General features: G+C 33.3%; 12 protein-coding genes and 1 long non-coding RNA gene across 16 annotated transcripts; 10 read left to right on the forward strand and 3 right to left on the reverse strand.

Annotated features, from left to right (window-relative positions):
- Nucleotides 1–2,815: 2,815 nt before the first annotated feature.
- Nucleotides 2,816–9,655, reverse strand: LOC111424231 (uncharacterized). Of its 2 annotated transcripts, XM_023057712.2 has the most exons (3): nt 9,447–9,655; nt 4,147–5,799; nt 3,059–3,599 (listed from the first exon to the last, which is right to left on the reverse strand). In XM_023057712.2, exons 1-3 carry the CDS (start codon nt 9,466–9,468, stop codon nt 3,568–3,570), a joined length of 1,707 nt encoding a protein of 568 aa, XP_022913480.2. In that variant the 5' UTR covers nt 9,469–9,655; the 3' UTR covers nt 3,059–3,567. The 2 variants fall into 2 exon arrangements, 1 of the variants encoding a protein (XP_022913480.2); XR_011641968.1 differs by lacking the exons at nt 4,147–5,799; nt 9,447–9,655 and adding an exon at nt 3,658–3,872 and having other exon boundaries at nt 2,816–3,599.
- An 11,441-nt stretch (nt 9,656–21,096) lies between these two features.
- Nucleotides 21,097–22,032, forward strand: LOC111424067 (juvenile hormone acid O-methyltransferase-like). Its single transcript, XM_023057480.2, has 3 exons — nt 21,097–21,469; nt 21,516–21,793; nt 21,853–22,032. Exons 1-3 carry the CDS (start codon nt 21,099–21,101, stop codon nt 22,005–22,007), a joined length of 804 nt encoding a protein of 267 aa, XP_022913248.2. The 5' UTR covers nt 21,097–21,098; the 3' UTR covers nt 22,008–22,032.
- Nucleotides 22,033–26,675: 4,643 nt separating this feature from the next.
- On the reverse strand, nt 26,676–27,719 carry LOC111424192 (juvenile hormone acid O-methyltransferase-like). Its single transcript, XM_023057638.2, has 3 exons — nt 27,298–27,719; nt 26,959–27,242; nt 26,676–26,902 (listed from the first exon to the last, which is right to left on the reverse strand). The coding sequence occupies exons 1-3, from the start codon at nt 27,663–27,665 to the stop codon at nt 26,736–26,738; spliced, it is 819 nt and encodes a 272-aa protein (XP_022913406.2). The 5' UTR covers nt 27,666–27,719; the 3' UTR covers nt 26,676–26,735.
- Nucleotides 27,720–29,417: 1,698 nt separating this feature from the next.
- Nucleotides 29,418–30,342, forward strand: LOC139432133 (juvenile hormone acid O-methyltransferase-like). The gene is made up of 3 exons (XM_071200482.1): nt 29,418–29,788; nt 29,836–30,113; nt 30,172–30,342. The coding sequence occupies exons 1-3, from the start codon at nt 29,418–29,420 to the stop codon at nt 30,324–30,326; spliced, it is 804 nt and encodes a 267-aa protein (XP_071056583.1). The 3' UTR covers nt 30,327–30,342.
- A 4,015-nt stretch (nt 30,343–34,357) lies between these two features.
- On the forward strand, nt 34,358–35,317 carry LOC139432134 (juvenile hormone acid O-methyltransferase-like). Its single transcript, XM_071200483.1, has 3 exons — nt 34,358–34,728; nt 34,775–35,052; nt 35,112–35,317. The coding sequence occupies exons 1-3, from the start codon at nt 34,358–34,360 to the stop codon at nt 35,264–35,266; spliced, it is 804 nt and encodes a 267-aa protein (XP_071056584.1). The 3' UTR covers nt 35,267–35,317.
- A 156-nt stretch (nt 35,318–35,473) lies between these two features.
- LOC111424222 (juvenile hormone acid O-methyltransferase-like) lies at nt 35,474–38,534 on the forward strand. The gene is made up of 3 exons (XM_023057700.2): nt 35,474–35,893; nt 35,947–36,224; nt 38,302–38,534. The coding sequence occupies exons 1-3, from the start codon at nt 35,514–35,516 to the stop codon at nt 38,454–38,456; spliced, it is 813 nt and encodes a 270-aa protein (XP_022913468.2). The 5' UTR covers nt 35,474–35,513; the 3' UTR covers nt 38,457–38,534.
- Nucleotides 38,535–63,143: 24,609 nt separating this feature from the next.
- Nucleotides 63,144–94,505, forward strand: LOC111424115 (BCL11 transcription factor chronophage). Of its 2 annotated transcripts, none has more exons than XM_023057547.2 (3): nt 63,144–63,722; nt 88,944–89,468; nt 91,873–94,505. In XM_023057547.2, exons 1-3 carry the CDS (start codon nt 63,686–63,688, stop codon nt 93,831–93,833), a joined length of 2,523 nt encoding a protein of 840 aa, XP_022913315.2. In that variant the 5' UTR covers nt 63,144–63,685; the 3' UTR covers nt 93,834–94,505. The 2 variants fall into 2 exon arrangements, with proteins under 2 accessions (XP_022913315.2, XP_022913314.2); XM_023057546.2 differs by lacking the exon at nt 63,144–63,722 and adding an exon at nt 86,976–87,105.
- Nucleotides 94,506–104,518: 10,013 nt separating this feature from the next.
- On the reverse strand, nt 104,519–153,991 carry LOC111424265 (uncharacterized). Of its 2 annotated transcripts, XR_002707594.2 has the most exons (3): nt 153,842–153,991; nt 127,505–127,818; nt 104,519–106,155 (listed from the first exon to the last, which is right to left on the reverse strand). It is a non-coding gene; the product is annotated as an uncharacterized lncRNA (long non-coding RNA). The 2 variants fall into 2 exon arrangements; XR_011641832.1 differs by lacking the exons at nt 104,519–106,155; nt 127,505–127,818 and adding an exon at nt 128,947–129,947.
- Nucleotides 153,992–157,491: 3,500 nt separating this feature from the next.
- On the forward strand, nt 157,492–167,686 carry LOC111424191 (uncharacterized). The gene is made up of 10 exons (XM_071200485.1): nt 157,492–159,818; nt 159,874–160,498; nt 160,558–160,789; nt 163,583–163,802; nt 163,856–164,134; nt 164,373–164,621; nt 164,672–165,528; nt 165,583–165,805; nt 165,856–166,124; nt 167,631–167,686. The coding sequence occupies exons 1-10, from the start codon at nt 159,631–159,633 to the stop codon at nt 167,684–167,686; spliced, it is 3,198 nt and encodes a 1,065-aa protein (XP_071056586.1). The 5' UTR covers nt 157,492–159,630.
- Nucleotides 167,633–175,329, forward strand: LOC111424230 (uncharacterized). Its single transcript, XM_071200486.1, has 8 exons — nt 167,633–167,903; nt 167,967–168,823; nt 168,876–169,098; nt 169,184–169,456; nt 173,395–173,625; nt 173,689–174,545; nt 174,598–174,820; nt 174,906–175,329. Exons 1-8 carry the CDS (start codon nt 167,707–167,709, stop codon nt 175,186–175,188), a joined length of 3,144 nt encoding a protein of 1,047 aa, XP_071056587.1. The 5' UTR covers nt 167,633–167,706; the 3' UTR covers nt 175,189–175,329.
- Nucleotides 169,485–171,886, forward strand: LOC139431759 (UDP-glucosyltransferase 2-like). Its single transcript, XM_071199902.1, has 4 exons — nt 169,485–170,870; nt 170,926–171,246; nt 171,298–171,520; nt 171,572–171,886. Exons 1-4 carry the CDS (start codon nt 170,867–170,869, stop codon nt 171,852–171,854), a joined length of 831 nt encoding a protein of 276 aa, XP_071056003.1. The 5' UTR covers nt 169,485–170,866; the 3' UTR covers nt 171,855–171,886.
- Nucleotides 175,330–180,891: 5,562 nt separating the features above from the next.
- Nucleotides 180,892–182,726, forward strand: LOC111424218 (UDP-glycosyltransferase UGT5-like). The gene is made up of 4 exons (XM_023057687.2): nt 180,892–181,119; nt 181,172–182,028; nt 182,083–182,305; nt 182,358–182,726. The coding sequence occupies exons 1-4, from the start codon at nt 180,926–180,928 to the stop codon at nt 182,638–182,640; spliced, it is 1,557 nt and encodes a 518-aa protein (XP_022913455.2). The 5' UTR covers nt 180,892–180,925; the 3' UTR covers nt 182,641–182,726.
- A 2,736-nt stretch (nt 182,727–185,462) lies between these two features.
- LOC111424221 (UDP-glycosyltransferase UGT5-like) lies at nt 185,463–186,670 on the forward strand. Its single transcript, XM_071200487.1, has 2 exons — nt 185,463–186,352; nt 186,402–186,670. The coding sequence occupies exons 1-2, from the start codon at nt 185,463–185,465 to the stop codon at nt 186,514–186,516; spliced, it is 1,005 nt and encodes a 334-aa protein (XP_071056588.1). The 3' UTR covers nt 186,517–186,670.
- The last annotated feature ends 24,171 nt before the right edge of the window (nt 186,671–210,841 follow it).

Consider the following 210,841-nt stretch of genomic DNA (forward strand, 5'->3'; position numbering starts at 1 on the left):
GCAAACTAAATGCGAACAAAATGGAGCAATCTTTTTAAAAATCATTAATCGGAGAAGCACATACTGAAATTGTTAGGGCTATATTTATAGATAACAGATATCGTGGAATCGCCGTGTTATCAGATTGGCTTATATATTTGTATTCTATCTTGGAAAGATATTCAGAGTCTCTGCACCAGCTTCCTTCAAACGGTGTAATAAGATCAAAAAATAGATTCGGTCTGTTCGGGTTAGGAATGCAAAAACAAGCAAACAACCTAATAAAGGTAACCGGTGACAAAAATGAAAATAAAATATAAATATGTCATAAAAAACATCACTTAGCCATTTTATTAACTTTATATAATAACACACTTAGCTGCTTCCCCACTTGTTAGTTACTTCCCCAGTTGGTCAATCACCTAACTTAGCATTGTCAGTCATCCAACACTAACTATCGCAACTTTCAAGCGATATTCCTTTTGTGTCTTCCACAACTAGGATCAGTAACACCGTGATCTGCAACGATTTTCTCACCTGGGAATCCCCTCAAATGCCTTCGACAAACAAGACCATAAAATGATAACAGTGATGGGGCACACGTATAGCCCGCGAATGGAATCATCCATTCGTCTTTTCTTTTCACTCAAGGTCAGTGGGATGAAAGCTAAGGGCTGACGACGGTGCTTTCTTCGTTCATTTCGCTCGTCCTTGCACTTGAAAAGTATATGTTCAATATGATCCCGGAATGTCATATGGATAGGACTGCTTACCTTGCCAATATTCAATAGATATTTTCAAACATAGTTATGTCCAAAAATGGTCTCAAAGTGAATGTCGTAAGTCCCTCTATATTTTCCACAACACAGCTAAACATAATTGCAGAACCTCGTCCACTTTGCTGCCGATATACTTGAGATGTGTAGAGTTGAACATTTTCCTGTTGGTAATTTCCGTTTCTACAACCGTAAAGTTTAGTTCAAGTAACACAAACTATCTGTTAAATCGATTGTTTTTTTTCTGTCTGGAATTGACCGCGACTTTTATTAACGCCTCCGCAGTCCAAGTCGAGCAAGTATATACGAGGAATGTTTTAACAAACATATAGAGAAATTTCTCATCATAATACCATATAGAAAACAGAAAACATTCAAGTGTTCAGGGTCTAACAGGGATCTATGAAATAGTTACCATGTTTTTCTAATGAGGCTGCATCAGATAGTCTGGAGTTCAAAGCATTTCTAGTTTATTTCATATTTACAAAACATATCAAAAAGTTTTCTAGCTATTTGCTTTATCATGTATTTGTCACTAACTCATTTCTGAACAGAAGAACATCGTCGGCCATTCCACCAAAAGATAATTATTTTTATAGTTCTCGAGCGATAGTTTGGAAATATCTATATTTTTGCCAGCGTCAAAAATCATAATAAATTACGATCGATGTTATCTCTAATTTCATTCTCCTTTTCCTTCTTGGTGATTAGTTGTTATTTGCTCATCGGTGCTCCGAATTCTAATATTAAATTCTATGCCTGACTATGCTTTGCGAAGATTTGCTATCTCGATTATCCACCAGTATGTTACTGGTTTAAGATTTCCAGGTTTTCTCTTTATTGATATTAACAAATTATATACTTATAAAGTTCACAGTTAAACGAATATTTTGATCGCTTACAAAGAATATTTCCCCATTCCCCATTTTTCAAAAGCTCTTGTGTTTGATTAGCGGAGCAGTTCTAAACCCCAAGTCGAGTAAACGTAAGCTTTTTCCTATATGGCATACGTGCCAACGATATCTGCTTATATACTGTTTGCTATTGATATGCAGGTTCTTGATTAACGTTGATATTGCGACTCAATATCAACGCATACAAGATTTAGCAAAATCTTTTCCAAATTTTTGCAAAATTCCACAGTTTGCAATGGATTAGACACAGTATTAGAAGGTATTTACTTCCCAGCATCCAAACCAACAGACATTCGATTCCAGTCTCTATATCTCCGTCAGATACGTGAATATTGAATATATGGTGTAGTAGCAATCCAGGATCCATCCTGCTGCTACAACATAACGCTCTTAGGCTCACATTTACCATCCTCCTGATACTCTATCTAGGATCTAGGGGATAGTTACCATGGTTACGGTTGTTCTAAGCGCTCTCATTAACTAATGACTGGATAGGCCTTATCTAGCACCTCGGCTGCGAGCGACCTTTGCTTCGAACTTCTTCGATCGTCAGCCAGAAAACAATTCAAAAGTTGTATACTATGAGCCTTAATAAAGGTTTTTGCTCAAGTAATGTATCTATCTCTTCTCTTCTGATATTTCTTGTTACGCTACCATCCCAGTAGTTCATAGGAGGGTGACCAGCTAACACAACCACTCTATTGACAACCGACCGGTCTCACAACTGTTGTCAAAACATTCCTGCTCGCAACGCTGGGACCTTGTTATTTAGATAGCTTTATCCGCGCTTAATAACTATTTTTTTTACCTGGCGGCCTTTTTGTTAGAAGACAGTTTTTCCTGGTTGGTGGACATTCTCCGCAAACTTTATCCTTGTGTCTTATCCAATGCGGAAAGATGCAATCTAATCACCATCTTAGCTTTTGCCTGATTCCCAAGAACCTTATTAGTAAATTTTTCCCTATTTTTTGGGATCTCGAATAAGTTCCTAAGTGACGCTTCCGTTTATAGTTTCGCAGACTAGCTTTAGCGATTTCTCTGTTTTCGCAGTATACAACAGTACTTGTCAGTAGTATGACAAGAAGATTTTCTTAGATGTTGCAACTTCAACTTTCGCTTCTTCACATTCGTGCCATTTCTTTATTATATCCTTTTTGAGCTTTTTGTGCAAAATTTTCTTTTCTAACTTGTTTTGGATAGTTCAGAAAGAAGTTGCTTCTGATGGTACCTTCGGTTGTACTACGCCTGTTGTAAAGTTCATTTTGCCCTGTATTGCAAAACATTTTTTCTGGTAAGTAGATCAATATCAGAAGCATTCTCTATCAATGGGTTTTTCGTCATCCTCAGCTATAATTGAAGTAAAATTTTGTTAATAAAAATATTTATTTTTCAATAAAACATCCTTTTTGAAATATAATTTTTAATTTACAACTTCTTGTACATGTTAAACCGATTATTCTAATTTTCAAAAAATTTATTTCTTTTTCTACAGCTACATTCTACATTAAAAATCGGCAATAAATCCATAGTTTTAACACACATTTTTTTGTTGTCGTTCACGTAAATGGGATAATCCAAGCAACATTGAGTTTTATGTAGGTTCGTTAAAAAATTAAAATCCATTGAGATAATTTTCAATAAATCTCCCAAACCAACCGGATTATACATTGATTTTCGCGTAAAATTACCGGAGAAGTCCGGGTAACTAATTAGATCTCCAGAACATTCATGAACACAAAGTCGAACTGATGAGGGATCACATAAAAACCATTCTCTAGGTTGACATAACGAAGCATTTTTAGATTTCAAAGCCTCATCATGTTGAGTTGAAGTACAAGAATTCACCAAAGTCATATCAATAGCGTAAAGTATCGTAGCCACATGAATAATTAAAAAGATTAATGTAAGGTGTTTGTAACTGTAGACATTGCTAAAAATATAAAATTAAAGGAGTTATAGATAAATTAAATAAAATCCTATTCACTCACATTTTTTTTGAAGTAGGCATTTTAAAAAGGATTACAAATAATTTAGAACCACAAAAAAATCTCAACCTCAATTTATTTTATTTACGTCAAATTCTTTTTTGACAAGCACAACCTTCGAATAAAATTGAATAAATGAATCCTCAAACATCAAGAGATATTGAGCGGTGTCTTTGTATTCGCCTAAGAACTTAAACAATTCACCGACTGATTACAAAGTTCGAAATAAAGGACTAGTTAGGTTGTATACTTTGCAAATTGCAAACTTGAAAGTAAGGTACTTTTGAAAAAAAATTCATCTAAATAAAAAGTACAAAAGGTTCGTCGATCACACCTCGAAATAACTCATAGAGTAACGAGTTTTGAAGGAGTGGGCGAAAAGACAATGGTCAGTTTTCTAAACGATTATGAAGAAAGATTGTTAACTTACAAATTGGTGATTGAGATTTTAAAGAATGAATTAAAGATAGTTTAAAAATAAAATAAACTTACCAGGAGTTTCAATTTCACTAATATTTCCAATAAGTTTAAAATGATTTTTATAATCACTCCCATTTATTTTTCTAATTGTTGCTTCATAATGTAGATTAGAATAATTCGATGAAAATAAAACTGTGTAATCAGCAAAATTTTGATTAAACCCAATTGGTGGTAAATGTAATCGATTTGTTAAAATTTTCGTTGTATCATTGCTAATTTCTCTTACGTAATCCATAATTTCGTTTGATACATCTTCTTCAACTCCAACATCTTTAAATCCATTACAACTACAGAAATGTGATGAAATTTCAACAGTTTCACATGTTCTTCTTGTTGAAATCAGTGAAAACAAACTGACACTTTTATTAAGATTAAAATCATTCGTTTCGTAATTTATATTAAACGGATCTGTTAATGTTTGTAACGTTTTATGGATATCGAAAGTTGTAACAAGTCTTTCGGCGTTTCTTTTCAAGTTACAATGAGCTTCCTTGAAACTTTGTTTATGCCACAAAGGAAAATAAACGTACAATAAAGGTAAACGATCTTCGATACTTCCTAAATGCGTTAACCTTAACTTGTTATTTTGATCGCCATGATCACTCACCAATATAAAAATAGTGTTATTTAACACATTTGATTGTTCTAATTTTATTAATAACCGTGATAAATATACATCGAGATAATTAAATTTTTTAGACCAAAACAATCCGAAGAAATCCCTTCCTTTTTCATGCAAATACATAAAAAGTCTTTCAGAGTACTCAAACAACTTATTTTGGGGGCAATCATTATTAGATAAATTTAAATATTCAGTGTTCCAATAGAAATCAAATTTTTCGAAGGGAAAAAGATTTATAAATTTTTTTTCTTCTTCAGCAAACGATGTTAAATACCCTTTATTTTTAAAATCGGAAAAAATTGATGAATTAATTTCACGATAATCTTTTACACCAGTTAATAAAGGAATTATGTTCGAAAAAGCAATTTCACCAATTTTAGTATATCCAAGAAATTGAGTTGCTTGTAATCTTGCCATTATCCTTGCTGTACGTTGAAAATGGCGATGAAATCCTTGCCTTGAAACACCATCAAGTCCCCAAACAACTACATTAAGTTGATTTTTCGATTTTTTCTTATCGACTCTCGGTAATAATTCTTTATTTGATGGAAACGTAAAAAAATCATTGAAAATTATCCTATTGTTATAACTACAATTTACTAATACGTAAAGATCGGTTATTCTCGCAGCTGCCCTTAATAAGTATTTCTCGTTAAAACAGTTTTCTAAATCTTTTTTATTGCAGGGGGAATAGAAGCATGAAAAATTTTCTTGATTTTCGAATAAATTTTGAACCAGTTTTGAATCGATGTAAATGATATTGGTTTGGTGCCAAGTTTTTGAATGTACAAATTTTGTTACATCCGGTGAACAACGTCCAGATTGAAAATTGTTAACGTATCTTCGGTTTACCTTAACGTTAAATGTGAGATAATTCGGAATCAAACATCCTCTAGTTTTTATTAAAAACCCGCTTCCTTCTAAAGGGTCTATTTTACAACATGTTTTTATGTTTAATACGACATCTCCTAAGTATAATATTAATGATAATCCAAACATTATTATGAAGTATTTCATGTTGATTAATACTAAAAATTTATCTCCTAAAATAAAAAAAGTTTTGGAGTTATATTAAAATTAGTGCATATTTGAATAAATACTAATAATAACTAAAGAGAAAATTTCACGTTCTAGGTATACACCTCAAATATCATTTGGATAAATAGATTAAATGTTAGACGACCCTATTATATCTTCAAGAAAGATACCGAAAGATACCAACCTACAAGTATCACAGACAAATAGCCCAATCACCTAAATCATACGCTGTATATAAATAAATGATAGAGCACGGATATAAAGAGGAATACAGAATGCCACATTAGTGTTGAACAACAATTTCATGGTAATCAACTGGATCAACAAGGAATTAACAGATTTAGATATAGGAACGAGAAAGATGTTCTGATAGCAGATGAGCCCATCATCCTCAAAGAGCCACGAAGAACTTCTACTAACCTTAAAAAAATGGCAAAATAGTGTGGACTCTTGCCATTATATTTTGGTGGCCAATCTAAAAAAACACTTGCTGTGAATGATTTGCATAATGTCATTGTCGATGAGGACCACGGCAGCAATTAATCGAAAACCATACAAAGAAACCCCTTTATGCAATCTGTACGATGAGATATATATATCTATACGAACATAATATCTAGTAATTTCTAATGGTTAAAAATAGTAAATAATAAACCATTAGCTGAGAACGCCAAATATCGCCTATATCAAAAAGACTGTATCACCTTACACCTCCGTACTTGGAAAGCTATGACGCGATAGCAACGATAAGTCCTCAACATTTTTCGTAACACCATGTCAACGTGTAGCTGGAAATGATCTAGAGATACCAATTCAATTTGTACCAGAATCGTAAAATCATAATCAATAAACCGGTATAACATAGCTTATCTGACTTTTCGGTCACCACGAAATATGAAAACATAACATTCGAGACTATGTATTCTACGAAGAACGTCAAATACCTACGTTCGCTGAAAAAAACAAAACAAATCTCAGGTTTCAAAATGGTAAACATAATAGTGGTTATGCTACAAACTGTAGTGGAAGTAGTCAAACGACTACCAGAAAACATAATATGGCAGAATTTACCAGACAGTCTTTACGTACACCAATGATACAACTTTAACGTATAGATATGGGTGGAAGGGAAAAGAGAGGGTGATACTTATTTTAAAAAGTATTATGGGCCATTTATGACAAGTACTAACCAGGACAAATCCATAAATCAACTGAATTATGACGGAAAAAGCTGGAGTATCAACCATGAGACGATTGGCGTAGGGTAAGGAAACGTTATAAGGCAAAAGCGGTGACTCAGAAAACAGGAAGAACATGTCAATCGATAGTTACCAAGAATACCGTTCTATGGGGGGGCAAACAAAATCCAAGTGACACCATTATTGGTTCTTCCATGAACATAAGGACAAGCTGTCCTTAAGTTTGAGAGAAAAAGAGGAAGAGAAGAGGAATAGGAAAGGAAGAGGAAAGGCAGAGGAGAGGAAGAGTTTATACAATGCAGCTTTTACACAACTTTTATTTCATCTATTTAAATTATTAAACACTAACTGTTCCCAATAAGATCAAGACGGATGCAAACTCGATAACATATTACTCTTTATTCACTTAGTAAGCTGTAGATGAAACGTTCGCGTATCAAGTTAGTATTGGGTGAAATCTTACACTGAATCTTTCCAAAGTAGAAGAATATATCAACACAACTTTATGTTCAGCTCATAAGTACCTCCATCGAAGCTTATTATCATTCAAAGAATAACGCAACTCAGTCAGAAATGTTCAGGCTCTACGACTCAGCTCAACCTTATCTTTAATCCAAGAAATTTTCAATCGAACATCACAATTTACGAATGCGCTAATCCGGTCCAGTTGCAAAATATTATCTCCACTCGGAGTTAATCTATTCAAAGAATAAGAATGTGCCAAATTCTATACCATTTTCAATGAAGTAATTACGGGACTGACTCTAACATTTTACCATTTCGAAGATTATTTCAATTTTATGTCGATGATTAAATACCTAAAATCTTCGATCATGCAATAAGGAACGACATCATGGAAAACTCGTGGTACAGGGGAAGGTTGATAGCAAAAGGTCAAAAGGCAGGACAAAGTTGAGATATATAGATCAAGTAAAGGATTTTTCATAGATATCGATTTCCCTTTACTATAGAAGACCACACAACGTCCATGAACAAATTACGACGTGCGCAATCGGACAACTACTGAAGAGAGAGATTGATGATTCAACAATGCTATAGGGCAACATTTGAAATCCAACCTGCGAGTATGCCTCAATAAATCTCATAGGCAATAAAACAATTTTCAATCCTGCATATGGTAGACATAATCACCTTAATTTGTTTTATTCCAAATGATAAAAGTTTTGTAATTTTTGTTTCGTTCAGCCATCTTCCGTTCACATTTCGTAAACTTATTTTTAAATTATTCTTGAACTTCTTTATCTTATTTCTCATTCATTTTACGTATCGTCCTACATTCTTGTTGTTGGTTTGTCATTCTGTTTGTTGGTTGTCAATTGTTGGCGTTTTCCGATCTTTTGGCACAAAGAGCTCTTCATGGAACCTTTTAGAACCTAGAATCTTTATTAGTTTTTACCATCTTCTATCTTCGTTCTTTCTGTACCCTTTATGGTATGTCTCTGTTTTAAGCATTACTTAAATTTCAAAATCAACATTATGTCTTTATGGGAACCTTTTAGTTCCTTCTGTTATTCCTTTTAGCTTCTTTGTTTACTGTTATTTTCTCTAAACTTTTTGTTTAGAAATTGTATTTCATAGGGACAAGAACAAACATATTCAAACTTCAAACGTCAACATAAAATCTGGAAGTATACTGGAAAAATTCAAATCTCCAGAAGATGTATTTAGATACTCCAAGAAAATGTCTTGTATCAGTCTGAATAGATTAATGCACTGCAATATACAAAGTTTCGCAGGAATCTTTGAAATTGATGAAATTTGATTGTGCTTAATGCTTTCAAGAAAAGATAAAGAAAAGCAACCAAACAACACAATACATATTCAAGACTCCAACAAAACGTTTCAGGTAGTTGTATGTTTTCATGCAATTTATGTTTTTATTAAATCTAGAAGTCACGGCCTGACTGCAAAAATATGCCTGGAATTACATCGTCCAGATTCCAGGCACCAAGAAAATATTTTAAATTACACAGACTTCGGAACTCAAGCAGGTTGTACATCGTAATTACAATTACATTGCATACATCGCTGAGTTTCGCTAATCCAAGAAATCAAAGCTTCATATTATGTCGCATATATTTTAAAATCCAAGATGATGGTATCACCCTGCACAGTTCCATAAAAGATTCTGCATACTCTAAGAAACAGAATAAGATTCATAACCTGAGTTAATTTCATTGCATCGTGTAAAATAAGAAATAAGATGCCAAAAACTGAGTTAATACTGCGTACAGAAGATGCAGCACTTTTCAGAAAATTTAAATAAATCCCAGAATACTGGTCACCGAGTTAGACTGAGTTACTGAATTTTTGAGCTTGAGTAATAATGAGTTGAGTAGTTTTGGTTCCGAGAACAAACATTTTTGAAAACACTAAGAATTAATAAAATCTAATCTTACCAAAAATATGTTTTAAATCATTCAAAACTATACCTATTTGCTTAATATTCTCCATATTCCTTTTATTAAGTCTTCTGTAAACCTTTTAATCCTTTATAAATTTTATCGATTTCTGAGTTGTTTAAAATGTCAATGTCTTTTCTATCATTAATTTATTGTAGTTTTCTGTCAAAAAATTACTCGTTTATGTTTAGCAATGAAACGTTTGAATCTGTGGTTTGAAAATTTTTTTCAAACCGATTGGAAGGTTACAAAAGATCCGATTTGATTTTTTACGGTTAAAATTCGTCATACCAAGCATGGATTTTATAGGATTCCGTTCTTTGCTACTGTTAACTTGTTTACAAGAGGTGCTGTGAAGCTGTCGAATTTGCGACATTTTGCATTGGTCGAAACGGGGGACAACAAAAAGGGCAATGTGGCCGACTGAGGGATGCTCGATCCATCATTTTAAGGGTTACTGACCAAATTTTGGTCGGTTACAGAACCGTAACAAAAAATAAAATGTTCTTCGAGATTTCTTTTAGTTTTTACAAAATAAATATTGTTTAAAATTGTTGTTGAGAATGTTGAAATTGGTTTTAATCGAATTTAGATAATCAAAGTATAAAAATAATTTGAAGGGAATAAAAATTGAGTTAAAATTAAGTTGGGCTTGATTCTACCCTGTGAGAACCATGTGGATGCATGCAAACGGTTCGGATGAGTTGCATATTTTCCATCTTTTCTATTGCGTTTCGTTACGATTGCGACCTCCGGCCGAAACTGTCACTTACAGATATTATAAATGGTCCATTTCTCCTTTTGTAACAAAAACGGGATTCGTCCGAAATAGGATATTTTGCGCGATTACCATCAATATTTCTGGTTATTGTAGGAAATGGACAAAGAACGAATAAAAAGAATGAATTCAATACCAAAATTTTATACTAAACGTTCCAAATTTTGTTGATCGTTATAAAGATTGCAGATATTTATCGAAACTATAATAATAATAAAATCGATTCGAAAAATCTAAATTGTTTATGATATTCTTGTGTTAATCTTAGATCCCGTTCTATATTCATATTCTTCGTACACAGTGGGACGTCCGCAGGTCAACATTCTTCTAACACTGACCAGACGTACCCGGTGTGCTATTTTTGGCCCATATTCGGACCGAAGAGAGCAAGTGGATGGCCGAGTCATTGACCATAAGCCTCGTTCTGGTCATTAAGACACGTGAAAAGCATAAATTTCTTTTCAACAACTTCGTATAATTAAAGCATCTTAAGATTTCTTGTCTACTCTTTGAGCAAAAATATAACGTTTTTAACAAAGAAACTCATTTCTGTAATTCAATCAATTTTAGTCGTCCGATTGTCCACTTAAAAAAAATCGCAAACATTCCAAGGAGTAAACCATAAATAGGGGTCATATTTAATAATTTAATTGCCATATTTTAGGAGAAGAGGGACGAGTTTAGCGGCTTATTTATGGCATATTAACGTTTCGCGGGATTTGAGCGTTTGATGTCCGTTTTATAGCAAAGAAGGGCCAATAAAACGGTCGAAAGGTTATGACGACTTACGACGGGCGCAACTTCTTCTTCTAAACGGCCTTTTAATGCGCAAAATTTTATCGTATGTATAAGTAAAGAGAGAGTGCGTTACTCGAAACGAAACAACCATCAAATGTAATTACGTGTTTCATTTGGTATGCTAAAAGCTTAAAAAAAATTCATTACGAATTTATCACCGTTAATAACACCTTGTTTGAATCTGTAATATAGCATGATCATGTAAATTATCTGTTAAACAAGTAGATAGGAAGTTGTAATAAAAAAAAAGATTTTTTCTTTCCTTTTTTTTTTTAAATGGTTTTGTAGTACCTGGTTAAGGTTAATAAATCGGGTTGTAAGTGGCCCCAAACTCAACAATGGCAAAACGAGATCCATTGAGGAAGGTTCCGAGAGAACTCCGGGAACGGCATTACACGCTTTTTCATTCATAATCTCCGGCGCAGTTTACCAACTTTAAATTAAACCGGGGGCTTATCTGTCGAGTCTATCTACTTTCGGGCCGAACGTCTGCGAAGAGATTACGGTGAACCAGTTTGCTCTCCTCCTCAACTCTCTCTACTCGAATTAATTTTCAAACTTTACAAAACCGACACCAAGAGTCAACGATTTTAATCGCTACCAAAAAATTTTGGCACTCCAAAAGTCAAATTAAAAAAAAAACTAATTTTTTTATACAACTTAACAGGTGCTTTCTTATATTCTTGAATTGAAAAGAAAAAAATCATTTCGGACAATATGACCTGTGTCAAATTACGTCCAAACCATTGTTGTCCCGGTTTTATTATTTTTTTCTTTTTTCTTGTTGTTGTACGTATACAGGTAGATCGGATTACACTACCGCCGGAATTTTGACCGGATATAGGGGGTTCGGACATTGAATACATCCACCAGAACCTCTTACAACACCTACAAAGGGGATACATGAAATGACGAGGAGGAACATCCTACTTGAATTACCTACTTAAAAATACTCTTCGATATATGGGACATTCTATTCAAGTCTCTTATATCAAAACAGTTCTTTTTCAAATCTATTTTTAGGATTCTAGGAGGATGGTGTATACCACTATATGTTAGAAAATGAAGAAAGAAAAAAAGAAATTGAACTGTTAAGACTAAAGTCTACAGATTTAACCAAACAAGTATTTAAAGTTCATTTATAACAGACCTAACTGCCATATCTGCAATTTTGCCAAATCCTACTGAACAGAATGTCGAAGATTTCGTTTATTATACATACGAGGAAATAATCAATATATTTGAAATGATATAAGAACTAAATACTGACTAGAACTGACAGTAGATCTAGAACTAGAAACTTTCGGAATAAAATGTGCGTTTTTTGGCAAAGTATTAACGTTTCGGATGTTATATTGCTGAACTCACAACACTCCATGATGAAATTTACCACGGAAACGGAGGACTGCAAAACAGTTACTTTTCATGGATGTTTTGGTCTCTAGGAAATTGATCTAAAGGTGGTAGTTCAAGTCTTGTTCCATCGAACAGATCTATGCAACGAAAAGAATTTAAAGAAAGAAGATGTATGTAGCGCAAACAAGAATTTTGCACTCTCTGTACCCTAACCACATCAACACTGTCCAAACATGCATTATAGACATGAGTCAGATAAGTAAATTGCGATAGAACAAGTGACTCACACAACAGCCTCTTCAAGCGCAAAGATAACATATTTCTGAAGGGAAATAGTTTTTGCAATTGCAAGTATGAACTAGAAACGTATTTCGAAATTTGCTATTTATATCTAAATTTATTGTCCATAACTAAACCCAAATTCTTTGCATCAACAACCAATGGTATCGGGACTCCTCCGATCTCTAGCCGTACTATGTTCCGCCAATATCTGATATCCACCCCCAAACAGCATCACAACTGACTTACCAGCACTAAAAGGAAGTGCAACATGCAGAGAGCGTCTTCATAGTTCCATGGTTCAAACGATATATATAGTTGTAAATCATCTGCATACCTCAAAATAGTAGAGGACCAAAGATAGTACCCTGTGGCACCCCTCTATTAGTTGGTCACTTAAAAATACTCTTCGATATATGGGACATTCTTTTCAAGTCTCTTATATCAAAACAGTTCTTTTTCAAATCTATTTTTAAGATTCTAGGACGAAGGTATATACCAGTATGTGTTAGAAAATAAAGCAGGAAAAAAAGGAATTGAGCTGTTAATACTAAAGTCTACAGATTCACCCAAAAAAGTATTTAAAGTGCATTTATGGCAGACCTAATTGTCACATCGCAATTGCAATTCTGCCAAATCCTGCTTTAAAAAATGTCAAAGATTCAATTTATTATACATATCAGGAAATAATCAATGTATTTGAAATGATATAAGAACTAAATATAAGATAATTAACTCTAGAACTAAAATTAGAAGTAACACTAGTACTGACTAGAACTGACAGTAGGGTTAAAATGTGCGTTTTTTGGAAAAGTATTAACGTTTCGGATACTATATTGCTGAACTCACAACACCCCATGATGAAATTTACCACGGAAACGGAGGACTGCAAAATAGTTACTTTTCATGGATGTTTTGGTCTCCAGGAAGACATATGGTGACATGGAACTATGAGTATATCCAAAATAAGCAGCTATCTAGAACTGATCTAAAGGTAGTTCAAGTTAAAGGTAATTCATAATCTGCATGCCTCAACTGACATGAAAGTTGGGAAGTATATAACGAAAATAGTAGTGGACCCAAGATACCACCCTGTGGGACCCCCCTTCATAGGAAACTATCAATCTTCACAACTTGTCATCTATCAATAAAATAACTTTTAAGTAGCTGTCGCAGCTCACTCCCAATCCCCATGTACCGCAATGCCGAACACAACACATCACGATCAACAGTCTCGAACGCTCTACCAAAATTCAATAATACTGCAATTAAATTTAGGCCTAAATCGATTACGGGTCACTTTTAACAAAACTGTCGTGGTGCTATGTCCCTGACAAAATCCCGACTGACATGGAAATGTGTCATTTACTTGGACGTATTCATATAGTTACTTAAAGATAATTTTTTCAAAAACATTAGACAAAATGGGCAGTAAGTGAATTGGTCTAAGGTTCTTCACTTCTACATGGTTTGATATCTTAGGGAGAAGCTTGACTAAGAGCATCTTCCAGCTTTTAGGGAAAACAGAATGTTCAATACAAACATTAAGAGAATACATATGAGGCAAACACAACCCCATCATGACCACATCAATGCCATCACAATCAGCTGCCTTGCATGATATACAGTGTACTGCATTCAGCACATCAATGTCACTAATTAATTCTAAGTTAAAATTATTATCGGAGAATAATCCTTGTGGTAAAGCGTCATATGAGAAAGGCGGACCAGAGCATACCTTTTCTCCCGAGTTGCCTCCATAATATTCGCGAATTGGCTGTAGAAGCAATGTGTTGGAAATAGGCTTTTTTCTCATTATGGACAACTCCTGTAATAAAATTGTGAAGCTCATTGTAATACCGCCAGTCCAAATCTAGTTTCGTTCTTTTGTATTTCAGCTTAACACTATCTCTTAGCCTCATTAGATATTTGGTGTTACTTGTAATCCAAGGTTTAAATGGTTTCGTTACCATTTTTAACACTAAAAGGGCATGTTTCTCAAATAACTGCTGAATCATGTTATAAAAATAGACCAATTTATCATTTATATCAGCTATTCTGAAGATAAATTGAAGTGGTAAATGCTGCAAATCAAAGTCAAAGAGCTGGCGATAACTGAAATACTAAATAGTGTTATTCTTCACATCATTATAGTCGTCAGGATCATCTTAGGCATAGTTTCCTGTGTTTTTCTTCACATCTTTTCTCCTAGGTAATCGTTCGGAAGATTATCGCTTCATCTTTCTTAGGTTTTCCAATATTCTTTCGCCCTGCTGGTAATTTGCCCCTGTATGTTTATCTAATGTTTGCACCTATTATCCATCTTTGTCTCCTCATTTCTGCAGTCCCTAGCATTTATGTTTTGGATATTTTGGGTCAGATTTCTATTGCATAAGATAGTATAGGTATAATTGGAGTCTTATAGACCCGGGCTATGGCTTTAATTCAAACATGTTTATTCTGACATATTGTATGCAAATTTCCCGGAGCATGATTTTATCATCGACCATATGCTTGTATCTCATCGCTGCCTTGAAAGTAATCATTGATTTTGCTTCTGCCGCAAATTTTATGTTAAAATTTTTTGCTGTTTTATTAAACTGATGCAGTAGCCTCTCTGGAGATCATCTTCGTTCTACGCCACTAGCACCATATCGTTTGCATTAAATAGGATTTTAACCTCCCCATTTCCTACTTTGTATTCTTAGCTTGCGTACACAGGACAGAGCTTGGATAGATGCTAACTATCTAAGATTAGGACATGTTCAAATCAATAATGACAATTGAATGTAAAAATACACATAGTAATTTGCTAAATACACCATACAGTAGAGTATGATCAGATCTGGAGACATGTTTAAAAGGATGAATATAAACCAACAAAATACTTGATCCAAATTAATATTGTCTACAAATTAAAAAAAAACTTTTTTAATTGACTTGGATAAAAAAAGAAATGGACTCAGTGCGAAATTTGATTCACTACCTGACCGCTATTATAAAAACGAAGAAGAAAAAAATCCCACGGCTATCTAAAGGAATTACCTGTTCCCTTCCAATCAAGGGCACGGTCATCTTTGTCCCGGGTCAATGTGTGCAGAGTTTTTTTCACATCTTTCTTTCTTCACGGTCTTACTGCCCCTTTGCTGTTTTTTTTCTTCTTTTTCTCTCTTTTTTAATAGAGGGTAGATTCCGATAACCGATAAAGAACTCGCTGTTTACAGTTAGTCCCCGATATCTGACACCATACGGTGCCGAATAATGGCATTTAGATGGGCATCTCAGGATTCTATAGTTTTTTCCGGAGCTATTGAACATTTTTTTTTAGTTCTCTCTTTATAAAATAAAAAAGTCCTTTGTGACCACTCTGTACGAAATTTGACGTAAGGCATTTTTAGGGTTCTTTCAAGAGCTGTTGAGATTTCTTTTTGGATCAATGTCCATTCATGGTCAGTTACTGAAAAAATTGCTAATTATTTGAATGGTTAATTTCGATGGTAGATTTTGATGAATAATTTCGATTTCTACGATAACAAAAAAAAACTTTCTTATTTTCTAACCGTTAATTTCGAAGCGAAAATTTGTTGAAGAAAAAAATAAATAACAATAGACGAAATCTAGGCACGCGTACATCCTAAAGAAACCCAACGATGTGAAAAGTCTTTATTGGAATGACAAAACGACAAAACGCAGGCGGAACTAAGCAGGAAAAAAGACAAAGAGAACTAAGTAACGGGAAACGACAAAGTCGAAAGAAATTTTCTTGTTTAAAATACGCAAATTTCCTTTAAATACAAAATTATTTTTGTTGTAACATTCCAACATCCGGTTATCACATGATTAATCATCTTTTATCCTCTTAAGCACTGTCCAACAGATGTGGACAAACGCTCTTAGATAATCGTCACCCAGAACTTAATCGTTTATTTGCACTGTCCCAACGTCTTTTTACGAAGATCACATGTGTTGAAAATATGTCTCTTTAAAAGAAACTGGAGTACTATAAACTATGTGGAGAAAAAAAATGAGTGGAAGAAAATGAAATTGAAATTAAAAAGAAATATCAAAAGTATTATAATTACTGAAAAAAAATTTACTTAATTATATACTTAATGATAATTAAATTTATTTAATGATTAATAATAATTAATGAGTATTTAAATATTTTTTATGTAGCACACCCTATGTATACATATAAAATACACAGAGATGACCAAGCTTTTTTTCTGGAAGAATATCCATGAATTTTTATCGAATTGATTCCTTACTTTATGTACACCGTGTATACACAGGGCTTTAATGGAGTTAGTTTGTCTTATCTAGCTATCGGAAGAACATTCCGATTTTTGCTAACCGTATCATACCACAATATCGTTTTTCTTCAGATACACTTGCAATCCGCTCCATCCTAAAACATAAGGAAGACAGATAAAATCAGCTGATGCAGCACTTTCCGTGTCTTCCCTCTTTTGCGTTGCTTGACAGCTCGCTGGATATCCCTCAGAGTGTATGTTCTTCTGGAGTACATCTTCTAAAAATCATTCTTCTTTCTTTAAATTCTTTTCATCACCTATCATTTCTGCTCGCTGGTATAAGGCCAATCACTAGATACCTCTGAATCAGCTCTAGATACCTGTTTGTTAATAGCGTGTGTTTTCTGATAAACTCACAGTTCCATGTCTCCATCTCCCTAGAGATAAAAACATCCAGGAAAGGTTTTGCAGCTTCCGTTGCCATGGTAAATTTGATGGCATCCGAAACGTTAAATACTTTTTCAAAAAACTCACTGTTTAACCGAAAGTTTCTAGTTCTAGCTCTACTGTCACCTCTAGTGATAATGCTAGTGTTAGTTCAAGAGTTAATTACAATAATATTCTTATGCCATTTCAAAAACATTGATTATTTCCTCATATGTGTAATAAACGGAACCTTCGACAATTTGTAAAGTAGGATTTGGCAAAGTTGTAGATATGACAGTCAGGGCTGTGACAAATTAGTATTCTTCTTGGAATTTAAATACTTTTTTGGTTGAAACTATAGCCTTTAGCCTTAGTGGTTGAATTTCGTTTTTCCTTTTTCAATTTGTATACAATGTGTTACACTGTATATTTTTAAATGTTATTACAATAAATATTAAATTACCCACTTTTTAAAATTCACTAGCTTCCAAAAACGGTGTAAACGCTTACAACGAGGTAATTAGATGGTTCAAAAATGGGAAAATTTTAGATGTTGGGTGTGGTGAAGGTTCGACAACGGTTGATCTTTTGTATCCCTTGATGATTGCAAATTCTTCAAACTCCAAATTAATCCCGATGGATTTACAAGAAGGTATGATTTCTGCTGCTAACGCTAGTTGTGGTCATATGAACATCGATTTTATCCAAATGGATATAACAAACATAAACGAAAATAACAACAAATACAAGAATTATTTCGATAACGTGTTTTCGTTTATTTGTCTACATTTAGTGAGCGATTTGTAAGTATAAATGGATTTTTTTTTGTAATTTTTGTTCCGTGATTTACTTTATTAGAATATGGATAAAGAATATACAGGGTGTCCCGTTAAGCGTACGGAGCGGCTGTATCTCAATAACGGTAAGGCCTAGAGGTTTGGGAAAAAAATCGTTATAAGTAAAGTGGGCAAGAGAAATAGCTGGAAATTATTTTGAAGTTCGTAATTCGACCGCTAGGGGGCGTAACTGCCATAGAGAAACATAAAATTCCTGCTATCTCAGAAAGTTAGACGATGAGCTATAACTTTGACAACATCAGTTAGTAGCTTGGATAATACCGCATCGCTTTTGTTTTGCAATATTTTTCATATCTGTCATAATAAGGGAGGGGGAGGCCAATGCGTTTTCAAATGTTTACATTTTAATATCTCCTAGACCATTCAACCGATTTGAATATTTTTGGTCTTGTTTGAAAGAGCATTTCATGCCCTTTTAAAAGATATTCAGAAAGACCGCTTGGTTTAAAACAAATAAGCTAGAGGGCGTTATCTGCAGTGGTTACATATTTTTGTGATTTTTGAAAAATGTTAAATGGAACGGTACTATTTACTTCACAGACCGTTAATCACCATAAAATTTGCTAAATATTAGTGAAAACCGCATCTCGATATCTCCATCCATTCTCGAATTATAAAAGAAAATGTTAAAAATTCGTATATCTTAATCGGATCAAGTTACCTTAAGAAACAAATAAGAGAGAACAATAATTTTATTATCTAGAACCTTCTAGAACACTTTATCCAAGCTTAGAACTGCTTCAAAACTACTTTTGAGGCGTGTTGAAAAGCCAACGGATCAATGAAACATCAACAATGATAATAAAACAAAATAAACCAAAACACTTAGAATAACTTAAATTTTTAGCAAAAATAACTCACTAATGTGCTAAATGCCTTTCATAAACCTCGATGCATTTATTTAATCTAGTTTCGACGAAAAAAAAAACGCTGCTTAAGTCTCGGCCCTAGATACGTTTCTACTGGTATTTAGTGTTATGTCATATTTTCCCTGGTTATTGGTTTTTCTTGAAAAGTCAGGTCGTTTAGTCTACCCAATAGATAAAGGGGTGAAAGCAATGTGGGTTTTTCTCGAACCAAGAATGCATATTATGCAAGTTTACATCAGCTTGTGGACAGATGCTTCATGCATCCATAGCATTTGTGATAAAAGGTTTGGATTTGCCCAAATCATATTTAAAAGTCAATGGTAATAGTTCAGTCTGTTATCATAATCGGTATCTGTTAAGGCCTGATGTAAAACAACGTGGTGGAGATATTATTCTCTTGAGAACTCTTGTGGACAATTGTTTTCGAAGTTCCCAGATTATGTGGGATCACATTGCGCACCAATATGATTTACGAATTCATAGAGATGTCTGAATGGGCTACACGTTGCCAGTTTTCCGTAATCGCTAAGTCAATCTTAAAAACACTTCTAGAGAAAAATGTCTTTCTTTGTCGTAATTGCATTGCACATTTTTGCCATGCAGTTGCATCGTATTTGAAACATTGAAAATAAATCATCATACGCTCTATCATACGCTTCTGCGTTAGTAAATGACATGTTTACAGTTACCATGGTAATGTGATTTGCTTTTCTCGATGAGGTAACTGAATCCGATTGATGGCACTCGAGTTTTTAACATTTTCTTCTATAACTCGAGAACGGGTGGCGATATCGAGATGCGGTTTTCACTAAAATTTAGCAAATTTTAAGGTGACTAAGGGTCTGTGAAGTAAATAGTATCGTTCCATTTAACTTTTCTTCAAAAATCACAAAAATATGTAATCGCTGCAGATAACGTCCTCTAGCTCATTTGTTTTAAAGCAGACGGTCTTACTGAAAATATCTTTAAAAAGAGCATAAAATGCTCTTTCAAACAACACCGAAAACATTCAAATCGGTTGAATGGTCTAGGAGATATTAAAATGTAAACATATGAAAACGCATTGGCCTCCCCATCCCTTATTATGACAGATATGAGAAATATCGCAAAACAAAAGCGATGCGGTATTATCCAAGCTATTAAATGATGTCAAAGTTTTAGCTCATCGTCTAAGTTTCTGAGATAGCGGCAACTTTATGTTTCTCAATGGCAGTTACGCCCCCTAGCGGTCGAATTACGAACTTCAAAATTATTTCCAGCTATTTCTCTTGGTCACTTTGCTTATAAGGATTTTTTTCCCAAACCTCTTGGCCTTACCGTTCTAGAGATACAGCCGCTCCGTACGCTTAACGGGACACCCTGTATATGATTTAATGAAACGTGATGGGCAAACTTTCTTCATAATTCCAGCAAATAATCCAGTTTTTACTGCAGTTATGGAGCTGCGTCATGAAGGAAATTATATTGAATATGTTAAAAAAGTCGAGCACGTTTTCAACACTCCATTTGCTCAATTAAGTAATCCTGAAGATTGGATTAAACCTTTAATGGAAAAAGAAGGATTTAAAAATGTTAAATGTTTCAAATTTCCCCAAGATTTCACTTTTGAAAGTTTCGATTATTTAAAAAGTGTTAAACAAGTTGACTAATTTCGTTATATTTTTGTAACAAATTTTATATTTTAGGGTTCATTGCAACTTTTCAATTTTTAATTAAGGAAATTTTAAAAGATGAACAAGATAATTTTATCGAAGAAGTTGTTAATCGTAATATAAAAATATCAACTTTTGATGAGACCACTCAAGAAATTCATGCAATTGTAATCAAATCTAAGTTGATTTAGTTTTCATGTTTTATAATTATAAATAAATAGTTATTTTCGATGGTCAATAATAATTCTGTTTTAAACATCGCAATTTTAATTATATATTGTAAACAGCAAATTTTCTAATTATTTATACAATCGTTAAAATATACTAACGGTTATCAATATAATTATACTTAAAGTAGGAAGTTAATTAACTATAATAATTATTATTCTTTCTTAAACGTTGAAATCGCCTATAATGTACGACCCCAAATTATATCGTGAAACAACAAATCTTTTTGTGAAATCCCACATCAAAAAGATCATAAATTGTTATAGTAATTTACTAAATTGGAATCAAAATGAAAATATTTTAGAAATTGGTTGTGGTGAAGGTTCAACAACAATCGAAATTTTGGTTGATTTCATCTCAAAAAATGTTTCAAATTTTAATTATTTAGCAACTGATTTATTACAACCAATGATTAATTTAGCAACAAATGATTATTTACACGATCACGTGACGTTTAAACAAGCTGATATCTTAGATGAAAAACTCTGGTTGAATTACAAGGAATGCTTTACGAAGATATTTTCAATTTTGTGCTTTATGGTCGTACCAAACCCAACGTAAGTAAAAAAATCGATTTAACTAATTAATAACTTTAATTTTTAGTATTTGGATTAAAAATATTTACAACGTTTTAAAACAAAACGGTCAAATATTTTTAATATTAACATCAACAAATCCCATGATGAAACAACACATCTCTCTTAGCCAACAAGAGAAATGGTCAAAATACCAAAAATCAAATTTTTTTCTCTCCGATTACCTTTTAAGCGATAACCCAACATCTTGGATTATTCAACTCTTAAGAAATGGAGGATTTAAAGATATCCAACAACATGAAATTGTTTACGATACCAATTTAAAAGATTTTAAATCTGCATATCGTACGTTATAATTAATTTCTTAATTTAATAAAATAAATTCAATCAAGAACAATTTTTAGAATTTGTAAAAGCTTTTACATCATTGAACGAGAACATTCCTGAAGAATTAAAAGACGAATATTTGAATGAAATGTGTGAAAATATCGAAAAAGAAGTTTTAAATGACGAAAAGTACTCTTATATTTCTTATGATGTTATTTCAGCCAAAAAATAATGTTTTAATAAAACTATTTTGTCTTCTTTAATTTGACATTAATAATATAATCCATAAAAACAGTCCAATTTATCTTATGGAAACTTTGATAACATTGTATGTAAGCGAATACAGATTGTATGTTGAAAATAAGAGATGATGATATGGCGATATGCTATTGATAATCTAAATAAAACCACAGCCCTAATAGAATTTGAAGATGAATGGATAATACTAAGATACACCATGAATTGAGCTGCTGTAGACATTATAAGTAACCACAAAAATCACGCAATAAATGCTCCAGAAAGAAAATATCTACAACAAAACGCAAGATTGAACAAAGCTGAGTATGAAGGATATCGAAGAAAGACCAACAGAACCTGCTATAGGAAGAAAACAGAAATCCTAAAACAGAAAATAAAACAAGTAATTGAACATAACAGCACGCAAAAATAAATAATACAATGAAATTCCCCTAGCTAGAACTTCTATATCTCGAATTATCCTCTAAGTCGAATAATTTTCGTAAGCTCAAGCGTTTGACTAGATTTCAAATGTGTTTTTATCTCTTTAAGTCGAATTTCACTAACTCGAATTTCTCTATAACTTGAACTGAACTACTATGGAATTTATTCAACTCTTACTTCTATAAGTCGAATTTACCAAAGAATAAAAATTCAAATCCGTTCTGTAAGTAAATATTTTTTTATTTGGGTGATTTTATGGTTCGAACATTTGATGAAGCTTATTCCTCTCTTAGAAAGCTTGAAACCTTTATATTATCAAGAGAGAATGTTCCAGATAATATTCATAATTCTTTACATTTAATAAAAACATTTTTTCGACAAAGAGCGGTTGTCTACTTTAAGCCAAAAGAAAATTACGGATTATTTTAAAAAACTTGATTAATTTCCTACTTATAATAGTATTAAGGTTTCTGTTTTAAATTTTTCTCTGACTCGTATTCTCCATAACTGGAACTTTTCTTCTGCTCCCTTAGTGATTCGAGTTAGGGAAATTTCACTGTACAACGATGAGAAAGGAATAATTTTGAATGACACGATGTCAAAGTACGCTAGATCATATCCACATTCTACGGAATATACAAGAAAAATTGAATGAACCTGTACAATACCTAGCAAAACTGGGTATACCACAGAAGATTAATCATCATTTTAGAAGCTATCATTCCCGAGCTTGAATATATGCCTACTGAGGGAAAAATATACTTATTTCAACTAGATCATATGTTTGGGATCCAGAGTAAACAAACCTAATAATGCCAAGGAAAAATCGAAGCCAGGATACGTACTTTATTTACAATAAGTCCACAAACACTGAATGAGGAGTAAAATATTAGGCAGACAATCGTAAATCGAGATCTAACGCCCCATTATAAGATCAAGAACAACATATGGTTACGAAGCATGGACTATGTCGCCAGGACTAGAAAACCAAAAAAAATAATATCTTAAAATATCGAAAATATCTTCGTAAAGCACTCCTTGTAATTCAACCAGAGTTTTTCATCTAAGATATCTGTTTGTTTAAATAGAACACGTTCGTCAAAATAATCATTTGTGGCTAAATTAATCATTGGTTGTAATAAATCAGTTTCTAAATAATTAAAATTTGAAACATTTTTTGAGATTAAATCAACTAAAATCTTCCTCTTTTCGACAGTTCGTGGTGACGTAAAGCACGTGTTTTGGGTTCACCTCGCACTATCAGTTTTTGAGGAACTTTGGTAGCCCTGTGTTGAGTTGTTTGATCTTTGCTGATTTTCGCTTTGCTTGGTAGTTGGTTTTTGCTTGGCTTGGTGATATTAGTAGTTGAGGGCGAGGGTGAAACCGTTTTGTTAACATGAAGGATGAACTTGACTCTATAGATTTTGATAATTGTGCTGATAAAATAAATCTTAATGATGCTCTTGAATTTGTGAGATACATTGAGGCAAATATAACCAATCTTCTTGACTCTAGGACATTTAATCACATGAATTTAAACGCTGCACAATGTAAATCGTCCATCGAGCGTGGATGTATCCAGATTAATGATAAAGAAAAAATAATTATTGCGGACGATATTATTAATCTTAGGAACAGAATCTTAGAAGATAAGGGATGTATATTTGATAATTTACTATTTAATGTTAATAACTGTCGTTTTTCCAATATGGATTCGTCTCCTTTCATTGTTTACATCGAATCTATAGACAAGAATATAACAGGTTTAAGTGACATGAAAATAGGTAAATACTTCTATGATCAGACTAAAAATAGGGAAAAATAGACTAGCAATCGAATTTGATTCAAATGTCAATGCTAACAAATTTTTGTGAATAATTAGACGACCTACATACCAACACACTTGATCACTTGCAGAGCTATCATTAGAAACATTGACACATCCTTTTCCGAAGTGGACATTAAATTGCAGACAACGAGAGGGAAGTTCTTTGAGTCAGAAGATTTAGAAGGAATGTAGCCAAAGAAGTTAGTGGAGATTCAGGTTCTCAAACAGAATTTGAATACAGAGGTACTTCAACATTATTAGTTACTTTTGCAGGGACGGTAATTCCAAGTTACATCAAACTGTTTTTTAATGTAAGAAGAACTGAATTATATACAGCACCAGTAGCGCAATGTCACAAATGTTGTCGATACGGCCATACTAAGAAAATCTGTAAATCTAAATTAAAATGTCTCGGGTGTGCAGAAGAACATGATTTTAAACAATGCACAAAAAAAGAAAGCCCTAAGTGTATTTTCTGTAGGGGTGATCATTTATCAACAGAGATGTGTATTCCTTTTTCTGAGAGAATTTGTACTGAACTTACCAAGCAATCTACAATTAAAAAACTAATGGCAACTTACCATATTTCTGCTTTCGAAGCACTGATGGCGGTTAACAAGTCCTCGGACAAACAGTTTGCTATTAATAGACTAAATGATGATATTAATTTTCCTAGGGTATCTTCTAATAGCCAGGCTAGTAAAGCTTTAAATACAAACAGTAACAGAACGACTGCACAACCTAAGACAAATTTTTTGGTAACTACTCCCGGTAATAATGCTAGACATATCACAAGAACCGATGACTTTCCATTTTGATCAAAAGAGGTGTACAAGCGGCATGGTTAAACGATCCGATGGTGATCGAGGAGAGAATTCATTTTGCCAAGTTCAGGGTGGGAGGTATTACTTTTGTGGCGGGGTATATTCCCTCTGATTAAGGTTTTAGTATTTATGATTGGAACCAATTACTCTTGAATGTTACTGCACCTTTTATTATTTTGGGTGAGCTAATTGAAACATTGGATTTGACCGTGGTGAATAAAAAAAGAACAACGTTTTTAAATAGAAATAACAAAGTTAGCGTTATAGATTTGATTGTTTGTTCGTCGGATATAGCGCAAAACGTTGTTTCAAAAACCGATACACACTTTGGGGAGTGATCATTTTCCTGTTTTAGCTAAGGTACTTACCAGTATTACTCCATTTTCTAGCAAATCCAAAACCCAGAAAACTGATAGGTTTAATTACAAGAAGGCGAACTGAATTAGTTTTTCAGAACATACTAGTAGATGGTGAGATAGTGATTAAGCAAGAATTGTGGGACTTAGAAAGATGGTAACCAGGCAGTTTATGACGTGTCCCAGCGAGATTAATTTTATCATAGTCAAGAGGTATTTGGCTTTGAGCAAAAGACTACTACTCAAAAAGAAAAGAGAACCTTTCAAACAATTCTGCGAATCACTATCCAGGTAGTCATCATTAGAATGTTATGGGGAACCATAAGGCACTACGACTGAGCCATTAATGGCACTGAAACCCAAATATCTACAGATTTCGCATGGACCCAGGATTTTATGTCTCATCTTTGCCCGGAGTATGTGCCTAATTTGGAAGATGTTGAAACCGGTAGAATTGAGGAGTCAGATTAATATGGACAAACCATTCAGCAGAACGGAATTAGAGTTAGCTTTGAAATTTAAAAAATCGATATCCCCCGGTTCAGACGACGTCAGTTTTGCCATGTTAAACAACATTTCAGATATGTAGGTGCTTAAGGAATTTAAAGTAGTTTAAATGGATTAAGGTAGTAAGGAAGGATCATTCCCCCCTGCCGGTAATTCTTCTTATTTGAATTGTTTTTGATTTTTGGAACGTTATCTCCCCACAGGGCTACCTAATTTGAAGATAAACTTATATAAAAAAAAAATTGTGACTGGTGGTAAGGGCCCAGCTACCAAGTTATTACCCCTGGTTTCAAGAAGAAGAACTAAAATCTCGATTGTGGTTGAACCATCACTACAAACAATTTCTAAAATATTTTCATTTTGATTCCACTTTAGTAAATTGCTTAAACAATGTATGATCTTCTTGATGTGGGATGTCACATTTTTAAGTTTAAGAAAGAATAATAATTGTTGTAGTTAATTAGCTAATTTATACCTTCTATAAATGGGATGAAATTCTCCATATTTCTCTAATATAGTATTTCTCAAAAAGGTTTTACTTTTACCTACATCATATTTTATTATACCTTCTACTTTAAGCATAATTATCTTGATAACGGTTAGTATATTTTAACGTTTCTGTCAATAAGTAAGAAATATGTTGTTTTCAAGATGTAATTAAAATTGCGATGCTTAAAAAAGAGAATTATCATTTACTATCAAAAATAACTATTTATTTATAATTACAAAACATGAAAACTAAATTAATTTAGATTTGATTACAATTATTTATCTGCAATAATAGCAAGAATAAAACAGCTTGCATGAATTTCTTGAGTGGTCTCATCAAAAGTTGATATTCTTATAATACGATTAGCAACTTGTTCGATAAAATCGTCTTGTTCATCAGTTGGAATTTCCTTAATTAAAAATTGAAAAGTTGCAATGAACCCTAAAATATAAAATTTGTTACAAAAATATAACAAAATTACTCAACTTGTTTAACACTTTTTAAATAATCGAAACTTTCAAAAGTGAAATCTTGGGGAAATTTGAAACATTTAACATTTTTAAATCCTTCTTTTTCCATTAAAGGTTTAATCCAATCTTCAGGATTACTTAATTGAGCAAATGGAGTGTTGAAAACGTGCTCGACTTTTTTAACATATTCAATATAATTTCCTTCATGACGTAGCTCCATAACTGCAGTAAAAACTGGATTATTTGCTGGAATTATGAAGAAAGTTTGCCCATCACGTTTCATTAAATCATATATATTCTTTATCCATATTCTAATAAAGTAAATCAGGGAACAAAAATTACAAAAAAAAATCCATTTATACTTACAAATCGCTCACTAAATGTAGACAAATAAACGAAAACACGTTATCGAAATAATTCTTGTATTTGTTGTTATTTTCGTTTATGTTTGTTATATCCATTTGGATAAAATCGATGTTCATATGACCATAACTAGCGTTAGCAGCAGAAATCATATCTTCTTCTAAATCCATCGCGATTAATTCGGAGTTTGAAGAATTTGCCATTATCAACGGATACAAAAGATCAACCGTTGTCGAACCTTCACCACACCCAACATCTAAAATTTTCCCATTTTTGGACCATCTGATAAACTCGCTGTAAGCGTTTACACCGTTTTTGGAAGCTAGTTTTTGAAACTGAGACATTTTCTTGTACAATTCAACGTCGAACATCTTTGAAATTTTCGTTCTCTTTACTTCTTGGTAACTGATTGTGAGTGAGGGTGACTTTCAAATTGTGTTCGAGTTTTATTACGTTATTAAAAAGAGATGGAATAAACGAGTATTTAAAGAAAAAAATTAAACTCCCAAAATGAAATTTAATCTTAACATTTATATTTTATTCGAAGAAAGTAATAAATTGATTTTTTTATGTATAATTTTATAAAGTAATTTAATACATTATTTATTACTACAATATTTTGGATTACAATATATTGTTATACAGGTTGATCTAGATAAGAATGTCACCAATATGTACCATTTCGAAGTCATATTTAGACGTTTCTTTGACTATTGAACAGATATTCTATTCTAGGGCCTTATTGTGCCAAGAAAATATCACCGAATGCTGAAATCGCGTCTACCCATTACGTTTTATTAAATCATATATATTCTTTACCTATTAAATATAAGAGAAATATAAGAACGGAGATTAATAACACCAGGAAAACATTACATGTTCTTAATTTAACTCCAGATCAAGTCTACAATGCTGATTGAATTAGATTGTTCTGGAAAGTTTTGTCAAACAAGAGATACATTTATAGGGAAGAGCGGGAAGCACAAGGCAGAAAAGTGTCAAAAGACAAGGTTACTATTATGCCTGTGGTTCCAGCTTTTGTTTATAGGCAGAGCGAGATCACCTAGGGCATTTAAAAACATTGATTTACCAATCATATACAGAAACCAAAAGAAAGCATGGGTTATCAAAGAAGTATTCATAGAATAGTTCCACTATGATTCCTATGTTCCAGCAGTACGACGTTTTTTGAAAAGCAAGAACCTTCCGCCGAAAGCTCTTCTCATTTTAGATAACGCACCGATCCGAATGTGATGCAAATTATAAAGACTAATTATAAAAAAGCCACCTGAATGCTGTTTTGCGAGAAGATAATATAACAAAAATGTTAAAAGACATGAATTTAAAAGATGCTGTATTCATCCTGACTGAGGCTTGGAATACTGAGAGGGTAATACAGTCGTAATGCCAGAAGTTGTGGGTATCATTAGATAATAATGAAATAGAAGTGAAATGTGACTTAAAAGATGAGTTATTAATTGCAGAACTGAAGAAGAAAACTACAAAATCTAGAAGCAAAGTTTACAGAGCTAGATACTGGAGAGTGGTTTGGGAACGATCCGAACAACGAGCCGATGATGAGTGATTAAGGTCTAATAAATAAAACGATCAGTACTGAATCAAACGACGGTAATGTAGAACTGTTTACAGCCAATCTACGAATTAACTCTGTAAAATCCGAAGATCCTTTAACGACAATCGATCTCAATATACATTCTGCCGAAGAGATTAAACAACCTGCATATATTTTATTGATACCAAGATCCTTTTTTTAGAAGTTGCTAATCATATTATAAGAATATCAACTTTTGATGAGACCACTCAAGAAATTCATGCAAGCTGTTTTATTCTTTCTATTATTGCAGATAAATAATTGTAATAAAATCTAAGTTAATTTAGTTTTCATGTTTTGTAATTATAAATAAATAGTTCTTTTTGATAATAAATAATAATTCTCTTTTTTAAACATCGCAATTTTAATTGCAACATACTTCCTGCTTATTTCCACAAACGATGTAATATACTAACCGTTATCAAGATAAATATACTTAAAGTAGAAAGTATAAATAAGCTAATTAACTAAAACAATTATTATTATTTTTTAAACGTTGAAATCGTCTATAATGTACGACCCCAAATTATATCGTGAAACAAAAAGTCTTTTTGCGAAATCTCACATCGAAAAGATCATAAATTGTTATAGTACTTTACTAAATTGGAATCAAAATGAAAATATTTTAGAAGTTGGTTGTGGTGATGGTTCAATAACAATCGAAGTTTTAGTTGATTTAATATCAAAAAATGTTTCAAATTTCAATTATTTAGCAACTGATTTATTACAACCAATGATTAATTTAGCCACAAATGATTATTTTCACGAACGTGTCCAATTTAAACAAGCTGATATCTTAGATGAAAAACTCTGGTTGAATAACAAGGAGTGCTTTATGAAAATATTTTCAATTTTGTGCCTTATGGTCGTACCAAACCCAACGTAAGTAAAAAAAATGGATTTAATAAATTAATAAATATAATTTTTAGTATTTGGGTTAAAAATATTTACAACGTTTTAAAACAAAACGGTCAAATAGTTTTAATATTAATATCAACAAGTCCCATGATAAAACAACACATCTCTCTTAGCCAACAAGAGAAGTGGTCAAAATATCAAAAATCAAACTTTTTTCTCTCTGATTACCTTTTAAGCGATAACCCAACGTCTTGGATTAATCAACACTTAAGAAATGGAGGATTTAAAGATATCGAACAATATGAAATTGTTTACGATACAACTTTAAAAGATTTTAAATCTACATATCGTACGTTATAATTAATTTCAAATTTAATAAAATAAATTCAATCAAGGACAATTTTTAGAATTTGTAAAAGCTTTTACATCATTGAACGAAAACATTCCTGAAGAATTAAAAGGCGAATATTTGAACGAAATGTGTGCAAATATCGAAAAAGAAGTCTTAAATGACGAGAAGTATTCTTATATTTCTTATGATGTTATTATAGCCAGAAAATAATGATTTAATAAAACTATTTTGTTTTCTTTTATTTAACACTAATAACTTACACTTTGATAACATTGTATGTAGCCGAATACAGATTGTATGTTGAAAATATGGGATGATGATATGGCGATATGCTATTGATAATCTAAATAAAATCACAGCCCTCCTAGAATTTGAAGATGAATGGATAATACTAAGATACACCATGAATTCAACTGCTGTAGACATTATAGATTACCACAAAAATTACGCAATAAATGCTCCAGAAAGAAAATACCTACAACAAAACGCAAGATTGAACAGAACTGAGTATAAAGGATATCGAAGAGGGACCAACAGAACCTGCTATAGAAAGAAAACAGAAAGCCTAAAATAGAAAATGGAACAAGTAATTGAACATAACAGCACGCAAAAATAAATAATACAGCAATATACAATTATGAAAAAGGAATAATTTTGAATGACCCTGTATAGCGTTTACATCTATTAAACGCCTTAATAGGTCTATTATAAAATAAATAGAAAAAAGGTACAGTACAGTACTAGCTAGGTACTTTGCTAGGTACTACAGTACCTAGCAAAAGAAGCTACCATACCCAAGCATGAAATGCGAAATGTCATCAAAACGAAAATCTTGCTGCTATAGGAAAGGATGCAGAGAAACAGAGGAGTAAAGATAATTGCGAAATGGACACTACAGGGATAGAGAACTAGAGGAAGACTAAACAAACGATGGAAGGATGATGTGATGGTGGTTAGAATGTTTAGTGTATAGGAATGACAACTTATTGCGAAGCAAGCCCAAATCCACAAAGGACCGTAGTGCTGGAAGAAGAAGAGTCTAAGTAAAATATGGCTCATAGCTGGCTTTTCAAAAACCTTGTGCCTTCCGTAAATCAAATGCCATAGATTTGAACATATATCTACACTTAGAAATAGAACGTTTTATTTTTCCTGTGCTGCTTTGCAAAACGCTCAGGTGTTTCAACTTATTTTAGATAACGCACCTGCACACACATCAAATGACAAATTAGCTTCAAGAGACGGTCTATTACAAACTTTCTTGCTTCCTTATTTTACACCTCTACTTGACGGCCTGAGACGGCCTCTGGCGACGCAATTGCACAGTATATGTTCAGCAGTTTCTGACTCGTCGTTGCAAAGTCGACAAGTTTAATCCTCAGCTTGTCCAATGTGGAAGAGGTGGTATTTTAGGAGCGCATAGAAGGTCAGGTATCCTGAGAGCGTCCTTAGATCCCCTTTGCTGAGGTATATAACCTCCTTGGTTTTGTTTTGTGATGAAGTTATCATAGTTATCATAGAAGTTCTTTCCAGCGTAAGGCTACCTTTGAAACCTCCCAATTGTTGATTATTTGTTTTAGGTGGCTGTTTTGTAGTCCACAGCCAGGTTGGGGTCCAATAAAGGGCGTGTTCGCTGCTTCTTTGGCCAGTTAGTCCGCCTTCTCATTGCCCTCAATGTTGCTGTAACTTGGAACCCACCATAGGGTAACATCATTGCCCCAAGCGAGGTCTCTCAGGTTGCTGGTACACTCTCTGATTAGTGCGGAGTCACAGGTGTAGGCCTGAATTGCCTTTAAGGCGGCCCGACTGTCTGTGAAAATGTTTATGGATGCACCCTTCTGTCCCTTCTGTAGGTTCAAAGCGGTGCAGAAGTTTATAGCAAGAACTTTCGCTTACGAAAAATTGTTATGTCCGAACTGAGTGGTAGTTTGATATGGCTGTTTGGTCCACTGATGCCCATACCTACTCCGGATCTAATTGCCTTTGAAGCATCGGTGTAACAGGCTAGGGCTCCTCTTTTTAGTTGAGGCCCCCCTTCCCCCAATCATCACTTCTTCTAAATATGACCTTATACGGCTGGTTGAAATTGTATTCTGTCGGTATAAGGTCCGTTTTAATTTCAATCAGGTGATTTAGACATAGGTCCTTGAACATTTCGAGGTGTCCGCTGAGATTGCCATGCATCAACTTGAGTGAAGAAACTATTTTCAGTGATAAGGCACTTGAAGTTACCTCCTTTTGTATATATAAATGGAGCGAGTAGGGCGTCCAAAGCAGTCGTCGGACAAGATCTCATTGCACCCGTTATGTTAAGTTATACTAACCGCTGGATTTGTGCCAGCTGTTGTTGTGCTGTCTTATGTTTTGTTTTGGCCACCAAAAAAATGAGGCGTGGGACCATGGGTTTGATTATTGCTACGTAGGCCCAATGAGCCATTCGTGGTTTGAGACCGCAGTTCCTTCCTAGGAGCCTGCGGCAGATCTGGTTTGCCATGATGGCCTTTTTCTTCACCTTATCTAAGTGTGAGTTCCAGGCTAGTTTACTGTCTAATATTACCCCTAGGTATTTAACTTTTATTTTGAGGTTGATAGTTCTGCTTTCAATGGAGGCTGCTTTTATTTGTAGGTTCGTTCTCCGAGTGAAAGGGACTATTTCGATTTTATTTGGACTGATGTGGAGCCCATTGCTTCGACACCAAGTACTGGTGAGGAGTAGGGCTTTCTGCATTAGTTGAGTTACGATTGTATCATATTTACCTCGGATTATGATTACCTTCATCAGCATAACACTGAATCTTGAATTCGTTTTTTGTTAGAGTGTTCATCAAGTCATCAACTACCAGGCACCATAATAGAGGTGATAGCACTTTACCCCCTATAGGGACATCCTCTTAGCGCCTTTATAGCCAGCGACTCGCCACCCAGACTGGCTGTGATCTGCCGACTTTTCAACATGGCTATACACCATTTGATTGTCGACGGATGTATATCTTTTACGTTTAGGGCCCTCTCTATGGATCCATAGGAGGTGTTATCAAACGCACCCTCTATGTCTGTGAAAGCACATAAGGCTATCTCTTTGGTTGCTATTGCCTCCTCTAAAATCCACCCTAGCATGTTGGCTAGGATGGAGTGGATTAGTGACAAGCACTCCATTCCTAAGGTATACCTTAGCTATTACCTTTTCCATTCCTTTAAGGAGAAATGAAGTTATTCTAATTGGTCTGTATGCCTTGGGATTGGCGTTTAAACGCCTACCACCTTTAGATATGAAGACCACCTTTACTTTCTTCCATAGTGTGGGTATATAGCTAAGGTTATAGCTAGCAATATATAGGGGTATTATTACTATGAGCAGGTCTTCTAAGCCTTTTTGCAGAAAAATAGGCAGAATTCAATCTCCTCTAGGCAATTTTAGGGACTTGAAATTAGAAATAACCCACCTCGCTCTGTTGGGTGTAAAAATGTTGCCAGCTATGCTGCGAACTCTACCTGATGGATGGGTTATGTCGATTACATCATGGTCGGCATCTGCGTGGGGGCAGACTTTTGAGGAAGGGAAGTGTGTACTCAGTAGGAGCTCCAACGATTCCTTAGCATCCTCAGTGTATTTACCGTCTTGTTTGCATAGGTGGCCTAGATCAGTGTTGTGATCTTTTGCCAAGATCTTATGCAGACGAGCAACTGTAGGCGTATTGTATGCCTTCACAGAAACTGCACCAGGTTTTTCTTTTGGCTTAAGGATAGCCAAGTTATATTCTGTTAGGGCTTTCTTATAGACTTCCCGTGTTTGCTCGAGTTCGGAATGCCTGACTTTGTTATATAGTCTTCTAACCATAACTCGCTGTTTTTCAAGGTCCTTATTCCACCAAGGTACATTGAATTGTGCTCTTTTGAGTTTTATTGGATAGCTTGATTCATATGCACTATGTATGAGATTGTTTAGTTGAAATGCCGTATTGTTCACAAATATGTATTGTTTATAACTATTCTTTATATATGTTTTTATATTGTTTTTAATTTTCTTTGTGCTAATATATTTTGTTTGTTATTTTGTATAGTAAATTTTTTGGCATCAAACCCAGTAATCCGTTATATTCTGTAATCCGGCAGTGCTAAAAATTTTATGATGCCAGATTATCGAGATTGTACTAATTATACCTGCTTAAAATAAAAGGTATAAATACGCTAAAATAACGACAACAATTATTATTTTTTCTTAAACGTTGAAATCGTCTATAATGTACGACCCGAAATTATATCGTGAAGCATGTGGGTATTTTCTAAGACCCCACACCAAAAAGATCATAAATTATTATAGTAATTTGCTAAATTGGAATCAAAATGAAAATATTTTAGAAATTGGTTGTGGTGATGGTTCAACAACAATTGAAGTTTTAGTTGATTTGATCTCAAAAAATGTTTCAAATTTTAATTATTTAGCAACTGATTTGTTACAACCAATGATTAATTTAGCCAAAAATGATTATTTTCACGAACGTGTCCAATTTAAGCAAGCAGATATCTTAGATGAAGAACTCTGGTTGAATTACAAGGAGTGCTTTACGAAGATATTTTCAATTTTGTGCTTTATGGTCGTACCAAACCCAACGTAAGTACAAAAATTGATTTAATTAATTAATAAATTTAATTTTTAGTATTTGGGTTAAAAATATTTACAACGTTTTAAAACAAAATGGTCAAATATTTTTAATATTAACATCAACAAATCCCATGATGAAACAACACCTCTCTCTTAGCCAACAAGAGAAATGGTCAAAATACCAAAAATCAAATCTTTTTCTCTCCGATTACTTTTTAAGCGATAACCCAACATCTTGGATTACTCAACACTTAAAAAATGGAGGATTTAAAGATATCCAACAATATGAAATTGTTTACGATACTAATTTAAAAGATTTTAAATCTGCAATGCGTACGTTATAACTAATTTCTTAATTTAATAATATAAATTCAATCAAGAACAATTTTTAGAATTTGTAAAAGCTTTTACATCATTGAACGAGAACATTCCTGAAGAATTAAAAGACGAATATTTGAATGAAATGTGTGAAAATATCGAAAAAGAAGTTTTAAATGACGAAAAGTATTCGTATATTTCTTATGATTTTATTACAGCCAGAAAATAATGTTTTAAAAAAACTATTTTGTCTATAAAAGCACTACTTTAGCTTATGGAAACTTGAATGACGAAAGCTACTCTCATATTTCTTATGTTGTTATTATAACAAGAAAATAATGTTTTAATAAAGAATTATTTTAACGTTAATTTGTTGAAGTATTATCTAAAATACTTAACATATGATACCCTTATCGTTTTGATAAAAATTGTCGTCAATTTAAAAATAAAATTGTGTCTCCATTCGCTGTTAAAAAATGTTTGATGCTACTTTATATCAAGAAGTTACCGAAAGTTTCATTAAAACCCATACAAAATTTATTGTAAATAGCTTTAAAAATGTATTGGAATGGAAATCCGAAGGAAAAGAAGAAATTTTAGATGTTGGTTGCGGAGAAGGGTCAACCACAATACACATTTTAGAAAAAATGGTTATGGAGAACACGAAAAATTATAATATTTTAGGAATTGATTTGATGGACGCAATGATTGATTTGGCAAAAAAATCCTTTCCAAATCGAGAAAATATTCAATTCAAACAAGCCGATATTTTAGATGTAAACGCCTGGGTTGGGTATAAAGAACATTTCCATAAAGTTTTATCGATTTTGTGTTTTATGATCGTACCAAATCCCAAGTAAGCTTTTTATAACTTAATTTATATTAATATTACTTATAATTTTTTTTTAGAGTTTGGATTAAAAATATTTATAACGTTTTAAAACCAAATGGTCAAATATTTTTTATGCTATGCTTAACTAACGCGATGGTAAAACAACAACTTTATCTAAGTAAACAAAAAAAATGGGAAACATATCAAAAAAAGAACGCTATGTGCTCCGAGTTCTTCATAAATGAAAACTCAACAGATTGGATTATTCGCCATTTAGAGGAGGGAGGATTTAAACATCTTATTTATAACGAAATCGTATTTGATACACCATTAAAAAATAAGGAAGCTTCTTATAGTAGGTTTAAAAAATCATTTACTCACCTGGCAAATTTTCTGTTAATAATTTCTGAGGTTTTCTTTCGCAAGCAAAGCATTTTAGTACATTTAACATTTCTTAACACACCATCATGATCTTATCTTCATCTTCAGAACAAGTTCCTTCTACTACTGGGTCTCATTAGCAGCTTAAAAGCAAATAATAGAAGCTAGCAAATTCCAAACATATAGAAATCAAAACAAATTAGAAGTATTTTGATGACTTTGTTAGTAACATTTCTGCTTCCATGACCAGATTTTGGTTGATTTTAAAATCATTTTAGATTAATCACAGATGTTCTACTACGCCAATAAATTTTACTACCCATCATTACAAACAACATATTATATTATTATTAGTTAACATTACTGCATGATGCATTTCGTATTGGATTCTCTCTGTAGTTTCATGAAACAACTGGAGTTGTGTTGGTTTTCAATACTTGAGACTTGATGGATAGAGATTTTGTCAAATTATATCTTTGATGGAATGTTCAATAATCGTTATGCAGTATAATTAACAGTTTTCATTCCAGCACTTGTGATCATCACTTTTGTGATAGTTCAATCATCTTTATCAGGATGACCTCTCTTCTATGCTTTATTTTACTATCTATGGTCTTTCCCAACAGTTCAAGCAGACTGATTTTTGTACCTTACATCAACTCAGATAACTATATCCAAAACGTATATCTCTAGTTTGCTTCTTGGAACATTCGCATTTAGAAAAGTGTATTGAAAGCCTTGCAATTATAAACACCATCAAGGTAGTCTTTGAACTAAAATTAGAACTAAAACTAGAACTAACACTTTCGGGTTTTGCCGTGCGTCTTTTAAGAAAAGGTTTGACATTTCGGATGCCATGTTGCAATCTTCTTCAGAAACTGGTTCGAAGTGACTTCATTACATACTATTATTATACTAACTTCTATTTTCAAGTTTTCTCTTGAATACTCTCCATTTTTTTCAATCAGAAACATTACTCATCTGCCAATAAGTTACAAACGTTAATACCTTTGACGATTTTCGAACTGACCTAATTTGTCTTCGATTTAAAAGGCTCTTGAGGAGTTTAGTTTCAACAAGTTTTCCAAAGGGCATTAATACAACCACAGCATTTGTTATAGTTACAAATGACTTTGTGTGTACGCGCTACTTCTTCACTATCTTTTGGATATGCAATCAAATCTACGCCCGAAATGTACAGGGAAGTGTCTTAATTCTGCTAAACATTTCACTTTTTGTGGGTAGTATAATCAATAGCATCTCTTGCAACTATAACTTTTACATAAATTGGGTTCAAATATATACCACATCTATATATAATTGTAGATAGCTTTCCGGTTGCTGTAATGCACCTACATAGTAGCCTTTCTGAGTTCTGGATTAGTTCTGATGTGAGATTGATCCGAAACTTACGTTATTGATGTTTCTATTACTATCAAGAACATTTGCGTGGTCTTCAGGAATCTTTAAACTCAATTCGGTAAAGATTATTACTTTTGAATTTCTCACACCAGTCAAACTGATTCTGATTTCTCAGGGATTTTGCATATTAAAGACTTTAGATATTGAATTACAACCAATTTGTACTACTGCTGTATATAGCAAGCAATTAAGGAATTTTGAAGCCAACCCATTTAATCCTCCATAATAAACGGATATTCAACCAAACGGCAAAGCAACACAATCCATTTAAACATCAGCAGTTATTGGATATCCCAATGAAACCCCAAATCAAGCTAATCCAGTAAAGCTTCAGCATTTAATGATATTCCAACCCAACCCCAAAGCAGTTGTTAAAACATATCTCAACTCACAATCAGTCCTAAAGCAACCCAACCCATTTGCACATTAGCAGAAGATTTATATCCCAACTCAACCACAAAGCAGCGCAAATCTGCAAATCTCTGTAGTTAATTGTTCAGGTTCCTCATTTTCTGAAGATAGAAAGTATTTAAATAAACAAATGGTGAATTGTTTACAATTTTTATTACTGTCTCTATGATTCAAACAGTTGTAGTGGTAATACATAAGTTATTTTCTTTGTATTTCAGAGTTCACCAAAGCATTCACTTTATTAAATGAAACAATTCCTGAAGAACTAAAAGAAGAATATTTAAATGAATTGTGCGAAAATATCGAAAAGGAATATTCGAAAAACAAGGAATACTCAAAAATTTCTTATTTAATTATATCCGGAAGGAAATAAATTTTGTTTAACCGTTATATTACCATAAATATATCAGTTACTGGATAAACTAAAAAAAATACATGATAAAAAATCTGAGGGTATCTTTTTTATTAGTACCTTAATTTAATTTTAATAATTTTCTACTCTGTCACGTTCATTTTTTCTTGTATTTTTTTTATTGTTAATTATCTTGGTGAAGCAATGAGATCTCTAATTTTTTTAACATCTTTTTTTCTTAGGAAAAAAATCCCACGGGCCAAAGACCTGGATGGCACCACGGACAATTTTTTTCTCAGGCAAAGGGGTCAAAGGTACCCGCAGCCTCCCGGGTGCATCTCAAGAGCGGGGCCATCTGGTCCGCAGAAGGCCCACCGCGTCCCCTGACCGTTTTTTAAGCCACCTTTTTTATGCCAACGTTCTCCGCAGCCCTGCACTTTTTATTATCGAACTCTATTCTCTCTCTCTCTCACTGCTCCCCTCAACCATCATTCCTTCTTCTTCCTCTTCTTTACGTGGTGCGCGCGTATACAGGAAAAGGGGCAGATTTTTTTTAAGTTAGGGAACCTCAAGCCCCGTTCCGTTCTAGGATTAATTTGGTACCCCCAGAGAAAGGAAAGAAAAAAAACGCTCACGGTCGTTTTTTATTTCTATAGAATGGACAATAAAAGGTGCAAGATCGGTTTGCACTACTAGGATATAGGGCTTTTTTGGGAGTCTCATGGGATTTTTTTTAAGTTGCATTTGACGGAGATGTAGGAATGAAATCGACGCTGCATCATGTGTTTAGATGGAGTATCCGTTTTCTGTGGGAATGGAAAAAAATATAAAAAGTAAAGAATAAAAAAAAATAAATAAAAAGTCCCGTTTAAATTTAAAGTTTAAACGGATTATAGTTAACTGTTTCTTGGTATTTTGTAATAGATAACGTTATCAGTTAAAGATAAATGTTTAAAACATTAACAAATAGATGACTCTAATATACAAGATTAAAATTAAAAATAAATTTTTTCTTGTTTAATTTTAAAAAATTTAATATAAAAGTCCAAGTGACGAGACCGATTATATTGCAAGTGTTACAACGAACGCCGAAAATGGTCGCGTAATGTCTATGATTATGGAAGACACATGGGCGAAGTTGACTCTTTCAAAAAGTTAACGCCATATGGTGATTGTAAGCGCTTTCCTCTTCGCTTTCTTATCCGATTGTTATTGGACCCTACATTTAATTCTTTTGTATGTAGTGGTCACTCGCTGTCTTTTCCCCTTTTATTAAATACTTGGGCTCAAAAAAAGACTTTGTGGCAAAATTCTTTTTAAATGAAACAAAGTAAAATTAAATTGAAGTGTCCAAGAAAAATAAATTTTTAAACGATTCGTTTGGGTGGAGAGTATTGACAGATTGAAACCATAAGGTGACGGTTTCAAATTCATCCTCCAACCCTCTTTTTCTAACGGACCCCCAAAAAGTATCCAAAACATGTTTAGTCTACGACTCAACATACGCGAAGAGTCGAAATTCCGTTAGGGATTCAAATTTACCCTCCAAACAAAGCACAAAAAAACATTTTTATTAAATTAAATACTTAAACACCCAAAAAAATTGAAACCATTTTTTTCTAGTCCCCCTCTTTGTTCTAAAGTGGCGGTAGTAAAAGTACCGTTAAAGGGATGCATCCACCTTGCGGTCCGGAAAAAGTCAGTATAGTGACCGTACCAAATAAGGGGCCACCAGCAAAAAATAGGGACAAGATGTTGTGACAGGTCAAGAATACAGTTGCGGTCACCGACCATCGCCCCCCGGATCTTAAAACCGTAAACCACGGCGCTGCGTCGAGATTTCTGATCCTACAGAAAAAAGGGGGTGCGAGGAGGAGACAACCGACCCCTTGAACGGAAAAACCTTGACCGATGTCGCCCTTATCGTCTGGTTCGTTTCCTCTTGAGGGCGTCTGGCCAAAATTGTTTTAAGATGTATCGGTGTTAAAGATCTCGAGGACTAGAATATGTTGTAAATATTTTAAGGGATATTTTTTTCTGTAGTGGTCACATTATTCTCATCACATTTTTTTTTATTTTTTAGCCACCCACAGGATATTGTTATTTTTATTGACTGGTTTACAAGGTAACTGTTTTGACCTGGGTAAATAAAGCGGTTGTGTAATGAATGTTTTTGAGAAGGTTTATTTTTGTTACAGACACGTTTTCAGGATTTAAACCTTTTTTAAGGTTTTAAAGGTGTTCCACGTATTTTTTTTTAGATTTATGAGATTAATTTAATATTTTTTGTTTCGATCAAGTTTAATCTTCAAATATTGCTAAAGCAATCTTTAGTTTTGACTTTATTTCATATCAACTTTATTCAATTCAAATAAAACATTTTTTTGCTTAATATCAGTTAAAAATATTCATGTAAAGAATATAGTTTTAAAAAAATATTTAATTAAAGTTTCAGGTTTCGGAAAAATCATCCCATTTATGGTCAGTTCCATTGAGGAACAATCGAGTCTCTGTCTTTTTGTTTCATCGTACCAACTTAGTTCTTTCTCCTTTTGCTGCATAACAAAGGGCAAAAGAAAGTATGTTTAGGATGGAGTTAGAGATAGGTTAACTGTCACATGAAGATATCAAGATGCGATGTGAACATGGCGAATTCCAGATTCTGTTCCTCAAGTCACTTATGACCAGTTTATTCATTTAAACTCCAAAACAATTAGCCTTCTTAGTTAGGGGTTGTAGACCTGTTGAAAATTAATGCGAACGACTTAGATTCCGTGGTCGAGAGGAGTTCTGGAAATTGAATAATTCTTGAAACATCAGAAGGTATATCGAAAAAATCAAGTATTAGACCCAATATTTTGTTTTAACTTGTAGATTAGAACTTAGGACAAAGAAGACTTCAAGCAGGAAAATTTAAAACTGGTGCTAGAACCTCTAGATCTTCCAAACCTGACGATTTTATGTTGATATATCAAAACCACCGTCTCGCCCGCAAGCGACCTCGGATGTCGGACGATATCATTCAGTTGATGTCTTGGAAAGTATGTTAAACGTACAACACTTGCATAAAAAATCGTTTATTCTCACTTCGCCGAGGTAGCTTGCGGGCGAGGTGCTAGAACTGATAGTTTATACCAGCTTTATGTTGATATAGTTATGTCAATTAAGTGTCATATCCGATATTTTATGTTAACTTCTCGATTAAAACTTAGGATACAAAAGACCTCAAGCAAGAAAATTTAAAACTGGTACTAGAATCCTCCAAAACTAACGACTTTGTGTTGATATGTCGAAACCACCGTTTCGCCCGCAAGCGAACTCGGCGATGTTGGACGATATCGTTAATTTGATGTCTTGGAAAGTAGACCAAACGTATAACACTTTCTTCTTCCTTCCTTCCTTTGGCTACAACACTACAACACTTGGTGGGTTCTGGCCTTCTCAACAATTCTACGCCATTCCCGTCTACTCCTTAGTCTTCCACCAGTCTCTCACTCCCATAGCCCTCAAGTCATCTTGCATGTCATCCAACCATCTTTTACGAGGTCTTCCTCTAGGTCTTTTCTCTGTTGGTTTCCATTCTGTAAGGATTTTTGCACTTCTATCCATATTTCCTCCATTCTTCTTATGTGTCCCAGCCATCTAAATCGCTGAAATTTAACAAATCTGCTTATGTCATCACCAACTAGGGCATTGAGATCAACATTCATTCGAGGTCTCCATGATCAGTTTTGTTTAGTTACTAATTGGTCCAAGGTACACTCAACGTCGTTCCCAGGTATAACCCTGTATGGTAACTTGGATCAAATCTCCATCAAATATCTGATAGCTTTAGAAATTCAACGGTCCAAGGTACAACACCTTCCCCTAACTAAACTGACGATTTTATGTTGATATATTGTATTGACAAGAAAGATTTCAAGTAGGAACATTTAAATTTATATGCATAAATTTATGAACAGTTATAAATCTTAACTCAATTAGCTCATTCTGGTCTTTTTAAAAAAATTCTACTAATTCCCCGTGAAATCTCACACGGCTTAGCTGCTATGATACCTTTAAAAATTTTACCCTATCTGCATATTCTTCGGAGTGTGTTTCTTTGTTCCAATATTCGCAAACCTTGCAATATTCCGATTTTACTACATCAACCACAATTTTACCAACGATTCATCCAATTAAAGTAACCAACCCGTACAAGGTTGAATTGAATTGTTTAAATAAGGCTTTTTCTTCTTTTGCAGAATTTAAAATACTATTCTGGCAAACAGCTTAAGTAACAACATGACTATATTTTACAACTATATGATTTAAATGATTGATAAATGAAACGAGGCAGTTTTCTGAATCCACAAAATTTTATTAAATCAAACCAACTCCGAGCAATCGCATTAATACCACCTGTGGGATAGATGTTTCAATTCTTGACAACAATAACGCGCATTGATATAGTTAATTTGCGATCGCATAGAGTATTGAAGATCAAGTCTCAAGCAATTTTTATGATGTTAAAGTAACAAAAAACAATTCTAAGTCTAGATTGGTTTACCCTCTTAGGCCGGCATTGGTCGCTGGCTTTAGAATTTCACATTTGGTCACCTGCGAGATTTTTTGACAAACAAAAAACACAAAGTCTAAAATCAAAAGAGAACACAATCCTATTATAAAAATTTATTTTTTAATATTCTTGTGAATTCTCAGATGCACCTAAGCAATTAGGGCAAATGTGAGTACTGTGTTCTGGTCAAATTGGCTGCATACAAGAACTACAACTCTTTTTGGGGTTTCAGTTCTTTCTGAGAGGACAGACGTAGGTAACTAGAGTTCTTCTTGCCTGCGGTTGATTGAGATTTTTAATTTGAAATTCCAGGTGTTTCTTTTGTTGTATTCACGCCACCAACATTTATTATGAAGCTTTGATTTCATCGACGACATCAACTTCTTCTTTTGTAAGTTTGTAAAATGTAATTATTTTAGGTTTGAATTATTCTCCTGTGTTCAGATCTAAAGTATTGTCGTCATACATGGTTGACAACATGAGCACATTTTTTTTCTTTTTGTATTTTTCGATCCAATGAAAAAACAAATATACTGCTTTTGGTTGGCATTTCTTTTCATATTTAGAAGATCAGGTGGAGATCGTAGATGATTGACGTTTCGTAATGCCAAACGCATCCAAATAAAATAGTCATCCATAGTGACGTTTCGGCCTGTGTTAAGTATTGGAGTGATGATTCTCTTTACTATACTAGCTGGACAATATTGAAGTCTAATTTATATGGCTAATCTGGTTGTTTCCCAGCATATATTTTTAAATTCGAGGTGTAGGAAAAACATGTTGACGCCATACTAAGCTGGCTTCTTAGCTACATACTGATAATATATGATGACCGTTGTTCACTTAACCGCAAAATTAACGCACCACTTATATATTTCGATTTATTATAATTAAAGTCAAAATTATCATACATTTTGAAAAACATATTAAGAATAGAATACATAAACAGAATTATTTCGATAATAACAATAAGTTTGACTTAAATGAATTGTAGAATGATCATTATTGTTACGAACACCATCTCTGGCTGTTATTGTAGTCTGACATCGTCATGGCATACTTTCAATTAGAGATCTGATGGTTTCTTGAGGGATATCTTCCCATACGCGAATAAGACTTTGTCGCAGCTCGTCTAAGCTGCTAGGTGGTGGATGCTGACTTCTAAACCTCCGTCCCATTATGTCCCAAAGATGCTCGATTGGGTTCAGGTCTGGACTACAGGCTGGCCACTCGAGGACTTGAAAATTAACATAATTTAAATATTCAGTAACAATATATGCCTCGCATTATGCTACATAAGAATCAACCCATCGCCAATGTAAGGTGCAAAAGGTGTCACAAAAGGTTTTAAAATGTCTGTTATGTATTGTTCAGAATTCAGACGTCCATCATCAACGATAAAAAGTTCCGTGCGAGCTGTTAAAGATATTCCACCCCATACCATCACTGAACCGCCTCCGTATAATGTGGTTTTTCGAATGTTACATGTGGAATATCTTTCATTTGGCCTTCTGTACACTCTTGGACGATGATCAGAACTTACAAGGCAAAACCGTGACTCATCCGTAAATAACACCTGCTCCTAATGATGGATTTCCCAATCCACATACCTTCTTGCAAAAGCCAATCTGTTTCTTCGGTGGTTTGCAGATAATCTAGTACCAGTAGCTGCTGCCCGAGATCGTAAATTTTGAGTACGAAGTCTTCTTCATATGTTACCTTGACTAACAGCAGTGCCATGAACTTCGCTTAGTTGTATTTGGAGCCTTCGTGCAGTAGTGAACCGTTCCATAAGTGCTCGAAGCATCAAAAATCGATCCTCCACCGCATTTGTAGCTCATGCTACGTCGTCTAGCATAATCGTTGGTCTCTATAGATCTCTGCAAAACCCTACCGACCTTTGTATGGGCCACGCCAAACCTTCTACCAAGTTCGCGATTTGTTAATCCTTCAGTGGACAAAGTTACAATTTGAACACATTCTTCACGATTTAAATTTCCTCTAGCACGCTCCATTAGGTATTGCACGAATGACAGTTATCTTATCAATTGGTAAAACAATGCCTACTTTTATTTTGGAAGTGAGGCTTATTTACTTAAAAACAAGCCCTTTATGAAAAGCTGCTATGATTTCAAAATTAAATTAAGAAGACGGGCAAATCCTATACAAAAGGCGTAATAATGAACAAATTATTATAACTGATATTAATGAATCGGAAATATATAATATTTCTCGAAATAAAATCATAAGTCAGAGTGGTGCGTTAATTTTGCGGTTAAGTGTATATTCGTCGATGTGGTAACATGCTTTATCATGGTAAATATATTCGTCGAATTGTTTTCTTGTTGGAGCCAAATTATCAATTTCTTTACGCTGATTTCTAATTGTAATGTCATTAAACCTCGTTGTACCTAATAATGTGTAAAACCTCCTGATTGACATTGTGGCACGAAAACATGAAGACCACCATCATTGGTCTAGAATTCTGCAATATTCACATAATGCCTTTTTTCAATCCAGCCAGATAAAGTAAACCTGTCCTCACTTCGTCAAAGGAAGTCTCTAAATAATTTCGCGCATCCTCCTCAAATATACGTTGGTAAAGTTGACAACCTCTTGAATTGCATCTTCTGATTTCCTCCTAAGAAATGTGTCACCAAATTATGCTTCCTAATCCGACCTTTTCTAGAAAGAACATGTCGGAGCTACTGTGTTACTTTATCTTTTTCACGAAACACAGGAGACATTCAAGTATATCTCGTGGCAAATCATTTTTACTCTCAGAATTAGAAGTATAAGATTGCTCTGATTCTGTATTATGGACACTTTGAGCATCACTTTCTGCACTATCCGCTATAATTTCATAATCGCGATCAGGTAACGGTTAATATTCTATAAAATGTGAAGAGAATACCAGTATCTCACAACTACATAAACTGTCACAATACTAGAACAACGCCAGATGGATCGGTAACAATGCAACCAGAGACTTATATCATTATCTTTGGCAGAACAATTTTAGGAACACCCGACGACCGGCAAGAAAAACTTTTCCATGTCAGATGTTAAGGACTATAGCTGGTCATACAAAAATAGGATGCTCAGACAGACCGTTAAAAACGTCAAATATTGAATCGTGTTGAAGGATTGGACGACTTAACGAGAGGAACGAAACGCTAACACTGAAAGGAAGAAAGAGACCCAACGTCGTAGCAAAAATAGTACCCCAAAAGATCATTCAACATATGTGGAGTTAGCCTCCAATTTCTATGATCTTATTTTGATCATAACAAAAGAACTTCTTGACTGATTTTGACGAACAAGATCTTGTTCGAAAGCTTATCTTAACCAATAGTGAAAATGTCAGGTTGAAATCTGTTTCGAATTCCACTAAAACATTAAAATAATACGAAAATAATGTAAAAATAACCTGTTTTAAGTTGTCATAATTCCTGTACCATATATTCAATTATCAAGATCAATATGTCGTTCGATTCACTATTTCATCGATTTCTTCTATGAAAATCATACAGACCTCGAAATGAATGAATAAAATCATAAATCCATAATATTCTTCACATTATGTTAAACTTGATAACAATTTTTAAAAGTTAATTGAAATATTTCTCTTTTTTTCAAGAACATTCAGTTCTTATTTCAAATTGATTTATAATAATAAATTATTAATGTTTTTTCATATTTTATTGAATAAAGTTGTTTTTTACACAAATAGTACGAATATAGCACATGGTACCTACATGTGTGTAAGGACACGAAATCGTTCGTTTCAAAGTGTTCTTCTAGTAGCCGTTGCCTGTGGGATAAAGCCCGGAGGGACGAGGCCCCCGGCTGGGGGACACACATGTGTGGACGTGCGTGAAGAACATCTTCAAGATGTCTACAGCATGTGGCACTGGACATCCCCAGCTACGTCTAGACGATAGGGTTGTTTGGATATTTTTAAAACGAGAACGTTTTCTGACAAGATTCCAAGTTTACCGTAATATTTCACGGGATTTATAAATAAAAAAACGACCAAACCATATCGATTACAGTATAAATAAAATGAAGTAATTAATAATCTACTTGTTAATAAATTGAGATTGATTGAATATTTTGGTTTTGCTAATTTAATGTAACTAATTGCGGTTTTAAAATTGACCACGATATCGATGGAGAAACGAAGGTCGTAGCTGATAAAACAGCATGGAAAGCTGACCTACATTCGGGTGGGTTCGTAAAATAAAAAAATATTCGAACGGTGCTCATCGAGTAGTAGTGGTATTTGCGGATGTAATCAAAACTGCAAGGTGCTTTGTGGTCACCGGCTAAGGTCTCTTCCTCGCCGCGAGAACCGTTTCGATGCGAGCTTTGCGGCTTTTTCTTCAACTCGTCGCGATTCTCGTCGAAGGCGACCCGGTGATTTATATCTTATTTATATGATAATGTATACCGACACAAAATCTTTTTTTAAACGTACACGCAACATAAACGACAATTATCCAAGTTGCCCTTCACTTACTTAATTACTGTTAGATAAAAAAAGGACTTCTCAACGCGGAAGAAAACCCAATAAAAAAATTAGCCATACGTCGATCGATTGATTTTGAAATTCCTTTTTTTTTGCATCAATCTCCAGGGCATTGTTTCGTTTTCTTCCCTTTCGTGGCCCGCGGACCGTCAACAATAAACAATACCGTTGACGCCCACGTGTCAACTGGGCAGTCGGTTATGTCTTTCCCGTTGTTTCTTCGTCGTCGCCGCCGTTGCTGCACCTACGGGACGCGCCCGAGGACGAGGAGGTGACGCCAAAGGAGTGACCGGAGAGAAGAGCCGTGCGAGAGAGGGCCTTCGATCATCGCATTAGCATTGAATGCAACGTGGTGACGTCATGAGGGCGAGCCCGGGTCACTATTGTCCAAGAGATCGGCGTTCACGAATAAGTCGAATGCTAAAAAGGGGACCGTGTGGGTCCGGCATTAAAACGGGAGGAGGATCACGATGAACACGCACGAAGACTACAACTACAACAACAAGAACGACGACGAAAGAAAGTTTTAAGTTTCATAAGGTGAAAAGTATAATGTTGCAAATAATGACAAAGTTCTTAAAGAAAAATTATTCTTGTTAAAATATGGTCGTAAATAATTGTTGATGATGATGGTTGATGATAGACAGAAGTGTCAAACTAATCATTTTTACACGGTCGTTAGAAACTAATTTGTTAGAACCGCGCCTGGGTTGAACATTTTTCACACATTAATACAGACATCAATGGCCTAACTGTAAATTGCAGTATGTGTAAAATTTCAAGCGTGGTTTTAATATTAGTAGTCGTCGTCGCTGACTCTGTAAAAAGATCATAGTGGCTGTTGTTGTAACGTCCATCGTAGAAATATACTGTTAACTCTTCGTCGTTGTCTATTCACTCGGTCGATACATCAATATCGATTGGAAAGGCCGTCTTCCTTCTTGGACATTAGCCGCCATTACGGTGTCAAGATTTTACGGCGCAAGGCGTTTGAGGTGTCCCGTCAAGGATTGATGTCAAAGGTCGACATGTCGAGATTTTTTTTCTATTACACACACAATTAACAGTATTTGTTATGCGAGCGCGGTCGATGTTGTCGGACAGATGTTTAGAAAAGCCGCCGCAAGCCGCCTCCAACAGTTGTTGTCGTTGCATTCCTGGTTTCGCGTTATCTTTGCGAACGACTCCTCGAAACTGCCCGGCTTAACGAGTGTCAGAACGGTTACGCATCCACGAACGGCTTTTCCAAGAAATTTCACGCCAGATATGCGTATAGTTTCGAATAACGAACAGTTACGTTTCTTCTTGTATCATTATTCGTTTTACTCCTTTCTCACTATTAGAACAACTCTCACAGTCACGATAGGTTAACAAATTATTCTAATGTTTATCTACAATCAATTATTGATATCCTCAATCACTTTACGTTTAATAGTAAAGTGATTGAGTAGAAATGTTTCTCAACAGAATTCAAAGAACAAAGTTTTCGGTAGGGGCAAGGTCGTTTACTTTACATATATTTTAAGCCTAACATTTTAGTAGTAAAGATGTTTGTTGGGTTAAAGAGTTCAAAATCACGTTCTTATTGAACTTTTTAAAGATTGATTTTGTCTCGTTAAACAGGAGTAGCGAATAGCTTGAGGATATATTTAATGATAGTTTTGGAGTGGCACCTCTAGCTCAAAGATTCAGCGACGGAAAGCTAATATCGCACAGTTAGAGTTACTTTCATAGGACCGAGTACAAAACTGAAGTTCTTCTTGTTACTTTAAAGTTCTTTACTTTGTTACCAGATGCTAAGGTCACAGATCGCGTTGAGTATCTTAAAGATTTTGTGTCCTTTTTACAATTATTATTAATTTGATTTATGAAGATTGGGTTTTAGAATTGTGTCTAAATTTTAATTTTATATTTATGCAGTTTGAGTTTAAACTGCAATGATTTTCTTAACTACATATTAAGATTATCAGAACTTGTCATTCCAATAAAATTTTAAATAAGTCTAAATATAGTATTTGATTGTAACTTTTGTATTAATTTGGGAAATTGATAAATGCCAATTTTTATTATTACCATTGTGGTTTGGGTTGGGTTATGTTAAGTTAGGTTTGGTTGGGACGCTTTACTTAGTAGGCCGAATATAGGCGGTCCAAGAACAAATAAGAGAAACCTCATTGCAAGCGCAGCTTTATCCGTAATCATGTACGCGGCTCCATCGTGGAAAAAAGCATTGAAATATGAGTATTACAGAAAACTCTTACAGTTCGTACATAGAAGACTATGTATTTTGATTTCTTCAGCATATAGAACCATCTTGGCAGTATCAGTGGAAGTAATTGCGGGAATGCCATCAATTCACCTATTGGTGGGAGAAAGGAGTGCGCTATACGAAAGAATAGGGCGAAACCGTGGACGGACAAGAGGAGAAAACGGGGAGGGGGTCTCAATACAAACAAAAAAAGATAAGGTAAAAAAGGTTTTAGACCTTACGTTAAGACCGACCATGTTGAAACAGTAGCAGCTAAATTAGATGTTAAGAACGCTTATAATCTCGCCTGGCAGGATGATCTTCTGGCAAAAATGATTAAGCTAACTTGGAAGGAAGCTTGATAAGCGAGAAAAACCGCTCTCTTTGAAGAAGAGATACTTACCCATGAAGATAGGAGGTAAAGGTTTCCAGCAAAAGAAGAATCAAAGTTCTCCACTTCTATCTTCTCCACTTCTCCACCATCTATTACATAATATATTCATACATAATCTCTCTTCAAAGATGGCGAAAACCAATTCATAGAACTGGAAATAGGATAAGTATAGTTCAATTGAGAAGAAATGTGATAACAGAGGAAAATCCAATATTCTGCCAACGATGGCAGGGTGTTTGTTTACAGATTAGTAATCCCCATTGTGCTAACTCAGTGTACTATAAATCTTAAACTAACGTCATAATCAAAAAAGCCAAATTTTGTAAGAAAAGGTTGTAAAAAATGTAACCTCAAAGTTATTCTAGAGAGGTCTTTTCGACTCCAAAAGAAAAAATATATTCAAGATCTAAAAAGATGAATTTATTCTCAATCTTAAAGAAACCTAAACATTTTTGACGTAAACAGTGAAAATGTTGTAAATTTCCATGTCAAAACATGAAGATGGTAGGTAAAGATTTCCTGCAAAAGAAGAATGAAAATTCTCCACGATATCCTCTACTACATAATATATTCATACATAATCTCTCTGCAAAGATGGCGAAAACCAATTCATAGAACTGAAAATAGGAGAAGTGCACTGCATTTGAGAAGAAAGGTTAAAGATAGGATAGACACTATTCTGTCAACGATGGTAATGTATTAGTCTACAGATTGCTAATCCCCATTGATTAACTCTACGTGTACTATAAATCTTAAATCAACGTCATAATCAAAAAAGCCAAATTTTGAAAGGAAAGGTTATAAAAAATGTAATCTCAATGCTATTCTAGAAAAGTCTTTTCCAATCCGAAAGAAAAAACATGTTCAAGTTCCAAAAAGATAAATTTGTTCTGAAAATGTTTTGAATTTCCAACTCAAAAAATGAAAGAGCTTCTTTGATTGTTCTGACAAGTTGTTGTTGTGGGGTAAGAAATAAAAAAATCGTTTCAACTGATGTCATTTATTTCTTTTACCATGCTTTTTCAGAAAAAAAGTGATTTTGAGGAATAAGTTTAATGATTAACTTGATGAAACTTGAAATCTTTAATAAATCTAATAAATGGTTAGATACTGCAGTGTTGGTCTGTGGATTTGTAGAATAACGGTTTTGATTAGATCAAGATCGACATGTACTGCTACTATCACCACAAAATCAACAGAAATGAATATTGAAGCATTTAAATCGTTGATTTGTAGTTTAATTTTACCTGTATTTAACTCTAGACCCAACTGTTTCTGATTCTGCCACTGGCCCTAAAGTAACTTTACCGAAAAAAGCAATGGAGTGGATACCGCAGCAAAGAACACCGAGAGAAAGACCCAATAAGAGATGCGCAGAGAGAGTTAGTAGAGCGATGAGTGACAGGAATCTCAATTGATTAATCACAGTTAATTAAATTCATCCATTAGATCATTTTGCTAGCAGGTATAATAAAATTTCATTTCAAGTCCAGACTGTTCAGAGAAATGATCCGTTTCAGACGTGAGAATGTCAACTCCCTTGATATGAGCTAAAATTAACTACAGAAACTTGACTCAATTCAAAATCAGCACGAAGGTTACAACAAGCACAACGGTATTCTTACCAATATTGATATTTTGTCCAAGTATAGATTGTACTTGTAAAAGAAACCGAGGAGGTCATTTCATCTTTTCTTTATCATGGAAAAGGTTACTATGCTAATTATTTTGAATACTTGGGTAATGATGATTCTGCGGTATTCCGAGCAGAGAGAGACACAGAAAAGGTGGAGTGTGTTGGTCATATTTAGAGAAGGATGAAAACCAAATTGAGAAAGGAAAACAAAACACTATCAGATGGATCTGCCCTAGGAGCAAGACTACTACCACCTGACAATTAGAAGACATAGAGATTGTGTAGATGAGAAAAGATGAGTACCGCATGGACTTTGTACTCACATGTATTCACTTGATACAAAACCATCGCTTAAAGATGAATCATGGAGGAAATATAACGCTTTGAAGCTCAAAACGAAAGTTTCGAACTCATGAAACATTTTCACAAAAACCTATCGTCACCGATTTATGTACAATTCTTGCAAAAATGTTTTCAAATAAGAATTAATAACGTTAACAAATCCTTCAACAATGTAGTTTGAATTCAATTAGTATGAGTTCAACAATACTCAAAAACAAGCTTTTATAAGACTTAAAGTTGGTGCTTATGAAGCTGTAACAAGTTTCGATGATGGTCACCCAAGGAAATTCAATTTAGGTATTCAAAAAAACTTGAAAGCAGGAAAAAACTTTTTAAAAACTTTGGTTATGAAGATGTTACATAACAAGGTCGTTGGAAAAGTAATTACAGAACCGACAAAAAATCTTCGTTTTTTTAATATCCAGCATAAATATCTACAGTAAAATTCATAACTCTGTAATATTTCATCTTGTACTAAATACATAGCAAACAATTTTCTACGATTTTTAATTTTAACAAATTTTTTTGAAAGTTGTGTTTAAAACTAACTATAAAACCGTTCCAAAACGTGACCAAATGATTACGAGACACTGATACTCAACGTCAGGGGAGTTTTACACAAGTGGCTCTCTCACTTGCGGAAAGATAAAAAAACGCGGGTCCGTTGGGCAAGAGCATCTCTTGACTGCGAGTTGTTTGTTTACGGTCGCCATGGCATCTCGACGGCGTTCACATGGCGTTGCAAAATATATTGAAGACAGTGCCCCCGAGTATGTGACCTTTCACCTGATTTCTATTACGGCCCCCGCTTAAGAGTCTTCGCCGCCGCCGCCGCTAACTTAAAAGGGACCAAGAAATTTGCTAAAATTACAATCAATTTTTTTTGTGCTACGAATAAATATTATTTTAAATGTATGTGTATTATTTATCACCGTTCTATCAACTTAATATAACGTTTTGACGTACACAATTTTTAAATGGATATTGAATAAAATGATTCAGGTAGATTTGGGGATTAAAGCTGTCATCAAGATGTTCTTATCTCAACTTAAATTGACAGTGAAATATTTTAATTTTCTAATTATCTTTAAAAAAAAACCTTGTGTTAATCATATAAATAATGTAAATTAAAGCAAAATAAACTTTTCCAAGTTTACGTATCGAGCTTTTCGAGCTTTCGCAGGACAACGTCGACGACGAGACTACTACGATCCTCGCAGGACCTAACAAGTGGCGCCGCCGATCGTCGGGTAGTGACACTAATTCCTGCTGTTCGTCCTGCTCGTGGCATTAAATAGACGACAAAGAGAGACAGTGAGAAAAAAAAACGTTAATTAATTATTTTCGGCGTGAAGGGAAGAGGCGGATATTAAGCTGCGCGCCGGCTGTTTCCGGGGCGGTTTCTTAAGCCGTTTTCAACTTCCGCGGTCGGCGTAATCTGAAAGTTAACAACGTAAAACTTTTTCGCAACATTTTCTTAGCTACTACGTAAATGAATTATTCAGAGTGAATTTTAACGTAGATTTTAAGTAAGGGCAAGGTCGTTTAGTTCAAGTTTATTATAAAGGTTATTGTCGTTTCTTTAAACATATTTTTTATTTAGCAAAAAAAAATTTGTTTAATTTAACATTAACAATTAAAATAATTTAATAGGTAAGTTTTTTCATTAACAATCTAACTAAACACCTCACACTCTTGATATAATGATGGCTTTATTTACTGAACAAAATATAAACAAATAATTATATAGATTTATGCTATAGAATAATTATTACAAAAAGGTACTTATTCTTAATTTCTTCCTTAATGATGCCTTAATGGTTCTTGCAAATATTCTGGCTAAATAAATGAGAGCTTTTGGAAACTTATTTCAGCAATTTCTGGACGTCATTGACTTTTTTGTAGTTATTGGAATTAACTTGCAAAGAGGTTCGCTCAGAGGTGTAAATGTTGTATCTTCAGAACTCATGTGGAGGCGAGGAAGTGTATAGGGATACCTCCGGTTGACCTACTTTGAATATGAAACGATTTGTCAAAATGACAAAAATTCCTTAGTAATGTGAGATCTTTTGGACCTCTTTAAGAGCTCAAGATCAATATATGTATACTAAGTTCTAGCAACCCAGACAACCTTGTTTCAACTTCAACATCTCGTTAAATCCTGAGTGAGAACTTGAACATGAAATGAAGCTTTTTCCTTCAAATGTCAGTGCAACGGAAGATCCTATGTTCAGGCCAACACAATTTTATAAATTCAAGTTTTCCAATTACATAAATTCATAATGGATTTCTGGATAACGAGACATAGTTGATTTGTTTCTAATTTGGATTAGAATGAAAATCATTCCAAGGAAGTGCTATATGGTGGCATATAAGTAAAGAGCTTTGTAGCGCATCACGCACTCTTATTATTTTTATATAGAAACATCATGTTATATCACCATGGGTTGTTATATCAACATAATGTATTTTCCCATGGCGATTTTGTTATAGTCATAAAATAATAAATAAACTGGTAGACAAACATAAAACATTCTATCAAATACTCCATTTTAATTTTTAATATTTTATTGTACGATTAATAAATATAGAGTTACAAATAAATATACTCTATAATTGGTGACCCCGACTATTTTCAAAAAAGAAAATATATAATAATAACCATATAATAAATCTATAATAAACACCAATCGAAGAAGAATTAGAAGAAGACGAAATATACACATGGAATAAAAACGACAAGAAGAAATTTACCAGAAATACGGAATAAAGAAATCTACGACAAGAAGAAATCTGCGTTTCATAAAAGAAAAATCTACCTAAGAAAAATAAGAGAAGAAGAAACCTACTATTACAACTAATCATCATAATAACTGATTTTTGGGTGAGTGACAATTGTTTCTATTCCTCATAAGTCAGACATTATATTCTTCTAATTTTCAATCATTGATTCTTCGATACTAAACAAGGTTTCATTCAAAATGCCCGATAATAACGTTGGTGATACACAAAATTTTTCCGAAAGATTAGACAGTTTTGGAATCAACATTAAACCGTCTAAATGTGTTTTTGGAGTAAGTTCAATAGATTTTTTAAGCCATCATATATCTTCCAAAGGGTCTCGTCCAACTCAATCAAAAATTGAAGCAATAAATAATTTTCCTCAACCTCAAAATCTGAAAGAACTCCAAAGATTTCTTGGAATGATCAATTTCTATCACAGATTTGTACCCAATTTTTCTGAAATTCTTGGACCCTTGCATTCTCTTTCGACCACACTTTGCAAAAATAATCAGAAGCAAATTACTGTGTGGACAGACGAGCACACCAACTCTTTTTCACGTGCTAAAGATCTATTATCTCAGTCCGTATATATCGCGCATCCAAATCCTTCAGCCAATTTGACATTAACAACAGATGCCTCTAATACAGGTATGGGTGCAGTTCTGTCTCAGGCTATTAATAATACGACCCAACCCGTTGCTTTCTTTTCAAAAAAGTTATCACCTAGTCAAATAAATTACTCAACTTTTGATAGGGAACTTTTAGCTATTTATTCATCTATTAAATATTTCAAACATTTTTTATACGGCAACCAATTTACAATTTACACTGATCACAAACCGTTAGTTAATTCCATTCATTCCAAATCAGATAAAACACCAAGACAAACACGTTATCTTCATTATATATCTCAATTCACTTCAGACATCAGGTATATTAAAGGCGATTCTAACATTATTGCAGACACAATGTCACGCATTAATATAGAATCCCTCAATTTTCCTTATCCTGATTTAAAAGAGATTAAACATGCTCAATCTACAGATCTTCAGTTACAACATCTCTTACAAGCCCAATCGCGAGGTAATACTAATTTTACACTCGTTGAAGAAAAATCAGTTTTTCCTGATATAACTCTTTGGTGTGATGTCTCAACATCCATTCCTAAAATTTATATTCCCGAAAAATTTCGCAAACAAATTTTCCAAAAATTTCACAATGTTTCACATCTTGGTATACGTGCAACTCGTCATTTATTAAAGATGCGTTTCTTTTGGCCCCACATGAGTAAAGACATTTATCTTTGGACTAGATCATGTATACCATGTCAAAAAACTAAAATTAATAAATATACAAAATCTCCTATAAAGCATATAAAGGTTCCACAAGGAAGATTTCAACATATACATATAGATCTTGTTGGACCTCTTACTCCTTCTTCTGGTTATTCATATATTTTAACTGTTATTGAACGTTTTACTCGATGGCCAGAAGCTTTTCCGGTTATAGACACTTCAGCAAGCACCATAGCAAATACACTTTTTCAAAATTACTTTTCACGATTTGGTATTCCGCACACAATTACTCATGACAAAGGGCGACAATTTGAATCTCAACTTTTTTCAAAATTTGCCATGTTAATTGGTGCTACACAAATTAGTACTTCTGCTTATCATCCGCAAAGCAATGGAATTTTGGAGAGATTTCATCGTACACTCAAAAATTCCATTGTTGCACGTGGTAATAGCAACAGGTGGTTTCACGATCTTCCAATAATTTTATTAGGACTCAGATCGTCTTTAAAAGAAGATCTGGGATGTTCTTCTGCTGAACTTGTGTTTGGACAACCGCTTCGTCTTCCAGGCGAATTCTTTCTTAAGTCAAACTCTTCGATAGACACAGATCAACTTCTTATTAGCCTGCGTGAATCTTTTGCAAACTTGAGACCAACTCAGACTAACTTTCATTCAAAATTAAAACCTTTCATACACAAAGAATTGTTTAAATCAAATTTTGTTTTTGTAAAAATTCAAGGAATAAAAAATTCTTTATCGTCCAGATTTGAAGGTCCTTTCAAAGTTATTAAGAGAATGGATAAATACTTTGTTATTCTAAAGAATAATCGCCACACTTCAATACATATTGATCATTTACAACCAGCATTCTTGTTGAATGAAACCTTGCACTCTATAAGCTTATTACTTTACTAGATTTCAAGGTCGCAATGGATTACTATTGCAATTAAATTCTGGCTTATGAGGTGTATGTAAATGTGATGAAACAGTGATCATGATCTGAACTTAAAAGGTGTTGATCGATTCATTATTCTCTATTGCCAGTAAAAAAAAAATAGAAGAATTTGCAGCATTATTTGTACAAAAGGAGAATTATGAAATTTCCAACTCATGTTTTTAATCAAACAATCTTGATAGTCTAGAAACTTTTGAACCATCTCTTGAAAATATGCAGCTACAAAATAATGAAAGATTATTAAATTAAATCAACAGAAAATTTATCTGGAAAACAGTTTGATGGAGTTACTGTTTTTAATTTAACTTGGGAAGTTGATAAATGCTAATTTTTGGTATTGTTACTATTGTGACTTAGGTTGAGTTGGGTTGGGTTGGGACGCTTTGGTTACTAAGTAATCATTCTATAAAAGAAGGGCAACCTGTACCATGTTGGAACAATAGCAGCCAAACATCAAAGACTAAGATGATAATTCCAAATAAGGTACTGAAGGAGCATCCCAAAGATATAAAATTACAACGTACGGAAATAGCTAATGAAATAATGAAATCGAAGTCAATTCCGGTCTCAATGAAAACGGGATACCATCAATCTTCTGGCCGGATTATTGAAAATTACAAAATTCTTTTTGTCTACTTCCAGAGAACCAATTTAAATTTAAGAGAAGCTGTACGACAAGCTGTGAATTTCACTGGCACGTTGGTACCAGCCCAGAAATTTGCAGATGTCAAAAATCTTTTTATCTCGTCTGGGAGGATGATCTTCTGAGAAAAATGATCGAAGCTAACTTCGAAGGAAACTTGATAAGCGAGAAGTTTCTTCAAAGTGAGTGGTTGTCGCTGCAAAGATGGCCAAAGATTGTTTCCAGATAGACTTTTTCAATCATCATTGATAACAAATAAATATTAATGGAGAATCGAAGTTGCCAGATACTTGTCAGATTTCCAGACACATTCCAGATTTCTAGCTACAAAATGGTGAAAGATATTTTTGTCTTCATAAAAAGATATTTTTCAGAGCTGCTTTGACACTCACGAAATAAATAAACTGATTAAATTATCTATATCTAAGAACATTAATTGGTAAATGTTACTGCATAAATATGTTATTATTTTTACTTTCTTAAATAAACTATCTAAACTAAAATTTTAAATCTATATTGTTTCCTATTGTTTGAGATAATGTTTATTTATGACATTATATTGATTTGTAATTTTTAATACTTAAGGGTTAATAATTTTTTGTTCAAATTTACTTTAAGTGTTTAGGTTTACGTACTTCGATAAAATCAATTTTTTTTTAATAGTTTCAATTTAATTAAATAACTTAAATAATATCAGTTATTATTTTTTAATTGTATTAGAATCATTTTGACGAAATCCCAAAGATTTAAGACACCATATCTGTTATTTTAAGCCAAAAGATTCGTTGCAATTAATAATTTACGACTAAAACCTGGCAGATTGCAAGTAAGGAATTAAAAATAAAGATAGTGATTATCTTGGACACAATGGGTACACAAATAACACGCGATACGACCATATTTCGGCTTCGATGGTAATAAACGTTTTATTACTTGTGAGTATATTTTATTATGTTGTTGTGGTATGTTATGACACACACAAAAATCATGTACTGTTATATCTTGAAATGTAATTAAAAAAATTAAACTTGAAAAATTATATATAGTAAAACCTCTTTATAACGGACTTCGGATATTACGGACAAAACATTTTTAAGTCAACTATTAATATTATCTATTTAATACGTCAGTATATTTAAATATAAATGTTAGCTCTCATAGATAGAGTCCAACTCGTGTTATTCCTCAAGTTGTTTTATTTCATGTTCATAGATAAACTTGGGGTATTCCTCGATGCATAAATCAAGAACGGTAGTTTTAGTTGTAATTGTTATTCAGCGCTTGATTGTTGTAAATTTTTCATTGAACTAAAACTAGTACTAACACTAGACCTAGAAGTAGAAAGTTTCCTTTTTAGCCGCCTTTCCAGATGGACATGCCAGCACTGTAGGGAGCACCAAAACAGTACTATGTTTTTTCAGTGTGAACATTGACAAGCTAAAACCGCCGATAAACTGCTTAGCAACCACTTTTCCTTGGTCAGTTTTGTTGTAATAAAATTCTTTGTATGGGGACACTTTAAAAGGAATCTTGTCTTTCTTGTGAATTCCCCTTCAAGAAGTTTCATCTGAGTTTACAATCCTCTTGTAAAACTGAGACCACCAAGTATTAAAACTATAGATCATCTCGGTTGTTACTTGGTGAACAGTAAAGCGCTCCGTTTTACTTGATTTAAGAATCATCTCAGCATACTGACTTGGTGTGTAAACTCTATCTACTTTTCGAACAAGACATTTAATACACCCAAAATCATGATCACAGGGTAAAAATGAAGGCCCCCTGACTGGAAAGTAGTGAGGAGCAGTCCCCTATCAAAAAGATTCATTAGAAATCGCACAATACAATGATTTTTGATCTGAAGAGAACAACATGTTTAGTTCGACTAGGAACTTCAGTTTTCAAATAGTGTAATAATCTCCTGTGGAGACTTATTGGCCTCGCCTTCGTGATATATTTATATATACATTTTTGCTTTGTTAGTCTTCATGTTATGAATACAAAATACATAAAGCCAAAGCTGACGCATGTACAATATCGCCTGTGCAGGTATGTTTGGTAGTGGTAAATTTTACATAAAGCAAAACAAAGCACCAGTGTATTTTCATCAGTGTTGTTAATCATCTCCGTTTGTTTCGTATAAAACTTCTTGGCTCTACGCTTGTGAACGATTTGATCAGCTACAACGCTGCGCTTTACATAGTTTAGATTTGAAATTTTCACATTGGCTGCAAACAACAGCTTGCGGCCGCCTGAATGTTAGATTGAAGTTTCCTTTAAAGTAACTATAATAAAAACTATATTTTACTTTATCTCTCAATTCAGGATGGTCGGTTTGGAACAATTCATACATTTTTGAGATATTTAGTTGTGCCTCCAAGTATTGGTTTTTCCTAGAACAATAATGTGTTTCTCTTACTTCAAATTTAGAGATATGTTCATGGAAAAAGACACATATATCGCCATCAATCGATTATTCTGCACAAATCAATTATTGATTTTATTAACAGAAATCGTCCAATTTTGACATTTTTTGATTTATGCTAAATTATTAAAAATTGGTGATAGATAAATATGAAATAAGTATGGATTATGATTTCATGATCCATCTCTATCCATTTCTTTTCTCCATCAGTTTTAGTACTTGTATTATAGTTGATTTTATTAAGAAGAAACGTCCAATTTTGACATTTTGTGATTTATGCTATATCACTAGAAACTGGTGATAGATACAAACGAAATATGCGTGGATTACGATTTCTTGATGCATTAGGAACATTTTTTATTCATAACTTCTTTCTTCATCAGTTTTAGTACTTCTGTTATAGTTGATTTTATTAAGAAGACGTGCAATTTTGATATTTTGTGATTTATGCTGTATCTCACATTTGATATTTATTAAATTAATCTCACTGCTACAATAGTAGGTGGAGACAAGTCATATACGTTTCTACATCTATGGTTTACAAAAATATTAATATATCTAACAAGCCACAAGTTCACATCGGCATCTATTAATTTATTTCAATTAATTTATTTATTTCATTTATCTACTCAGTCACAGTGTCATAAAAGTAGGTGGATAAGTGTACAGATACATAAATGCAAAAATACAAAATGATAATTTTAAGTATCGAAAAAAAGGAAAAACAACAATACACTAGTTATTCGATTCGGCTGCCAGAGAGTTCACTAGAAACTGGTGATAGATAAATATACAATAAGTGTGGATTATGATTTCTTGATGCATTAGGAACATTTTTTATTCATAACTTCTTTCTCCATCAGTTTTAGTACTTCTGTTATAGTTGATTTTATTAAGAAAAATCGTTCAATTTTAACATTTTATGATTTATGCTATTCACTAGAAACTGGTGATAGATAAATATGAAATAAGTGTGGATTATGATTTCTTGATGTATTATAAATGTTTTTTATTCGTAACATCTTTCTGTATTAGTTTTAGTTGTACTTGTGTTGTAGTTGATTTTATTAAGTGAAATCGACATTTTGTGATTTATGCTATATCACTAGAAACTAGTAACACATGACTATGAAATATGTATGGGTTATACTTTCATGATGCATTATAATTATTTTTTATTCATAACATCTTTATCAGTTTTAGTATTTACGTTAAGTTGATTTTGTAAAGAGAAGAAATCCAATTTTGACATCTTGTGATTTATGCTATATCACTAGAAACTGATGATAGATAAATATGAAATAAGTGTGGATTATGATTTCTTGATGCATTATGAATATTTATTATTCATAACATCTTTCTCCATCTGTTTTAGTACTTACATTACAGTTGATTTTATTAAGAAGAAACGTCCAATTTTGACATTTTGTGATTTATGCCGCATCACTAGAAATTGGTGATAGATAAATATGAAATAATTATGGATTATGATTTCTTGATGCATTATGAATATGTATTATTCATAACATTTTTCTTTGTCAGTTTTAGTAGTTACGTTATAGTTAATTTTATTAAGAAAATCGTTCAATTTTGACATTTTATGATTTTTGCTATATCACTAGAAGCTGGTGATAGATAAATATGAAATAAGTATGGATTATGATTTCTTTAAGCATTATGAATATTTTTATTCATAATGCCTTTCTCTATCAGTTTTAGTATTTGTGTTATAGTTGATTTTATTAAGAGAAAACGTCCAATTTAGACATTTTGTGATTTATGCTATATCACTAGAAACTGATGATAGATAAATATGAATTAAGTGTGGATTATGATTTCTTGTTGTATTATAAATATTTTTTATTCATAACGTCTTTTTCCATCTGTTTTAGTACTTATATTATAGTTGATTTTATTAAGAAAAAACGTCCAATTTTGACATTTTGTGATTTGTGCTATATCACTAGAAACTGGTAACTGGTAAATATGAAATATGTATGGGTTATGATTTCTTAATGCATTAGAAATATTGTTTTATTCATAACGTCTTTCTCTGTTGGTTTTAGTACTTACGTTATAGTTAATTTATTAAGAAAAAACGTCCAATTTAGACATTTTTTGATTTATGCTAAATCACTAGAAATTGGTGATAGATAAATATGAAATAAGTATGCATTATGATTTCTTTATGCATTATGAATATTTTTATTCATAACGTCTTTTTCCATCAGCTTTAGTAGTTACGTTATAGTTGATTTTATTAAGAGAAATCGTCCAATTTAGGCATTTTGTGATTTATGTTATATCACTAGAAACTAGTAACAGGAACATATGAATTATCTATGGGTATGTTTTCTTGATGCCTTAAGAATATTTTTTATTCACAACGTATTGCTTCATCAGTTTTAGTACTTCTCTTATAGTTGATTTTATTAAGAAAAATCATCCTACTTTGAAATATTAACATTTTTAGTGTATCTATAATGAGCATGGAAATTAAGTTTTGGTTAAATCAACATTACGTAATATTGGATAACTCTAAAAAACTATGACATCAAGATTGGTGTACTTATAGAATAGCAACAATTGTTCAAAATTGTTTATGAAAAAAAATTTTTTAATTGAAGTGATATTATATAAGTGCGAAAAGAGAAAAAGGTGCAATGTATAATACCTATGTAAGAGAGTTGGTAAGATATAAAGGAAGTACACACGCATCCCGCATCCGGATGGATCGCAGTGGTTGTCCTGTTTGGTGGGGTATAGTGGGGGTTGCGCAGCATCATCCCTTCCTACGGGGTGAATACGGCCGGTGGCTAGTGAGTGGCCTTTCCGAGAGACGCCGAACATCGTCGACGGCTGCCGACCGCCCGACGGACGTGTGTATCCTGCTTGGCCGTTCTGACACACGCGCTCGGACCATTGGCCACTCAGCATCGGTGGTCCAGGAGCACACCAACACTACATACTATATACATCATTTGATCCAACGACAACAGCATGTATGTAGAGGGAGAAAAATTTTTAAAGTGACCGACGAAGAAGTTTTACCAACAAGAAAGAAGCAATTCGTCGAGAATCAAAAAAGTAGTGATCAAAAAGGACGTTTTTCTTTTTCAATTTTGTTTTGGATTTTTATATTTATTTTTGGATTTTATCTTCGAGTGATTTTCTTTTTGGGTTTCTTGGTTAATTCGGCTTAAAATAAAAATTTCATTCAAATAAACATTTAAAAAAAGGAAAAGTTATGAAGACTGTGTGATTTAAAGTGAAAAATGGTGAAGGAAAAAAGTTAAAAAACTCATCGGTTACAACAAAAAATAAATAGATGAATAAACAGACAAATAGTTGTTATTATGTTTTTTAAGTTTTGTTCTTTTAAAACGTGGTTAAGTGATTAAAACGAAGTAGGGAGTACAACCCGAAGAAAATCATCGCCAAAATGAGAATTAAAATGCCCGCTGTCAGAATAGCTCAAGGTAAGAATTAAATTTTGAATTATATTTTTTTTTTGTTTTGGTTTTGAACAAAGTTCTGCGTCGGACCACGTGATCTTGGAGAGATGTTTTTAATTAACGAGGTGGGGTGGAAATGGGCGGCTCCGCGAGCGCGCTTTTCCCGGCTCCTTCGCTCACGCTTAATAAGAAAAAGTTATGATAATGATTTTTGCGTCAAAGTCTTGCGCGAGCTTTTTCGCGCTTTTCTGCACTCAGTCAACCCCGGGTCGCGACTACGGTTACACGGAATCCGAGCTTTTCTCAACCCTTTTTCGATACCAAATCCACCCAAAAATCTAATTACCAAAAACTAAATTAATCGAGTTGCACAAAAAAATAAAAATAAGGGTGTTAAGTATTGCAAATGTGGTGTAAAGTACGATTTTTTGTGTGTACGGAGTGTGGTGCCTCCACCAAAATATATAAGTGACACAAATTTTGAGTTATACGATTTAAATTCTCGAGATAAAATGATCGTAAATTAATTAATATCCGAAAATAATCTATATTGGTTCTTTTAAAAACATGAAATCTTTGAATCATTGTGTTTAAAGTATGTGTTAAAATAAAATAAAAAAAATTAATTTTTTATAGTTTCGATGTTTGTTATTACCTTATACAAAAACTTAATTTGGCTCAATTTTTGAGTTAAACTCGCAAAAGTGTTTTCGTTATTTGAAGATATTATACATCAAAAGGTAATTTTCATCCATTATGACACTAGTATTGCTTCAAAATTGTTTTATCTTTCTAAGTTGAAAAATCTTTATACAATACTTTAAGTGCTTCTTTGTGCAATTCCAAATTTTAAAAGCTGATTTCTCGCAGAACAAAAAGTATTTAAATGGACGAGAAGAACAAAGTATTTTTATGCAGAATACTTAGAAATTTGATGGGAATTAAATCTATTGCTTGAATCGAAATGCAGTGTCATATTGCGAAAACTACATCCGACATTAAGTCGTTGACTATCAACCTCAACACCACAATGATGAGTATGTATATTATACATCAATGCTGACTTGCTACCGCTCACATTTAAATTATGATGGGCAGAAACCTCCACTGACAAATAAAGTCATCAAATTCAGCAAAATTTTACACCATATCTTTCAAATTTTTTAACTCTACAACATTTATAATCTATATAATTTATTATAAAAAGAAAATTAAAATATTGATAAGTGAGAATTCTCATAGAACTACATAAATCCTTATTTATTTTAAATGTTTTGATTTTATTACTAAGATAATTTGAGATCAAAGAGCCAACTAGAAACGACAAGTTAACTAGAACAACTTAACAAGGAATGATTGACGGCGGCAAAAGCCCAGGATAATCCGGCAAAACTGATGCGGTCATATCATTTTCGTTACTTGGAACATGTCGCCGGTAAAGTGTTTGCGAAACCCAAATTGGTTTAGAGGTAGAGTAGTATAATTGGCTTCGAGCAAGAAATCTCTAAGTGAAAAAAAAAAAAACGCTAAAATGTAAAAATTAAAAAGTCATATCACAAAAATGACTTTAATTATAATGGTTACATAACAAGCGATTTAAAGCGCATTTAATGAAGGGTTATTGTGCCATAAATAATTTCTTATTTTCCATAAACTTCGTTGTTGCGATGTTTTGAATACAACTTTTTGTATTGTATTAAAAGAATCATAATAAATCTGGATTTTAATAAATCGTTGTAGTTTTTGCAACATTTTTAAATAAAATCATAAACTTAAGAGGGATTTCAAAATATTTTTAAGCTTTTGAGATATTAGCTTTTAATTCAGTCAAAAAAATAATTTCTTAAGATATTGGTTTTCAATTCAAAGAAATTATATCATAAGGCCTCAACTTTTTAGTGGAAAAAATCGTCTTTGAAAATAACTTTTAGTAAAATTTTTAAACAATACTTATCGTATTATCTTAAAAAAATCATAATAAATTCGGGTTTTACTAAATCTTTGTAAAAATAGTAGCATTTCTAAATAAAATCGTAAGCTTTACGATGAAAAAAGCCGCTTTACAAAATCCCTTTGTGTCTTTGAGGTGTGAAGCTTTAAAGTCAACCAATTTGTTTTAACTTTTTTGTTATATCAATGATCGTTCGTTTTTAAAGAATCTTTATGAAATAATTTCTTAAGATATCGATTTACAATTTTGATAAATCGTACAAAAAGGTCTTAGCTTTTTAATATTTTGAAAATGAACTTTATTTTTTCAGAAAAAAATCTAAATAGAACGCTGATTTTTAACATTTCTTCATACAACTTTTTGTATTATCTTTAAAAAATCGTAATAAATCCGGTTAATAAATTATCAGCATGTCTAAATAAAATTGTTAGTTTTACAATGAAAAAGGCCTTTTTAATCTGTAAAGTCAAGAAATTTATTTTAGCCTTTTTATGTTATATTTGCAGAAATTTGAGAATTGTTGCAAGAAGATCTAAGCTTTTTAATGCAAACAACCGTTTTTGAATGACTTTTAGTTTTTTAAGAAAAAAATTTTAAACAGATATTGCATTTTCTCATTTCTTGCTTACAGCATTTATATTCAAAACTTATTCACTGAGACATCAATAATTAAAATCGATCAATTTCTAGAAGAACACAGTATTGGCAAAAACTTGATGCGTAAATTCGCTAATGCACTCAAATGATTTGGTACAGTTAGCTGATTATGTGCCGATGTTTAAACGTTAAGCATACGATATATCTACAAGGATAATTTCCAAAAACATATTATTAAAAAACGTTCTGCAGAAAGTGAAGATAACAATTTTCAGTTAATATGTCTTCAAAAATATACGGACCAATAACACTAGTTTATATACCTTAGCTGAATACTTAAATTTCTTATCGATTTTAAGGCACTGAGGTTTGAAACTTACTTTACTTTTTGGTGGATTATTTTCTGTTGTAATAGAACAACAATAATCTTCTAACGTACTTCCATGTCTATCTTCAAAATCTTCAAATCTTGATGGAAGTTTTCAAGCAAAAAGAATTGATATTGTGGAGCAATACTGCTTTTAAGTTATTTGAACTAATCGAAGAATAATCGAAATCCGTTTGGGGCATACTCTTGATCTCTAGCGTTGAAATCTATATCAGGACAATAATGTATATAGACAACTGAAAATCTCTCTGGCTAATTAAATGTAGTGTGTTATCTTCCTCCATGGAGATGTTCTACTTCTGGAGTTACTCTATATTTTCATTACATGACATACGTGGACAAACAGAATGTGGTACGATTTTTGTATGAAGAATTGGCTTTGTGACAGACGCAATATTAGCGTAAACAAGTTTATGTTTGTTATTGGAATTAATTCCCAAAAGTAGAACTCGTTTTCTTCTACTTTCGACTAGGGACAATTCAATGTTTGTCAAGCCTCATGTTTTGGGTTTTCTCAACTCTGAGCCCATCTTTTGGGAGGTCATCCTTGTTCTTCAAATTCTTGCCATTCTCTTTTTACTCATTCTTTCTACATGTTCCTTCCACTTCTTTTTTCTGGTTTTTGTCCATTTAACTACATCCTATTTGTAACATCTTCCTCTAATTGAGGTATTGGTTTGTATACCTCGTAATGTAACATGTAATACGGATCTTAAAACTGTAATTTCTATTACTTTCACCATTTGCTTAGTCTTGTTGAAATTGAAGAAATAGTTTTGCATCTTTCACAAAAAACCTGTGAGGACTTTGTGTTTTCGTAATTCATTACTGCAAAAACCAAAATAGTGCTAATATGCCAGTTTCGTCGCTCCAAAATTAAACTCCAATTTTACAATTCTACAAGTATCACATATATAAATAAACCAGAATTATTTCTTGCTTCTATATTTCATCATCTATGACACTCGTGGTGGAAAGTAACTTTAGAATTTAGCATTTTTTTTGTTGTTCCGATATTATTAGACTCTTCTCCAACAGAGGCTTCGCGTAATTTATATTTATTACAACGGTTATGAGCCAATGAGATTGTTGAAGCACGTTGGCTCATATGTTATTATCATATGCTTTCATTGGAGTTGTATCAGAAGTATTTTAAGAGCATTTGGATCATTTCAGAACAAGTTTTATGATTTTGTACACCAGAGATCTGCTTGTACACAATGATGGGGTTCAAAAAATTTTGAGGTTTTATGCATTTTCCTTATTCAGAGAATTCTAAATGAGAATCCTTTACCCATACAATATCTAATGGGTGAAAACATTCTGATCCTTTCAAATATGACATTACCAGCATTATTCTTTATTCTTTTCCACCGGTGCCACTTAAACAAGTAATCTTCGAGGACACATCAAGTAATGAATATTATGAATATATTGGACATTAACGGTTTCAAAAAGATTATAAGTTATAGATTTTTAATTTTTACGAATTCCACTATAGTATCGATAACGAATGCAGCTACTTCATTCAATAAACATTTTTGAAGCTTAATTTCCTCAATCAAGTTATTTACAAGCATTAAGATAAAACTCAATTTAGCACTTTTAGTTTAATACCTTAAAATATTTGACCAATCGTGCTTTTATGAATGTTAGACCAACTTGAAGGATTATAACAATTCAAGTTTTATCGCCAAGGAGTCCACTAAGCGATTGATAATATCTTTAAAATTTGAATGAAGTCAAATTTTTTATACTTTAAGTGTAATAAAGATTATTACTATATTAGTTGATAAATTCTAAAAAAATTTATTTTTAATATAAAAGTGTTAAACAAAAGTTTAAAGTGTTCGTCCTTCATTGAACTTTGCCATTTAAATGTAAGTACCTATATTTCTATAAACTGAATGTACATTAAGATTTCTATAATAATTAAAATGATGGGGAAAAAGTACAATTTTAATAAATAAAGAAAAGTTATAAAAGCGGTGGCACCAAACGGGACACATTTAATCTTCATCGCTGATTCACAATTACATGGTTTTCTCTACGTACTTACCTGGAAATTACGTTGTTAATTACGTCTTTAACTGCGTACGACGGTTCCCCGATTAAACATCAGGCGGATTTATTAAATTATTACCACGGTTCGCCGACAAAGTAGTTTTGGTCTTTTCGTGTGAGTTATTTTAACATTTTAAATTTACCTAACACCGTTTAATTAAAGTTTAATTTTGCGTGAAACTATAATATAGAATTTTAAAAATAACTTTCTTGTACGTATGGGAAAATTCAGTTAGTTAAGTTGAATGACCAAAATGACCAAAGAAAGATTTTTTTATTTTATTTTATGGTCAAGTAATTTAATACTTGGAAAGGTTAAAAAAATAAAAATCTTCCGTTAGGTTAGGTTCGTCATTTTCTTCGTCGTCCATCCCGTAAACGACCATCATAAAAGAGTTAATTGGAAATACGTTAATTCGGGCTTTACCTGCCTATTATATTATCCGCGGAAAGGTTTTGACCACGATGACCAGACGTGCGAACTATCTCCATCAAAAAAAAACCAAAAGGGTTAATGTCACTAGAATTTTAACCCTATCAAAACGAGACATTTCAATGAACCCTTCTTTTAAGAAAAAAAAATAAACAGGTATGGCTCGTGTCTTTAAACGCGTCATCCAAACGAGTTAAGTTGTTGAAGATGCACCCTTTTTTCTTCGTCGTTTCAGGGATGAAAAAAATTTAAGCTTGTGAACAACACGCGAGGATAATTATCATTTTTTTTAATCAAGTTATTCGATTTTTCCGCGAATAGAGAGAAAAAGTTCGATATTTTCATTATTCGATGTCCACCCCGTGGCGAACACGGCCAGATGAAAGGGATTATTATCAATTTTTTTTAAATACGTGGTCCCTTTGACCAGATTTACACTGACAGATATGTTCGTGAAACCCGGTCGCAGGTTGTTACATATTGAATGGAATCAAACGAAGCCGTACGAGCTTCCGCGGGGGAAAGGGACCTTTAAAGTCCGAAAGGGCAGTTTCATTGTGTCCTTGGACACACTATTTTTAGGGGGTGATCAACGGACCATAAAAACAATTGTTGTTCAGAATCAAAAAAAATTAATTTAAATTTTTTTAATTTTATATATCATTTTATTTGAACCACCCTTCAAGAGATGGCGCTAATAGTTTTATAGCGGGGGTGGTTCTTGTATATCTAATAAAACTCTTTCCTCATCTAATTGAGCGTAAAAAATCAAATATTTGCTAACTTTTAAAGAGTGGTAGATGTTGAAATATTTGAATAGTATGGAGTTACGATCTTTAAGGAGAAGTTTTGAGAGATAGGTCAGGTCTGTTGGGTCAAGGATTGATGAATGATGCTCAACGGTACGATCCGTTATCTAGAATCTTCTAATTAATTACCCCGAAACGTTAAAGATTTAAAGTGTGCGTGCATAATCGTGAATGAAAATTTTACAAAATCTTAGTTAAAAGAAAATATTTTAAATTTTAACTAACAACGTCAACGCGTAATTAATTATTTTGTCGTATACAATGGTTGTAAACTTAACCATAAGCGTTTTTTGGTGTCACCGACAACGACGGCAACGTTTATTATACTCATAACCAGTAATCGATGTAATTAATTATTTCGAAAATTAATTTTCAATTTTCTTTTTCGTTTCGGTTAAAACTAACAATACAATCTGATTGTTAATAATTAAAATAAAATCAATTTCAATTGCCGATAAAAACCAAGCGACGACGCGATAGAAATCGTCGGATTTGTAATTCTAACGAAGATCTGGGCCGTATCAGGTAGTAATTTAAAGATCAACCTTCGCCATACCACCGTCACTCTTACTTTTCTTCCGATACCGACGTTTAATTTGATTAAAAGATAAAAGAGAATGGAGAAAATGAAAAGAAAAAAAATGTTAATCTGAAGGTCTTTGATAAATCATTTAAAGAATCTAATTTGGACGAACGGGGGAAACCGCAAATCGTGACCAGTTGACCATTAATATGCAACAAAATGCGGTTTTGATATTCCGAATGTCCATCATTGATTATGGTCTTACGTAACAGGATGCTTTCGGTGATAAAAAGAGAACGTGCGGACATCCGGGTTGAAAAGATTCTAACACATCTCCAACAATTTTTTTTTAATAAATTCTTTTAATTAAATGATTATACGAAGTTAGTCTTCAATTAAGATTTTACACGTATACTATTTTAATTGTAACTAGAGAACCTCTCAAGCGATTTTGACGAACAATATCTCTATCGAAAGCTTAATCCTTGGTCAATACGAAAGAGGAATGCCTGATTTGAAATCTCTTTTGAATTGGAACACAAAAATGATCTTTCTTTTGTGGTCATAACTTGTCACAAAATATCCAACCTCGATTCTTTTCCATTAACCTTGTACAACCTAAAATGTATGGATGAACGAAAGATTAGCCCATAGTAAGAAAAAAATAATTTGGTTGATTTAAGCTGCATTCGGCACGTTTTAGAAAAAAAAGTTTTAGTATAAAAGTTGTTGCAAACTTTATTCTTAACAATATTGCTTTTCTACACTTTAAAAAATTAGATAAAATCGTAGTTTTATAACATTCTGACGGCAAAGCACGAGATTCAAAACGTTTCAGAAAAAATGTTTTAGTATAAAAGTTGTAGCTCTTTTACACTTTTGCTCTTGAATGCATAAATATTGCAAATAGTTCAAAAAGTGAAAAATCGATGAAATCGTGGTTTTTACATTTTGTTGTTGATAGAGTACGGGATTTGGAACATCTTAGAAAAACAGTTTTAGTACAAAAATTGTAGCAAATTTTATTCTTAACAATATTGCTACTTTACAACTTTGCTGTCAGATGCATAAATATGGAGAAAAATCTGAAAAAGTGAAAATTAGATGATATAATGCGATTTACATTTTGTCGTTGGTAAAGCACGAGGTTCGAAACATTTGAGAAAAAAGTTTTAGTACAAAAGTTGTAGCAAATTTTATCCCTAACATTATTGCTCTTTTACACTTTTGCTCTCAAATGCATAAATATCGAGAAAAATTCGAATAGGTGAAAATTAGATGAAATCGTAGTTTTACAACACTCTGATGGTAAAGTACGACATTCTGAACGTTTCAGAAAAAAAGTTTTGGTACAAAAGTTCTAGCCAATTGTATTCTTAACATTATTGCTCTTTTACACTTTTGCTCTCAAATGCATAAATATCGAGAAAAGTCCGAAAAGGTGAAAATTAGATGAAGTCGTGGTTTTACATTTAATTGTTGGCAGAGCAGAGGATTCGGAATGTTTCAGAAAAAAAGTTTTAGTATAAAAGTTGTAGCAAATTTTATTCTTAACAATATTGCTTTTTTACACTTTTGCTCTCAAATGCATTAATGTCGAGAAAAGTTCGAAAAAGTGAAAATTAGACGAAATAGTGGTTTTACATTTTGTTGTTGGTAGGTCAAGGGATTTGCAACGTTTTAGAAAACAAGTTTTGGTATAAAAGCTGTAGCCAATTGTATTTTTAACATTATTGCTCTTTTACACCTTTGCTCTCAAATGCATAAATATCGAAAACCATTCGAATAGGTGAAAATTAGATGAAATCGTAGTTTTACAACATTCTGATGGTAAAACACGACATTCTGAACATTTCAGAAAAAAGTTTTAGTATAAAAGTTGTAGTAAACTTTATTCTTAACAATATTGCTCTTTTACACTTTTGCTCTTGAATGCATAAATATTGCAAATAGTTCCAAAAAGTGAAAATTAGATGAAATTGTGGTTTTACAATTTGTTGTTGGTAGAGCACGTGATTTGCAATGTTTTTGAAAACAAGTTTTGGTATAAAAGTTGTAGTCAATTGTATTCTTAACATTATTGCTCTTTTACACTTTTGCTCTTAAATGCATAAATATCGAGAAAAATTCGAATAGGTGAAAATTAGATGAAATCGTAGTTTTACAACATTCTGATGGTAAAGTACGTCATTCTGAACGTTTCAGAAAAAAAGTTTTAGTACAAAAGTTCTAGCCAATTGTATTCTTAATATTATTGCTCTTTTACACTTTTGCTCTCAAATGCATAAATATCGAGAAAAGTCCGAAAAGATGAACATTAGATGATGTCATGGTTTTACATCTTGTTGTTGGCAGAGCAGAGGATTCGGAACGTTACAGAAAAAATTTTGTAGTATAAAAACTGTAGCAAACTTTAGTCTTAACAATATTGCTCTTTTACAATTTTGCTCTCATATGCATAAATATCGTGCTCAAAATTATTTTATTTTGTAATTGTAATTTAGTTGCAAAAATCGTTCTGAGAGCTGTACAAGGTTAACGGGAAAGACTTGAGATTAAGCATTTAGTGATTTCAATAGAAGAAACTATAGCGAATCAAATGACGTATAGATCTTAATCATTGAGTACATCGTTTACGAGTTATGAACACCAAAAAAAGGTCATTTTGTGGTATTTTCGTGTACTTTCCTAATATTTTGGAATTTTAGCCAAATTCGAAAGAGATTTCTAGTCAGGCTTTCTTATTGTCCAAAAATTAAACTTTCGAATATGATATTGTTCCTCAAAATCGCTTTCTCTTGTAATTAAAACGGAAACATTGGGAGTTAACCTCGCATAGGTCTTATCGTTAGAGATGCAAATCATCTTTACATATTGATTTTTTTAACCCAGACGCTCCTTAGGCACGTTTAGTTGAAAAAAAAGTGCTCTTCTGGCGTTGATTTTGTATCAGTTTACACCATTAAAGGGCTCCTAACGCTGTTAGCTTCACGTTCGTTTTATGCAAATAAATTTTCTCTTTTTATTTTGTTTTCCCTTCGGGTGTAAATTATTTTTTTTTTACAAGATGGCGAAACGGCTACCGATAATAACGGTATTCTTATGAGGGTACTTAGGTCATTGGATAGGAACGACAATCGCTCAGCACGAGCTTTTAACACGACGACCAATGACGGCTGTTGCGAGATGAACAAAAAAAATTTAGAGGAAAAAAAAATCGTACGCGCAAAACCAGTTTTGAAAAATGAAATAAATAAAAAAAGTTTTTGTTGTAGAAACAGGGACACGTGTTTAACGTACGAACGATGAATAAAAAAAAATCGATGAAGTGAAGTAAAAAAATGTGATAAGGTTTTATCAACAACTGCAAACAGTTTAGTTTAGGTTGTAAATAAATCACCTTTATATTTAGATATGAAATGAATTCTTTTTTTTTGGGTTTTTTTCTAAGATTAAAGTGTCGTTTCGAATCGTTACACTCGACGTATTTCAATGGAAGAGCGTAACTCCGGTTAAGTATTGTCCGGTGTTATTTAAGATTTGAACCGTAAATGTTATGGGGAATTGCCAATTAAGTTGGGAAATCTTAGACTTTATCCTAGAATGAATACAAAGAAAAATTAGATAAATCTTTCACCTGCAACGTTGTAAGTTGTAGAATAAGTGTAAAAATGGAAATGTTGTTTTAATAACAAATACACGCATCGCAATTTTAACTACAGTCCATTATCGGTAAAATAGTCATATGTCTGTAAAGTACGCCTTTATAACAATAGCACGATGGTATGCACCAAGGCTAGAACCAAGCATTTTTTAAATACGATATGACCGCCTCATACGCAAACGGTCACCTCTAAGTAAAACATTATGTATTGGTTTTAAACAAAATTCAAGGACACTAAACACAATTATAAGTTTTTAAAATTCTAATAACTGAAAATTGTAATAATTAGTTACAATCCATTTTCATGGGTTTCAGTGATTGAATATTAAGAAACGATTGAAATAAAAAAAAATTAAAATAAATAAATCGTTTATTGAGCCATAATCAATTACAAAGTTACATAAAAGAAAAATCGTTTAAATAGTTGCGAATAATGATAAGCATGGGATGATGTCATACCTGTATAGCCCTCAGGGATCGATAACTCAGCTCAATCATTAAATGAAAAAAATGGCCGTAAAGTTTGTCTAATCAATCAACATTTCTACATATTATACATTAATTTGAAAATTATTGCCTTTGCAGTTTCGTTTTTATCGCGAAGAAAACACGTGGAAATGAGTAATAAGTTAGTATTTTAAAATTTGATGGTCATATCGGAAACGTCATCCTGCAAAAATGAGTGAGCAGTTGATATATTATAGAATATTATTTACTTATTAACTACACTGTAGAGACTAGCATTAAGATTTATAGGAAATCCTCAATCTATTTTCAAAAATGCTTCGATATATTTGATCACTTTGGTGTCCGCAGAGATGAATTTGAAAGGCAATTCGTAAACTGTTGATACCAATGGCAACTTTCTTGGTAAAGTTCATCCTAAGCTTCGGGATACTTGTCTTTGATCCATTCTTCCACTCTGAATCAAGATCTAAAAAAAAACATTTTTAATGATAAGATTCTTTCATTTGCATTTAAGTTGCAATTAAGATTTTGCATTCTACATTATTATTCTATTAATTTTCTTAGTTACTACATCGGTGAGTTTGATATCCTTTCTTCCTTTATGCTGACCAATTTCTGTATATTGAGGTACTCTGAGAGCATTGGCTCCCTGTAGTAGCTATATAGTTCCTAGTTATATCTTGTTCTCCATATATTATTCTCGTATATTGGGCTTACAATCCTTCTCATGATTTTCCGCTCTACGACATCTACACCAGTTTGGCAGTTTTTGAGTTAGCATCTAGGTCTTACAACCATATGTCTTCAAATTAGTTTATAGATCCGGAACTATAATGCATAGTAAGCTAACAGTATTTCCCCAGCCTGGCTACTATCCCTATATTTTTTCTCAGCTCTGTCATCATGTTAATGATAGAAATGTTAGATTCTACGCTGGTTAGAGAACAAAACGATCAAAGTCAATAACAAAATTACTATAATAAAAGAAACTTCGATACTATTTATGATATTTATGAAAATTGTGTCAAGAATTTATCTGTCTTATTGGACAGATGTAACTAAAATGTTTGCGCAGCACAATTATAATATATAAGATACTCTGGAGTTAGAATGTCCTTCAAGATATAACGGTAGAATTCTTTGAATAACATTGCTTCCAGTTTCACTAGTACCATTAAAAGATTTTTGTATTACCATTCAGTAACATTATTTGGGAAACATTTATTGGTGGAAGTAAAAGCTCTCTTGTGCATTTATCTTCAAAAATATGTCGATTGCAAATTTGGTCTGCGGTATCTTCTAATATTGCATAGATCTTGAGTTGTATATATGCAATTAGAGTAGCCATATTTCCAAAAAATTGTAAAAGGCCACCTGTTTGTTGATCCAACACATCTGTACTGTCTGGTCATTTAATCTCTAGTATTTATTTAGTAGTAGCACCCTTTGTTTGATTATAATGGATATTTATTTCTGGCTTATTTTGCTTATTACCTGCTTTATCGGCTCTGTCAAACTGGGTTAACATTAAAAGAACAGCTTTTATAATTTTTGGCACATATGATACTAATGTAAGTTGATCTGTAAAACCAAATAAACTAGAATATTGTTCCAACAATGTTCCAGTAATGGTAAGATTTAGCTTGAAAAGCTCTTGATTCATAGAAGTAGATGTAAAAATTTATCTGTAGTCACTCCTCGTCAAAAACCAAAATATGGTCTTATCATATTCAAAACAACTATTTGCTCTTGATTTGTCTCTCTTCACCCATTTAGCATTCCAGTATACGTGGCTATTTAGGCTATGTCAGTTTGCACAAACCCAAATTTTTATGACGTATCATACCAGTTTGCTTTTGATGTATATACTAAATGGACATTTTGCCACGAAATGTTGCCTACTATAACATTTGTATCTTGCGAATAATTTTCTATGTAGTTGTTGACAAAACTGTTGTATATTTCGCGGATTGCTTCCAATTTATCTTCACTAACTTGCATTCTTTGTTCTTGGGTTATTGAATAATCAAACCTGATACTATAATTAAAAAAATATTGACAAACATTTAGTCGTGGGCTAATTCAGTTACTCTGCATGGTCACGCGAGGGTTAACTACGATATTGTTGAAAACAAATCATTATTTCTCGATTATATGTATAATCTCAATACCTGAGTAATCTTATACATCAATGTTCAATAGCTGCAATATCCTGCTTATAGTCCAGCTGATGAACGTAATAAATTTAATTCAGCGTAGGGAAACAATTGGAACTTTAATTAATTGATTTTGGTCAACGCAATACTTTACTTTTGATTCCATACACAATCGTGAATTGATGTAAAAACTCGGTTTTATTGCTGTGAAGCAATGCAAAATATTCGTTTGAATCATTTCCATAATGTTTCTGCTTATTACTCATGGCAAAACTATTACACAATATGCGATGTGTAGCATTTTTAAATTATGGGTCTTCTTCACTTTTTCTGACGTTGTCACCTCATTTGATTAATTAAATTTTTTCGATGCGATGTTACCTTTTGAATGACTTGTGCACATTAATGAAGTTGCAAAAGTGTATAAAGCTGTAATTAGTAACTTAAAATCTTCAATAGTACTAAGATTCTACATATTCGTTATAAAAAGGTCTTGTTTATGAAGGTAATCTTTACCAGTAAGATAATACTAAAAGTATGCTATTTAATATTCCTTTAGAATAAGAATTGTTTTGAACTGTATGTTTAGACCTATACTTTGCAAGGTAGGTACATGTATATGGAGTGTCACATCCTAGTTGAAGATAAAATATTGTTTTACTAACAGTTATATCATCTGGTCATGAAATTCAAGAATTGCATAGCAAACAACTTCTATGGTAGGTATTTGATAATAATATTTCAAAAACACTATTGGTGAACTTGTTATATATCTAATAATTATATGATAACGATGTTTCGAGCTATTCAATTTGCTCAGGATTTGCTCTGATTCTGAAGACAAATAACGGCGATCAACATTATCTAGGTGTAACAACGCTCAACTGAACGTTTTGATACCATGAAAGCTTTTGAAGTTTACAATGAATAGCATCTTTCCGATAAACTACTCAAATTTTTTGAATCAAATTTCTGAACACCACCAGATATGAACAAAATCTATATTAGTGCTTATTAATTGCTCTGACTTTGAAGATAGTTCAAAATCGATACTCCTTTCTCAATTATTCTAGACACAAGCAGATTTGAATCAAATCTAGATTAAGAAGTACTCAAGACCTGGATATTTCTGGAAACGTCAGTGTTAATTCTGTAATTTTGTACATTCTTCTAACATTTGGAGCATTTGCATAAAACGTCCTTTGACTAAAGTTTCCTGGGCATATCGGAAAAAATCATTTGGCTAACATTTTCACATTACTATATATATAAATTTATTTCAACGTGAATAGAAGATATCACATATCCACTTTTTTCTTCTCTAATTATTCAATTTGCATTTGTAATAATAACATCATGAAGGTAAAAGAGCACTAATTTCTAATAAATAAATATTTTCTGAAGAAGAAGACATTTAAAACGATTAGATTAAAGATAATTTTTAAAATTTATTTTTAAAATATTCATTCGAGAATAATTCAACTAGTTTTAGGTATTTCTATGTTGTTTACAAGCTCAACGTCTTGTATGTTGAGTGTATCTACATCTTCAAAGATTGAATCTGAAGTTTAAATCATAGATAAATCAGTGACACACGAAAGACTGGTAACGATTCAATTAAAACGTGGGAAACAAAATAAAATGATAGGAATCAAACTGTTTTTCGAAACAGTTTTTCGTTATGTTACAACGTTGCATTATTTTTCGATTTTATTTTAGTAACGTAATTTTAGATGTGATGTTTAATTGGGTTTTGGGAAAAACTTCTTGCACACGTTATCCGTCGGTTCCCGTTGAATTTTGTATTGTCGTTGAGAAAGTTTTAATTTGTCGAGTGCTGGTGGCGGTCGCGTATTCGCGTTATTCACCGCCGCGCGAATTCAATGCATATTCAAAGACCATATTCGTATATAATTGCACGGTCGCGGTCAAATCGATGTGAATACAGGATTGTTCTAAATAAAATACGGTTGTTGGTCGGGCGCTCACGCACTTCCTCTCTGGTTGCTCGGTTAATCAGCAAACCCTTTTTGCTTCCAATCGCGATGTCTGGCTATCAATTTGATCGAAATCTCCTAGCGATCCAAAGATTAGTATCTGCTTACTTTGTTAACATAGCAACGAAAGAAGGATTTTCTAAACCTTTACAACCTTCAATACCTTTAGATTTAGAATGACCATTGTTTTTAGGTATTTTTTAATTTAAAACTGTTAATAAGGTTACAATTTAAGCTTAAATTTCTAAAGTCTATTACGTGTGTTACGATGTGGGCACCACCACATTGTAAAAAGATTGCGAAATCACGGAAATGGCAATAATAATGAAATCGTTGTTTCTAAAGAGACCTCACCGTATTTGGAATATAATATTGTTTTGTTGTTATTATGTATAATTCCTCTTAATCAGGGTTTAATTATGTTTTCATTTTGTTGTGAAATCGAAACTTATGATACTATTTTTCTTTTGCTGTGGTTTTATAAAACCTTCCTTTCTCACAACCGTAAACATAAAGGATGTTAAAAAGGATTGTGGTCCTTTAAGGACATTCCCACACTCTCCCACATCTGCTAGGGTCATTTACAAATTTCTCGCCTCAATTATTCTACGTCTCGAGAATCTAAAAGTTTAAGATCTGATCATTTTTATCTTATTCTCCCATCGAAGAACAATGAATAAAAAATAACTCCGCCATAAAAAAGCTCAACGTTATTAAGCAAAAAACTTTTAATAAATGAAAGATGCGCATTAATACAATAACAATTAGGTTTGATGTAATTAGGTTTGAAAAAGGAGTGTAAGAAAACGCGATGCTCCCAGTTGATAGAAGAGTAACGGTGAAACTTGGCGAAGTAGAAGAAGAGTTATCGACAGTAAAGGTGTTACCGGCAAACTCTCCCACGCTCCAAATGAGAGCCTTCCTTCGAAACGACAGAAAGGGTCAAATCACCGGGACACTTGTCCTGTTTCGGACAATGGTCACCGGGACCTGTTTGTTGACCCGAAGAATGCCACCGTGTGTGGAGAAACGATATGCCACCTCTATTATGGACACGAAAACGTCCCCTTTTGTATGGACCTTTACAAATTCTTTTTCAAAAAAGGATATACACAGTTCCGGAATTTTCTAAAAGGTACGGTCAGTTTAGATTTTTTCATAATGATTTTATCAAATATGGTATAGTAAAACCTCGATATAACCAAAATTCCGTTATATAAAAAATTCTTGGCCGTAGAGTTAAGCCGTGCTTCTCTTATACCGGGTTTTCATTAGTAAAATTAGTAGTAGAGTAACTAGCGTACTTTTAAGGGGGACGGCAATTGGTAGAGTAACTTTATCACGATGCTATACCACTCTACTCTACTACAACTAACTGCTCTACTCTACCGCCTACGTTTTCATTAAGTGAGTTTACAAGATAGTTGGTACTTACTAGTGGTGGAACGGATATCCGGCAACTATCCGGCTTTGGCAGGATATGAAAAACCTATTACTTAGTGTTACTATTACACTGCAGATAATAATCAAGTTCAACCCAAATAAGACTTTTTTTATTTAATACAACTTTATTTATATCAGGTTTGTCTTAGCAACCTCATTGTAACAATCCCAATACGATATATAAAATCTTTTGTTGCAGTTTCATCTAGTTTTCTTCTCTTCGCCTGTAATTCATAATCACATTCATTACTAACAGAACTGTCGCTGTTATCACTTTCGATTATTAATTAAAGTATCCTCTTTTTAACGCAAAAAGCCGATTTGGAAAATTACTTTCAGTTCTTAAGAAATAAATTTTTGAAATGATCGACAATTTTTTCCAATTTTGCAATTTTCGCCTATTAAGTTTTAAAAATTCGTATAAAATCCATTTCTTGGAATATGAGTATGAAAATTTCCCAAAGTGTTAATAAAAGTGTCCTCTTTCCAATGAACCAACCCGTTTTGAAAAATAACTTTTAGTTTTTGAGAAAACAATATTTGAACTTTTGGTAAAACTTTCGATGTTACAATTTTCATCGATAACTTTCAAAATTCGCTATAAAATTAATTTCTTGAAGGATCCTTATGGAAATATCACCAATTATTAATTAAAGTATCCTCTTTTTAGAGTTGCTTCGTGAGTTAAATCAGCATCAAAAAAGTATATTATCTATCTTATTAGCTTTCTTATTAATTTCATTTTCGTTCAAATTTTCGTAAAAATTTTCATTCAAATATCACAATAATGTGGCAATATAGGGCATCACTTCAGAAATGCACCAAAAATTATAACCATAATGGCTTCTTAGATATGCCGGATAACCGGATATTCGGCCGAAGGGGATGCCGAATATTCGGTATCCGGCTATTCGCAAAATCACTATCCATTCCATCCTAGTACTTACCGAGACTTTTCATTCTACTAATGAAAATCCTGTGTAATACTGTTAAATAATGTGTAATACTGTCTAAATAGTGTGTTTAGTTCTAGGTCTAATGTTAGTTTTACTTTTAGTCCAATAAAAATAGACAACAATCTAACGCTGAATAATAATTAAAACTAGAAGAAACACTAGCATTACAACTAACAGTAGACCTAGAACTAGAAACATTCGCGTTTAGCTGTCTTACGAGATGTACAGCTAAACCAGAATGTTTCTAGTTCTAGGTCTAGTGTTAGATCCACTTTAAAGAATTTAATAGTAGCGTAAATTGTTAATAATTCCCTGTCAAAGGTAGAGTAATTTACTTGGGTTGAAGATAATTTTTGAGAACAGGATCCTACTGTATGATTTTTGTTATTAAAATTTTGCGACACAACAGCTCCTATTCCATTGCTAGAAGCGTGTTCTTCGCAGTCGAAAAAAAACATCTTATTCTGTTGATCAGGAAGTGATTAATTTAACTGTTTTGAAAGATTATATAAAGGAGCAAGAACTATAGAAATATTAGGTAGAAAACGATCATAAAAGTTGGAAGTCTATGACGAATACCTTCAGAAGACACGTGGTGGCCCAGAGAATCTAAAGTGGGTACACCAAAAACACACTTTGAAGTTTGTATGTTAATGCTGTAGAAGTTGAATCTCTCAAATAGTTGTCACAAATGGAAGTAATGTTTCATTTGGCTTTAGCCGTCTTAAGAGACGTTCGGCTAAGCCCGAATGTTTCTAGTTCTTGGTCTAGTGTTAGTTTTACTTTTCGCCCAATAAAAATATGCAACAATTAAAACTAGAACTCCTTGATTTGTACATCGCATAGACAACTCTGGTCATACCTCTCGTTTATCTATAAACATGGAATAGAGCAATTTATTTTACTGTATTATTTATTACAACCACAATTACGAAAATAAAAAATGAGTGTTAACATAGATATGTTTTGTCCATTTTGATATATCAATTAATACCATTAATCAATTAAACGAAGATGTATTACTGCTTATCATTATTGAGTGTTGGACGTTTGACGACGAAAACGATAAGCAATGGTTTTTTTTATTAAAACGATAGCGTATGTCGTTTTGAAAATAATTAAGTAAAAAGTATTAGTTTATTTAGAAAAAAAGAATCTATAGATGGAATGAATCTCCTAAAATAGACGTCACAAAATCAGGCGAAGTTTAACGAAAGAAAAACGACAACTAAAATACACTAAAGGGTCTTTCGTATCCTAATTCGGTGCGTTTTTCGTCGAGTTTAAAACGTCCGTTCGGAAATTATTCACTCGTCCTGGAGGATTGACATGTTACGTCGACGCAGATGGAACAACGATCGCCCGTAGATAAGTATGAAGACGGGCGACCGCACAGGATCGTATGTAAATAAACGGCGAAAAGACGCCCCAATTATCCTGCCCCTGGACATCATTAGGGCTTATGCAGATCTGGCGTATTTGTTTCTTCGCTTTCGTCATAAATTAAACTCCGGAGGAGCGGACCAACGGAGAAAAAAATCGAAAAACAATACGAGATACTGCAGGAACAACTTTTTTTTTCTTATTTTTGAAATAGATCTTATTTAGGAATATTTTTGCTAATAACACGAGAAACGATTAATCTTTATATGAGGTCATTAACAGTGCGTGCTAAAAATATAACTTCGTTTCGTTTTTCGAGGACCCCTTGTGCTTTCTTCTACTAAGAGACGGATCGGTTTAAAAATAGTAAAAGATGTGTCGTTAATTTCTGTTTTGGGGATACAACTAGGGATAACTTGGGGACGTTTCGGATGTTTATTTTTGGATGAAGGTCTTTTATACAAATCTTTAATTTTTTTAAATGAAATAATTGCATAAAACGAAGCATAGAACTGTTACATTATTTTGTCTGTCCATACAACGAGGCAAACATTACACACACGGGGCCGGTCTTCGCTTATCTTATCGTTGCGGCGTGACCTAAACAGGCTAGGCGTTATCAACGGAGGTAAACAGGCCTCACCTGGATACTAACACCCGATGCCCACATCCGCTGTAATTCCGCTTTTTAAAAAAAGAAAAAAAAGTACCGAGTCGGCAAATACAGACCGATTAAAGTCGCACGTGGCATCTAAACCTTTCAAAAACGCGATTTTCTTTCTTCGAAGAACTCTAACTACTTTTACAAATAGATATAATTTGATTTTTACGGAGAATATATCGTAGAACGACCGACAAACGACCGTTTTGTTGCTAGCCAGATTCGCTTGGCATAAAAAAGGGACGAACAAACAAAAATAGGTGATGATAAGAATGTAACTAGCAGATAGTATATAGACACTTCGTAAATAGATGAGTAAGTTTATTTCTAGTGGGGGTTATTCCGAGAAATGTTGTGTTTTTATATTAACATTAAAAAAATTAAGCATTAAAAAGTTGTTCTATAGCAAAACTTAATAAGATTTTGTTTTACTTTCAAATCGTTTTTTAATTCTGAATTATGAAATTAATTAGAAATTAATATTCTAATTAGAAATGTCCAACTATTTCTGCTAAACGTGATTTCATAGCAAGTGTTATAATAAATTCTAAATCCTAAATTCTTTATGTATAAAAAAAATTTAAATGGTGAAAACACTTCATGTTAGAAATAGAATTAGTTATAATAATCATAACACAACTTTTTCATACATTTTCCACTTAACGGTAACTTTTCTAAATGATTTAGTAACTTCCAAATCAATATTAATCAATATTTGATTATATGTTGTTCTCGTAACTGTTTGCTTAAAAAAAATAAGCAAAATACATCTTAATGAGAGTTCCACTATCAACTGCTTCATTCACTTTACCACTGAATTTTATATGAAAGTTTGACTCATACCTAAAAATAATTTGCTCGTGAAATTCATCTTCTTCATTATATTACAACATATTAAATTTGTAATTCCTATTACTTCTGACACAATAAATCTTCTAGAACGATTACCTTTATTTAATCACCTTGTCGTTTGTAATTTATTGACGAGTTACGGAGATGTGCTTATAATGTGTTTATTTGTTGTGGAATAACCCCATATATGGCATGCGCTAATAGCTCTTTATTGTTGTCTAAGTGGGATGTAAAATTGATTTTTTTTTTCTTTTTGATCACTAAAACTGGTCAATATTGACCAACAATTAGTTTATCTATCTTAGAATCTGAAAACTACCCTGTTCAATTTTTCATGGGCTTTCAAAATCATAATCTAGGTTGCAATATTCACTTCTTGCCTTTATGAATTTTAATTTTACATTTCTTCATTAATATTATCATCCACAGCCATCATGGCTGTATCGTCTATGAATGAGCTCCTGATATACCATTACATATAACATTATAAATCTCTGGTAAGATATTTGTGTAAGATAGAAACAAGTTCTATTCTGTAATATAAAATTCTAACATCATAAATTGATGAATTCTAAGATGTTTTCAAAAGCTTTGCTAAAGAATAAGCTATAATGAATTATTAAAAATGTCGTTATTGATAAAATTGAATCGTTGTGGTATTAATTGTAGCGCCTCGGCCGCAAGCGACCTCGGCTTAACCTTACACAATCATTCATTCTGCGTTTTAAATTTCAAATCAGAGATCGGTTAGAGCCTATACCCCAAGCACCCTGGCCTTAATTAGTTGAAATACTGTATTTTCTGTTCTAAGTTAGTTCTAAGTTGTAGTGATGAGGTAGTGATTATAGCGTGTAGGTCCCGAACAACCTCGGCTTAATCACCCGAAATGATACATACTGTGTTTTAAGTTATTCGATTGCTACCTAGGGGCAAGGTATACATAGACTATTATATTATACGTATGTGGTATTTATTATGGTATCATGTATGGTATTATTAATCAATAGATTGGATCATAAAAAATATTGCGATAAATAATAAATAAGAAATCTGTAATTTCGGTCATTATCTAATTTTGAATAAAAAATGAAAAAATTCAAAAAATCGCTGTAACTTTATTTATGAATTTTAAGAAAAGATTTTTATGTCATATCAAAGCCCAAAGTCTCTTCTTTTCAGCGGTGTGTATTAATTAATAAGTTGGATCATAAAAATTATTGCGATAAATAACAAATAAGAAATCTGTAATTTTGGTCCTCATCCAATTTCGAATAAAAATTAGAAAAATTCAAATTATCGCTGTGGTCTTATTTATGGATATTAACTCAAGATTTTTATTTCAACTTAATCCGTAAACTCTCTACTTTTAAACGGTATGTATTAATTAATAAGTTGGATCATAAAAATATTGCGATAACCATAGTCATATTCAATACTGTATCGTTATGGTATCGATTATATCGGCTTGGCCGCAGTCAACCTTAATCAGACGAAACTATACGTTCACCATTCTAGATTAAGACAAATTTGCTTGTGTTTGAGATGCACGCAATATGTATGCTCTAACATTGTATGTGGATGTGGTATCAGCTTTAGAGCTTCGGTCATAAATGACCATCAGGTGAAATAATACATTCTTCGTTCTACTTTAAGGCGACGTTGATTGCTTCCAAGGTGTGAGCAAAAAGGATTGTTCAACGTTGTATAGATGAGGTGTTAGTTGTAGCGCCTCGGCCGCAAGCGATCTCGGCTTAATAAAACGAAACGCTACATTTGATCTTCCGTTATACTATTTATTGATAACGACTGGGCTGATTCTTCTTAATATCGTGCTAATACAACTCATACTTCTGAACTTTTGTTTAGAATATAATCAGTCCTACAGGCTACAATAAGTGTTTTATATTTATTAATATTAGTTAATTCCTATGTTATTATGACGATATGGTAACAATTAAATCGACAGCACAATACCAATACCAATACCACTTTTGTGTTAAGTTGTCATTCCTATGAAGCTTGTTGTTGCTTCATCATACCATCTTAGCGCGCACTTTTCTAAACATAAGGTAAAGTTGAATCAAAAAACATCGAAGAACCAGTGTTAGAACAATCAACCAAAGATACGAACAGTTATAAGATCATATGATGTTGACTACCAATATTGGATTCACCATCACTGAGATCCACAAGAAAACTTGTCCTAAATGTTTAAACTGACTTGAAACGAAAAACGAATTTTGTCAAACCCATGAAATTATTGAACTGGATACTTCGTGTTCATGATAAAAGCAGAAGCCAAATTTCATAATTTAAAAACAATAATAATGAATACAATCCGATTGGATCTAAAAAAATATAAATAATTACTCGAAAAACTGCATTTTAAAAACAATCTGACCTAATTCAATGTAATTAAAATTGTTAACATATCTCCATAACAAGTAACAGTACCCTAATTTATCAATTTTGTAAAACAAATTCAACCAAAACGAATTTATTAATATTTATCATAAAATATTCATAACTTTTCTATTTTCTAACCAACAATCTCTCCTCAATATCTGGATAATGCCCCTTTTCATGGTTAATTTTCGTTCGTATTTATATGAATTGAATCCCCCTTAGATGAAAAAAGTAGAAATAACGGTTGGGCAAAGTTCGATCGATCAATTTCCGATAAAAGCCTAATATCGCGTATTAATATCTGCCGACAACGCTAAAAATTCTATTGTAATTTATCCCCGCTAAAACCTCGAAAACAACCCTGATTTTTAAGGGGTGGTAAGATTTGCCCTGACCTATCCCCACCACCATACGGTTTTCTCCGAGACAACCACCCTTAATTTTTTGCTACCTGTGTACGTTTTCATTGTGTATGGACCACGATTCAGTCTGGGATCAATCCCAAAACCGTAAGGTCGTGTGGTTCAAGTTCAAAGTCGTATCTGATACTTTTTAGTGTCTTGATAGTTTATACTTGGTGATGGTTTTTATTTGAAAGATGATGAACGAAGAGGTTTTATTGAAGATGAAATTGTTCTTAAGGAGTGTCCTCGCTGGTGAGTTTCTTCGATATATATTGTCAATTAAGCCGAGCCCTCTTGATTGGAAATTGCTCTGATTAATCTCGAGGCTCTTAACGGTCTCTGTGGGGGTCGATTTCGGTATCCGGCAGATTGTACGAGTGGCTACACTTGGAATTATTTTATTGGCCCTTCTTCGTGACAAATGTGACTCGGGTCGTGACACTAACACCCCAACTTCCCCGCTAATACACACTTTACGGCGATCTCGTCCGAAATGGAACCTACTTAAGAAAAACCACATCGTAGATTTTCATGGATTTTTTTATCAATCGGTTATTTCTTTAACGTTCAAACTTTCTATTACAACCACAGTAGTCAACAACAGGCGTTGTAACATGAACACTCTCTGGGGGTGTAAACATTGAGGGTTGGGATATTGACTGCGTTTCGGGGGATATTTGGGGTAAACCGAATGATAAACAAGGTAGGAAATTTATTGGTCAGGCTTGGTTAACACCTTGGAAAATAAATAACGATATCCATTATCAGAAACATATGTTGAAGTAAAGGGGGAAAAAAAATATAACTTTATTTTATTTATTGCGCAATATCGATTTACCCCAAAAATTTCTTAACTTAATTATTCGATGAACCAGAAGTCGGTGCATGTGTGTTTTCTGTCCGTTATCAAATTACTCTTTGTCAAAGTGACAAGGCAACCCCAGAGATCGACAATACGATTACTGACCACCTTGGGTTCGACGCTAGTGAAAAAGTTCTCTTGATCTTGTTACGTGATTCGTAGGGCCTCATTTAGCCGGGAGCTTTTCTACTACCTTGACACTCTCCGAAAAGAAGAAAAAAGCACCCTTTCGGACAATAATGTTCTCTCGCTGCGTTGTTTGGTCCAGACGTGGAAGGGTTGGCGCGTTTACACGACACACCTGGTCAGCATTCATCGTAAGCAATGGTTGGCTGCTGGGGTCGGTTTAATTTACTGGACACGTTCATTATTCCCTCGTGTTTTTTCTCTTGAATATACGCCTTTTTCTTATTGTTCGGAACGTTTAAAAATAACTACCACGAAGTTCGTTATCGCTATATACACTATATCGACGTCGATCTCACAACGTTCTCTTATTATAATACAAATCGGTTGGTAATAGAAGCCGGGGGTGGAAGCAATTTCTTTATCTGCCGATCCTCGATTGTTTCATCCCTACAGATAAGCTGGATTTTCCTCTCGAAGAGAATTGTTCGAAAACATAAATATTTCATAACTTCGAAATAGATCCCTCCTATTTCCTTCAAAAGGAATGAAACGATCCTTACTGGACGACTTTATGTACAAACTGACCATTGTCCGAGGGTTAACCAATGAAAAAAGGGTCCGATTTTCCCACACCTCGTTTTACCCTTATTGGTCAGTTAGGGTGTGGTCACTTTAGGGGTAGTTCCGGTAACTTAAGACCGGATAACCAGTTGGATGAATCAGTTATCTTTATTTACTTTACACACCTTATTTCTTTTTTAGTGTTTAGTTTTGTTTATAGTTTTAAGGGGTGAAAATTAAAATAAATAAATTTTTATTCATTCCTTTTTGATGGTAAATGCTGATGTAGTGATAGTGGTACTTTTGAAAATTGGGCTCATACACAGAGCCGGCTGCTTAATCCCTGTGGGTGTTTATTAAGGGTGGATGTCGAAGGGGGTGAGTGGTTGTCAACGAGACCCCCGACTGTTCTAGTATCATTATCGCTCCTTTCTTTATTCCAAAACCCTGCAGCTGTTACATAAAAATCGATGTTATATGTATCGATATCAAAATTATTTTAAAGCTTATAATTTTAATATTTTCTCTTTATTTTCAGCGGACGTCGATGGAGCTGAATCTGACACACACCCAGACATCCTCACATGCGGGGTTTGTCAAAAACCGTTTGCTCTCTCGGACATCGTCAGATTCATTCAACACAAAGTCGCGTCGTGCAACAAAGAAAACTTTGGACATTGTTACTCAACATCGGAAAGAGATCGAGATAATGAAGATGGTGCACTACCATTATCGACCATCAATACGAGAAGGCCGAGCATATCGGCCCCGATCTCAGGTAAAAAAGCTGGAAGTAGTACAAGAGTCCATACTCCACCACCAGCATCCCCACGACTTCCGGCACCCGGAGACCTTAGCGTCGATGGAGCCGCGTCTTCAACGCCAAAAAGAAGAGCGTCTTCATCCCCTTTGACTTCATCAAGTTTAGAAGACGGAGAAGACCTAAAAGCACATATTAAACAGGAGAGAATAGACCCGACATCTTCACCGGAAGAAGGAAGCCACGCCTCGAAAAAATCTAGAACCGAGTTTGCAGACGCCGAATCGAACACGACGAACAGTGGTAAGTATCTATTCAAATTTTTATTTTTCTATGAAAAGGTAAAAAGGCAATTGATTTCTTGGTGTTACGTTCGCATTTTTCCCGGAGACGTATTCTTGGGGGAAAGATTGATTTGTCGTCCGTAAATTGAAATTTTCATAATCGTGCGTATTGTGTATCGTCGGTTTCAATATCTCGGAGGAAAACTATCGTCGGAAAATTGAAATTACAGGGTTGCCCTGGACGACGCGCGCTGAATATAAAATCTCGACGCGTTTTCCCGTTGGATGCTGTTTTAAAGCCGTCGCCCTTGGGCATGTACTTTGCTACCCCATCATGGTCGGTTTTTATATTATTTGTCGAGAAGGATTCCTAGATTATGTATTACGTTATAACTTTATAACACTTTAAATTGAATTAAAAAAATTGTTTTGATCAAATAGTCAAATGTGTTATCTTATATTTTCGTCATGTTTCTCAACCGGTTAATCCTTTAATATCCACACTATTGGTATTGCCGCGAGGCTGCTTTCGACATGTCCTACTCGTTATGTCCATTATTAAAAGGGGTGAACGTTTCCTGACAGCGTGACGTTTTGTTAATTTAAACGTCACCGCGAAGGAGGTGACAATTTTCCCAACGGCAGAAGGAAATCTTCGCCACCCTTTCCGGAAATGTATCCAATCTTAACATAGCGACGTTTTTATTCAAACGGCGACTTTTCTAAGGGTTGAAAATCGATCGTACATGCAATGTCATCATTAATACAAACAGCTTGGCACCGATGTCCGATTAAAAACGCCGCGGGGTATCAGAGGAATTGGAAGCTTTTGTCACGACGAACCTAACCCTTCTGGTCACCCTATCGAGATCAGCGAAGCGTGTTGGATTATGAAATTTTAAAGTCTTCGAACGCCCCCAGCGTAAAAAGTGACGTCACCTGAGCATTGTCTGTACCATTCCGGTTGTATGCTTGAAAGTTTCGCGCAATGATGATCACGATCAGTACTCTAGATTTTTTTTTAATTTAATTTTTATAACCGACACAAAGGGCCTGTCTAATCTATAATCATAACAGACGTAAGGTCAAGTTCTAGGACACGCTGATAAATTTTTTCGTCGCCTGGCGGGCCACACATGGTTTAATCTATCGAAAAGTTTCAATAAATAGTGTTATTTCATAGATTTATTATCGATTTATCAGATTTCATTCAAGTAGTCTGACATTGCGCGACGAAAATAGAGAGGTTACACACCCAAAATAAATTAATTGGGTGGGGATGGTGCAATAAAATAATCTAATCGGAAAAAACAAAAAAATATCCGTGGAAAATTTTCTAAATCACACCTTAAAAAGACTTCATATAAAATGTTATTTTCACAGTTGGAAAAAGGTCATCCGTCAAACTGAGACTGTAATAGATCATTTCCCTAAGGCCAGCGGTGGGCGATAAGGCGAAAATGACCGCGATATTCAAATTTTTAAGACCCAACGCCATTGTGCCGTGTCCAAAAGCCGCCCCCATAACGTATTCACATCGGGGGCCAGCACAGGACGTACTATACGCGTTTGGTCCGAGGTTCGTTCGTAAGATGTCCTCACCCCACGAATTTTTTAGGCGATAAATAATAGCGTCTTCGTGGGGCCCTTTGTGCTCACTCCGTGGCCACATTTTAAATGTATGTAAATGCCACCCCCCTTAAGCCTTCCCGTCAGTGATGACCGTGACGAGAAATTGTAAAGAACGCGTCGCGAGAAGAAGAGGTAAGAATACGACGACGACAACCCGATGCTCTGGGGAAGTCTAAGAGGATTATCTTCAGTCGAATAGGCGATAATAAAATAGCCGTACTCGGAGCATGCGAGCTCCTAAAAAATACATAATTTAACGGCTCCATTAAGGATCTCGTGAACTGTGTAGAACGAATGGGTACGGAAAAGTTGTCTGCAAATAGGGGATCCAGGTATTTAACTATTATGGCTCGAACGTTACGCTGGACGCGTGCTCATGTCATCTGCTCGCATCTTTCTTGAAGCACTACAAAAAATATTAAAGGGGTACATCCTAACGTGTGCAAAGCACACGTTTCGATAGGGGGAGATACCCATTGTACTAATAAGAAAAAAATAATTAAGCGTTCTAAAACTAATTTTTTGTATTAAATTTCATTTCTTTAAAAACTTTCCGCCATTGATCCATCTAAAAGTCAACCGGAGTTCGCGTTTCACGACCTGATATACGAAAAGATCTCGGCAAGTCGAAGCACGTACACAGCACACCCCTCAAAACGTAAATGTCCGAGCCATTTTTCACGTCGCGATTTTCACTGTATTATTACTCGGACCCTAAACCGCGGTCGCACATGTTCGAAATTATCCCGATATTGAAAAATTTACATTTTATTTTTTCCCTCTTGTTCCAGAACCCAGCAATTACGTTTGTTCCACTTGCAAGGCGCGGCTGCACTCCGCATGGCGGTTGGTGCAGCACGTTCAACACGCCCACGGAATCAAGATTTATGTCGAAACATCTCCGAGTAGTAGCAGCAGTAGCAATAAAGGAAATAACCACAGTTCTAGCAGCACAAGTAGTTCCTCCTCTGGATGCTCTTCAGGTGCTAGTGGTCCTCCGCCACCCAATATCCGACATCTCCTTCCCCCTCCAGAATTACATAACCCTTTTAGTGTTGGAGGCTTACTACGGTTACCTATACCACCTTTAAATCATGGTCCCGTTCCGCCAGCACCGTTATTTCCAAGAAGTGAACACCATTTTCGAATGGAACAACTAGTGAGTGAACAGTTTAGACATCATGGTTTAAACTTAGCGGCGGCTGCAGCTGCGGTGGCTGCAGGAAGTGTACCGCCACCGCACTCAAGTTTTCCTTCACCAGCTGATAGGCCTCCTCAAATTCCTAGCGTTCCACCACGTGAAAGAACTACACCAAATCAACCTTTATCTTTGGAACCGCAACTGGATTTTTACTCACAGCGGTTGAGGCAATTAGCTGGTACCACCAGCCCGGGTGCGGCTCAGGCGAGTTCGCCGTCACCTCGGAAGCTCTCACCGCCATTCGCAAGTCCCTCGCCTTCTCAAATCGCGCCGGCAACAACGCCAAATATCATCCCAACTACATGCAATACAAGCATAAATAGCATAAGCAATAACAACAACAACAACAACAGCGGCAGCGGAAGCCGACCCCAAAGTTTATCCCCACCTCCGGCCATTAAACAAGAAGAACCTCACGCATTAACAACAACCCCGCGATCTACAACCACTCCAGATTCTAAGCCTCTTTCACCAAAATCAGAATTTGCTTGTGATTATTGCGGAAAGAAATTTAGATATCAAAATAACTTGGAAGTACACAGAAGGACGCACACCGGAGGTGATCTTCCTTATAAATGTACCGTTTGCGATCATGCTTGTTCTCAAAGCTCTAAATTAAAAAAGCATATGAAAATCCATAGAACTCCAGAAGATCGAACAAGCAATGCTGGATCGGTAGAAACATTAGATGAAGATAGCGATGAAGATGAAGAATTAGACGAAGAAGAAGATGAAGAAGAGGAAATCGACGCAGATGAAGAAGAAGCTGAAGATCTTAGCGTTCCCCAACCACCTAATAGTACAATTGATTCAAAAAACTCTTCGCAATCTGCTTCGCTAGTGGGGGAATTAATGGATAAATTCGGTTTGAGTAACATTGCTCAATATAGCGAAGCATACAAACAAGCTCTGCAAGAATCTGGTTCCGCTATCAAATTACAAATGAGTAAAGATCGAGATAACAACAACACTTTAGCTAATCAATTAAAATTGCGAGACGAATTCGCTAAAGGATTAATCCCAGGTCCTCCGCCACAAGGACTCCCTTTATTTCCCCCATTTACGGACAGCTACGAAGCAACAAAACGATTAAAAATGGATTTGGATCGTGGTGATTGGTGGTTACCGGCAATGGCAAGAGATAATAAAGGTCCAGGTCCTAGCGCTCTACTTTCAAGTCCTCTTCTTAAAAAAGATAGTCGCCGAAATGATACCTGTGAGTTTTGCGGAAAAGTCTTCAAGAACTGTTCGAATTTAACAGTTCATCGAAGATCACACACTGGTGAAAAACCGTATAAGTGCGAGTTGTGTTCGTACGCGTGCGCGCAAAGTTCCAAGTTGACGAGGCATATGAAGACTCACGGTCGAATCGGTAAAGATGTGTATAGGTGTCGGTTTTGTGAAATGCCGTTTTCGGTTCCATCTACATTGGAGAAGCATATGAGGAAGTGCGTGGTGAACCAAGGGAAGGGTCACATGTTGCCAACTATGCAAATGTTGTCTGCCGATGAAGATTCCTCGGCAAGTATTGCCTCGAAAGAGGCTACATGACTCTTCCCATGGGGTGGAGTTAGGCTGCCGCCTCCACCTCCAAGCCTAACGTACTAGTCCTTATTTCCGAAGATGAGAAGAATGAAAAATAGAGAAGAAAATGAAGAGGACCGAAATTTTCTTAAAAATGGATTCTTTTCCGATTACACCTGTGTTATTATTATTATTATTAATCTTGCGAGATTTGTTGAAGAACGATTACATTCGGGATGGTTCATTTTAATTCTTTTTTAAGAAAAAAAAAAGAAATCAAATTTGAACTATCATCGAATTTATTAATTTATTTTTCTTCATCATATCTCTTCATCCAGTTATCACTATTATTGTTCGTAACAGATACCAAAGCGATGATGATGTTTTTTCGTATGCGTAGTTATTATTATTATTAATTATTGAGTTTATTGTATATTTGTAATTATTAAATTTGTTGTTTTTTGAGACTGAGCGGTGGTCGACCACCTAAAAAATCCCATTGTGTACATTCCCATCATATCAACGGCCAGTAGTCCCTCTTAAGATTGAAAAGAAAAATGATAAACATTGTAAATATAAATAAAAAACAAAACCATTATTTAATTTATTAATTATTATTATTATTACCCGTTATGACCGACTATTAGGATTAAGATAAACAAAAAAAAATACAGAGGAAAAACGATGACGTTGTACAAATTTTCTGACGACACGTAATAAGTTATTATTTCCAGTACTCTTAAGATTTAAAATAAAAAAAAAATAGATAATGATGAGAGAATGACGAAAAAAAAATTAAACGAAAAAATTAGATTCCTAATTCTTAAATACGATGTTTTGATGTATTAGAAAAAAGAAATAATAATAAAACGAGAACCGACCTGTACGATATTCCTAAAAAAAATTATCACGAAATCTTTTGAAATGCAATATTAGTATTAAACAGTGGACCAGGGTTTGAACATTGCCTCGGTACGATTTTTGCGAAGACGCTAACGTCATTGTCTACGACGACTTGAGTGAATTTGTAATTTAATGTTAAAAAAAATTACTATGTTATTTCGAATATTTTTTATTTATTTCAACAATGGCTGTAGCACTATGGTGTTCTTATGGGCTCCACTAAGATTTTAATTGTACGTGTTCCTATCAAGAACTCCTCAATCAGTGTGTATTTAAATTAAAAATCTATTACTAAATAAGAAAAAAAATTGTTTTATTTTTCCCCTAGTTAACATAATTTAACTTAATTTATTAAAATAATACATTAAAATTAGTTAACAAAAATAATAACGAAAAATAAAAAGAATTTATGAAATAGTTTTGTTTGAGAACCGCTGACCTCAACAACTCATCAATTACCAAAAGCTTCACTCCACTGAGCTTATACCTCTTGCAACCCTATTAGCCAGAATGCCCAACGATGCATCGTGATTTTCTACTTGGTACTAGGTGGCGTTAAGATCTCGGTTAATAGAGAAATATAGGGTGCTGTAAAGAGGGGCGAACTTGCTCGATGTTTTTAGATTAGGGTGAATAATTGTCGCTTCAGGTAAAAAGCGCTTCGGCATTGGGGTCATTTAACACCTGAAGTTTAGATTATTTTGTATATGTTATACTTCTGTGTAGTTAAAGTTGTATAAACTGAAATAATAATTATATTTTAAAAAAGTTAATTAATTAATCTACATTAATAAATTATTATTTAAAGATTATTAATTAAATTTATTTCAACTGTAAGAGTTTAAATTGAATGTTGATCGTTGAAGTAATAAGTTAAATCATTAAATCATAAAGAATTTGTTGATTTTCTCTTGACTAATTGATAAAATTATGTTTCATAAACACTAGTAAGTTATGGAAATAAAAATTATCTGACCATTTTCGAAATTATTATTACAAATTACAACATTTTTGCGCTTCCTCTCCATAACTGCTCGTTGCTATACTTTTGGATACCAAAGATTAATTTTTTGTTATGGACTAATACTAAAAATGAAGAATATTAAATTTATGGGACGCTATTGCCAAAATAAATGGGTGTAAGTATTCATTCTGTGGTAATTTTGGTACAAGAAATAGTTGAGAAACATGATAACAATGAAAAAGTTAATATAGCTTGCTGCGACTTATGTCATGCTTTCGATACTGTCAAACTGCATTTTAATGCGCAAACTACTTTTTTGGCGTAAGAGGTTTTCCACATCCTCTATTGGTTTCATACCTTTCAAACCCAAAACAAGTTGTTAGCTGGTCTGAAACTAAATCTAACATGAAGTCCTGCAAATATGGAGTACCGCAAAGTTCCATTCTGAGACCTATACTGATTGCTGTGTACATAAAAGTTCTACCTTTTTGTGTTACTGATATCACAGCGTTTCTCTACGCGGATGATACAACGTTTGTTGCAAGGGGAAGTTCCCACGATCGAGTCAGTGCCAGACTCGGCGAGGCGGAGGAATGGATGTTATCAAATAGATTAAATATAAACAAGAACACGATGCAGAAGTTGAGTCTCTTCAACAAGAATAGTGAACCAGTAACTTCGGATTCAACATTAAAATAGTGCACTCATATTCTTCAAAACTTGTGTAATCGTCTTTCTGGTGTTGTGTATTTGATCCGGAGACTGATGTTAAGTAGCAGGTAAGTAGGCGGCAAGGAATGCCTATTTTGCCTAATATGTTACTCAAAAATAACTTTTATTCTTACGAGAAGTACCTGTTGTGCGATACTGCTAAGCTGTCTGTTCCATAACTTGTCTCTTTGTGTTTTGAAATGTGTTTAATGTTAACTGACTGTTGTATAGTAGATAACTTACTTATAATCATATTGTATTTTTTCGATATTCTGCAACAATTTTTATTGAGCAATAAAGATTTACTATGATTGTTATTAAGGCACGAAATTGAAATGAGATGGATAAGAAATGTTTGAACTCGAAAACTGTTACTCCTTATCTGCAAAAGATTGCAATCATGCAAACTTATCTCGTCCAAATTAAGTGATTTGTAGAATCTTGAATGAAGACGAATAAAACTAACTATAAAAAGTGCGAAGAAATTCAGCAAGAAAATCGGGAATATCCAGATGGATGCTAACCCTATCTCTTCGTATGATATACTCATGGTATACTACATCGAATTTCAATCTTTCTGTATGTAGCGTTGTTATCACTGCAGTGTTTAGAAACGTATCAATCATTTCTTTAACAGTAAAAAAATTAGCTTTGCTAGCTAACGAATATGGAGTTGGACATCGACCATGCGCGATTTAGCAGCGCAAATTGGAAAAAAAAAGTTTCTATGTGCAAACATTAGCTGGACTTCGACATAGAAAAACAATAAAAGGTGCGAATAGTGAGTAACTAGAAAATGCCCGAAAAAGAGCCGATATCCATTCTATACATATTAGCCAACTCACACTACTTTGCGGAAAAGTCACAAATCATCGAAGATCTTACATTTTCAAGAGCTTGGATGCGACTTTTGGGGTGCAATGCCTACTTTTATATTAGCAACTACTATCGAAAAAACTGCTTTTGGCTATAAAATTAGTTTAGTTAGAGGTTGTACAGAAAAAAAATTAATGATGGATCTGGTTGCAAAAAAAATAATCCAAAATTATAAAGGAGAGTTTTGGAAATCAGTTACCCTTCGAGATGCTCTGGGGAAATGTGAAAGTTACCACAATTACAAAATCTTTAAACAAAATTTTATGATATGAATCAGCTGAAGTACATAAAATTGTTTGAGGACTGTGAAAAGGTGCTGAATTGACTCGAAGATTTGGGCTATGAATACATGACTGATGATCTAGTCGATAGCCAATGCCTAAGTAAATAATTGCCTGGACCGAGTTTACTCCAAAAATGTAGTGACAATGATGTAATATTTTTTCTTGTTTCACAATTTTTCTTATGAGAAAAGTTAATTAAAAAGTTTTCGACTGTGGCTGTTATTTCCTCCCGTTTACAATGGTTTATCGGCACTCTACGGTATTTGCTTCATATGAAACGAAATTATGAAAATCAAGCTACTCTATATAATTAACTTCGGTTACACAGAGCAAGTTTACACGTCATTAAGTAGGGTGTTTTTTTTCCTAGTCAGATAGTTTGCGAGTAAAAAGCGCGCATTTCTGATTTTCTTTTACTCTGATTTTGAAGAATTATCAGAAGCGTTAAAAGCGAAAATAATATTTTTGAATTCTTCTTGTAAAACAGCTCCAAGAACCAAGATATATAAGCTTGTTTACTAGCCACGAAGTACTTCTTTTAATATTTTCGGTGCCATTTTCACGATATATAACTGAATCAACCTTATTCTACGTTATAAACTCTTTTGTTCTGTAGTTAGTTTGCTCGCCGATACAATTATACAATACTTTTCTATCTAGACAGTAAAGTTGACCGGTCTTCAAGTTTAGTCGCTCACATACTTACTAGTAAACCATCTGAATTTTACTTGCAGGTAGTAAAAAAGTGCACTAGTAGTGTGTAAAATAGCTCTGTGTAATCGATTCTTTAGACAAACACAAATTTCATTTATTATTATTGTTACTTAAAAATATATGAATTTAAATTTTGTCTCTTGTAACTCATATCTGGTTATGTTATAAAACGCAATATAACGAAGTTTCGTGATAAACGTCCTTAAAGAAAAAAAGTTAACTCATTAAAGATCTTGGCTATTTATGGCGGAAAGGTATGACTTTGCCTGATTAAGACGAAGCCCCCCGCGATTGATGTCTACAATTAATATGGTCAACACATTGCAGTGTTAATATTAAGTCTTGGTCGCTTGGAGTCGTGGCGCTGTAATATATGCTGTTCTAGTTAGAATCGATGTGGTAAATCTGATCAACCCAAAATCGTTCAACACATTTCAAGGATTGCAAGTGACTTTAGCTTGCAAGTGAATAAGCTTAGAATGAAAAACCTTTGACTTCGTCTGATTAAACCGAGATAACTTGCGGTCAAAATGCTGATATTAGTCCCCAAATGCTGATTAACACATACTATAGATTGTTAACTCATGTTGTAACCAGTGGGTTGGAGTCTGTTTGAACAGATTTTAATATTAATTTAGTTTAGACAGTGTTTAATTTCTATAACAAGAAAATTTACTTTTTTGTTTTATAATCAAAGTTCACAAGATAGCTACAATTGGTCGGACTTTCTGACCAATTGTAGCTATCACACATTACTTGCAATCTATAAGAAAGTTCTGAATTTTAGTGCTTTAATTACACATTTATAATAATTTGCAATTTCGTATTTAATTATATTTAATGTTTAATTTCTTAGTGTTAGCTTTCTAATCGATGCATAGTATCATTGAAAAATGGTATCAATTTCATGATAGACTTGATTTGGTGGGTATTAACTTTATTTAATACATTTTCTGGGACTAAGAACATTTTCTGCTTTAATTACATTTGGGAGAGGTATTCTGGAAGATCAACAAATTCCAACTGTGGTATTTGATAAACGTTCACGTCATTGTTAACATTATTGACAGACTTATTTTGAGAGTTGTGTTGAAATTAGAAAAAGGTATTTATAAATAAAGTTACCAACGCGACATAAATTGGTATCAGGTGTGGGGTGATGTATACAGCATTGTGTTGGAAGTTACACGTGCAATATAACGAAAGACGTCAACAATTCCAATAACTCCGTTTATGAAAAGTTCCAATCGTCAGTGATCTACGGAAAACGATACTCGATAAAATCAGAGATACAATTCAAAGGAAAATGTGCCTGTCGCACAGTATGCAATACAATGATGTCTTTGCAGGTTAACATACTACAACATATTACAGTCTAATAATTGTGATTGTCTCATATAAAATTTATTGAAGAACTAAGAGGACTATTAATATATCATATCATCCAACTTTTGTCGAACGCAACATTTATATTTTCTGTCACTTTTTTAATCATTAAATTTGAAAGGATGCATTCTAGAACTTCAACACATCTTAACGCAGAAGGATGGGTTCATTCTGTCAATCAAGCATAAGCAAAAAAGCAGAATGGAGGAGATGATTACCTACCTGCCACGGTTATTTATGTTTGCGCATCTAAATGAAACAGCATATAGTTTGCCTAGGGATACGATGAAAGGGATTATTAACATTTATGTATTGATTTAGCAACGTTTCCATAATTCCCACTACATCATAATCATGTAGAAGGTTCAACAAAAACCGATGAAACTGACTTGATAAAATGAGTAGTTACTTTCGAAAAACTTATTTATTTCCCCCCATTCTCTTCAAAGTCTCGAAAACCCTGTGATTAACATCCCCCATAACTAAATTCAAAAGCATGCACGAACATTCAAATCCATACAAAGTCTATAAGATTCAATTTCGGCGATTATCCACATCGTATCCCAAAACTTCTTCGGATTTAACACAATCAACGCCTGGTGCCGCGGCATAAATAACGACGCCCGTTTCTCCGCGTTGACGGTGAAGGTGGGCGGTTCCGGCCGCGAACGAAACGTACCCACAGCGAAGCCGTCAGTTTTGGCCCCACTCAATCTGAACCTGTCCGAAACAGGCCTCCGCGTAAAAACACCTCGCTATTATGTCGTGTGGAACGGCGGCTGCGGAGCCTCTTTGTTTACCAATCAGCGCCGCTGTTGGAAGGAATCCGGGAGACGGATTCGAGGGGGGAAACTACGATGAACGAGACCGCTTCGGAGGAGGCCACATGTGCGGTAATCTCTTCATTACGAGTGTGTGTCTGCGACGGACCTCTCCGGAGATGTTAAATCGTGAGACAACCTCGACAACAATGGACGATTGCTTGTCTTCTATGCATAATGACGAGTAATGACAAATCTATCCATAAATTACTTTAAGCTATGTGGATGGAGTAATTTTTTTTTTGGGGGGGAAATAAAATTTAGATTATAAAAATCCATGTTAATTAAGCCAAAAAGGGGCGAGATTTAGATAGGATTAGATCTTAATGTTATTTTAATAGATGCAAACTATGGCTGTCATAGCGCTTGGTAGTGCGACCGCCCCAATCGTTCACGTGCGGGGCCTCCACCCCCAAAACGGCCGCCTTCATCCCCCCGACGATCCGAAGCCGGGCGCCTCCTTGATGGATTAATCCTGCCCTAATGAGCGTAAGAGCGATAAGTCTCTCGCGCGAATGCCCGAAGTCAGAGCGGCAATCGTTAATTAGATGAGAACGGGACCTTACAATGGTTCCAACTACTACTTGACTGGCATATCGTGCGGTTTGTATACCGGGCCGCACTTGTTCTGGCATGTCGGTCGACGCCTGACTCTCGTTTCCACTCGACTCCCGTCCCGGTTCCAACATGCACGCCCAACACACACACACACATACATCGAAAGGAGTTATATAGAAATCCGCGTATTTCTAGGTATAGCTGTATACAAAACAATTCAATACATGGAAGAACCCTCGCCTCGAAATAGGTGGAGGTGGAATGAAGAATGTTGAACGTCGGAGCCAGTCTTGGAAGGAAGGAGTGAAGGAGACATGCTCAGGGAATTAAGATTAATTGTTGGAATTTTGATCCCTACGTTCCCCGAAAACGTTTTGTAAATGAACCTGGGTACTACTACGCACAATAAGGACATGGGTGTATGCTATGAACATGATTTAAGTAAATCATCTATGGAATGTAGAGGAATAAGGAAATCTCTAAACTGATTTATGAATAAAGATTTGGTTTATGAATTAATCAAAAAATAAAATTTGTTGAAAAAGATTAAAACAATTTTTTGATTTGTTCAATTGATCGTAGACGGAATGAAAAGTTTCAAAAAGCTTGATGTACATAGAAACAAGGCAGCTGTTGCATTATTTCCCTTGGGTTTGATCATTTTTTCTAAGAATTTTCCTCCTTTCCTAACTAAACTTTTTATTTCAGTTTTTTAACTTTGTCAAAAATGGTTCAAAATCATTTCTTTAATTTTAATTTAAATAATATTCGTTTCAGATAAAAAATACTATAACGTTTATAAGGAAATTATAAATAAAACCAAAACAAAAAATAAAATATATTAAATAAAAAAAATATAACAAAATAAAAATAAATACAATAAAATCTCGATATAACGGACCTCGTTAGAACGGAATTCGGATATAACGAACAAAATATTTTTAAAGTCATACTAATTAATATTATCTATTTAATACATTAGTATATTTACATATAAATGTAAGTAAGTTGCTTTATTCTATGTTCATAGATAAATTCGGGGTATTCCCTGAGTTGTCTACATGATGTATAAATTAAGGACGGTAGTTCTAGTTTTAATTATTTTATCAGCGCTAGAATGTTGTATATCTGCAATGAACAAAAACATTCGAAATTCAGAAACATTCGGATTTAGCCGCTTGTCTCTTGAAACAGCTAAACTTGAATGTTTCTAGTTCTAGGTCCAGCGTTAGTTCTAGTTTTAATTGATTGATGTTGTTTGTTGCGATAGGTTATTTTTAGTAGTTTGTGTGTTTGAGTATTATTTGTTGAGTAAATGCATTCATTCTGTATCTTGCTAACTAGATAGCAATGGATCAGATTCCAAAGGGTGTTGATTATTAATAAAAAAATCTCCAGGAAGCCTAAGTGGTTGACCATATACCAGTTCGACAGACGAACAACCTAGGTCTTCCTTAAGAGATGATCTGACGCCCAGAAGAACCAAGGGAAGATCATTGTTCCACCTCGTAGTGTTTCCTCTGGCAGTGATGGCTGTTTTTAAAGAACGGTGAAATCTTTCTAAAATTCCGTTAATTTGGGGATGGAAGGTGGATGTATGAATTTGACGTGTTCCTAGAAGAGTGTGATATTTTGAAAATAGTTTTGATTCGGATTGTTGTCCCTGATCATGGGTGAGAGTGCTGGAATACCAAATCGGCTGAAATAATGCTGAAACAAAGTGTCTGTAATAGAAGTAGAACTAATATATTTGAGAGGAAAAGCTTTTGGCCAATGCGTGAAACGATCTTTTACGGGTGAGCACATATGTGCAGCCAAGGATCGACCAAATCAATGTGGATATGATCAAATCTTAATTTTTGTATCGGATTTTGTTCATAATTGAATGTGTTTTGTCATGTGAGGCCAAAAGAATAGTGTTTTGATGATGTGTGTAGCAGCGCGAATACCAGGATGTGTTATGTTGTGAAATTTGTTAAAAATTGTTTTACGAAATTTTTGTGGTACGTATGTTGGAGGATTGTTTGTTGAAAGGTCGTACCAAACCTTTACATCTGAATGTGATGTTTATTGCGATAGGGTATATTTAGTAGTTTCTGTGTTTGAATATTGTTTGTTGAGTAAATGTATTAATTATGTATCATCAAATTGTGCGTTTTTTAAAGTTTGTGTGTCAGGGTACTGTGAATTTAGAGAATCAATATTTGTTCTGGACAACGTGTCCGCTACAATTTAATTCTCCTTTATTAATGTACCTGATATCTGATGTGTTTTGTGTTATGTAACTAAGATATCGTGTTTGACTTGGAGTTTTTTCTGTGGTAGAAAAAATTGTGTTCATTAGTGGTTTGTGGTCAGTGTAACCACAAATTGATATCCATGCAAAAAATGTTTAAAGAATTTGATACTAGCGTAAATTGCTAACAATTCTCTATCAAAAGTTGAATAATTTATTTGGCTTGAAGATAATTTTTGCTAAGGTTATGTTTTATTGTCTATAGTCTGTGATAAAACTGCTCCCATGCCTGTACTTGAGGCGTCTGTCGTTAATGAAAAAGTAGCTTATGGTGTTGGGTGTGCAAGAGTGACGGATTTTGATAAAAGTTCTTTGGCTGTAACGAAAGAAATATCGTGATGATGTGTCCAGGAAGTGATTGATTTAAGTTTTTGTGAAAGTAGCTAAAATGTTTGTCATGATTAGCAACAATCTTTGATAAAAATTTATCATTCTTAAGAATCGCTGTAATTGTTTAAGTGTGGTAGGTTTTGGAAATTCAGTTATGGTATTAATCTGAAATTGCGAATGCGAATGCCTTTAGCACAAATTTGATGACTTAGAAAATTTAAATTTGTAACTCCAAAAACAAATTTTGTTGGTTGTATATTGATATTGCAAGAGCTTAACTTTTCAAACAATTGTTGTAAATTAAGATAATGTTCTTCTTCATTGCGATTGGCTACTAGAATATCAACTAGATATACGAAAAGGAAATCTAAGCCAGAAAGAACTTCGCTTATGAACCCTTGAAAGGTTTGTGCAGCATTACGTAAACCAAAAGGCATTCTCGTGAATTCGAAGCCGCTTTAGGATTATCGTCTTCTTCTACAGGAATTTGGTGATACGCTCTTACCAGATGTAATTTTGAAAAAATGTTGTAGTTATCTAAATGTAGATTAAAATCCTCGTGCGGAAGAGGATAACGATCGTTGGAATTTTTCTTAGGAACCATATGAAGAGGCGACGATGTAGAAGAAGAAGACGGTCGTTAGATTCCTAATGCCACCATCTGTTCGAATTCTTTTTTTGCAATGTTGTGTTTGTGCACGTCTAAACGTTTGGGACGACAAAACGATAAGTGTGAGTCGAACGATTCTGTGTTTAGTGTTATGTACAACTGGTTTTGTAAAGTCCGGTGTAGATGTTAATTTTGGAAAATTTTTCAAAAGTGTTGTGTATTTGGTTTCCAAATTCAAAATTTGGAAACGAAAAGTAGAATTAACACTAAACCTAGAACTAGAAACATTCGGGTTTAGCCGTCTTAAGAGACGCATGGCTAACCCTGAATGTATCTGGTTCTAGGACTAGTGTTAGATTTAGTGCTAGGTTAGTTCTAATTTTAATTGATTTAATTAACTCCAGCACTATAACTAACGCTAACCTTAAAACTAGAAACTTTCGTGTTTGTTGAAACCCGAATGTTTCTAGTTCTAGGTTTAGTGTTATATCTAGTGCTAGTGTTAGTTCTAGTTTCAATTGATTGAGCTCACCCTAGCACTAAAACTAACACTAAAATTAGAACTAGAAATATTCGGTTTTAGCCGTACGTCTTTTCAGACAGCTAAACAAGAATGTTTCTAGTACTAGTTCAAGATTTTGCTGTTATTCAGCGTTAGATTGTTGTATATTTTTCATGGAACTAAAACTAGAACTAACACTAGACCTAGAACTAGAAAGTTTCGGGTTTAGCCGTGCTTCTTCAGACGCACGGCTAAACCCGAGTATTTCTAGGTCTTTAGTGTTAGTTCTAGTTTTAATTGTTATTCAACTTTAGATTGTTGTATATTTTTATTGAACGAAAAGTAGAATTAACAATAAACCTAGAACTAGAAACATTCGGTTTTAGCCGTCTTAAAAGACGCGTGGCTAAACCCGAAACTTTCTAGTTCGAGATCTAGCGTTAGTTCTAATTTTAATTGATTGATGTTGTTTGTTGCGATAGGTTATCTTTAGTAGTTTGAGCTAGTGTTAGCTCTAGTTTTGGTTGTTATTCAGTGCTTGATTGTTGTATATTTTTATTAAACAAAAAGTAGAACAAACTAATACATAACGCAACGGTTTGGATAGCAGTTCGAATTGTAGTGCAAATTAAAAATTTTTCATATAACGGACTTTTGGTTCTAACGTACACTTCCCCGTATAGTCCGTTATATCGAGATTATACTCTACATATATGCAAATAAAACTTTACATTCTTATATAACGAAGAATAACATACTATTATTTTTTTTTCTTGACTGTCATATAATACATTTTCTCCCCTTCGTACACTTACTTTCTGACATTTAATTAAAATACCAACCCAACACTCGGTCGCGCCAACATCCAATCTTGATGCGACGTCATCGGACACGGGTCAGGATCGTTCCTGCAGGACTCGGGGGATTTTCACCCCTCCATACGCGCTTTGACGCCGGAGGGAGAACCTCGAAAGGACTTTAGGGGCGGTATCCCTTCGTTTATGTACCCCGATTTGATTGGCCAGAACCGGCCAACGGTCACTTTCATCGGTCAATTTCAACCCCGCCGAACACATAATATACAAAAAATAACGGAAATAAAATTAAAAAAAAAATCTCATAGGTTTTGGGGAAAATATTTTTCTGTAGTGAAAAATTTCTTGAAAAAGTAGGTTTAAAAAGTAGGTCATCGCGAAACACCGCTCGGTTTCAGGACGAAATTAACACTGAGCTCCCGGTTGAAGTTTTCAGGGTTTTTCAACAGCTCCTAGGGCCATTAGCATACCGGCTGCTGCGAAAGCTAGGACATTGGGGGCCTGCGGCGTCGTGACGTCGACGTCGAAGTCGGATCGTCATTAAAGGAAGGGCTTCAACTCCGTCGTCGTTGGGGAACCCTGAAATAATAAAATTATCGTTAGAATCGATTTTCGTTAGATGAGTACCTTGCTATATGGGTTATAGTGAGTTTAAAGCGGCATGATTTTATCGAATTAAAATAATTGAGATAAAACACTTTATACATTGTAACTATTTGACTATGTATATCATCATCTACCCAGCTAATTTCATCCAGAGAATTTCTAACCATAAAGATTATCTCTCCTACCCGCTCATAAAATGCGATCATAAAATTCTTTATTCGCCGCATAAAGTAGAACATGCCCAATTGAAAATTTGATGATTTTTTTGGATGCGTGTTCGAAACCAACGTTCAATCAGCTTCTTTATTAAAAACCGCAACAAAGGCATAAGTCGTAAACCTCGCCTACGTGAAAAAGCTCTCCACGCGATAGAAAAATGCGAATAATTTAATACAAGAGGCATCTCTTTGTACGCCTTCCATACACACTTTAATATCGAGTATCGAGGAAAAGAGCCAAGATGAGGACTGAACTTTTCCAATCGGTCCGCAACTTATTCCTCGTTCCCCCGATTAAAAACTAATTGGTCTTTTCCGACAGGACTTTGCTGTGCGATTGGTTTGATGCTCCCTGAAAGGACTAAGGATTCGGCGTAGCCCGGCAACATATCCTTTGTGACGTCACCCAGGTAACGAGTGCTCGTCCTGGGCCCCGGTAAGCCCTAGACATTGTCATGTACGACACAACAGGACCGGAGAGAGGAACCGAGTTTTTCCCTACTTCTTTTTCCTTTTTCTCGTCGCCGTCGTCGTCGTCGCGACTCGTTTCCACAGATACCGGACAGGTACTGCATAAAAAAAAAGAAATAAATAAAGAAAGAAACTCTACAGGGAAAACGTCGAGAAATAGATCAATCTTTAACGAGAAAGAAATACTTGTTGCTCTTTGTCATAACAATAGTACAGATATTTATAATTTCTTATTCATTCAAAAATGAAGTTGCGAAATAGGATTAAAGAAATCTTGAAAACTTTATAAGATGATGTAAAAAATCCCCATTAAAATGTTATTTCTGTTTAGGAGACAATTCTGTTTACGTACTTAATACGTTGGGATAAAGTTCGTAACATTAAAACTACAAATTAAATTTAATTGAATAAATATGAATCACTTAATTATTGAAGGGCTATGAGAAAAATGTTTTAGAACTTCGAAAGTTAAAAGTTGCATTTTATCCTATTGACTTTCATTCTTATGATATTCTCTTTACAAGGTAAATATTTTAAGAACGATGTTTTATGTAAAAAAAATTTCTTCTTCTTTTTTGATTTCGAATTTAATAATTTTTCTATTCGACTTACTTATATCTTTTTTTTAAAGTTATCAAGTGAATTCAAGTGATTAATCACCTGTAAACATGAATAAAGCTTGAACGTGAGCTTTTTGAGTATATCATAATTTTTTACACTGTTTAAGATTTTTACGAAGCTCTTACAATGATTTCAATACATAACAAAATTTTGTAACAAGGAACATTCACTTAGAGAAAAGTGAATGAACTTTGTAAACTTTAAACCGTACCTGCGAACTTCTTGTTAGATATCCGGGAAGAGTGCAAAATGGCGATTTCAGTATAAAACGTTTTCTGTATTAGAGAGTACACACGATATTTATAATTTGTAACGATTTAATGTACTTCCGAAGAATGAATCAATCCAAGTGATCAGAGTAGTACTATTATGGCATCAATAATTCAAGAGTTATGCTAAATATAAAAACTGCTTCGGCAAAATGAAGTACATCAGTATTTAAATAGAGATATGCATATAATGAGATTTGGTATTAACTTCTTGGCCACCCTTATTTCCCAATCTTACATCAACGCATTACCACACTTTTCATAACATCACTTTGAATAACACACAGAGTGGATGTACATATGAAATGTTGATGATGATTTGCTCAAACATTTTAACAAAAGCTTATTAAACACAACACTAATAATGCCCTTTTTGTGCTGTAGCGTACTATATTTGTGAATGTCATTGAAAACTGATCATTATTGAAGAAACATTAAATCTTTGTGTTCACTGAAATGCAAAATATTTTATGTTGATGTGTTTATTATTTCTTCAACTTAGAGGCTGAGATATTGCTCACACTGAGCACGAAGAAAAGATTGAGGAAGCACTTGTATAGTAATAGGACGAGTACTTGATTGCTTTTACAGTTTATGTAATATGTCCATGTGAGTCGTCAATCTAGGTGGACCCTCAAGTATTTGATGGTATTATCTTTGAGACTCTAAGACTTTTTCTCAACTATTTATCTTTCTATTTTTTTTGTTTGGTCGATCTTTGCAATACTTGAATTGCATCAAAATTCTTATTTGCTCTATCATTTGCGTGTATGGCAAGATCAAAGTTTGCCCTAAAAGAAATGTTATACATCATGATATTAAATAAAATGGAGGACAAGTTCCCTTGATGTACACGCGCTAAGATCTGTCTAGTGCTCGATGAGTGATACCAGATTTTTGGAGATTAAATTTATGTTTATTAACCTAGACCGTAGCAAATTTCTTAGCAACACCTAGAGGGGTTGTAGTTAGATCGCGAGGTTTTGATGCCTAGCACAACGACTTCTGCCATACGGATTAATTGCTATTTAATTTAATTGCTATTGAGTATTTGGTTTTTGCATCTCAATTGCTTATTAATGAATAACACAGATCAAGGTAATTATTATCTTCATATCATCTTTCTTGTGTATTTTTTACAATTGAATTTTTAATAGTGATCAAAAGTGATTGGTTATCCCACTCTATTCAGTTACTTTTAAATTTCATCGTCTCTGTATTACATTACATTACATAGACTACAGTCTTTCAGCCATTACAAGTACAGTCTTTCAGGGGTAAGACCCCAATTTTTTCCACAAAGACTGCGACAAGTCCACAAGGATAGTCTAGCTTTGTGCAAAACTTCCTGCAAATGTCCATTCCATGACAAGGTTTTGTCTAGGACTACTCCTAGATATTTGACTCCTTTGAGAAAGCAATTTCTTCACCTTGGATAGTTGGGCCGATTAGTCTATCCAACTTTCGTTTCCTGGTGAAGGGCACAACAATTGTCTTTTGCGGGTTTATCGAGAGGTTCTCTCCCTAACACCAAGCGCAAATGGTATCTAGGGTCACCTGGAGGACTTTAGATATCCTCGACAAACAGGTTCCTTTGACTATAACGACAATGTCATCATGTTAATCGTCTCTGTATACATTGTAGAACTATTTTTACGATAGAGCAATACTAGAAATATATGAAAATCTTTAGCCACCATTCCGATTTTTAAGACAGACTTTGTGGTGAGTGTATTTGAAGTACTTCCTTTATCGTTTAGTTTTGTAGTTATTAATTCTATCAACATCTAGCTCGTGGGATATTAAATCTAGTACGTGTTTTGGCATATTAAAAGATTATTTAGAAGTTTTCTTATAAGGCTTTGTTATAGATATAACTACTATTAAATGGTTACTGGTAAGTGCTCTGAGTTTTACCTGAGTAACTTTTGAGGGATGAAGTATAACTAGCAATATTATATTAATGTAGACAGTATATGTAAAAAAATACTAAGATGCACAAGTACCACTACAGATCGGTTACTTCTACTATAACCCTAAAGTTGGTTTTTGCTATTAAAGCCATTAATAAGCAACATCGAGTTGGGATTGTGTAGTAGCGAGATCAGACTCCAACAGATTTTTGATTAATTGTTTGTGACTGTAAGTATTATTTGGAATGTGGTTGTTGATTTGGGTTGCGATTGATTCTAGGGCGGTGATATTTGCATCGGTTTGGCATTGTTACATTTGGTTTTCGATTCGATTTGCTAGACCTCCTGCAACAGTGGGTGATGGTCGATCGGATGAGTAAATATTAAAATCCGTAATTTGGAATACTTCGTTGGGAGTGACATAAGTTTGCATCATACACGTGATCTTTATTTGAAAATATTATTATCTTATCAATTAAAAGTTATTATTTCTGCACATCGTTTACATCTTCTACATTTATTCTTATTTTAATATTCATCATGCTATTCAACGGATCATGATTATCACGATTGCTTCCATGTTCTTTGTGTATATTAACTATGCGGTGTTCCGCGTTTTGCTGTCCACATCTTGACCATCCATTACCGCTTCTTTTCCTTGGCCCATTTGCCAATGTCTTATTTGCTGTTTATTTGTTTACGTATACAGGAAGTTCTAGCATCGTTCTGAAAAACTTCATTTCTGCTGCTCTTAGTTTTTGCTCTATGCCCTGTGTTTCTGTTCTGATCTCTGTTTTGTAAGTTATCATTAAACGTACTATCGCATTGTATATTTTGACATTACGGTCTACTTGCATATATTTGTATTTTCAAAATGTTTTCTTGAGTCACCCTGCGATCTTAAATGTTTTTGCCGCCATAGGTCGCTTAAAATTTCGATGAACCTGTTCTATGAGGTTCATATTGTATTTTTTTTATGTTTCGCAAAATTTATGGAGGGGCTTTTCCCTCAGTTTTTAGTTTTTGTAGTTTGTATGATTATGATTACCTTCTCAAACTAGTTATGTCAGACTATTTCCACGATGATTGTTATTCTCCAGATAAATTGCACATAGCAGAATAAGATATCTTACTTTGTTTATTAATCCAGTGGATGTGATTGTCGTTAGATTATAATTGATAAGTTCAACTTTCATTTTTGTCTCTCATAGGGAAATTGAAACATTACACATTACTTCTATAAACCTCTGAGACGTTGGTGTTGATATTTTTGTACTTTGTTGTGGAATTGTACTTTTATATCTTCACCTCAATGATAACTACTACCTCTTCAAGATTTCCGATGTAGTTTCCCGGCCAAGAGCTATAAGTATGCCTTCTAATCATTTTCCATTATAAAATGAAGCGAAACGCCTCTCTAATATGTAATGGTGGTTGATAAAAACTTTCTGATTCTGCACCAGAAGACATATTTATTTACAGCTATTGTATATTTATTGCCATATACATATGACCCGAAAATTATTGTACATTTCTCGCGGATCACATAGGCACACATAATTTTACAGGTTCTGAAATGTTATTAAGAAATGGTAAAAGCTTTTGCAATCTTTGTTCATTGTCTTTATATAGATTTTTATAAGATCTTGATTTATAAGAGTTTTATATAGAATAGTGGTAGAATTTTTCAAAAATTAAAAACATTTTTATTCTGCACTATATAACATTAACACTGAATAAATTATAACTTTGAGTGCAGATTTGAATACCTGGAAATATTTTAAGCTAAAAAGTACTTTTAATTAATAATTGTTAAACTAATTAGTCCCATGGTCCGAACATTTTTGGTAAAAGCACAACAATTAAAGATATCATCATTCTGCACCCTACAAGATCTATGTTACTGAACAAATTATAGTTATTAATATATTTTTCAATTCTTTGAAGTATTTGACATAAAAAAGTACTCTTTGCAAGAAGTTGGACCATCAATCGTTCTTAAGATAAAAAAAAAATGAGGTTAACAAACACAAAGAACCCCAAAAATTAAGAATATCTTTATTCTGCTCACTGTAACATTCACGACACTTGTTAAATTATAATTTTGAGTGCGATTTTGAATCCATAGATATATTTTAAGTCAAAAAGTAGCTTTAATTAAAAATTTTAATACTAATCAGTTCCAAACTCAGAACTTTGACGACTTTAAGATAATTTCAAATTTTATTGATTAAGTTTAAGAATCCGTATAAAATCTCACCCAGATCTTCGCTCTCAAATACATCATCAGAGAAAAATATTAGTTTTCAAAACCGTATCATCTAGAGTTAGTGGTCGGAATCGAATAAAAGTTTGTTAACTTTCTTTAATCAAGATTTATCGATTTAGTTTTGAAATCTAAAAAATAATAATAAAGACAGCTTAGTATTTTAAAATTTCCGCAACTTCATTGGTTACTGTTAATTAAGTGTAACTCCAGAAACAATTTAACAATTAAAATGTCATTTATAACGAAATTTTTAACGTAAATTAGATTTGAATAATAAAAATAATAGAGTACGTCCTTTAGTAATGGAATCTGACCTATCACCTAAAATCCTACCACAAACAACTTAATCATGTCCTCTTAAACTGGTTTGTTTAGGTACGGTCCATGCTGGTAAATAGCATCCAGACTCATAACATCCCATCCCATTGAGTTACATCTCACCATATTAACCTATTGACCAAACACGGGTAAAGTTCAAAAGGTTACACGCGTTGAGAGTTGACCCTTGATCTCAAACGCAGCATCCCTTTTTTCTTATTTTACTTCTCCATAATGGTGATGTAAAAATGTAAACAACAATTTTTCTATAAAATTGCAATATGATAAATTTGATTGGGTAATATGAAGTTCGTATGGAGAAATAAGTTCTGTTAAGGGGTAACTTTGCGCGTTTATCCTCGGATACACGAGACGAGAGATATAACGAGAACATTGTTTGCGGACGGATGGACCCGGCAGGTCCGACTCGGGCTGTTCATTTGATCAAAGGCGAAACAGGCGAAGCGTCAAAAACGTTATCAACTTCCTTGGGCGAGTTGCCACGACCAAACTCGAGTCTACCTGCGTCGTTTCCAAGATATAAACGTTAGGGAATTTCCCATTTTGTCGTCTCCTTTTCGAAACGATACGCGAATACAAAGGTTTTCGCCTGTTATATGACGATACACGCTGACTCTCCACGTATAAAGTTTGAAGGGGTTAACTTATTGTTTCAGTTGAAATTGTGTTTTCAAGCGAACACCGAAGATACTAATAAACAAAAATATTCTAACCTGATGATGATGAAGGAAGTTTTCAGATATGTTTTGGCACTAAAATAACTCAAAATCAGTCACAGAACGATACGCGATGTAAACTCTACAGTGGTTTGAATAATATAAAGCACCCTAGGTTACATAAACGAACTTTTATTTCAGATTACATTTGTTGGCAAATTATAGTTTAGTTGAACCGGTCTAAAACTGGTCAGTTCAGGGGTGATAGGGGTTGGTCACCTGGATGGGGTTAAAGTTCAGGATTGTATAAGGGAGTGAGCATGCCGCAAAACCCGTAATAGTAGTAAACTGTCAACACATTACCGATATTAATCATAACTGGCGCGTGCTATAATAAAAAATCAAATATATCTTAAAAAATTGATGATTTCATTTAATTTTTTGTGAACAAAATGTGATTCTTAATAAAACAAAATGGGAGTAAAGGGTATTCGCGTTCGAACAATGGACGGATCCTGTGGGTCCGTTTTAAGGGATCGCCTACCTGGAAAAGGGACAGAACGAATTGATTGCATGCAAATCAAATTATAATTCTATATGGCGAGAGCAGTTGTGTCCTGCCAAATGTTACCGGGAACCCTTTACGTTGTAACCGTTTCAGCTTGGACCTTCTGCATACTAAGTAGCTACAAGCGGGATGATAAAATTCTTAATTATACGAAACAATGACATAAGTTTTGTAAATATAGATTGTTTGAAGAAAATATTTTATGAACATAAAATTGTGTCTTTTTATTTTAGTGACTTAATTCGTCCATTTCCTAGGGCTATAAAATTGTGTTCTATAAAATCATGGTGGTTGTTTTGTACTTCTTCTTTATTCTGTGATATTTTAATTTAAATATACCTTCGTTGGGGAAAAGCAATTATCTTGGGACTCCTTTAACAATACAAGTTAATGATATACTGAAATGATAAAGCCGGATAATATAAAAATCACCTGTAGCTTGTAAAAATTGCCCTTGGCATAGATTCGGAACGTGAACAATAACAAATGTGAAGGTTGTGCAGCTCGAGATCTAAATTAATATAATTGAGACATCAATCCTCAGTTACATTAATTTCTTCTTTATTATTTTTTTATAAATATTGAAAATACAGTTTCTTGTTCAAATTTTCCTTCATAATGGCGTGTTTGTCAAAAATCACAAAATTAAAATTTTAAGGAATCATTTAAATATAAACTGTTTATTAAATTTGTCTTTACGTTGGAATTAAAGACATTTTTGGATGGAAAATGATGATCGTGATTCAAGTCGCGTCTTAAGTATGATTTATGCGATATTAATTATTACTTATCTGATAACTACTCAAATTCTGTTTCATTGATTATGTTATTAGCGATTGAGGAATTAGCAACATCATAAAGAGAATTATTAGAATTCTGCATGTAAATAATATATTTTAACAGCAACGACTGCAGATTTAACAGTCTCCATTGCTTCCACTACCTTTTCTTTTTTTACTTTGTTGCCTTACCAGAACTTTATCATATTGAAGAGTTCTTCCTTCTAACTCTGAAATCAAAGATACATAGCCATTTTAAGTAGCGAAATAGATAATATTTTTTGATATCTATGTGTGTATTTTTATCCAACTAATTAACAACTAAAAGTGTTACAGAAACTAACAACATAATCGAACATGATGAATTTCTACCAGAATCTAAGTAGGAATAGGAATAATTAAACCTAGAACAACAAAGTACACGGACAAAAAGGGACGAATCTGACGTAGCAATCAGAAATACTAGAAAGATCGATGGTTTGCTGTGAAGAAAAACTGGGAACGGAATAAGAAGAGTGGAGCGCAGAAGTTTTGCCGAATTCATTAGGTGCTTTATGAGCTTGTCATAAACAAACAAATATGAATGGAACCTTGGCATAATAGCCCCATTACTCCAATTATTCATTAGTCATCTGCAAAATTACCCATAGTAGAGCATAACATCGAAACTGCAGAGCAATCTGTATACTTGGATCCACTGGTCGCTTAGGATAATAACACCGCTAAAGAGATCAAAAGAATCTAATATAGTATTGAAATTTGGGAAATGTGCAAGAACGACGAAAGATTGCTAACAACATTCGAAAGGAAAAAAAAATTACTAAACATACGGCGGTCGGAAAACGGCGTAAAGATGACTGAAGACAATTTGATAATGGAGCAGGTGGAAGGAAAGATTAAATCCCTCAATATCATCAAGACAATAGAAGTAAGATGCGGAACAGAACAGAATAGAACAGAAGACGATGATGAGTATCTAAAAGTAGAATTCTGTTGTTTGCAGGTCTACGAAGACTTTGGTATTCAAAAAGATAAGGTTATTCAAAAAGATAAGGTTATTCAAAAAGATAAAGCAAAGATAAGGTTTACTATGAATGGCAATTCTTACATTCTTACATGATTGAGGAATGAGCAAGAGGACTGAAGTAAAACTCAATTCATAACTTGAATTGTCTGAATTGAAATCTAAATCAGACCATCATAAAGAGAATTATTAGAATTCTCCATGTCAAAAATATATTTTAACTGCAACGATTGGAGACTTAACAGTCTCCATTGTTTCCACTACCTCTTCTGGGAAGATCGATGGTTTGCTATGAAGACAAACTGGGAACGGAATAAGAAGAATGGAGCGCAGAAGTTTTGCCGAATTCATTAGGTGCTTTATGAGCTTGTCATAAACAAACAAATATGAATGGAACCTTGGCATAATAGCCCCATTATTCCAATTATTCATTAGTCATCTGCAAAACATGCCCATAGGAGAGCATATCATCGAAACTGTAGAGCAATCTGTATACTTGGACCCACTGGTCGATTCGGATAATAACACCGCTGAAGAGTTCAGAAAAATCTAATATGGAACTGCAATTTAGGAAATGTGCAAGAACAATAAAAGCTAACAACTAATTTGATATAGGGAGCAGGTGGAAGAAGAGATTAAATCCCTCAATATGATCACGACAATAGAAGTAAGATGCGGACAGAACAGAATGTGGACGGCTCTTAGAACAGTCTAAGACTGACAGACGATGATGAGTATCTAAAAGTAGAATTATGTTGTTTGCAGGTCTACGAAAACTTTGGTATTCAAATTTAGAACTTCGATAAAATGAGAAAGATAAAGCAAAGATAAGATTTACTATGAATGGGAGCTCTTATATTAAATTAATTAGTTTCTTCCCAGCTGAGGTAGCTTCGTCTTTGAAGTGCTTTTTTAAAGATTCGTGGTTAAAAACCTTATATTGCTGTTACTTCTGCAGTCTTAGAGAGAGCTTCATAATCACCTAACTTATCGTTACGATCTCTCTTCGGGTTGAGTTGGATTACGCACCATCTCCAATCTGCCTCGATTCTTGCGTTTGTATGGAGCGTTACAATTCATTTTCCTTTTTGATCTGCAACAGAATATATTAAAATATTTATTTCACCGACGGATTTCGATAAAACAATCATCAAATTAACCCTTATCCTTTTCACTTAACGCATAAGATTGCTCCTTATCATTTTACACTTGGTTTTATTATCTCGTCCTGGCAGGATGGGATTCTTACTCACGGTTACCAATCCTATAAGTTTTAAAGTATGGTTTATTTTCTGCATAACCTCACTATTTAGCCCACATCGTGAAAAAGAGTAGTATTTCGTTCATGTAGCCAAATCGTAATAACGGAAGCAAACAACTTGGTGATAGACATAAACGACAACATAAGCGACGTATAATCTATACATATATGAATTCACTTTTCAAGGAATTCAGATCTTATTTGATTTGGAGCAGCAAGTTAAACAATCAGAAAATAATGTTTTTGAGTATTTACCGAAAATTTTCTTAGTCTTAATAAACATAAAACCCAATATGTAACTTATTTGATAGCTCACTTATTCTCCGAATTTAGCTTGATGTTAAATTGTTATGGGAGGATCATGTTTTACATTTAGTTAGAATGTTAAACATTTATATTTATGTAATTCGCCGTTTCAAGCAACTTTATAGACTGTTTATTTTGTACATTTATTCCCATATATCGTACGTGTTAATACCGTGTTTTGTGTTGGGGACATTCCACGCACGCTTCTGTGATCTTGGGAATATAATGGTGAGGAGCCAGGATTATAGCTGGATTATTCCATGCCTGTTTGTGAATTGCGTTTCATTGCCTGTAATTTTTTAACTGCTTCTATGTAAAAAGGATGACTTTATATAGTTATAACTCTATTCATGATTGCATCTCCTTTATAAATTCTTTTTTATTTACTGTGTTTTATTTTGTTTCATATTCAAAACATTATGAAATTATCAATTAATTCATAGTTGGTATACTCCCCAGCACATTGTCTTATTCCGGATATCCAAGAATAGCAATATATGCGTGGGGGCACGCTTTATAAAGCCTTCTATGGTTGGTTAGGGTAAACGATTCAATAAGTTTGTGAATCCAACAATGTTAGTATTAATGTAACTAAACAGAGAAATGAAAAGTACGTTTTAATTTTTGTTTTGATTATAGTACTGATTATGGTTACAGGAGATTACGAAAATGATCAAGAAAGACTAAAAGTTGAGATACACACCTAAGTAGAGGTTAAGATGGATGTAAAATACCATGGGTTATTGGATGGATGTTAAAACAAAATGTGTAGTATTGAGATTACTTAAACGTTTTGAGATTATAACGAAACAACTTTTTCTCGTTCGCCAATGATTAAATATTACTGCCTGTAGAATATATTGTATACAAAGCGTGAATAAACTCAAATATTATATACAACAAAGCTAACAATAACACATCTATAGCTAAACTAAAACACTTGAGAAACTTGGCGTTTGATTTAATAAATGGCACCGTGAGACGTAATCTACAAGAAGATATTCCAAGAACAATACATCAAAGGATTTCAAGTCGTTACGCACTCGGGTTTTAAAGAGAATACCCGCCACCCACTTTAAGAACATACAGGTGTCATTATTGCACTAGAAAGAACAATGAGAAAACAAGGTACAAATGCTAAAACTTTATGTGTATTGAACTTTTATGTGATTGTGAATGCTTAAGTTCTACAACTATACAATGAGAATTAATTGTTTTAACTTTGTTATTATTGCCCATTATCGTAAATACAAATCTTATTAATTATTAAATTTTAAGTTAATTTTTCTTGTAATATATAGTTCTTGGTTGTAAAATATATTTCTAGTACAAATTTTAAGATTTAAAAAATTTCTTTATAGCAAAAGACCTTCTGGATCTTGTCCAACTCCAACTACATCCTCATCTCAAACAACAACTACTACAACTCTACAACTCTTCGAGACTTCGAACCTAAGAACCAGCAGCAGTATACAGAGGAGAGAGTAGAAGCAAGAGACAATGTAAACTCGCCCGTGCAGAGTTGTAGTGGTGGCGGCGTTGAAAGGACCCGGTGGCTGCCACCCCCCGAACCCCTTCGCGTCCCCGACGACGTTCGTCCCCTTGTTTCTCCACGGTCGCGTTTGCGGGGGTGGTAGGAGGGTGGCCAGCACGCGGACTAAGCAAGGGTTGAAGGGAGAACACCACTCGGGGCAACTTTCCAGTCCGTCTAAGTGTCATTACAAGCAGCGGCCATTGCTCGGACCCCGTTTCTCGACGCCCGACACCCCCGCCTTTTCCCCGTGCAACCCCTCGGTCCTCGTGTACTATCCCCGGTCCCCACAGCCCCCGGCGGTGAAACAAAAGACGGAATAATCCATAGGGGTGTTGACCAATGGCGGGCTTGCTATGCTGTGGAGACCTTTAACTAACGTTCCTCGTTTGCTGTTGTTGTCGAGTGATGTTTTATTTTTTTTTTTTACTTTAGTATAGTCGGTGAAAAAAGTTTTTTAAGAATAATATAAAGATCGTGAAGGACGTTTGCTTTGAGAATGCGATGAAAAATTATTACGTCCAAGAATGATTTCAAATTTTTAAAATACATGTCCATAAAAAATTTTCCGTTTCAAGTATTTCATAACTTTTAAATAATTACTTTATCATTATAAATTGTCTCCGCATACAAATCTATCACAGTAAGGTATTTAAACTTTCCATTAAGAAAATTTAATTTATTATTTCGTCGATATTTTTCTTTACAATACCTATAAAACTTTTTATACCACCAAGTATATTAATGTTTGAGAATGTACAGTACAATTTACGTCACCACAACACGCAGACATTAGCCGCAGGGACGTGTACGTGAACGGACACGGAGAGGGTCTTCACAATTCGCCATCCGTTCTCTCTTGCTCTCTTTCAAAACGAGAGCGCACAACTTCTGTGGAGTTATTATTCATTCGGCTAATTGTTGATGCAGTGTATTTGTGCTGGCGAGGTAAAGGTAGACGGGGTTGGTAATTAAACGGAGTGCACGCTGAAAGTATGAAAACCTAGAACAATGAGGACGAGGCGACTCGAATATATGAAGTGTACGCGTCTGTACACGTTTGAGGACGATATGACTACGTGAATTGTTATGTTTAAACAGATCAATGTAAAGATAAAAAAATTTTAAACAGAATCGTACACAATTTAACTTTAAATTCATTGGATCTATACTATTCCAGCAACTTTACTTGGTCCCCCTTTGAGAAGGGTTTAGTGAATTTTAGGGGGATACGTAGTCATTAACGAGTCCCTACGGTAATTCCAATGACCACGTATTTGGGGATGAGCTACTTTCTAATAAGGAAACGTCATCAAAAGTTAATAACAATTATAAAACTAACTAAAACTTTCTAACTTTTAATATAAACTTTTCAATATCTATTTCACCATAAACTATATGACATCAAACATTGAGATTTTTGTGCTCACCCAAAGAATTATGAATTATATTATAACTCATACCACTTAAAATATGTTGATTCCTTTTGTTTAGGTATCTAACCAACGTTAAGGCATGTGAACCTAATTAGACCAATCGCAGGGAAGAAACCAACAGCATGTAACGGTTACATACCTGTCAGGATGATTTATGACTCCATAGTTAAAATTTTAAATATAGTTCAAAATCATTTTTACTCGTTTCAAACGATTTAAAATCCAGAGAACGATTTTTCTGGATTCTTTATTAGGATTATATCTTCTATATTTACACATACTATTTTTATCTATGGACTTTACTTTTTGTATTGTTTGATGATTTTCTTTCCATTTTATGTCTAATAAATAAAATTCGTTTTTGCACTTAAATGGATTTTTATTTAATTTTTCTCTCAACCGGTTTCGCTATACATTTACAGCATCTTCAGGAGATTACGTCATTTTGTTACAAACGTGTCCTATAAAATGAGTCATTTGGTATTTCTTTTTATATTTGTATTATTGAACCACGCAGAGAATTTTGTTGAATTATGATTGAAGAGGATTAAAAATTGTGTTAAGAATTGATGTGTCATGCGAGTTGTTGTCAAAGTTGATTTGAGGTTAACCTCAAAATGCTGTAAATGTATGGCGAAACCGGTTGAGAGAAAAATTAAATAAAAATCCATTTAAGTGCAAAAACGAATTTTATTTATTTACTTTTTGTGTTATTCTCGATTTCAATTAGAAATATCCTCCATTTTGAGATTTAGGTAGGTACCTAGGGTTAGGTAGGTACCTTTGGGTTGTACCTAGGCAAGACTATTTTTGAGGTAGTTATGTTTTTTGGTTCATTATAAGTAATTTTCATAAATAATGCATTTCTCTAAGGGATTAAATGCTGGGTTATGATCGACTGTTTTAATTTAATTCGTTAATTTTGAAGTGTAGGGAATTTTTGCTGAGTATCTGGAAATTAGTTAGACAGCATTAATTTGATTATGGATATGATTTTCGTGATGATTCAGAACCATTTTTATCCATGTCAGTTTTCTGTATCGGTTTTAGTTTTTGAGTTATTTTCATCGAAATAAATAATTCAACGAAAAATATCGTCCATTTGGAGTTTTTGAGAGTTTTTGCTTTATACCTTATGCTAGTAAGGGATATTTTTGTATGAAATCCTTTTTTGAAAATTGAAGTTTTCTGTTTTCATGACATGATATGCAATTCGATATATGATATCCGATAAAGTTTCGCATTATTCCGAGATACAATAAGAACACAATGCGCCACTAATTTTGATGAATTAATTTCTGCCTAAACGGAATGAAAATTCTTGGAATTGATTGCTAAAGCTTTCCGCGATTATCAGATACAAACCATGAATTTATTTTAAGCCATCCATGAAGTTTTTTGAACAGCAAATAACACATTATTAGTAATTAACACTTAAATGTTCTCTTTGATTTAGGAGAATTTTAATCAACAATTCACATCTGTAGTCTAATATCCTACAAACGCCACTTCAATCAGTAGATGCATTTTTTAAAGAGATTGGACGTTGCTTTTCATACGATATTTGTTGAGCCAAAGTTCCAAAGCTTTCTTCATGCTTGAGATAGCAGGTTGCTGTTAATTACTATATTTTATTGTTGATTTACGTCGCTCAGTTACTTATTATAAAAAAAACTTGCTGTAAATCCCTTGATTATATTTTAAGATATTCTTCAAATTATCAAAAATGTATTTAGACAATTATTCGAACCACTTCTAAGGCACGTCACTACTTATGTATGTATACTCTTGTATCAGCTATACTTAGATAATGAATATGTACAACAAAATACTGGTTGTGCATCGGTTAAACCATTTATCATTTTATAAAAACAATAATAAACAGCTGTCTGCATTTTAATATGAGTTGTACATTTGATGATTCAAACATTTTTCGATAAAGTGATAAATATTCGGAAACTGATATTGATGATTGTATTTTGGGATTCAAACTTGTAAGAAGAAACTGAATGAATGTTTGCCAGAATCTTTTATTATATGAAACGAGCAGAAAATAATCAGGGAAAAATGGTAAATACAAACTTTGACATATGATAGCTAATCCAATTACCAATCTATTTCAATTATTTACGAAATTATAACACTTTAAAGTTTTCTGCAGCGATTTTATTAATAGTCAGTAAAATCAAACATTCAACAAAAACAAAGTTATCATTGTAATATGTCAGTTTGCTCTAATAATGTGTGACACTATTTGTACTCCTGGGAATATAATTTCAGATTGCAAATTCGTAGTTTTTGAAACAAAGTCTGGCTGAATGCCTGAAACTGGTTTTGTTAAATTATTAAGTCATTAAAAATAGTTATACTACTAGTTCAGAAATTCTACAGTGTCATTTCTTGACAGTCATGATACTCATGTATCAATAATTGTAATTAATTATGCAAGAGAAAATAGTATCGTATTATTGTCTTTTCCATCCGACTATATTATGCAGCCACTCTATTCCACTTTAATGTTTGGACTTGAATTGTTAAGAATGGTTCCACAAACTGTTATAGGTCCCTGGCCTTCTTTTATTTTTGCCACTCTATCAATGGCCTCTCTCTATGGCCATCTTAAGTAGTTACTTCGGTATCCTTTCTTTCTTTATCCTAAGACGTATAGGTATGTTGTTTAGCAGTTACTGAGTTAGCGTCCAGGTCTCCCTAATTTCCACTCCGAGCTTTAGCGCCTTAATGGCATTGCTTATTTCACCAATACTTGGTGGTGTTCATTGTAGGTTTCGTGTTCTGGTTGCTGCCTCTGCTGATTACCTTCAATATCTTCCATTTCTAACTAGAAGGTTTTAAAGTAATCTTCCCAAGTACTACATTTACTATCTTTCCTGCTTAATTTCTACAGAGTTGCATATGGCGTCTTAATTGTTTCATAAATCTATACGCATTTCTTGTTTTCTGCTTCTCCTTGCAGTTTGTCCTTTTCCATGTTCAAAAGTTGTTCATTTTGTGATTTTATGAATGCTTAAGATAATAATAAGGATAATAATTAAGTAATAGATGCGTAGGTCCAAGTAGCTTCGAACTTAATGTTTATCAATTTCTTCCCCATCCGGAATATGTGGCAATGTTTCAGACTTAATTGTAAATTGTCATCATTGATGTTCTGAAAGCTTGTTTCAAACATTTCAAATCAATGATTTTGTTTACAAATGTAGCAATGTTTCGGACTTAATTGTTATCAATTGTCATCATTGATGTTCTGAAAGCTTGTTTCAAACATTTCAAATCAATGATTTTGTTTACAAATCTCTGCCCTCCACGTCAACTTCCTTGAAACAGTTTCCCTCGTAGACCACAGACTAGCGTTTATTTTATGTGTGTCACAACGCACGTGTATGCAGGGTTGTTTTACGGTATCCCTACAACTCATTTCTCCACTTTATTAGTCATAAGTTTATTAGTTAAGTCTATTATTTATTCTTTTTCTACTAAATATTCCTATAATGAAAATAAAACTCGAGACGCAGATTATAAAACAATCGTCAAAAGCGCACCGTGACCAATCTATGACACACATTGGTACCAACCGAAACCTGCAACGTATGTAGACAAGTTTCTACGTACGTCTAGCAGGACACGAACAACTGTAGTTTCAAAGGTAATGGGAGCGTTACATAGCTTTTGATGCACTAAGTAATTATATACTGCTATATAACATTTGGTCTGATTCAAATTTGTTTCGAATCTTGCTACATTGTGCTTCGTGCCACAATGCGCACGTGTCCAAATGCGTTGGATTTCAACATACGACTTAATCCAGATGTGTTTCTCGACTTAGAGTTACTTTCTGGTGAGGAGCAAAAGCGTATTTAGAATATGTCAAGAAATTTATGGCTGAATTAGATAAATACTATGACCATACTTAGAATTTGGTACATAAATATCCAACTTTATATCAAGTGAATAGGTTTTTCATAAACTATTTTAACATAAAATATAAAGACTGAAACCAGACATCATATTTCATTAGGCAAAGAGTCACAAGATGCTTAACACCAAAGAAAACTGAAGGAAACTGTAAAAGATGCTGGGTTTTTGGCACTATCCATGATGCTGGGCAAAATAAAATGTTGATCATTTACCGAATTACACCATAAACGATCACGTATCTCTTTAGAGTAAAAGTCAGTTATATGTAGAAGAAATTCCATCTTAAACTATTGCAATTACTGCTCCTAAGTAATATTTACAAGTAAATGCAAAACTTAATTTCAACATTACTTGGTAAAAAAGTTAAAATTTTCATATTGTGCACACTTCAACAACTAATTAGATGTAATCTAGCCCTTCCAGTGCGCTTACGCTGAATTTTCACCCATAAAGCAATCTAAGTAGTGTTCATTCACAAGTTATGTCCGAATTATAAACATAGTACGTAATAAAACCCTATCTTAAAATTATGCTTAATTTTTCTTCATCGTCTACTTCTAATTACCATATTAACACAATATTTTATCAACAATTATTTCATTTTTCGCTGGTTTAATGGTTACATTATAATGCTATTTATTCAAAGGTCCATGGCAGGTTATTGAACTGGGTATTCTTAAAATTAAATATTTTATCATCTTTCGAAAACCATTTTACAAATGTAAAACATTTCACGTCAGTTAATTTTGTTGCTATTCACTTTTTATCGTTAAAAGTTGTAAATTTTTAGTTCACCTACATTTTATTTTTTATTTCAGCTATAAATAAAAAGATGAAGTTGAATATTTGTAGATATGTACTTTTGGCTAACACATTATTTTCAAGCTTAAATCATGCTAACTAGAGCGTTTCAGAATCCCCGCTGAATTTTACATGAACTCTTTAGTACGTTTGAAACATTAACATATAAAAATGCGTTGGAGAAAGCGTCGTTATATTTATAACTAAAATTATTTTAAAATTTAAATTGATTCTGATAAACAATTCATCTAGATTATTATCGTTAATTGTTATTAATTATATCTCCTCATTGTTTAAAACGTTGAAATTCATAGAATCGCTAAGAATATCAAAGAAAATTTGAAATTCTCTCAATAATAAAGCTGTGTTAAAAAAACGTTTCCGCAGTCTGTCATCTTTTGATGTTTATTTGCAACATTGTAGAGTTCCTCTCATATTAGAAGCATATAGAAATCTGTATAAATTTTAAAGTGAAAGTAAAATATATGAGGGATATTTGAATTTCTTGAAGCGTAAACCGGTGAAGGGTACGAGTACTGTCCGCAGATGTAAATTAGTGCCCGTGCAGGGTGAATTAATTGCAATTGGAGATCAGGCTGAGCTGCCGGTCGCACCTCCACTCTCCTCTACATAACTTTACACGGTACGGTAAGCACCCGGCGGTAGTCTCAAGGGCCGGGCTTCCACTGCCGACCTCAACAGACGCCCCCATAGGATCCCCAAGCCCCCGGACCCTTTCGTCCTTCTCACTCGAGGACCATACACGCCAACCTGGGTTCGTTGCTAGCTTTCAAAAGTTTGTTGTTATAAATTCGTAATTGGATGGATCTCGAATTTCACTTCTACGAGGTGCTAATAATGTAGCTTACAAGATTTTGACAATAAAAAAATTAAATTAGATTCTATATAAAAGGCAATTTAGTCATTTGAATCTAATATTTACGTAACCAATTATTCACCTCTTGGTTTCCCCAAAGGCAGTCGAAGGTAAACAAGGTGGACTTGGGCTTGAGCAGTCCTGCAGAATCGGTGATTAACGATTCACAGGTCCCGGTTCTGTGCAGCCTTACACACAGAGCCCCAGATCTCCCTGCTGGACCATCATGGCTGCCCCGGGCAACCCTTCCAACCCTTCCGTATTACCGCCGGACGCCTCCAACCCTCTTCGTCCCTCGTTTTCCGACCGACACCCCGTTCCTTCCTTTGACCCTTCTACAGACCCACCTCCTTCCATTTCCACCCACAGTCCGTAATTTATTATTCACAACTTTCCATAATGGAATTCTATTACGAGAGGGTAGTAATCATCGTACTGTAGGATGTTACCAGGAAAACGAAATTTAGAGAAAGTTAAATTTTCAGATGTGCTTAAATGAGAATTACATCTACATTCTCTAATAACCACTTCAATTATTATACTCAAGATGAGGTAACAATAAAATGTTTCATTAAATAAGTTAGCAATTATTTTTAATTAGTTACCAATATATCATTCTCGTATTTAACAAGAAGACATTTTCTTTCTTCTATAACGACCGTTAACAATATCCCCTATCGACAATATCTAAAGGGTTATGCCATCGTCATATCACCCTCGATGTTCTCGCGCCAATGGCGGGACCATTTGACACCCTCGCACAGTGTTATCGCAGTTTAAACCCCCACGCTACAGGCTCCATCATGAATTTAACCCTTCCGAATGCCGTATTGCGAGAATATTCGCGCTATAATTACTGATAATTGATAAAACTCTTGTAACAACGATGTTAATCGACAATGAGTCAACAACTGTTTTAGACGTAACGTTTCTGTTGCTCGTCTTCATCAATCGTAAAGCGAGGATTGGAAGGAAAACGATTCGATAATAATTTGAATAATTTCCCGTTTATTCAGTTTCTATTAGAGTTTAGGCTGTTTTCGTTGTGGATTTTGGGGTTTGCCAAGTCTCCTCTTTAATTTCCTCTTTTTAAATTTAGTTAAGACGGTTAATGGAGGAAATTTGATTTGATTAAAGTAAATTTTAGTCAAAATTATTTCCTGATTTAAACCAATTTAATTTTGGAATAAATTGAATGAAAATGTTGTTTTTAAACGATTGACTTTAGTAAATTTGATTGTGTTTATGGTGGAAGGTGATAGGATGGTAGACCTAATGGGTACGTTTGGTCTGAGAAAGTGGTTGATGCAAATTAAAACAATTAACACCCTCGCTAGAAACAAAATATTGGTGTTGCGTCTGAACAAACGAAACTATACGGTGCGGAACAAACTTTACGTGAAACTAATTCGAGCAAAGCCCCCCCGTGCGGTCTGTCGGCGAAGTGCCGCCGCCTCCTTCTCCGTGTTAGTGTTTAACAGTGGAAACCGGGGGGCACCCGGCGGCGACTCCGCCAACAACTTCTTACATAACCCACCCGTTGCCCCTACGGCCAACCCCCCTTTTCTCTCGAAAACCGCACCAGTTGAATAATACAGAACAACGGGACGGACACCGAAGACTCTCTTACTACCCCAAAAGACCAAAACCGTTTCAACCACCCCCCAAGAAAGTACGACGAAGGAGACGGAGGTTGAGGACGAAAGCACAATGCCAGAAACTGCAAGGGGTTTCAACTGAATGTGTGTTTGCCGGACTCTTCATCAGCGAAACTATTTCGAATTGCTGGGAAGACATTCCCGTCGTTTGCGAAACGCGAAATTCCTGTGGCCGGAGGAATTTTGTTAAATGTATCGCGAGATAATTGAAATGTCTGTGGTAAATCAGGTCCATGTAATGAATTGCTTCATATTAAATAAAAAAATTGTAAAATTCGCAACAAAAAATATTTTCGTTAAAAAACTTATTCAATGCGATTAAAAATTACAATCACGTTTTTAATTATCTTTTAATTACACCATCACCGAGTCGACCGTAAGAGATAACTCACATTAAAAACTCGCGACCCTTGGTTCTTCCTCGCAAGGTTTCAACCCTCTTCCGTCGCGTTCGTTCTCGTTCCGGCTCCTCCGGCAAAAGCCTTACCGGGTAATATTAGCAGCTTACTCGTGTACCATCATCCCTCACAAGTCTCTGGAGGTCACAGTGCCTTGCAATTATTTAACAGGGAGTACCCTTTTCCTTCACGGTCAAAGTTCTGGGAGTTAGTCGAAGATGTCGTCCTTCTTCGTCGCACTCGGATTGTTCAAAATTACCGGGAGGTCGGCAAAGGGTTGACCGTACCTTTTGAGAGGTTCCCCTTCTCTGCAAATGAAATGAACACAAAATGGCTGTTACGAGATTAATCAATAGAATTAAACGAAAATTTTATAAGTTATTCTTTTTTTATAGGTGATAATCCGACAACAACTGCTTCTAATCGGTAATGTAACAATGTACATCGTTCTTGGCAATAGTTTGGCCCTTTGCAGTTGGCGTTTGCAGTTTCCGTCAAAGAACACGGTTGCGATAATGGAAAAGCCAATGGAAAATTAAGTTAGGGGTAGTTCGGTCGCCTTCGGCTACGGGCGCACAACATGGCCCCAATTGCCAATATGCATGTATTATTGCAAATTTGTATAATAATTTGGATAGGCAATCTATGCCGCCGAATAGTCGAGACTTTGCCTGTAACTTAGTTTTGAAATTTCGCGCCCGAACGCTAAGTCAATTTTATAACTGCGAAACTCCGTCACTGCGTGGTCATTAAATCTATTGCTCAATTGATTACTATATCTCAAGAACCCACCCTTCTAAACGTAAATTAACCCAAATCGTTAATAAACGTAAATATAAAGTTTAGTGTAAGATTTCCGGTCTTGATCACGGGATTCATTCATTCCTCACGTTTATACGCTTCAAGGTACAAAGGAGACAAACGAAGAAGAGACGAAGAGAGAGATCCTTAGTGCGAACTTACATCTAGGCCTGTTCGTTTTAGAGCAAGAACTTCGCGATGTATAGAATTTGGCCCAGTAAGGATGTGGTCGTAAATTTCCACTTCACAGATTGATTGGCACATACAGGGTTCAAAGTAGGAGCAAATTACAAAGTTCATTTAACAACTATGATTTAATTTATTGGTTAAGCGTTTATTAAGTAAGGATTAATATTAAGTGGTTATAAAGATTTTTTAGTTTTGTTTAGCTAAGTTTTGAACCACTTCCACCCTTTGATTTGTTCACCCCTGAAATTAATCCTATAGGGTTCTGAAGTATTGTAGTTAAACTATTCTGCGATAGATGGCGAAAATTTTGAGATGAAAGTTTTAATATTAATTTAAAAGAAGTAAATATTAATAACTAATTAATAAAAAGTAATTTATATTAAATTAGAAATATTTTCCAAAAAATTGTTTATCTTAAATTTAGGTTCGTTTTATTTCAAATCATCTTCTTCAATTAATTTAGTTTTTTATTTATCTATTTTTGATTAATATAAAGATATTAACATATAACAAAACATTTAAATTATATTGATGTATTAAATCCAGGTGGAAAGGAACAAAGTTTTGAGAGTTTTATTTCGCGGTGGCTACGTGAGTGTGAAGGGTAGGTAGTAAGGGAAAATAAGTGGGGCTCCAATCACCATTAGCTCCCTTTGTTAAAAAGGTCCCAACAAAAGAAATAGGGTGTGGAGGGTGCAACTACAGTGGACAACCTACTGAGTGTTTGGTACAGTTGGCGACAGAAGTTTTTTTTTAAATAATATTTATATAAAACCTCCATATAACGGACTTCTTAAGAAATGCACAGCTAAACCCGAATGTTTTTAGTTCTAGGTAATACTAAAACTAGAACTAACACTAGACCTAGAAGTAGAAACATTCGGGTTTAGCAGTGCGTCTCTTAAGACCGCAACTTTCTAGTTCTAGGTCTAGTGTTAGTTCTAATTTTAGTTATTAGTCAGTGCTAGATTGTTGTATATTTTTATTGAACTAACTACTTTTACTGCATTTACATACATAAATACTTAAACATTGTAGATACAAATTTCTTTTCCAACAAAATTCTTTTTTGTTTTCCAAAAAAAGCATATGTTCGCGTACAACTACAAAAAAAAACGTCGGAAAGTAAAAAATGTCATGCAGAATAAATTGCCACCGGCTATCGCAAAAAAATTCCGAGGCGTCCCGGTTTTTTTTGCCCTGGAGCTGAGGGCGTCACGACGCCCGGCGTCCAAACCAGTCAATTCCGTATTCCGCTCGGGGCCGGGCCTCCGCAAAAACTTTTATTGTGAACGATAGATTTAAGGCCTTCCGTCCAGCGAGCGTCGTTTCTCCCCCGCAGTTGATTTATGCGCCTAATCTGCCGGATAAGATTCGTTTTTGCGGGAAACAGCATCCCTTGAACCCTACGGACGGCCATTGTCCGGTTGCCAGGGTTCCATTCCTGCTGATAAGAACAAGCCCGAGGGTAAAAATGACATCGACAAATGTTCCTTATGACACACCACAAAAGATCCAACTACAAATTTTAGTGGTTTTATAATAAAATTTCAAAAGGTTCAAACAAAATTTATCTTTAAAATTTTGTAGCTTCGTATGCATGTAACCTGAGGTTTTTGAAAACAAAAAGTATTTTTCATTAATGATTTTATCTCATCATTCATGGTTACCAACGTATAAGACATTAAAGTTAAAATTTACAAATTTGACGTTTTTGGATTACATTTTTTAATATTCTTTAGAGAAATAAAAAAGATGGAAAAAGACTTTTTATACATTGTAAATTAACACAAAAAGTATCTTCAATAATCACTTTTGCCTCATCATTTCTTATTTAGCACTTACAAGACGTAATGTTTGAAAATCATAAATTTGTGTTTTTTTACATCAAATTTAGTTATAATACAAAAATTAATAAGGATGGAAAAGAAATTTTTGTCAAATTGATAATTATCATCATTATGCATAAAATTAATAAATTGATTTAAATGAATACTTTGCAGAAGTGAAATACTTAATTAACTTTCCACGTGCGCTGTCCACCGTTTTTAGTTAACATCCGTTACGTTTAAACAAAGGTTTTATATTTAGCTAACAGTGGTTGAAAAAAATTTTTACTCACTCGTTCCTATGAAAGTCAGAAGAGTGAATGCAAATAACAACACAACATTTCAACACTCGTATCCAAGCTAGAAACTTACAATTTCGAAGGTAGGATTGAACAAAAAGTATTTTCAATTAACGATTTTACCTCATCATTCATTGTTATCAACGTATAAGATGTCAAAGTTAAAATTTCCAAATTTAACGTTTTGAGATTAAATGTTGTAAAACTTTAAAATAATAATAATAATAATAATAATAATATGACTTTATTTGTCCCATTAGATGTATATATACATAAAATAGATAAATAGAATAGATGGGGAAAAACTTTTTATTCAAAAAACATTGTAAATTAACGCAAAAAGTATAATTGCTTCTGCCTCATCACTTCATATTTACCACTTACAAGATGAAATGTTTTTGTTTTTTTTTACATCAAATTTGGTTATAACTCAAAAACAAATAAAGATGGAAATTAACCCAAAAAGTATTTTCCATTGACGATTTTACCTCATCATTCATTGTTACCAACGTATAAGACGGTAAAGTTAAAATTTCCAAATTAGACGTTTTGGGATTAAATTTTTTAATATTTCAAAAGAACTAAAATAGATGGAGAAAAACTTTTCATACAAAAAATATTGTAAATTGACGCAAAAAATATCTTCAATAATCACTTTTGCCTCATCACTTCTTATTTAGGACTTACAAGATGAAATGTTTGAAAATCATAAATTTGTGTTTTTTACATCAAATGCTTATAACTCAAAAACGAATAAAGATGGGGAAAGCAAATTGTTCTACAAAAAAGTTACTAAATTAAACCAAGAAGTATTTTCCATTAACGATTTTATCTCATCATTCATTGTTACCAACGTATAAGACATTAAAGTTAAAATTTCCAAATTTGAAGTTTTTGGATTAAATTTTTTAATATTTTAAGAGACATAAAATTGATGGAAAAAAACTTTTTATACAAAAAACATTGTAAATTGATGCAAAAAATATCTTCAATAATCACTTTTGCCTCATCACTGCTTATTTAGCATTTACAAGATGAAATGTTTGAAAATCATAAATTTGTGTTTTTTTTACATCAAATTTGGTTATAACTCAAAAATTAATAAAGATGGAAAACAAATTTTTCTACGAAAAACTTACTAAATTAACAAAAAAAGTATTTTCAATTAACGATTTTACCTCATCATTCATTGTTACCAACGTATAAGAAGTCAAAGTTAAAATTCCCAAATTTGACGTTTTGAGATAAAATTTTATATAACTTTAAAATAAATAGAATAGATGGGGAAAAACTTTTTATACAAAAAACATTGTAAATTAACGCAAAAAGTATCTTGTATAATTACTTTTGCCTCATCACTTCATATTTAGCACTTATGAGATGAAATGTTTGAAAACCATAAATTTGTGTTTTTTACATCAAATTTGGTTATAATTCAATAACGAATAAACATGGAAAACCAATTTTTCTACGAAAAACTTACTAAATAAACCCAAAAAGTATTTTCCATTGACGATTTTACCTCATCATTCATTGTTACCAACGTATAAGATGTCAAAGTTAAAATTCCTAAATTTGACGTTTTTGGATTAAATTTTGTATACTTTAAAACAAATAAAATAGATGGAGAAAATCTTATTATATAACAAAACATGGTAAAATAACTTAAAAAATATATTTTAATTAATCACTTTTGCCTTATCACTTCATATTTACCACTTACAAGATATAATATTTGAAAATCATAAATTTGTGGTTTTTTATTTCAAATATGGTTAACTCAAAAATGAATAAAGATGGAAAACAAATTTTTGTACGAAAAACTTACTAAATTAACCCAACAAGTATTTTCAATTAACGATTTTACCTCATCATTCATTGTTACCAACGTATAAGATATCAAAGTTAAAATTCCCAAATTTTTTTTACATCAAATTTAGTGATAACTCAAAAACGAATAAAGATGGAAAACAAATTTTTCTACGAAAAACTTACTAAATTAAGCCAAAAAGTATTTTCAATTTCGATTTTACCACATCATTCATTGTTACCAACGTATAAGAAGTCAAAGTTAAAATTCCCAAATTTGACGTTTTGAGATAAAATTTTATATAACTTTAAAATAAATAGAATAGATGGGGAAAAACTTTTTATACAAAAAACATTGTAAATTAACGCAAAAAGTATCTTGTATAATTACTTTTGCCTCATCACTTCATATTTACCACTTACGAGATGAAATGTTTGAAAATCATAAATTTGTGTTATTTTACATCAAATTTGGGTACAATTCAATATGAATAACAATTTTTCTGCGAAAAACTTATTAAATAAACCCAAAAAGTATTTTCCATTGACGATTTTACCTCATCATTCATTGTTACCAACGTATAAGATGTCAAAGTTAAAATTCCTAAATTTGACGTTTTTGGATTAAATTTTGTAAACTTTAAAACAAATAAAATAGATGGAGAAAATCTTATTATATAAAAAAACATTGTAAAATAACTTAAAAAATATATTTTAATTAATCACTTTTGCCTTATCACTTCATATTTACCACATACAAGATATAATATTTGAAAATCATAAATTTGTAGTGTTTTATTTCAAATATGGTTAACTCAAAAATGAATAAAGATGGAAAACAAATTTTTGTACGAAAAACTTACTAAATTAACCCAACAAGTATTTTCAATTAACGATTTTACCTCATCATTCATTGTTACCAACGTATAAGATATCAAAGTTAAAATTCCCAAATTTGACGTTTTGAGATAAAATTTTGTAAAACTTTAAAATAAATAGAATAGATGGGGAAAAACTTTTTATACAAAAAACAATGTAAATTAACGCAAAAAGTATCTTGTATAATTACTTTTGCCTCATCACTTCATATTTACCACATACGAGATAAAATGTTTGAAAATCATAAATTTGTGTTTTTTTACATCAAATTTGGTTATAATTCAATAACGAATAAAGATGGAAAACTAATTTTTGTACGAAAAACTTACTAAATAAACCCAAAAAGTATTTTCCATTGACGATTTTACCTAATCATTCATTGTTACCAACGTACAAGACGTTAAAGTTAAAATTTCCAAATTTGACGTTTTGGATTTACATTTTTTAATATTTCAAATAACTAAAACAGATTGAGAAAAACTTTTTACACAAAAAGTATTATAAATTAACACTAAAAACATCTCCTGTAGTCACTTTTATCTCATCACTACTTATATCCAACCCACAAGATGTAATCAATTTTCAAAATTGACTTTGCAAAATTGTTATTTGAACCCAGCACTAACAAAAATGTATTGTATGAATATTGTATTTCGATAAATCATGTAATCCTGCATTCTTTATTAATTAATCTTTTTTTTTTTAAACATAGCGCATAAAAATATTTTAATTTTCTTAACAATTTTATTATCAGAGGAATGATTACATTTTTTCCCATTTTAAACTATAATGTAACCTGATAAACGTTTTAGGTATTGGATTGGAACAATAATTATCACGTTCCGAATCCTTAGTAATTAAGATATCAAAGTATTATATCCTTCCAAAAGATACACCTCCAAAAAATTCAAGTAGCAACAGGTAAAAATAATTTTAATTACAGCTTCTTTAGCTTCTTCAGCTTTTGTTGTCAGTCTCATCTTTAAGTTGATGAGCATCTTTTTGTATCGATTCTTTAGTATCACCAAAACTGGGAAGACCTTCGTCAGCTCATTCAATCTTAAGAAATTCGTCCGTTTCTCCAGCAAGGAAAATACTAAAATTTAAATCTGATTTTTGTTATGACAATGTTATTCATCTCGTAGTACTTATAACAAAAGATTAGTGCATAGAAATTAAGGTTCTAACTTTTCTATTATGGTATGTGCGTAATCAATCAACAATTACTGCTCCGAGCTTTGGAATCATTCAGTCATAAATTTGGGTGTTTAATTTTGACATTTTCAAACATTCAAATTGTAATTCCAAAATTTGTAGCAACACTTGACGATCAGTATGTTGCAAGCCGCAACTCTTCTGCAGTGCCGTGTTTATATTCTAGAATCATCCAAGTATGTACTTAAGTTCCTTTTGTACTGACTAACTCAACTCTTAAAAAAATGTGGAATTCTGAACAACAGTTGTTGGTCACAAACTGCTTCTCATCTAAAATGTTCGTCTAAAATTCATTCTATTTGGACACTCAATTCATATATGTTATTGAAGACATGAATGTTACAGAATAAATGGAGAACATTAATCATCAACGGTTTCTCTATGTTCTGAATTCTTTTACCATTTCCTTTTCTTTTATGAAAATCAATTAGATATCACACTAACCGATAATGCGAGAAAATGGAGGGTTGGTTATTATAGCACCATCTGGAAAAATTTGAGTGTGAGTTAGAACATGGTTAGCTAACAATACCTAACAAGCAATGTCTGCGAGGTCAATGTCGAAGCGAAGTCTGAAATCACAAATGATTAGATGTTAAGACAACTCCAGATTCAAGAACTAACATTTATTTTTGCAATGTTTGTTTGTGTTGTACATGCCTGTGGTTGAATTATTCTGGAAATCAGATTACATTAATCATGAGTTTCAAAATCTATGATTGAATGATTTCAAAACTCAAAGCTTAATCAATCAGGTACCTACATACAATAATAAAACAGGTGCATTTTATTGATAATCAGCTGTTGTTGCAAATTCCGGAATCATTAACTGGATCTTTTAAGAGAAGTCGAATTCCATTTGTTGTACAGTAAAAAATCAAATCAGTCACTGGAGTGGAAAGGCAAAGAAAAAATCTCATCCCTTCGGTTAATTAGTGTATCAAATGGACAAGATCCTAGAAGGATTTCTCATTAAATACGAAAGCCTCCAAAAGGCTATAATTTTGAAGGAGACTTCTTCTAATGCTTACAAATGTTCTTCATTACATCACTACATCTTAGTACACAATCGAAAACAAAAACATAATCATTAGTATTCAACAATTTGCTTTAGAAACATCCAACAAATAAGTCACTAACGGCCAATATTACTTGTACGGTACACTTCAACCACAGGTATTAATTTTTTCACCTTTTGCTATAAGAATTCACTAATTTTGGGTTAGGAATATTTTTCCTAACCTGAACAGTCTATACTCGATTCTTTTCAAAATTTGTGGCAAATATGATGATCTTAACTTAAATAATCGCCTCCACCCTAACAATATAATAATTTTGAAAGAATTTTAATAAAAGAGGTGAAACGTCAATAAATTTAAAATTCTATGAAAGATTACTTTTATCCGCTTTGTAGAATGAATAACATGAACGTCAACACTGGCGCAATTCGAATAAAAACGACAAACCCTAATTTAACTTTAACGACGAAGTCTACCTGGCTTCGTTATCTTCAAGTCACCATCGAGATGAAAAGAACTCGTAAAAGGACGCTATCATCGAATCTATCACAATATTTCTTTACAAAAAATAACTTACAAGTAACATGAACATAATATAGAACTTTTTTGGTTCTATTTTAATATTCAATATACATTAAATTAATTTATTTATGTACTTCAGACAAAATTTATTGAGATCTAAGTCTCCATTGATATGGTTTATTGGTTTTAAAATAAAATTTAAATAAGTTTTAAAATAAATTTAAATCGATTGGTTTTGACTTTGTGTACGTGAGATATAACCATCAGTCAAGAAAGATAAAAATTCAAACTATTCCTCACAGGGTTGGACGATCTCACGTTTAAATATTCAGCAAGTGACCGTAAAACTGGTAAAAGCTAGGGGGTAGCGTTCCGACGCAACTGTATAAATGGGTCGAAGCTAGGCACTTCGGATGGGCCTAAGGGAGGATCATATTACACGGAATGACCACGTTCCTTACTTTAGGATGTGTCAAAAATTTAAAGGATTCCCCTGGGAACCATCGAAATTTCAAGACTGGCCGTGGACCTGGAGTCCTTTGGGTATCATATCAAAGACGTCAATGTTATTTTACTTCACCCTCTTAGTTTATATAAAAAAGAATGAGAGTTTTTATTGAAACTGTTTTTGAGGATGAACCAATAATCAATAATTAGTAAGTTAGGAAGGTAGAAAGGGTTAGTAATATTTTGTTGAATAGCGTTGGGTTCTTCGAAGGGTGTAGGATCACCTTAGCCGCCCTCGGGATCGGGACCGAGCGGCCACAATAAGCGCGATTACAGTTCTGTGTCACATTTAATCTGCCTGTTCAAACAGAACTGTTTAATTAAGGGATATGGCGACTCCCGTAACTTAAACACAAGTGTCCGACCGGCTGAGCTCACGCAAATCTACGCAAACACCCCCCATCTCTTCGCCGCCCCCCATTTTCCCCACTTCTCTCTCGCCGATCCGAGGAAACTTCAAAGTCAATAACTTAAGATAATTCATTGTAATGTTTACACGACCTTAATACCAAATTGGTTTCTATCTTCAAATACAATAATTTTTTTTACACCTTATAAATTTTTTTAATCTTAGCCACAAATATTCGTCTATTGGGGCTGGTTTTCTGAAGTCGAATAGATAACAAGGTTCTATTCCTTTAGTCCACTTTAATTTATTACGGTCCGTGTGCCCGAACGGCAGCAACGTGCGGCCGATATGCAAAACAGGGTGAACGGTTTCCCTCTTTCCCTTACTCACCCCCGAAAGTGGAACGGGGTGTCCTGGTCAGACGGTTGGCACGTTCCTGGGGGAGGTCGTCCGAACGAACGGCCGTATGTCGGCGCTAGAAAAACTCTAGGGGCCATCCGAGGGACCCGGCCATGTTATAAATAAGGATTAGGGCCGGTAATTTTGGGCCCCACGGCCCATAGATTCCTTTTAAAGTTATTTATTTTAAAATATCGACGCGAAAGTGAACCGAACGAACGGACGACTGCGATACGGCTGAAACCGATACGGTCCACTTATTTTAATTTTCGGACGGTTTTTAGGGGATGTTATCGTAAAATATGTTTTCGGGGATGAAGTAGACGACGATTTATGATTAGCAATTGATTTAATGGATTTTTACTGAAATTTACTGAAATCATTTAGATAATTTAACTTTTTTTATAGTTCAAAATAGAAAATGAAATGGAATAAAGTTTTTATTACTATAATATTCTTTAACATAATTAATACCAATTTATTTAAACATGCAACAAATGTGGTTTATTCGTTAAAATTATAGAAAATTGTTGACATTTTCAATCAATGTCGTTGAAAATTTAAAAAATTTCAACGTTTACCATTAAAGAGACCATATTTCTCTTTATAAGTCGTATAATTTTCAGAACGATTTTAATATTTTGTCGTAAATCATGATGTTTTAGCTTTAATTTAATATAAATATCATATTTTTGCTCTTAAATGTACAGTAGGTGTAATTCTTCTAAAGTGAGTTTTATTTGATTTACAAATTTGACATTTTCTATCTTAATTTTTTCAGGAAATTCTAATACACATATTTTTATAGTTTTTATGTCTTATCATTAACTAAAATCTTTAAGCTTCATTTACAGATATATATCATTATGTTATTCTAAGAAACGCACCTATAATGATTTTTTGAAAAATTTATCTTTTTGTAAATAAATTTGGCAATTCTTTCTTTAAAGATTTTTACAAGAAATAATAATCATTATTAATCTAATAATTATTATATTTTATAAGAAACTAGAATGTTTAAGCTTCAATTTAAGATATATATCTCATCACGGTTCTTAAAAATATTGTTGATATGTTTCTTTGACAATTTTGTTTTTTCTTGTATATGAATTTAATAATTTCTTAATGAATCATTTTTTCTAATAATGACATCATATTGTTTATATCGTGCAATAAACTAAAATCTTTAAGCTTCAATTTGGGATATATATCATGTCACTACTCTTAGAAGTATTGCTGATAAGATTTTTTTTAAATGTTGATATTTTTAATATTTAAATTTTGATCATTTCATTCTAAATAATTTTTTCAAGAAATTATAATAACCATACCATATGATGTTTATATCTTGCAATAAACTAGCATCTTTAAGCTTCAATTTAAGATATATATCACATTGCAGTTATTAAAAATGTCGTAGGTATGATTTTTTGAAAATTTTGTGATATCTTATGTATGAATTTCATACTTTTTTAATGATTTTTTTCAAGAAATTCTTATAACCATATCCTATGATATTTATATCTTGCAATAAACTAGAATCTGTAAGCTTCAATTTGGGATATATGTCATGTCACTATTCTTAAAAGTATTGCTGAAAAGACTGTTTTAAAATTTTGATGTTTTTAATATTTAAATTTAGATCATTTCTTTATGAATATGATTTTTTTCACGAAATTCTGATAACCATACCATATGATGTTTATATCTTGCAATAAACTAGAATATTTAAGCTTTAATTTAAGATATATATCACATCGCGGTTATTCAAAATGTCGTTGGTATGATTTTTTGAAAATTTTCTGATACCTTACGTATGAATTTCATACTTTCTTAACTATCAATTTTTTCAAGAAATTCTAATATCCATATCCTATGATGTTGATATCTTGCAATAAACTAGAATCTGTAAGCTTCAATTTGGGATATATATCATGTCACTATTCTTAAAAGTCTTGCTGATATGATTTTTCAAAAATGTTGATATTTATAATATTTAAATTTGGATCATTTCTTTCAAAATAATTTTTTCAAGAAATTCTAGTAACCATACCTTATCATGTTTATATCTTGCAATAAACTAGACTCTTTAAGCTTCAATTTAAGATATATGTCACATCGCGGTTATTAAAAATGTCGTTGGTATGATTTTTTGAATATTTTGTGATACCTTATGTATGAATTTCATACTTTCTTAATGATTTTTTTCAAGAAATTCTTATAACCATATCCTATGATGTTTATATCTTTCAATAAACTAGAATCTGTAAGCTTCAATTTGGGATATATATCATGTCACTACTCTTAAAAGTCTTGCTGATATGATTTTTTTTTTTTAATTTTGTTATTTTTAATATTTAAATTTGGATTATTTCTTTCTAAATAATTTTTTCAAGAAATTCCGACAACTATATCACATGATGTTTATATCTTGCAATAAACTAGCATCTTTAAGCTTTAATTTAAGATATATATCACATCGCTGTTATTAAAAATGTCGCTGGTATGATGTTTTGAATATTTTGTGATACCTTATGTATGAATTTCATACTGTCTTAATGATTTTTTTCAAGAAATTCTAATAACTGTATCATATGATATCTATATCTTACAATAAACTAGAATATATAAGCTTCAATTTAGGATATATATCATTTCACTACTCTTAAAAGTATTACGGATATAATTTTTTAAAAATTTTGATGTTTTTATTATTTCAATTTGGATCATTTCTTTATGAATAATTTTTTCAAGAAATTCTAATTACCATACCATATGATGTTTATATCTTGCAATAAACTAGCATCTTTAAGCTTTAATTTAAGATATATATCACATCGCTCTTATTAAAAATGTCGCTGGTATGATTTTTTGAATATTTTGTGATACCTTATGTATGAATTTCATACTGTCTTAATGATTTTTTTCAAGAAATTCTAATAACCGTATCATATGATATCTATATCTTACAATAACCTAGAATATATAAGCTTCAATTTGGGATATATATCATTTCACTACTCTTAAAAGTATTGCTGATATAATTTTTTCAAAATTTTGATGTTTTTAATATTTAAATTTGGATCATTTCTTTATGAATAATTTTTTCAAGAAATTCTAATAACCATATCTTATGATGTTTATATCTTGCAATTAAACTTCAATTTAAGATGTATAGATATCACATCGCGGATTTTAAAAATATCGTTAATATGATTTTTTTTTAATGTTGTCATTTTTTGTATATATTTAATAATTTTTAGGAACAAAAAAATTAAATAACAAAGTATTCAGTGTCCACTCACAAAAAATGTGAAATAACTTTGAACTGGTGATAACATTAAAGCTGTAATAATAGTTTAAGTTTATTAACTGTTGTTTTTGTTAAAAACAATGATGCGTTTGTTATTTAGTATTTCTGAAAATTCTTAGTATTTCCCCTATTTTAAAAATCAAACAAAATATTCAAAAGTAAAAACAACTATCGTAAAACAATGTACAAAATTGAAATAATTTTAAAAAACATCAACGCCTGCTTAGAATATTTCAATTTAATCTAATACAACAATAAGCACGAGTTTTTATTTTTTTTGTTGAAAGCACGAGCCAAAAAAAAAAGAACTGGTTGGTAAATCGTCCCACGTGTACAAACTGGTTTTTTTAACGTCACTAAATTCAACCCCTTTCACCATTAACTTCATTCTCTCTAACATCATCAGTTTGCCAACACAGCTTTTACGTGACGATTCCTAAAACGGCTTTTGTCCGATTCAAAGAGACATCAAAACTTATTAACCAGTATCCCCAAGTTAGTCGTAGCGTCGCCGTCCAATTCCAATTTGGCGAGAAATAAACTTGCGCGTGAAATTCAAAGTTGATTTTATCGGATGGGCGCGGCCACTTCGCTAAGTATATTATGGAACTCTGAAATTAACCAAACTAGTTAGGTGTTATTCAAATCAGACTGTATTGATTCGGGTCGTCGCCGTTGGGTTTTGGCTTCAAGTGAAAGGTCTTCGCGGTCTCTTCCTGTTAAGGTAACGTTTCTAACACGTAGTAGCGTCCCTCGATATTGCCCGGAGTGGCCATTTCGCTCGTTATCAGTCCGTACGTTGGATGACCGTCCAACGACCACCATACGATCACCCTCGGCTATCGTTAAATTCAATGGTTATTATGGAGACGTGTCCCTCTCTAACATAGCAATTGGGGACAACCTTGGGGACGGTAACCGAAGTAAGTTTAGTCATTTCAAAATTTCTACCATTTCAACCCCAACAATTAAACCATTAACAAATACATTTTACTTATAGTTGTTTAGAATTTAAGAGAAATCACCCCAATTGGAAAAAAATGTTTATAGTTTTTTTTTGGTGCACAATACAATGATTAATAGATTTTTTTGTGGTCTAAAAAACTTATACGGATTACACTTCTAAGTCAAAAAGTCGGTGGTAATTTTTTTCTATTTAGGTCCTTCCCAGGACACAATGACATTTAGGATTAAATGTCGGATCTCATCGATAATGGTTTTGATATATACTGGGTCACAGGGTTCGATGCCGTTTTGGCTACCTGGATGCGGTACGAAAAGAAAAAAAAGGGGAAAAGTTACTGGGATGTTCTGCCAAAAAAAAGGTGCTTCACACGACCTCTTTTTTTATCAATACAAATATAATAGAGGTTTTTTCGAACTGTACAAATCGGCTGAGTTACAAGTGAGCGGATGGGGTTATATTTAACTTGTTGGTGATGTTTTCTCACGACGGATACGAATGGGTTCAATATTTTGCCGTTTTCGTATTTATTTTGGGTGGTTTATTTGGACGAACCGTTAAAGGGGTCCGAAAATGGTAACATAATAAAATGGTATCATCTAAAAAAATGTATATAAAAAATGGCATAATAAAAAAAAGGTATCATAAAAAGATATCCGCAAAAGAAATAGTAAAAAGGAGTTAAAAAAATAAACTAGTAGAAAAGAAAAAATCGATTTCGTTTAAAGAAAAATAAAGCAAATGCAAAACCAGTAAAATTTTTCCAATATTGCGAGCTAGTTCGAAGTCACCATGTGCGGATCCGGGGGACTTTAATATGTATAAAATTTTATAGGAGCTCCCGCGAAAGGACAGGGCAGCGAAGGGCAAGATATGTAGCGTAAAAAATTTAAGGGGTAACATGTGCTGAGTCAGTCATTCGGGAAGAGCAAAACTATCCGTGACTGGTGTATTTTTCTCTGCCCCCGACATATGAACGGTCCTCTAGATTGATGAAAGTTTTTTTTCACCAACCCAACCCGAGTTTTCCTTTCTATCTTTTTCCTTATTTCTTTTTCTGTATTTTTTATTTCCCATTTCTTTTCTTGCCACAACAACAACTTTCCTTCAAATACTTTCAACACCCCACACTTCACACAATATGAAAAGACCTAGTAAAAATATATACTTGTTTATTCCCATGTTTATTTCCTATCGCTGTGTAAGGGTGCTGATTTAAACCTTTTAAAAAATATGTTGGATTTAAACACTGACAATTCTTGACCATTCAAAAAAAAGGTAAAATTAGATATTAAAGATAGAAATCAAGATGTTCTTTAAACGCTGTAATTGAGTGTTTAGGAATTTAGATATTCAAAAAGTATTATTCCTAAATCGGATATTTGAAAAATTTAATATACATGAAATGTTATGCGTTGAATATGTGGTCGAAAATTTACGCCGTCACACTTTGCTCTCATATTTTGCCCGTTTCGATGGAATAAAGTGACTAAAGCAAATACTACCTCTTAAGGGAAATAAGTGTTTATGAACTAGAATATGTTTATTGGGTACAAAGCGTTTAAAATTGCCTCTGGTTTAACAGTAAGTCAATGTTGCTACTTTCTATATATTATTGGTGATAGTTTTCAGATTCCTTTTAATTAGCCTTAAGATACGCAGTGATTTATTCCTATTTCACATTCCTTTGGTTGCCACAGGGTATAAGCTGGGATCACATGTTGGTACAGGTCAAGTTTGTCGTCAAGATAATGCAGCAGAAAACACAGAAGGGGCAAAAACTCCAAGATAAACTTGACTTAGGAAAATTAAACAGGAAGTAACACAAAGGGAATTAGGGGGGAACTGGACTAACGACTGAGCAAAATGGGGGAAATAGAGATTAATGAGCAGTGGAACAACCTAGAGCAAACTGTCATGACAACAGCTATAAAGATTTTAGGAACAGAGCGACAATTGAAGAGACCGGGATGGTTTGAAGAGGAATGTGGAAATGTCATAGAATTAACAAATCGAGCCTATCGTAATTACATTTCAAAACAAACAAGGGAAAGGAGAAGGATCTTTGAAGATAGCCGCAGAAGAGTGGACAAAGTATGTAAAAAAAACTAGACTATGAATATAACCTAATCTTCCAATGAAAAATGATTTTGAAGCGAATAAATATCTAAAGAAACGAGGAGAGTATACAAACCAAACATTACCCTGTGCAGAAAAGAATCGGTTGAAATAATAAGCGATCAAGAAGAAATTAAGAGGACATGATGCAACATTGATGAAATGGAACAGGGACACCTAATTGAAAGGCAGCAAGCGGAAGGCGACCTGATTGTGGACCCTCCCACAATAGAAAAAATCGAGAAAACCCTGGTAGCAACGCAGAACAATAAGATTGAAATAATGAAAAGATGAATTGATGTCAGCTGAAATTTTTAAATACCCAACTATCCAGTCAGTTACACTCATTAATCATGCAAAAATATATACTTGGTGTACTTAGAATATTCTGGAAACCACCCCACTTAATGATTTAACCTGCTGTGCCAGTTTGTAATAAAATAAAGACATTTCTATTCGACTACAACAATTTTGACATACATCAACAAACATTTTCTATTTCCCGGTGTCTTTGAAACACTGTCTTGTTAAGTATTTTAGGGATGCTTTTAATCGATCTTAACCATTTTGATTCATATCAAGACAAGTTGTTACCCTTATAGAATTGTTAAAATGTCCTTCAGCCGCAACAGCTTAGTTCCTCGTAGGGCTTGGCAAAAGTGCCCTTCGAACTGTCACATGTCTCCTCACGGGACACTGTAAGGTAAATAAGCACCTTCAAAACATGAAGCTTGCTGACTCCCCTCTCTGTCGAGCCTGTGAACAGAATGACGAGACGGTTAAACACATCTTGTGTGATTGCCCCTCTTTGACCGACCTCAGAATGAGGATCTTCGAGGAGGAATGGCCAACCACACATGATATCAGGAATGCACCTCTAGGAGCTGTCCTAGCCTTTGGCAAAAAAATAGGTTGGTTGATGTGACCAGAGTGTGTAATGGGGCCCAATGGGGCCTAAGTGTGGTGTGCGGTTTTGCACGCACTCAGGAATTCATACGTACATCAAGACAATTTCAAAGTACTTCGAACTTGTTTCTGAAGAAAGTTGCAACATGGCATCCGAAACGTTAAACACTTTTTCAAAAGACGCACGGCTTAACCTAAAAGTCTCTAGTTCTAATCTAGTGTTAGTTCTAGGTTTAGTTTAATTAACACCGGCTATGAAACCCTTCGTGCTTATATCCCGCTTAACGTTATTAACCTGCTTTGCCATTTTGTAATAAATGAAGGTATTTATAATCGATTTGTGCATTTCTGACGTCCACCAAGAAACATTTTCTATTTCCCGGTATCTTTGAAACACTTTTTAAAAACATCAAAATCAATATTTTTAGTCCTTTCATTCTTGCTAACTATTTTAGGGATGCTGTTAATCGATCTAAACCATTTTGATTTGTACTAATCAGCTATCTCCATTTTTCTAAGTCGTAGAATACTTTGGAAATCATCCCGCTTAATGATATTAATCTATTTTGCCATTTTATGTTAAATGAAGGCATTTATAATCGATTCATCCACCAGAAAACATTTTCTATTTCCTGTTATCTTTAAAAGACTTTTTAAAACATCAAAACGAATATTTTAAACCCTTAATTCTTATTAAATATTTTAGGGATGCTTTTAATCGATCTGAACCATTTTGATTTGTACCAATGAGCTATTCCCATTTTCTTAAGTCTTTGAATTTTCTGGAAATCATCCCGCTTAATGTTATTAACCTATTTTGCCATTTTATAATAAATAAAGGTATTTATAATCGATTTGTACAATTTTGATATTCACCAACAGACATTTTCTATTTTCTGGTATCTTTAAAACACGTATAAAATTCCTTCGTCCTTGTTAAGTATTTTAGAGTTGTTTTTGATTGTTTAGAATCATTTTGATTTAGATCAATCAGCCATTTCCACATTTTAGAGCCTTAGAAGTTTCTGAAAATCATTTCAGCTTAATTCTTAATAAATTGTTTTGAAATAGATCAACAAACTTTATCTATTTATTATCATGTTACAACCATTTTGACTCACAACAATACATAACTAATGAAATACAAATGGTAATTGCTCCATTAAACATCCAAGCTGTCTAATGATATATCCCAATAAAATGCAAGCTATCCTATTTAGTAAGAAGTGTATGCGTTAATTGAATTAAAAGTAATATTGGTATTTTAAATTTCTGCCAAAAGTCTTGGTGTGGTTCGTTTAAGACACTTTATAGTAGTAAAAATATTGTTTCTTACGAATTAGAGTAGCATATTTGTACCTCATTAGTTTTTTTCTATGTTAGTTATTGCAGTGATGTGCCTAATCCATGCTTTAGTTTAAAAGTTTAAAATAAGCATGTTTATCGCATCAGGTGCAGAGATCATATCTTATACTAATCTTTCAACAAGAATAGATATACTGGTGTGAAGAGAAAGACATTAATTGTATTTTCTTTTTATTCGCGTTTGTATCCGAAAGACTCAATAGTATTTATGAACAGATGGTTCCTTATTATGGCTGTCATTATCTCAAAGAATGGAAACCCCATTTGTTTTGGCTTCAAACAATAGGCTTTAACCTATCCCGAAACCGGTTACTATTTTTAAACAGTTTTTATTGATTCGATTTGGAACTGCAATTGTTAAAATTACAAATTTTAATGTAACGTTTTTACGAGCTTCAACTCACCACGATACCGAATAAAAAGACGGGAATAAAAGCAACTGGAATAAATCGGTACAACAGATGTAACAATCGAATAACACATAATAAAGGTATGCAAAAAGAGAAAGTAAAGAACTCGTTTCCAGAAATCCCTTCAACGAGAAAGTGAATTTCGAAAAGTAAAGAAATCTCAAAAATACGATTTCAAGTAAATCTCATAAAATGTTACCACAAAATCCAGAAATGAGAAAAATAACTTATCTTAATCACTAATCACAAATAAAGATATTTAGTTTATTTTTTTTTTGGCGCATGTCCATCATAGTTTTTTTTTTCTTTTCAAAGAGGGGAGAATTGCTTGACCATTCAGAGAAGGGGTGGTCATCGAAGCAGACCGTCCCTCACTGGTCGAGTCATCCCTTAAAAGCAACGTCCGGCACGCGTCCAGACCACCCTCCTTCTTCCTCTTAACCCTCCGGCTCAGAGAAAATGAAGCCATAAATCCCCGTCTGTTTCAGCTAGTAGTTCGGGATCGATAGAAAAAAATTACGTTTCCGGTACATAAACCTGACGTGGACCGGAATCGATAATTTACAATCGGCGAAACGGAATAACTGTAGCGTTAAAGGTTCTCTAACGTTAAAGGTTTTAACGATTTAAGGGTAACATCCACGGCAAGGTAAATTTTTTTCGCACGGTAACCGCTGAAAAACGACTGAAAGGGTTGATTTTACCTGACTGCAGGTAGAAAATGTATAAAATGGAAACCGTACGTTGAGCATCTGTTATTACTCTTTTTTTTTAAAGTTGAACGTACGAACGCGAAGGGTTGTAAAAAACGGTTACTATTATTTAAGGGGTTGTAATGAATCAATTTCGATTTCAATTCGAATTCAAAAAATTTTAAACAATTAAAAAAAAACAAAGCAATTTTCATCATCATAATCATCCCTATTTCATCCCCTATTTCTTTTCTCGTTTTGGGATCAAACTAGGGGAGCGAAGGGGAAAGAGAACACGGACGGGACTTTCGCTTACTTTGCAATCTTCTTATTATCGATCAGGGTTGTCCAGCGGTCAAGGTGCGCGCGCACTCGGATGTCCGAGGGTTGGTGGTTGACCCCACCGTAGTCGTCGTCGTCCACCCCCGGTTCTACCTTCGGACCCCCGCTCTCCTCCCGTCGCTCTACGAAGCAGAATCAATTCTACTTTACATTAATGAGGGGAGCTCTTCTTCTTTGCCGGACCGAGGGACCTTGTTAAGCTGGTTCTAAAACCTCCCATTTTCTACCCCCCCAATGGGGGCTCTGCTTCGCTAAACACATCCTCATTAGCTACGATCCGGTTTTCGGGGGATCCGACGTTTTGAGGGCTATAGCTAGTGAGAGGAGCATCTTTGATTTCACCATCGTTAGCGCAGCACATACTTATATTATTTTTAAGGTGGTATCATTATAATATTGTAAGGACGAATTTATAAGATGTTTTCTTGAGAACTTCGATGTAGTCCATTACAAGTTAACAAAACAGTTTTTTAAATGAAATCTAGGTCACGGAACGTAGATGACAGTCGGAGAGTGCCGTCCCCATTCTAAGTATAAAGTGCTACACTTCGATGATGGACTCGAGAAAACCACCACGTCCTGAAAAGGGGTGGCCATTACGTAAACCGGGGTTTCTCGGCAAATAATACAAATTTATATATTATGCACCTCTCGGATTTTGACACTCGCTTTCGGCTGCCATCAATATCTGCTGACGTATGTTTTGCGGGTTTCCAGTGTGTGTGGGGAATGTAGTGTTGGGGGCGATCTAAGAAGAAGACCGGAGGGTAGCCTGGGGGTTGAGTGGGTATATTTTTCGATGGAAGAAAGTGTCTGCGTATGCCGGCAATGTCCGCTTTTACCAAAGGGGCGCTCTCAACGTGTGGGTGTACATGTAAATAAACATATGTGGGGAACCTTTTCTCCGGCAGACCAGTGAAATATTGACCGGGCCTGCGGCGGGGACGTTGAAATATTGCGGATTTTACTATGACGTATCATCAGGATATTTGTTTGAGAAAGATTTTTTGATGAATGTTCGTAACAGACAAAAATAGAAAAATATAGACGGGAGAGAATGATTGTTTCAGACTTGCCCAAGACAAATAGAATTCGTTATCAATTTCACCATCCGGGTTTTAGTTTCGAGCAAAAAGGGGTGATGGGAACGGGGGATCTTGACCGTAGGGTTATTTGTGTTGAAACTAACTTCGAAAAGGGACGCATCTTGTCTCTCTCCCTTCGAATATCGAACAATGACTTCAAGAAAGAGCTTATTAGTCTAAAGACGAGGTTTGCAAAACGTCTCCAAACATTGATTTCAGTTTCCATTTATAACATAACTTCATTTTTAATAAAGTATAAGTACCATTATATAAAATACTATTATTTTTATATTTTCGATATTAACTTAATACATTCTCACTGAAAATCCAAAAATTGTCATTGGTAATTTAAAAATTCTGTCATTTTGGCTAAACAGATGGATTCACTAAAACTCTTAATGAAAAATCTAAAAATCCTATCTAAAAATGCTAACTAAAAAGTTAAGAAATCCTGCTAACATACAAAAAATGGAATAAATCTGCTGATACAAAATAAAAAATTCTACAATTCAAAATTCCTGTTAACAGGTTGGATGAAAACTTAGAAATTAAGATAGCCTGATTACTGTTAATTCAACCGTCTAGAAGTCTGATGGTCGGTGATGGTTGGAAATAGGTGTCTGATGAGTTGCCAATGGTCAGATGTGGCGTAGTTTGGGTTCAGTTTGGATTCCTGTAACTTTGAAGGACCGTGTTACCCTTATAGATGTGTTCCTGAGTTACCTCAAACGCTTATTTTGAGCGTTGATTTCTTTAAATTTTTGGGTATTGTTCCTGATTTGCGTAATGATTCTTGGTATTTTGCTTGATTCTTCTGATACTAGATTGTCTCTATTGAGAAATTACTACTAGATTGAGAAATTTAAGGTCAAGGGGGATTATGTTCACTCATCTTGTTAGTAACGTGATTATATTATCCTGTTTATGAAATGTTAGCTCAGGGAGTGGTAGAGCCTTCTTTTAGTACGTGGTCTTCTCCTATATTGTTGGTCAAAAAGGACAATAATTCCCATCGTTTTTGTGCTCGATATTAGACGTCTAAATGTGGTTATTGATCGTGATAGTTATCCTCTTCCATATATTTCAGCAACCTTAGACAAATTGAAAAATGCTAAATATCTGTTATCGTTAGATATTAAATCTGCCTTCTAGCAAGTTCCTATGGAAGAGGCAATACACTGCGTTTACAGTTCCTGGCAGAGGTCTATACCACTTCAGACGTATGCCATTTGGTTTGCATAACTCTTCAGCGACTTGGCAGAGGTTGATTGATTGTGTGTTGGGTCCTGATTTAGAACCGAAGGTTTTCGTCTATTTGGATGATGTTATTATCGTGACCGAAACTGTTGAGGATCACGTTACGGTATTGTCAGAGGTTCTCTTTCTCGCTTGTTTGTGTAAAGCAGGTGAACTGGGATAAATGTCATCTGTGTAGATCGGAGTTAAGATATTTGGGCTATGTTGTCGATAAATATGGTCTTCATGTTGATCCGGAAAAAGGCTAGGCAATGTTGAGAATTCCAAAAATTAGGCAAAAAATGAGTGTGCTTACCACAAATAAAACAATGCAAGCCTCAATTAAGGATTTGGCCACTAACCAGCTTTTAAATAGTGGAGACACTTAAAATTAAGAAATACTTATAATGTAAGCTAAACGTTCAACATTCTTTCTTAAAAATTTCTTATATTGTATTTTGAATCGATGAAATGACGAAATGATGCAGCATTTTAGAACAGGAAGGAAACGTACTTTCACACATAATTGAAAAAAATATTTAAATTGCGATGCTATCAGACTAAATCTCAAATACACCTGAAGTTATCTTATCAAGTTTCTATCTTGTATTGATTGAAGCACCTTGGTCGCAAGCGAAATGGGCTGATGTATATATAGTTACGCATTTATCTATTGATCTATGAAAAATGATTATATTGCAATGCTGTCAGACAAAATGTCGAAAGCTGCCCAGTTTTATTTCAATATTGCTTAGGCCCCAGTCCAAATGTAATCAATATACATATAATTTTAGTCGGCATATTATTACACAGCCAAAATGCCAAACGCCTCTGAGTTTGCTCTGTTTTGTTTCGATTTTTGTATTGATTGTAGTATCTTGACCGTAAGCGACTTTGGCTGATTTAGACATAATCATGCATCTTAGAACATGAATCAAGGGAATAGAAATTTATGAAAAAGTGATTATGTCAAAAGTTGACCAGTTTTTATTCGATATGATCTTCACATCAGCTTTACCTGGAATTACCCATGATCCTGCTTAAGATTCTTAAAGTACATACATCTACTTTTACATAGATAGTCATAATTCTATAAAGAAATGCCTTTCGTTTGTACCTGGGAAGTAGCATTTAGTTATTGCTTTCTTGGTTTTCTTGCTATTCTTCATTCAGCTAATGTGAATCTTATTTTCCCATCTTTCCCATGGCTCTCAAATCGTCGTTTGGAGAATGCCCCCAATTGCCTCCTTTCTGCAATGCCTCCAGAAATATCTGTGACTTTTCCAGCAATATTGAGTCTTTTCAATATAACCAGGATTTTTTTGTGCGCACGAAGACTAAGGTGACAGGAATATCGCCAATGTCAACGTAAGCGAACTACAAAATATACAGAACCTCGTCCATTGAGGGGCAACGGGATAGATATGAGATGTAAATTATGTCCTTGCCAAACAACTTATTGCAATCTCTAAATCCCGGTAAAACAACCTCATTTACACACTAGGAATTGTTCTTTATCTCTTTCTACGTTCACCATTGCTTACGTACGTTTTTAAACCACTCAACACTTTGTAATTTTCCAAGAGCATGTTCACCGTAAGCTTTGACAAGCATTCGATACAATTTTGTAGCAGTTTTCTGTACAAAATTCGACATCTTCATCGCAATTAAAAACTACACCGATTTTTACGGTAATTACTTTGACAGCTAGGGCGATCTATGGGCAAATTCCGGTTTCATATTGACACACTTGGTAACCATGCATTTTCATCTTAGAACATGAATCAAAGGAGTAGAAATTGATGAAAAAATATTTGATTGCTAAGCTGCCAGAAAAATGTCGAAAGATGACCAGTATTGTAGCAATTTGGGGTTGACCATGGTGCCTCGGCCGCAAGCGATCTTGTCTAATTTAGACATAATCTTGCATTTCCATCTTAGAACATTAATCAAAGTTGCAGAAATTGATGAAAAACTATTTGATTGCTAAGTTGTCAGAAAAAGAACCATGGTGCCTCGGCTGCAATCGACTTCATCTAATTTAGACATAACAATGCGTTTAATGTCTTACACACAAATCAAAGGAACAAAAATCTATGAAGAAATGTTTAGATTGCAATCTGTTACACTGCAAAGAAATATTAGCAGACAAAAATTTAAAAGTTGACCAGTTCCTTATCAATATTGGATTGACATAGTCCCTCAACCGCAAGCGAACTCTGCTAATTTTATTCAAATGAAGTCAAACATACCGAATTTTAGTCAGTATGGTAACTGTTCAATACTCGAATAAAAGATTGTTACACCTCTTCTAATTTAAATGAAATCATCATTTAGTATCTTAAATCTTAAAAAAACTCCAAACAAATGTACGGTAACAATGCTGTTAGATAAAATGTCATAAGTAGATTAATTTTCGTTTGCTCTTTTATTCCCTGATTGAATTTGTTCTTGATTTTGCTGCCTCGATTGCAAGCTACGTTGTAGTTAAACGAAATGATTTATTTCGAATTTTAGTCAACGTTCTGAACGTATAACACTAAAATGAAAGGTAATTTATATGAGAAAGTTGCCAAACATCCCTGAGGCTGATTGTAGCGCCTCGGTCGCAAGCCTCCTCGGCTAATTCATACGTAATCATGAATTTAGCATTTTAGAACAGAGACAAATATTCATGTACTGCTATCAGATAAAATGTTATAAGTAAACCAGGATTCTTATCCTCTTTTCTTGATACTACTGCCTCGGCCGCAAGCGATATCGGCTGATTTAGATGTAATCATGCATTTAAGAGGAAGGTAACTCACATAGAGCAAACGTCCATAAATCGATTTATATTGTCAAAATTTGAGCAGTTTTGTTTATTCAATTACTTCAGTCTAATTAAGTCTAACAAAATCATACTTTTAAAATTTTAGTCCGCGTAATAATCTTACAACACTGTAATGAAAGGTTATATGCGATCGCAAAAACTTAGTAAACACACGTGTTGAAGTTCTAAAGATCTTAATGATTTGTAGTGTAGTTTTTTTTTAGTACATTTTTTCTTATTCTTAGCGCATTCATGGGATATTAAAAAAATGTCGGAATTCTTTCAATATACTCATTGGAAATTCAAAAAACAATGAGAAATGTTATGCTCACATACATATTTATTTCGAAAACCAAAACTGTTCATTTTTATTTAACAGAAAAAAACGAAAACTAAAATTGTTTTAATATTTATCAAGTAAACAAAGAAAATGATTGAAGTTTTGAACGGTTTCATCGATGATTTGAAATTCGGCAAATAAACTGTCGCTATGTGGAAGAGAAGGGATGTTGTAAATAACCTAATGGCCAGTTCGTTGCGGAACTTTCGACCGGGATACGCATTTAGCGGGCGGTCGAATCGGGGGGGATAATTTATAGCCCCACTTTCGTGCGGGGATCTGAAACGGGGGACTCGAGTCCAACCATTCTTTGCGTTCCGACGACTTGTCTTTTTGACAAATCACCCTGAACGGATGTCGTACACTGGTTCGATTCGATCTAGTCTCGATATTTGCGGCTCTTTTACTTCTTTTTTACTCCAAATAGCATTAGAAAAATCTTTTATTTCGTTATTTTTAAGGATTTCTTTTTTTGTTATTGTAGATGTTAATCTCTTGAATTATTTGTTTTGTGGATTTTTTTTAATTTAAACTTTTTTTCTTTATTTCGGAGTTTATAAGGGGGTTGTGATTTATATACGAAGGAGGTGTTTTAGGACTTCGCAAAAGACCTACAAAATTAAATGTCTGAAAACGGTCACGGAGTAAAATGGCTGAAGGCCGAAAAACCAGGGGGACGACAAATGGAACGACGAAATCGCTAGGGCTTTACGGTCGCCCCACAATGGGGGTGGCGGTCGTCCACCCTCGGACAGTAATTAGTCATAGGGTGGGTTTGTGCAAGTTTTGGACTTAACAGACAGCCCTAAAGCAGCCATTTTCAAACTCATCCCACACAATCAACAAAAAAATATCCCAATAAATTTAAATAAAAACACTGACTAAATCTTTTTTAACCAGTTAACTTTTTTTAATAAACTCATTGACTTACCACTTTAAAGATAGATATCTGAAAAATACTTGAAACCACTCGAAAGTCACATACACAATCTGATTGAGTCAAGTTAAAAACGTGAAGATCAAGATACGACTGGATGAAAGTGCGAGCGTAGACTGAAAAGTAATATTCAATTTTAAACCGTGCAGGGCCGCTAATGCGATGGTAAAAAGACTGCGTCTACCTGCGTCGAGCCCTTTCTTCCTTCCGGGTCCCCAAATAGACGTAAAAAAGGGTTAATACAATGCAATCGCCCGTTATACTGAATTTACCTGGCGGCATATGGCATATATTACATTATAAAATTACGTTGCGGACATTTTTCGATTTTGAACCCTTCGTTTTTTATCGTGTGAAGAATCCTGAAGAACAAGAACCCAAAAGTAACATCAGGTAAAGTTAATACTTTAGGTTGTGACTACATTCAAAAAGTTTAGATATTTAAAATAAAAAGTTTTATTTAGAAATCTTTTAATTTATTAGTATTTTAATTTTTAGCTCAAGCCTCTTCGATAACGGCTGCAAAAAAAATCGAATACAATAAAGCTCAATCGTTAACCTAATACTCATCCTTCCAATTGTACCTAACCCAAATTCAACATATTCAAATGTCACACGAAGCAATCGGCCAAAAAACTTTTTGATTTGATCGTTTAGGGGTTGAGTGGTAAAAATTTATTTGGTCAGTATCGATATTAGACACTTAATCCTTTTTTGGGACGCTCGTTTTGCGTAACCATTCTCGTCCCAGGTACGCTAACGTATTTACATTATTATAATGTGTCCCGTACTTTGGGTTGTGCGTTGCTTTATTAAAATTTGACGCTCAGCAGCTGTCGTTTTTTTATTTGCGGATGCAGATTTCTTTTAAAGGGGGCTGCAAAAATTTTGAAAATTACTTATTTTAGACGGAGAAAATCATAAAATAATCATAAATCATAATGAAAAGTCAGAAATAAGCGGTTAATTACTCGTAATTACAATTTATATAATGTCTTTTTCATGGAAGGTTACAATTTGCAAATTTGGGTTGGAGTGAAAAACATCCTCTTAATTAATGTCCTTGAACGATGTTGAAATGGAACAAAAAAAGCTGTGTTTATTATTATTTATTATATATAGGTCTACTGTTGAATGTCTGGGTTATCTTGACTTTGAGGGCATCGATTGATTGTAGCTTATTGGAGTAGAAACGTCAGAAAAGCCCACAAGAAAAAATCTAAAGGGGTCAAATCGTCCATGCGAAATATCCATTGTGCTGCTCGTTGTGTGGTACGTAGCGCTGTTCTTTTGAAACCAGATGTAAGTCAATAAACAGCAACTTGAGTACTTCCAAGATTACTATTCCTTAACGAAAGGGTTCCCTATCCATGATAAAATACAATATTAAAAGATAAACAATATCTAACAGAACAATAGATACCAAACTTATGGAAAGCAAGTACATACAATGATTCTAATGTTCAAAAAAGAAGTTAAAAAAGAACCAAATAACTACAGAGGAATAAAACTGCTTAACAGCATTCTCAAATTAGTAACTAAGATTATCACCACCAAAATTAACTCCATTTCAACGCTGACTCAAGAACAACAAGACGTTAGGACAGGAAGGACTTGTGCAGATGCTGTTTTCGTGGTGAGACTTTTAATGCAATGAGATATTTATGTTTCATTGATTTACATAAGAGCTTTGATAAGATCAGATTAAAGAATGTCATAAATCTGCTATAGATCTGCGAAATACCGACAAATATCGTTAGAGGCATCGGAAACTTTTATTCGGAAAACACAAATAAATCCAGTAAATACTGGAATTCGACAAAGAGACTCATGGATGCCACTACTATTCAATATTGTGACGGATGAAATCATAAAAAGAATGTCAAGACGAGCAAAATGAGCGATCAGGAATTTATAACCTTCTGTTATGCAGATGATGATCCTTTACGAAAAACGAGAACGACCTGCAAAGAAGCCAATAACTCTTCAACAACATAGCGAAACAATTCAGCATGTTCATCGAGATTCAAAAAGCTAAGTACATGACAACACCGAAAGAGCCATTTCGATGTAAGCTACTGTACTAGTGTACAGAAGTAGTTGGGAGTTAAAATATCAAGTTACGGTGATATTGAAAATAATAATATTGAAAAAGCCAATAAAATCGCAGAGTGCGTAAACGACACTTAGTGGAGGAACAACCATCTAATACTCGTTGCTCTAATTGCTCAATGTACAATAAATATTCGAAATGACTTCCTACAGCCTGAATACAAGCATTCAATCTTCTCGTCATTGACTGCCGAACTCTTTCAAACACACCTGGATCGTTTGTAATTGAGTTACACCCAGCAATTATTCGATTTCGCAAAATCGTCCAAATTCTCCACTGGAGTAGCATAAACTAATGACTTCAGAGATCCTCAGAAAAAATATCCCAGGGGGTTTAAGTCTGGGGATCGAGCAAGCCATGCGTGTGGCCCACCTCGACCAACCCAGCGATTTCCGTATGTTGCTGTTAAAAAAATACTAGCAACCAAACTGAAATGTATAGTACATCCTCCAGAAACTCAGCCAGCGTTTCTGCCAAAAAGTTGTGATATACCACGCCAGTAAGTCTTCCTTGTAGAAATACCGGTCCAATTAGATAATCATCCACAATTTCACCCCAAACATTCAAGGAGAATTGATGTTGAAAATGATCTTCACATACCTCATGCGGATTTTCATCTGCCCACACATGATTATTATGCAAATTCCTTATTGTATTTCTTGAGAAACTAGCTTCATCGGTAAACAGAATCTCTATGTCAGGAATAGAGGAATGCGAACTAATGATTGCAATATCCATCGACATATGCAATACGTGGAGAGAAATCAGCAGGCAGTAGTGCTTGAAGGCGTTAAATGTGGTATGGATACAACAATTTGTCCTTACGAATTTTCCAAACTGTCCAATGACTTACAAAGTATTTGCAAATCTTCGCATAGAACTACCAGGATCTTCCTGTATCATGTCCAGCACATTCTGTTCCACTTGTACCGTTCTTGATCTTCCTGTCAATGAATGCTTTCGAAGATTTTTCGGTCGGGGTCATTACGGGCAAGAAATCCTTGGATGTATTATACAATCGTCTAGCTTCTAATGAGATGCCATCAGCAAATCCATACATGAAATGCATGTGAGTCATCTCGGCGTTCGTATAAATCATAATAGAGTAGTTACTACACTAACTGTTAAAGACACGCCAAACAACCAAACGTCACTCAATCTAAACAAATGCGATAGATGAGACGTATTTAGGTACTTGATAAAGTTATTGACGTATGCCATACTTTTATTCACATTAATAATTTCAACAAATATCGAATATGGTTGTCGCAAATTTTGTTCGCCCTGTAGCTTCGAAACAAAGGGGTTTTTCAAAAATCATCATAGGACAAAATATTCTTAGAATAGGCCAAGGAATAACCGCTTGAATTTTTGGGGCATGTTTATCTAACACCCTGTATAAGAGCACCATAACGCTGATCGTGATCTATACGACTATACCTGACACATTTAATATAAGATGGATATTGGAAAGACTGGAAATGAAGATACTTCGCAGAATTACTGGCAACTCTGTACTATAGAGATAGAGAACGAAGCGAAGATATAAGAAGATTAAGTGAAGTGGAAAATATCAACAAGTAGACACATAACAGGAAAAGGACATTTATGCACAGAATAGAGGCATCATCGATGAAGAACAGGTTCCAAGCCTCAGTGGAAGAAAGAAGAAGAAGAACAAAAAATTATAAGTATGTGTTGCGTGTTGCTTCTTTCTGAAGTCATTTAGTCCATGTACACTTCGTGATTGTGTGGTTCATTGACACATCGGAAAACTTTCTCGTTTTCTTCCTCTACAAGTTTTATCATTGTTTGCAGTGTAGCCAGACCACATAATATCATTTCCATATAGTAGCCATAACTTTGGTTTCCAAAAACTTTTGCAAAACCAATTCGAACAGCTTCATAAAGAATTTGTTATGCACCGGCAACGTGAATATGATGGACTACGTTGTTTGTCGTGGTAACATTTTGGGAAAGATTACATCCCATTTCCACACATTTCATTACCACATATGTTTGCTCTCATTGTCTTGCTTGACTTTCTTCTACTATCTATTCACTAATTATTTAGTCAAGTTGGTTGTTTGTAATCCTAAAGGAAATTCAGGCAGATGTGAAAGGCTTCAATAAATATAGGGGATCTACTGAGCAATAATGTTCTACGGGAAAGTCATCACCGAATGCTAATGTTAATGATATGTCAATGATGCAAACAAGAAATAGATAGAGTTGGAATTAGAACAACACTCCACGCTGAATCGGTTACCCCTACAGATAAATAAAAACGCTGTTTATCATCTTACTAGTAGAGGTTTTGATGCTTTTAACTCTACCCCCTCCAATGAATGTAAGCCTAAGAACAAATCGTTAGGTACTGTCGAGAATGATGGACCATTATCTGGCTTAAAAAATGGTTCAAGAGTAACTGTGGGTATTAGACAATGCCATGTTATTTCAGGAGGTTAAAGTGCTGATAGCGGAAAAACAGTTTATTATCAACATATTAGTTTACTTACAAAAATCAGTCATCATTAATCAACTCGTCAATTCTCGGTTGCGATTTGGTCTGCCTTATCGAAGCTCTCTTACTTCTTTAGTCACCACAAAATTATAGAGAGTTGTACTTACCTGTCTACTGGTGGTATCAAACTGTTTCTGTTTCTAGGCAATAAAGTAACTTAATGAAGTTTGGTAATAATAATCATGAAAATCATAAAATACAGGAAGTTCAAGTTCTGATCTTCTCGTGCACAACGTTTCTATCATATTATTTTTGAACTTATTAACGTGCCTTTTCGCAACACTCAGTGTCTAAACGCAGTTCCAAATTGATACTCGACTTCCAGGCTGAAAGCAATTAAAGAAAAGTTTAGATTGAATCGTAGATGGAAGATTCAAGACATTTGTTGTTTATTTTCTCAATATTTTGATTCAGTGTCATTTAGTCAATTTTCGGCAAGCCATGTCGGATGGTCCGATATGATGCTTTGGCTTAACTTGGGAAAGTGGATGTATTGCGTGCTCTTATTGTTAGTGATGTTAATTCAAAGTTTGGTACAAATAATTTTTCGAGATGGTTTATTAGAAACTACGCTATTTATTAGACGTTACTTTACTGCAGGTTTAGCAAAACCATCCTTTTTTATATTCCCCATTTCCTTAAGCTCAAATTTCATACCAGGTGAATTCAAAGTTTTTTTTTGAGTCGACTCCTTTAGTGCTACTTTTAATTGTGTACTCCAAATCATTCCTCTTAATGTTATTTTATGTTGTTCATGTATCCTAATAATAAATGAGATGATTTGCAGGAATTTTTAATTAGGTCACACTTATTTCACGAAATTATTTGGGAATTTGAAAAACAAACGTTAATTATTATTAAATATATTTATGTTGATAAAGAAATTCTTGTTTATTAATTATTAATTACTCAAAAAATAAATTAACTAGTTTGATAAACCAAATCCATTACTGTTTTGAATTAACCGCTAAATAAATAGCAATAAATTATTTCATTACTGCGTGTTGCAAAGCTGGGTATTTCCCAGCTAAATCAGCTCGTTTAGATAAGTTTTGGAAATCCCAATTGCAGTTGCGAAGATCCCTGTGAGTGTTAAAGATGCTATAAATTGAACTCCTCCCATAATGTTACAAACTAGTTTTAAAAATGATACGTGAAACTGCATGTTTTCTGTTATTCGTAAACGCGATAAACTGCGCGAACATCTTAGCCTTATTCCCAGTGAATGAAATAAGTCATTTTATTGTTTATCGACCGTTTTTGGAAAAGTTGGCAGAAAGAGGACATTATGTTGATGTCTTTGGACATTTTCCACGAGAAAAGCCGTTATTAAGGTAAGAAAAAACTTGTAATTTACAAATTAATAAAAAATTTATTTTTAATCGAAAGATATACAGATATAAGTGTGAAAGGAACGGTCCCGTTGGTAAAGCATTTTGATTTAAACTTCATAAAGAAATCTTCTTTATTAGAACACCTGGATTATGTTTATAAAATTTTTGGTGATCAACTCTGTGAATCTGTTGGAAATAGCAGTCAAGCTAAAAACCTTCAAAATAGTTCGAAGAAATATGATTTGATTATCACCGAGATTTTTTTTAGCGATTGCATGATTGGTTACGCAAAAATTTTTAATGCCCCCGTTATTGGGTTAACGACAAGCGTTAATTTACCTTGGGCAAGTTATTTAAGTGGAATTCCAGATAATCCATCTTATATCCGAAATTATCATTCGAAATCTTTGATGCAAATGAATATTTTTGATCGCATGAAAAACGCAATTTCTTTAATTTCCGCGAAAATTTGGCATATGAATACAATGATAAAGTCTAATGAATATTATAATAAAATTTTTGAAAATAAATCCATTGGGAATAGTATGAACGACGTCCTGGAAAATATCAGTTTGGTTTTCGTTAATAGTCACTTTAGTTTACATGGTTCAAGACCGAAACCTGTTAATTTTATTGAAATCGGTGGGATGCACATCAAAGAAAATCCGGTTTTAAAAAAGGTAAATAAATAAAATACGATTTAAAAATCATTTTTAGAGTTGGAATAATTTATTTTTAGAACTTTGAGTCTCACCTCTCTACGAATCTCAATGGAATTATTTATGTAAGCTTTGGAACTTTATTTAAATCCGAATTTTTTTTACAAGATAAAATAAAGGCTATTTTTGAAGTTTTGGGAAAAATTCCTTATAAGATTTTATGGAAAGGCGATTCAACTTTAATTCCAAAATATATAAACGTTCCAAAAAATATACATTTTATTAAGTGGATGCCACAGGTTGAAGTATTATGTAAGATTTTTCATATTTTTTTATTAATAAATGTATGTTCGCATAAGAAGTACAAAAAATTTTATCCATTAGAAAGTTATAACTAAAAACATAGATTGTAAAAAACTCTTTGTTGCAATTTTTTCTGAAAAGATTCCAAATCTAGATTCATATATTTACTTCTTAATCTCTATTATCTTATATGTACGAGCCTATAAAGTTATTTTTGGCTTAATTTTCATTGCTGCCACAAGATTCATTTCTGTGCCTTCATCTTTTATGTCTTTACATGGTAAAAATCGTTTAAACCAACAAACATAGAGACACACTTTGGTTTTAAAGCAACCTGGAACAGTGTATGTATTTGCCCTCATGTAAAATGTTTTGCTTGATATAAGTTTGACCGAACTAAATAACTTGATAGTTTCATACAATTAGGTCAGACCTCATAACCCTATACCAACAGTGACCAAACAGCGCATAGTAATCAGATCCCAATATCCTAGAAGTAGAAAGTTCACTATAAACTGAATTATCTGCGATGACGAATTTTTAGTAATTCCTAGCCTCGCCATTTCTGCCAATTTGCTTATGAAGTGATACTACTCTGGAGTCAACAACCTCCAACTTCTCCTCCAGATTTCTAGTCATCTTTATGATATATTAATGTCTACACTACTTCTTTTTCGGTAAAACTCTCATGACACCTACCGACATAATGGTTCAAGACCTCAGGGCAATACTAAGGTTCATCAAGGACCTACACTGCTACATTTACCCTAAACGTTTGGAGGGCTAAAGTTACAATAGATCTTATAGATCGCGGTAACGAGAGGGGCCGCTCCCCTCAGCCCGGCAGCAATAATAATAATAATAATCTCTACACAATCACATAATGTATCAAAAACTAACATCGAACAGTACCAAAATGAGAATCACACAGTGTCCAAGACGAATATTGAAAAACTTGCAACTTAGACGACAACAAGAATAAAGCAAAGTTGAAAAGAAAAGAGACTGGACAAAGAGGAGAGAGAATGAAAGAATGCAGTAATGGCACGAAAGAGATAGGTAACAAGCGAGTGATTGTTAAAGAAAGCGTGAAAAGGCATTGTAGAGACAAGAATGATACCAAACGAAGAATACGAAACCTGATAAGACACTGGTAATAGACGAAGGAGACTAGATAATCAATAAGAAACCACGAATGACAGGAATTGATGCTGGAAAGAGATACTGAGAAGCGGAAAACTAGAAAGAATGTGTAAAGGTAAAACAGAGGACTAGATATAGAAGAAGAATGCAGGAATGATATTACTAAATATATTAATAATGATTTAAAAAAGAATGCGAGATAGAAAAAAAGTGGGAGATTGAAACTGAAGTGTGTAAAGACGTTGTAAAGGCAAGAAAGATACAAAAGAGAACAGGAAATTGGAAAGAGTTCCAGTCTATATAGAAGAAGGACACTGGAAATCCACACATTGGAAAGAGAAGGTTTAGAATCGGAATGCTGGAAAGAGAGTGTAAAGGCAGGAAAGAACCATACAGAGTAAGAAGAGAAAGACTAGAATGCAACTAGTAGGAAATTTGGAAAGAGACTAGTAAAATAATAAAAAGGTTTCAACGGAGACTGGACAATAAAGAAAGAAAATGTAAAGCGAGGAGTACATTTAAAAACTTCTTAATGTTATGCTCAGTTCGTCAAATATATGTATATTATTTTGTTTAACTTTTCAGAGCAGTTTCCATTCCTGAATCATTTTGATTTTCAAATGTATATTTAAATCATTACACAGTCTGCGTCAAAAGCATCTCATTCTTCATCTAAATTGAAAACAGTTTAAAATATCGTTATAAGGACTATAAGGAAGATTTGGTTTTTCTATTGTATTTTGGTATTTTCTTTTACCAAAAGTATCTAATATTTAACCAGTAGTATTAAGCACACTTAGCGATAACCAACACGTAGACTTTTGCTTGTAGTCTTCTATTAAGATTTAATCTTCCATTAATAGAAGAAAAATACATCTAATCTTTGATTAGCAGTGTTAGTTTTCTGGAAGAAAGATAGAGTCTTTCACTGATGTAATATCTTGTTCTTTACTAAAAGTATTTAATATTTTAACAGCAGTAACCAGCATAATGCACGCAGTAAGTAATCTTCTGATAGCAACATCTAGTCTTTAGTCAGCAGTGTTAGTATTCTATAAGGAAATTCATCCAGCATACTGCAAGTGGTACGTAGTCTTATGCCAGCGATATCTAGACTTCTATCACCAGTGTTAGTCTTTTATATGAAAGATGTAGTGTTCTAGTGGTAGTATATTGTCTCCTGAAAAAATGTGTTTAACTTTATACAAGCGGTAAATAGTCTTCTCCTAGCAATATTTAGTCTTCTGCAAGCAAAATTGGCTTTCTATAAGAAATATCTGGACTTTCATTGATATATCTGGTATGTTTTTTACCAGATGCATTTAATCTTTTGGCAGTAGTATTGGGGGTTCTTCCAGTACTGTTTTATTTTTTTATAAGGAAGATCTATTCTTCTATTAGGTAGTATCTGATTTTCTGTCAACTGTAACTTATCTACTGATAGCAGTATATTACAATAAACTATATAGACTATATATAGTTTGCATATTAAATGTATTCATTTATTACATAACACGTTACTAAGCCACGCAGAAATGATGTCATGAATTATAATAAATTGTTAATATATGTATGATTTAATATACCCAAAACGCGTTTTAAGTTGTTAAACATACTATTAGATATAAAAAATTAACATAAAATATAAATCTCTTTTAGGTCACAACAACATAACTTTATTCATAAGTCATTGTGGTTGCGCAAGTGTCTTAGAATCGATGCATTGTGGAACTCCCATTTTAGGATTACCAATTTGGGGTGATCAATTTTTAAATGCCAACGTGGCAGTTGATAAAGGAAGCGGTTTGATGATACCATTTTTTGATGTAACCAAAGAAAAGTTTTCGAGGGCTCTTCAAGAAATTTTAGAAAATCCAAAGTAATTTTTAATCACCTCAATCATTTTTTTATTATTTGCAATTTCTTTTATAGGTTTTTACAAAATGCCAAAAAAACATCGAAAATATTCCAAGATAGAATAATCCCTCCATTGGATGAAGCCGTTTATTGGACTGAATATGTTATAAAACATAAAGGAGCGCCACATTTACGTTCAATGAGTCTTTCATTACCTTGGTACACTCATTATTGCATCGATTTAATATTAATTTTAATTGCATCATTTTTATTATTCCTTTTTGTTATTTATTACGTGTTAAAGTATTTGTCTCGCTTTGTAAAGTACCATATTACAATAAAAAAGAAAATGCTATAAATATTAACTAAACCATGATTTATTTTCCTTGTGGTTTTAAAAAGAATAAAAAATTTCTTAGCGTCATAAGTGCATTATTTTCTTTTTATTTCATAATTCTGAGTAGTATTTTTTTCTGAAATAAATAAAAACAGTAATGCGTTTAAAATATTTATATAATCGTTGGAAATTATAACACATTAACTTACGCATTTATTTAGGGAATTTAAGTATTAGGGAAAGTTATATATAAAGTTATACGTTTGGTGAATCACCATTTTCTTTGCTTGAAATAAACACCGCAATGGTTACTAATCAATCATCAACCCTATTAGTTACGTTAATGTTTGTGAGTTTAACTCAATCGGCAAATATTTTAGCACTTTTTCCGTCTCAATTTAAAAGTCATTTCATCGTTTTCCAAACGTTGCTAGAAAAATTAGCTGAAAGGGGGCATCAAGTTGATGTTTTGAGTCATTTTCCAAGAAAAGAACGTTTAAATGGGTAAGTCAAAAATTATTCTTCGTATTCATCTAAAATAATGTTTTTTTTAGATATACTGATTTTAGTATAAGAAGAGAGGATGAATATTATTCAATTAACGTTGATATTGAATTGATTGGTTCAGCATCTTTTTTGAACGTTTTAAAAAAAATTAATTTCGATTGTGGAGTGAATGTATGTCAGAAATTTAAGAATTACACCTCAATACAAAATTTAATGAAAAGCACGAAGCAATACGATTTGATTATAACAGAAATATTTATTACGGATTGTTTAATTGGATTTAATAACATTTTTAATGTTCCAATAATTGCTATGACAAGTAGTGTTAATCTTCCATGGACAAGTGATATTATTGGATTACCAGATAATCCTTCATATATTCCCAATTATTTCAGTCCATACACTGAAAATATGAAGTTTTATGAAAAATTTATGAATACTTTTGTTTTATTATTTATGAAAGCATGGCATAAATATTATCCGAATGCCGAATCTAATCAATTTATTCAAAAAACTTTTGGAAAAAATACTCCACAACTCGAGAAGCTCCGTACAAATATTAGCTTAGTTATGGCTAATAGTCACTTTAGTATTCAACAATCTCGACCTTTACCCCCTAATTTTATCGAAATCGGTGGGATCCATTTAAAATCAAATCCAGTTTTACCCAAAGAATTTGAAAATCATCTTAAAACAGACTTAAAAGGAGTTATTTATTTAAGTTTCGGAACTCTTTTTAAATCGGAGTTGTTTCCCGATTACAAATTACAACCATTTTTTGAGGCTTTATCACAAATTCCATATAAAGTTTTATGGAAAGGCGAAAAATCGAATGTGGCTAAACATTTAAATATACCATCAAATATTCATTTCGTTTCTTGGATTCCACAACAAGAAGTTTTATGTAATTTATTTTTTGCGTTTTAATTATTAATGTAATAATTGAACAACTTTTTAGGTCACCCCAATTTAAAATTATTCATAAGTCATTGTGGTTTAGCCGGCGCTCAAGAAGCAATTTATTGCGGAAAACCCATATTGGCCCTTCCAGTTTGGGTCGATCAATTTGCAACAGCAAAATTAGTGTCTGACAGAGGCTGGGGTTTATCTATTCCATTATTAGAAGATGTTACAAAGGAGAAATTATCAAATGCGTTACACGAATTGTTGGAAAATCCAAAGTAATTTTAAAATAATTGCAAAACATTATTTGGAATTTATTTTTTTTTAGATTTAGTCAAAACGTTCGTCGTGCTTCTCACATATTTCGAGATAGACTCGTTAGTCCCTTAGATACAGCTGTTTATTGGACTGAATATGTTATTCGACATAAAGGAGCTCAACATTTAAAATCGAAAGCAGCCGATTTAAGTTTTTATGAATATTATTGTTTGGATATTGCGTTTTGTTTGGTTGCTGTTGGTTTCATTTCAGCGTGGATTATTTATAACATTTTAAGATGGATTTTAACCATAAGAATTCATTTTAAAATATTTAAGAGTAAATTAAATTAATATTTGTAATTTACTTTTAGTTATAATAAGTTTTTTAATAAATTGAATTTTTAATGCAAAAAATCTTATTAATTAAAAAAAAATGTTCAAAGGAAATGGCATTTTTATTGTCGTATTAATCACACTATAGCAAACATTACATAAATTGCCTCATAATTTGTTTCTCATAAACACATGACATTTATTGCTTTTTCTAACAATATAATTTTTAATTAATATTTTTAATAAAAGGTTTCTATCGTCAATAAACACAAATTTTGAGGGACTAAATCGAAACAGCTCATCAAAAATTAAGGGACAGAAAATCCCGAAGCTCAGATGCTTAAATGCATTGAGAACAAGGATAATGCCAAAAAGAATCGACAAAGTCTGTATATGAATGCAGTAACTTTAGAACTATTGCTCTACTAAATTATACCACCAGAACAACCAGGCTTGTGCCAAGACGAGGCACAAAAGATGAAATTTTAATCTAAGACATACGATTGAAAAGTTTTATGAATAGAATGTCCCAGCGATGTTCTGTTCCCTGGACTACAGCAAAGCATTTGACATTGTACACAAGAATAAACTATCTTATCAAACAGTTAAATGACAACATAGCTCAAAAAAAAATATGAAACTCAGGTATATTCAGGGTACATTAGAGCAAGAAAGGCGTAAAGCAATGAATCATTCTCTTCTCGATGCTGTTCAATATCTATGGAGAATAACCTTCGATGCGCAGAAGACATTATCGCAACGGTAAAGATGAACAAAAAATGTTCGATCCCTTACAACGAATTGATCAAATCTGGAGAGCGAACTGCTACTGAGTAGGTCTCAATGCAACTAATCCTTTGAGTCTTTGAGGGAAGCCTTGGTTAGGTGGAAAAGTCAATATAATTGCTTTCAAGAATGTTGCCTATGACCAGAAAAAGTTTGGGCTGTAGTATTTAGAGTTTTTGAATTTCAGTTGAACAAAGCATTATCAATAGGGCTAAATTCAAACTTTAAGATTTGTCTTCTCATTTATCTCACTACCACTATCAACCCCCAAAAATCCCTGACAAATAAAAATGAGGCGTTGATGTTTAATTTACAAAGTTTTACAAAATTAGTACTTTTAGGTATAATCAGAAAAATTTAACTGTAATATTAATTTTGCTGTGAATTTCTTGTATCTACCTTTATGTATAATAATTTCCATTATATGAAAAAATAAAAAAATTGTATATGAATATTTTACTATCACCTATTTGTTTATTTTTAACATATAAAAACGCAAGAATTTGTTTAAAATAACTTTCGCGGTATAATTTTAAAAGGAAAATACCTAATTTTCGCATAATAATGTAAACAGAATATGGGTTTTCCTATTATATGTTTCATCAAGATAGTATCAAGATTAAAAAAAAAATTTATAATTGTATTTTATATGAGAAATTGAGAAAAATTCTAACACCTTAACACAGAATTTAAAAAAGTATTTCTTTGATATGGAATTTTTCAGAACTGAAACATATAAAAGTCGATGGCGCAATGAGTCAAGTTGAATTTCTTTTATAACTTTACTCGAAACTATACCGATGATGTTTTTAAAATTATTCTTATTGATCGCGTTATTTTACATAAACTTAGCTCATTCTGCAAATATTTTAGCACTTTTTCCGATTCCATGTAGAAGCCATTTCGCAATATATCAACCGTTATTGGAAAAATTGGCCGAAAGAGGACATCAGATTGATGTATTAACTCATTTTCCAAGAAAGATACCTTTAAATGGGTAAGTTAAATTTTTCGTATCATTTTCTTTTTGCATAAATATAAAAATAGCAATTTTAATTAGTTATACAGATTACAGTATAAGGAGAGAAGATGAGTTTTACTTATTTAACATAGATATTGAAATGGTTAAATCATTGTCTCTCTCAGATATTTTAAACATAATCAATTTTAAAACTGGAGTAGCTATATGTTACCATGCTCAAAATAAGACGGCAACTCAACATTTGATGAAGAGTAAAAAAGAATATGATTTGATTATAACAGAAATATTCTTTAGTGATTGTTCACTTGGGTTTGCAACTATATTTAATGTTCCAATAATAGTAATGACTAGTAGTGTTAGTATGCCATGGGCTAGTGATATCGTTGGTTTGCCAGATAATCCTTCGTATATACCACATTATTTCAGTCCGTACAGTCAAGATATGACATTTTTAGAAAAATTAATGAACACTGTTACTTTACAACTAATAAAAATGTGGCATTCTTATTATCCATCTCAAGAAGCTAATAAGTTTATACAGGAAACTTTTGGTAGAAACAGTCCACATATAGAAGACATTCGCAAGAATATTAGTTTGGTTATGGTTAACAGTCATTTTAGTCTGCAGCAATCTCGACCTTTACCTCCAAATTTTATCGAAATCGGTGGAATACATTTAAAACCGAATCCAGTTTTACCAAAAGAATTTGAAAATCATCTTAAAACAAATTTAAAAGGAGTCGTTTATTTCAGTTTTGGAACAACTTTTAAATCGGAAACATTCCCCGATTATAAATTAAAATCAATTTTTGAGGCCTTATCAGAAATTCCTTACAAAGTTTTATGGAAAGGAAAAAGATCAGATGTAGCAAAACATTTAAATATTCCATCGAATATTCAGTTTATTCCTTGGATGCCACAATTAGAAGTTTTATGTACAACTTTATTTCTTTTGTAATCTATTTGTGTTAATGCATTAATTTTTAGGTCACCCTAATTTAAAACTTTTTATCAGTCATTGCGGGTTAGGTGGTGTACAAGAAGCGATTTATTGTGGAAAACCAGTTCTAGGTCTTCCAGTTTGGGCTGATCAATTCGCACAAGCAAAAATAATCACCGATAAAGGTTTAGGTTTAACAATTCCGTTATTACAACACTTTACGAAACAGAACTTATTAAATATGTTGCAACAATTATTAGAAAATCCTAGGTAATGATTAAGAATTTTAATAAATAGATTGGTGAAATTATGGAAAAACGGACGGAAACGTAACATATAATCTTTAAACTTTTAGATACACTGAAAATGCTCGTCGTTCATCGGAAATATTCCGAGATAGACCAGTTAGACCATTAGATACAGCGGTGTATTGGGCTGAATATGTTATTCGACACAAAGGAGCTCCACATTTAAAATCAAAAGCAGCATATTTAACATTTTATGAATATTATTGCTTAGATGTTGCGTTTACATTATGTTTTGCTACTTTAATTTTGGGCTGGACTTTTTATAAGATTTTAAAAAGAATTATGAATTTAATTTTTGCTTTTAGAGTATTTAAACGCAGGTTAGAATAACTTTTATAACCTTATCATTACCTCAATGTATATTGTAATTATAAAGTTATACTATGTATAATATTAGTTATAATTTTTAATTATAGCCAACAATTTATTTGCTTGTTAAATAAATAAAGAAATAAAAAACGTTTTTAACGTTATAATATCTCACTTAGTTCTTGAGATACAATTTATTAAAGATTGTTGTCTTGCAATATAACATCCAAAAATGTGGTTCAATGCAAAAAATCATTACCTATAAAATTTGAAAACTTTAAGAAATAACCTTAAATATTTTAAATTCCTACTATTTAATAATAATTAGGAGCTAATAGTGTAATTTAGGAGCTTATTAGGTATGTTACTGGTAAGGTCGCTTTTCTGTTTTTCAGTATCCTCTTCTGTTTCCAAATCTATTTCGATTGTTTCAGATGTTAAATGAATACACAAAGACGCAAATTTATTCATTAGCTTCCTACTGTATCTCAGCATCTTCCAGACTTACAGAGATCGTGGTCCATAGCACTTCTGAACTGTCTCCAGTACTTCCTCTTGTTGGTTTTGATGCCTGATCTTCTGTGTTGGTGAGTTTTTATAGCTTTTCCTTTTTATTTCGGCACGTTCGTTTCTTCGTAAAATCATGGTTTAGTGTGGTTGCTGGCGTTTATATTATTTTTTCGTTTCCCTATAGACTCTTCTGCAGTTTTTGTGTAGGTATTTTGTAATTTATTTGCGAGTCTGTTTTTGTTAAGTTTTCGTGTTCTTTCTGCCAATAAGGAGTCAATGTTGTATTTTTCCACGTATATGGGCTTCTTTTTGTTTGTGCTTGGCCGTTCCATTAATGTTTTGATTTTTAAAAGTTCTCTGATTCTTCTGCGTTCTTGGATATATTAGAAGCATGTATACTTACAAAGTATGCTATCATCTGTACGCTCAATATTCTGTCATTTACGTATTCGGTGTCTTCTATGTTCTGCGAATACCTTTTGTGCGGTAACATGCTGACACCAAAATTTGCTCTCTCTCTCGTTTTCCCATTCCGCTGTATAGCAAGTTGTACTCTTCAAGTTGTGTCTCAGTAATGTGTTTAAAATATTTATATAATCGTTGGAAATTATAACACATTAACTTACGCATTTATTTAGGGAATTTAAGTATTAGGGAAAGTTATATATAAAGTTATACGTTTGGTGAATCAGTATTTTCTTTACTTGAAAGAAGCACTGCAATGGTTGCTACATTAACCCTATTAGTTACAATAATGTTTGTGAGGTTAACTCAATCGGCGAATATTTTTGGACTTTTTCCGTCTCAATTTAAAAGTCATTTCATCGTTTTCCAAACGTTGCTAGAAAAATTAGCTGAAAGAGGGCATCATGTTGATGTTTCGAGTCATTTTACAAGAAAGGAACATTTAAATGGGTAAGTCAGAAATTTGATTCTTCTTATTCATCTAATGTTTTTTTTAAATATACAGATTTTAGTATACAACAATCTCGACCTTTACTCCCTAATTTTATCGAAATCGGTGGGATCCATTTAAAATCAAATCCAGTTTTACCCAAAGAATTTGAAAATCATCTTAAAACAGACTTAAAAGGAGTTATTTATTTAAGTTTCGGAACTCTTTTTAAATCGGAGTCGTTTCCCGATTACAAATTACAACCATTTTTTGAGGCTTTATCACAAATTCCATACAAAGTTTTATGCAAAGGCGAAAAATCGAATGTGGCTAAACATTTAAACATACCATCAAATATTCATTTCGTTTCTTGGATTCCACAACAAGAAGTTTTATGTAATTTATTTTTTGCATTTTAATTATTAATGTAATTAAACAACTTTTTAGGTCACCCCAATTTAAAATTATTCATAAGTCATTGTGGTTTAGCCGGCGCTCAAGAAGCAATTTATTGCGGAAAACCCATATTGGCCCTTCCAGTTTGGGTCGATCAATTTGCAACAGCAAAATTAGTGTCTGACAGAGGCTGGGGTTTATCTATTCCATTATTAGAAGATGTTACAAAGGAAAAATTATCAAATGCGTTACACGAATTCTTGGAAAATCCAAAGTAATTTAAAAATAATTGCAAAACATTATTTGGAATTTATTTTTTTTTTAGATTTAGTAAAAACGTTTGTCGTGCTTCTCACATATTCCGAGATAGACTAGTTAGTCCCTTAGATACAGCTGTTTATTGGACTGAATATGTTATTCGACATAAAGGAGCTCAACATTTAAAATCGAAAGCAGCCGATTTAAGTTTTTATGAATATTATTGTTTGGATATTGCGTTTTGTTTGGTTGCTGTTGGTTTCATTTCAGCGTGGATTATTTATAACATTTTAAGATGGATTTTAACCATAAGAATTCATTTTAAAATATTTAAGAGTAAATTAAATTAATATTTGTAATTTATTTTTAGTTATAATAAGTTTTTTAATAAATTGAATTTTTAATGCAAAAAGTCTTATTAATTAAAAAAAAATGTTCAAAGGAAATGGCATTTTTATTGTCGTATTAATCTCACTATAGCAAACATTACATAAATTGCCTCATAATTTGTTTCTCATAAACACATGACATTTATTGCTTTTTCTAACAATATAATTTTTAATTAATATTTTTAATAAAAGGTTTCTATCGTCAATAAACACAAATTTTGAGGGACTAAATCGAAACAGCTCATCAAAAATTAAGGGACAGAAAATCCCGAAGCTCAGATGCTTAAATGCATTGAAAACAAGGATAATGCCAAAAAGAATCGACAAAGTCTGTATATGAATGCAGTAACTTTAGAACTATTGCTCTACTAAATTGTACCACCAGAACAACCAGGCTTTGTGCCAAGACGAGGCACAAGAGATGAAATTTTAATCTAAGACATATGATTGAAAAGTTTTATGAATAGAATGTGCCAGCGATATTCTGTTCCCTCGACTACAGCAAAGCATTTGACATTGTACCCTGGAATAAGCTATCTTATCAAACAGTTAAATGACAACATAGCTCAAAAAAAATATGAAACTCATGTATATTCAGGGTACATTAGAGCAAGAAAGGCGTAAAGCAGAATGCATCATTCTCTTCTCGATGCTATTCAATATCTATGAAGAATAACCTTCGATGCGCAGAAGACATTATCGCAACGGCTAAAGATGAACAAAAAATGTTCGATCTCGTACAACGAATTGATCAAATCTGGAGAGCGGACTGCTACTGAATAGGTCTAAATGCAACTAATCCTTTGAGTCTTTGAGGGACGCCTTGGTTAGGTGGAAAAGTCAATATAATTACTTACAAGAATGTTGCCTATGACCAGAAGAAGTTTGGGCTGTAGTATTTGGAGTTTCTGAATTTCAGTTGAACAAAACATTATCAATAGGGCTAAATTCAAAACTTCAAGATTTGTCTTCTCATTTATCTCACTACAACTATCAATTCAAAAATATCCATGACAAATAAAAATGAGACGTTCATAAATATTTAATTTACAAAGTTTTACAGAATTAATACTTTTAAGTATAATCAGAAAAATTTAACTGTAATATTAATTTTGCTGTGAATTTCTTGTATCTACCTTTATGTATAACAATTTCCATTATATGAAAAAATAAAAAAAAATGTATATGAATATTTTACTATCACCTATTTGTTTATTTTTAACATATAAAAACGCAAGAATTTGTTTAAAATAACTTTCGCGGTATAATTTTAAAAGGAAAATACCTAATTTTCGCATAATAATGTAAACAGAATATGGGTTTTCCTATTATATGTTTCATCAAGATTATCAAGATTTAAAAAAAATTTATAATTGTGTTTTATATGAGAAATTGAGAAAAATTCTAACACCTTAACATAGAATTTAAAAAAGTATTTCTTTGATATGGAATTTTTCAGAACTGAAACATATAAAAGTCGGTGGCGCAATGAGTCACGTTGAATTTCTTTTATAACTTTACTCGAAACTAAACCGACCATGTTTTTAAAATTATTCTTATTGATCGCGTTATTTTACATAAATTTAGCTCATTCTGCAAATATTTTAGCACTTTTTCCGATTCCATGTAGAAGCCATTTCGCAATATATCAACCGTTATTGGAAAAATTGGCCGAAAGAGGACATCAGATTGATGTATTAACTCATTTTCCAAGAAACATACCTTTAAATGGGTAAGTTAAATTTTTCGTATCATTTTCTTTTTGCATAAATATAAAAATAGCAATTTTGATTAGTTATACAGATTACAGTATAAGGAGAGAAGATGAGTTTTACTCATTTGACATAGATATTGAAATGGTTAAATCATTGTCTCTCTTAGGTATTTTAAACATAGTCAATTTTAATGCTGGAGCGACTATATGTTACAATGCTCAAAATAAGACGGCAATTCAAAATTTGATGAAGAGCAAAAAAGAATATGATTTAATTATAACAGAGATATTCTTTAGTGATTGTTCGCTCGGGTTTGCAACTATGTTTAATGTTCCAATAATAGTAATGACTAGTAGTGTTAGTATGCCATGGGCTAGTGATATCGCTGGTTTGCCAGATAATCCTTCGTATATACCACATTATTTCAGTCCGTACAGTCAAGATATGACATTTTTAGAAAAATTAATGAACACTGTTACTTTACAACTAATAAAAATGTGGCATACTTATTATCCATCTGAAGAAGCTAATAAGTTTATACAGGAAACTTTTGGTAGAAACAGTCCACATATAGAAGACATTCGCAAGAATATTAGTTTGGTTATGGTTAACAGTCATTTTAGTCTGCAGCAATCTCGACCTTTACCTCCAAATTTTATCGAAATCGGTGGAATACATTTAAAACCGAATCCAGTTTTACCAAAAGAATTTGAAAATCATCTTAAAACAAACTTAAAAGGAGTCGTTTATTTAAGTTTTGGAACAACTTTTAAATCGGAAACATTCCCCGATTATAAATTAAAACCAATTTTTGAGGCCTTATCAGAAATTCCTTACAAAATTTTATGGAAAGGAAAAAGATCAGATGTAGCAAAACATTTAAATATTCCATCGAATATTCAGTTCGTTCCTTGGATGCCACAATTAGAAGTTTTATGTACAACTTTACTTCTTTTGTAATTTATTTGTATTAATGCATTGATTTTTAGGTCACCCTAATCTAAAACTTTTTATCAGTCATTGCGGGTTAGGTGGCGTACAAGAAGCGATTTATTGTGGAAAACCAGTTCTAGGTCTTCCAATTTGGGCTGATCAATTCGCACAAGCAAAAATAATCACTGATAAAGGTTTAGGTTTAACAATTCCGTTATTAAAACACTTTACGAAAGAGAACTTGTTAAATGTGTTGAAACAATTATTAGAAAATCCAAGGTAATGATTAACAATTTTGATAAATAGATTGCTGAAATTATGGAAGAACGGACGGAAACGTAACACATAATCTTTAAACTTTTAGATTTACAGAAAATGCTCGTCGTTCATCGGAAATATTCCGAGATAGACAAGTTAGTCCATTAGATACAGCGGTGTATTGGGCTGAATATGTTATTCGACACAAAGGAGCTCCACATTTAAAATCAAAAGCAGCATATTTAACATTTTATGAATATTATTGCTTAGATGTTGCGTTTACATTATGTTTTGCTACTTTAATTTTGGGCTGGATTTTTTATAAGATTTCAAAAAGAATTTTAAATTTAATTGTTGCTTTTAGAGTATTTAAACGTAAGTTAGAATAACTTTTATAACCTTATCATTACCACAATGTATATTGTAATTATAAAGTTATACTATGTATAATATTAGTTATAATTTTTAATTATAGCTAACAATTTATTTGCTTCTTAAATAAATAAAGAAATAAAAAACGTTTTTAACGTCATAGATGTATTATTTTTATTATTAAGTTCATATTTATTTGTGTTATTTCATACCAATATGTCACTTAATTCTTGAGATCCAATTTATTAAATATTGTTGTCTCGCAATATTGATCCATAAATGTGGATCAATTCAAAAAATCACTACCCATAAAATAAAAAAGACATTAAGAAATAACCTTGAACATTTTAAATACTAATTAAATTTGCTTTCAATTGCTTTTTATTTCATGCTGATATCTCATTTAGTTCTTGAGGTATAAAACATTGAAAATTAATGATTTTCAAATTAATACATTTACGATTTCGATTATTCGAAATTTAATTAAAATAAAACATTTTGTAAATTTAAAGAAATGATTTTCAACATAATATATATCAATTAAATTTGTAATGACATGTTCGTTATCTCACACTAATATCACAATTAATTTATGAGATAGAACTCCTCAAAGATTAATGTTTGTATCCGAGATTTTGACAGTGATTGAATTCAAAAAATAATTTTTCCGAAATTTGATGAGTTTAAAGTATAATCTTAATTGTGTTAAATTCTAATTAAATTTGTTTTTAAATGCTGACGAATGCTTCGAATTCGTCACAACATCGAGATGAGGAATCGAGGGACCAGGAAGAACAAATAAGGTTCATAATTGCCAAAAAATGGTGAACAACGGCTAGGTACCAAGGATCTCTCTGTAATCCTTTAACGGTTTATCTCACAATCAAATCTTTAGCCTTGCAATCCTATTGGGCTCATCTTGTGTTACCAATGCGACAACAACTAGCTAGTAGGTTGCAACTGCTCTAGATCGTAGAAGAGGATATAGTGGTATTCAGTGACAAATTCTGATGCTATTTCGGGATTTATTATGGACGTTTGATGGTAGGACGCAGACTTGGGGAACGTCGCTATGTTGAAGTCTGTGTTACGAGGTACGTGCACTAAACTATAAGAATTATGGTATTGGTTGTTATGAGTTTTGAGAGAAGGTCTCGTTTGGTGTTTTTCCGAATCAATATGTGCTGCGATATGTAGATAAAGTGGTAGACCCATATTCTTCCATTTTGTCAGCAGTTGGAATACCAAGTTTTACAGTGCCCACGTTACCATAACATCCCGATCCTTTCCCCATTGAAAGTATTTTTGATACATTGTGGGGAGAAAACTGTGAACTGGCTGCATGTTCCAAAAGAACTACATCACGAATTATCCTTTCTATCCAATAGTTAGTAATGGACAGAAAGGCGATCTTAGGTGATGAATTATAATTGCCTAAAACAAAGCTTTATGAAACATCTAGCAGTCCAAGCTGATATAGTTGATAATAATGTTAGACAAAAACAGGTGCTCCAGCTTGAAAACTTGTCTCTCATTTGAGTTAGCATAATAGCATGTTTTTTTTTAACTCTGGGTGGCCCACCTGGGTGGCACACATTGCAAGTTAAATAGGTTTGTATGTGGCAAGATTCTGACTCGTTATGTCAATATAATGGATAACGTAATAGCAATACAATTGTATTTTCTAGGAAGGAGATTCATTGTTGGCAACCTTTCTAATGATTTGTAATCAGTGGTAGCAGTGATTTTAGCGTCATAGACGAATTCTTGAAAACGAGTCAATATCCAAGCAACAACAAATGCTTCTCCTCTACTGTTCAACAGTTTCTTTTAACATTATTCTGTATTCTTGATGCATATTTAACATATAACGTCAAGAATATAAGCACTATTATTTGATGCCTTTCTTGCTTGGTTTCATAGATCCTTATTTTGTTATCTGTTCGCATATATTGGTTTGACCAAATTGTGTCTCTTAAGCATCCCGATAGAGCAGCTGCTTTATTTTCTTACTTTTCTAGTGTGGTCGTAACTGTAGTAGATGAGGTCCATACCTAGATATCTGAATATGTGGACTTGTTTTATGATTGATATCTATAGATCAGCCTCAATTTTCGCATCGATGTAGCACACCGTACTAATCATTTTGCTGCTGATTCTTTATCCCAGATCCAATGATGCTACCTGTTGTATAATGTCATTCATTAGAAGGTTCAAAAATGGGGTTAAGCTATCACTCTTTCTGATTCATCCTGGTGTTTCGATATTTGAAGTTATGCATTCACCCTCTTTGATCCTTGTCACGTTACCGGTGTTAAGGTTGTGATTACAGATTATGACTTGTGATGGTCTTTGTTTCTCGATTAGTAAGAATGTCTTTCAGGCTTGTTGATAAATATGGTGTCTGTTGTTGATATATTTTTTCGGAATCCCAGTTCTTCTTTTCTGTTCTCAATTTACGCTTCTAGCTTCTCTTTTAGAATGCTGGTAAGTAATTTCATACATGTGCTTAGCAAGGTTATTCCTTTGTAGTTGTTCGAGCAGGTTTTTTGTCCTCTTTTTAAAATTTGGATTGTAATATTTCGTTACTACGCTGGTATTTGTGAGGTTTACAAAATGTTGTTAAACTACGACAGTAATTTTCCAGTAAGCTAATCTCCGCCGTAATTTAAGAGCTCCTTAGATAGGTTCTCTGGTACGGCCGCTTTTCTGTCTTTCAGTTTCGTCATCAGTTTCCAAATGTATTTCAGTTGTATCAGATGCTTTTTGTTTACACATATTCATTTAATGGCTTCTTTCTGTATCTCAGCATCTTCCAGTCTTACAGAGATAGTGGTCCATAACATTCCTTAACTGTCTCCAATACTCCCTCTTGATAGCTTTGATTCTTGTGTTGGATTTGTTTCTTCCTTCTATGCATATCATACGTTGTTCTTCTGTTGGTGAGCTTTTATAGCTTTTCCTTTTTATTTCTGCAAGTTCTTTTATTTCTTCGTAAAACCATGGTTTAGTGTGGTCAATGGCGTTTATGTTATTTTTTCGTTTCCCCATAGACTCTTCTGCAGCTTCTTATATACTTGTTTTTATTTGACTTCACGTTTGTTTGTTGTGTGAGTATTTTGTAATTTATTTGCCAGTCTTTTTTGTAAAGTTTTCGTGTTCTTTGTGGCAATAAGGAGTCAATGTTGTATTTTTCCACGTATATGAACTTCTTTTTGATCTTCCTTGATTCTTCTGCGTTAGTGGATATAGAGGAAGCATGTATACTTATAAGGTGTGCTATGATCTGTACTCTCAATATTCTGTCATTTACGTATACATTTCGTGTGGTAGCATGCTGACACCAAAATTTGCTCTTTCTCGTTTTGCCATTCCGCTATATAGCAAGTAGTACTCTTCATATTTTGATATATATCGAGTTTGTGCTTTTTTATTTCGATAATAATCGCCTGATGTTCATTGCATAGATTTTCTTAATTTTTGTGAGTAGTTTAGCTAACGTCACCTAAGAATGACACTTCTTGACACTTGTTGATCTACTCAATCCACCCATATTGAAAGTGATTGATGAAGAAAGAAAGAGTAAGGAATGTTAAATTGATTTTTATTTGACATCAACACAACAATATTTTTAACACCTATAATATCGCATCAAACATTTTCTATTAATTCCAATAATTTTGTTTACGTTACATCCAGTTGTTGTTTACAATATGTTATAGTATTTATTTTATCTAGAAACGCGACTTATTCGCATTTAAAAGCTACTCGTAAGCGATAATTGGCACCAACTTTATACAGGTGTCCCGCAACGATTGTACAAAACTGCGTCAGCGTATTCTATGATCAAAAATAAACAAAAAAAGCCTAATAAACATAGGTCCGAAAATGGACCATTTTCGAGATATTCAAAGATTTAGTTTCATAAGTTGATATTGTTAACATCATGAATTTAAATTTGTTTTTATAATAATTAAGTCGTTACTATGATTACGATAAGTTGTCAATCAAAAAAAAATAATACTTCACGAAATTATTATTTTACTATTTAATTTAATAAACCTATTAATTACTCCAAGGAAGAGATGGCGGATATGGTGTATTGTTACGGACTAGCTGATGGAAATGCGTCATTAGCAGCTCGTCATTACGCGCAAAGGTTCCCGAACAGACGATTGCCTAATAGTCACACCTTTAGCAGACTATTTCTCAGATTAAAAGAAACGGGAAGCGTAACCCACAGCCATTCCACGGAGAGACATTACACAAGGCCGGTGGAATTAGAAGAAGCAGTTTTGAGAAGAGTCGATGAAAATGCCTCAACCAGCATTAGAAGAATTTCTGCACAAGAAAACAACCGTTCACCGCATTTTAAGGGAGCAGTTGCTTTATCCTTATCATTACAACACCGTTCAAGCTCTAACAGAAAATGATGGCGAAAAAAGAGAGTTTTTTTGTAGGTGGGACATACAGGAAGAGGTAGTAAACGTCGACTTTCCCATAAACATTGTATTTACGGATGAAGCAACATTTACTCAAAGCGGAATTTTTAATATTCATAATGCGCACGTTTGGAATGATGAAAATCCCCATGCAATACTAGAAACTCATCATCAGTGGCGATTCGGTGTTAATGTATGGGCTGGAGTTATTGGTGATCAGTTATTAGGTCCATTTTTTCTTCCAAAGAGATTGACAGCCGATGCCTACATACATTTTTTACAAAATGACCTTACAGAGGCATTTGATGAATTACCTCAACAAATTCTAGAAGATTACTACTTTATGCACGATGGAGCACCAGTACATTATGCACGCGCTACTCGAGCATACTTAAATAACAGATTTGGCAATAAGTGGATTGGCCGAGGAGGTCCTGTCCCGTGGCCACCTCGTTCACCAGATTTAAATCCGTTAGATTTTTGGTTTTGGGGACATTTAAAACAAATTGTTTATTCTGAAGACGTTCAAAATGTGTAGGATTTGAAGAATAAAATTAGTAACGCATTTGACACAGTAAAACAAATTTCTGGTATCTTTGAACGCATTAGAAGTTCATTTAGAAAACGTATCCGTTTGTGTTTAGAAGTAAATGGTGCGCATATTGAACATTTATTATGACATGAATCTTTTCCTATTTGTTAAATATTCGTTGTTTTTATGCTGGTTGAACGATTTTCTTCGACAATCTTTGTTACTTGTTTTGTTAAATTATTAATGAACTGTATTAATTAACTTAATATTATCTTATTATTTATTAAACTTTATCTTAACCATCGTAACCATGGTAATCATATAATTACTGCATCTAAATCGTTAGAATTAATGATGTTTACAATAGGTCAGCTTATGAAACTAAAACTTTGAATATCTCGAAATTGGTCCATTTTCGGACCTATGTTTATTAGACTTTTCTTGTCTGTTTTCGATCAGAGAATACGCTGATGCAGTATTGTACAATCGTTGCGGGACATCCTGTATATTCAAAAATTTTATATAAACAGAAATGTAACGTCACATGTGCTACATCACCTGTTTTTATCGCCTTACCGATAACAATTCTACTTATTTAGCAATGAAAATAACGAATAATACTACTCGCCAACCCACCCAAATACTAAAATTCTTTGAGAACCCAAGAAATTATTGCTTTGATACGGAATTTCCTCGAACTTGATAAAAAGTTATAAAAGTAGAAAATATACTTGGTTACTTTTCATTCATTTATAGACACCGTCCGAAATAAAATTAATAATGATTTTAAAATTATTTTTGTTAATCACGTTATTGTACGTGACTTCTATTCAAACCGCTAATATTTTAGCACTTTTTCCATCATCATCTAGAAGTCATTTCATCGTTTTTCAACCGTTACTAGAAAAATTAGCCGAAAGAGGACATCAAGTTGATGTTTTGAGTCATTTTCCAAGAAAACAATCTTTAAATGGGTAATGATATATTAGTTTATTATTAATTATAACAATAAAAATATTTTTTTAGATATACAGATCTTAGTGTGAGAGGCGATGAAAAATATTACAGCTTTTATATAGATTTTGAAACTGTTAAATCACTTTCCTTCCGAGAAATTTTAACGGTAATGAATTATAATTGCGGAGTAAATATATGTAAGAGCATAAAAAATAATACAGCGCTTCAAAATTTAATGAGTAGTAAAAAACATTACGATTTGATTATAACGGAAATTTTTGTTAGTGATTGTTTAATTGGTTTTGCAAATATTTTCAATGCGCCAGTAATAGGGATGACGAGTAGTGTTAATCTTCCCTGGACAAGTGATTTAATTGGTTTACCAGATAATCCTTCGTATATTCCAAATTACTTTAGTCCATACACTGAAGATATGACGTTTTATGAAAAAATATTAAACACCATCGTTTTACATTTGACGAAAACTTGGCATAAATATTACCCGAATGATGAGACTAATAAATTTATACAAGAAATGTTTGGAAGAAACACTCCGCATGTAGATGAATTACGCAAAAATGTTTCTTTGGTTATGGTTAATAGCCACTTTAGTATACAACAATCTCGACCTTTACCACCTAATTTTATCGAAATCGGTGGGATACATTTAAAATCAAATCCAGTTTTACCAAAAGAATTTGAAAATTATATGGAAACAGATTTAAAAGGAGTTATTTATTTAAGTTTTGGAACCCTTTTTAAATCAGAAATGTTCCCCGATTATAAATTAAAACCATTTTTTGAGGCTTTATCAAAAATTCCTTATAAAATCTTATGGAAAGGAAAGAGATCAGATGTAAACAAGCATTTAAATATACCAACAAACATTCACTTTGTTCCTTGGGCTCCACAATCAGAAATTTTATGTAATTATCTTTTCATTATTTGTTTCATTGTAAGATTAATAACTCGGTTTTTAGGTCATCCTAACTTAAAACTTTTCATAAGCCATTGTGGTTTAGCCAGCGCCCAAGAAGCGATTTATTGCGGAAAACCAGTCCTTTCTATGCCAGTTTGGGTTGATCAATTATCAACAGCAAAAATTATCTCTCACAAAGGCTTAGGATTAACCATTCCGTTATTACAAGACTTTACGAAAGAGAAGTTATCAAATGTGTTACATCAACTATTGGAAAATCCAAAGTAAGTTGATAAAAAAATGCAAAGAGCGAAAAGTTATCTTAATGCTTTTTAGATATACCGAAAATGCTCGCCGTTTATCGGAATTATTCCGAGATAGGCTTACGAGTCCATTAGATACTGCCGTTTATTGGACTGAATATATTATTCGACACAAAGGAGCTCCGCATTTAACGTCGAAAGCAGCCGATTTAAGTTTTTACGAATATTACTGTTTCGATATTGCGGTTTCTTTCGTTTTAGTTACTTTAATTTTAGTATGGAGTTTTTATAAAGTTTTGAAAAAAATTCTAAGTGTACGAATTCATTTTAAAGTATCTAAAAGTAAATTAAGTTAGTTTAACACATATATTTTTTTACTGTAACAATATTTTTAAAGTAAAAGTAATTTTAAAAGAAAATTATCTGTTCACTTTATATAATTTTTTTCTTACAATCATTCTAGTTATTTTTCAAAAGAATTTAAACGACCGGAATCAAGTTATGTAAATGATTTTTCGGAATAACCACATGATTTATACATAATGCTCACCAGGAAACATTTTTCCTTTGTAATAGATTTTAAAATATTCGTATTATTCAATAAATTTTATTTTATATAACATGATATTTTGAATTATTACTCTACTGTTTCCATAGAGGAAAGTTACGGTTGCCTTATCAAGAAGTATAATGTAATGCAATAAAAACGGATTTGTGACATATTTTTGAAAAACGTTAGATTCGAAATGATGATAGCACATAAATTGTTAATTTACCTTTTAACGAGAAGATTTTATTCCTTGGAGAGCGTTATTGACGGCAGTTGGACATTTCTTTAACTTATAAAGATAAAGTTCGATAGAATACGAACTGTTAGGACACATTGAAGAAGCTGAAACTGTAAAGGAAGATGAATTATTTAAACGTTCTTTAAATTTGAGATTCTGGAGAAAAAATTATACATTCCTTTTTTAGTTAAGTTACGTAAGGTACATGTTGTGTTTCATACTTCGGAAAAAACAACTTGGTCCATCCTAAAAAGATAATAAAGTGCTTAGCAACGCTTCGAATGTCATGTTGTAACCTTCTTCAAAACCAATTTCAAAGTGACACACATTTTTTGTTATATGGCAACATGGAAATGAGCGACACCAGAAATTCTTAGACCACTCGTTACTCGCAAACCATGATCATATTTACCATGGAAGCGGAAGCTGCAAAGCAGTTAACTTTCCTGGATGTGTTGGTCATTAGGAGAACAGATGGTGCTGCATGGAACTGGGAGTGTATCTAAAGAAGACACACATGAACAGATATCTACTTGCTTGGTATCATCACCATCCCCAACAGAAGAGGACAGTGATTCAGGCTTTGTTCCAATGAGCAAAAAGGATATGTGGCAAAAAAACAGAAAGAAGAGTGATTTCTAGAAGATATGCTCTAGAAGAATGGCAGAGGAAGGAAACGGTAAGTATCGCACCAGCCAGTTTTATCTGCCTCTCTTATACTTTTCACTTCGGCTAATGATGTATTTCAATCTGACAAAGCTATATTATACCTCTTCTATCTCCTTATATTGCTAGTGTAGAGTCAAGCTCAACACGGTCTTCTTTTTCTGCTTATTTTTTCAACTTTGTTCCCATCACACTGGGTAGATAGATAATGGTATAAATAGAACGATAAGGAGGACATATTCAAAACACGTTGTAACACTATGGAACGATTTGAAACATTACTTATTGAAAGCAAAGTGCATAAAGTAGGTTTTAAAAACGAACGACTCTCTCTATCACTGCCGGTCAACTGCAAGGCGTTAATCAGCGAACTGCTGTTGAGTACCAAGTGTCCATAACCCCGATCATGCATGCATAAACATAAAGTGACTTTCCAGGAATGTTTAACGATATCAAAAAACATGGAACTGAGGAATTGATATCGCCAAAATAGATTAATTGGTGTTAGAAAAAATCATGTGTGCTTCATAATTACTATGATAAACGATACTTCTACACACGATACTTGTACTTACTTAAAATTTCCTAAACTTCTATTATTTTTTACTACGATACTTCTAGACACGATACTTGTACTTACTTAAAATTTCCTAAACTTCTATTGTTTTTTACTGACAATAATATAGCATTTATAATGGAAGAATGGGAAAATAAATAAAGAAAGAAGGCAACAAAGATATAAATCCTAAAGCTCAACTAAGTCTAAATTCAATTAATACTTTTGTAAGAAAATTTGTAAGAAACGATGGCAGAAAGAGCAACAAAACGAACAGCAATGAAAACAAAACAATTTAACAATTAATGCATAATTTTTAAAATCTGGGTATGTATATCCTTTGTTTGAGAAAGTAGTCATGAAATACAACAATAAATAATACACAGATGCCTATTCTTAATCTAGTATTGAATGTTGATAAGTTCATATTCATAATGTATAGAAACATGACGATTGGTTATTATTATTATAATAATCTTCGTAACCAAAATTTTTAGTTGATTACGATAACTTATCTTTTAACATAACTAAAAATTAACCTTGTTTACTTATTTCTACTTTGCTTTAAATATTATTGCCATTATTTCTAATGCGTAGGCTTTTCATTTACATTGATATTTTTTGTTTTCAATTGCATATATAAAAAATAGCAGATATGCGATAATGCAGTACGTACAAGTATGTTGATTACGTGTCCCATACATTCCGTTATCTCCTTTAAAAACAATAGTCTCAATAACTGCTTTAACCATTTAGAAAATCTTGCATCAAAAGAATTACAATGAAAGCCAACGTAATATCTCTATTTCAAATTTTGCTATTATTTTTTCATATTACTATCATCAAAAGTGCAAATATTTTGGTGGTATTTCCAAGCCCAGCTGAAAGCCACTTCCGAGTTTTTGCCTTGTTTTTCGAACAATTAACTTTAAAGGGGCATGATGTAGATATTTTGAGCCATTTTCCACCTTTTGAACCTTTACGAGGGTAATAAAATGGTGAAAATAAACCAATTTATTATTATATTCTTTTTTATAGATACAATGATTTAAGCTTAAAAGGTAGCATACCAAAAATCGTATTCAATGCAGACCAGTATACATATTTAATGTGGAATCAATTAAATTTTATGCATCACCATTGAGGTCATATCATGTGCTCAAGAGTAATGAATACAACAGCGGTCATGTCGCATTGCATGTATGGTTTCGCTGATTTTTTCAAAATACCAATAATTACGGTCACATCATCAAGTATTCTGCCGTGGTTACCGGATGTCATTGGTGTGCCAGATAATCCTTCGTATATACCAAACTTTTTTTCACCGTATACCGAAGATATGAGTTATTTTCAACGATTAAGCAACCTATATTTGTTTATTACCACAAAAGTGTGGTTTAGTTTTCACAGCACTGTTGCGGCAAATAACTATGATAAGGAATTTTATGGGAAAAAATCGACTGATTTAGACAAAATAGACAAAAAAACAACTTTAATGTTGGTTGCAAGTCACTTTTCTTTCCATCAATTAAGACCAAGGCCACCAAATTTCATCGAAATTGCTGGAATTCATATAAAAGCGAATCAAAGTTTAAATGAGGAATTCAAAAAGTATCTTGAAATAAGCACTAATTTAAAAGGGGTGATTTATTTTAGTTTTGGATCATATCTTAACACTGAAACTTTTCCTGGTCATATTTTACAAGCGTTTTTTGATGTTTTCGAAAATCTTCCTTATAAAGTATTATGGAAAGGTGACATAAAAAAATTCCCAAAAACTTATAACATCCCAAAAAATATTCACTTTATACCTCGGATGCCACAAATTCCCATCTTATGTAGTTCAAAAGTAAATTTGTTTATAACACACGGAGGTTTATCGAGTACACTGGAAACTATTTACTGTGGAAAACCAGTTTTAACAATACCGATTTGGTTGGATCAATTAAGTAATGCTAATTTGTTAAAAGCTAAAGGTGTAGGCAGAAGCATTTTATTTCATGAAATTAATAAAGAAAATTTTAAAGCAGAACTTGAAGAAGTTTTAGAAAATCCTAAGTAAGTTAATAATGAAAATTAAGAATTAATTGTAAGCAGATTTTTGTAGATATTCGAAAAATGTAAAGATTTTATCTGAAATATTTCGAGGTCGTCTTCACCGATGGAAACAGCCATTTATTGGACTGAATACGTCATCAGACATAAAAGGGCTAATCATTTAAGATCAAAATCAGCAGATTTACCTTGGTACATTTATTATTGTATCGATGTAATTGTAATCCCACTGTTACTTTTGATTTTATCGCTATATTTTTTAACAAAAATGCTTCTTGTTTTTTATAAGTATATAACTATTAAAACTAAGCAAGATTGAAATCATTTAATTATTTTGATAGCTTCAAATTTATTTTTGTATTACTTTTAAACGAAACGTTAATATTTATTTTATAGCAAAGAAATAGATTTTAAGATTATCAGCCGTGAATCTATGCACAGAATCGTCAAATATCGTTTGAGACTGCGTAGCATGAAGTAGCGATAGAACGGATATCCGGCAACTATCCGGCATCCGGCCTATCCGGCCATTTTTCAAATATCCGGCTTTGGCCGGATATTAAAGACCATTCACAGGAATTAGTATCTCTTTGAGGTGTTGGACAATGTAGATAATAATCAAGTTCAACCCCAATAGGATTTTTTTCATTGAATACAACTTTGTTTATATCAGGTTTGTCTTTAGCAACTTCATTGTAACACTCCCAATACGATATATAAAATCTCTTGTTGCAGTTTCGTCTAGTTTCCTTCTCTTCGCTTGTAATTCATCATCACATTCATTACTAACAGAACTGTCACTGTTACCACTTTCGATTATTAATTAAAGTATCCTCTTCTTAATGCAAAAAGCTGTTTTGAAAAATTACTTTCAGTTCTTGACAAATAAATTTTTGAAATTTACGACAATTTTTCAATTTTCGTCGATAAAGTTTTAAAAATTCGTATAAAATCCAATTCTTGGAATATGAGTATGAAAATTTCCCAAAGTGTTAATAAAACTACCCTCTTTCCAATGAACCAACCCGTTTTGAAAAATAACATTTAGTTTTTGAGAAAACAATACTTGAAGTTTTGATCAAATTTTCGATGTTGCAATTTTCATTGATAATTTTCAAAATTTGCTATAAAATTAATTTCTTGGAGAATCCTTGTGGAAATATCACCAATTATTAATTCAAGTATCCTCTTTTTAATGCAAAAAGCCGTTTTAAAAAATCACTTGTAGTTCTTGAGAAATAAATTTTTGAAATAATCGACAATTTTTTCGAATTTTGCAATTTTCGCCGATTAAGTTTTAAAAATTCGTATAAAATCCAGTTCTTGGAATATGAGTATGAAAATTTCCCAAACTGTTAATAAAACTACCCTCTTTCCAATGAACCAACCCGTTTTGAAAAATAACTTTTAGTTTTTGAGAAAACAATACTTGAAGTTCTGATAAAATTTTCAATGTTGCAATTTTAAACGATAATTTTCAAAATTTGCTATAAAATTAATTTCTTGGAGGATCCTTGTGTAAATATCACCAATTATTAATTAAAGTATCCTCTTTTTAATGCAACAAGCTGATTTAAAAAACCGCTTTTAGTTTTTGAAATGATCGACAATTTTTTCGAATCTTGCAATTTCGCCGAAAAATTTTTAAACATTCGTATAAAATCCATTTCTTGGAATATGAGTATGGAAATTTCCCAAAGTGTTAATAAAAGTGTCGTCTTTCCAATAACCAACCCGTTTTGAAAAATAACTTTTAGTTTTTGAGAAAACAATATTTGAAGTTATGATAAAATTTTCGATGTTGCAATTTTGATCGATAATTTTCAAAATTCGCTATTAAATTAATTTCTTGGAGGATCCTTGTGGAATTATCACCAATTATTAATTAAAGTATCCTCTTTTTAGAGTTACTTCGTCAGTTAAATCAGCATCAAAAAAGTTCATTTTGTATCTTAGATCCAAATAAGTTGACATATCTTATCAGCTTTCTTATTAATTTCATTTTTATTCAAATATCACAATAATGGGGCAATGTAGGTTATCACTTCAGAAATGTACCAGAAATTATAACCATAATGGCCGGATAGATATGATAGATACACTATCCGTGCCATCACTAGCATGAAGGTTAACTATAAAAAATCCTTCAGACCAATTAATGTGGTCTTCACATAAGGGATGTCTATTATTTATATAAACCGTTAGATCATAATCAAAATGCATACATCCAAGGTAAATCCACACTGATTATTCAATTCATAAATTTTATAAATATAGAGGACATCTTTCATAAAAGGGATCGACGTGAAGATGTTCTCAAGAAAGAAGACATCATTCTATTTCTGTTGGTCTGTCTGATGGTACTTGTTACAAACTTGAGAGGCAGACAGAGTTTGCTGGTAAACGCCAAAACGATTTAGTTAATTTTCAGATTCCAATTATTGTGCAAATCATACCTGCACACATCTAGTTCCAATATACCCAATTATGAGCTTCATGCGACAATTTCATAATTTTTCATTGCTGATATTTTGTAATTCTATGAAAATGTGGCCAATTTTGATACAATTGGTTTGGCATAACAACATTTCCTACAACGGTTCTTTCTGTTAATATGGAAGGTTACTTGCAATAGAACATTAGATAGTGATTATCCTTGTTGTTGTGACTTTCTTTAAAAATAACGATTCTGTGACCCCAACATAGTAGCAATTTCATTTACGTTTCAATGTTCCTCCTCGCGGGCTGATTCCATTTCAGAACATTATTATTTTGTGGGTTTGGAACTTTTGCAATACAGTTTTTATAACAACAAGTTACTGTACTAGTTCATCAGCTATTCGTTATGATTAAGATCTAGGAATGCCCTATAGGGCTGTTTAGCAGTTTCTTCAATTTTCACCAGTACAAAATTATTGTTGTTCAAGAATTACAGCATCAAGATTTCACAAGAAGATTAGCTTTGCAGAAACAATGTTAGGGATGATGACTGAAGATTCTGGAATGACTGCGTTGACCTCAGACGAAGCTCACTTCCACCTTAACCAGTTATGCAAGAGCGTTTAGTATAGTTGTATGAAACTTTATGTTCAACCGAGTTGTTTATCTAAACAATCTCTATCAAAAACCTATTACACCACATCTATCTCAGCATAATTATTAACTTCATAGGAAAAAACTTATTTCTACTGTAGTTTTATTGCAATGCACGCTGTGGATTTCCTCAGTATGTAAGAATCTTCTTGACTAGGAGATCATGATATTGTATCTCCTTAGACACAGATTGTATGAACAATTTCTTTATGTACACTGTGCCAAATGCATTTAATCCAAATCCCTGTTCACAAGACGCTATTGTATATTCTTTCATCTTACCTGAAAACGGATTGCTCACCCGGTAAAGCACGTTTCATCTACAACTTTTCGTTCAGCATCATCTCTAATGTTTTGAAATAGGTCATTATATATTAGTAATTCGACATAAACATGAATTGTGTATTACCAAGATTTGACATGATGATGAGTTTAACTTAATTTACTCTTTAATATCCCTAAATATTGAAACTATACCTACATGCAATCAAATATGAACACCACGTATCCGCAATAAACTTAAAAATATCATTGTGGTTCAGTCAAAAAGTTGCAAAGTTGTTAACCACAACTAATTTTTTCAATTATTTTAATCGAACTCAGAATATTTATTTTAATATTTAATTAATAAATTCTCAACTTCTTTGAGAACCACTTTTCAAACCCAAAGTGATGGATTCAAACTTCGTTTTGTTAATTAAATTTTTCTCCGAATTTCTCGACTTAATACCCGTTCAAAGTAGAACGTCTTGGCGATTTTTCTGAGCCAAGCAGACCGTCACCAAGACTTTTTAACTCGTTCTTAAATTAACTAAAAGGGGTCATTATGTAAACGTTTTAAGCTATTCCTACAACCAAATTAGAACGGAAATAAACAAATTTAACATTTTCAACAATTCTTATATAGTTGTTAAGTGTGGTTATAAATTGTTTTTTTTTAAATAAGAATTGAAAGGTTCTACAGTTTATTTCACCAAAACGTAGATATTAAGCTCGACGTAGGCAAATACCCCACCGGTACCAAAGAGGGTCTTTGCATTAAATATTTAAAAGAGAAAAAATGAACCGCACACGATGATGGTAGACTTTTGATAAAGGGTCGACATTGTAGGGGTTTTTGGGGGGTGGACCCAGTACTACTATGGAGACTCGGCGAGGGTCTTCTTGTCCTCACGTAAGCTTCCTTCGAAGGATCAAGTCTCCGAGAGATTTGCCACACATAATCTTCACGTCCAATATTATATTTCTGCTAAGAAAAGATGAAACATAAAGAATAAAAAATCAAAAAGGATTCAAATAAATTGAAAAAGGGATGAAAGGAATAATTAAATTTGTTATAATATGAGATTGGATTTTTTTATTAGATGAAAAAAAATGGATACAAATTTAAAGGTATTTTTCTGGTGGGGGAGATTTTCAACATACATAAAGAGAGGGTATAGCTCCTTTATCCGGGGCTATTCCCGGGTCGACACAGTAATACCACAGGAAGCTGGCCAGCCCTGATAACGAAGGATAGCCCGAGCCCATCAACCCAAGTCTCCTCCTGTAGGATACGAGAAGAGATAGGACGGGAGACCCCCACGTTTTTCGACAGGGGGACGTCCAGACCTAACACCTTAGCGCGAATATTTGATCATTTTTATCGTTGTGGGGGACTGTTCCTCCTACATTGTGGCGGATCAGCAAATATTTACACCGACGTCGTCTCATGAAATAAAATAACCCGAGCTGTACGTCATATTATGTCGTAAGAAAATCCTCCGAAAACATCAAATTATCTTTAAACAAGTTAGACAAGAATAAATAAAAACATATTTATTAAATAAACCTCATTTTATCAAATAAAAGTTACCCCATTTTTAACAGGTGGTAAAAAAAATAAATTTGGGGTGAAATCGAGGTAATCGAAACCCTCCATATCGAAAGCGTTTACCTAAAAACACCCATTTCGGCTGTCAACAGTAAATCGGGTATTGTTAACGATTATTTTTTGCTTTTTGATTTTTTTGTTAGAAAACACTCTTTTACCGGTAAATTCCCGGGGCGGATTATTGGCCCTTAAACGACGGGGGGTGAAGTTGAACTGAATGATCTATGACACTTGAACGGTTCCGCGTTCAATTGTGCGACCATTAGGAAAGTGTGGGTTCCGTAACGACCTTATATTGGACGAGCTACCTGACTTTTACCACTTGTAAAATCATCTAGATAAAGATAATTTTTACAAATCACCAACCCCTATTGACTTTTTGAATACACTTCTAATCTAAATCAGATAAGAAAAAAATAGGTTACATCTATACAAAGGAGTTTTATTACTGTTTTAACATTTTCTTTTATATAATTTCTATTAATACTTATACTTTTAGAGTATTGGATTTTTTTTATAAAGTCAAAACAGTTACATAGGCATTTTGTTAAGTTTTGGAAAATTCGACTTTATCAGTTAGCTGCTTTATTTCAAATCACCTAGCTCCAAGGTAGTTAAATAATGTGTGTATGACACTGGTTATGAAACGAGTAAAACTACCCACTGTGTGCCTTTCTTGGATGTAGTTACAAAGAGACGCGATCAAGCAGCACCTCCAAAAGAGAGACTACAGGTAAATGACGTTTTACGCCGGGGTTCCGTTCCGCGAGACACCGGCGTAAACAAAATCGGCGTAAAATGAACACAAATATAATGGACGATATAAGGTTAGGTTAAATGTCAAAATTCTAAGAACTATCTAACATGACATGTTTATTTAATATATATCCTATATACATATATTCAAAATAAATAATAATCTCTTGATATAAATAATGAAGTTTTTAAAATAAATACTAACTCACTAGTTCATCGGTACTAAATTAAAGTCTCACACTTTTTTGGAAAAAGCATCGAATTTTATTTGCGTAAGGTCGAACGGCAGCTGGACACTTCTTTTAACATTTGCGGTTCGATTGTAATCCCCATCTATCTCAGAAAGCTCACCTGTTAATCGTTAAAGGATACGAGTTAGATCATCCGTTTTTAGGATCATTTTCTTTCTCATCCTCCTCTTCTTCTTCTGGATTTTCTGATTGAAGGCGATCATATGCCTCGATCAACTTTTCTAATTCTTGATTTGAGAGTGGTTGGTCATGCACGTCTAACAGTTCGGTCACATCTTCAGTTGTTACGTTTTCGACTCCACATTCGCGTGTAAGCCTGATATCCTCGTTTATGTTAATGCTATTTACCACTTCTACACTTGCACCTTGTATAAATTCAGGAAAAAGTTTACGCCAAACGCCGTTTAAACAATTGTTTGTCACTTCGTCCCAAACAGACTTTTAGATTATTTATTCCTTTTAAAATGTCGTATGATCGCCAATAATCTTTGACGGTCCCATTGGAATTATTATCTAACGCCTTAATCATTGCTTTTAATGTTATGCGGAAATAATACGCTTTAAAGGTAGAAATTACACCTGATCCATGTGTTATAAAACGAAGGGTGTGTTAGGGGGCATGTAAATTACCTTGACATCCAATCCCGTGTCTAAGGTGTCAAGATTTTGCTGATGTCCTGAGGCATTGTCTAATAGGAGGATTGCTTTCTTTGGAAGGTTATTTCGGTCACAAAATTTAAGCACAGTAGGGCAAAAATAATTTTTAAACCAGTCTGTAAAGGTTTCCTGAGTGAATCTCCTGGGGAATCCCACGCTGACGCCGACGCCAACCGGCGTAATTGTGAATCAGCGTAAATCGAACCGGCGCAAAACGACGTTTACCTGTATTTGAATTCAGATTATTATTAGTCACTGCGGAAAGAATACAAACCTTTTCCTTTCTGGATTCTGGATTCGCGGGAAAGCAGGTTGTACCGCAGCAGCACTTTGACCTCAGCAGATTCCTTGTACTTACTTCCCTCTTTTGGTCAGCATTAGGGTCCTTCCAGCCATATTACCTTGGAGGCAAAGGCTAGAATTTGTCCTGGTTGCGCTGCCCTGATTCCACTCATGAGAATCTGGATATCTATAAAAATGGATAACCTTACTGTTTGGAGAGCTACGCAGTCGCATAGAATGTGTTCCGCCGATTGCTCCTCCTCACCACATCCTTAATTAAGTGCTTCTGTAGATGCCAGTGTCCAGTGATTAGACCTATGACCAAATATAGGTTCTTCCTGGACAGCCTCATAAATAAAACTGCTCGTTTAGGATCAGGGTACATCAGAGCCTCCTTGGCTTGGCGACATCCTGGTGTCCTGTCCCAGTAAGTTAGAAACTTCTTACGTGTTTCCTCTTTTTGAAGCTCTATTAAAGACCTTATTGTTGGGGCGATGAATGGTTCTGGCGATCCCGGAGGTTCGCCTGCAGCTTTCCTTGCCAACTTATCCATCATGTCATAAAGTTTATTTTCCGTATGACCCTTTATCCAGCAGATCGTAATCTCATTGCTAGCGGCTGCTTCACAAAGATTGTTATGGCAGTCCTCAAGCAACGAGGATGAACAGCGATACCACCCGAGCGAAAGGAGGGCTTGTCTGCAATCAGAATATATTATAATTTTTTTTGTTACTAATTTTCTTGGAAATTTCCTCAGCCGCCAGAGAAATGGTTACCAGCTCCGCTTGGAGCGCGGTGGGCCAAATTCCCAGCGGAAGCACCAGAGCCAGTTTCCTTACGAGATCCGTCCACCCATAATTGGAGGACAGTTTCGTCAGGCATGGCTTGTTCTCCTACCTTTATTTCATACGGTCGTTCGAAGATAAAACGCATTGGAATGATATCTACCCTGCCATTCAGGAGCGGCTGTTTGCTACATGCCTCCTCCCATAGCTGGCTGGATTTTCCACATTTATAAAGCCATTTATCCTGTGTATCCTATGTTTCCTGATTCTTTGTTCTTTGTCTTTCTCTTTTTTCCTCTCTTCAACTGCTCTCACTTGTTGGCAACTGATATCCGGCAGATTCTTTTGGTTTCTTTTAGCCGCTCTCTCTCTCTCTCTTTTCGTGTCTTTTCTTTATTTTACTCTTTTTCTTGCTTAATCTTATTTGGAGATAAATGTTAAAAATATCTAATTATCACTACTTGCCATATTCAGTAAATATTATTTTTGTTTGTTCTGTTGGGTCATTTGGCAGAGATCGCTTGTACGATAAAATGATCCATTTGCTGATTCTGCTTACTGTTTAAGTTTAAGCTTATTATAGTATAAGTTTATTAGTTGCTCGACTAACAATTGACAATGGGATTTTATGTATATATTTTTGTTCTTATTATTTTTTTTTTTTTATTGTTTTTTTTCTTCTTGTGTATCTTATATAATTTTGTATTTTTATCTGTGGCAATAAATTGTAAATAATTTATCGTTAGCCACTCGCAGCCGGATCATTGTTGCTATCACCGCCTCCTCAACGTGATAATTGAGAGGAGGAAGGCACAGTACATTCTCCATTACTGCTGTTGGTGTGGTTATCATCGAGCCTGTAACGTAGAGACAAGCCAGACGTTGCAATTTTTGTAATTGCAAAACAATCGTTTTATTTCTAACTCTTGGCCTACATCATGATTAATGATAACATCATAATCAAGTTACGCTAACCCATGTCGTATCTACACATGGGCTGGCGTAATCAACAAGTATTGGTGGAAAAACTGCCACATACACTTCACCAGAATGCTCACCAATTTCTTAGAACCCTAATTTATAAGAAGGAAGATCACTTTCTTGCGCCTTAATGCCGCGTATAAAATATTTTACACTGCACTAATGAAAATGTTGTTATAAGTGGTGTATGTGTATGGACGTATATGAACAGAGAGAGTTCATGAGAGTGTAACAAATGTGATATATACCATATTAATAGATACACAATAACTTATTAAAAACAGATTATCGCCAAAAACAACTCCAGAAACAAATCAACCTTGATTTTGTTAGGTAAATGAGGAATTCAGCTTCGTTGATTTTACGCTGGTCAACTTAAGAATAGAAAGAACAAAGTTAGTCATCCGTTGTATATTGACTACTTGAAGCAACATGCACAAAAACTATATTCGTCGAAAATTGGAATGAAATTTGGCTTGGTCGAATGTGTAATCTCCATCTAAAACAAGATATAGTTGTGGATGAGTGTTACCTTGCGGAGTTAGGATTGGAAATGTAATACAACATCTATAATCCACCGTAACTTATACTTACCTGGAAAAGACTTACCCGGATTGCTTTCTTGATCATACACACCCAATCATATACCGAATTCAATATAGCATTACTAGTGTCAAGGCAAGTTCCCGTCGCTTGCACAAAAACGGTTTCCAACTGTTAGAAAGATCGTTCAATCTTGTCTCGTAACACTAACTTTACACCCCTATTCAGCAACTTCCAATGATTTTCCACATGCTCCGAATACTTTTCCGAATGCCGAAGCGATATACGCTGGAATATCTCATCGTAAGCGAGTCTAGCTACATGAAGAGTTTTAATAAGAGTCCTTACACCTTCAAGACCCATATTAACAAACGCAAAGAAACGAATCAGATAGCTACCAAACCAAGCCTAATTGTTTAAAACAGGTGTGTCAATAGAAGGTGAGATTAACTTGACTACGAAAGAAAAAATCCTTTACAGTCACCGACTAGGTTAACCATTTTACCCGTGCTTGCTTGAATTTCATAATATGACATCATGCCATTTAGAGCACTGGGCAGAAATTCCATTGCATCAATATTTAGTATAACCATAGCAAAGCTTTACTATTAGTACTAAAATTGCTTTTATTGTTATAATGTGTAATATATTATAAATTCACAAGACAATATAGTAATGAGGAAGACAATAAAGACCTCCTGGCAATGAAATCGTCAACATAACTAACGTCAACAAAAAAACGCAGAATCCTTTGCTCTAATTTGAATACTTGAAAATACTACAAATTAGAATGAATTAGAACAAAATAGGAGAACATCCACTTAGACAGCATTACGTAGCTGTTTAAAAACACAAATTTTTGACCCTGTCACGAAGTTATCAGGCATGTTCCTCAAAGTTGAAAATAGAAAATAAATCTCCAATAAAAACGTTGGTACATCTTAATTGCGCACAACTGAATGAACAAATATTGTGTGAATTAGATAGTTTATAAAGAATGAAAACCACTTATAATTTTCCACAATGTCATTAATTAATATCTTTTTGTTATTATTGATAGCTGTGAAGAAATGTGTGTTTCATAGAATTTTCTTTGAAACCATATCACGGAATTTTTTGTTTTTAACTAAGTTAACACATTGCATAGGAATGTTATGTGAATAATTATTAATGTATTTGAGTTATTTCTCTATATGTATATATTTTACACTCTGAACAATATCAAATTGATCCTATAAATTATGGAGAGCGAATATTGTTATAAATTAAGTGTGAGAACTTGCAAATCAGAAGAAAATGGAGGGAAAATAGGTAAGGCAACCATAAAGATATACAATGCAGATATTTAATTCGTTGGAGAGAAGGGCACAATTTCCACAACATTGGTGATTTTGGCCAAAAACGACAATGTTGTTCGGCTCGTGTCGCAACCCAATGGTGTTGTTGTCAAAGACTCTTAATCTATTATTTCCAGATCAAAAACTTGATAACTTATGAGTTAAGTGCCTTCAAAGTAAAGATAAAGTAATAGATTTTTTATTGAATATACAAAAACAAGTACTTAGCTGACAACACGCCTTTATGGACCTTAACAGGAAGATGATAAAAGATGATTTCCAATTATATTATTAGTATTGGTAAGATGCAATACCATAATCCACAGATATTTTAATATCTCCCAATATACATTTAAAATATTAGGATATCTTTTAGTTGAAAATGTTTTAAATTACATTTTTTTATCCCCATCTATTTTGCAGGATTAAAAGATTTAGACTCTATTAAAAAATAAAGTTGAACAGTTGTGCTTTTAAAATCAGCAACATCATCGTGAACTCATTTTCGAAAAATAACGAGAAGCAGACGAGAGCGTCCAGAGCGGGTTGAAATTTCCTTTTTTCAGGACGCCGCACACAAAACACCCTTCCGGGGGAGAAATTTGTATAAAAAATAATCCGATCGGGCGAAGGGTTTGCGGCTGAATGGAGTGTCGGGCTTTATTTACAAGAGGGATGGTACGGACACTTTAGGGGGCCAAAGGGTTAGTACTATAGGGAGAGAGAGAAACTGGGGATGAACGTATCTCCCGAAATCGGGATCCCAAAAAGGGATAATAATATCGAGGTACCGTGTAAGTGGACTATTATCAATTACCTATACCCAGAAACGTTTTGACCTTATTTTTTTTAGTAAGATATTTGTATCCGTTAAGTTAAAATGATTTATTGGTAGATTTAAAAGAATGAAAATCTTTTTTATTATTGATGTTAAGATTGTAGTATATGTAGAAAATTGGTATTTTTATCGAATAACAACCCCCTTAAGTCCACCCACTAAGAATCGACCCCTCGGTTGGTTGAATTGTGTCGAAGACGAGGGGGTTGGTTTTATGTTAGATGGCCACTCCCTGGTCCAGTGAAGTTCGCATCGTCGAAGTTCCCCCAGGAGCACATTTATAACAGAGGATCATACCAGTCAAAAATGGAAATTCCGAATCCCCCGAACTATACGATCGTTGGGCCCTCCTCAGCAGCCACCGTACAGATTTCATACGGTAAATTATAGACAGCAGTCGCGTTCGCTCGGAAATATTGCAGCCATTTACCCTATTATCTCCGGGAAGCGAAAGTACAACGGGGGGCGCCCGGAATCGGGGATTCAGCCGTTACACGGTCCGATTTTTATATTCCGCCTCGATTTTCCGGGAAACGGGTAGGACGTAAAAATATAAACAGGATATGGACTATGTTTCTCATTTCTTTTATCGCTCGATTCCGGTCGACAGGGTGGTTTTTAACGACCTTATTTTCCAACTTATCCCATACATTTTTATTTTACTCGTAAAATCAGACAATTTACTACTTATAATTTAAATTAATCTAACAGATGAGTTTATATTATCAAAAATTAGGTTTTAACAATTAAAATGTAAACATTAAAGGTATTAATTTTAATGCTTTAATTTTTAATAATTTCTGAAATCAGTTGTTGGTTTAGCATTACATCAAATTGTTAACCTTATTAAATCAAATAAATATATTTATAATTGTTAGCAATATAAACCACATTTTCGCCCTTTGTACTGGACCCTAATATTATGGTTTACCTTATAGTTCGGTATCACACCCTTAATCCCATTTATGAGTCCTCGTTTGACAGCACAGGCGAGTGGACGTGTCGAGTGTGTCGAACGTGATAGCAAATTCACCCGCAAGACCGGTATTTTTATTAAATCATCTTGTGACGGAAGATTGGTAGGTAAGAATAGACTACCCTGAAGAAAATACTGCAACAAAGCAATTAGATAACAACAAAAGAAAAAGAAATGAATTGTCACCTCCTGTATCAGAAACGCAAACGTGTTACTCATGGGATCCTAAAATCCTATTACAAAACAACAAATATTATCCATTAACAACCACCCAAACAGACGAAACAGATGATCAACCAACTCCTGTAAAATCTCTTAAAATTCCACCAATATGTTTACATAACGTAATAAATTATCAAGAAGTATTAAAAGATATTAAAACAAAAGTAAATAAAGAATTTACAACTAAATATGCTAATAATAAACTAAAAATAAATTTAAATGTTATCAACGACTACCGTAAATTAACAAAATTTTACACCGTAGAAGGCCTTGAATATCACTCCTTTCAAGACCCTAATTCAAAACATATGTCTGGGATTATAAAACATTTACCCATATCACTAACTGAATAAGAGATTTCCAATGAACTACAAAGCCATAAACTACCTATTATTAAAGTTACTAGATTACTTAACAAGAACAAGCTACCAATACCAATATGCACTGTCGAATTGAAACCAGATGAAAACGCCAAAGATATATACAGTATTAATTCAATTTTTCAGGAAACCAGGAAACATACCACAATGTCATCGATGTCAAGAATTTGGACCAGAAATTACTGTTGCAAACAGATGAAATGCGTTAAATGTGGAAAAAGCCATTTAACCAAGAACTGCGTAAAGGATAACAAAGAAATTATAAGCAATTAAAAGCAAATTATAGAGCTTGTACGGTTCACCAAAACTTACAACAACGCAATGCACCCAGACGAAAACCACCCCTTACTCAAAACGCTAATATGAATCTTCACAAGCAAACAAATTTTAAAACAACAAAACATACAACACCAAAACATAAACACTAGTTCCACATCTAGTTCTAACAATAGTCCTAGTCCTATATCCTCATCCCTAACATTCACAATTACAGATACTATTATCAAGTTTCTAAGAGATCTCCTTACACCAGTAATAACACAAATTAAACAATTCATCGCAAATTCCCTACTTCCTAACCTTACTAATGGATAATAACAGCCGAATCATACAAGATATCACCGTTATGAACTGTAACGCAAACCGAATAAAGAATCAACATACGGAAGTCATTGAATTTCTCTATCGTCATAACATCCAAATAGCTTGCATTACTGAAACACATTTAAATCAAAGTGAAAGATGCAACATACCAGGATACAACCTATACAGAAAGGACCAGAATTCTACAACAACTGCCGGTGGAGCTGCTATTTTAGTTAAAAAAGGAATACAGCATGAAGAACTAGAATTAAATGGTATTCAACATCTAGAAGCAGTTAGCGTTAAAATAAAAACGATAGCTAGTACCAACTTGAATTTAGTTTCCGTTTACAAGCAACCAAACAAATCGCTGATACAAAACGACATAACATGTATATTTAACTCTAATACTCCGACTCTTATGATAGGCGACTTAAATTGTAAAAATAAAATATGGGGATGTCGTACTAATTTTTGGTGAATCTCTGGATCGTATGGATAATTCCCAATTATTGTCGATTGTAAAGAAGGAATAGATCAAGCAATTTCCAATTACACAAATAATATATGTGAAAGTGTAAAATCATCAACAATTCCCTATAGAAAACGAAATTGTAAATCTTTTCAAATAGTGACACCAGCTGCAATATTAGAACTAATAAAACAAAAGAGCAGACTGAGACGAGAATGGCAACAAACGAGTACCCGTGAAACCAAAAGCGTGATAAACAATTTGACACATCATATTAAAAAAGAACTCAATTCATTTCGCTTTGAATGTTATCAACAACAAAGAATACATGAAAGAAATAATCCTGGTAAGTGGAAAACAACAAAAAAACTAATACAACACAAGGAGAATATAGGTCCTATCAAAGATGGACAAAATACACTTTATTCGGATACTGAAAAAAGCAATCTATTTGGCGATTACTTGGAAACGGTTTTTTTCCCTTCTACAACAATTAAAAATACGGACAGATTAAATGTATTAAATTATAATGAAAATCATATACCAGTCGCTAGTGAAATAGAACGATCACCCGATGAAATTAAACTTATCAAACAAAATCTCCCTAAAAAGAAATGTCCGGGGTATGACTTGATCACAAATGAAATTTTAAACCAACTTAGTAATAAAATGATAGTACTTTTAACAACACTTTTCAATGGCTGTCTGAGAAATGGGTATTTTCCAGATAAATGGAAGCATGCCCAAATCTTGGTTTTTCCAAAACCCGGAAAAAACCACAAACAAGTAGATAGTTATCGTCCGATTAGTTTGCTAGTGGGTCTATCTAAAATCTTGGAAAAAGTCATTCAAAACCGACTGAAAACAGAATTATTGTCAGAAAAGACTATCCCGCCATATCAATTTGGATTCAAAGCTAAACACTCAACGTGTCATCAACTGCAAAGAGTTACTGAAGCCATCAAAAGAGGATTTGAAGGGAAACAGTATACAGCAATAGTTTTCCTGGACTTTGCCCAAGCGTTTGATAAAGTCTGGCTGGAAGGCTTAAAATACAAACTGCTACATTTAAAGCTATCACCATACCTAACAGCTATATTATTTTCCTTCCTTGAAACACGAACGTTCCAAATTAAAATAAACAACGAACTATCAGGAATTGAAACCTCAAAAAGCCGGAGTACCTCAGGGTAGCGTATTTGCACCAATGCCTATTCAATATATACGTTCACGATATTTCAACCGTCTGAAGAATGCTATCAATGTTTGCAGACGACACCGCAATAATTAGAAAGAACAACAATATTACTAATACAACCAAGTCAGTACAAAATGATATAGATATCGTATGCAAATGGGCTAATAAATGGGGAATTGTAGTACCCTATCTCGATACCAGACTTCACTGGGGTTTTCCCATTAATCAAAAAATTAATGAAGCTAATGTGCGATTAAACCAACTATATCCTCTAATAAACCGAAGATCACAATTCAAAATAGAGTGCTCACTTTTACTGTGAAGGAGCAACATATTATACCCGTGGACAGACGGTTCGACGTAAAAGAAAACTGCGACAAGATTTAGTCACCAATAACATCAGTAGTGAAGAGGAGACAACTGATTAACCTCATACAGTACGATGCAATAAAACATTAATGTTAAATATTACAAATATTGTGTATAACATTTAAAAATGTTGATCCAATAAAAGCTGAAATTAATAAAAAATCGCATTTATAAAAAAAATGAAACTTTTGTTATCAGTAATATGAAACAAAACTAAGCTGTGCTTATAATTACTGCAAAACCCGAATTGTCTTGTTTTAGCCACAACATTAAATTCTAAGCAGATATCCTACATGTGGCAGAGACATGACACTATAATAAGAAAGGAAAATAGTAACATCCTTTTGTTAATTCTATCATAATCAATAATAGTAGTTGAGTAAGAAATAACCTGACTTTATTGCGAATGAGACCTAGGTTTATAGGAGACCCATATAATTATCTCTATCATTAAATGGAGTTAGAAGGGTTTCTTAATAATTGATAACATTCGAATACCCATCTCTTTGTAATTTTAAACATTAACTCCTATAGTCTCTTAACGTCATAGCGCCTGTAATCGTCAGCTGTACACCAATAGTTGTAAATGAGTTAGGTAAGATAGGAAGTAAGTAAAATAAGGAAGTAAATAAAATGAAAACTATTGAGGAGTGGTCTGAAATGTTGCGAAGAGGTATAACTTTAAAATTATAATCGTTAATGAGCTAAATTATTCTTTCTTCGGAACAACACGATTATATGTTTTTAACAACGACCATTGATATTAATGAAAGAAACCAGAAGATACTCTACATCCTGCCAGAGATCCCACCAAGATCACACAACCAAAGTCATCAGCACTTCATTGATCATCGTCCCACCGTGTCTGGATTCACATTGTCCATTCCATTTTAAATCAGTCTCATTAATCTAAACTAGTTATTGCTCAAAAATTAATGTCATTCATAATCGCCTAAAAGCATTCGAGATATGTTGCATAGAAAAATGCTTCGAATACCCTGAACAGCTATACAGATCAATGGAGCAAAATTATTTTAAACTATTAAGATAAGAAAGATATCTAATCTAGGGCATATTCTTAGAGGAGACAGATACAAAATCCTCCAGCTTATACTGAAAGGTAAAATCGAGAGATGCAGTGGAATTGGAAGGAAGCAAATTTCATGGACAAACAACTTGTCAACGTTGTAGAAACTTTATATGTCACCGAAAGAAGAAAAAGAAGTTATTCATAACGAAGTTTCCCCATTCACCTAAAACATTTGACCCTATACGCTTCTTCTTTCCCACATTCGTTTTCAGCTGTCAGATCAGGCGATCAAGTAAGGATCAAGGAAGTCTTCTGTCTTCTATTGAGGTTCAACTCTTCATTCACCGATTCAACTATCGTTATGTTAGGAATAGAAGCAAAGCTCTTCATCGCCGTAGGGACTCCCTCGCGTACGCACTCTTCATTTTGCTTCTTTCGTGGTTATCGAAGTTATTATAGATTTTGGTGTTTTGATAGTTCCAGAGTCAAATTGACGTGCCTCTCGTTTCTTCAGACTTCAATTCCGTGAAGCAAAGACAACTTTTCTTTTTAGACATTCAATTTCACATTATATGCAACAAGGATGTCACCACACGTGTAAGCATCACTAGATTGGTTGTTATCACATGTTTTTTGGTGGCGAAGTGGCTTGGACGCCACTTTTTTATATATATTATATTTTTTTATATATATTTTTATTGAAAATATGAACAGTGTCGATGAATCAAATGGTTATGATTCTTGTGGAATTTAACAACATGAAGTAGTCCAACATGGAGAAAGCAATGATAGTACAGAGCGTTAAAGCAATATGAGTCAATAAAATTCAAGGAAGCATCAACGTGCCATCTCTCAATGATGCATAGCAGCATAACATCTTTGATATGTTATGCTGCGCCTACTCTGTAAGTGAAGACTAAATTTTAGATTATGTGCAGTTTGAACATGAAATATTAGATTGCTTGGGCAATTCTCTTCACTTCGTAGAGGGATGATTAGTGATTGTATCACCAAGGAAATAGATTAAAGCAGATGTGTTGTTATCCTCCTGTAAAAACAAAACTTCGACGTTTTAAAATGTAAATCATGGTTTGCCCTTTACTTATGTTATGTATTTTACTTAGTTTATGTATTTTTGGAAGATTTAGAACCATTAAAACCAAAAATTAGTGTTTATAACAATACTTGTATGTTATTAAAATGTTTATTTCCAGAAATGATATCAGAACTATTAGAAATAACTGAGAAACAAAAAGATTACCGTCTCCATATGCCACATAAACCTGCTAAATTAATCAATGAACTGTGGAAATGTCTCCAAGTAGGTAAATGTAGTTCTTGTCTTGTTTTTATGTCTAAAGGGTTATAGTAAAGTTAAAATGTTACTAAAAATTAATTATATAAAGCAACATGACAATAAAAACAGATTGCCCCTATTTAAATATCACGATACAAAGTTCATAGGGTTAAAAATACTTTGACCACACATTCAACCCCCATTCAAATAAGATGAAAACTAGATCATGATAAAGGTTAAAGTTCAAAACCAATACGGATTCTGTAAACCTGTTCATGTTTATAAATGGTCCAGAGGGAAAAAAATGTAATTGACCACAATAATACCTGTTTAACCCCTCAAATAAGATGAAAACTGGATCGTATTAAAGGTCGAAAGGTCAAAAGTAACACGGATGCTGCAACCTGTCTCGCTTTTTTTTTGTAGGGTTTTATGTACGTCACGGAATTGGATTACATTTGGGATGCAGATGAGGGGTCACTTACGCGCCCTTTTTACCGCTGTCCCTAGTAATGTGTGGCACGCGTGTTAAAAATTTCCATAAGAATTCTTCACATGTGTATAGAATATAAAAATACTTTAGAAAGGAATTATTAAATATGAGTCAACAAGAAAAATCTTATTTTTTTCCATTTCTTGAAATGAAAATTTATTTTTATAATAATAATAATAGTGGTTGTCCGAAAAGGTTGTGGTCGAGCTACAAACTGAGATGGAAAGAAAAGTAGAAAGGAAGCTCGGTGGCGACAAAAACCCCAAAATCCCTAGTCTCCGGGGAAGACCGAAGTCCGGGCTTATTTAAATCAGTGGGGTCCTGGAGACGCCTGATAGCTTCTGACGCTACAATATTACGCTGGCCCCTACATAAATATGCAGCTATATTACGGTCTCGGAATCTGTTCGTTCGCGCGGAGGGTTTGTCCCGTTGTTCCGCAACGGTTATATTTTATGTGACAGTTGTGCTGAACTGTGCTTATGTATTTTTAAAAAGAATACAGTTATGAAAATATTTTATACAAACCAATATTGAAAAAATATATATTTCAAATAATTTATTTAAATGACTCGGTTGGTTTCCCGAAATATTAAGGGATGTGCGTAAGAAATTTATTAGGCAAAGGAATGGGCAACCCTTTTAAGGATTATAGGGCATAATCCCGGGTCAGCTTTAGCATTACGGTTCGGTCCTAAGGAAATGGGATGGTGCGGTGGCCCCTGACGGCTGATGTATGTTAGGGCCGGCCTATTTCAAGATATTTATTGTGTACTTAACCGAAACGAGATAGCTAGACCACCACTCCATTACAATCATCCCCTAAAAACTCCTCACACCAAAGGTCATCCACAAAAACCTAATCAATTTAATACAACGCTAAGTTAACATGAGACAATTTTTCTTCATTTCGAGTTAATTTTCCAAATTAACACTAAATATAAGCTGCTTTTAACCCCTAAAACCAGTCAGTTTCCGGGGTTCGCCTAATGAATTTGTACGCGAACCCACTACTAATCTATCCTGGACAATGCGGGCAGAACTATGTTTACCTTGCGGTGGGAGCGAAGACCTCTGGTCGGTTCTTCGAAGGGCGTCTAAAGGGTCGAGATTGACGACCCAAGGGTACATTAGCAAATGGCCGTCCCGACGCCGACGCCTCCACCTTCCCCCAATCCACCCCTAAGTCTTGGACAGATGCTTCGGACGACCGAGATTCTCACGCGATTTTAATGGAATATTAATAACGGACACGTCCCGGACGACCGGATGCAGATTTGATGTCACCACGAATCGTGCTTCTCATACCAACAAGTTTCTTAGACAACCAAACAAAAAGAGCCGAATAAAAAGATGAATCAAATCTATAAATAAACCGAAGTTTCTTAAGCAAAAAATCGGATAACTGGGTTTCATCGGGAGCGAATAGCGAAAAATAAAGTCTTTGAGTCGGACTTTTATGGTCAGAGTTTCGCCGGGGACAGCCAATAACGTTGTCTGGGGCTCGCAACCCCTTGCCTGTACGGTTAAGTAACCCCCTTTTCTACGGCCCCCTATTCCGACGCAGTCCGGCTACTACAGAACCGTCCAAAACTTTGCCGCATTTGTTAGGTCCAAGCGTCGCGACGCCCCGATTTATATTCGGAGCCAATACGACTATAAAACTACCCAGAAACTTTCCCATACTCCCCAAAACTTACCCCCTTTTCGATATGCGCTCTTAATCCGATTTATTTAAATGTAAACGAAAAACAAATTTTATAAGAAATTATTACTTCATTTCTAGTAAAAAAGTAAACAACAAAAAATTCTTTGTACTACATGCAAATAATAGTTATTTATATTACAAGGGGGCTAGAAACATAATTACTGTACGAGTGTGAAGAATTGCACACGAGTACTGTAATTATGCTCTAGCCCACGTGTGATATACAGCATTTTATCTACGACTGCTAAAAATTACTAAAAAATCAATTTCTTTAAAAAAGTCTATTTGACACTTATAAAAATATTTTGAAATGATTGTTGACAATTTTGAATTGTCAGTTTCAACAACATGTTTACTCATCTGGAATAAGTTTTTCAAAATGTAAAAACATAACAATTAATGTTTATAATAAATAGTATTGTTTCTCTGTAAGTAGATAGCACTTTTTCTTTTGTATTGTTTCTTGTTTCAATAAATTAAGTCTGTTCTGATTAGGCTAAAATGCGTTACGTAATGAAACCAGTGCGGTAATGAATTTCATTACGTAACTCAAATCACCTCAAATGAGTGCGGTAATGATGACTTATCCAAGCAGTCGTAGATAAATATATATACCGCATATAGAGGCAGAGAGAATATTTAATTAAACATTATAGCGTATAACACATTCATTTACCTCATTTTAAAGGACAATAGCCACATCTGGTTGGCAAAAATCTGTCCGCGCTACTCATTTCACAGATTAACTACCATAATTTTTGTAAATAAAACAGTTCAATTACTTGTCTTTACAAAAAATAAATAATGTAATAGTAATGAATATGTTAAGAAACAGGATACTGCAAATCTAAAACGCAAATTATGCTTTGTATACGAACAGGGTATAGATTGCTAAAACCCAAGATGAGAAGAAAAATTAGGAGATTATCTCATCCTGAAAACTAATTTCATCTTCGCAACTAACACACAACCCTAATTGTTAGAAAAATAAAATTTGTTCTTATCTTTTGAACCCCAGTGTGAGGTGTGAAGGTTAATTAATTTACGGATGAACATCGTCGTTTCTTTGAAAATAAAATTTAAGATTTTGTATGAGTTTAGATGTGATGTAAAGGATATGTTTGACAACACATTCATGGTCTCACAATTACACTAAAACGAATACAAGACTAAATCTTTGTAAGTATATGTTAAACTCAATCGAACATGCATGATTTGGATTGAAAACAGATGTTAAGCAACTAAGAAGTAATTAGTTAATTGAGGGTATTGTGACACCATGAAGTGCTGCATTGCCTTCACGATTAAATACTAAAATGTTTGTCAACTCAATATAATTGTAAACAGTTATTTCGTATTCTACGAGATTCCGGTTCTTCAAACCATAACGTCGCCGACCTTACCTCTCAACTACTTAGGTTCGGTTGTATCACTACAAACTTGTCTGTCTTATGCTTGATTCAATCTACTGTCTAAACTATCCTATCCATAGTTTTTTCTTAAATGTAACTTATCTTTTGCACTGATAAAGAGTGAGATTTTTGTATTTTCATGGTGTTTCATAATATATGCGAAGGACTTCAGTGTGATAGCTTGTCCAAAAATTTGAAAAAAAGTTTCCATCAACTTACACTCTAAAATGCACCATTTTCGAGATACAGGGTGTTGAAATTTAATAAAAAAATCGTTTTTTTGCGAATATCTCCATGATCTACAGTACTTTTTTTTGTGTAGAAAACATTGACGGTTCAAATGGGCATCTCAAAGCACTTTTTCCAGTGGCGTAGAAGTTGGGGAGAAAAACAACTACTACCCCTTCAAAATCTTCACCAATTATGACATCATAGTATGATGAAAATGCCAATAGTAAAATGTTTGATTGATTTATTTATTAGTTGATTTATTTCAGTTTGAGGGAGGAGTTTTAACCTTCTGAATGAGGAAGGAAACATTTCGAGAAACGTAAGCAGCGTATTCAAATGGTGTATTAAGAATGTTCTTTTTGTGAATGTTGCGAAAATCTACGGTTATGAAAATGATTTGAAAGGACCTTGCTCCTTATTATCAGTATCATCTGGCCAAGGTAGAGATTAAGTCGTTAGAGGATCTTTAACGTATTGTCAGGCATCGTGTAATCTAATCATCGTCTTTCTTCGAATTTCAAAGTAATGGAAAATAACTTATCTTTTGTAGAGATTGGATTTTCTTTACCAGTGATTGCGCCATCCATAGATTGTCAAACGGTTACGACATCCGGATGTAAGGTACTTTGAATTCGATTCTTTTGTTTGGGTAATCCCAAACAACTTAAAAAAGCTTGCTTACGATTTTACGAAATTCAGTAATACACGAATTCCAACAACAACCTAAAGCAACAAATCTAGTTGAGTGATCACCGCAACACAAGAAGCACAAAAGAAAAGTTTTTTTGGAAATCTTCGCGCAGTGCTCAATAAAACAAAATCTTGATGCTAAGAGGAGAAAGCCCAGTAGAAAGGCTAACACCATCAGAGAGTTTAAAGTCTATATGTTAAAAGGTGCTTCACCAAGTTCTACAGTATGTCCCCGAATCGAGTTACAAAGAGGAAAAAAAATTTATTACTGATTTTTCAAACTTATCTCAGTATAAATAATGCATCGGATATGTTAAAACCACTAAATCGCACAAATTTTATAGTCTAACTATAGAAGTTAACTAATTATTCCCAATTTTATGTAAAAATTGGACTTTTTTCTAAATTGAAAATTGTTCAAGTTCAATTTAATATGTAACCATAGAAACCATAAAGAAGCAGAAAAAGAGATTAAATGAGGAAGACGCTGCTTCCGTAATAGCATTAAATTCCGTTCAAGAAACTCCAAAATTATCACTTCGAAGAAGTGCGTTACAAATTGAAATTAGTAAATTGCACCTCTCCAGAATTTACAAATTAATAAAATTAAATCATTTAGACCACGATTTAGACAGACTTTGGATACCGGGGTTGAAGCCAAACGTTTGGATTTCTGTCTTGAGATTGGTAATGAAATATTAAATAACCGAAATTTTCGTAAATTGATTGTATTTTCGGATAAAAGCACCTTTTCAACAAATGGCAGTGATGTAAATCCAAATTTTACACTCTCTAAAAGTAGTCAACATTTCAAAAAAGTAAATGTGTGGCCATATTTCTTCGATGGAAATGTAAATCAACAGAAATATTTGGATATGTTACAAAATTATTTTAATGAACAACTTCATGAATTACCCTTAAATTTTATACGATCAATGTACTTTCATCAAGACGGTTGCCCAGCTCACCATTCAGACATTATGACCGAATGGTTAAATTTACAATTTCGTCAAAAATGAAATGGATGAAATGGTCCTATTTTATGACCAGCACGTAGTCCTGATCTTATAATTATAGATTTTTATTTCTGGAGCCGATTAAAACAAATTGTTTACAGTGAATCATTACAAGACGATGCAGAACTATTAAAACTAAGAATAATTAATGCGATAGAATCTTTACCACTGGCGGAAATTCGTAAATCTTATAAAGAATTTAGAACTCGTCTTCAAATGTGTGCCGAATTGTTTGTTCACTTACAAATAAATATTATTTATTACTTACATAGTGTGTTATTCCATAAATTTACATTTGAAATATTTTATTCAATTAATTAGCCATATTTTAATTTGATTTGTCCCAAGATTTGTAAGTATATTTTTCACTAACGTAAGTTGTAACTTTTATGGTTTCTATGGTTACATATCATCAATTTATGATACTTGACAAATTTTTAATTAGTTGACTTCTATAGTTAGAGTATACAATTCGTGCGATTTAGTGGTTTGAACATATCCGACGCATTATTTATGCTGAGATAAGTTTGAGAAATCAGTAATAAATTATTTTTTTCCTCTTTGTAACTCTATCCGGGGACATACTGTATATTGCCAACCTTAGGTTGATCCAACGAAGTAACATTTTAGCGATGAACGAACTTTTTCATAGAAGTAACGAAGTTGAGTCTACATCATCACCATCAAGCAGCCCTTTGAATTCCTTGTTGGGTGTAGGCATAGGCCTCCCCTATTCTGTTCCATTCGGTTCTGTTCGAAAATGTCTATAAGTTTCCCGTAGACAGCCCATACGAGAGTGAAACTTCTGATTAGTTCCCTTGTTTGAAAAGTTTCTCCTAAAATTACTGCCAACAAATGTTGGATCAATGACTGTTAATTTTTTAAGTTTTTCAGTGAATTTCCAAGTGTTCAATTTGGATTAGTTCTGTATTTTTTTATAATTTTTGTACTCTATTAAACTGTATTCTGCACGGTATGGCAGAATAATATATAATGTACAATATCTGTACTGTATAATTC

This window comes from Onthophagus taurus, chromosome 11 (assembly GCF_036711975.1).
Source record: "Onthophagus taurus isolate NC chromosome 11, IU_Otau_3.0, whole genome shotgun sequence".
Taxonomy (NCBI): Eukaryota; Metazoa; Arthropoda; class Insecta; order Coleoptera; family Scarabaeidae; genus Onthophagus; species Onthophagus taurus.

Coding starts and splice junctions, on each gene's coding strand:
- LOC111424231 (XM_023057712.2), bottom strand. CDS start 9,468: ATGGAGAATATTAAGCAAATAG. Junction 5,800..9,446: donor GGAGAATATTAAGCAAATAG/GTATAGTTTTGA, acceptor TTTTTATTTTAG/GAGATAAATTTTTAGTATTA. Junction 3,600..4,146: donor TAGTGAAATTGAAACTCCTG/GTAAGTTTATTT, acceptor TTATATTTTTAG/CAATGTCTACAGTTACAAAC.
- LOC111424067 (XM_023057480.2), top strand. CDS start 21,099: ATGTACGACCCCAAATTATATCGTGAAACAACAAATCTTTTTGTGAAA. Junction 21,470..21,515: donor ATGGTCGTACCAAACCCAAC/GTAAGTAAAAAA, acceptor TTTAATTTTTAG/TATTTGGATTAAAAATATTT. Junction 21,794..21,852: donor AGATTTTAAATCTGCATATC/GTACGTTATAAT, acceptor AACAATTTTTAG/AATTTGTAAAAGCTTTTACA.
- LOC111424192 (XM_023057638.2), bottom strand. CDS start 27,665: ATGTTCGACGTTGAATTGTACAAGAAAATGTCTCAGTTTCAAAAACTA. Junction 27,243..27,297: donor CTACATTTAGTGAGCGATTT/GTAAGTATAAAT, acceptor TTACTTTATTAG/AATATGGATAAAGAATATAT. Junction 26,903..26,958: donor AAGTTTCGATTATTTAAAAA/GTGTTAAACAAG, acceptor TTTATATTTTAG/GGTTCATTGCAACTTTTCAA.
- LOC139432133 (XM_071200482.1), top strand. CDS start 29,418: ATGTACGACCCCAAATTATATCGTGAAACAAAAAGTCTTTTTGCGAAA. Junction 29,789..29,835: donor ATGGTCGTACCAAACCCAAC/GTAAGTAAAAAA, acceptor TATAATTTTTAG/TATTTGGGTTAAAAATATTT. Junction 30,114..30,171: donor AGATTTTAAATCTACATATC/GTACGTTATAAT, acceptor GACAATTTTTAG/AATTTGTAAAAGCTTTTACA.
- LOC139432134 (XM_071200483.1), top strand. CDS start 34,358: ATGTACGACCCGAAATTATATCGTGAAGCATGTGGGTATTTTCTAAGA. Junction 34,729..34,774: donor ATGGTCGTACCAAACCCAAC/GTAAGTACAAAA, acceptor TTTAATTTTTAG/TATTTGGGTTAAAAATATTT. Junction 35,053..35,111: donor AGATTTTAAATCTGCAATGC/GTACGTTATAAC, acceptor AACAATTTTTAG/AATTTGTAAAAGCTTTTACA.
- LOC111424222 (XM_023057700.2), top strand. CDS start 35,514: ATGTTTGATGCTACTTTATATCAAGAAGTTACCGAAAGTTTCATTAAA. Junction 35,894..35,946: donor ATGATCGTACCAAATCCCAA/GTAAGCTTTTTA, acceptor ATTTTTTTTTAG/AGTTTGGATTAAAAATATTT. Junction 36,225..38,301: donor AAATAAGGAAGCTTCTTATA/GTAGGTTTAAAA, acceptor TTTGTATTTCAG/AGTTCACCAAAGCATTCACT.
- LOC111424115 (XM_023057546.2), top strand. CDS start 87,048: ATGATGAACGAAGAGGTTTTATTGAAGATGAAATTGTTCTTAAGGAGT. Junction 87,106..88,943: donor CTTAAGGAGTGTCCTCGCTG/GTGAGTTTCTTC, acceptor CTTTATTTTCAG/CGGACGTCGATGGAGCTGAA. Junction 89,469..91,872: donor ATCGAACACGACGAACAGTG/GTAAGTATCTAT, acceptor CTCTTGTTCCAG/AACCCAGCAATTACGTTTGT.
- LOC111424191 (XM_071200485.1), top strand. CDS start 159,631: ATGATACGTGAAACTGCATGTTTTCTGTTATTCGTAAACGCGATAAAC. Junction 165,529..165,582: donor TCCACAACAAGAAGTTTTAT/GTAATTTATTTT, acceptor ACAACTTTTTAG/GTCACCCCAATTTAAAATTA. Junction 166,125..167,630: donor TCATTTTAAAATATTTAAGA/GTAAATTAAATT, acceptor GGAATTTTTCAG/AACTGAAACATATAAAAGTC.
- LOC111424230 (XM_071200486.1), top strand. CDS start 167,707: ATGATGTTTTTAAAATTATTCTTATTGATCGCGTTATTTTACATAAAC. Junction 169,457..173,394: donor TTTAGAGTATTTAAACGCAG/GTTAGAATAACT, acceptor TGAGTCACGTTG/AATTTCTTTTATAACTTTAC. Junction 174,546..174,597: donor GCCACAATTAGAAGTTTTAT/GTACAACTTTAC, acceptor ATTGATTTTTAG/GTCACCCTAATCTAAAACTT.
- LOC139431759 (XM_071199902.1), top strand. Junction 171,247..171,297: donor TCCACAACAAGAAGTTTTAT/GTAATTTATTTT, acceptor ACAACTTTTTAG/GTCACCCCAATTTAAAATTA. Junction 171,521..171,571: donor GAATTCTTGGAAAATCCAAA/GTAATTTAAAAA, acceptor TTTTTTTTTTAG/ATTTAGTAAAAACGTTTGTC.
- LOC111424218 (XM_023057687.2), top strand. CDS start 180,926: ATGATTTTAAAATTATTTTTGTTAATCACGTTATTGTACGTGACTTCT. Junction 181,120..181,171: donor AGAAAACAATCTTTAAATGG/GTAATGATATAT, acceptor ATATTTTTTTAG/ATATACAGATCTTAGTGTGA. Junction 182,306..182,357: donor CAACTATTGGAAAATCCAAA/GTAAGTTGATAA, acceptor AATGCTTTTTAG/ATATACCGAAAATGCTCGCC.
- LOC111424221 (XM_071200487.1), top strand. CDS start 185,463: ATGAATACAACAGCGGTCATGTCGCATTGCATGTATGGTTTCGCTGAT. Junction 186,353..186,401: donor GAAGTTTTAGAAAATCCTAA/GTAAGTTAATAA, acceptor AGATTTTTGTAG/ATATTCGAAAAATGTAAAGA.